Source organism: Hyla sarda, chromosome 9 (genome assembly GCF_029499605.1).
Source record: "Hyla sarda isolate aHylSar1 chromosome 9, aHylSar1.hap1, whole genome shotgun sequence".
Lineage (NCBI taxonomy): Eukaryota > Metazoa > Chordata > Amphibia > Anura > Hylidae > Hyla > Hyla sarda.
The window spans coordinates 79,239,330-79,522,821 of NC_079197.1; the positions used below are offsets into that span (position 1 = coordinate 79,239,330).

Sequence of the window (283,492 nt, forward strand, 5' to 3'; positions counted from 1 at the left end):
GTTTCACCCTACTCACAGCAAGATAGGAGAGCGAGCCAGACAAGAGAGCAAGCGAGCGAGCCAGATATGCGAGCGAGCCAGATATGCGAGCGAGCCAGATAAGCGAGCGAGCCAGACAAGAGAGCAAGCAAGATTGCCAGACATGAGAGCAAGCGAGCGAGCCACATATGAGAGCGAGCGAGCGAGCCAGATATGTGAGTGAGAGAGCCAGATAAGAGAGCGTGCCAGACAAGAGAGCAAGCGAGCGAGCCAGATATGAGAGCGAGCGAGCCAGACATGAAAGCGAGCGAGCAAGATATGAGAGCGAGCGAACAAGATATGAGAGCGAGCGAGCAAGATATGAGAGCGAGCTAGCCAGATATGCGAGCGAGCCAGATAAGAGAGCGAGCCAGACAAGAGAGCAAGCAAGCTAGCCAGATATGAGAGCAGGTAAGCGAGCCAGATGTGAGAGCGAGCAAGCCAGATAAGAGAGAGAGCCAGACAAGAGAGCAAGCGAGCGAGCCATATATGAGAGCAAGCGAGCGAGCCAGATATGAGAGCGAGCCAGATAAGAGAGCGAACCAGACAAGAGAGCAAGCGAGCGAGCCAGATATGAGAGCGAGCGAGCCAGACATGAGAGCAAGCGAGCCAGCCAGATATGAGAGCGAGGCAGACATGAGAGCAAGCGAGCGAGCCAGATATGAGAGCGAGCGAGCCAGACATGAGAGCAAGCGAGCGAGCCAGATATGCGAGCGAGCGAGCCAGACATGAGAGCAAGCGAGCGAGCCAGATATGAGCGCGAGCGAGCCAGACATGAGCGCAAGCGAGCGAGCCAGATATGAGAGCGAGCGAGTGAGCCAGATATGCGAGCGAGCCAGACAAGAGCGCAAGCGAGCGAGCCAGATATGAGAGCAAGCGAGTGAGCCAGATATGCGAGCGAGCGATGCATATAAAAGGGCGAGCCAGACATGAGCGCAAGCGAGCGAGCCAGATATGAGAGCGAGCGAGCCAGACATGAGAGCAAGCGAGCCAGATGTGAGAGCGAGCGAGCCAGATATGAGAGCGAGCCAGACAAGAGAGCAAACGAGCGAGCCAGATATGAGAGCAAGCGAGCCAGATGTGAAAGCGAGCGAGCCAGATATGTGAGCAAGCCAAATAAGAGAGCCAGCCAGACAAGAGAGCAAGCGAGCGAGCCAGATATGAGAGAAAGCGAGCGAGCCAGATATGAGAGCAAGCGAGCAAGCCAGATATGAGAGCAAGCGAGCAAGCCAAATATGAGAGCGAGTCAGATAAGAGAGCAAACCAGACAAGAGAGTGAGTGAGCGAGCCAGAAATGAGAGCAAGCGAGTGAGCCAGATATGAGAGTAAGCGAGTGAGCCAGATATGAGAGCAAGCGAGCAAGCCAGATATGTGAGCGAGCGAGCCAGATATGAGAGCAAGCGAGCCAGACATGACAGCAAGCGAGCGAGCCAGATATGAGAGCGAGCTAGCCAGATTTGCAAGCGAACGAGGCATATAAGAGAGCGAGCCAGACAAGAGCGCAAGCGAGCGAGCCAGATATGAGAGCAAGCGAGCGAGCCAGATATGAGAGCAAGCGAGCAAGACAGATATGAGAGCGAGCCAGATAAGAGAGCAAACCAGACAAGAGAGCAAGCGAGCGAGACAGATATGAGAGCGTGCGAGCCAGACATGAGAGCAATAGTGTTGAGCGGCATAGGCCATATTCGAATTCGCGAATATTCGCGAATATATGGACGAATATTCGTAATATATTCGCGAATATTCGCATATTCGTTATATTCTCGCGTGTGCGAAAATTAACATATGCGAATATTCGCATATGCGAATTTAGCATATGCGGATTTTCGCATATGCGAATTTTCGCACGCCAGTCTCACACAGTACTATTACAGCCTTCTTTACACCACACAAGCTGGAAGCAGAGAGGGGTGATCACTGTGATGTGTACTGTGAAGAAAAAAAAAAAAAAAAAAAACGAATATTCGTAATTACGAATATACAGCGCTATATTCGCGAAATTCGCGAATTCGCGAATATGCGATATTCGCGAATAATATTCGAATTGCGAATATTCGCGAGCAACACTAGAGAGCAAGCGAGCGAGCCAGATATGAGAGCGAGCGAGCCAGATATGAGAGCGAGCGAGCCAGACATGAAAGCAAGTGAGCGAGCCAGATATGAGAGCGAGCTAGCCAGATATGCAAGCGAGCCATATAAGAGAGCGAGCCAGAAAAGAGAGCAAGCGAGCGAGCCAGATATGCGAGCGAGCGAGCAAGATAAGAGAGCGAGCCAGACTAGAGAGCAAGCAAGATTGCCAGATATGAGAGCAAGCGAGCGAGCCAGATATGAGAGCGTGTGAGCCAGATATGCGAGCGAGCCAGATAAGAGAGGGAGCCAGACAAGAGAGCAAGCGAGCGAGCCAGATATGAGAGCAAGCGAGCAAGCCAGATATGAGAGCGAGCCAGATAAGAGAGCGAACCAGACAAGAGAGCAAGCGAGCGTGACAGATATGAGAGCGTGCGAGCCAGACATGAGAGCAAGCGAGCGAGCCAGATATGAGAGCGAGCCAGATATGAGAGCGAGCGAGCCAGACATGAAAGCAAGTGAGCGAGCCAGATATGAGAGCGAGCTAGCCAGATATGCAAGCGAGCCATATAAGAGAGCGAGCCAGAAAAGAGAGCAAGCGAGCAAGCCAGATATGCGAGCGAGCGAGCAAGATAACAGAGCGAGCCAGACAAGAGAGCAAGCGAGCAAGCCAGATATGCAAGCGAGCCAGATAAGAGAGCGAGCTAGATAAGAGAGTGAGCCAGACAAGAGAGCAAGCAAGATTGCCAGATATGAGAGCAAGCGAGCGAGCCAGATGTGAGAGCGTGTGAGCCAGATATGCGAGCGAGCCAGATAAGAGAGAGAGCCAGACAAGAGAGCGAGCGAGCCAGATATGAGAGCAAGCGAGCGAGCCAGATAGGAGAGCAAGCGAGCAACCCAGATATGAGAGCGAGACAGATAAGAGAGCGATCCAGACAAGAGAGCAAGCGATCGAGCCAGATATGCGAGCGAGCAGGATAAGAGAGCAAGCAAGACAAGAGAGCAAGCGAGCGAGCCAGATATGAGAGCGAGCGAGCCAGACATGAGAGCAAGCGCGCGAGCCAGATATGCGAGCGAGCAAGCCAGACATGAGAGCAAGCGAGCCAGATATGAGAGCGAGCGAGCCAGACATGAGAGCAAGCGAGGGAGCCAGATATGCGAGCGAGCCAGATATGAGAGCAAGCGAGCAAGCCAGATATGAGAGCAAGCGAGCAAGCCAGATATGAGAGCGAGCCAGATAAGAGAGCAAACCAGACAAGAGAGCGAGCGAGCCAGATATGAGAGCGAGCCAGATATGAGAGCGAGCGAGCCAGACATGAGAGCAAGCGAGCGAGCCAGATATGCGAGCGAGCAAGCCAGACATGAGAGCAAGCGAGCGAGCCAGATATGAGAGCGAGCGAGCCAGACATGAGAGCAAGCGAGGGAGCCAGATATGCGAGCGAGCCAGATATGAGAGCAAGCGAGCAAGCCAGATATGAGAGCAAGCGAGCAAGCCAGATATGAGAGCGAGCCAGATAAGAGAGCAAACCAGACAAGAGAGCGAGCGAGCCAGATATGAGAGCAAGCGAGTGAGCCAGATATGAGAGCAAGCGAGTGAGCCAGATATGAGAGCAAGCGAGCAAGCCAGATATGTGAGCGAGCGAGCCAGATATGAGAGCAAGCGAGCCAGACATGAGAGCAAGCGAGCAAGCCAAATATGAGAGCGAGCTAGCCAGATTTGCAAGCGAGCGAGCCAGATAAGAGAGCGTACCAGACAAGAGCGCAAGCGAGCGAGCCAGATATGAGAGCAAGCGAGCAAGCCAGATATGAGAGCGAGCCAGATAAGAGATCGAACCAGACAAGAGAGCAAGCGAGCGAGACAGATATGAGAGCGAGCGAGCCAGACATGAGAGCAAGCGAGCGAGCCAGATATGAAAGCGAGCGAGCCAGATATGAGAGCGAGCGAGTCAGACATGAAAGCAAGTGAGCGAGCCAGATATGAGAGCGAGCGAGCCAGACATAAGAGCAAGCGAGCGAGCAAGATATGAAAGCGAGCGAGCCAGATATGAGAGCGAGCGAGTCAGACGTGAAAGCAAGTGAGCGAGCCAGATAAGAGAGCGAGCCAGACAAGAGAGCAAGCGAGCGAGCCAGATATGCGAGCGAGCGAGCAAGATAGGAGAGCGAGCCAGACAAGAGAGCAAGCGAGCGAGCCAGATATGCGAGCGAGCCAGATAAGAGAGCGAGCCAGACAAGAGAGCGAGCCAGACAAGAGAGCAAGCAAGATTGCCAGACAAGAGAGCAAGACAAGAGAGCAAGCGAGCAAGCCAGATATGAGAGCGAGCCAGATAAGAGAGCAAACCAGACAAGAGAGCGAGCGAGCCAGATATGAGAGCAAGCGAGTGAGCCAGATATGAGAGCAAGCGAGTGAGCCAGATACGAGAGCAAGCGAGCAAGCCAGATATGTGAGCGAGCGAGCCAGATATGAGAGCAAGCGAGCCAGACATGAGAGCAAGCGAGCAAGCCAAATATGAGAGCGAGCTAGCCAGATTTGCAAGCGAGCGAGCCAGATAAGAGAGCGTACCAGACAAGAGCGCAAGCGAGCGAGCCAGATATGAGAGCAAGCGAGCAAGCCAGATATGAGAGCGAGCCAGATAAGAGATCGAACCAGACAAGAGAGCAAGCGAGCGAGACAGATATGAGAGCGAGCGAGCCAGACATGAGAGCAAGCGAGCGAGCCAGATATGAAAGCGAGCGAGCCAGATATGAGAGCGAGCGAGTCAGACATGAAAGCAAGTGAGCGAGCCAGATATGAGAGCGAGCGAGCCAGACATAAGAGCAAGCGAGCGAGCAAGATATGAAAGCGAGCGAGCCAGATATGAGAGCGAGCGAGTCAGACGTGAAAGCAAGTGAGCGAGCCAGATAAGAGAGCGAGCCAGACAAGAGAGCAAGCGAGCGAGCCAGATATGCGAGCGAGCGAGCAAGATAGGAGAGCGAGCCAGACAAGAGAGCAAGCGAGCGAGCCAGATATGCGAGCGAGCCAGATAAGAGAGCGAGCCAGACAAGAGAGCGAGCCAGACAAGAGAGCAAGCAAGATTGCCAGACAAGAGAGCAAGACAAGAGAGCAAGCAAGCGAGCCAGATATGAGAGCGAGCGAGCCAGACATGAGAGCAAGCGAGCGAGCCAGATATGCGAGTGAGCGAGCCAGATAAGAGAGCGAGCCAGACAAGAGAGCAAGCGAGCGAGCCAGATATGAGAGCGAGCGAGCCAGACATGAAAGCGAGCGAGCAAGATATGAGAGCGAGCGAGCAAAATATGAGAGCGAGCTAGCCAGACATGCGTGCGAGCCAGATAAGAGAGCGAGCCAGACAAGAGAGCAAGCAAGCTAGCCAGATATGAGAGCAAGCAAGCTAGCCAGATATGAGACCAAGCAAGCGAGCCAGATGTGAGAGCAAGCGAGCCAGATATGCGAGCAAGCCAAATAAGAGAGAGAGCCAGACAAGAGAGCAAGCGAGCGAGCCATATATGAGAGCAAGCGAGCGAGCCATCTATGAGAGCGAGCCAGATAAGAGAGCGAACCAGACAAGAGAGCAAGCGAGCGAGCCAGATATGAGAGCGAGCGAGCCAGACATGAGAGCAAGCGAGCGAGCCAGATATGAGAGCGAGCCAGACATGAGAGCAAGCGAGCGAGCCAGATATGAGAGCGAGTGAGCCAGACAAGAGAGCAAGCGAGCGAGCCAGATATGCGAGCGAGCGAGCCAGACATGAGAGCAAGCGAGCGAGCCAGATATGAGAGCGAGCGAGCCAGACATGAGAGCAAGCGAGGGAGCCAGATATGCGAGCGAGCCAGATATGAGAGCAAGCCATATATGAGAGCGAACCAGACAAGAGAGCAAGCGAGCGAGCCAGATATGAGAGCGAGCGAGCCAGACATGAGAGCAAGCGAGCGAGCCAGATATGAGAGCGAGCCAGACATGAGAGCAAGCGAGCGAGCCAGATATGAGAGCAAGTGAGCCAGACAAGAGAGCAAGCGAGCGAGCCAGATATGCGAGCGAGCGAGCCAGACATGAGAGCAAGCGAGCAAGCCAGATATGAGAGCGAGCGAGCCAGACATGAGAGCAAGCGAGGGAGCCAGATATGCGAGCGAGCCAGATATGAGAGCAAGCGAGCAAGCCAGATATGAGAGCAAGCGAGCAAGCCAGATAAGAGAGCGAGCCAGATAAGAGAGCAAACCAGACAAGAGAGCGAGCGAGCGAGCCAGATATGAGAACAAGCGAGTGAGCCAGATATGAGAGCAAGCGAGTGAGCCAGATATGAGAGCAAGCGAGTAAGCCAGATATGTGAGCGAGCGAGCCAGATATGAGAGCAAGCGAGCCAGACATGAGAGCAAGCGAGCGAGCCAGATATGAGAGCGAGCTAGCAAGATTTGCAAGCGAGCGAGCCAGATAAGAGAGCGAGCCAGACAAGAGTGCAAGCGAGCGAGCCAGATATGAGATCAAGCGAGCAAGCCAGATATGAGAGCGAGCCAGATAAGAGATCGAACCAGACAAGAGAGCAAGCGAGCGAGACAGATATGAGAGCGAGCGAGCCAGACATGAGAGCAAGCGAGCGAGCCAGATATGAAAGCGAGCGAGCCAGATATGAGAGCGAGCGAGCCAGACATGAAAGCAAGTGAGCGAGCCAGATATGAGAGCGAGCTAGCCAGATATGCGAGCGAGCCAGATAAGAGAGCGAGCCAGACAAGAGAGCAAGCGAGCGAGCCAGATATGCGAGCAAGCGAGCAAGATAGGAGAGCGAACCAGACAAGAGAGCAAGCGAGCGAGCCAGATATGCGAGCGAGCCAGATAAGAGAGCGAGCCAGATAAGAGAGCGAGCCAGACAAGAGAGCAAGCAAGATTGCCAGACATGAGAGCAAGCGAGCGAGCCAGATATGAGAGCGAGCGAGCCAGACATGAGAGCAAGCGAGCGAGCCAGATATGCAAGTGAGCGAGCCAGATAAGAGAGCGAGCCAGACAAGAGAGCAAGCGAGCCAGATATGAGAGCGAGCGAGCCAGACATGAAAGAGAGCGAGCAAGATATGAGAGCGAGCGAGCAAGATATGAGAGCGAGCTAGCCAGATATGCGAGCGAGCCAGATAAGAGAGCGAGACAGACAAGAGAGCAAGCAAGCTAGCCAGATATGAGAGCAAGCAAGCTAGCCAGATATGAGAGCAAGCAAGCGAGCCAGATGTGAGAGCGAGCCAGATATGCGAGCAAGCCAAATAAGAGAGAGAGCCAGACAAGAGAGCAAGCGAGCGAGCCATATATGAGAGCAAGCGAGCGAGCCAGATATGAGAGCGAGCCAGATAAGAGAGCGAACCAGACAAGAGAGCAAGCGAGGGAGCCAGATATGAGAGCGAGCAAGCCAGACATGAGAGCAAGCGAGCGAGCCAGATATGAGAGCGAGCCAGACATGAGAGCAAGCGAGCGAGCCAGATATGAGAGCGAGCGAGCCAGACATGAGAGCAAGCGAGTGAGCCAGACATGAGAGCAAGCGAGCGAGCCAGATATGCGAGCGAGCGAGCCAGACATGAGAGCAAGCGAGCGAGCCAGATGTGAGAGCGAGCGAGCCAGACATGAGAGCAAGCAAGGGAGCCAGATATGCGAGCAAGCCAGATATGAGAGCAAGCGAGCAAGCCAGATATGAGAGCAAGCGAGCAAGCCAGATATGAGAGCTAGCCAGATAAGAGAGCAAACCAGACAAGAGAGCGAGCGAGCCAGATATGAGAGCAAGCGAGTGAGCCAGATATGAGAGCAAGCGAGTGAGCCAGATATGAGAGCAAGCGAGCAAGCCAGATATGTGAGCGAGCGAGCCAGATATGAGAGCAAGCGAGCCAGACATGAGAGCAAGCGAGCGAGCCAGATATGAGAGCGAGCTAGCCAGATTTGCAAGCGAGCGAGCCAGATATGAGAGCGAGCCAGACAAGAGCGCAAGCGAGCGAGCCAGATATGAGAGCAAGCGAGCAAGCCAGATATGAGAGCGAGCCAGATAAGAGATCGAACCAGACAAGAGAGCAAGCAAGCGAGCCAGATATGAGAGCGAGCGAGCCAGACATGAGAGCAAGCGAGCGAGCCAGATATGAAAGCGAGCGAGCCAGATATGAGAGCGAGCCAGACAAGAGAGCAAGCAAGCTAGCCAGATATGAGAGCAAGCAAGCTAGCCAGATATGAGAGCAAGCAAGCGAGCCAGATGTGAGAGCGAGCGAGCCAGATATGCGAGCAAGCCAAATAAGAGAGAGAGCCAGACAAGAGAGCAAGCGAGCGAGCCATATATGAGAGCAAGCGAGCGAGCCAGATATAAGAGCGAGCCAGATAAGAGAGCGAACCAGACAAGAGAGCAAGCGAGCGAGCCAGATATGAGAGCGAGCGAGCCAGACATGAGAGCAAGCGAGCGAGCCAGACATGAGAGCAAGCGAGCGAGCCAGATATGCGAGCGAGCGAGCCAGACATGAGAGCAAGCGAGCGAGCCAGATGTGAGAGCGAGCGAGCCAGACATGAGAGCAAGCGAGGGAGCCAGATATGCGAGCGAGCCAGATATGAGAGCAAGCGAGCAAGCCAGATATGAGAGCAAGCGAGCAAGCCAGATATGAGAGCGAGCCAGATAAGAGAGCAAACCAGACAAGAGAGCGAGCGAGCCAGATATGAGAGCAAGCGAGTGAGCCAGATATGAGAGCAAGCCAGTGAGCCAGATATGAGAGCAAGCGAGCAAGCCAGATATGTGAGCGAGCGAGCCAGATATGAGAGCAAGCGAGCTAGACATGAGAGCAAGCGAGCGAGCCAGATATGAGAGCGAGCTAGCCAGATTTGCCAGCAAGCGAGCCAGATATGAGAGCGAGCCAGACAAGAGCGCAAACGAGCGAGCCAGATATGAGAGCAAGCGAGCAAGCCAGATATGAGAGCGAGCCAGATAAGAGATCGAACCAGACAAGAGAGCAAGCGAGCGAGACAGATATGAGAGCGAGCGAGCCAGACATGAGAGCAAGCGAGCGAGCCAGATATGAAAGCGAGCGAGCCAGATATGAGAGCGAGCGAGCCAGACATGAAAGCAAGTGAGCGAGCCAGATATGAGAGCGAGCTAGCCAGATATGTGAGCGAGCCAGATAAGAGAGCGAGCCAGACAAGAGAGCAAGCGAGTGAGCCAGATATGCAAGCGAGCGAGCCAGATATGCGAGCAAGCGAGCAAGATAGGAGAGCGAGCCAGACAAGAGAGCAAGCGAGCAAGCCAGATATGCGAGCGAGCCAGATATGCAAGCGAGCCAGATAAGAGAGCGAGCCAGACAAGAGAGCAAGCGAGCGAGCCAGATATGAGAGCAAGCGAGCGAGCCAGATATGAGAGCAAGCAAGCAAGCCAGATATGAGAGCGAGCCAGATAAGTGAGCGAACCAGACAAGAGAGCAAGCGAGCGAGCCAGATATGAGAGTGAGCGAGCCAGATATGAGAGCAAGCGAGCCAGACATGAGAGCAAGCAAGCGAGCCAGATATGAGAGCGAGCTAGCCAGATATACGAGCGAGCGAGCCAGATAAGAGAGCGAGCCAGACAAGAGCGCAAACAAGCGAGATAGATATGAGAGCAAGCGAGTGAGCCAGATATGCGAGCGAGCGAGCCATATAAAAGAGCGAGCCAGACATGAAAGCAAGCGAGCCAGATATGAGAGCGAGCGAGCCAGACATGAGCGCAAGCGAGCGGGCCAGATATGAGAGCAAGCGAGTGAGCCAGATATGCGAGCGAGCCAGACAAGAGCGCAAGCGAGCGAGCCAGATATGAGAGCAAGCGAGTGAGCCAGATATGCGAGTGAGCAATGCATATAAAAGGGCGAGCCAGACATGAGCGCAAGCGAGCGAGCCAGATATGAGAGCGAGCGAGCCAGACATGAGAGCAAGCGAGCCAGATGTGAGAGCGAGCGAGCCAGATATTCGAGCGAGCCAGATATGAGAGCGAGCCAAACAAGAGAGCAAGCGAGCGAGCCAGATATGAGAGCAAGCGAGCCAGATTTGAAAGCAAGCGAGCCAGATATGCGAGCGAGCCAAATAAGAGAGCTAGAAAGACAAGAGAGCAAGCGAGCGAGCCAGATATGAGAGCAAGAGAGTGAGCCAGATATTAGAGCAAGCGAGCAAGAAAGATATGAGAGCGAGCCAGATAAGAGAGCGGACCAGACAAGAGAGCAAGCGAGCGAGCCAGATATGAGAGCGAGCGAGCCAGACATGAGAGCAAGCGAGCGAGCCAGATATGAGAGCGAGCCAGACATGAGAGCAAGCGAGCGAGCCAGATAAGAGAGCGAGCGAGCCAGACATGAGAGCAAGCGAGCGAGCGAGATATGCGAGCGAGCGAGCCAGACATGAGAGCAAGCGAGCGAGCCAGATATGAGAGCGAGCGAGCCCGACATGGGAGCAAGCGAGGGAGCCTGATATGCGAGCGAGCCAGATATGAGAGCAAGCGAGCAAGCCAGATATGAGAGCAAGCGAGCAAGCCAGATATGAGAGCGAGCCAGATAAGAGAGCAAACCAGACAAGAGAGGGAGCAAGCGAGGGAGCAAGCGAGGGAGCCTGATATGCGAGCGAGCCAGATATGAGAGCAAGCGAGTGAGCCAGATATGAGAGCGAGCGAGGCAGACATGAGAGCAAGCGAGCGAGCCAGATATGAGAGCGAGCCAGACATGAGAGCAAGCGAGCGAGCCAGATATGCGAGCGAGCCAGATATGAGAGCAAGCGAGCACGCCAGATATGAGAGCAAGCCAGCAAGCCAGATATGAGAGCGAGCCAGATAAGAGAGCAAACCAGACAAGAGAGCTAGCGAGCGAGACAGATATGAGAGCAAGCGAGTGAGCCAGATATGAGAGCAAGCGAGTGAGCCAGATATGAGAGCAAGCGAGCAAGCCAGATATGTGAGCGAGCGAGCCAGATATGAGAGCAAGTGAGCCAGACATGAGAGCAAGCGAGCGAGCCATATATGAGAGCGAGCTAGCCAGATTTGCAAGCGAGCGAGTCAGATAAGAGAGTGAGCCAGACAAGAGCGCAAGCGAGCGAGCCAGATATGAGAGCAAGCGAGAAAGCCAGATATGAGAGCGAGCCAGATAAGAGATCGAACCAGACAAGAGAGCAAGCGAGCGAGACAGATATGAGAGCGAGCGAGCCAGACATGAGAGCAAGCGAGCGAGCCAGATATGAAAGCGAGCGAGCCAGATATGAGAGCGAGCGAGCCAGACATGAAAGCAAGTGAGCGAGCCAGATATGAGAGCGAGCTAGCCAGATATGCGAGTGAGCCAGATAAGAGAGCGAGCCAGACAAGAGAGCAAGCGAGCGAGCCAGATATGCGAGCAAGCGAGCAAGATAGGAGAGCGAGCCAGACAAGAGAGCAAGCGAGCGAGCCAGATATGCGAGCGAGCCAGATAAGAGAGCGAGCCAGACAAGAGAGCAAGCAAGATTGCCAGACATGAGAGCAAGCGAGCGAGCCAGATATGAGAGCGAGCGAGCCAGACATGAGAGCAAGCGAGCGAGCCAGATATGCGAGTGAGCGAGCCAGATAAGAGAGCGAGCCAGACAAGAGAGCAAGCGAGCCAGATATGAGAGCGAGCGAGCAAGATATGAGAGTGAGAGAGCAAGATATGAGAGCGAGCCAGATAAGAGAGCGAGCCAGACAAGAGAGCAAGCAAGCTAGCCAGATATAAGAGCAAGCAAGCTAGCCAGATATGAGAGCAAGCAAGCGAGCCAGATGTGAGAGCGAGCGAGCCAGATATGCGAGCAAGCCAAATAAGAGAGAGCCAGACAAGAGAGCAAGCGAGCGAGCCGTATATGAGAGCAAGCGAGCGAGCCAGATATGAGAGCGTGCCAGATAAGAGAGCGAACCAGACAAGAGATCAAGCGAGCGAGCCAGATATGAGAGCGAGCGAGCCAGACATGAGAGCAAGCGAGCGAGCCAGATATGAGAGCGAGCCAGACATGAGAGCGAGCGAGCCAGATATGAGAGCGAGCGAGCCAGACATAAGAGCAAGCGAGCGAGCCAGACATGAGAGCAAGCGAGCGAGCCAGATATGCGAGCGAGCGAGCCAGACATGAGAGCAAGCGAGCGAGCCAGATATGAGAGCGAGCCAGACATGTGAGCAAGCGAGGGAGCCAGATATGCGAGCGAGCCAGATATGAGAGCAAGCGAGCAAGCAAGATATGAGAGCAAGCGAGCAAGCCAGATATGAGAGCAAGCCAGATAAGAGAGCAAACCAGACAAGAGAGCGAGCGAGCCAGATATGAGAGCAAGCGAGTGAGCCAGATATGAGAGCAAGCGAAGGAGCCAGATATGAGAGCAAGCGAGCAAGCCAGATATGTGAGCGAGCGAGCCAGATATGAGAGCAAGCGAGCCAGACATGAGAGCAAGCGAGCGAGCCAGATATGAGAGCGAGCTAGCCAGATTTGCAAGCGAGCGAGTCAGATATGAGAGCAAGCCAGACAAGAGCGCAAGCGAGCGAGCCAGATATGAGAGCAAGCGAGCAAGCCAGATATGAGAGCGAGCCAGATAAGAGATCGAACCAGACATGAGAGCAAGCGAGCGAGCCAGATATGAGAGCGAGCGAGCCAGACATGAAAGCAAGTGAGCGAGCCAGATATGAGAGCGAGCTAGCCAGATATGTGAGCGAGCCAGATAAGAGAGCGAGCCAGACAAGAGAGCAAGCGAGCGAGCCAGATATGCGAGCGAGCGAGCCAGATATGCGAGCAAGCGAGCAAGATAGGAGAGCGAGCCAGGCAAGAGAGCAAGCGAGCGAGCCAGATATGCGAGCGAGCCAGATATGCAAGCGAGCCAGATAAGAGAGCGAGCCAGACAAGAGAGCAAGCGAGCGAGCCAGATATGAGAGCAAGCGAGCGAGCCAGATATGAGAGCAAGCAAGCAAGCCAGATATGAGAGCGAGCCAGATAAGTGAGCGAACCAGACAAGAGAGCAAGCGAGCAAGCCAGATATGAGAGTGAGCGAGCCAGATATGAGAGCAAGCGAGCCAGATATGAGAGCAAGCAAGCGAGCCAGATATGAGAGCGAGCTAGCCAGATATACGAGCGAGCGAGCCAGATAAGAGATCGAGCCAGACAAGAGCGCAAGCAAGCGAGATAGATATGAGAGCAAGCGAGTGAGCCAGATATGCGAGCGAGCGAGCCATATAAGAGAGCGAGCCAGAGAGCAAGCGAGCGAGCCAGATATGAGAGCGAGCGGAGCAAGCGAGCGAGCCAGATATGAGAGCGAGCGAGCCAAACATGAGAGCAAGCGAGCCAGACATGAGAGCGAGCGAGCCAAACATGAGAGCAAGCGAGCCAGATATGAGAGCGAGCGAGCCAGACATGAGAGCGAGCGAGCCAGATATGAGAGCGAGCGAGCCAGACATGAGCGCAAGCGAGCGAGCCAGATATGAGAGCAAGCGAGTGAGCCAGATATGCAAGCGAGCCAGACAAGGGCGCAAGCGAGCGAGCCAGATATGAGAGCAAGCGAGTGAGCCAGATATGCGAGCGAGCAATGCATATAAAAGGGCGAGCCAGACATGAGTGCAAGCGAGCGAGCCAGATATGAGAGCGAGCGAGACAGACATGAGAGCAAGCGAGCCAGATGTGAGAGCGAGCGAGCCAGATATTCGAGCGAGCCAGATATGAGAGCGAGCCAAACAAGAGAGCAAGCGAGCGAGCCAGATATGAGAGCAAGCGAGCCAGATGTGAAAGCAAGCGAGCCAGATATGCGAGCGAGCCAAATAAGAGAGCCAGCAAGACAAGAGAGCAAGCGAGCGAGCCAGATATGAGAGCAAGAGAGTGAGCCAGATATGAGAGCAAGCGAGCAAGCCAGATATGAGAGCGAGCCAGATAAGAGAGCAAACCAGACAAGAGAGCAAGCGAGCCAGATATGAGAGCAAGCGAGTGAGCCAGATATGAGAGCAAGCGAGTGAGCCAGATATGAGAGCAAGCGAGCGAGCCAGATATGAGAGCGAGCGAGCCAGACATGAGAGCGAGCCAGATATGCGAGTGAGCGAGCCAGATAAGAGAGCGAGCCAGACAAGAGAGCAAGCGAGCGAGCCAGATATGCGAGTGAGCGAGCCAGATAAGAGAGCGAGCCAGACAAGAGAGCAAGCGAGCGAGCCAGATATGAGAGCGAGCGAGCCAGACATGAAAGCTAGCGAGCAAGATTTGAGAGCGAGCGAGCAAGATATGAGAGCGAGCGAGCAAGATATGAGAGCGAGCTAGCCAGATATGCGAGCGAGTCAGATAAGAGAGCGAGCCAGACAAGAGAGCAAGCAAGCTAGCCAGATATGAGAGCAAGCAAGCGAGCCAGATGTGAGAGCGAGCGAGCCAGATATGCAAACAAGCCAGAAATGACAAAGAGAGCCAGACAAGAGAGCAAGCGAGCGAGTCATATATGAGAGCAAGCGAGCGAGCCAGATATGAGCGCGAGCCAGATAAAAGAGCGAACCAGACAAGAGAGCAAGCGAGCGAGCCAGATATGAGAGCGAGTGAGCCAGACATGAGAGCAAGCGAGCGAGCCAGATATGAGAGCGAGCCAGACATGAGAGCAAGCGAGCGAGCCAGATATGAGAGCGAGCGAGCCAGACATGAGAGCAAGCGAGGGAGCCAGATATGCGAGCGAGCCAGATATGAGAGCAAGCGAGCAAGCCAGATATGAGAGCAAGCGAGCAAGCCAGATATGAGAGCGAGCCAGATAAGAGAGCAAACCAGACAAGAGAGCGAGCGAGCCAGATATGAGAGCAAGCGAGTGAGCCAGATATGAGAGCAAGCGAGTGAGCCAGATATGAGAGCAAGCGAGCAAGCCAGATATGTGAGCGAGCAAGCCAGATATGAGAGCAAGCGAGCCAGACATGAGAGCAAGCGAGCAAGCCAAATATGAGAGCGAGCTAGCCAGATTTGCAAGCGAGCGAGCCAGATAAGAGAGCGTACCAGACAAGAGCGCAAGCGAGCGAGCCAGATATGAGAGCAAGCGAGCAAGCCAGATATGAGAGCGAGCCAGATAAGAGATCGAACCAGACAAGAGAGCAAGCGAGCGAGACAGATATGAGAGCGAGCGAGCCAGACATGAGAGCAAGCGAGCGAGCCAGATATGAAAGCGAGCGAGCCAGATATGAGAGCGAGCGAGTCAGACATGAAAGCAAGTGAGCGAGCCAGATATGAGAGCGAGCGAGCCAGACATAAGAGCAAGCGAGCGAGCAAGATATGAAAGCGAGCGAGCCAGATATGAGAGCGAGCGAGTCAGACGTGAAAGCAAGTGAGCGAGCCAGATAAGAGAGCGAGCCAGACAAGAGAGCAAGCGAGCGAGCCAGATATGCGAGCGAGCGAGCAAGATAGGAGAGCGAGCCAGACAAGAGAGCAAGCGAGCGAGCCAGATATGCGAGCGAGCCAGATAAGAGAGCGAGCCAGACAAGAGAGCGAGCCAGACAAGAGAGCAAGCAAGATTGCCAGACAAGAGAGCAAGACAAGAGAGCAAGCGAGCAAGCCAGATATGAGAGCGAGCCAGATAAGAGAGCAAACCAGACAAGAGAGCGAGCGAGCCAGATATGAGAGCAAGCGAGTGAGCCAGATATGAGAGCAAGCGAGTGAGCCAGATATGAGAGCAAGCGAGCAAGCCAGATATGTGAGCGAGCGAGCCAGATATGAGAGCAAGCGAGCCAGACATGAGAGCAAGCGAGCAAGCCAAATATGAGAGCGAGCTAGCCAGATTTGCAAGCGAGCGAGCCAGATAAGAGAGCGTACCAGACAAGAGCGCAAGCGAGCGAGCCAGATATGAGAGCAAGCGAGCAAGCCAGATATGAGAGCGAGCCAGATAAGAGATCGAACCAGACAAGAGAGCAAGCGAGCGAGACAGATATGAGAGCGAGCGAGCCAGACATGAGAGCAAGCGAGCGAGCCAGATATGAAAGCGAGCGAGCCAGATATGAGAGCGAGCGAGTCAGACATGAAAGCAAGTGAGCGAGCCAGATATGAGAGCGAGCGAGCCAGACATAAGAGCAAGCGAGCGAGCAAGATATGAAAGCGAGCGAGCCAGATATGAGAGCGAGCGAGTCAGACGTGAAAGCAAGTGAGCGAGCCAGATAAGAGAGCGAGCCAGACAAGAGAGCAAGCGAGCGAGCCAGATATGCGAGCGAGCGAGCAAGATAGGAGAGCGAGCCAGACAAGAGAGCAAGCGAGCGAGCCAGATATGCGAGCGAGCCAGATAAGAGAGCGAGCCAGACAAGAGAGCGAGCCAGACAAGAGAGCAAGCAAGATTGCCAGACAAGAGAGCAAGACAAGAGAGCAAGCAAGCGAGCCAGATATGAGAGCGAGCCAGATATGAGAGAGCAAGCGAGCGAGCCAGATATGCGAGTGAGCGAGCCAGATAAGAGAGCGAGCCAGACAAGAGAGCAAGCGAGCGAGCCAGATATGAGAGCGAGCGAGCCAGACATGAAAGCGAGCGAGCAAGATATGAGAGCGAGCGAGCAAGATATGAGAGCGAGCTAGCCAGACATGCGTGCGAGCCAGATAAGAGAGCGAGCCAGACAAGAGAGCAAGCAAGCTAGCCAGATATGAGAGCAAGCAAGCTAGCCAGATATGAGACCAAGCAAGCGAGCCAGATGTGAGAGCAAGCGAGCCAGATATGCGAGCAAGCCAAATAAGAGAGAGAGCCAGACAAGAGAGCAAGCGAGCGAGCCATATATGAGAGCAAGCGAGCGAGCCATCTATGAGAGCGAGCCAGATAAGAGAGCGAACCAGACAAGAGAGCAAGCGAGCGAGCCAGATATGAGAGCGAGCGAGCCAGACATGAGAGCAAGCGAGCCAGATATGAGAGCGAGCCAGACATGAGAGCAAGCGAGCGAGCCAGATATGAGAGCGAGTGAGCCAGACAAGAGAGCAAGCGAGCGAGCCAGATATGCGAGCGAGCGAGCCAGACATGAGAGCAAGCGAGCGAGCCAGATATGAGAGCGAGCGAGCCAGACATGAGAGCAAGCGAGGGAGCCAGATATGCGAGCGAGCCAGATATGAGAGCAAGCCATATATGAGAGCGAACCAGACAAGAGAGCAAGCGAGCGAGCCAGATATGAGAGCGAGCGAGCCAGACATGAGAGCAAGCGAGCGAGCCAGATATGAGAGCGAGCCAGACATGAGAGCAAGCGAGCGAGCCAGATATGAGAGCGAGCGAGCCAGACATGAGAGCAAGCGAGCGAGCCAGACATGAGAGCAAGCGAGCGAGCCAGATATGCGAGCGAGCGAGCCAGACATGAGAGCAAGCGAGCGAGCCAGATGTGAGAGCGAGCGAGCCAGACATGAGAGCAAGCGAGGGAGCCAGATATGCGAGCGAGCCAGATATTAGAGCAAGCGAGCAAGCCAGATATGAGAGCAAGCGAGCAAGCCAGATATGAGAGCGAGCCAGATAAGAGAGCAAACCAGACAAGAGAGCGAGCGAGCCAGATATGAGAGCAAGCGAGTGAGCCAGATATGAGAGCAAGCCAGTGAGCCAGATATGAGAGCAAGCGAGCAAGCCAGATATGTGAGCGAGCGAGCCAGATATGAGAGCAAGCGAGCTAGACATGAGAGCAAGCGAGCGAGCCAGATATGAGAGCGAGCTAGCCAGATTTGCCAGCAAGCGAGCCAGATATGAGAGCGAGCCAGACAAGAGCGCAAACGAGCGAGCCAGATATGAGAGCAAGCGAGCAAGCCAGATATGAGAGCGAGCCAGATAAGAGATCGAACCAGACAAGAGAGCAAGCGAGCGAGACAGATATGAGAGCGAGCGAGCCAGACATGAGAGCAAGCGAGCGAGCCAGATATGAAAGCGAGCGAGCCAGATATGAGAGCGAGCGAGCCAGACATGAAAGCAAGTGAGCGAGCCAGATATGAGAGCGAGCTAGCCAGATATGTGAGCGAGCCAGATAAGAGAGCGAGCCAGACAAGAGAGCAAGCGAGTGAGCCAGATATGCAAGCGAGCGAGCCAGATATGCGAGCAAGCGAGCAAGATAGGAGAGCGAGCCAGACAAGAGAGCAAGCGAGCAAGCCAGATATGCGAGCGAGCCAGATATGCAAGCGAGCCAGATAAGAGAGCGAGCCAGACAAGAGAGCAAGCGAGCGAGCCAGATATGAGAGCAAGCGAGCGAGCCAGATATGAGAGCAAGCAAGCAAGCCAGATATGAGAGCGAGCCAGATAAGTGAGCGAACCAGACAAGAGAGCAAGCGAGCGAGCCAGATATGAGAGTGAGCGAGCCAGATATGAGAGCAAGCGAGCCAGACATGAGAGCAAGCAAGCGAGCCAGATATGAGAGCGAGCTAGCCAGATATACGAGCGAGCGAGCCAGATAAGAGAGCGAGCCAGACAAGAGCGCAAACAAGCGAGATAGATATGAGAGCAAGCGAGTGAGCCAGATATGCGAGCGAGCGAGCCATATAAAAGAGCGAGCCAGACATGAAAGCAAGCGAGCCAGATATGAGAGCGAGCGAGCCAGACATGAGCGCAAGCGAGCGGGCCAGATATGAGAGCAAGCGAGTGAGCCAGATATGCGAGCGAGCCAGACAAGAGCGCAAGCGAGCGAGCCAGATATGAGAGCAAGCGAGTGAGCCAGATATGCGAGTGAGCAATGCATATAAAAGGGCGAGCCAGACATGAGCGCAAGCGAGCGAGCCAGATATGAGAGCGAGCGAGCCAGACATGAGAGCAAGCGAGCCAGATGTGAGAGCGAGCGAGCCAGATATTCGAGCGAGCCAGATATGAGAGCGAGCCAAACAAGAGAGCAAGCGAGCGAGCCAGATATGAGAGCAAGCGAGCCAGATTTGAAAGCAAGCGAGCCAGATATGCGAGCGAGCCAAATAAGAGAGCTAGAAAGACAAGAGAGCAAGCGAGCGAGCCAGATATGAGAGCAAGAGAGTGAGCCAGATATTAGAGCAAGCGAGCAAGAAAGATATGAGAGCGAGCGAGCCAGACATGAGAGCAAGCGAGCGAGCCAGATATGAGAGCGAGCCAGACATGAGAGCAAGCGAGCGAGCCAGATAAGAGAGCGAGCGAGCCAGACATGAGAGCAAGCGAGCGAGCGAGATATGCGAGCGAGCGAGCCAGACATGAGAGCAAGCGAGCGAGCCAGATATGAGAGCGAGCGAGCCCGACATGGGAGCAAGCGAGGGAGCCTGATATGCGAGCGAGCCAGATATGAGAGCAAGCGAGCAAGCCAGATATGAGAGCAAGCGAGCAAGCCAGATATGAGAGCGAGCCAGATAAGAGAGCAAACCAGACAAGAGAGCGAGCGAGCCAGATATGAGAGCAAGCGAGTGAGCCAGATATGAGAGCGAGCGAGGCAGACATGAGAGCAAGCGAGCGAGCCAGATATGAGAGCGAGCCAGACATGAGAGCAAGCGAGCGAGCCAGATATGAGAGCGAGCGAGCCAGACATGAGAGCAAGCGAGCGAGCCAGATATGCGAGCGAGCGAGCCAGACATGAGAGCAAGCGAGCGAGCCAGATATGAGAGCGATCGAGCCAGACATGAGAGCAAGCGAGGGAGCCAGATATGCGAGCGAGCCAGATATGAGAGCAAGCGAGCACGCCAGATATGAGAGCAAGCCAGCAAGCCAGATATGAGAGCGAGCCAGATAAGAGAGCAAACCAGACAAGAGAGCTGGCGAGCGAGACAGATATGAGAGCAAGCGAGTGAGCCAGATATGAGAGCAAGCGAGTGAGCCAGATATGAGAGCAAGCGAGCAAGCCAGATATGTGAGCGAGCGAGCCAGATATGAGAGCAAGTGAGCCAGACATGAGAGCAAGCGAGCGAGCCATATATGAGAGCGAGCTAGCCAGATTTGCAAGCGAGCGAGTCAGATAAGAGAGTGAGCCAGACAAGAGCGCAAGCGAGCGAGCCAGATATGAGAGCAAGCGAGAAAGCCAGATATGAGAGCGAGCCAGATAAGAGATCGAACCAGACAAGAGAGCAAGCGAGCGAGACAGATATGAGAGCGAGCGAGCCAGACATGAGAGCAAGCGAGCGAGCCAGATATGAAAGCGAGCGAGCCAGATATGAGAGCGAGCGAGCCAGACATGAAAGCAAGTGAGCGAGCCAGATATGAGAGCGAGCTAGCCAGATATGCGAGTGAGCCAGATAAGAGAGCGAGCCAGACAAGAGAGCAAGCGAGCGAGCCAGATATGCGAGCAAGCGAGCAAGATAGGAGAGCGAGCCAGACAAGAGAGCAAGCGAGCGAGCCAGATATGCGAGCGAGCCAGATAAGAGAGCGAGCCAGACAAGAGAGCAAGCAAGATTGCCAGACATGAGAGCAAGCGAGCGAGCCAGATATGAGAGCGAGCGAGCCAGACATGAGAGCAAGCGAGCGAGCCAGATATGCGAGTGAGCGAGCCAGATAAGAGAGCGAGCCAGACAAGAGAGCAAGCGAGCCAGATATGAGAGCGAGCGAGCAAGATATGAGAGTGAGAGAGCAAGATATGAGAGCGAGCCAGATAAGAGAGCGAGCCAGACAAGAGAGCAAGCAAGCTAGCCAGATATAAGAGCAAGCAAGCTAGCCAGATATGAGAGCAAGCAAGCGAGCCAGATGTGAGAGCGAGCGAGCCAGATATGCGAGCAAGCCAAATAAGAGAGAGCCAGACAAGAGAGCAAGCGAGCGAGCCGTATATGAGAGCAAGCGAGCGAGCCAGATATGAGAGCGTGCCAGATAAGAGAGCGAACCAGACAAGAGATCAAGCGAGCGAGCCAGATATGAGAGCGAGCGAGCCAGACATGAGAGCAAGCGAGCGAGCCAGATATGAGAGCGAGCCAGACATGAGAGCGAGCGAGCCAGATATGAGAGCGAGCGAGCCAGACATAAGAGCAAGCGAGCGAGCCAGACATGAGAGCAAGCGAGCGAGCCAGATATGCGAGCGAGCGAGCCAGACATGAGAGCAAGCGAGCGAGCCAGATATGAGAGCGAGCCAGACATGTGAGCAAGCGAGGGAGCCAGATATGCGAGCGAGCCAGATATGAGAGCAAGCGAGCAAGCAAGATATGAGAGCAAGCGAGCAAGCCAGATATGAGAGCAAGCCAGATAAGAGAGCAAACCAGACAAGAGAGCGAGCGAGCCAGATATGAGAGCAAGCGAGTGAGCCAGATATGAGAGCAAGCGAAGGAGCCAGATATGAGAGCAAGCGAGCAAGCCAGATATGTGAGCGAGCGAGCCAGATATGAGAGCAAGCGAGCCAGACATGAGAGCAAGCGAGCGAGCCAGATATGAGAGCGAGCTAGCCAGATTTGCAAGCGAGCGAGTCAGATATGAGAGCAAGCCAGACAAGAGCGCAAGCGAGCGAGCCAGATATGAGAGCAAGCGAGCAAGCCAGATATGAGAGCGAGCCAGATAAGAGATCGAACCAGACATGAGAGCAAGCGAGCGAGCCAGATATGAGAGCGAGCGAGCCAGACATGAAAGCAAGTGAGCGAGCCAGATATGAGAGCGAGCTAGCCAGATATGTGAGCGAGCCAGATAAGAGAGCGAGCCAGACAAGAGAGCAAGCGAGCGAGCCAGATATGCGAGCGAGCGAGCCAGATATGCGAGCAAGCGAGCAAGATAGGAGAGCGAGCCAGGCAAGAGAGCAAGCGAGCGAGCCAGATATGCGAGCGAGCCAGATATGCAAGCGAGCCAGATAAGAGAGCGAGCCAGACAAGAGAGCAAGCGAGCGAGCCAGATATGAGAGCAAGCGAGCGAGCCAGATATGAGAGCAAGCAAGCAAGCCAGATATGAGAGCGAGCCAGATAAGTGAGCGAACCAGACAAGAGAGCAAGCGAGCAAGCCAGATATGAGAGTGAGCGAGCCAGATATGAGAGCAAGCGAGCCAGATATGAGAGCAAGCAAGCGAGCCAGATATGAGAGCGAGCTAGCCAGATATACGAGCGAGCGAGCCAGATAAGAGATCGAGCCAGACAAGAGCGCAAGCAAGCGAGATAGATATGAGAGCAAGCGAGTGAGCCAGATATGCGAGCGAGCGAGCCATATAAGAGAGCGAGCCAGAGAGCAAGCGAGCGAGCCAGATATGAGAGCGAGCGGAGCAAGCGAGCGAGCCAGATATGAGAGCGAGCGAGCCAAACATGAGAGCAAGCGAGCCAGACATGAGAGCGAGCGAGCCAAACATGACAGCAAGCGAGCCAGATATGAGAGCGAGCGAGCCAGACATGAGAGCGAGCGAGCCAGATATGAGAGCGAGCGAGCCAGACATGAGCGCAAGCGAGCGAGCCAGATATGAGAGCAAGCGAGTGAGCCAGATATGCGAGCGAGCCAGACAAGGGCGCAAGCGAGCGAGCCAGATATGAGAGCAAGCGAGTGAGCCAGATATGCGAGCGAGCAATGCATATAAAAGGGCGAGCCAGACATGAGCGCAAGCGAGCGAGCCAGATATGAGAGCGAGCGAGACAGACATGAGAGCAAGCGAGCCAGATGTGAGAGCGAGCGAGCCAGATATTCGAGCGAGCCAGATATGAGAGCGAGCCAAACAAGAGAGCAAGCGAGCGAGCCAGATATGAGAGCAAGCGAGCCAGATGTGAAAGCAAGCGAGCCAGATATGCGAGCGAGCCAAATAAGAGAGCCAGCAAGACAAGAGAGCAAGCGAGCGAGCCAGATATGAGAGCAAGAGAGTGAGCCAGATATGAGAGCAAGCGAGCAAGCCAGATATGAGAGCGAGCCAGATAAGAGAGCAAACCAGACAAGAGAGCAAGCGAGCCAGATATGAGAGCAAGCGAGTGAGCCAGATATGAGAGCAAGCGAGTGAGCCAGATATGAGAGCAAGCGAGCGAGCCAGATATGAGAGCGAGCGAGCCAGACATGAGAGCGAGCCAGATATGCGAGTGAGCGAGCCAGATAAGAGAGCGAGCCAGACAAGAGAGCAAGCGAGCGAGCCAGATATGCGAGTGAGCGAGCCAGATAAGAGAGCGAGCCAGACAAGAGAGCAAGCGAGCGAGCCAGATATGAGAGCGAGCGAGCCAGACATGAAAGCTAGCGAGCAAGATTTGAGAGCGAGCGAGCAAGATATGAGAGCGAGCGAGCAAGATATGAGAGCGAGCTAGCCAGATATGCGAGCGAGTCAGATAAGAGAGCGAGCCAGACAAGAGAGCAAGCAAGCTAGCCAGATATGAGAGCAAGCAAGCGAGCCAGATGTGAGAGCGAGCGAGCCAGATATGCAAACAAGCCAGAAATGACAAAGAGAGCCAGACAAGAGAGCAAGCGAGCGAGTCATATATGAGAGCAAGCGAGCGAGCCAGATATGAGCGCGAGCCAGATAAAAGAGCGAACCAGACAAGAGAGCAAGCGAGCGAGCCAGATATGAGAGCGAGTGAGCCAGACATGAGAGCAAGCGAGCGAGCCAGATATGAGAGCGAGCCAGACATGAGAGCAAGCGAGCGAGCCAGATATGAGAGCGAGCGAGCCAGACATGAGAGCAAGCGAGGGAGCCAGATATGCGAGCGAGCCAGATATGAGAGCAAGCGAGCAAGCCAGATATGAGAGCAAGCGAGCAAGCCAGATATGAGAGCGAGCCAGATAAGAGAGCAAACCAGACAAGAGAGCGAGCGAGCCAGATATGAGAGCAAGCGAGTGAGCCAGATATGAGAGCAAGCGAGTGAGCCAGATATGAGAGCAAGCGAGCAAGCCAGATATGTGAGCGAGCGAGCCAGATATGAGAGCAAGCGAGCCAGACATGAGAGCAAGCGAGCAAGCCAAATATGAGAGCGAGCTAGCCAGATTTGCAAGCGAGCGAGCCAGATAAGAGAGCGTACCAGACAAGAGCGCAAGCGAGCGAGCCAGATATGAGAGCAAGCGAGCAAGCCAGATATGAGAGCGAGCCAGATAAGAGATCGAACCAGACAAGAGAGCAAGCGAGCGAGACAGATATGAGAGCGAGCGAGCCAGACATGAGAGCAAGCGAGCGAGCCAGATATGAAAGCGAGCGAGCCAGATATGAGAGCGAGCGAGTCAGACATGAAAGCAAGTGAGCGAGCCAGATATGAGAGCGAGCGAGCCAGACATAAGAGCAAGCGAGCGAGCAAGATATGAAAGCGAGCGAGCCAGATATGAGAGCGAGCGAGTCAGACGTGAAAGCAAGTGAGCGAGCCAGATAAGAGAGCGAGCCAGACAAGAGAGCAAGCGAGCGAGCCAGATATGCGAGCGAGCGAGCAAGATAGGAGAGCGAGCCAGACAAGAGAGCAAGCGAGCGAGCCAGATATGCGAGCGAGCCAGATAAGAGAGCGAGCCAGACAAGAGAGCGAGCCAGACAAGAGAGCAAGCAAGATTGCCAGACAAGAGAGCAAGACAAGAGAGCAAGCGAGCAAGCCAGATATGAGAGCGAGCCAGATAAGAGAGCAAACCAGACAAGAGAGCGAGCGAGCCAGATATGAGAGCAAGCGAGTGAGCCAGATATGAGAGCAAGCGAGTGAGCCAGATATGAGAGCAAGCGAGCAAGCCAGATATGTGAGCGAGCGAGCCAGATATGAGAGCAAGCGAGCCAGACATGAGAGCAAGCGAGCAAGCCAAATATGAGAGCGAGCTAGCCAGATTTGCAAGCGAGCGAGCCAGATAAGAGAGCGTACCAGACAAGAGCGCAAGCGAGCGAGCCAGATATGAGAGCAAGCGAGCAAGCCAGATATGAGAGCGAGCCAGATAAGAGATCGAACCAGACAAGAGAGCAAGCGAGCGAGACAGATATGAGAGCGAGCGAGCCAGACATGAGAGCAAGCGAGCGAGCCAGATATGAAAGCGAGCGAGCCAGATATGAGAGCGAGCGAGTCAGACATGAAAGCAAGTGAGCGAGCCAGATATGAGAGCGAGCGAGCCAGACATAAGAGCAAGCGAGCGAGCAAGATATGAAAGCGAGCGAGCCAGATATGAGAGCGAGCGAGTCAGACGTGAAAGCAAGTGAGCGAGCCAGATAAGAGAGCGAGCCAGACAAGAGAGCAAGCGAGCAAGCCAGATATGCGAGCGAGCGAGCAAGATAGGAGAGCGAGCCAGACAAGAGAGCAAGCGAGCGAGCCAGATATGCGAGCGAGCCAGATAAGAGAGCGAGCCAGACAAGAGAGCGAGCCAGACAAGAGAGCAAGCAAGATTGCCAGACAAGAGAGCAAGACAAGAGAGCAAGCAAGCGAGCCAGATATGAGAGCGAGCGAGCCAGACATGAGAGAGCAAGCGAGCGAGCCAGATATGCGAGTGAGCGAGCCAGATAAGAGAGCGAGCCAGACAAGAGAGCAAGCGAGCGAGCCAGATATGAGAGCGAGCGAGCCAGACATGAAAGCGAGCGAGCAAGATATGAGAGCGAGCGAGCAAGATATGAGAGCGAGCTAGCCAGACATGCGTGCGAGCCAGATAAGAGAGCGAGCCAGACAAGAGAGCAAGCAAGCTAGCCAGATATGAGAGCAAGCAAGCTAGCCAGATATGAGACCAAGCAAGCGAGCCAGATGTGAGAGCAAGCGAGCCAGATATGCGAGCAAGCCAAATAAGAGAGAGAGCCAGACAAGAGAGCAAGCGAGCGAGCCATATATGAGAGCAAGCGAGCGAGCCATCTATGAGAGCGAGCCAGATAAGAGAGCGAACCAGACAAGAGAGCAAGCGAGCGAGCCAGATATGAAAGCGAGCGAGCCAGACATGAGAGCAAGCGAGCGAGCCAGATATGAGAGCGAGCCAGACATGAGAGCAAGCGAGCGAGCCAGATATGAGAGCGAGTGAGCCAGACAAGAGAGCAAGCGAGCGAGCCAGATATGCGAGCGAGCGAGCCAGACATGAGAGCAAGCGAGCGAGCCAGATATGAGAGCGAGCGAGCCAGACATGAGAGCAAGCGAGGGAGCCAGATATGCGAGCAGCCAGATATGAGAGCAAGCCATATATGAGAGCGAACCAGACAAGAGAGCAAGCGAGCGAGCCAGATATGAGAGCGAGCGAGCCAGACATGAGAGCAAGCGAGCGAGCCAGATATGAGAGCGAGCCAGACATGAGAGCAAGCGAGCGAGCCAGATATGAGAGCAAGTGAGCCAGACAAGAGAGCAAGCGAGCGAGCCAGATATGCGAGCGAGCGAGCCAGACATGAGAGCAAGCGAGCAAGCCAGATATGAGAGCGAGCGAGCCAGACATGAGAGCAAGCGAGGGAGCCAGATATGCGAGCGAGCCAGATATGAGAGCAAGCGAGCAAGCCAGATATGAGAGCAAGCGAGCAAGCCAGATAAGAGAGCGAGCCAGATAAGAGAGCAAACCAGACAAGAGAGCGAGCGAGCGAGCCAGATATGAGAACAAGCGAGTGAGCCAGATATGAGAGCAAGCGAGTGAGCCAGATATGAGAGCAAGCGAGCAAGCCAGATATGTGAGCGAGCGAGCCAGATATGAGAGCAAGCGAGCCAGACATGAGAGCAAGCGAGCGAGCCAGATATGAGAGCGAGCTAGCAAGATTTGCAAGCGAGCGAGCCAGATAAGAGAGCGAGCCAGACAAGAGTGCAAGCGAGCGAGCCAGATATGAGATCAAGCGAGCAAGCCAGATATGAGAGCGAGCCAGATAAGAGATCGAACCAGACAAGAGAGCAAGCGAGCGAGACAGATATGAGAGCGAGCGAGCCAGACATGAGAGCAAGCGAGCGAGCCAGATATGAAAGCGAGCGAGCCAGATATGAGAGCGAGCGAGCCAGACATGAAAGCAAGTGAGCGAGCCAGATATGAGAGCGAGCTAGCCAGATATGCGAGCGAGCCAGATAAGAGAGCGAGCCAGACAAGAGAGAAAGCGAGCGAGCCAGATATGCGAGCAAGCGAGCAAGATAGGAGAGCGAACCAGACAAGAGAGCAAGCGAGCGAGCCAGATATGCGAGCGAGCCAGATAAGAGAGCGAGCCAGATAAGAGAGTGAGCCAGACAAGAGAGCAAGCAAGATTGCCAGACATGAGAGCAAGCGAGCGAGCCAGATATGAGAGCGAGCGAGCCATACATGAGAGCAAGCGAGCGAGCCAGATATGCGAGTGAGCGAGCCAGATAAGAGAGCGAGCCAGACAAGAGAGCAAGCGAGCCAGATATGAGAGCGAGCGAGCCAGACATGAAAGAGAGCGAGCAAGATATGAGAGCGAGCGAGCAAGATATGAGAGCGAGCTAGCCAGATATGCGAGCGAGCCAGATAAGAGAGCGAGACAGACAAGAGAGCAAGCAAGCTAGCCAGATATGAGAGCAAGCAAGCTAGCCAGATATGAGAGCAAGCAAGCGAGCCAGATGTGAGAGCGAGCCAGATATGCGAGCAAGCCAAATAAGAGAGAGAGCCAGACAAGAGAGCAAGCGAGCGAGCCATATATGAGAGCAAGCGAGCGAGCCAGATATGAGAGCGAGCCAGATAAGAGAGCGAACCAGACAAGAGAGCAAGCGAGGGAGCCAGATATGAGAGCGAGCAAGCCAGACATGAGAGCAAGCGAGCGAGCCAGATATGAGAGCGAGCCAGACATGAGAGCAAGCGAGCGAGCCAGATATGAGAGCGAGCGAGCCAGACATGAGAGCAAGCGAGTGAGCCAGACATGAGAGCAAGCGAGCGAGCCAGATATGCGAGCGAGCGAGCCAGACATGAGAGCAAGCGAGCGAGCCAGATGTGAGAGCGAGCGAGCCAGACATGAGAGCAAGCAAGGGAGCCAGATATGCGAGCAAGCCAGATATGAGAGCAAGCGAGCAAGCCAGATATGAGAGCAAGCGAGCAAGCCAGATATGAGAGCTAGCCAGATAAGAGAGCAAACCAGACAAGAGAGCGAGCGAGCCAGATATGAGAGCAAGCGAGTGAGCCAGATATGAGAGCAAGCGAGTGAGCCAGATATGAGAGCAAGCGAGCAAGCCAGATATGTGAGCGAGCGAGCCAGATATGAGAGCAAGCGAGCCAGACATGAGAGCAAGCGAGCGAGCCAGATATGAGAGCGAGCTAGCCAGATTTGCAAGCGAGCGAGCCAGATATGAGAGCGAGCCAGACAAGAGCGCAAGCGAGCGAGCCAGATATGAGAGCAAGCGAGCAAGCCAGATATGAGAGCGAGCCAGATAAGAGATCGAACCAGACAAGAGAGCAAGCAAGCGAGCCAGATATGAGAGCGAGCGAGCCAGACATGAGAGCAAGCGAGCGAGCCAGATATGAAAGCGAGCGAGCCAGATATGAGAGCGAGCCAGACAAGAGAGCAAGCAAGCTAGCCAGATATGAGAGCAAGCAAGCTAGCCAGATATGAGAGCAAGCAAGCGAGCCAGATGTGAGAGCGAGCGAGCCAGATATGCGAGCAAGCCAAATAAGAGAGAGAGCCAGACAAGAGAGCAAGCGAGCGAGCCATATATGAGAGCAAGCGAGCGAGCCAGATATAAGAGCGAGCCAGATAAGAGAGCGAACCAGACAAGAGAGCAAGCGAGCGAGCCAGATATGAGAGCGAGCGAGCCAGACATGAGAGCAAGCGAGCGAGCCAAATATGAGAGCGAGCCAGACATGAGAGCAAGCGAGCCAGATATGAGAGCGAGCGAGCCAGACATGAGAGCAAGCGAGCGAGCCAGACATGAGAGCAAGCGAGCGAGCCAGATATGCGAGCGAGCGAGCCAGACATGAGAGCAAGCGAGCGAGCCAGATGTGAGAGCGAGCGAGCCAGACATGAGAGCAAGCGAGGGAGCCAGATATGCGAGCGAGCCAGATATGAGAGCAAGCGAGCAAGCCAGATATGAGAGCAAGCGAGCAAGCCAGATATGAGAGCGAGCCAGATAAGAGAGCAAACCAGACAAGAGAGCGAGCGAGCCAGATATGAGAGCAAGCGAGTGAGCCAGATATGAGAGCAAGCCAGTGAGCCAGATATGAGAGCAAGCGAGCAAGCCAGATATGTGAGCGAGCGAGCCAGATATGAGAGCAAGCGAGCTAGACATGAGAGCAAGCGAGCGAGCCAGATATGAGAGCGAGCTAGCCAGATTTGCCAGCAAGCGAGCCAGATATGAGAGCGAGCCAGACAAGAGCGCAAACGAGCGAGCCAGATATGAGAGCAAGCGAGCAAGCCAGATATGAGAGCGAGCCAGATAAGAGATCGAACCAGACAAGAGAGCAAGCGAGCGAGACAGATATGAGAGCGAGCGAGCCAGACATGAGAGCAAGCGAGCGAGCCAGATATGAAAGCGAGCGAGCCAGATATGAGAGCGAGCGAGCCAGACATGAAAGCAAGTGAGCGAGCCAGATATGAGAGCGAGCTAGCCAGATATGTGAGCGAGCCAGATAAGAGAGCGAGCCAGACAAGAGAGCAAGCGAGTGAGCCAGATATGCAAGCGAGCGAGCCAGATATGCGAGCAAGCGAGCAAGATAGGAGAGCGAGCCAGACAAGAGAGCAAGCGAGCAAGCCAGATATGCGAGCGAGCCAGATATGCAAGCGAGCCAGATAAGAGAGCGAGCCAGACAAGAGAGCAAGCGAGCGAGCCAGATATGAGAGCAAGCGAGCGAGCCAGATATGAGAGCAAGCAAGCAAGCCAGATATGAGAGCGAGCCAGATAAGTGAGCGAACCAGACAAGAGAGCAAGCGAGCGAGCCAGATATGAGAGTGAGCGAGCCAGATATGAGAGCAAGCGAGCCAGACATGAGAGCAAGCAAGCGAGCCAGATATGAGAGCGAGCTAGCCAGATATACGAGCGAGCGAGCCAGATAAGAGAGCGAGCCAGACAAGAGCGCAAACAAGCGAGATAGATATGAGAGCAAGCGAGTGAGCCAGATATGCGAGCGAGCGAGCCATATAAAAGAGCGAGCCAGACATGAAAGCAAGCGAGCCAGATATGAGAGCGAGCGAGCCAGACATGAGCGCAAGCGAGCGGGCCAGATATGAGAGCAAGCGAGTGAGCCAGATATGCGAGCGAGCCAGACAAGAGCGCAAGCGAGCGAGCCAGATATGAGAGCAAGCGAGTGAGCCAGATATGCGAGTGAGCAATGCATATAAAAGGGCGAGCCAGACATGAGCGCAAGCGAGCGAGCCAGATATGAGAGCGAGCGAGCCAGACATGAGAGCAAGCGAGCCAGATGTGAGAGCGAGCGAGCCAGATATTCGAGCGAGCCAGATATGAGAGCGAGCCAAACAAGAGAGCAAGCGAGCGAGCCAGATATGAGAGCAAGCGAGCCAGATTTGAAAGCAAGCGAGCCAGATATGCGAGCGAGCCAAATAAGAGAGCTAGAAAGACAAGAGAGCAAGCGAGCGAGCCAGATATGAGAGCAAGAGAGTGAGCCAGATATTAGAGCAAGCGAGCAAGAAAGATATGAGAGCGAGCCAGATAAGAGAGCGGACCAGACAAGAGAGCAAGCGAGCGAGCCAGATATGAGAGCGAGCGAGCCAGACATGAGAGCAAGCGAGCGAGCCAAATATGAGAGCGAGCCAGACATGAGAGCAAGCGAGCGAGCCAGATAAGAGAGCGAGCGAGCCAGACATGAGAGCAAGCGAGCGAGCGAGATATGCGAGCGAGCGAGCCAGACATGAGAGCAAGCGAGCGAGCCAGATATGAGAGCGAGCGAGCCCGACATGGGAGCAAGCGAGGGAGCCTGATATGCGAGCGAGCCAGATATGAGAGCAAGCGAGCAAGCCAGATATGAGAGCAAGCGAGCAAGCCAGATATGAGAGCGAGCCAGATAAGAGAGCAAACCAGACAAGAGAGCGAGCGAGCCAGATATGAGAGCAAGCGAGTGAGCCAGATATGAGAGCGAGCGAGGCAGACATGAGAGCAAGCGAGCGAGCCAGATATGAGAGCGAGCCAGACATGAGAGCAAGCGAGCGAGCCAGATATGAGAGCGAGCGAGCCAGACATGAGAGCAAGCGAGCGAGCCAGATATGCGAGCGAGCGAGCCAGACATGAGAGCAAGCGAGCGAGCCAGATATGAGAGCGATCGAGCCAGACATGAGAGCAAGCGAGGGAGCCAGATATGCGAGCGAGCCAGATATGAGAGCAAGCGAGCACGCCAGATATGAGAGCAAGCCAGCAAGCCAGATATGAGAGCGAGCCAGATAAGAGAGCAAACCAGACAAGAGAGCTAGCGAGCGAGACAGATATGAGAGCAAGCGAGTGAGCCAGATATGAGAGCAAGCGAGTGAGCCAGATATGAGAGCAAGCGAGCAAGCCAGATATGTGAGCGAGCGAGCCAGATATGAGAGCAAGTGAGCCAGACATGAGAGCAAGCGAGCGAGCCATATATGAGAGCGAGCTAGCCAGTTTTGCAAGCGAGCGAGTCAGATAAGAGAGTGAGCCAGACAAGAGCGCAAGCGAGCGAGCCAGATATGTGAGCAAGCGAGAAAGCCAGATATGAGAGCGAGCCAGATAAGAGATCGAACCAGACAAGAGAGCAAGCGAGCGAGACAGATATGAGAGCGAGCGAGCCAGACATGAGAGCAAGCGAGCGAGCCAGATATGAAAGCGAGCGAGCCAGATATGAGAGCGAGCGAGCCAGACATGAAAGCAAGTGAGCGAGCCAGATATGAGAGCGAGCTAGCCAGATATGCGAGTGAGCCAGATAAGAGAGCGAGCCAGACAAGAGAGCAAGCGAGCGAGCCAGATATGCGAGCAAGCGAGCAAGATAGGAGAGCGAGCCAGACAAGAGAGCAAGCGAGCGAGCCAGATATGCGAGCGAGCCAGATAAGAGAGCGAGCCAGACAAGAGAGCAAGCAAGATTGCCAGACATGAGAGCAAGCGAGCGAGCCAGATATGAGAGCGAGCGAGCCAGACATGAGAGCAAGCGAGCGAGCCAGATATGCGAGTGAGCGAGCCAGATAAGAGAGCGAGCCAGACAAGAGAGCAAGCGAGCCAGATATGAGAGCGAGCGAGCAAGATATGAGAGTGAGAGAGCAAGATATGAGAGCGAGCCAGATAAGAGAGCGAGCCAGACAAGAGAGCAAGCAAGCTAGCCAGATATAAGAGCAAGCAAGCTAGCCAGATATGAGAGCAAGCAAGCGAGCCAGATGTGAGAGCGAGCGAGCCAGATATGCGAGCAAGCCAAATAAGAGAGAGCCAGACAAGAGAGCAAGCGAGCGAGCCAGATATGAGAGCGAGCGAGCCAGACATGAGAGCAAGCGAGCGAGCCAGATATGAGAGCGAGCCAGACATGAGAGCGAGCGAGCCAGATATGAGAGCGAGCGAGCCAGACATAAGAGCAAGCGAGCGAGCCAGACATGAGAGCAAGCGAGCGAGCCAGATATGCGAGCGAGCGAGCCAGACATGAGAGCAAGCGAGCGAGCCAGATATGAGAGCGAGCCAGACATGTGAGCAAGCGAGGGAGCCAGATATGCGAGCGAGCCAGATATGAGAGCAAGCGAGCAAGCAAGATATGAGAGCAAGCGAGCAAGCCAGATATGAGAGCAAGCCAGATAAGAGAGCAAACCAGACAAGAGAGCGAGCGAGCCAGTTATGAGAGCAAGCGAGTGAGCCAGATATGAGAGCAAGCGAAGGAGCCAGATATGAGAGCAAGCGAGCAAGCCAGATATGTGAGCGAGCGAGCCAGATATGAGAGCAAGCGAGCCAGACATGAGAGCAAGCGAGCGAGCCAGATATGAGAGCGAGCTAGCCAGATTTGCAAGCGAGCGAGTCAGATATGAGAGCAAGCCAGACAAGAGCGCAAGCGAGCGAGCCAGATATGAGAGCAAGCGAGCAAGCCAGATATGAGAGCGAGCCAGATAAGAGATCGAACCAGACATGAGAGCAAGCGAGCGAGCCAGATATGAGAGCGAGCGAGCCAGACATGAAAGCAAGTGAGCGAGCCAGATATGAGAGCGAGCTAGCCAGATATGTGAGCGAGCCAGATAAGAGAGCGAGCCAGACAAGAGAGCAAGCGAGCGAGCCAGATATGCGAGCGAGCGAGCCAGATATGCGAGCAAGCGAGCAAGATAGGAGAGCGAGCCAGGCAAGAGAGCAAGCGAGCGAGCCAGATATGCGAGCGAGCCAGATATGCAAGCGAGCCAGATAAGAGAGCGAGCCAGACAAGAGAGCAAGCGAGCGAGCCAGATATGAGAGCAAGCGAGCGAGCCAGATATGAGAGCAAGCAAGCAAGCCAGATATGAGAGCGAGCCAGATAAGTGAGCGAACCAGACAAGAGAGCAAGCGAGCAAGCCAGATATGAGAGTGAGCGAGCCAGATATGAGAGCAAGCGAGCCAGATATGAGAGCAAGCAAGCGAGCCAGATATGAGAGCGAGCTAGCCAGATATACGAGCGAGCGAGCCAGATAAGAGATCGAGCCAGACAAGAGCGCAAGCAAGCGAGATAGATATGAGAGCAAGCGAGTGAGCCAGATATGCGAGCGAGCGAGCCATATAAGAGAGCGAGCCAGAGAGCAAGCGAGTGAGCCAGATATGAGAGCGAGCGGAGCAAGCGAGCGAGCCAGATATGAGAGCGAGCGAGCCAAACATGAGAGCAAGCGAGCCAGACATGAGAGCGAGCGAGCCAAACATGAGAGCAAGCGAGCCAGATATGAGAGCGAGCGAGCCAGACATGAGAGCGAGCGAGCCAGATATGAGAGCGAGCGAGCCAGACATGAGCGCAAGCGAGCGAGCCAGATATGAGAGCAAGCGAGTGAGCCAGATATGCGAGCGAGCCAGACAAGGGCGCAAGCGAGCGAGCCAGATATAAGAGCAAGCGAGTGAGCCAGATATGCGAGCGAGCAATGCATATAAAAGGGCGAGCCAGACATGAGCGCAAGCGAGCGAGCCAGATATGAGAGCGAGCGAGACAGACATGAGAGCAAGCGAGCCAGATGTGAGAGCGAGCGAGCCAGATATTCGAGCGAGCCAGATATGAGAGCGAGCCAAACAAGAGAGCAAGCGAGCGAGCCAGATATGAGAGCAAGCGGGCCAGATGTGAAAGCAAGCGAGCCAGATATGCGAGCGAGCCAAATAAGAGAGCCAGCAAGACAAGAGAGCAAGCGAGCGAGCCAGATATGAGAGCAAGAGAGTGAGCCAGATATGAGAGCAAGCGAGCAAGCCAGATATGAGAGCGAGCCAGATAAGAGAGCAAACCAGACAAGAGAGCAAGCGAGCCAGATATGAGAGCAAGCGAGTGAGCCAGATATGAGAGCAAGCGAGTGAGCCAGATATGAGAGCAAGCGAGCGAGCCAGATATGAGAGCGAGCGAGCCAGACATGAGAGCAAGCGAGCGAGCCAGATATGCGAGTGAGCGAGCCAGATAAGAGAGCGAGCCAGACAAGAGAGCAAGCGAGCGAGCCAGATATGCGAGTGAGCGAGCCAGATAAGAGAGCGAGCCAGACAAGAGAGCAAGCGAGCGAGCCAGATATGAGAGCGAGCGAGCCAGACATGAAAGCTAGCGAGCAAGATTTGAGAGCGAGCGAGCAAGATATGAGAGCGAGCGAGCAAGATATGAGAGCGAGCTAGCCAGATATGCGAGCGAGTCAGATAAGAGAGCGAGCCAGACAAGAGAGCAAGCAAGCTAGCCAGATATGAGAGCAAGCAAGCGAGCCAGATGTGAGAGCGAGCGAGCCAGATATGCAAACAAGCCAGAAATGACAAAGAGAGCCAGACAAGAGAGCAAGCGAGCGAGTCATATATGAGAGCAAGCGAGCGAGCCAGATATGAGCGCGAGCCAGATAAAAGAGCGAACCAGACAAGAGAGCAAGCGAGCGAGCCAGATATGAGAGCGAGTGAGCCAGACATGAGAGCAAGCGAGCGAGCCAGATATGAGAGCGAGCCAGACATGAGAGCAAGCGAGCGAGCCAGATATGAGAGCGAGCGAGCCAGACATGAGAGCAAGCGAGGGAGCCAGATATGCGAGCGAGCCAGATATGAGAGCAAGCAAGCAAGCCAGATATGAGAGCAAGCGAGCAAGCCAGATATGAGAGCGAGCCAGATAAGAGAGCAAACCAGACAAGAGAGCGAGCGAGCCAGATATGAGAGCAAGCGAGTGAGCCAGATATGAGAGTAAGCGAGTGAGCAAGATGTGAGAGCAAGCGAGCAAGCCAGATATGTGAGCGAGCAAGCCAGATATGAGAGCAAGCGAGCCAGACATGAGAGCAAGCGAGCGAGCCAGATATGAGAGCGAGCGAGCCAGACATGAGAGCAAGCGAGCCAGATGTGAGAGCGAGCGAGCCAGATATTCGAGCGAGCCAGATATGAGAGCGAGCCAAACAAGAGAGCAAGCGAGCGAGCCAGATATGAGAGCAAGCGAGCCAGATGTGAAAGCAAGCGAGCCAGATATGCGAGCGAGCCAAATAAGAGAGCCAGCAAGACAAGAGAGCAAGCGAGCGAGCCAGATATGAGAGCAAGAGAGTGAGCCAGATATGAGAGCAAGCGAGCAAGCCAGATATGAGAGCGAGCCACATAAGAGAGCAAACCAGACAAGAGAGCGAGCGAGCCAGATATGAGAGCAAGCGAGTGAGCCAGATATGAGAGCAAGCGAGTGAGCCAGATATGAGAGCAAGTCAGTGAGCCAGATATGAGAGCGAGCAAGCCAGACATGAGAGCAAGCGAGCGAGCCAGATATGCGAGCCAGACATGAGAGCAAGCGAGCGAGCCAGATATGCGAGCGAGCCAGATATGAGAGCAAGCGAGCAAGCCAGATATGAGAGCAAGCGAGCAAGCCAGATATGAGAGCGAGCCAGATAAGAGAGCAAGCGAGTGAGCCAGATATGAGAGCAAGCGAGTGAGCCAGAAATGAGAGCAAGCGAGTGAGCCAGAAATGAGAGCAAGCGAGCAAGCCAGATATGTGAGCGAGCGAGCCAGATATGAGAGCAAGCGAGCCAGACATGACAGCAAGCGAGCGAGCCAGATATGAGAGCGAGCTAGCCAGATTTGCAAACGAGCGAGCCAGATAAGAGAGCGAGCCAGACAAGAGCGCAAGCGAGCGAGCCAGATATGAGAGCAAGCGAGCAAGCCAGATATGAGAGCGAGCCAGATAAGAGATCCAACCAGACAAGAGAGCAAGCGAGCGAGACAGATATGAGAGCAAGCGAGCCAGACATGAGAGAAAGCGAGCGAGCCAGATATGAAAGCGAGCGAGCCAGATATGAGAGCGAGCGAGCCAGACATGAAAGCAAGTGAGCGAGCCAGATATGAGAGCGAGCTAGCCAGATATGCGAGCGAGCCAGATAAGAGAGCGAGCCAGACAAGAGAGCAAGCAAACGAGCCAGATATGCGAGCGAGCGAGCAAGATAGGAGAGCGAGCCAGACAAGAGAGCAAGCGAGCGAGCCAGATATGCGAGCGAGCCAGATAAGAGAGCAAGCCAGATAAGAGAGCGAGCCAGACAAGAGAGCAAGCAAGATTGCCAGACATGAGAGCAAGCGAGCGAGCCAGATATGAGAGCGAGCGAGCCAGACATGAGAGAAAGAGAGCGAGCCAGATATGCGAGTGAGCGACCCAGATTAGAGAGTGAACCAGACAAGAGAGCAAGCGAGCGAGCCAGATATGAGAGCGAGCGAGCCAGACATGAAAGCGAGCGAGCAAGATATGAGAGCGAGCAAGCAAGATATGAGAGCGAGCTAGCCAGATATGCGTGCGAGCCAGATAAGAGAGCGAGCCAGACAAGAGAGCAAGCAAGCTAGCCAGATATGAGAGCAAGCAAGCGAGCCATATGTGAGAGCGAGCGAGCCAGATATGCGAGCAAGCCAGATAAGAGAGAGAGCCAGACAAGAGAGCAAGCGAGCGAGCTATATATGAGAGTAAGCGAGCGAGCCAGATATGAGAGCGAGCCAGATAAGAGAGCGAACCAGACAAGAGAGCAAGCGAGCGAGCCAGATATGAGAGCGAGCCAGACATGAGAGCAAGCGAGCGAGCCAGATATGAGACCGAGCCAGACATGAGAGCAAGCCAGCGAGCCAGATATGAGAGCGAGCGAGCCAGACATGAGAGCAAGCGAGCGAGCCAGATATCCGAGCGAGCCAGACATGAGAGCAAGCGAGCGAGCCAGATATGAGAGCAAGCTAGCCAGATGTACGAGCGAGCCAGATAAGAGAGCGAGCCAGACAAGAGCGCAAGCGAGCGAGATAGATATGAGAGCAAGCGAGTGAGCCGGATATGCGAGCGAGCCATATAAGAGAGCGAGCCAGACATGAGAGCAAGTGAGCGAGCCAGATATGAGAGCGAGCGAGCCAAACATGAGAGCAAGCGAGCGAGCCAGATATGAGAGCGAGCGAGCCAGACATGAGAGCAAGCGAGCCAGATATGAGAGCGAGCGAGACAGACATGAGCGCAAGCGAGCGAGCCAGATATGAGAGCAAGCGAGTGAGCCAGATATACGAGCGAGCCAGACAAGAGCGCAAGCGAGCGAGCCAGATATGAGAGCAAGCGAGTGAGCCAGATATGCGAGCGAGCAATGCATATAAAAGGGCGAGCCAGACATGAATGCAAGCGAGCGAGCCAGATATGAGAGCGAGCGAGCCAGACATGAGAGCAAGCGAGCCAGATGTGAGAGCAAGCGAGCCAGATGTGAGAGCGAGCGAGCCAGATATGAGAGCGAGCCAAACAAGAGAGCAAGCGAGCGAGCCAGATATGAGAGCAAGCGAGCGAGATGTGAAAGCAAGCGAGCCAGATATGCGAGCGAGCCAAATAAGAGAGCCAGCAAGACAAGAGAGCAAGCGAGCGAGCCATATATGAGAGCAAGAGAGTGAGCCAGATATGAGAGCAAGCGAGCAAGCCAGATATGAGAGCGAGCCAGATAAGAGAGCGAACCAGACAAAAGAGCAAGCCAGATATGAGAGCGAGCGAGCCAGACATGAGAGCAAGCGAGCGAGCCAGATATGAGAGCGAGCCAGACATGAGAGCGAGAGAGCCAGATATGAGAGCGAGCGAGCTAGACATGAGAGCAAGCAAGCGAGCCAGATATGCGAGCGAGCGAGCCAGACATGAGAGCAAGCGAGCGAGCCAGATATGAGAGCGAGCGAGCCAGACATGAGAGCAAGCGAGGGAGCCAGATATGCGAGCGAGCCAGATATGAGAGCAAGCGAGCAAGCCAGATAAGAGAGCAAGCGAAAAAGCCAGATATGAGAGCGAGCCAGATAAGAGAGCAAACCAGACAAGAGAGCGAGTGAGCCAGATATGAGAGCGAGCGAGTGAGCCAGATATGAGAGCAAGCGAGTGAGCCAGATATGAGAGCAAGCGAGCAAGCCAGATATGTGAGCGAGCGAGCCAGATATGAGAGCAAGCGAGCCAGACATGAGAGCAAGCGAGCGAGCCAGATATGAGAGCGAGCTAGCCAGAATTGCAAGCGAGCGAGCCAGATAAGAGAGCGAGCCAGACAAGAGCGCAAGCGAGCGAGCCAGATATGAGAGCAAGCGAGCAAGCCAGATATGAGAGCGAGCCAGATAAGAGATCGAACCAGACAAGAGAGCAAGCGAGCGAGACAGATATGAGAGCAAGCGAGCCAGACATGAGAGAAAGCGAGCGAGCCAGATATGAAAGCGAGCGAGCCAGATATGAGAGCGAGCGAGCCAGACATGAAAGCAAGTGAGCGAGCCAGATATGAGAGCGAGCTAGCCAGATATGCGAGCGAGCCAGATAAGAGAGCGAGCCAGACAAGAGAGCAAGCAAACGAGCCAGATATGCGAGCGAGCGAGCGAGCAAGATAGGAGAGCGAGCCAGACAAGAGAGCAAGCGAGCGAGCCAGATATGCGAGCGAGCCAGATAAGAGAGCAAGCCAGATAAGAGAGCGAGCCAGACAAGAGAGCAAGCAAGATTGCCAGACATGAGAGCAAGCGAGCGAGCCAGATATGAGAGCGAGCGAGCCAGACATGAGAGAAAGAGAGCGAGCCAGATATGCGAGTGAGCGAGCCAGATTAGAGAGTGAACCAGACAAGAGAGCAAGCGAGCGAGCCAGATATGAGAGCGAGCGAGCCAGACATGAAAGCGAGCGAGCAAGATATGAGAGCGAGCAAGCAAGATATGAGAGCGAGCTAGCCAGATATGCGTGCGAGCCAGATAAGAGAGCGAGCCAGACAAGAGAGCAAGCAAGCTAGCCAGATATGAGAGCAAGCAAGCGAGCCATATGTGAGAGCGAGCGAGCCAGATATGCGAGCAAGCCAGATAAGAGAGAGAGCCAGACAAGAGAGCAAGCGAGCGAGCTATATATGAGAGTAAGCGAGCGAGCCAGATATGAGAGCGAGCCAGATAAGAGAGCGAACCAGACAAGAGAGCAAGCGAGCGAGCCAGATATGAGAGCGAGCCAGACATGAGAGCAAGCGAGCGAGCCAGATATGAGACCGAGCCAGACATGAGAGCAAGCCAGCGAGCCAGATATGAGAGCGAGCGAGCCAGACATGAGAGCAAGCGAGCGAGCCAGATATCCGAGCGAGCCAGACATGAGAGCAAGCGAGCGAGCCAGACATGAGAGCGAGCGAGCCAGACATGAGAGCAAGCGAGGGAGCCAGATATGCGAGCGAGCCAGATATGAGAGCAAGCGAGCAAGCCAGATATGAGAGCAAGCGAAAAAGCCAGATATGAGAGCGAGCCAGATAAGAGAGCAAACCAGACAAGAGAGCGAGTGAGCCAGATATGAGAGCGAGCGAGTGAGCCAGATATGAGAGCAAGCGAGTGAGCCAGATATGAGAGCAAGCGAGCAAGCCAGATATGTGAGCGAGCGAGCCAGATATGAGAGCAAGCGAGCCAGACATGAGAGCAAGCGAGCGAGCCAGATATGAGAGCGAGCTAGCCAGAATTGCAAGCGAGCGAGCCAGATAAGAGAGCGAGCCAGACAAGAGCGCAAGCAAGCGAGCCAGATATGAGAGCAAGCGAGCAAGCCAGATATGAGAGCGAGCCAGATAAGAGATCGAACCAGACAAGAGAGCAAGCGAGCGAGACAGATATGAGAGCGAGCGAGCCAGACATGAGAGCAAGCGAGCGAGCCAGATATGAGAGCGAGCGAGCCAGACATAAAAGCAAGTGAGTGAGCCAGATATGAGAGCGAGCTAGCCAGATATGCGAGCGAGCCAGATAAGAGAGCGAGCCAGAAAAGAGAGCAAGCGAGCGAGCCAGATATGCGAGCGAGCAAGATAGGAGAGCGAGCCAGACAAGAGAGCAAGCGAGCGAGCCAGATATGCGAGCGAGCCAGATAAGAGAGCGAGCCAGATAAGAGAGCGAGCCAGACAAGAGAGCAAGCAAGATTGCCAGACATGAGAGCAAGCGAGCGAGCCAGATATGAGAGCGAGCGAGCCAGACATGAGAGCAAGCGAGCGAGCCAGATATGCGAGTGAGCGAGCCAGATAAGAGAGCGAGCCAGACAAGAGAGCAAGCGAGCGAGCCAGATATGAGAGCGAGCGAGCCAGACATGAAAGCGAGCGAGCAAGATATGAGAGCGAGCGAGCAAGATATGAGAGCGAGCGAGCAAGATATGAGAGAGAGCTAGCCAGATATGCGAGCGAGCCAGATAAGAGAGCGAGCCAGACAAGAGAGCAAGCAAGCTAGCCAGATATGAGAGCAAGCAAGCGAGCCAGATGTGAGAGCGAGCAAGCCAGATATGCGAGCAAGCCAGATAAGAGAGAGAGCCAGACAAGAGAGCAAGCGAGCGAGCTATATATGAGAGTAAGCGAGCGAGCCAGATATGAGAGCGAGCCAGATAAGAGAGCGAACCAGACAAGAGAGCCAGCGTGCGAGCCAGATATGAGAGCGAGCGAGCCAGACATGAGAGCAAGCGAGAGAGCCAGATATGAGAGCGAGCCAGACATGAGAGCAAGCGAGCGAGCCAGATATGCGAGCGAGCCAGACATGAGAGCAAGCGAGCGAGCCAGATATGAGAGCGAGCGAGCCAGACATGAGAGCAAGCGAGCAAGCCAGATATGCGAGCGAGCCAGATAAGAGAGCGAGCCAGATAAGAGAGCGAGCCAGACAAGAGAGCAAGCAAGATTGCCAGACATGAGAGCAAGCGAGCGAACCAGATATGAGAGCGAGCGAGCCAGTCATGAGAGCAAGCGAGCGAGCCAGATATGCGAGTGAGCGAGCCAGATAAGAGAGCGAGCCAGACAAGAGAGCAAGCGAGCGAGCCAGATATGAGAGCGAGCGAGCCAGACATGAAAGCTAGCGAGCAAGATTTGAGAGCGAGCGAGCAAGATATGAGAGCGAGCGAGCAAGATATGCGAGCGAGCCAGATAAGAGAGCGAGCCAGACAAGAGAGCAAGCAAGCTAGCCAGATATGAGAGCAAGCAAGCGAGCCAGATGTGAGAGCGAGTGAGCCAGATATGCAAACAAGCCAGATATGAGAGAGAGCCAGACAAGAGAGCAAGCGAGCGAGTCATATATGAGAGCAAGCGAGCGAGCCAGATATGAGCGCGAGCCAGATAAAAGAGCGAACCAGACAAGAGAGCAAGCGAGCGAGCCAGATATGAGAGCGAGTGAGCCAGACATGAGAGCAAGCGAGCGAGCCAGATATGAGAGCGAGCCAGACATGAGAGCAAGCGAGCGAGCCAGATATGAGAGCGAGCGAGCCAGACATGAGAGCAAGCGAGGGAGCCAGATATGCGAGCGAGCCAGATATGAGAGCAAGCAAGCAAGCCAGATATGAGAGCAAGCGAGCAAGCCAGATATGAGAGCGAGCCAGATAAGAGAGCAAACCAGACAAGAGAGCGAGCGAGCCAGATATGAGAGCAAGCGAGTGAGCCAGATATGAGAGTAAGCGAGTGAGCAAGATATGAGAGCAAGCGAGCAAGCCAGATATGTGAGCGAGCAAGCCAGATATGAGAGCAAGCGAGCCAAACATGAGAGCAAGCGAGCGAGCCAGATATGAGAGCGAGCTAGCCAGATTTGCAAGCGAGCGAGCCAGATAAGAGAGCGAGCCAGACAAGAGCGCAAGCAAGCGAGCCAGATATGAGAGCAAGCGAGCAAGCCAGATATGAGAGCGAGCCAGATAAGAGATCGAACCAGACAAGAGAGCAAGCGAGCGAGACAGATATGAGAGCGAGCGAGCCAGACATGAGAGCAAGCGAGCGAGCCAGATATGAGAGCGAGCGAGCCAGACATAAAAGCAAGTGAGTGAGCCAGATATGAGAGCGAGCTAGCCAGATATGCGAGCGAGCCAGATAAGAGAGCGAGCCAGAAAAGAGAGCAAGCGAGCGAGCCAGATATGCGAGCGAGCAAGATAGGAGAGCGAGCCAGACAAGAGAGCAAGCGAGCGAGCCAGATATGCGAGCGAGCCAGATAAGAGAGCGAGCCAGATAAGAGAGCGAGCCAGACAAGAGAGCAAGCAAGATTGCCAGACATGAGAGCAAGCGAGCGAGCCAGATATGAGAGCGAGCGAGCCAGACATGAGAGCAAGCGAGCGAGCCAGATATGCGAGTGAGCGAGCCAGATAAGAGAGCGAGCCAGACAAGAGAGCAAGCGAGCGAGCCAGATATGAGAGCGAGCGAGCCAGACATGAAAGCGAGCGAGCAAGATATGAGAGCGAGCGAGCAAGATATGAGAGCGAGCGAGCAAGATATGAGAGAGAGCTAGCCAGATATGCGAGCGAGCCAGATAAGAGAGCGAGCCAGACAAGAGAGCAAGCAAGCTAGCCAGATATGAGAGCAAGCAAGCGAGCCAGATGTGAGAGCGAGCGAGCCAGATATGCGAGCAAGCCAGATAAGAGAGAGAGCCAGACAAGAGAGCAAGCGAGCGAGCTATATATGAGAGTAAGCGAGCGAGCCAGATATGAGAGCGAGCCAGATAAGAGAGCGAACCAGACAAGAGAGCCAGCGTGCGAGCCAGATATGAGAGCGAGCGAGCCAGACATGAGAGCAAGCGAGAGAGCCAGATATGAGAGCGAGCCAGACATGAGAGCAAGCGAGCGAGCCAGATATGCGAGTGAGCGAGCCAGACATGAGAGCAAGCGAGCGAGCCAGATATGAGAGCGAGCGAGCCAGACATGAGAGCAAGCGAGCAAGCCAGATATGCGAGCGAGCCAGATAAGAGAGCGAGCCAGATAAGAGAGCGAGCCAGACAAGAGAGCAAGCAAGATTGCCAGACATGAGAGCAAGCGAGCGAACCAGATATGAGAGCGAGCGAGCCAGTCATGAGAGCAAGCGAGCGAGCCAGATATGCGAGTGAGCGAGCCAGATAAGAGAGCGAGCCAGACAAGAGAGCAAGCGAGCGAGCCAGATATGAGAGCGAGCGAGCCAGACATGAAAGCTAGCGAGCAAGATTTGAGAGCGAGCGAGCAAGATATGAGAGCGAGCGAGCAAGATATGCGAGCGAGCCAGATAAGAGAGCGAGCCAGACAAGAGAGCAAGCAAGCTAGCCAGATATGAGAGCAAGCAAGCGAGCCAGATGTGAGAGCGAGTGAGCCAGATATGCAAACAAGCCAGATATGAGAGAGAGCCAGACAAGAGAGCAAGCGAGCGAGTCATATATGAGAGCAAGCGAGCGAGCCAGAAATGAGCGCGAGCCAGATAAAAGAGCGAACCAGACAAGAGAGCAAGCGAGCGAGCCAGATATGAGAGCGAGTGAGCCAGACATGAGAGCAAGCGAGCGAGCCAGATATGAGAGCGAGCCAGACATGAGAGCAAGCGAGCGAGCCAGATATGAGAGCGAGCGAGCCAGACATGAGAGCAAGCGAGGGAGCCAGATATGCGAGCGAGCCAGATATGAGAGCAAGCAAGCAAGCCAGATATGAGAGCAAGCGAGCAAGCCAGATATGAGAGCGAGCCAGATAAGAGAGCAAACCAGACAAGAGAGCGAGCGAGCCAGATATGAGAGCAAGCGAGTGAGCCAGATATGAGAGTAAGCGAGTGAGCAAGATATGAGAGCAAGCGAGCAAGCCAGATATGTGAGCGAGCAAGCCAGATATGAGAGCAAGCGAGCCAAACATGAGAGCAAGCGAGCGAGCCAGATATGAGAGCGAGCTAGCCAGATTTGCAAGCGAGCGAGCCAGATAAGAGAGCGAGCCAGACAAGAGCGCAAGCGAGCGAGCCAGCTATGAGAGCAAGCGAGCAAGCCAGATATGAGAGCGAGCCAGATAAGAGATCGAACGAGACAAGAGAGCAAGCGAGCGAGACAGATATGAGAGCGAGCGAGCCAGACATGAGAGCAAGCGAGCGAGCCAGATATGAAAGTGAGCGAGCCAGATATGAGAGCGAGCGAGCCAGACATGAAAGCAAGTGAGCGAGCCAGATATGAGAGCGAGCTAGCCAGATATGCGAGCGAGCCAGATAAGAGAGCGAGCTAGAGAAGAGAGCAAGCGAGCCAGATATGCGAGCGAGCGAGCAAGATAGGAGAGCGAGCCAGTCAAGAGAGCAAGCGAGCGAGCCAGATATGCGAGCGAGCCAGATATGCAAGCGAGCCAGATAGGAGAGAGAGCCAGACAAGAGAGCAAGCGAGCGAGCCAGATATGAGAACAAGCAAGCGAGCCAGATGTGAGAGCGAGCGAGCCAGATATGCGAGCAAGCCAGATAAGAGAGAGAGCCAGACAAGAGAGCAAGCGAGCGAGCCATATATGAGAGAAAGCGAGCGAGCCAGATATGAGAGCGAGCCAGATAAGAGAGCGAACCAGACAAGAGAGCAAGCGAGCGAGCCAGATAAGAGAGCGAGCGAGCCAGACATGAGAGCAAGCGAGCGAGCCAGATATGAGAGCGAGCCAGACATGAGAGCAAGCGAGCGAGCCAGATATGAGAGCGAGCGAGCCAGACATGAGAGCAAGCGAGCGAGCCAGATATGCGAGCGAGCGAGCCAGACATGAGAGCAAGCGAGCGAGCCAGATATGAGAGCGAGCGAGACAGACATGAGAGCAAGCGAGGGAGCCAGAAATGCGAGCGAGCCAGATATGAGAGCAAGCGAGCAAACCAGATATGAGAGCAAGCGAGCAAGCCAGATATGAGAGCGAGCCAGATAAGAGAGCAAACCAGACAAAAGAGCGAGCGAGCGAGCCAGATATGAGAGCAAGCGAGTGAGCCAGATATGAGAGCAAGCGAGTGAGCCAGATATGAGAGAAAGCGAGCAAGCCAGATATGTGAGCGAGCGAGTCAGATATGAGAGCAAGCGAGCAAGACATGAGAGCAAGCGAGCGAGCCAGATATGAGAGCGAGCTAGCCAGATTTGCAAGCGAGCGAGCCAGATAAGAGAGCGAGCCAGACAAGAGCGCAAGCGAGCGAGCCAGCTATGAGAGCAAGCGAGCAAGCCAGATATGAGAGCGAGCCAGATAAGAGATCGAACCAGACAAGAGAGCAAGCGATCGAGACAGATATGAGAGCAAGCGAGCCAGACATGAGAGCAAGCGAGCGAGCCAGATATGAAAGCGAGCGAGCCAGACATGAAAGCAAGTGAGCGAGCCAGATATGAGAGTGAGCTAGCCAGATATGCGAGCGAGCCAGATAAGAGAGCGAGCCAGAGAAGAGAGCAAGCGAGCGAGCCAGATATGCGAGCGAGCGAGCAAGATAGGAGAGCGAGCCAGACAAGAGAGCAAGCGAGCAAGCCAGATATGCGAGCGAGCCAGATATGCAAGCGAGCCAGATAAGAGAGCGAGCCAGACAAGAGAGCAAGCGAGCGAGCCAGATATGAGAACAAGCGAGCGAGCCAGATGTGAGAGCAAGCAAACGGGCCAGATGTGAGAGCGGGCGAGCCAGATATGCGAGGGAGCCAGATAAGAGAGCGAGCTAGATATGAGAGCAAGCGAGCGAGCAAGATGTGAGAGCGGGCGAGCCAGATATGCGAGCGAGCCAGATAAGAGAGCTAGCCTGACAAGAGAGCAAGCGAGCGAGCCAGATATGAGAGTATGCGAGCAAGCCAGAAATGAGAGCAAGCGAGCAAGCCAGATATGAGAGCGAGCCAGATAAGAGAGCGAACCAGACAAGAGAGCAAGAGAGCGAGCCAGATATGAGAGCGAGCGAGCCAGACATGAGAGCAAGCGAGCGAGCCAGATATGAGAGCGAGCCAGACATGAGAGCAAGCGAGCGAGCCAGATATGAGAGCGAGCGAGCCAGACATGAGAGCAAGCGAGAGAGCCAGATATGCGAGCGAGCGAGCCAGACATGAGAGCAAGCAAGCGAGCCAGATATGAGAGCGAGCGAGCCAGACATGAGAGCAAGCGAGGGAGCCAGATATGAGAGCAAGCGAGCAAGCCAGATATGAGAGCGAGCCAGATAAGAGAGCAAACCAGACAAGAGAGCTAGCGAGCGAGCCAGATATGAGAGCAAGCGAATGAGCCAGATATGAGAGCAAGCGAGTGAGCCAGATATGAGAGCAAGCGAGCAAGCCTGATATGTGAGCGAGCGAGCCAGATATGAGAGCAAGCGAGCCAAACATGAGAGCAAGCGAGCGAGCCAGATATGAGAGCGAGCTAGCCAGATTTGCAAGCGAGCGAGCCAGACAAGAGCGCAAGCGAGCGAGCCAGATATGAGAGCAAGCGAGCGAGCCAGATATGAAAGCGAGCGAGCCAGATATGAGAGCGAGCGAGCCAGACATGAAAGCAAGTGAGCGAGCCAGATATGAGAGCGAGCTAGCCGGATATGCGAGCGAGCCAGATAAGAGAGCGAGCCAGACAAGAGAGCAAGCGAGCGAGCCAGATATGCGAGTGAGCAAGATAGGAGAGCGAGCCAAACAAGAGAGCAAGCGAGCGAGCCAGATATGCGAGCGAGCCAGATATGCGAGTGAGCAAGATAGGAGAGCGAGCCAGACAAGAGAGCAAGCGAGCGAGCCAGATATGCGAGCGAGCCAGATAAGAGAGCAAGCCAGATAAGAGAGCGAGCCAAACAAGAGAGCAAGCAAGATTGCCAGACATGAGAGCAAGCCAGCGAGCCAGACATGAGAGCGAGCGAGCCAGACATGAGAGCAAGCAAGCGAGCCAGATGTGAGAGCGGGCGAGCCAAATATGCGAGCGAGCCAGATAAGAGAGCTAGCCAGACTAGAGAGCAAGCGAGCGAGCCAGATATGAGAGTAAGCGAGCAAGCCAGAAATGAGAGCAAGCGAGCAAGCAAGATATGAGAGCGAGCTAGCCAGATATGCGTGCGAGCCAGATAAGAGAGCGAGCCAGACAAGAGAGCAAGCAAGCTAGCCAGATATGAGAGCAAGCAAGCGAGCCATATGTGAGAGCGAGCGAGCCAGATATGCGAGCAAGCCAGATAAGAGAGAGAGCCAGACAAGAGAGCAAGCGAGCGAGCTATATATGAGAGAAAGCGAGCGAGCCAGATATGAGAGCGAGCCAGATAAGAGAGCGAACCAGACAAGAGAGCAAGCGAGCGAGCCAGATATGAGAGCGAGCCAGACATGAGAGCAAGCGAGCGAGCCAGATATGAGACCGAGCCAGACATGAGAGCAAGCCAGCGAGCCAGATATGAGAGCGAGCGAGCCAGACATGAGAGCAAGCGAGCGAGCCAGATATCCGAGCGAGCCAGACATGAGAGCAAGCGAGCGAGCCAGATATGAGAGCGAGCTAGCCAGATGTACGAGCGAGCCAGATAAGAGAGCGAGCCAGACAAGAGAGCAAGCGAGCGAGCAAGATATGAGAGCGAGCGAGCAAGATATGCGAGCGAGCCAGATAAGAGAGCGAGCCAGACAAGAGAGCAAGCAAGCTAGCCAGATATGAGAGCAAGCAAGCGAGCCAGATGTGAGAGCGAGTGAGCCAGATATGCAAACAAGCCAGATATGAGAGAGAGCCAGACAAGAGAGCAAGCGAGCGAGTCATATATGAGAGCAAGCGAGCGAGCCAGATATGAGCGCGAGCCAGATAAAAGAGCGAACCAGACAAGAGAGCAAGCGAGCGAGCCAGATATGAGAGCGAGTGAGCCAGACATGAGAGCAAGCGAGCGAGCCAGATATGAGAGCGAGCCAGACATGAGAGCAAGCGAGCGAGCCAGATATGAGAGCGAGCGAGCCAGACATGAGAGCAAGCGAGGGAGCCAGATATGCGAGCGAGCCAGATATGAGAGCAAGCAAGCAAGCCAGATATGAGAGCAAGCGAGCAAGCCAGATATGAGAGCGAGCCAGATAAGAGAGCAAACCAGACAAGAGAGCGAGCGAGCCAGATATGAGAGCAAGCGAGTGAGCCAGATATGAGAGTAAGCGAGTGAGCAAGATATGAGAGCAAGCGAGCAAGCCAGATATGTGAGCGAGCAAGCCAGATATGAGAGCAAGCGAGCCAAACATGAGAGCAAGCGAGCGAGCCAGATATGAGAGCGAGCTAGCCAGATTTGCAAGCGAGCGAGCCAGATAAGAGAGCGAGCCAGACAAGAGCGCAAGCGAGCGAGCCAGCTATGAGAGCAAGCGAGCAAGCCAGATATGAGAGCGAGCCAGATAAGAGATCGAACGAGACAAGAGAGCAAGCGAGCGAGACAGATATGAGAGCGAGCGAGCCAGACATGAGAGCAAGCGAGCGAGCCAGATATGAAAGTGAGCGAGCCAGATATGAGAGCGAGCGAGCCAGACATGAAAGCAAGTGAGCGAGCCAGATATGAGAGCGAGCTAGCCAGATATGCGAGCGAGCCAGATAAGAGAGCGAGCTAGAGAAGAGAGCAAGCGAGCCAGATATGCGAGCGAGCGAGCAAGATAGGAGAGCGAGCCTGTCAAGAGAGCAAGCGAGCGAGCCAGATATGCGAGCGAGCCAGATATGCAAGCGAGCCAGATAGGAGAGAGAGCCAGACAAGAGAGCAAGCGAGCGAGCCAGATATGAGAACAAGCAAGCGAGCCAGATGTGAGAGCGAGCGAGCCAGATATGCGAGCAAGCCAGATAAGAGAGAGAGCCAGACAAGAGAGCAAGCGAGCGAGCCATATATGAGAGAAAGCGAGCGAGCCAGATATGAGAGCGAGCCAGATAAGAGAGCGAACCAGACAAGAGAGCAAGCGAGCGAGCCAGATAAGAGAGCGAGCGAGCCAGACATGAGAGCAAGCGAGCGAGCCAGATATGAGAGCGAGCCAGACATGAGAGCAAGCGAGCGAGCCAGATATGAGAGCGAGCGAGCCAGACATGAGAGCAAGCGAGCGAGCCAGATATGAGAGCGAGCGAGCCAGACATGAGAGCAAGCGAGCGAGCCAGATATGAGAGCGAGCGAGACAGACATGAGAGCAAGCGAGGGAGCCAGAAATGCGAGCGAGCCAGATATGAGAGCAAGCGAGCAAACCAGATATGAGAGCAAGCGAGCAAGCCAGATATGAGAGCGAGCCAGATAAGAGAGCAAACCAGACAAAAGAGCGAGCGAGCGAGCCAGATATGAGAGCAAGCGAGTGAGCCAGATATGAGAGCAAGCGAGTGAGCCAGATATGAGAGAAAGCGAGCAAGCCAGATATGTGAGCAAGCGAGTCAGATATGAGAGCAAGCGAGCCAGACATGAGAGCAAGCGAGCGAGCCAGATATGAGAGCGAGCTAGCCAGATTTGCAAGCGAGGGAGCCAGATAAGAGAGCGAGCCAGACAAGAGCGCAAGCGAGCGAGCCAGCTATGAGAGCAAGCGAGCAAGCCAGATATGAGAGCGAGCCAGATAAGAGATCGAACCAGACAAGAGAGCAAGCGATCAAGACAGATATGAGAGCAAGCGAGCCAGACATGAGAGCAAGCGAGCGAGCCAGATATGAAAGCGAGCGAGCCAGATATGAGAGCGAGCGAGCCAGACATGAAAGCAAGTGAGCGAGCCAGATATGAGAGTGAGCTAGCCAGATATGCGAGCGAGCCAGATAAGAGAGCGAGCCAGAGAAGAGAGCAAGCGAGCGAGCCAGATATGCGAGCGAGCGAGCAAGATAGGAGAGCGAGCCAGACAAGAGAGCAAGCGAGCGAGCCAGATATGCGAGCGAGCCAGATATGCAAGCGAGCCAGATAAGAGAGCGAGCCAGACAAGAGAGCAAGCGAGCGAGCCAGATATGAGAACAAGCGAGCGAGCCAGATGTGAGAGCAAGCAAACGGGCCAGATGTGAGAGCGGGCGAGCCAGATATGCGAGGAAGCCAGATAAGAGAGCGAGCTAGATATGAGAGCAAGCGAGCGAGCAAGATGTGAGAGCGGGCGAGCCAGATATGCGAGCGAGCCAGATAAGAGAGCTAGCCTGACAAGAGAGCAAGCGAGCGAGCCAGATATGAGAGTATGCGAGCAAGCCAGAAATGAGAGCAAGCGAGCAAGCCAGATATGAGAGCGAGCCAAATAAGAGAGCGAACCAGACAAGAGAGCAAGAGAGCGAGCCAGATATGAGAGCGAGCGAGCCAGACATGAGAGCAAGCGAGCGAGCCAGATATGAGAGCGAGCCAGACATGAGAGCAAGCGAGCGAGCCAGATATGAGAGCGAGCGAGCCAGACATGAGAGCAAGCGAGAGAGCCAGATATGCGAGCGAGCGAGCCAGACATGAGAGCAAGCAAGCGAGCCAGATATGAGAGCGAGCGAGCCAGACATGAGAGCAAGCGAGGGAGCCAGATATGAGAGCAAGCGAGCAAGCCAGATATGAGAGCGAGCCAGATAAGAGAGCAAACCAGACAAGAGAGCTAGCGAGCGAGCCAGATATGAGAGCAAGCGAATGAGTCAGATATGAGAGCAAGCGAGTGAGCCAGATATGAGAGCAAGCGAGCAAGCCAGATATGTGAGCGAGCGAGCCAGATATGAGAGCAAGCGAGCCAGACATGAGAGCAAGCGAGCGAGCCAGATATGAGAGCGAGCTAGCCAGATTTGCAAGCGAGCCAGACAAGAGCGCAAGCGAGCGAGCCAGATATGAGAGCAAGCGAGCGAGCCAGATATGAAAGCGAGCGAGCCAGATATGAGAGTGAGCGAGCCAGACATGAAAGCAAGTGAGCGAGCCAGATATGAGAGCGAGCTAGCCGGATATGCGAGCGAGCCAGATAAGAGAGCGAGCCAGACAAGAGAGCAAGCGAGCGAGCCAGATATGCGAGTGAGCAAGATAGGAGAGCGAGCCAGACAAGAGAGCAAGCGAGCGAGCCAGATATGCGAGCGAGCCAGATAAGAGAGCAAGCCAGATAAGAGAGCGAGCCAAACAAGAGAGCAAGCAAGATTGCCAGACATGAGAGCAAGCCAGCGAGCCAGACATGAGAGCGAGCGAGCCAGACATGAGAGCAAGCAAGCGAGCCAGATGTGAGAGCGGGCGAGCCAAATATGCGAGCGAGCCAGATAAGAGAGCTAGCCAGACTAGAGAGCAAGCGAGCGAGCCAGATATGAGAGTAAGCGAGCAAGCCAGAAATGAGAGCAAGCGAGCAAGCAAGATATGAGAGCGAGCTAGCCAGATATGCGTGCGAGCCAGATAAGAGAGCGAGCCAGACAAGAGAGCAAGCAAGCTAGCCAGATATGAGAGCAAGCAAGCGAGCCATATGTGAGAGCGAGCGAGCCAGATATGCGAGCAAGCCAGATAAGAGAGAGAGCCAGACAAGAGAGCAAGCGAGCGAGCTATATATGAGAGTAAGCGAGCGAGCCAGATATGAGAGCGAGCCAGATAAGAGAGCGAACCAGACAAGAGAGCAAGCGAGCGAGCCAGATATGAGAGCGAGCCAGACATGAGAGCAAGCGAGCGAGCCAGATATGAGACCGAGCCAGACATGAGAGCAAGCCAGCGAGCCAGATATGAGAGCGAGCCAGACATGAGAGCAAGCGAGCGAGCCAGATATCCGAGCGAGCCAGACATGAGAGCAAGCGAGCGAGCCAGATATGAGAGCGAGCTAGCCAGATGTACGAGCGAGCCAGATAAGAGAGCGAGCCAGACAAGAGCGCAAGCGAGCGAGATAGATATGAGAGCAAGCGAGTGAGCCGGATATGCGAGCGAGCCATATAAGAGAGCGAGCCAGACATGAGAGCAAGCGAGCGAGCCAGATATGAGAGCGAGCGAGCCAGACATGAGAGCAAGCGAGCCAGATATGAGAGCGAGCGAGACAGACATGAGCGCAAGCGAGCGAGCCAGATATGAGAGCAAGCGAGTGAGCCAGATATGCGAGCGAGCAATGCATATAAAAGGGCGAGCCAGACATGAATGCAAGCGAGCGAGCCAGATATGAGAGCGAGCGAGCCAGACATGAGAGCAAGCGAGCCAGATGTGAGAGCAAGCGAGCCAGATGTGAGAGCGAGCGAGCCAGATATGAGAGCGAGCCAAACAAGAGAGCAAGCGAGCGAGCCAGATATGAGAGCAAGCGAGCGAGATGTGAAAGCAAGCGAGCCAGATATGCGAGCGAGCCAAATAAGAGAGCCAGCAAGACAAGAGAGCAAGCGAGCGAGCCAGATATGAGAGCAAGAGAGTGAGCCAGATATGAGAGCAAGCGAGCAAGCCAGATATGAGAGCGAGCCAGATAAGAGAGCGAACCAGACAAGAGAGCAAGCCAGATATGAGAGCGAGCGAGCCAGACATGAGAGCAAGCGAGCGAGCCAGATATGAGAGCGAGCCAGACATGAGAGCGAGCGAGCCAGATATGAGAGCGAGCGAGCCAGACATGAGAGCAAGCAAGCGAGCCAGATATGAGAGCGAGCGAGCCAGACATGAGAGCAAGCGAGGGAGCCAGATATGCGAGCGAGCCAGATATGAGAGCAAGCGAGCAAGCCAGATATGAGAGCAAGCGAAAAAGCCAGATATGAGAGCGAGCCAGATAAGAGAGCAAACCAGACAAGAGAGCGAGCGAGCCAGATATGAGAGCGAGCGAGTGAGCCAGATATGAGAGCAAGCGAGTGAGCCAGATATGAGAGCAAGCGAGCAAGCCAGATATGTGAGCGAGCGAGCCAGATATGAGAGCAAGCGAGCCAGACATGAGAGCAAGCGAGCGAGCCAGATATGAGAGCGAGCTAGCCAGAATTGCAAGCGAGCGAGCCAGATAAGAGAGCGAGCCAGACAAGAGCGCAAGCGAGCGAGCCAGATATGAGAGCAAGCGAGCAAGCCAGATATGAGAGCGAGCCAGATAAGAGATCAAACCAGACAAGAGAGCAAGCGAGCGAGACAAATATGAGAGCGAGCGAGCCAGACATGAGAGCAAGCGAGCGAGCCAGATATGAAAGCGAGCGAGCCAGATATGAGAGCGAGCGAGCCAGACATAAAAGCAAGTGAACGAGCCAGATATGAGAGCGAGCTAGCCAGATATGCGAGCGAGCCAGATAAGAGAGCGAGCCAGAAAAGAGAGCAAGCGAGCGAGCCAGATATGCGAGCGAGCAAAATAGGAGAGCGAGCCAGACAAGAGAGCAAGCGAGCGAGCCAGATATGCGAGCGAGCCAGATAAGAGAGCGAGCCAGATAAGAGAGCGATTCAGACAAGAGAGCAAGCAAGATTGCCAGACATGAGAGCAAGCGAGCGAGCCAGATATGAGAGCGAGCGAGCCAGACATGAGAGCAAGCGAGCGAGCCAGATATGCGAGTGAGCGAGCCAGATAAGAGAGCGAGCCAGACAAGAGAGCAAGCGAGCGAGCCAGATATGAGAGCGAGCGAGCCAGACATGAAAGCGAGCGAGCAAGATATGAGAGCGAGCGAGCAAGATATGAGAGAGAGCTAGCCAGATATGCGAGCGAGCCAGATAAGAGAGCGAGCCAGACAAGAGAGCAAGCAAGCTAGCCAGATATGAGAGCAAGCAAGCGAGCCAGATGTGAGAGCGAGCGAGCCAGATATGCGAGCAAGCCAGATAAGAGAGAGAGCCAGACAAGAGAGCAAGCGAGCGAGCTATATATGAGAGTAAGCGAGCGAGCCAGATATGAGAGCGAGCCAGATAAGAGAGCGAACCAGACAAGAGAGCCAGCGTGCGAGCCAGATATGAGAGCGAGCGAGCCAGACATGAGAGCAAGCGAGAGAGCCAGATATGAGAGCGAGCCAGACATGAGAGCAAGTGAGCGAGCCAGATATGCGAGAGAGCCAGACATGAGAGCAAGCGAGCGAGCCAGATATGAGAGCGAGCGAGCCAGACATGAGAGCAAGTGAGCAAGCCAGATATGCGAGCGAGCCAGATAAGAGAGCGAGCCAGATAAGAGAGCGAGCCAGATAAGAGAGCGAGCCAGACAAGAGAGCAAGCAAGATTGCCAGACATGAGAGCAAGCGAGCGAACCAGATATGAGAGCGAGTGAGCCAGACATGAGAGCAAGCGAGCGAGCCAGATATGCGAGTGAGCGAGCCAGATAAGAGAGCGAGCCAGACAAGAGAGCAAGCGAGCGAGCCAGATATGAGAGCGAGCGAGCCAGACATGAAAGCTAGCGAGCAAGATTTGAGAGCGAGCGAGCAAGATATGAGAGCGAGCGAGCAAGATATGACAGCGAGCTAGCCAGATATGCGAGCGAGCCAGATAAGAGAGCGAGCCAGACAAGAGAGCAAGCAAGCTAGCCAGATATGAGAGCAAGCAAGCGAGCCAGATGTGAGAGCGAGCGAGCCAGATATGCAAACAAGCCAGATAAGAGAGAGAGCCAGACAAGAGAGCAAGCGAGCGAGTCATATATGAGAGCAAGCGAGCGAGCCAGATATGAGCGCGAGCCAGATAAAAGAGCGAACCAGACAAGAGAGCAAGCGAGCGAGCAAGATATGAGAGCGAGCGAGCCAGACATGAGAGCAAGCGAGCGAGCCAGATATGAGAGCGAGCCAGACATGAGAGCAAGCGAGCGAGCCAGATATGAGAGCGAGCGAGCCAGACATGAGAGCAAGCAAGGGAGCCAGATATGCGAGCGAGCCAGATATGAGAGTAAGCAAGCAAGCCAGATATGAGAGCAAGCGAGCAAGCCAGATATGAGAGCGAGCCAGATAAGAGAGCAAACCAGACAAGAGAGCGAGCGAGCCAGATATGAGAGCAAGCGAGTGAGCCAGATATGAGAGTAAGCGAGTGAGCAAGATATGAGAGCAAGCGAGCAAGCCAGATATGTGAGCGAGCAAGCCAGATATGAGAGCAAGCGAGCCAGACATGAGAGCAAGCGAGCGAGCCAGATATGAGAGCGAGCTAGCCAGATTTGCAAGCGAGCGAGCCAGATAAGAGAGCGAGCCAGACAAGAGCGCAAGCGAGCGAGCCAGCTATGAGAGCAAGCGAGCAAGCCAGATATGAGAGCGAGCCAGATAAGAGATCGAACGAGACAAGAGAGCAAGCGAGCGAGACAGATATAAGAGCGAGCGAGCCAGACATGAGAGCAAGCGAGCGAGCCAGAAATGAAAGTGAGCGAGCCAGATATGAGAGCGAGCGAGCCAGACATGAAAGCAAGTGAGCGAGCCAGATATGAGAGCGAGCTAGCCAGATATGCGAGCGAGCCAGAAAAGAGAGCGAGCTAGAGAAGAGAGCAAGCGAGCCAGATATGCGAGCGAGCGAGCAAGATAGGAGAGCGAGCCAGTCAAGAGAGCAAGCGAGCGAGCCAGATATGCGAGCGAGCCAGATAGGAGAGAGAGCCAGACAAGAGAGCAAGCGAGCGAGCCAGATATGAGAACAAGCAAGCGAGCCAGATGTGAGAGCGAGCGAGCCAGATATGCGAGCAAGCCAGATAAGAGAGAGAGCCAGACAAGAGAGTAAGCGAGCGAGCCATATATGAGAGAAAGCGAGCGAGCCAGATATGAGAGCGAGCCAGATAAGAGAGCGAACCAGACAAGAGAGCAAGCGAGCGATCCAGATAAGAGAGCGAGCGAGCCAGACATGAGAGCAAGCGAGCGAGCCAGATATGAGAGCGAGCCAGACATGAGAGCAAGCGAGCGAGCCAGATATGAGAGCGAGCGAGCCAGACATGAGAGCAAGCGAGCGAGCCAGATATGCGAGCGAGCGAGCCAGACATGAGAGCAAGCGAGCGAGCCAGATATGAGAGCGAGCGAGACAGACATGAGAGCAAGCGAGGGAGCCAGAAATGCGAGCGAGCCAGATAAGAGAGCAAACCAGACAAAAGAGCGAGCGAGCCAGATATGAGAGCAAGCGAGTGAGCCAGATATGAGAGCAAGCGAGTGAGCCAGATATGAGAGCAAGCGAGCAAGCCAGATATGTGAGCGAGCGAGTCAGATATGAGAGCAAGCGAGCCAGACATGAGAGCAAGCGAGCGAGCCAGATATGAGAGCGAGCTAGCCAGATTTGCAAGCGAGCGAGCCAGATAAGAGAGCGAGCCAGACAAGAGCGCAAGCGAGCGAGCCAGCTATGAGAGCAAGCGAGCAAGCCAGATATGAGAGCGAGCCAGATAAGAGATCGAACCAGACAAGAGAGCAAGCGATCGAGACAGATATGAGAGCAAGCGAGCCAGACATGAGAGCAAGCGAGCGAGCCAGATATGAAAGCGAGCGAGCCAGATATGAGAGCGAGCGAGCCAGACATGAAAGCAAGTGAGCGAGCCAGATATGAGAGTGAGCTAGCCAGATATGCGAGCGAGCCAGATAAGAGAGCGAGCCAGAGAAGAGAGACAGCGAGCGAGCCAGATATGCAAGCGAGCCAGATAAGAGAGCGAGCCAGACAAGAGAGCAAGCGAGCGAGCCAGATATGAGAACAAGCGAGCGAGCCAGATGTGAGAGCAAGCAAACGGGCCAGATGTGAGAGCGGGCGAGCCAGATATGCGAGGGAGCCAGATAAGAGAGCGAGCTAGATATGAGAGCAAGCGAGCGAGCAAGATGTGAGAGCGGGCGAGCCAGATATGCGAGCGAGCCAGATAAGAGAGCTAGCCTGACATGAGAGCAAGCGAGCGAGCCAGATATGAGAGTAAGCGAGCAAGCCAGAAATGAGAGCAAGCGAGCAAGCCAGATATGAGAGCGAGCCAGATAAGAGAGCGAACCAGACAAGAGAGCGAGCCAGATATGAGAGCGAGCGAGCGAGCCAGATATGAGAGCGAGCGAGCCAGACATGAGAGCAAGCGAGCGAGCCAGATATGCGAGCGAGCGAGCCAGACATGAGAGCAAGCGAGCGAGCCAGATATGAGAGCGAGCCAGACATGAGAGCAAGCGAGCGAGCCAGATATGAGAGCGAGCGAGCCAGACATGAGAGCAAGCGAGCGAGCCAGATATGCGAGCGAGCGAGCCAGACATGAGAGCAAGCAAGCGAGCCAGATATGAGAGCGAGCGAGCCAGACATGAGAGCAAGCGAGGGAGCCAGATATGAGAGCAAGCGAGCAAGCCAGATATGAGAGCGAGCCAGATAAGAGAGCAAACCAGACAAGAGAGCTAGCGAGCGAGCCAGATATGAGAGCAAGCGAATGAGCCAGATATGAGAGCAAGCGAGTGAGCCAGATATAAGAGCAAGCGAGCAAGCCAGATATGTGAGCGAGCGAGCCAGATATGAGAGCAAGCGAGCCAGACATGAGAGCAAGCGAGCGAGCCAGATATGAGAGCGAGCTAGCCAGATTTGCAAGCGAGCGAGCCAGACAAGAGCGCAAGCGAGCGAGCCAGATATGAAAGCAAGCGAGCGAGCCAGATATGAAAGCGAGCGAGCCAGATATGAGAGCGAGCGAGTCAGACATGAAAGCAAGTGAGCGAGCCAGATATGAGAGCGAGCTAGCCGGATATGCGAGCGAGCCAGATAAGAGAGCGAGCCAGACAAGAGAGCAAGCGAGCGAGCCAGATATGCGAGTGAGCAAGATAGGAGAGCGAGCCAGACAAGAGAGCAAGCGAGCGAGCCAGATATGCGAGCGAGCCAGATAAGAGAGCAAGCCAAATAAGAGAGCGAGCCAAACAAGAGAGCAAGCAAGATTGCCAGACATGAGAGCAAGCGAGCGAGCCAGACATGAGAGCGAGCGAGCCAGACATGAGAGCAAGCAAGCGAGCCAGATGTGAGAGCGGGCGAGCCAAATATGCGAGCGAGACAGATAAGAGAGCTAGGCAGACAAGAGAGCAAGCGAGCGAGCCAGATATGAGAGTAAGCGAGCAAAACAGAAATGAGAGCAAGCGAGCAAGCCAGATATGAGAGCGAGCCAGATAAGAGAGCGAACCAGACAAGAGAGCAAGCGAGCGAACCAGATATGAGAGCGAGCGAGCCAGACATGAGAGCAAGCGAGCGAGCCAGATATGAGAGCGAGCCAGGCATGAGAGCAAGCGAGCAAACCAGACAAGAGAGCGAGCGAGCGAGCCAGATATGAGAGCAAGCGAGTGAGCCAGATATGAGAGCAAGCGAGTGAGCCAGATATGAGAGCAAGCGAGCAAGCCGGATGTGTGAGCGAGCGAGCCAGATATGAGAGCAAGCGAGCCAGACATGAGAGCAAGCGAGCGAGCCAGACATGAGAGCAAGCGAGCGAGCCAGATATGAGAGCGAGCTAGCCAGATTTGCAAGCGAGCGAGCCAGATAAGAGAGCGAGCCAGACAAGAGCGCAAGCGAGCGAGCCAGATGTGAGAGCAAGCGAGCGAGACAGATATGAGAGCGAGCGAGCCAGACATGAGAGCAAGCGAGCGAGCCAGATATGAGAGCGAGCGAGCCAGACATGAAAGCAAGTGAGCGAGCCAGATATGAGAGCGAGCTAGCCAGATATGCGAGCGAGCCAGATAAGAGAGCGAGCCAGACAAGAGAGCAAGCGAGCGAGCCAGATATGCGAGCGAGCAAGATAGGAGAGCGAGCCAGACAAGAGAGCAAGCGAGCGAGCCAGATATGCGAGCGAGCCAGATAAGAGAGCAAGCCAGATAAGAGAGCGAGCCAAACAAGAGAGCAAGCAAGATTGCCAGACATGAGAGCAAGCGAGCGAGCCAGATATGAGAGCGAGCGAGCCAGACATGAGAGCAAGCGAGCGAGCCAGATATGAGAGCGAGCCAGACACGAGAGCAAGCGAGCGAGCCAGATATGAGAGCAAGCCAGACATGAGAGCAAGCGAGCAAGCCAGATATGAGAGCAAGCGAGCAAGCCAGATATGAGAGCGAGCCAGATAAGAGAGCAAACCAGACAAGAGAGCGGGCGAGCGAGCCAGATATGAGAGCAAGCGAGTGAGCCAGATATGAAAGCAAGTGAGCGAGCCAGATATGAGAGCGAGCTAGCCAGATATGCGAGCGAGTCAGATAAGAGAGCGAACCAGACAAGAGAGCAAGAGAGCGAGCCAGATATGAGAGCGAGCGAGCGAGCCAGATATGAGAGCGAGCGAGCCAGACATGAGAGCAAGCGAGCGAGCCAGATATGCGAGCGAGCGAGCCAGACATGAGAGCAAGCGAGCGAGCCAGATATGAGAGCGAGCCAGACATGAGAGCAAGCGAGCGAGCCAGATATGAGAGCGAGCGAGCCAGACATGAGAGCAAGCGAGCGAGCCAGATATGCGAGCGAGCGAGCCAGACATGAGAGCAAGCAAGCGAGCCAGATATGAGAGCGAGCGAGCCAGACATGAGAGCAAGCGAGGGAGCCAGATATGAGAGCAAGCGAGCAAGCCAGATATGAGAGCGTGCCAGATAAGAGAGCAAACCAGACAAGAGAGCTAGCGAGCGAGCCAGATATGAGAGCAAGCGAATGAGCCAGATATGAGAGCAAGCGAGTGAGCCAGATATGAGAGCAAGCGAGCAAGCCAGATATGTGAGCGAGCGAGCCAGATATGAGAGCAAGCGAGCCAGACATGAGAGCAAGCGAGCGAGCCAGATATGAGAGCGAGCTAGCCAGATTTGCAAGCGAGCGAGCCAGACAAGAGCGCAAGCGAGCGAGCCAGATATGAGAGCAAGCGAGCGAGCCAAATATGAAAGCGAGCGAGCCAGACATGAGAGCGAGCGAGTCAGACATGAAAGCAAGTGAGCGAGCCAGATATGAGAGCGAGCTAGCCGGATATGCGAGCGAGCCAGATAAGAGAGCGAGCCAGACAAGAGAGCAAGCGAGCGAGCCAGATATGCGAGTGAGCAAGATAGGAGAGCGAGCCAGACAAGAGAGCAAGCGAGCGAGCCAGATATGCGAGCGAGCCAGATAAGAGAGCAAGCCAAATAAGAGAGCGAGCCAAACAAGAGAGCAAGCAAGACTGCCAGACATGAGAGCAAGCGAGCGAGCCAGACATGAGAGCGAGCGAGCCAGACATGAGAGCAAGCAAGCGAGCCAGATGTGAGAGCGGGCGAGCCAAATATGCGAGCGAGACAGATAAGAGAGCTAGGCAGACAAGAGAGCAAGCGAGCGAGCCAGATATGAGAGTAAGCGAGCAAAACAGAAATGAGAGCAAGCGAGCAAGCCAGATATGAGAGCGAGCCAGATAAGAGAGCGAACCAGACAAGAGAGCAAGCGAGCGAACCAGATATGAGAGCGAGCGAGCCAGACATGAGAGCAAGCGAGCGAGCCAGATATGAGAGCGAGCCAGGCATGAGAGCAAGCGAGCAAACCAGACAAGAGAGCGAGCGAGCGAGCCAGATATGAGAGCAAGCGAGTGAGCCAGATATGAGAGCAAGCGAGTGAGCCAGATATGAGAGCAAGCGAGCAAGCCAGATGTGTGAGCGAGCGAGCCAGATATGAGAGCAAGCGAGCCAGACATGAGAGCAAGCGAGCGAGCCAGACATGAGAGCAAGCGAGCGAGCCAGATATGAGAGCGAGCTAGCCAGATTTGCAAGCGAGCGAGCCAGATAAGAGAGCGAGCCAGACAAGAGCGCAAGCGAGCGAGCCAGATGTGAGAGCAAGCGAGCGAGACAGATATGAGAGCGAGCGAGCCAGACATGAGAGCAAGCGAGCGAGCCAGATATGAGAGCGAGCGAGCCAGACATGAAAGCAAGTGAGCGAGCCAGATATGAGAGCGAGCTAGCCAGATATGCGAGCGAGCCAGATAAGAGAGCGAGCCAGACAAGAGAGCAAGCGAGCGAGCCAGATATGCGAGCGAGCAAGATAGGAGAGCGAGCCAGACAAGAGAGCAAGCGAGCGAGCCAGATATGCGAGCGAGCCAGATAAGAGAGCAAGCCAGATAAGAGAGCGAGCCAAACAAGAGAGCAAGCAAGATTGCCAGACATGAGAGCAAGCGAGCGAGCCAGATATGAGAGCGAGCGAGCCAGACATGAGAGCAAGCGAGCGAGCCAGATATGAGAGCGAGCCAGACACGAGAGCAAGCGAGCGAGCCAGATATGAGAGCAAGCCAGACATGAGAGCAAGCGAGCAAGCCAGATATGAGAGCAAGCGAGCAAGCCAGATATGAGAGCGAGCCAGATAAGAGAGCAAACCAGACAAGAGAGCAAACCAGACAAGAGAGCGGGCGAGCGAGCCAGATATGAGAGCAAGCGAGTGAGCCAGATATGAGAGCAAGCGAGTGAGCCAGATATGAGAGCAAGCGAGCAAGCCAGATATGTGAGCGAGCGAGCCAGATATGAGAGCAAGCGAGCCAGACATGAGAGCAAGCGAGCGAGCCAGATATGAGAGCGAGCTAGCCAGATTTGCAAGCGAGCGAGCCAGACAAGAGCGCAAGCGAGCGAGCCAGATATGAGAGCAAGCGAGCGAGCCAGATATGAAAGCGAGCGAGCCAGATATGAGAGCGAGCGAGCCAGACATGAAAGCAAGTGAACAAGCCAGATATGAGAGCGAGCCAGACAAGAGAGCAAGCGAGCGAGCCAGATATGCGAGCGAGCAAGATAGGAGAGCGAGCCAGACAAGAGAGCAAGCGAGCGAGCCAGATATGCGAGCGAGCCAGATAAGAGAGCAAGCCAGATAAGAGAGCGAGCCAAACAAGAGAGCAAGCAAGATTGCCAGACATGAGAGCAAGCGAGCGAGCCAGATATGAGAGCGAGCGAGCCAGACATGAGAGCAAGCGAGCGAGCCAGATATGAGAGCGAGCCAGACATGAGAGCAAGCGAGCGAGCCAGATATGAGAGCAAGCCAGACATGAGAGCAAGCGAGCAAGCCAGATATGAGAGCAAGCGAGCAAGCCAGATATGAGAGCGAGCCAGATAAGAGAGCAAACCAGACAAGCAAGCGAGCGAGCCAGATATGAGAGCAAGCGAGTGAGCCAGATATGCGAGCGAGCCAGACAAGAGCGCAAGCGAGCGAGCCAGATATGAGAGCAAGCGAGTGAGCCAGATATGCGAGCGAGCAATGCATATAAAAGGGCGAGCCAGACATGAATGCAAGCGAGCGAGCCAGATATGAGAGCGAGCGAGCCAGACATGAGAGCAAGCGAGCCAGATGTGAGAGCAAGCGAGCCAGATGTGAGAGCGAGCGAGCCAGATATGAGAGCGAGCCAAACAAGAGAGCAAGCGAGCGAGCCAGATATGAGAGCAAGCGAGCGAGATGTGAAAGCAAGCGAGCCAGATATGCGAGCGAGCCAAATAAGAGAGCCAGCAAGACAAGAGAGCAAGCGAGCGAGCCAGATATGAGAGCAAGAGAGTGAGCCAGATATGAGAGCAAGCGAGCAAGCCAGATATGAGAGCGAGCCAGATAAGAGAGCGAACCAGACAAGAGAGCAAGCCAGATATGAGAGCGAGCGAGCCAGACATGAGAGCAAGCGAGCGAGCCAGATATGAGAGCGAGCCAGACATGAGAGCGAGCGAGCCAGATATGAGAGCGAGCGAGCCAGACATGAGAGCAAGCAAGCGAGCCAGATATGCGAGCGAGCGAGCCAGACATGAGAGCAAGCGAGCGAGCCAGATATGAGAGCGAGCGAGCCAGACATGAGAGCAAGCGAGGGAGCCAGATATGCGAGCGAGCCAGATATGAGAGCAAGCGAGCAAGCCAGATATGAGAGCAAGCGAAAAAGCCAGATATGAGAGCGAGCCAGATAAGAGAGCAAACCAGACAAGAGAGCGAGTGAGCCAGATATGAGAGCGAGCGAGTGAGCCAGATATGAGAGCAAGCGAGTGAGCCAGATATGAGAGCAAGCGAGCAAGCCAGATATGTGAGCGAGCGAGCCAGATATGAGAGCAAGCGAGCCAGACATGAGAGCAAGCGAGCGAGCCAGATATGAGAGCGAGCTAGCCAGAATTGCAAGCGAGCGAGCCAGATAAGAGAGCGAGCCAGACAAGAGCGCAAGCAAGCGAGCCAGATATGAGAGCAAGCGAGCAAGCCAGATATGAGAGCGAGCCAGATAAGAGATCGAACCAGACAAGAGAGCAAGCGAGCGAGACAGATATGAGAGCGAGCGAGCCAGACATGAGAGCAAGCGAGCGAGCCAGATATGAGAGCGAGCGAGCCAGACATAAAAGCAAGTGAGTGAGCCAGATATGAGAGCGAGCTAGCCAGATATGCGAGCGAGCCAGATAAGAGAGCGAGCCAGAAAAGAGAGCAAGCGAGCGAGCCAGATATGCGAGCGAGCAAGATAGGAGAGCGAGCCAGACAAGAGAGCAAGCGAGCGAGCCAGATATGCGAGCGAGCCAGATAAGAGAGCGAGCCAGATAAGAGAGCGAGCCAGACAAGAGAGCAAGCAAGATTGCCAGACATGAGAGCAAGCGAGCGAGCCAGATATGAGAGCGAGCGAGCCAGACATGAGAGCAAGCGAGCGAGCCAGATATGCGAGTGAGCGAGCCAGATAAGAGAGCGAGCCAGACAAGAGAGCAAGCGAGCGAGCCAGATATGAGAGCGAGCGAGCCAGACATGAAAGCGAGCGAGCAAGATATGAGAGCGAGCAAGATATGAGAGCGAGCGAGCAAGATATGAGAGAGAGCTAGCCAGATATGCGAGCGAGCCAGATAAGAGAGCGAGCCAGACAAGAGAGCAAGCAAGCTAGCCAGATATGAGAGCAAGCAAGCGAGCCAGATGTGAGAGCGAGCGAGCCAGATATGCGAGCAAGCCAGATAAGAGAGAGAGCCAGACAAGAGAGCAAGCGAGCGAGCTATATATGAGAGTAAGCGAGCGAGCCAGATATGAGAGCGAGCCAGATAAGAGAGCGAACCAGACAAGAGAGCCAGCGTGCGAGCCAGATATGAGAGCGAGCGAGCCAGACATGAGAGCAAGCGAGAGAGCCAGATATGAGAGCGAGCCAGACATGAGAGCAAGCGAGCGAGCCAGATAAGCGAGCGAGCGAGCCAGACATGAGAGCAAGCGAGCGAGCCAGATATGAGAGCGAGCGAGCCAGACATGAGAGCAAGCGAGCAAGCCAGATATGCGAGCGAGCCAGATAAGAGAGCGAGCCAGATAAGAGAGCGAGCCAGACAAGAGAGCAAGCAAGATTGCCAGACATGAGAGCAAGCGAGCGAACCAGATATGAGAGCGAGCGAGCCAGTCATGAGAGCAAGCGAGCGAGCCAGATATGCGTGTGAGCGAGCCAGATAAGAGAGCGAGCCAGACAAGAGAGCAAGCGAGCGAGCCAGATATGAGAGCGAGCGAGCCAGACATGAAAGCTAGCGAGCAAGATTTGAGAGCGAGCGAGCAAGATATGAGAGCGAGCGAGCAAGATATGCGAGCGAGCCAGATAAGAGAGCGAGCCAGACAAGAGAGCAAGCAAGCTAGCCAGATATGAGAGCAAGCAAGCGAGCCAGATGTGAGAGCGAGTGAGCCAGATATGCAAACAAGCCAGATATGAGAGAGAGCCAGACAAGAGAGCAAGCGAGCGAGTCATATATGAGAGCAAGCGAGCGAGCCAGATATGAGCGCGAGCCAGATAAAAGAGCGAACCAGACAAGAGAGCAAGCGAGCGAGCCAGATATGAGAGCGAGTGAGCCAGACATGAGAGCAAGCGAGCGAGCCAGATATGAGAGCGAGCCAGACATGAGAGCAAGCGAGCGAGCCAGATATGAGAGCGAGCGAGCCAGACATGAGAGCAAGCGAGGGAGCCAGATATGCGAGCGAGCCAGATATGAGAGCAAGCAAGCAAGCCAGATATGAGAGCAAGCGAGCAAGCCAGATATGAGAGCGAGCCAGATAAGAGAGCAAACCAGACAAGAGAGCGAGCGAGCCAGATATGAGAGCAAGCGAGTGAGCCAGATATGAGAGTAAGCGAGTGAGCAAGAAATGAGAGCAAGCGAGCAAGCCAGATATGTGAGCGAGCAAGCCAGATATGAGAGCAAGCGAGCCAAACATGAGAGCAAGCGAGCGAGCCAGATATGAGAGCGAGCTAGCCAGATTTGCAAGCGAGCGAGCCAGATAAGAGAGCGAGCCAGACAAGAGCGCAAGCAAGCGAGCCAGATATGAGAGCAAGCGAGCAAGCCAGATATGAGAGCGAGCCAGATAAGAGATCGAACCAGACAAGAGAGCAAGCGAGCGAGACAGATATGAGAGCGAGCGAGCCAGACATGAGAGCAAGCGAGCGAGCCAGATATGAGAGCGAGCGAGCCAGACATAAAAGCAAGTGAGTGAGCCAGATATGAGAGCGAGCTAGCCAGATATGCGAGCGAGCCAGATAAGAGAGCGAGCCAGAAAAGAGAGCAAGCGAGCGAGCCAGATATGCGAGCGAGCAAGATAGGAGAGCGAGCCAGACAAGAGAGCAAGCGAGCGAGCCAGATATGCGAGCGAGCCAGATAAGAGAGCGAGCCAGATAAGAGAGCGAGCCAGACAAGAGAGCAAGCAAGATTGCCAGACATGAGAGCAAGCGAGCGAGCCAGATATGAGAGCGAGCGAGCCAGACATGAGAGCAAGCGAGCGAGCCAGATATGCGAGTGAGCGAGCCAGATAAGAGAGCGAGCCAGACAAGAGAGCAAGCGAGCGAGCCAGATATGAGAGCGAGCGAGCCAGACATGAAAGCGAGCGAGCAAGATATGAGAGCGAGCGAGCAAGATATGAGAGCGAGCGAGCAAGATATGAGAGAGAGCTAGCCAGATATGCGAGCGAGCCAGATAAGAGAGCGAGCCAGACAAGAGAGCAAGCAAGCTAGCCAGATATGAGAGCAAGCAAGCGAGCCAGATGTGAGAGCGAGCGAGCCAGATATGCGAGCAAGCCAGATAAGAGAGAGAGCCAGACAAGAGAGCAAGCGAGCGAGCTATATATGAGAATAAGCGAGCGAGCCAGATATGAGAGCGAGCCAGATAAGAGAGCGAACCAGACAAGAGAGCCAGCGTGCGAGCCAGATATGAGAGCGAGCGAGCCAGACATGAGAGCAAGCGAGAGAGCCAGATATGAGAGCAAGCCAGACATGAGAGCAAGCGAGCGAGCCAGATATGCGAGCGAGCGAGCCAGACATGAGAGCAAGCGAGCGAGCCAGATATGAGAGCGAGCGAGCCAGACATGAGAGCAAGCGAGCAAGCCAGATATGCGAGCGAGCCAGATAAGAGAGCGAGCCAGATAAGAGAGCGAGCCAGACAAGAGAGCAAGCAAGATTGCCAGACATGAGAGCAAGCGAGCGAACCAGATATGAGAGCGAGCGAGCCAGTCATGAGAGCAAGCGAGCGAGCCAGATATGCGAGTGAGCGAGCCAGATAAGAGAGCGAGCCAGACAAGAGAGCAAGCGAGCGAGCCAGATATGAGAGCGAGCGAGCCAGACATGAAAGCTAGCGAGCAAGATTTGAGAGCGAGCGAGCAAGATATGAGAGCGAGCGAGCAAGATATGCGAGCGAGCCAGATAAGAGAGCGAGCCAGACAAGAGAGCAAGCAAGCTAGCCAGATATGAGAGCAAGCAAGCGAGCCAGATGTGAGAGCGAGTGAGCCAGATATGCAAACAAGCCAGATATGAGAGAGAGCCAGACAAGAGAGCAAGCGAGCGAGTCATATATGAGAGCAAGCGAGCGAGCCAGATATGAGCGCGAGCCAGATAAAAGAGCGAACCAGACAAGAGAGCAAGCGAGCGAGCCAGATATGAGAGCGAGTGAGCCAGACATGAGAGCAAGCGAGCGAGCCAGATATGAGAGCGAGCCAGACATGAGAGCAAGCGAGCGAGCCAGATATGAGAGCGAGCGAGCCAGACATGAGAGCAAGCGAGGGAGCCAGATATGCGAGCGAGCCAGATATGAGAGCAAGCAAGCAAGCCAGATATGAGAGCAAGCGAGCAAGCCAGATATGAGAGCGAGCCAGATAAGAGAGCAAACCAGACAAGAGAGCGAGCGAGCCAGATATGAGAGCAAGCGAGTGAGCCAGATATGAGAGTAAGCGAGTGAGCAAGATATGAGAGCAAGCGAGCAAGCCAGATATGTGAGCTAGCAAGCCAGATATGAGAGCAAGCGAGCCAAACATGAGAGCAAGCGAGCGAGCCAGATATGAGAGCGAGCTAGCCAGATTTGCAAGCGAGCGAGCCAGATAAGAGAGCGAGCCAGACAAGAGCGCAAGCGAGCGAGCCAGCTATGAGAGCAAGCGAGCAAGCCAGATATGAGAGCGAGCCAGATAAGAGATCGAACGAGACAAGAGAGCAAGCGAGCGAGACAGATATGAGAGCGAGCGAGCCAGACATGAGAGCAAGCGAGCGAGCCAGATATGAAAGTGAGCGAGCCAGATATGAGAGCGAGCGAGCCAGACATGAAAGCAAGTGAGCGAGCCAGATATGAGAGCGAGCTAGCCAGATATGCGAGCGAGCCAGATAAGAGAGCGAGCTAGAGAAGAGAGCAAGCGAGCCAGATATGCGAGCGAGCGAGCAAGATAGGAGAGCGAGCCAGTCAAGAGAGCAAGCGAGCGAGCCAGATATGCGAGCGAGCCAGATATGCAAGCGAGCCAGATAGGAGAGAGAGCCAGACAAGAGAGCAAGCGAGCGAGCCAGATATGAGAACAAGCAAGCGAGCCAGATGTGAGAGCGAGCGAGCCAGATATGCGAGCAAGCCAGATAAGAGAGAGAGCCAGACAAGAGAGCAAGCGAGCGAGCCATATATGAGAGAAAGCGAGCGAGCCAGATATGAGAGCGAGCCAGATAAGAGAGCGAACCAGACAAGAGAGCAAGCGAGCGAGCCAGATAAGAGAGCGAGCGAGCCAGACATGAGAGCAAGCGAGCGAGCCAGATATGAGAGCGAGCCAGACATGAGAGCAAGCGAGCGAGCCAGATATGAGAGCGAGCGAGCCAGACATGAGAGCAAGCGAGCGAGCCAGATATGCGAGCGAGCGAGCCAGACATGAGAGCAAGCGAGCGAGCCAGATATGAGAGCGAGCGAGACAGACATGAGAGCAAGCGAGGGAGCCAGAAATGCGAGCGAGCCAGATATGAGAGCAAGCGAGCAAACCAGATATGAGAGCAAGCGAGCAAGCCAGATATGAGAGCGAGCCAGATAAGAGAGCAAACCAGACAAAAGAGCGAGCGAGCGAGCCAGATATGAGAGCAAGCGAGTGAGCCAGATATGAGAGCAAGCGAGTGAGCCAGATATGAGAGAAAGCGAGCAAGCCAGATATGTGAGCGAGCGAGTCAGATATGAGAGCAAGCAAGCCAGACATGAGAGCAAGCGAGCGAGCCAGATATGAGAGCGAGCTAGCCAGATTTGCAAGCGAGCGAGCCAGATAAGAGAGCGAGCCAGACAAGAGCGCAAGCGAGCGAGCCAGCTATGAGAGCAAGCGAGCAAGCCAGATATGAGAGCGAGCCAGATAAGAGATCGAACCAGACAAGAGAGCAAGCGATCGAGACAGATATGAGAGCAAGCGAGCCAGACATGAGAGCAAGCGAGCGAGCCAGATATGAAAGCGAGCGAGCCAGACATGAAAGCAAGTGAGCGAGCCAGATATGAGAGTGAGCTAGCCAGATATGCGAGCGAGCCAGATAAGAGAGCGAGCCAGAGAAGAGAGCAAGCGAGCGAGCCAGATATGCGAGCGAGCGAGCAAGATAGGAGAGCGAGCCAGACAAGAGAGCAAGCGAGGGAGCCAGATATGCGAGCGAGCCAGATATGAGAGCAAGCAAGCAAGCCAGATATGAGAGCAAGCGAGCAAGCCAGATATGAGAGCGAGCCAGATAAGAGAGCAAACCAGACAAGAGAGCGAGCGAGCCAGATATGAGAGCAAGCGAGTGAGCCAGATATGAGAGTAAGCGAGTGAGCAAGATATGAGAGCAAGCGAGCAAGCCAGATATGTGAGCTAGCAAGCCAGATATGAGAGCAAGCGAGCCAAACATGAGAGCAAGCGAGCGAGCCAGATATGAGAGCGAGCTAGCCAGATTTGCAAGCGAGCGAGCCAGATAAGAGAGCGAGCCAGACAAGAGCGCAAGCGAGCGAGCCAGCTATGAGAGCAAGCGAGCAAGCCAGATATGAGAGCGAGCCAGATAAGAGATCGAACGAGACAAGAGAGCAAGCGAGCGAGACAGATATGAGAGCGAGCGAGCCAGACATGAGAGCAAGCGAGCGAGCCAGATATGAAAGTGAGCGAGCCAGATATGAGAGCGAGCGAGCCAGACATGAAAGCAAGTGAGCGAGCCAGATATGAGAGCGAGCTAGCCAGATATGCGAGCGAGCCAGATAAGAGAGCGAGCTAGAGAAGAGAGCAAGCGAGCCAGATATGCGAGCGAGCGAGCAAGATAGGAGAGCGAGCCAGTCAAGAGAGCAAGCGAGCGAGCCAGATATGCGAGCGAGCCAGATATGCAAGCGAGCCAGATAGGAGAGAGAGCCAGACAAGAGAGCAAGCGAGCGAGCCAGATATGAGAACAAGCAAGCGAGCCAGATGTGAGAGCGAGCGAGCCAGATATGCGAGCAAGCCAGATAAGAGAGAGAGCCAGACAAGAGAGCAAGCGAGCGAGCCATATATGAGAGAAAGCGAGCGAGCCAGATATGAGAGCGAGCCAGATAAGAGAGCGAACCAGACAAGAGAGCAAGCGAGCGAGCCAGATAAGAGAGCGAGCGAGCCAGACATGAGAGCAAGCGAGCGAGCCAGATATGAGAGCGAGCCAGACATGAGAGCAAGCGAGCGAGCCAGATATGAGAGCGAGCGAGCCAGACATGAGAGCAAGCGAGCGAGCCAGATATGCGAGCGAGCGAGCCAGACATGAGAGCAAGCGAGCGAGCCAGATATGAGAGCGAGCGAGACAGACATGAGAGCAAGCGAGGGAGCCAGAAATGCGAGCGAGCCAGATATGAGAGCAAGCGAGCAAACCAGATATGAGAGCAAGCGAGCAAGCCAGATATGAGAGCGAGCCAGATAAGAGAGCAAACCAGACAAAAGAGCGAGCGAGCGAGCCAGATATGAGAGCAAGCGAGTGAGCCAGATATGAGAGCAAGCGAGTGAGCCAGATATGAGAGAAAGCGAGCAAGCCAGATATGTGAGCGAGCGAGTCAGATATGAGAGCAAGCAAGCCAGACATGAGAGCAAGCGAGCGAGCCAGATATGAGAGCGAGCTAGCCAGATTTGCAAGCGAGCGAGCCAGATAAGAGAGCGAGCCAGACAAGAGCGCAAGCGAGCGAGCCAGCTATGAGAGCAAGCGAGCAAGCCAGATATGAGAGCGAGCCAGATAAGAGATCGAACCAGACAAGAGAGCAAGCGATCGAGACAGATATGAGAGCAAGCGAGCCAGACATGAGAGCAAGCGAGCGAGCCAGATATGAAAGCGAGCGAGCCAGACATGAAAGCAAGTGAGCGAGCCAGATATGAGAGTGAGCTAGCCAGATATGCGAGCGAGCCAGATAAGAGAGCGAGCCAGAGAAGAGAGCAAGCGAGCGAGCCAGATATGCGAGCGAGCGAGCAAGATAGGAGAGCGAGCCAGACAAGAGAGCAAGCGAGCAAGCCAGATATGCGAGCGAGCCAGATATGCAAGCGAGCCAGATAAGAGAGCGAGCCAGACAAGAGAGCAAGCGAGCGAGCCAGATATGAGAACAAGCGAGCGAGCCAGATGTGAGAGCGGGCGAGCCAGATATGCGAGGGAGCCAGATAAGAGAGCGAGCTAGATATGAGAGCAAGCGAGCGAGCAAGATGTGAGAGCGGGCGAGCCAGATATGCGAGCGAGCCAGATAAGAGAGCTAGCCTGACAAGAGAGCAAGCGAGCGAGCCAGATATGAGAGTATGCGAGCAAGCCAGAAATGAGAGCAAGCGAGCAAGCCAGATATGAGAGCGAGCCAGATAAGAGAGCGAACCAGACAAGAGAGCAAGAGAGCGAGCCAGATATGAGAGCGAGCGAGCCAGACATGAGAGCAAGCGAGCGAGCCAGATATGAGAGCGAGCCAGACATGAGAGCAAGCGAGCGAGCCAGATATGAGAGCGAGCGAGCCAGACATGAGAGCAAGCGAGAGAGCCAGATATGCGAGCGAGCGAGCCAGACATGAGAGCAAGCAAGCGAGCCAGATATGAGAGCGAGCGAGCCAGACATGAGAGCAAGCGAGGGAGCCAGATATGAGAGCAAGCGAGCAAGCCAGATATGAGAGCGAGCCAGATAAGAGAGCAAACCAGACAAGAGAGCTAGCGAGCGAGCCATATATGAGAGCAAGCGAATGAGCCAGATATGAGAGCAAGCGAGTGAGCCAGATATGAGAGCAAGCGAGCAAGCCTGATATGTGAGCGAGCGAGCCAGATATGAGAGCAAGCGAGCCAGACATGAGAGCAAGCGAGCGAGCCAGATATGAGAGCGAGCTAGCCAGATTTGCAAGCGAGCGAGCCAGACAAGAGCGCAAGCGAGCGAGCCAGATATGAGAGCAAGCGAGCGAGCCAGATATGAAAGCGAGCGAGCCAGATATGAGAGCGAGCGAGCCAGACATGAAAGCAAGTGAGCGAGCCAGATATGAGAGCGAGCTAGCCGGATATGCGAGCGAGCCAGATAAGAGAGCGAGCCAGACAAGAGAGCAAGCGAGCGAGCCAGATATGCGAGTGAGCAAGATAGGAGAGCGAGCCAGACAAGAGAGCAAGCGAGCGAGCCAGATATGCGAGCGAGCCAGATATGCGAGTGAGCAAGATAGGAGAGCGAGCCAGACAAGAGAGCAAGCGAGCGAGCCAGATATGCGAGCGAGCCAGATAAGAGAGCAAGCCAGATAAGAGAGCGAGCCAAACAAGAGAGCAAGCAAGATTGCCAGACATGAGAGCAAGCCAGCGAGCCAGACATGAGAGCGAGCGAGCCAGACATGAGAGCAAGCAAGCGAGCCAGATGTGAGAGCGGGCGAGCCAAATATGCGAGCGAGCCAGATAAGAGAGCTAGCCAGACTAGAGAGCAAGCGAGCGAGCCAGATATGAGAGCGAGCCAAACATGAGAGCAAGCGAGCGAGCCAGATATGAGAGCGAGCGAGCCAGACATGAGAGCAAGCGAGAGAGCCAGATATGCGAGCGAGCGAGCCAGACATGAGAGCAAGCAAGCGAGCCAGATATGAGAGCGAGCGAGCCAGACATGAGAGCAAGCGAGGGAGCCAGATATGAGAGCAAGCGAGCAAGCCAGATATGAGAGCGAGCCAGATAAGAGAGCAAACCAGACAAGAGAGCTAGCGAGCGAGCCAGATATGAGAGCAAGCGAATGAGTCAGATATGAGAGCAAGCGAGTGAGCCAGATATGAGAGCAAGCGAGCAAGCCAGATATGTGAGCGAGCGAGCCAGATATGAGAGCAAGCGAGCCAGACATGAGAGCAAGCGAGCGAGCCAGATATGAGAGCGAGCTAGCCAGATTTGCAAGCGAGCGAGCCAGGCAAGAGCGCAAGCGAGCGAGCCAGATATGAGAGCAAGCGAGCGAGCCAGATATGAAAGCGAGCGAGCCAGATATGAGAGTGAGCGAGCCAGACATGAAAGCAAGTGAGCGAGCCAGATATGAGAGCGAGCTAGCCGGATATGCGAGCGAGCCAGATAAGAGAGCGAGCCAGACAAGAGAGCAAGCGAGCGAGCCAGATATGCGAGTGAGCAAGATAGGAGAGCGAGCCAGACAAGAGAGCAAGCGAGCGAGCCAGATATGCGAGCGAGCCAGATAAGAGAGCAAGCCAGATAAGAGAGCGAGCCAAACAAGAGAGCAAGCAAGATTGCCAGACATGAGAGCAAGCCAGCGAGCCAGACATGAGAGCGAGCGAGCCAGACATGAGAGCAAGCAAGCGAGCCAGATGTGAGAGCGGGCGAGCCAAATATGCGAGCGAGCCAGATAAGAGAGCTAGCCAGACTAGAGAGCAAGCGAGCGAGCCAGATATGAGAGTAAGCGAGCAAGCCAGAAATGAGAGCAAGCGAGCAAGCAAGATATGAGAGCGAGCTAGCCAGATATGCGTGCGAGCCAGATAAGAGAGCGAGCCAGACAAGAGAGCAAGCAAGCTAGCCAGATATGAGAGCAAGCAAGCGAGCCATATGTGAGAGCGAGCGAGCCAGATATGCGAGCAAGCCAGATAAGAGAGAGAGCCAGACAAGAGAGCAAGCGAGCGAGCTATATATGAGAGTAAGCGAGCGAGCCAGATATGAGAGCGAGCCAGATAAGAGAGCGAACCAGACAAGAGAGCAAGCGAGCGAGCCAGATATGAGAGCGAGCCAGACATGAGAGCAAGCGAGCGAGCCAGATATGAGACCGAGCCAGACATGAGAGCAAGCCAGCGAGCCAGATATGAGAGCGAGCGAGCCAGACATGAGAGCAAGCGAGCGAGCCAGATATCCGAGCGAGCCAGACATGAGAGCAAGCGAGCGAGCCAGATATGAGAGCGAGCTAGCCAGATGTACGAGCGAGCCAGATAAGAGAGCGAGCCAGACAAGAGCGCAAGCGAGCGAGATAGATATGAGAGCAAGCGAGTGAGCCGGATATGCGAGCGAGCCATATAAGAGAGCGAGCCAGACATGAGAGCAAGCGAGCGAGCCAGATATGAGAGCGAGCGAGCCAAACATGAGAGCAAGCGAGCGAGCCAGATATGAGAGCGAGCGAGCCAGACATGAGAGCAAGCGAGCCAGATATGAGAGCGAGCGAGACAGACATGAGCGCAAGCGAGCGAGCCAGATATGAGAGCAAGCGAGTGAGCCAGATATGCGAGCGAGCCAGACAAGAGCGCAAGCGAGCGAGCCAGATATGAGAGCAAGCGAGTGAGCCAGATATGCGAGCGAGCAATGCATATAAAAGGGCGAGCCAGACATGAATGCAAGCGAGCGAGCCAGATATGAGAGCGAGCGAGCCAGACATGAGAGCAAGCGAGCCAGATGTGAGAGCAAGCGAGCCAGATGTGAGAGCGAGCGAGCCAGATATGAGAGCGAGCCAAACAAGAGAGCAAGCGAGCGAGCCAGATACGAGAGCAAGCGAGCGAGATGTGAAAGCAAGCGAGCCAGATATGCGAGCGAGCCAAATAAGAGAGCCAGCAAGACAAGAGAGCAAGCGAGCGAGCCAGATATGAGAGCAAGAGAGTGAGCCAGATATGAGAGCAAGCGAGCAAGCCAGATATGAGAGCGAGCCAGATAAGAGAGCGAACCAGACAAGAGAGCAAGCCAGATATGAGAGCGAGCGAGCCAGACATGAGAGCAAGCGAGCGAGCCAGATATGAGAGCGAGCCAGACATGAGAGCGAGCGAGCCAGATATGCGAGCGAGCGAGCCAGACATGAGAGCAAGCAAGCGAGCCAGATATGAGAGCGAGCGAGCCAGACATGAGAGCAAGCGAGGGAGCCAGATATGCGAGCGAGCCAGATATGAGAGCAAGCGAGCAAGCCAGATATGAGAGCAAGCGAAAAAGCCAGATATGAGAGCGAGCCAGATAAGAGAGCAAACCAGACAAGAGAGCGAGCGAGCCAGATATGAGAGCGAGCGAGTGAGCCAGATATGAGAGCAAGCGAGTGAGCCAGATATGAGAGCAAGCGAGCAAGCCAGATATGTGAGCGAGCGAGCCAGATATGAGAGCAAGCGAGCCAGACATGAGAGCAAGCGAGCGAGCCAGATATGAGAGCGAGCTAGCCAGAATTGCAAGCGAGCGAGCCAGATAAGAGAGCGAGCCAGACAAGAGCGCAAGCGAGCGAGCCAGATATGAGAGCAAGCCAGATATGAGAGCGAGCCAGATAAGAGATCGAACCAGACAAGAGAGCAAGCGAGCGAGACAGATATGAGAGCGAGCGAGCCAGACATGAGAGCAAGCGAGCGAGCCAGATATGAAAGCGAGCGAGCCAGATATGAGAGCGAGCGAGCCAGACATAAAAGCAAGTGAACGAGCCAGATATGAGAGCGAGCTAGCCAGATATGCGAGCGAGCCAGATAAGAGAGCGAGCCAGAAAAGAGAGCAAGAGAGCGAGCCAGAAAAGAGAGCAAGCGAGCGAGCCAGATATGCGAGCGAGCAAGATAGGAGAGCGAGCCAGACAAGAGAGCAAGCGAGCGAGCCAGATATGCGAGCGAGCCAGATAAGAGAGCGAGCCAGATAAGAGAGCGAGCCAGACAAGAGAGCAAGCAAGATTGCCAGACATGAGAGCAAGCGAGCGAGCCAGATATGAGAGCGAGCGAGCCAGACATGAGAGCAAGCGAGCGAGCCAGATATGCGAGTGAGCGAGCCAGATAAGAGAGCGAGCCAGACAAGAGAGCAAGCGAGCGAGCCAGATATGAGAGCGAGCGAGCCAGACATGAAAGCGAGCGAGCAAGATATGAGAGCGAGCGAGCAAGATATGAGAGAGAGCTAGCCAGATATGCGAGCGAGCCAGATAAGAGAGCGAGCCAGACAAGAGAGCAAGCAAGCTAGCCAGATATGAGAGCAAGCAAGCGAGCCAGATGTGAGAGCGAGCGAGCCAGATATGCGAGCAAGCCAGATAAGAGAGAGAGCCAGACAAGAGAGCAAGCGAGCGAGCTATATATGAGAGTAAGCGAGCGAGCCAGATATGAGAGCGAGCCAGATAAGAGAGCGAACCAGACAAGAGAGCCAGCGTGCGAGCCAGATATGAGAGCGAGCGAGCCAGACATGAGAGCAAGCGAGAGAGCCAGATATGAGAGCGAGCCAGACATGAGAGCAAGCGAGCGAGCCAGATATGCGAGAGAGCCAGACATGAGAGCAAGCGAGCGAGCCAGATATGAGAGCGAGCGAGCCAGACATGAGAGCAAGTGAGCAAGCCAGATATGCGAGCGAGCCAGATAAGAGAGCGAGCCAGATAAGAGAGCGAGCCAGATAAGAGAGCGAGCCAGACAAGAGAGCAAGCAAGATTGCCAGACATGAGAGCAAGCGAGCGAACCAGATATGAGAGCGAGTGAGCCAGACATGAGAGCAAGCGAGCGAGCCAGATATGCGAGTGAGCGAGCCAGATAAGAGAGCGAGCCAGACAAGAGAGCAAGCGAGCGAGCCAGATATGAGAGCGAGCGAGCCAGACATGAAAGCTAGCGAGCAAGATTTGAGAGCGAGCGAGCAAGATATGAGAGCGAGCGAGCAAGATATGACAGCGAGCTAGCCAGATATGCGAGCGAGCCAGATAAGAGAGCGAGCCAGACAAGAGAGCAAGCAAGCTAGCCAGATATGAGAGCAAGCAAGCGAGCCAGATGTGAGAGCGAGCGAGCCAGATATGCAAACAAGCCAGATAAGAGAGAGAGCCAGACAAGAGAGCAAGCGAGCGAGTCATATATGAGAGCAAGCGAGCGAGCCAGATATGAGCGCGAGCCAGATAAAAGAGCGAACCAGACAAGAGAGCAAGCGAGCGAGCAAGATATGAGAGCGAGCGAGCCAGACATGAGAGCAAGCGAGCGAGCCAGATATGAGAGCGAGCCAGACATGAGAGCAAGCGAGCGAGCCAGATATGAGAGCGAGCGAGCCAGACATGAGAGCAAGCAAGGGAGCCAGATATGCGAGCGAGCCAGATATGAGAGTAAGCAAGCAAGCCAGATATGAGAGCAAGCGAGCAAGCCAGATATGAGAGCGAGCCAGATAAGAGAGCAAACCAGACAAGAGAGCGAGCGAGCCAGATATGAGAGCAAGCGAGTGAGCCAGATATGAGAGTAAGCGAGTGAGCAAGATATGAGAGCAAGCGAGCAAGCCAGATATGTGAGCGAGCAAGCCAGATATGAGAGCAAGCGAGCCAGACATGAGAGCAAGCGAGCGAGCCAGATATGAGAGCGAGCTAGCCAGATTTGCAAGCGAGCGAGCCAGATAAGAGAGCGAGCCAGACAAGAGCGCAAGCGAGCGAGCCAGCTATGAGAGCAAGCGAGCAAGCCAGATATGAGAGCGAGCCAGATAAGAGATAGAACGAGACAAGAGAGCAAGCGAGCGAGACAGATATAAGAGCGAGCGAGCCAGACATGAGAGCAAGCGAGCGAGCCAGAAATGAAAGTGAGCGAGCCAGATATGAGAGCGAGCGAGCCAGACATGAAAGCAAGTGAGCGAGCCAGATATGAGAGCGAGCTAGCCAGATATGCGAGCGAGCCAGAAAAGAGAGCGAGCTAGAGAAGAGAGCAAGCGAGCCAGATATGCGAGCGAGCGAGCAAGATAGGAGAGCGAGCCAGTCAAGAGAGCAAGCGAGCGAGCCAGATATGCGAGCGAGCCAGATATGCAAGCGAGCCAGATAGGAGAGAGAGCCAGACAAGAGAGCAAGCGAGCGAGCCAGATATGAGAACAAGCAAGCGAGCCAGATGTGAGAGCAAGCGAGCCAGATATGCGAGCAAGCCAGATAAGAGAGAGAGCCAGACAAGAGAGCAAGCGAGCGAGCCATATATGAGAGAAAGCGAGCGAGCCAGATATGAGAGCGAGCCAGATAAGAGAGCGAACCAGACAAGAGAGCAAGCGAGCGATCCAGATAAGAGAGCGAGCGAGCCAGACATGAGAGCAAGCGAGCGAGCCAGATATGAGAGCGAGCCAGACATGAGAGCAAGCGAGCGAGCCAGATATGAGAGCGAGCGAGCCAGACATGAGAGCAAGCGAGCGAGCCAGATATGCGAGCGAGCGAGCCAGACATGAGAGCAAGCGAGCGAGCCAGATATGAGAGCGAGCGAGACAGACATGAGAGCAAGCGAGGGAGCCAGAAATGCGAGCGAGCCAGATATGAGAGCAAGCGAGCAAACCAGATATGAGAGCAAGCGAGCAAGCCAGATATGAGAGCGAGCCAGATAAGAGAGCAAACCAGACAAAAGAGCGAGCGAGCGAGCCAGATATGAGAGCAAGCGAGTGAGCCAGATATGAGAGCAAGCGAGTGAGCCAGATATGAGAGCAAGCGAGCAAGCCAGATATGTGAGCGAGCGAGTCAGATATGAGAGCAAGCGAGCCAGACATGAGAGCAAGCGAGCGAGCCAGATATGAGAGCGAGCTAGCCAGATTTGCAAGCGAGCGAGCCAGATAAGAGAGCGAGCCAGACAAGAGCGCAAGCGAGCGAGCCAGCTATGAGAGCAAGCGAGCAAGCCAGATATGAGAGCGAGCCAGATAAGAGATCGAACCAGACAAGAGAGCAAGCGATCGAGACAGATATGAGAGCAAGTGAGCCAGACATGAGAGCAAGCGAGCGAGCCAGATATGAAAGCGAGCGAGCCAGATATGAGAGCGAGCGAGCCAGACATGAAAGCAAGTGAGCGAGCCAGATATGAGAGTGAGCTAGCCAGATAAGCGAGCGAGCCAGATAAGAGAGCGAGCCAGAGAAGAGAGAAAGCGAGCGAGCCAGATATGCAAGCGAGCCAGATAAGAGAGCGAGCCAGACAAGAGAGCAAGCGAGCGAGCCAGATATGAGAACAAGCGAGCGAGCCAGATGTGAGAGCAAGCAAACGGGCCAGATGTGAGAGCGGGCGAGCCAGATATGCGAGGGAGCCAGATAAGAGAGCGAGCTAGATATGAGAGCAAGCGAGCGAGCAAGATGTGAGAGCGGGCGAGCCAGATATGCGAGCGAGCCAGATAAGAGAGCTAGCCTGACAAGAGAGCAAGCGAGCGAGCCAGATATGAGAGTAAGCGAGCAAGCCAGAAATGAGAGCAAGCGAGCAAGCCAGATATGAGAGCGAGCCAGATAAGAGAGCGAACCAGACAAGAGAGCAAGAGAGCGAGCCAGATATGAGAGCGAGCGAGCGAGCCAGATATGAGAGCGAGCGAGCCAGACATGAGAGCAAGCGAGCGAGCCAGATATGCGAGCGAGCGAGCCAGACATGAGAGCAAGCGAGCGAGCCAGATATGAGAGCGAGCCAGACATGAGAGCAAGCGAGCGAGCCAGATATGAGAGCGAGCGAGCCAGACATGAGAGCAAGCGAGCGAGCCAGATATGCGAGCGAGCGAGCCAGACATGAGAGCAAGCAAGCGAGCCAGATATGAGAGCGAGCGAGCCAGACATGAGAGCAAGCGAGGGAGCCAGATATGAGAGCAAGCGAGCAAGCCAGATATGAGAGCGTGCCAGATAAGAGAGCAAACCAGACAAGAGAGCTAGCGAGCGAGCCAGATATGAGAGCAAGCGAATGAGCCAGATATGAGAGCAAGCGAGTGAGCCAGATATGAGAGCAAGCGAGCAAGCCAGATATGTGAGCGAGCGAGCCAGATATGAGAGCAAGCGAGCCAGACATGAGAGCAAGCGAGCGAGCCAGATATGAGAGCGAGCTAGCCAGATTTGCAAGCGAGCGAGCCAGACAAGAGCGCAAGCGAGCGAGCCAGATATGAGAGCAAGCGAGCGAGCCAAATATGAAAGCGAGCGAGCCAGACATGAGAGCGAGCGAGTCAGACATGAAAGCAAGTGAGCGAGCCAGATATGAGAGCGAGCTAGCCGGATATGCGAGCGAGCCAGATAAGAGAGCGAGCCAGACAAGAGAGCAAGCGAGCGAGCCAGATATGCGAGTGAGCAAGATAGGAGAGCGAGCCAGACAAGAGAGCAAGCGAGCGAGCCAGATATGCGAGCGAGCCAGATAAGAGAGCAAGCCAAATAAGAGAGCGAGCCAAACAAGAGAGCAAGCAAGATTGCCAGACATGAGAGCAAGCGAGCGAGCCAGACATGAGAGCGAGCGAGCCAGACATGAGAGCAAGCAAGCGAGCCAGATGTGAGAGCGGGCGAGCCAAATATGCGAGCGAGACAGATAAGAGAGCTAGGCAGACAAGAGAGCAAGCGAGCGAGCCAGATATGAGAGTAAGCGAGCAAAACAGAAATGAGAGCAAGCGAGCAAGCCAGATATGAGAGCGAGCCAGATAAGAGAGCGAACCAGACAAGAGAGCAAGCGAGCGAACCAGATATGAGAGCGAGCGAGCCAGACATGAGAGCAAGCGAGCGAGCCAGATATGAGAGCGAGCCAGGCATGAGAGCAAGCGAGCAAACCAGACAAGAGAGCGAGCGAGCGAGCCAGATATGAGAGCAAGCGAGTGAGCCAGATATGAGAGCAAGCGAGTGAGCCAGATATGAGAGCAAGCGAGCAAGCCAGATGTGTGAGCGAGCGAGCCAGATATGAGAGCAAGCGAGCCAGACATGAGAGCAAGCGAGCGAGCCAGACATGAGAGCAAGCGAGCGAGCCAGATATGAGAGCGAGCTAGCCAGATTTGCAAGCGAGCGAGCCAGATAAGAGAGCGAGCCAGACAAGAGCGCAAGCGAGCGAGCCAGATGTGAGAGCAAGCGAGCGAGACAGATATGAGAGCGAGCGAGCCAGACATGAGAGCAAGCGAGCGAGCCAGATATGAGAGCGAGCGAGCCAGACATGAAAGCAAGTGAGCGAGCCAGATATGAGAGCGAGCTAGCCAGATATGCGAGCGAGCCAGATAAGAGAGCGAGCCAGACAAGAGAGCAAGCGAGCGAGCCAGATATGCGAGCGAGCAAGATAGGAGAGCGAGCCAGACAAGAGAGCAAGCGAGCGAGCCAGATATGCGAGCGAGCCAGATAAGAGAGCAAGCCAGATAAGAGAGCGAGCCAAACAAGAGAGCAAGCAAGATTGCCAGACATGAGAGCAAGCGAGCGAGCCAGATATGAGAGCGAGCGAGCCAGACATGAGAGCAAGCGAGCGAGCCAGATATGAGAGCGAGCCAGACATGAGAGCAAGCGAGCGAGCCAGATATGAGAGCAAGCCAGACATGAGAGCAAGCGAGCAAGCCAGATATGAGAGCAAGCGAGCAAGCCAGATATGAGAGCGAGCCAGATAAGAGAGCAAACCAGACAAGAGAGCGAGCGAGCCAGATATGAGAGCAAGCGAGTGAGCCAGATATGAGAGCAAGCGAGTGAGCCAGATATGAGAGCAAGCGAGCAAGCCAGATATGTGAGCGAGCGAGCCAGATATGAGAGCAAGCGAGCCAGACATGAGAGCAAGCGAGCGAGTCAGATATGAGAGCGAGCTAGCCAGATTTGCAAGCGAGCGAGCCAGACAAGAGCGCAAGCGAGCGAGCCAGATATGAGAGCAAGCGAGCGAGCCAGATATGAAAGCGAGCGAGCCAGATATGAGAGCGAGCGAGCCAGACATGAAAGCAAGTGAGCGAGCCAGATATGAGAGCGAGCTAGCCAGATATGCGAGCGAGCCAGATAAGAGAGCGAGCCAGACAAGAGAGCAAGCGAGCGAGCCAGATATGCGAGTGAGCAAGATAGGAGAGCGAGCCAGACAAGAGAGCAAGCGAGCGAGCCAGATATGCGAGCGAGCCAGATAAGAGAGCAAGCCAGATAAGAGAGCGAGCCAAACAAGAGAGCAAGCAAGATTGCCAGACATGAGAGCAAGCGAGCGAGCCAGATATGCGTGCGAGCGAGCCAGACATGAGAGCAAGCGAGCGAGCCAGATATGAGAGCGAGCCAGACATGAGAGCAAGCGAGCGAGCCAGATATGAGAGCAAGCCAGACATGAGAGCAAGCGAGCAAGCCAGATATGAGAGCAAGCGAGCAAGCCAGATATGAGATCGAGCCAGATAAGAGAGCAAACCAGACAAGAGAGCGAGCGAGCCAGATATGAGAGCAAGCGAGTGAGCCAGATAATAGAGCGAACCAGACAAGAGAGCAAGCGAGCGAGACAGATATGCGTGCGAGCGAGCAAGACATGAGAGCAAGCGAGCGAGCCAGATATGAGAGCGAGCCAGACATGAGAGCAAGCGAGCGAGCCAGATATGAGAGCAAGCCAGACATGAGAGCAAGCGAGCAAGCCAGATATGAGAGCAAGCGAGCAAGCCAGATATGAGAGCGAGCCAGATAAGAGAGCAAACCAGACAAGAGAGCAAGCGAGCCAGATATGAGAGCAAGCGAGTGAGCCAGATATGAGAGCAAGCGAGTGAGCCAGATATGAGAGCAAGCGAGCAAGCCAGATATGTGAGCGAGCGAGCCAGATATGAGAGCAAGCGAGCCAGACATGAGAGCAAGCGAGCGAGCCAGATATGAGAGCGAGCTAGCCAGATTTGCAAGCGAGCGAGCCAGACAAGAGCGCAAGCGAGCGAGCCAGATATGAGAGCAAGCGAGCGAGCCAGATATGAGAGCGAGCGAGCCAGACATGAAAGCAAGTGAGCGAGCCAGATATGAGAGCGAGCTAGCCAGATATGCGAGCGAGCCAGATAAGAGAGCGAGCCAGACAAGAGAGCAAGCGAGCGAGCCAGATATGCGAGTGAGCAAGATAGGAGAGCGAGCCAGACAAGAGAGCAAGCGAGCGAGCCAGATATGCGAGCGAGCCAGATAAGAGAGCAAGCCAGATAAGAGAGCGAGCCAAACAAGAGAGCAAGCAAGATTGCCAGACATGAGAGCAAGCGAGCGAGCCAGACATGAGAGCGAGCGAGCCAGACATGAGAGCAAGCAAGCGAGCCAGATGTGAGAGCGGGCGAGCCAAATATGCGAGCGAGCCAGATAAGAGAGCTAGCCAGACAAGAGAGCAAGCGAGCGAGCCAGATATGAGAGTAAGCGAGCAAGCCAGAAATGAGAGCACGCGAGCAAGCCAGATATGAGAGCGAGCCAGATAAGAGAGCGAACCAGACAAGAGAGCAAGCGAGCGAGCCAGATATGAGAGCGAGCGAGCCAGACATGAGAGCAAGCGAGCGAGCCAGATATGAGAGCGAGCCAGGCATGAGAGCGAGCCAGGCATGAGAGCCAGGCATGTGAGCGAGCGAGCCAGATATGAGAGCAAGCGAGCCAGACATGAGAGCAAGCGAGCGAGCCAGATATGAGAGCGAGCTAGCCAGATTTGCGAGCGGGCCAGATAAGAGAGCGAGCCAGAAAAGAGCGCAAGCGAGCGAGCCAGATATGAGAGCAAGCGAGCGAGCCAGATATGAGAGCGAGCGAGCCAGACATGAGAGCAAGCGAGCGAGCCAGATATGAAAGAGAGCGAGCCAGATATGAGAGCAAGCTAGCCAGATATGCGAGCAAGCCAGATAAGAGAGCGAGCCAGACAAGAGAGCAAGCGAGCGAGCCAGATATGCGAGCGAGCAAGATAGGAGAGCGAGCCAGACAAGAGAGCAAGCGAGCGAGCCAGATATGCGAGCGAGCCAGATAAGAGAGCAAGCCAGATAAGAGAGCGAGCCAAACAAGAGAGCAAGCAAGATTGCCAGACATGAGAGCAAGCGAGCGAGCCAGATATGAGAGCGAGCAAGCCAGACATGAGAGCAAGCGAGCGAGCCAGATATGAGAGCAAGCCAGACATGAGAGCAAGCGAGCAAGCCAGATATGAGAGCAAGCCAGATATGAGAGCGAGCCAGATAAGAGAGCAAACCAGACAAGAGAGTGAGCGAGCGAGCCAGATATGAGAGCAAGCGAGTGAGCCAGATATGAGAGCAAGCGAGTGAGCCAGATATGAGAGCAAGCGAGCAAGCCAGATATGTGAGCGAGCGAGCCAGATATGAGAGCAAGCGAGCCAGACATGAGAGCAAGCGAGCGAGCCAGATATGAGAGCGAGCTAGCCAGATTTGCAAGCGAGCGAGCCAGACAAGAGCGCAAGCGAGCGAGCCAGATATGAGAGCAAGCGAGCGAGCCAGATATGAAAGCGAGCGAGCCAGATATGAGAGCGAGCGAGCCATACATGAAAGCAAGTGAGCGAGCCATATATGAGAGCGAGCTAGCCAGATATGCGAGCGAGCCAGATAAGAGAGCGAGCCAGACAAGAGAGCAAGCGAGCGAGCCAGATATGCGAGTGAGCAAGATAGGAGAGCGAGCCAGACAAGAGAGCAAGCGAGCGAGCCAGATATGCGAGCGAGCCAGATAAGAGAGCAAGCCAGATAAGAGAGCGAGCCAAACAAGAGAGCAAGCAAGATTGCCAGACATGAGAGCAAGCGAGCGAGCCAGACATGAGAGCGAGCGAGCCAGACATGAGAGCAAGCAAGCGAGCCAGATGTGAGAGCGGGCGAGCCAAATATGCGAGCGAGCCAGATAAGAGAGCTAGCCAGACAAGAGAGCAAGCGAGCGAGCCAGATATGAGAGCAAGCGAGCAAGCCAGATGTGTGAGCGAGCGAGCCAGATATGAGAGCAAGCGAGCCAGACATGAGAGCAAGCGAGCGAGCCAGATATGAGAGTGAGCTAGCCAGATTTGCAAGCGAGCGAGCCAGATAAGAGAGCGAGCCAGAAAAGAGCGCAAGCGAGCGAGCCAGATATGAGAGCAAGCGAGCGAGACAGATATGAGAGCGAGCGAGCCAGACATGAGAGCAAGCGAGCGAGCGAGCCAGATATGAAAGCGAGCGAGCCAGATATGAGAGCGAGCGAGCCAGACATGAAAGCAAGTGAGCGAGCCAGATATGAGAGCGAGCTAGCCAGATATGCGAGCGAGCCAGATAAGAGAGCGAGCCAGACAAGAGAGCAAGCGAGCGAGCCAGATATGCGAGCAAGCAAGATAGGAGAGCGAGCCAGACAAGAGAGCAAGCGAGCCAGATATGCGAGCGAGCCAGATAAGAGAGCAAGCCAGATAAGAGAGCGAGCCAAACAAGAGAGCAAGCAAGATTGCCAGACATGAGAGCAAGCGAGCGAGCCAGATATGAGAGCGAGCAAGCCAGACATGAGAGCAAGCGAGCGAGCCAGATATGATAGCAAGCCAGACATGAGAGCAAGCGAGCAAGCCAGATATGAGAGCAAGCGAGCAAGCCAGATATGAGAGCGAGCCAGATAAGAGAGCAAACCAGACAAGAGAGCGAGCGAGCGAGCCAGATATGAGAGCAAGCGAGTGAGCCAGATATGAGAGCAAGCGAGTGAGCCAGATATGAGAGCAAGCGAGCAAGCCAGATATGTGAGCGAGCGAGCCAGATATGAGAGCAAGCGAGCCAGACATGAGAGCAAGCGAGCGAGCCAGATATGAGAGCGAGCTAGCCAGATTTGCAAGCGAGCGAGCCAGACAAGAGCGCAAGCGAGCGAGCCAGATATGAGAGCAAGCGAGCGAGCCAGATATGAAAGCGAGCGAGCCAGATATGAGAGCGAGCGAGCCATACATGAAAGCAAGTGAGCGAGCCAGATATGAGAGCGAGCTAGCCAGATATGCGAGCGAGCCAGATAAGAGAGCGAGCCAGACAAGAGAGCAAGCGAGCGAGCCAGATATGCGAGTGAGCAAGATAGGAGAGCGAGCCAGACAAGAGAGCAAGCGAGCGAGCCAGATATGCGAGCAAGCCAGATAAGAGAGCAAGCCAGATAAGAGAGCGAGCCAAACAAGAGAGCAAGCAAGATTGCCAGACATGAGAGCAAGCGAGCGAGCCAGACATGAGAGCGAGCGAGCCAGACATGAGAGCAAGCAAGCAAGCCAGATGTGAGAGCGGGCGAGCCAAATATGCGAGCGAGCCAGATAAGAGAGCTAGCCAGACAAGAGAGCAAGCGAGCGAGCCAGATATGAGAGTAAGCGAGCAAGCCAGAAATGAGAGCAAGCGAGCAAGCCAGATATGAGAGCGAGCCAGATAAGAGAGCGAACCAGACAAGAGAGCAAGCGAGCGAGCCAGATATGAAAGCGAGCGAGCCAGACATGAGAGCAAGCGAGCGAGCCAGATATGAGAGCGAGCCAGGCATGAGAGCAAGCGAGCAAACCAGACAAGAGAGCGAGCGAGCCAGATATGAGAGCAAGCGAGTGAGCCAGATATGAGAGCAAGCGAGTGAGCCAGATATGAGAGCAAGCGAGCAAGCCAGATGTGTGAGCGAGCGAGCCAGATATGAGAGCAAGCGAGCCAGACATGAGAGCAAGCGAGCGAGCCAGATATGAGAGCGAGCTAGCCAGATTTGCAAGCGAGCGAGCCAGATAAGAGAGCGAGCCAGACAAGAGCGCAAGCGAGCGAGCCAGATATGAGAGCAAGCGAGCGAGCCAGATATGAAAGCGAGCGAGCCAGTTATGAGAGCGAGCGAGCCAGACATGAAAGCAAGTGAGCGAGCCAGATATGAGAGCGAGCTAGCCAGATATGCGAGCGAGCCAGATAAGAGAGCGAGCCAGACAAGAGAGCAAGCGAGCGAGCCAGATATGCGAGCGAGCAAGATAGGAGAGCGAGCCAGACAAGAGAGCAAGCGAGCGAGCCAGATATGCGAGCGAGCCAGATAAGAGAGCAAGCCAGATAAGAGAGCGAGCCAAACAAGAGAGCAAGCAAGATTGCCAGACATGAGAGCAAGCCAGCGAGCCAGATATGAGAGAGAGCGAGCCAGACATGAGAGCAAGCGAGCAAGCCAGATATGCGAGTGAGCGAGCCAGATAAGAGAGCGAGCCAGACAAGAGAGCAAGCAAGCTAGCCAGATATGAGAGCAAGCAAGCGAGCCAGATGTGAGAGCGAGCGAGGCAGATATGCGAGCAAGCCAGATAAGAGAGAGAGCCAGACAAGAGAGCAAGCGAGCGAGCCATCTATGAGAGCAAGCGAGCGAGCCAGATATGAGAGAGAGCGAGCAAGATAGGAGAGCGAGACAGACAACAGAGCAAGCGAGCAAGCCAGATATGCGAGCGAGCGAGCAAGATATGAGAGCGAGACAGACAACAGAGCAAGCGAGCGAGCCAGATATGCGAGCGAGCCAGATATGCAAGCGAGCCAGATAAGAGAGCGAGCCAGACAAGAGAGCAAGCGAGCGAGCCAGATATGAGAGCAAGCGAGCGAGCCAGATGTGAGAGCGGGCGAGACAGATATGCGAGGGAGCCAGATAAGAGAGCGAGCCAGATGTGAGAGCAAGCGAGCGAGCCAGATATGAGAGCAAGCTAGCGAGCCAGATGTGAGAGCGGGCGAGCCAGATATGCGAGCGAGCCAGATAAGAGAGCAAGCCAGACAAGAGAGCAAGCGAGCGAGCCAGATATGAGAGTAAGCGAGCAAGCCAGAAATGAGAGCAAGCGAGCAAGCCAGATATGAGAGTGAGCCAGATAAAAGAGCGAACCAGACAAGAGAGCAAGCGAGCGAGCCAGATGTGAAAGTGAGCCAGATATGAGAGCGAGCAAGATATGAGAGCAAGCGAGCGAGCCAGATATGCGAGCGAGCGAGCCAGATGAGAGAGAGAGCCAGACAAGAGAGCAAGTGAGCGAGCCAGATGTGAGAGCAAGCGAGCGAGCTAGATATGAGAGCGAGCCAGATATGAGAGCAAGCGAGCAAGCCAGATGTGAGAGCGAGCCAGACAAGAGCGCAAGCGAGCGAGCCAGATATGAGAGCAAGCGAGCAAGCCAGATATGCGAGCGAGCCAGATAAGAGAGCGAGCCAGACAAGAGAGCAAGCGAGCGAGCCAGATATGCGAGCGAGCAAGATGGGAGAGCGAGCCAGACAAGAGAGCAAGCGAGCGAGCCAGATATGCGAGCGAGCCAGATAAGAGAGCAAGCCAGATAAGAGAGCGAGCCAATCAAGAGAGCAAGCAAGATTGCCAGACATGAGAGCAAGCGAGCGAGCCAGACATGAGAGCAAGCAAGCGAGCCAGATGTGAGAGCGGGCGAGCCAAATATGCGAGCGAGCCAGATAAGAGAGCTAGCCAGACAAGAGAGCAAGCGAGCGAGCCAGATATGAGAGTAAGCGAGCAAGCCAGAAATGAGAGCAAGCGAGCAAGCCAGATATGAGAGCGAGCCAGATAAGAGAGCGAATCAGACAAGAGAGCAAGCGAGCGAGCCAGATATGAGAGCGAGCGAGCCAGACATGAGAGCAAGCGAGCGAGCCAGATATGAGAGCAAGCCAGACATGAGAGCAAGCGAGCAAACCAGACAAGAGAGCTAGCGAGCCAGATATGAGAGCAAGCGAGTGAGCCAGATATGAGAGCAAGCGAGTGAGCCAGATATGAGAGCAAGCGAGCAAGCCAGATATGTGAGCGAGCGAGCCAGATATGAGAGCAAGCGAGACAGACATGAGAGCAAGCGAGCGAGCCAGATATGAGAGCGAGCTAGCCAGATTTGCAAGCGAGCGAGCCAGATAAGAGAGCGAGCAAGACAAGAGAGCAAGCGAGCGAGCCAGATATGAGAGTAAGCGAGCAAGCCAGAAATGAGAGCAAGAGAGCAAGCCAGATATGAGAGCGAGCCAGATAAGAGAGCGAACCAAACAAGAGAGCAAGCGAGCGAGCCAGATATGAGAGCGAGCGAAACAGACATGAGAGCAAGCGAGCGAGCCAGATATTAGAGCAAGCCAGACATGAGAGCAAGCGAGCAAACCAGACAAGAGAGCGAGCGAGCGAGCCAGATATGAGAGCAAGCGAGTGAGCCAGATATGAGAGCAAGCGAGTGAGCCAGATATGAGAGCAAGCGAGCAAGCCAGATATGTGAGCGAGCGAGCCAGATATGAGAGCAAGCGAGCCAGACATGAGAGCAAGCGAGCGAGCCAGATATGAGAGCGAGCTAGCCAGATTTGCAAACGAGCGAGCCAGATAAGAGAGCGAGCCAGACAAGAGCGCAAGCGAGCGAGACAGATATGAGAGCGAGCGAGCCAGACATGAGAGCAAGCGAGCGAGCCAGATATGAAAGCGAGCGAGCCAGATATGAGAGCGAGCGAGCCAGACATGGAAGCAAGTGAGCGAGCCAGATATGAGAGCGAGCTAGCCAGATATGCGAGCGAGCCACATAAGAGAGCGAGCCAGACAAGAGAGCAAGCGAGCGAGCCAGATATGCGAGCGAGCAAGATAGGAGAGCGAGCCAGACAAGAGAGCAAGCGAGCGAGACAGATATGCGAGCAAGCTAGATAAGAGAGCAAGCCAGATAAGAGAGCGAGCAAAACAAGAGAGCAAGCAAGATTGCCGGACATGAGAGCAAGCGAGCGAGCCAGATATGAGAGCGAGCGAGCCAGACATGAGAGCAAGCGAGCGAGCCAGATATGCGAGTGAGCGAGCCAGATAAGAGAGCGAGCCAGACAAGAGAGCAAGCAAGCTAGCCAGATATGAGAGCAAGCAAGCGAGCCAGATATGCGAGCAAGCCAGATAAGAGAGAGAGCCAGATAAGAGAGCAAGCGAGCGAGCCATATATGAGAGCAAGCGAGCGAGCCATATATGAGAGTGAGCCAGATAAGAGAGCGAACCAGACAAGAGAGCAAGCGAGCGAGCCAGATATGAGAGCGACCCAGACATGAGAGCAAGCGAGCGAGCCAGATATGAGAGCGAGCCAGACATGAGAGCAAGCGAGCGAGCCAGATATGAGAGCGAGCGAACCAGACATGAGAGCAAGCGAGCGAGCCAGATATGCGAGCGAGCGAGCCAGACATGAGAGCAAGCGAGCGAGCCAGATATGAGAGCGAGCGAGGCAGACATGAGAACAAGCGAGGGAGCCAGATATGAGAGCAAGCCAGATATGAGAGCAAACGAGCAAGCCAGATATGAGAGCAAGCGAGCAAGCCAGATATGAGAGCGAGCCAGATAAGAGAGCAAACCAGACAAGAGAGCGAGCGAGCGAGCCAGATATGAGATCAAGCGAGCAAGCCAGATATGTGAGCGAGCGAGCCAGATATGAGAGCAAGCGAGCCAGACATGAGAGCAAGCGAGCAAGCCAGATATGAGAGCGAGCTAGCCAGATTTGCAAGCGAGCGAGCCAGATAAGAGAGCGAGCCAGACAAGAGCGCAAGCGAGCGAGCCAGATATGAGAGCAAGCGAGCAAGCCAGATATGAGAGCGAGCCAGATAAGAGATCGAACCAGACAAGAGAGCAAGCGAGCAAGCCAGATATGAGAGCGAGCGAGCCAGATATGAGAGCGAGCGAGCCAGACATGAAAGCAAGCGAGCGAGCCAGATGTGAGAGCGGGCGAGCCAGATATGCGAGCGAGCCAGATAGGAGAGCGAGCCAGACAAGAGCGCAAGCGAGCAAGCCATATATGAGAGCAAGCGAGCGAGCCAGATATGAGAGCGAGCGAGGCAGACATGAGAACAAGCGAGCGAGCCAGATAAGAGAGCAAGCCAGACAAGAGAGCAAGCGAGCGAGCCAGATATGAGAGTAAGCGAGCAAGCCAGAAATGAGAGCAAGCGAGCAAGCCAGATATGAGAGTGAGCCAGATAAAAGAGCGAACCAGACAAGAGAGCAAGCGAGCGAGCCAGATGATAAAGCGAGCCAGATATGCGAGCGAGCGAGCCGGATAAGAGAGCGAGCCAGACAAGAGAGCAAGTGAGCGAGCCAGATGTGAGAGCAAGCGAGCGAGCTAGATATGAGAGCGAGCCAGATATGAGAGCAAGCGAGCGAGCCAGATGTGAGAGCGAGCGAGCCAGATAAGAGAGAGAGACAGACAAGAGAGCAAGCGAGCGAGCCAGATATGAGAGCAAGCGAGCGAGCCAGATATGAGAGCAAGCGAGCGAGCCAGATATGAGAGCAAGCAAGCAAGCCAGATATGAGAGCGAGACAGATAAGTGAGCGAACCAGACAAGAGAGCAAGCGAGCGAGCCAGATATGAGAGTGAGCGAGCCAGATATGAGAGCAAGCGAGCCAGACATGAGAGCAAGCGAGCGAGCCAGATATGAGAGAGAGCTAGCCAGATATACGAGCGAGCGAGCCAGATGTGAGAGCGAGCCAGACAAGAGCGCAAGCAAGCGAGATAGATATGAGAGCAAGCGAGTGAGCCAGATATGCGAGCGAGTAAGCCATATAAGAGAGCGAGCCAGACATGAGAGCAAGCGAGCGAGCCAGATTTGAGAGCGAGCGAGCCAAACATGAGAGCAAGCGAGCGAGCCAGATATGAGAGCGAGCGAGCCAGACATGAGAGCAAGCGAGCCAGATATGAGAGCAAGCGAGCCAGACATGAGAGCAAGCGAGCGAGCCAGATATGAGAGCGAGCTAGCCAGATATACGAGCGAGCGAGCCAGATAAGAGAGCGAGCCAGACAAGAGCGCAAGCGAGCGAGATAGATATGAGAGCAAGCGAGTGAGCCAGATATGCGAGCGAGCGAGCCAGATAAGAGAGCGAGCCAGACATGAGAGCAAGCGAGCGAGCCAGATATGAGAGCGAGCGAGCCAAACATGAGAGCAAGCGAGCGAGCCAGATGTGAGAGCAAGCGAGCCAGACATGAAAGAGAGCGAGCCAGACAAGAGCGCAAGCGAGCGAGCCAGATATGAGAGCAAGCGAGTGAGCCAGATATGCGAGCGAGCAATGCATATAAAAGAGCGAGCCAGACATGAGCACAAGCGAGCGAGCCAGATATGAGAGCGAGAGAGCCAGACATGAGAGCAAGCGAACCAGATGTGAGAGCGAGCGAGCCAGATATTCGAGCGAACCAGATATGAGAGCGAGCCAGACAAGAGAGCAAGCGAGCGAGCCAGATATGAGAGCAAGCGAGCCAGATGTGAAAGCAAGCGAGCCAGATAAGAGAGCGAGCCAGACAAGAGAGCGAGCCAGACAAGAGAGCAAGCGAGCAAGCCAGATATGAGAGAAAGCGAGCGAGCCAGATATGAGAGCAAGCGAGCAAGCCAGATATGAGATCGAGCCAGATAAGAGAGCAAACCAGACAAAAGAGTGAGTGAGCGAGCCAGAAATGAGAGCAAGCGAGTGAGCCAGATATGAGAGCGAGCGAGCCAGATAAGAGAGCAAGTAAGCGAGCCAGATGTGAGAGCAAGCGAGCGAGCCAGATGAGAGCGAGCCAAATAAGAGAGCCAGCCAGACAAGAGAGCAAGCGAGCAAGCCAGATATGAGAGAAAGCGAGCGAGCCAGATATGAGAGCAAGCGAGCAAGCCAGATATGAAAGCAAGCCAGATAAGAGAGCAAACCAGACAAGAGAGTGAGTGAGCGAGCCAGAAATGAGAACAAGCGAGTGAGCCAGATATGAGAGCAAGCGAGTGAGCCAGATAAGAGAGCGAACCAGACAAGAGAGCAAGCGAGCGAGACAGATATGCGTGCGAGCGAGCCAGACATGAGAGCAAGCGAGCGAGCCAGATATGAGAGCGAGCCAGACATGAAAGCAAGTGAGCGAGCCAGATATGAGAGCGAGCTAGCCAGATATGCAAGCGAGCCATATAAGCGAGCGAGTGAGTGAGAGAGCCAGAAATAAGAGCAAGCCAGTGAGCCAGATATGAGAGCAAGCGAGTGAGCCAGATATGAGAGCAAGCGAGCAAGCCAGATATGTGAGCGAGCGAGCCAGAAAAGAGAGCAAGCGAACGAGCCAGATATGCGAGCGAGCGAGCAAGATAAGAGAGCGAGCCAGAAGAGAGAGCAAGCGAGCAAGCCAGATATGCGAGCGAGCCAGATAAGAGAGCGAGCTGGATAAGAGAGCGAGCCAGACAAGAGAGCAAGCAAGATTGCCAGATATGAGAGCAAGTGAGCGAGCCAGATGTGAGAGCGTGTGAGCCAGATATGCGAGCGAGCCAGATAAGAGAGAGAGCCAGACAAGAGAGCAAGCGAGCGAGCCAGATATGAGAGCAAGCGAGCGAGCCAGATAGGAGAGCAAGCGAGCAACCCAGATATGAGAGCGAGCCAGATAAGAGAGCGAGCAAGACAAGAGAGCAAGCGAGTGAGCCAGATATGCGAGCGAGCAGGATAAGAGAGCGAGCCAGACAAGAGAGCTAGCGAGCGAGCCAGATATGAGAGCAAGAGAGTGAGCCAGATATGAGAGCAAGCGAGCAAGCCAGATATGAGAGCGAGCCAGATAAGAGAGCGAACCAGACAAGAGAGCAAGCGAACGAGCCAGATATGAGAGCGAGCGAGCCAGACATGAGAGCAAGCGAGCGAGCCAAATATGAGAGCGAGCCAGACATGAGAGCAAGCGAGCGAGCCAGATATGAGAGCGAGCGAGCCAGACATGAGAGCAAGCGAGCAAGCCAGATATGCGAGCGAGCAAGCCAGACATGAGAGCAAGCGAGCGAGCCAGATATGAGAGCGAGCGAGCCAGACATGAGAGCAAGCGAGGGAGCCAGATATGCGAGCGAGCCAGATATGAGAGCAAGCGAGCAAGCCAGATATGAGAGCAAGCGAGCAAGCCAGATATGAGAGCAAGCCAGATAAGAGAGCAAACCAGACAAGAGAGCGAGCGAGCGAGCCAGATATGAGAGCAAGCGAGTGAGCCAGATATGAGAGCAAGCGAGTGAGCCAGATATGAGAGCAAGCCAGATATGTGAGCGAGCGAGCCAGATATGTGAGCAAGCGAGTCAGACATGAGAGCAAGCGAGCGAGCCAGATATGAGAGCGAGCTAGCTAGATTTGCAAGCGAGCGAGCCAGATAAGAGAGCGAGCCAGACAAGAGCGCAAGCGAGCGAGCCAGATATGAGAGCAAGCGAGCAAGCCAGATATGAGAGCAAGCCAGATAAGAGATCGAACCAGACAAGAAAGCAAGCGAGCGAGACAGATATGAGAGCGAGCGAGCCAGACATGAGAGCAAGCGAGCGAGCCAGATATGAAAGCGAGCGAGCCAGATATGAGAGCGAGCGAGCCAGACATGAAAGCAAATGAGCGAGCTAGATATGAGAGCAAGCGAGCGAGCCAGATGTGAGAGCGGGCGAGCCAGATATGCGATGGAGCCAGATAAGAGAGCGAGCCAGATGTGAGAGCAAGCGAGCGAGCCAGATATGAGAGCAAGCTAGCGAGCCAGATGTGAGAGCGGGCGAGCCAGATATGCGAGCGAGCCAGATAAGAGAGCAAGCCAGACAAGAGAGCAAGCCAGACAAGAGAGCAAGCGAGCGAGCCAGATATGAGAGTAAGCGAGCAAGCCAGAAATGAGAGCAAGCGAGCAAGCCAGATATGAGAGCGAGCCAGATAAAAGAGCGAACCAGACAAGAGAGCAAGCGAGCGAGCCAGATGTGAAAGCGAGCCAGATATGAGAGCGAGTAAGATATGAGATCAAGCGAGCGAGCCAGATATGCGAGCGAGCGAGCCAGATAAGAGAGCAAGCCAGACAAGAGAGCAAGCGAGCGAGCCAGATGTGAGAGCAAGCGAGCGAGCTAGATATGAGAGCGAGCCAGATATGAGAGCAAGCGAGCAAGCCAGATATGCGAGCGAGCCAAATAAGAGAGCGAGCCAGACAAGAGAGCAAGCGAGCGAGACAGATATGCGAGCGAGCAAGATAGGAGAGCGAGCCAGACAAGAGAGCAAGCGAGCGAGCCAGATATGCGAGCGAGCCAGATAAGAGAGCAAGTCAGATAAGAGAGTGAGCCAAACAAGAGAGCAAGCAAGATTGCCAGACATGAGAGCAAGCGAGCCAGACATGAAAGCGAGCGAGCCAGACATGAGAGCAAGCAAGCGAGCCAGATGTGAGAGCGGGCGAGCCAAATATGCGAGCGAGCCAGATAAGAGAGCTAGCCAGACAAAAGAGCAAGCGAGCGAGCCAGATATGAGAGTAAGCGAGCAAGCCAGAAATGAGAGCAAGCCAGATATGAGAGCGAGCCAGATAAGAGAGCGAACCAGACAAGAGAGCAAGCGAGCGAGCCAGATATGAGAGCGAGCCAGACATGAGAGCAAGCGAGCGAGCCAGATATGAGAGCGAGCCAGACATGAGAGCAAGCGAGCGAGCCAGATATGAGAGCGAGCGAACCAGACATGAGAGCAAGCGAGCGAGCCAGATATGCGAGCGAGCGAGCCAGACATGAGAGCAAGCGAGCGAGCCAGATATGAGAGCAAGCGAGCGAGCCAGATATGAGAGCGAGCCAGATAAGAGAGCGAACCAGACAAGAGAGCAAGCGAGCGAGCCAGATATGAGAGCGAGCCAGACATGAGAGCAAGCGAGCGAGCCAGATATGAGAGCGAGCCAGACATGAGAGCAAGCGAGCGAGCCAGATATGAGAGCGAGCGAACCAGACATGAGAGCAAGCGAGCGAGCCAGATATGCGAGCGAGCGAGCCAGACATGAGAACAAGCGAGGGAGCCAGATATGAGAGCGAGCCAGATATGAGAGCAAACGAGCAAGCCAGATATGAGAGCAAGCGAGCAAGCCAGATATGAGAGCGAGCCAGATAAGAGAGCAAACCAGACAAGAGAGCGAGCGAGTGAGCCAGATATGAGAGCAAGCGAGCAAGCCAGATATGTGAGCGAGCGAGCCAGATATGAGAGCAAGCGAGCCAGATTTGCAAGCGAGCGAGCCAGATAAGAGAGCGAGCCAGACAAGAGCGCAAGCGAGCGAGCCATATATGAGAGCAAGCAAGCAAGCCAGATATGAGAGCGAGCTAGCCAGATTTGCAAGCGAGCGAGCCAGATAAGAGAGCGAGCCAGACAAGAGCGCAAGCGAGCGAGCCATATATGAGAGCAAGCAAGCAAGCCAGATATGAGAGCGAGCGAGCCAGATATGAGAGCGAGCGAGCCAGACATGAAAGCAAGTGAGCGAGCCAGATATGAGAGCGAGCTAGCCAGATATGCGAGAGAGCCAGATAAAAGAGCGAGCCAGACAAGAGAGCAAGCGAGCGAGCCAGATATGCGAGCGAGCGAGCAAGATAGGAGAGCGAGCCAGACAAGAGAGCAAGCGAGCCAGATATGCGAGCGAGCCAGATATGCAAGCGAGCCAGATAAGAGAGCGAGCCAGACAAGAGAGCAAGCGAGCGAGCCAGTTATGAGAGCAAGCGAGCGAGCCAGATGTGAGACAGGGCGAGTCAGATATGCGAGGGAGCCAGATAAGAGAGCGAGCCAGATGTGAGAGCAAGCGAGCGAGCCAGATATGAGAGCAAGCTAGCGAGCCAGATGTGAGAGCGAGCGAGCCAGATATGCGAGCGAGCCAGATAAGAGAGCAAGCCAGACAAGAGAGCAAGCGAGCGAGCCAGATATGAGAGTAAGCGAGCAAGCCAGAAATGAGAGCAAGCGAGCAAGCCAGATATGAGAGCGAGCCAGATAAAAGAGCGAACCAGACAAGAGAGCAAGCGAGCGAGCCAGATGTGAAAGCGAGCCAGATATGAGAGCGAGCAAGATATGAGAGCAAGCGAGCGAGCCAGATATGCGAGCGAGCGAGCCAGAAAAGAGAGCGAGCCAGACAAGAGAGCAAGTGAGCAAGCCAGATGTGAGAGCAAGCGAGCGAGCTAGATATGAGAGCGAGCCAGATATGAGAGCAAGCGAGCGAGCCAGATGTGAGAGCGAGCGAGCCAGATAAGAGAGAGAGCCAGACAAGAGAGCAAGCGAGCGAGCCAGATATGAGAGCAAGCGAGCGAGCCAAATATGAGAGCAAGCAAGCAAGCCAGATATGAGAGCGAGCCAGATAAGTGAGCGAACCAGACAAGAGAGCAAGCGAGCGAGCCAGATATGAGAGTGAGCAAGCCAGATATGAGAGCAAGCGAGCGAGCCAGATATGAGAGAGAGCTAGCCAGATATACGAGCGAGCGAGCCAGATAAGAGAGCGAGCCAGACAAGAGCGCAAGCAAGCGAGATAGATATGAGAGCAAGCGAGTGAGCCAGATATGCGAGCGAGCGAGCCAGATAAGAGAGCGAGCCAGACATGAGAGCAAGCGAGCGAGCCAGATATGAGAGCGAGCGAGCCAAACATGAGAGCAAGCGAGCGAGCCAGATATGAGAGCAAGCGAGCCAGACATGAGAGAGAGCGAGCCAGACATGAGCGCAAGCGAGCGAGCCAGATATGAGAGCAAGCGAGTGAGCCAGATATGCGAGCGAGCCAGACAAGAGCGCAAGCGAGCGAGCCAGATATGGGAGCAAGCGAGTGAGCCAGATATGCGAGCGAGCAATGCATATAAAAGGGCGAGCCAGACATGAGCGCAAGCGAGCGAGCCAGATATGAGAGCGAGCGAGCCAGACATGAGAGCAAGCGAACCAGATGTGAGAGCGAGCGAGCCAGATATTCGAGCGAGCCAGATATGAGAGCGAGCCAGACAAGAGAGCAAGCGAGCGAGCCAGATATGAGAGCAAGCGAGCCAGATGTGAAAGCAAGCGAGCCAGATAAGAGAGCGAGCCAGACAAGAGAGCGAGCCAGACAAGAGAGCAAGCGAGCGAGCCAGATATGAGAGAAAGCGAGCGAGCCAGATATGAGAGCAAGCGAGCAAGCCAGATATGAGATCGAGCCAGATAAGAGAGCAAACCAGACAAAAGAGTGAGTGAGCGAGCCAGAAATGAGAGCAAGCGAGTGAGCCAGATATGAGAGCGAGCGAGCCAGATAACAGAGCGAGCCAGACAAGAGAGCAAGTAAGCGAGCCAGATGTGAGAGCAAGCGAGCGAGCCAGATGAGAGCGAGCCAAATAAGAGAGCCAGCCAGACAAGAGAGCAAGCGAGCGAGCCAGATATGAGAGAAAGCGAGCAAGCCAGATATGAGAGCAAGCCAGATAAGAGAGCAAACCAGACAAGAGAGTGAGTGAGCGAGCCAGAAATGAGAACAAGCGAGTGAGCCAGATAAGAGAGCGAACCAGACAAGAGAGCAAGCGAGAGAGACAGATATGCGAGCGAGCGAGCCAGACATGAGAGCAAGCGAGCGAGCCAGATATGAGAGAGAGCAAGCCAGATATGAGAGCGAGCCAGACATGAAAGCAAGTGAGCGAGCCAGATATGAGAGCGAGCTAGCCAGATATGCAAGCGAGCCATATAAGCGAGCGAGTGAGTGAGAGAGCCAGAAATGAGAGCAAGCCAGTGAGCCAGATATGAGAGCAAGCGAGTGAGCCAGATATGAGAGCAAGCGAGCAAGCCAGATATGTGAGCGAGCGAGCCAGAAAAGAGAGCAAGCGAACGAGCCAGATATGCGAGCGAGCGAGCAAGATAAGAGAGCGAGCCAGACAAGAGAGCAAGCGAGCAAGCCAGATATGCGAGCGAGCCAGATAAGAGAGCGAGCTAGATAAGAGAGCGAGCCAGACAAGAGAGCAAGCAAGATTGCCAGATATGAGAGCAAGTGAGCGAGCCAGATGTGAGAGCGTGTGAGCCAGATATGCGAGCGAGCCAGATAAGAGAGAGAGCCAGACAAGAGAGCAAGCGAGCCAGATATGAGAGCAAGCGAGCGAGCCAGATAGGAGAGCAAGCGAGCAACCCAGATATGAGAGCGAGCCAGATAAGAGAGCGAGCCAGACAAGAGAGCAAGCGAGTGAGCCAGATATGCGAGCGAGCAGGATAAGAGAGCGAGCCAGACAAGAGAGCTAGCGAGCGAGCCAGATATGAGAGCAAGAGAGTGAGCCAGATATGAGAGCAAGCGAGCAAGCCAGATATGAGAGCGAGCCAGATAAGAGAGCGAACCAGACAAGAGAGCAAGTGAGCGAGCCAGATATGAGAGCGAGCGAGCCAGACATGAGAGCAAGCGAGCGAGCCAAATATGAGAGCGAGCCAGACATGAGAGCAAGCGAGCGAGCCAGATATGAGAGCGAGCGAGCCAGACATGAGAGCAAGCGAGCAAGCCAGATATGCGAGCGAGCAAGCCAGACATGAGAGCAAGCGAGCGAGCCAGATATGAGAGCGAGCGAGCCAGACATGAGAGCAAGCGAGGGAGCCAGATATGCGAGCGAGCCAGATATGAGAGCAAGCGAGCAAGCCAGATATGAGAGCAAGCGAGCAAGCCAGATATGAGAGCAAGCCAGATAAGAGAGCAAACCAGACAAGAGAGCGAGCGAGCAAGCCAGATATGAGAGCAAGCGAGTGAGCCAGATATGAGAGCAAGCGAGTGAGCCAGATATGAGAGCAAGCGAGCAAGCCAGATATGTGAGCGAGCGAGCCAGATATGAGAGCAAGCGAAGCAGACATGAGAGCAAGCGAGCGAGCCAGATATGAGAGCGAGCTAGCTAGATTTGCAAGCGAGCGAGCCATATAAGAGAGTGAGCCAGACAAGAGCGCAAGCGAGCGAGCCAGATATGAGAGCAAGCGAGCAAGCCAGATATGAGAGCGAGCCAGATAAGAGATCGAACCAGACAAGAAAGCAAGCGAGCGAGACAGATATGAGAGCGAAAGAGCCAGACATGAGAGCAAGCGAGCGAGCCAGATATGAAAGCGAGCGAGCCAGATATGAGAGCGAGCGAGCCAGACATGAAAGCAAGTGAGCGAGCTAGATATGAGAGAGAGCTAGCCAGATATGCGAGCGAGCCAGATAGGTGAGCGAGCCAGACAAGAGAGCAAGCGAGCGAGCCAAATAAGCCAGCGAGCGAGCAAGATAGGAGAGCGAGCCAGACAAGAGAGCAAGCGAGCGAGCCAGATATGCGAGCGAGCCAGATAAGAGAGCGAGCCAGATAAGAGAGCGAGCCAGACAAGAGAGCAAGCAAGATTGCCAGACATGAGAGGAAGCGAGCGAGCCAGATATGAGAGCGAGCGAGCCAGACATGAGAGCAAGCGAGCGAGCCAGATATGCGAGTGAGCGAGCCAGATAAGAGAGCGAGCCAGACAAGAGAGCAAGCGAGCGAGCCAGATATGCTAGCGAGCAGGATAAGAGAGCGAGCCAGACAAGAGACCAAGCGAGCGAGCCAGATATGAGAGCGAGCGAGCCAGACATGAGAGCAAGTGAGCGAGCCAGATATAAGAGCGAGCGAGCCAGATATGAGAGCAAGCCAGATAAGAGATCGAACCAGACAAGAAAGCAAGCGAGCGAGATAGATATGAGAGCGAGTGAGCCAGACATGAGAGCAAGCGAGCGAGCCAGATATGAAAGCGAGCGAGCCAGATATGACAGCGAGCGAGCCAGACATGAAAGCAAGTGAGCGAGCCAGATATGAGAGCGAGCTAGCCAGATATGCGAGCGAGCCAGATAAGAGAGCGAGCCAGACAAGAGAGCAAGCGAGCGAGCCAGATATGAGAGCGAGCTAGCCAGATATGCGAGTGAACCACATAAGAGAGCGAGCCAGACAAGAGAGCAAGCGAGCGAGTCAGATATGAGAGCAAGCGAGCGAGCCAGATTTGAGAGCGAGCGAGCAAGAAATGCGAATGAACCAGATATGAGAGCGAGCCAGACACGAGAGCAAGCGAGCGAGCCAGATAGGAGAGCAAGCGAGCAACCCAGATATGAGAGCGAGCCAGATAAGAGAGCGAGCCAGACAAGAGAGCAAGCGAGTGAGCCAGATATGCGAGCGAGCAGGATAAGAGAGCGAGCCAGACAAGAGAGCTAGCGAGCGAGCCAGATATGAGAGCAAGAGAGTGAGCCAGATATGAGAGCAAGCGAGCAAGCCAGATATGAGAGCGAGCCAGATAAGAGAGCGAACCAGACAAGAGAGCAAGTGAGCGAGCCAGATATGAGAGCGAGCGAGCCAGACATGAGAGCAAGCGAGCGAGCCAAATATGAGAGCGAGCCAGACATGAGAGCAAGCGAGCGAGCCAGATATGAGAGCGAGCGAGCCAGACATGAGAGCAAGCGAGCAAGCCAGATATGCGAGCGAGCAAGCCAGACATGAGAGCAAGCGAGCGAGCCAGATATGAGAGCGAGCGAGCCAGACATGAGAGCAAGCGAGGGAGCCAGATATGCGAGCGAGCCAGATATGAGAGCAAGCGAGCAAGCCAGATATGAGAGCAAGCGAGCAAGCCAGATATGAGAGCAAGCCAGATAAGAGAGCAAACCAGACAAGAGAGCGAGCGAGCAAGCCAGATATGAGAGCAAGCGAGTGAGCCAGATATGAGAGCAAGCGAGTGAGCCAGATATGAGAGCAAGCGAGCAAGCCAGATATGTGAGCGAGCGAGCCAGATATGAGAGCAAGCGAGGCAGACATGAGAGCAAGCGAGCGAGCCAGATATGAGAGCGAGCTAGCTAGATTTGCAAGCGAGCGAGCCAGATAAGAGAGCGAGCCAGACAAGAGCGCAAGCGAGCGAGCCAGATATGAGAGCAAGCGAGCAAACCAGATATGAGAGCGAGCCAGATAAGAGATCGAACCACACAAGAAAGCAAGCGAGCGAGACAGATATGAGAGCGAGCGAGCCAGACATGAGAGCAAGCGAGCGAGCCAGATATGAAAGCGAGCGAGCCAGATATGAGAGCGAGCGAGCCAGACATGAAAGCAAGTGAGCGAGCTAGATATGAGAGAGAGCTAGCCAGATATGCGAGCGAGCCAGATAGGTGAGCGAGCCAGACAAGAGAGCAAGCGAGCGAGCCAGATAAGCCAGCGAGCGAGCAAGATAGGAGAGCGAGCCAGACAAGAGAGCAAGCGAGCGAGCCAGATATGCGAGCGAGCCAGATAAGAGAGCGAGCCAGATAAGAGAGCGAGCCAGACAAGAGAGCAAGCAAGATTGCCAGACATGAGAGGAAGCGAGCGAGCCAGATATGAGAGCGAGCGAGCCAGACATGAGAGCAAGCGAGCGAGCCAGATATGCGAGTGAGCGAGCCAGATAAGAGAGCGAGCCAGACAAGAGAGCAAGCGAGCGAGCCAGATATGCTAGCGAGCAGGATAAGAGAGCGAGCCAGACAAGAGACCAAGCGAGCGAGCCAGATATGAGAGCGAGCGAGCCAGACATGAGAGCAAGTGAGCGAGCCAGATATAAGAGCGAGCGAGCCAGATATGAGAGCAAGCCAGATAAGAGATCGAACCAGACAAGAAAGCAAGCGAGCGAGACAGATATGAGAGCGAGTGAGCCAGACATGAGAGCAAGCGAGCGAGCCAGATATGAAAGCGAGCGAGCCAGATATGACAGCGAGCGAGCCAGACATGAAAGCAAGTGAGCGAGCCAGATATGAGAGCGAGCTAGCCAGATATGCGAGCGAGCCAGATAAGAGAGCGAGCCAGACAAGAGAGCAAGCGAGCGAGCCAGATATGAGAGCGAGCTAGCCAGATATGCGAGTGAACCACATAAGAGAGCGAGCCAGACAAGAGAGCAAGCGAGCGAGTCAGATATGAGAGCAAGCGAGTGAGCCAGATTTGAGAGCGAGCGAGCAAGAAATGCGAATGAACCAGATATGAGAGCGAGCCAGACAAGAGAGCAAGCGAGCTAGCCAGATATGAGAGCAAGCGAGCGAGCCAGATATGAGAGCAAGAGAGCTAGCCAGACAAGAGAGCAAGCGAGCGAGCCAGATATGAGAGCAAGAGAGCGAGCCAGATATGAGAGCAAGTGAGCAAGACAGATATGAGAGCGAGCCAGATAAGAGAGCGAGCCAGACAAGAGAGCAAGCGAGCGAGCCTGATATGAGAGCGAGCGAGTCAGACATGAGAGCAAGTGAGCGAACCAGATATGAGAGCGAGCGAGCCAGATATGAGAGCAAGCGAGCGAGCCAGATGTGAGAGCGAGCGAGCCAGATATGAGAGCGAGCCATATAAGAGAGCTAGCCATATAAGAGAACGAGACAGACAAGAGAGCAAGAGAGCCAGATATGAGAGCGAGCCATATAAGAGAGCAAGCCAGACAAGAGAGCAAGCGAGCGAGCCAGATATGAGAACGAGTGAGCCAGACATGAGAGCAAGCGAGCGAACCAGATATGAGAGCGAGCGAGCCAGACATGAGAGCAAGCGAGCGAGCCAGATATGAGAGCTAGCGAGCCAGACATGAGAGCAAGTGAGCGAACCAGATATGAGAGCGAGCGAGCCAGATATGAGAGCAAGCGAGCGAGCCGGATGTGAGAGCGTGCGAGCCAGATATGAGAGCGAGCCATATAACAGAGCGAGACAGACAAGAGAGCAAGAGAGCCAGATATGAGAGCGAGCCATATAAGAGAGCGAGCCAGACAAGAGATCAAGCGAGCGAGCCAGATATGAGAGCGAGTGAGCCAGACATGAGAGCAAGCGAGCGAGCCAGACATGAGAGCAAGTGAGCGAGCGAGATTTGCGAGCGAGCCAGATAAGAGAGCGAGCCAGACAGGAGAGCAAGCGAGCGAGCCAGATATGAGAGCAAGCAAGCGAGCCAGATGTGAGAGCGAGCGAGCCAGATATGCGAGCGAGCCATATAAGAGAGCGAGACAGACAAGAGAGCAAGAGAGCCAGATATAAGAGCAAATGAACAAGCCAGATATGAGAGCGAGCCAGATAAGAGAGCGAGCCAGACAAGAGAGCAAGCGAGCGAGCCAGATATGAGAGCGAGCCAGACATGAGAGCAAGTGAGCGAGCTAGATATAAGAGCGAGCGAGCCAGATATGCGAGCAAGCGAGCCAGACAAGAGAGCAAGAGAGCGAGCCAGACTGAGAGCAAGTGAACAAGCCAGATATGAGAGCAAGCGAGCAATCCAGATATGAGAGCGAGCGAGCCAGACATGAGAGCAAGCGAGCGAGCCAGATATGTGAGCGAGCGAGCGAGACATGAGAGCAAGCGAGCGAGCCAGATATGAGAGCGAGCTAGCCAGATATGCGAGTGAACCAGACAAGAGAGCGAGCCAGACAAGAGAGCAAGCGAGCGAGCCAGATATGAGAGCAAGCGAGCGAGCCAGATTTGAAAGCGAGCGAGCCAGATATGCGAGTGAACCAGATAAGAGAGCGAGCCAGACAAGAGAGCAAGCGAGCTAGCCAGATATGAGAGCAAGCGAGCGAGCCAGATATGAGAGCAAGAGACCGAGCCAGATATGAGAGCAAGTGAGCGAGCCAGATATGAGAGCAAGAGAGCGAGCCAGATATGAGAGCAAGCGAGCGAGCCAGATATGAGAGCAAGCGAGCAAGACAGATATGAGAGTGAGCCAGATAAGAGAGAAAGCCAGATAAGAGAGCAAGCGAGCGAGTCTGATATGAGAGCGAGCGAGTCAGACATGAGAGCAAGTGAGCGAACCAGATATGAGAGCGAGCGAGCCAGATATGAGAGCAAGCGAGCGAGCCAGATGTGAGAGCGAGCGAGCCAGATATGAGAGCCAGCCATATAAGAGAGCAAGACAGACAAGAGAGCAAGCGAGCCAGATATGAGAGCGAGCCATATAAGAGAGCGAGCCAGACAAGAGAGCAAGTGAGCGAGCCAGATATGAGAGCGAGTGAGCCAGACATGAGAGCAAGCGAGCGAACCAGATATGAGAGCGAGCGAGCCAGACATGAGAGCAAGCGAGCGAGCCAGATATGCGAGCGAGCGAGCCAGATAAGTGAGCAAACCAGACAGGAGAGCAAGCGAGCGAGCCAGATGTGAGAGCGAGCGAGCGAGAAATGCGAACGAGCCATATAAGAGAGCGAGACAGACAAGAGACCAAGAGAGCCAGATATAAGAGTAAGCTAGCAAGCCAGATATTAGAGCGAGCCGGATAAGAGAGCGAGCCAGACAAGAGAGCAAGCGAGCGAGCCAGATATGAGAGTGAGCGAGCCAGACATGAGAGCAAGTGAGCGAGCCAGATAAGAGTGCGAGCGAGCCAGATATGCGAGCAAGCGAGCCAGATATGAGAGCGAGCGAGCCAGACAAGAGAGCAAGCGAGCGAGCCAGATATGGGAGCAAGCGAACAAGCCAGATATGAGAGCAAGCAAGCAATCCAGATATGAGAGCGAGCGAGCCAGACATGAGAGCAAGCGAGCGAGCCAGATATGTGAGCGAGCGAGCGAGACATGAGAGCAAGCGAGCGAGCCAGATATGAGTGCGAGCTAGCCAGATATGCGAGTGAACCAGATAAGAGAGCGAGCCAGACAAGAGAGCAAGCGAGCGAGCCAGATATGAGAGCAAGCGAGCGAGCCAGATATGAGAGCAAGAGAGCGAGTCAGACAAGAGAGCAAGCGAGCGAGCCAGATATGAGAGCAAGAGAGCGAGCCAGATATGAGAGCAAGCGAGCGAGCCAGATATGAGAGCAAGCGAGCAAGCCAGATATGAGAGCGTGCCAGATAAGAGAGCAAACCAGACAAGAGAGCAAGCGAGCGAGACAGATATGAGAGCAAGTGAGCCAGACAAGAGCGCAAGCGAGCGAGCCAGATATGAGAGCAAGCGAGTGAGCCAGATATGCGAGCGAGCCAAATAAGAGAACGAGCCAGACAAGAGAGCAAACGAGTGAGCCAGATATGAGCGCGAGTGAGCCAGACATGAGAGCAAGCGAGCGAACCAGAGATGAGAGCGAGCGAGCCAGACATGAGCGCAAGCGAGCGAGCCAGATATGAGAGCGAGCGAGCCAGGCATGAGAGCAAGCGAGCGAGCAAGATATGAGAGCGAGCGAGCCATGTAAGATAGCGAGCCATACAAGAGAGCAAGCGAGCGAGCCAGATATGCTAGCGAGCGAGCCAGATAAAAGAGCGAGCCAGACAAGAGAGCAAGCGAGCGAGCCAAATATGAGAGCAAGCGAGTGAGTCAGATGTGAGAGCGAGACAGATAAGAGAGTGAGCCAGACAAGAGAGCAAGCGAGCGAGCCAGGTATGAGAGCAAGCGAGCGAGCCAGATGTGAGAGCGAGCGAGCCAGATATGCGAGCGAGCCAGATAAGAGAGCGAGCCAGACAAGAGAGCAAGCAAGCAAGCCAGATATGAGAGCGAGTGAGCCAGATATGAGAGCAAGCGAGCGAACCAGAGATGAGAGCGAGCGAGCCAGACATGAGAGCAAGCGAGCCAGATATGAGAGCAAGCGAGCCAGACAAGAGCGCAAGCGAGCGAGCCAGATATGAGAGCAAGCGATTGAGCCAGATATGCGAGCGAGCGAGAAATATAAGAGAGCGAGCCAGACAAGAGAGCAAGCGAGTGAGCCAGATATGTGCGCGAGTGAGCCAGATATGAGAGCAAGCAAGCAATCCAGATATGAGAGCGAGCGAGCCAGACATGAGAGCAAGCGAGCGAGCCAGATATGTGAGCGAGCGAGCGAGACATGAGAGCAAGCGAGCGAGCCAGATATGAGTGCGAGCTAGCCAGATATGCGAGTGAACCAGATAAGAGAGCGAGCCAGACAAGAGAGCAAGCGAGCGAGCCAGATATGAGAGCAAGCGAGCGAGCCAGATATGAGAGCAAGAGAGCGAGTCAGACAAGAGAGCAAGCGAGCGAGCCAGATATGAGAGCAAGAGAGCGAGCCAGATATGAGAGCAAGCGAGCGAGCCAGATATGAGAGCAAGCGAGCAAGCCAGATATGAGAGCGTGCCAGATAAGAGAGCAAACCAGACAAGAGAGCAAGCGAGCGAGACAGATATGAGAGCAAGTGAGCCAGACAAGAGCGCAAGCGAGCGAGCCAGATATGAGAGCAAGCGAGTGAGCCAGATATGCGAGCGAGCCAAATAAGAGAACGAGCCAGACAAGAGAGCAAACGAGTGAGCCAGATATGAGCGCGAGTGAGCCAGACATGAGAGCAAGCGAGCGAACCAGAGATGAGAGCGAGCGAGCCAGACATGAGCGCAAGCGAGCGAGCCAGATATGAGAGCGAGCGAGCCAGGCATGAGAGCAAGCGAGCGAGCAAGATATGAGAGCGAGCGAGCCATGTAAGATAGCGAGCCATACAAGAGAGCAAGCGAGCGAGCCAGATATGCTAGCGAGCGAGCCAGATAAAAGAGCGAGCCAGACAAGAGAGCAAGCGAGCTAGCCAAATATGAGAGCAAGCGAGTGAGTCAGATGTGAGAGCGAGACAGATAAGAGAGTGAGCCAGACAAGAGAGCAAGCGAGCGAGCCAGGTATGAGAGCAAGCGAGCGAGCCAGATGTGAGAGCGAGCGAGCCAGATATGCGAGCGAGCCAGATAAGAGAGCGAGCCAGACAAGAGAGCAAGCAAGCAAGCCAGATATGAGAGCGAGTGAGCCAGATATGAGAGCAAGCGAGCGAACCAGAGATGAGAGCGAGCGAGCCAGACATGAGAGCAAGCGAGCCAGATATGAGAGCAAGCGAGCCAGACAAGAGCGCAAGCGAGCGAGCCAGATATGAGAGCAAGCGATTGAGCCAGATATGCGAGCGAGCGAGCCATATAAGAGAGCGAGCCAGACAAGAGAGCAAGCGAGTGAGCCAGATATGTGCGCGAGTGAGCCAGACATGAGAGCAAGCGAGCGAGCCAGATATGAGAGCGAGCTAGCCAGATTTGCAAGCGAGCGAGCCAGACAAGAGCGCAAGCGAGCGAGCCAGATATGAGAGCAAGCGAGCGAGCCAGATATGAAAGCGAGCGAGCCAGATATGAGAGCGAGCGAGCCATACATGAAAGCAAGTGAGCGAGCCAGATATGAGAGCGAGCTAGCCAGATATGCGAGCGAGCCAGATAAGAGAGCGAGCCAGACAAGAGAGCAAGCGAGCGAGCCAGATATGCGAGTGAGCAAGATAGGAGAGCGAGCCAGACAAGAGAGCAAGCGAGCGAGCCAGATATGCGAGCGAGCCAGATAAGAGAGCAAGCCAGATAAGAGAGCGAGCCAAACAAGAGAGCAAGCAAGATTGCCAGACATGAGAGCAAGCGAGCGAGCCAGACATGAGAGCGAGCGAGCCAGACATGAGAGCAAGCAAGCAAGCCAGATGTGAGAGCGGGCGAGCCAAATATGCGAGCGAGCCAGATAAGAGAGCTAGCCAGACAAGAGAGCAAGCGAGCGAGCCAGATATGAGAGTAAGCGAGCAAGCCAGAAATGAGAGCAAGCGAGCAAGCCAGATATGAGAGCGAGCCAGATAAGAGAGCGAACCAGACAAGAGAGCAAGCGAGCGAGCCAGATATGAAAGCGAGCGAGCCAGACATGAGAGCAAGCGAGCGAGCCAGATATGAGAGCGAGCCAGGCATGAGAGCAAGCGAGCAAACCAGACAAGAGAGCGAGCGAGCCAGATATGAGAGCAAGCGAGTGAGCCAGATATGAGAGCAAGCGAGTGAGCCAGATATGAGAGCAAGCGAGCAAGCCAGATGTGTGAGCGAGCGAGCCAGATATGAGAGCAAGCGAGCCAGACATGAGAGCAAGCGAGCGAGCCAGATATGAGAGCGAGCTAGCCAGATTTGCAAGCGAGCGAGCCAGATAAGAGAGCGAGCCAGACAAGAGCGCAAGCGAGCGAGCCAGATATGAGAGCAAGCGAGTGAGCCAGATATGAAAGCGAGCGAGCCAGTTATGAGAGCGAGCGAGCCAGACATGAAAGCAAGTGAGCGAGCCAGATATGAGAGCGAGCTAGCCAGATATGCGAGCGAGCCAGATAAGAGAGCGAGCCAGACAAGAGAGCAAGCGAGCGAGCCAGATATGCGAGCGAGCAAGATAGGAGAGCGAGCCAGACAAGAGAGCAAGTGAGCGAGCCAGATATGCGAGCGAGCCAGATAAGAGAGCAAGCCAGATAAGAGAGCAAGCCAAACAAGAGAGCAAGCAAGATTGCCAGACATGAGAGCAAGCCAGCGAGCCAGATATGAGAGCGAGCGAGCCAGACATGAGAGCAAGCGAGCAAGCCAGATATGCGAGTGAGCGAGCCAGATAAGAGAGCGAGCCAGACAAGAGAGCAAGCAAGCTAGCCAGATATGAGAGCAAGCAAGCGAGCCAGATGTGAGAGCGAGCGAGGCAGATATGCGAGCAAGCCAGATAAAAGAGAGAGCCAGGCAAGAGAGCAAGCGAGCGAGCCATCTATGAGAGCAAGCGAGCGAGCCAGATATGAGAGAGAGCGAGCAAGATAGGAGAGCGAGACAGACAACAGAGCAAGCGAGCAAGCCAGATATGCGAGCGAGCGAGCAAGATAGGAGAGCGAGACAGACAACAGAGCAAGCGAGCGAGCCAGCTATGCGAGCGAGCCAGATATGCAAGCGAGCCAGATAAGAGAGCGAGCCAGACAAGAGAGCAAGCGAGCGAGCCAGATATGAGAGCAAGCGAGCGAGCCAGATGTGAGAGCGGGCGAGACAGATATGCGAGGGAGCCAGATAAGAGAGCGAGCCAGATGTGAGAGCAAGCGAGCGAGCCAGATATGAGAGCAAGCTAGCGAGCCAGATGTGAGAGCGGGCGAGCCAGATATGCGAGCGAGCCAGATAAGAGAGCAAGCCAGACAAGAGAGCAAGCGAGCGAGCCAGATATGAGAGTAAGCGAGCAAGCCAGAAATGAGAGCAAGCGAGCAAGCCAGATATGAGAGTGAGCCAGATAAAAGAGCGAACCAGACAAGAGAGCAAGCGAGCGAGCCAGATGTGAAAGTGAGCCAGATATGAGAGCGAGCAAGATATGAGAGCAAGCGAGCGAGCCAGATATGCGAGCGAGCGAGCCAGATGAGAGAGAGAGCCAGACAAGAGAGCAAGTGAGCGAGCCAGATGTGAGAGCAAGCGAGCGAGCTAGATATGAGAGCGAGCCAGATATGAGAGCAAGCGAGCAAGCCAGATGTGAGAGCGAGCCAGACAAGAGCGCAAGCGAGCGAGCCAGATATGAGAGCAAGCGAGCAAGCCAGATATGCGAGCGAGCCAGATAAGAGAGCGAGCCAGACAAGAGAGCAAGCGAGCGAGCCAGATATGCGAGCGAGCAAGATGGGAGAGCGAGCCAGACAAGAGAGCAAGCGAGCGAGCCAGATATGCGAGCGAGCCAGATAAGAGAGCAAGCCAGATAAGAGAGCGAGCCAATCAAGAGAGCAAGCAAGATTGCCAGACATGAGAGCAAGCGAGCGAGCCAGACATGAGAGCAAGCAAGCGAGCCAGATGTGAGAGCGGGCGAGCCAAATATGCGAGCGAGCCAGATAAGAGAGCTAGCCAGACAAGAGAGCAAGCGAGCGAGCCAGATATGAGAGTAAGCGAGCAAGCCAGAAATGAGAGCAAGCGAGCAAGCCAGATATGAGAGCGAGCCAGATAAGAGAGCGAATCAGACAAGAGAGCAAGCGAGCGAGCCAGATATGAGAGCGAGCGAGCCAGACATGAGAGCAAGCGAGCGAGCCAGATATGAGAGCAAGCCAGACATGAGAGCAAGCGAGCAAACCAGACAAGAGAGCTAGCGAGCCAGATATGAGAGCAAGCGAGTGAGCCAGATATGAGAGCAAGCGAGTGAGCCAGATATGAGAGCAAGCGAGCAAGCCAGATATGTGAGCGAGCGAGCCAGATATGAGAGCAAGCGAGACAGACATGAGAGCAAGCGAGCGAGCCAGATATGAGAGCGAGCTAGCCAGATTTGCAAGCGAGCGAGCCAGATAAGAGAGCGAGCAAGACAAGAGAGCAAGCGAGCGAGCCAGATATGAGAGTAAGCGAGCAAGCCAGAAATGAGAGCAAGAGAGCAAGCCAGATATGAGAGCGAGCCAGATAAGAGAGCGAACCAAACAAGAGAGCAAGCGAGCGAGCCAGATATGAGAGCGAGCGAAACAGACATGAGAGCAAGCGAGCGAGCCAGATATTAGAGCAAGCCAGACATGAGAGCAAGCGAGCAAACCAGACAAGAGAGCGAGCGAGCGAGCCAGATATGAGAGCAAGCGAGTGAGCCAGATATGAGAGCAAGCGAGTGAGCCAGATATGAGAGCAAGCGAGCAAGCCAGATATGTGAGCGAGCGAGCCAGATATGAGAGCAAGCGAGCCAGACATGAGAGCAAGCGAGCGAGCCAGATATGAGAGCGAGCTAGCCAGATTTGCAAACGAGCGAGCCAGATAAGAGAGCGAGCCAGACAAGAGCGCAAGCGAGCGAGACAGATATGAGAGCGAGCGAGCCAGACATGAGAGCAAGCGAGCGAGCCAGATATGAAAGCGAGCGAGCCAGATATGAGAGCGAGCGAGCCAGACATGGAAGCAAGTGAGCGAGCCAGATATGAGAGCGAGCTAGCCAGATATGCGAGCGAGCCACATAAGAGAGCGAGCCAGACAAGAGAGCAAGCGAGCGAGCCAGATATGCGAGCGAGCAAGATAGGAGAGCGAGCCAGACAAGAGAGCAAGCGAGCGAGACAGATATGCGAGCAAGCTAGATAAGAGAGCAAGCCAGATAAGAGAGCGAGCAAAACAAGAGAGCAAGCAAGATTGCCGGACATGAGAGCAAGCGAGCGAGCCAGATATGAGAGCGAGCGAGCCAGACATGAGAGCAAGCGAGCGAGCCAGATATGCGAGTGAGCGAGCCAGATAAGAGAGCGAGCCAGACAAGAGAGCAAGCAAGCTAGCCAGATATGAGAGCAAGCAAGCGAGCCAGATATGCGAGCAAGCCAGATAAGAGAGAGAGCCAGATAAGAGAGCAAGCGAGCGAGCCATATATGAGAGCAAGCGAGCGAGCCATATATGAGAGTGAGCCAGATAAGAGAGCGAACCAGACAAGAGAGCAAGCGAGCGAGCCAGATATGAGAGCGACCCAGACATGAGAGCAAGCGAGCGAGCCAGATATGAGAGCGAGCCAGACATGAGAGCAAGCGAGCGAGCCAGATATGAGAGCGAGCGAACCAGACATGAGAGCAAGCGAGCGAGCCAGATATGCGAGCGAGCGAGCCAGACATGAGAGCAAGCGAGCGAGCCAGATATGAGAGCGAGCGAGGCAGACATGAGAACAAGCGAGGGAGCCAGATATGAGAGCAAGCCAGATATGAGAGCAAACGAGCAAGCCAGATATGAGAGCAAGCGAGCAAGCCAGATATGAGAGCGAGCCAGATAAGAGAGCAAACCAGACAAGAGAGCGAGCGAGCGAGCCAGATATGAGATCAAGCGAGCAAGCCAGATATGTGAGCGAGCGAGCCAGATATGAGAGCAAGCGAGCCAGACATGAGAGCAAGCGAGCAAGCCAGATATGAGAGCGAGCTAGCCAGATTTGCAAGCGAGCGAGCCAGATAAGAGAGCGAGCCAGACAAGAGCGCAAGCGAGCGAGCCAGATATGAGAGCAAGCGAGCAAGCCAGATATGAGAGCGAGCCAGATAAGAGATCGAACCAGACAAGAGAGCAAGCGAGCAAGCCAGATATGAGAGCGAGCGAGCCAGATATGAGAGCGAGCGAGCCAGACATGAAAGCAAGCGAGCGAGCCAGATGTGAGAGCGGGCGAGCCAGATATGCGAGCGAGCCAGATAGGAGAGCGAGCCAGACAAGAGCGCAAGCGAGCAAGCCATATATGAGAGCAAGCGAGCGAGCCAGATATGAGAGCGAGCGAGGCAGACATGAGAACAAGCGAGCGAGCCAGATAAGAGAGCAAGCCAGACAAGAGAGCAAGCGAGCGAGCCAGATATGAGAGTAAGCGAGCAAGCCAGAAATGAGAGCAAGCGAGCAAGCCAGATATGAGAGTGAGCCAGATAAAAGAGCGAACCAGACAAGAGAGCAAGCGAGCGAGCCAGATGATAAAGCGAGCCAGATATGCGAGCGAGCGAGCCGGATAAGAGAGCGAGCCAGACAAGAGAGCAAGTGAGCGAGCCAGATGTGAGAGCAAGCGAGCGAGCTAGATATGAGAGCGAGCCAGATATGAGAGCAAGCGAGCGAGCCAGATGTGAGAGCGAGCGAGCCAGATAAGAGAGAGAGACAGACAAGAGAGCAAGCGAGCGAGCCAGATATGAGAGCAAGCGAGCGAGCCAGATATGAGAGCAAGCGAGCGAGCCAGATATGAGAGCAAGCAAGCAAGCCAGATATGAGAGCGAGACAGATAAGTGAGCGAACCAGACAAGAGAGCAAGCGAGCGAGCCAGATATGAGAGTGAGCGAGCCAGATATGAGAGCAAGCGAGCCAGACATGAGAGCAAGCGAGCGAGCCAGATATGAGAGAGAGCTAGCCAGATATACGAGCGAGCGAGCCAGATGTGAGAGCGAGCCAGACAAGAGCGCAAGCAAGCGAGATAGATATGAGAGCAAGCGAGTGAGCCAGATATGCGAGCGAGTAAGCCATATAAGAGAGCGAGCCAGACATGAGAGCAAGCGAGCGAGCCAGATTTGAGAGCGAGCGAGCCAAACATGAGAGCAAGCGAGCGAGCCAGATATGAGAGCGAGCGAGCCAGACATGAGAGCAAGCGAGCCAGATATGAGAGCAAGCGAGCCAGACATGAGAGCAAGCGAGCGAGCCAGATATGAGAGCGAGCTAGCCAGATATACGAGCGAGCGAGCCAGATAAGAGAGCGAGCCAGACAAGAGCGCAAGCGAGCGAGATAGATATGAGAGCAAGCGAGTGAGCCAGATATGCGAGCGAGCGAGCCAGATAAGAGAGCGAGCCAGACATGAGAGCAAGCGAGCGAGCCAGATATGAGAGCGAGCGAGCCAAACATGAGAGCAAGCGAGCGAGCCAGATGTGAGAGCAAGCGAGCCAGACATGAAAGAGAGCGAGCCAGACAAGAGCGCAAGCGAGCGAGCCAGATATGAGAGCAAGCGAGTGAGCCAGATATGCGAGCGAGCAATGCATATAAAAGAGCGAGCCAGACATGAGCACAAGCGAGCGAGCCAGATATGAGAGCGAGAGAGCCAGACATGAGAGCAAGCGAACCAGATGTGAGAGCGAGCGAGCCAGATATTCGAGCGAACCAGATATGAGAGCGAGCCAGACAAGAGAGCAAGCGAGCGAGCCAGATATGAGAGCAAGCGAGCCAGATGTGAAAGCAAGCGAGCCAGATAAGAGAGCGAGCCAGACAAGAGAGCGAGCCAGACAAGAGAGCAAGCGAGCAAGCCAGATATGAGAGAAAGCGAGCGAGCCAGATATGAGAGCAAGCGAGCAAGCCAGATATGAGATCGAGCCAGATAAGAGAGCAAACCAGACAAAAGAGTGAGTGAGCGAGCCAGAAATGAGAGCAAGCGAGTGAGCCAGATATGAGAGCGAGCGAGCCAGATAAGAGAGCAAGTAAGCGAGCCAGATGTGAGAGCAAGCGAGCGAGCCAGATGAGAGCGAGCCAAATAAGAGAGCCAGCCAGACAAGAGAGCAAGCGAGCAAGCCAGATATGAGAGAAAGCGAGCGAGCCAGATATGAGAGCAAGCGAGCAAGCCAGATATGAAAGCAAGCCAGATAAGAGAGCAAACCAGACAAGAGAGTGAGTGAGCGAGCCAGAAATGAGAACAAGCGAGTGAGCCAGATATGAGAGCAAGCGAGTGAGCCAGATAAGAGAGCGAACCAGACAAGAGAGCAAGCGAGCGAGACAGATATGCGTGCGAGCGAGCCAGACATGAGAGCAAGCGAGCGAGCCAGATATGAGAGCGAGCCAGACATGAAAGCAAGTGAGCGAGCCAGATATGAGAGCGAGCTAGCCAGATATGCAAGCGAGCCATATAAGCGAGCGAGTGAGTGAGAGAGCCAGAAATAAGAGCAAGCCAGTGAGCCAGATATGAGAGCAAGCGAGTGAGCCAGATATGAGAGCAAGCGAGCAAGCCAGATATGTGAGCGAGCGAGCCAGAAAAGAGAGCAAGCGAACGAGCCAGATATGCGAGCGAGCGAGCAAGATAAGAGAGCGAGCCAGAAGAGAGAGCAAGCGAGCAAGCCAGATATGCGAGCGAGCCAGATAAGAGAGCGAGCTGGATAAGAGAGCGAGCCAGACAAGAGAGCAAGCAAGATTGCCAGATATGAGAGCAAGTGAGCGAGCCAGATGTGAGAGCGTGTGAGCCAGATATGCGAGCGAGCCAGATAAGAGAGAGAGCCAGACAAGAGAGCAAGCGAGCGAGCCAGATATGAGAGCAAGCGAGCGAGCCAGATAGGAGAGCAAGCGAGCAACCCAGATATGAGAGCGAGCCAGATAAGAGAGCGAGCAAGACAAGAGAGCAAGCGAGTGAGCCAGATATGCGAGCGAGCAGGATAAGAGAGCGAGCCAGACAAGAGAGCTAGCGAGCGAGCCAGATATGAGAGCAAGAGAGTGAGCCAGATATGAGAGCAAGCGAGCAAGCCAGATATGAGAGCGAGCCAGATAAGAGAGCGAACCAGACAAGAGAGCAAGCGAACGAGCCAGATATGAGAGCGAGCGAGCCAGACATGAGAGCAAGCGAGCGAGCCAAATATGAGAGCGAGCCAGACATGAGAGCAAGCGAGCGAGCCAGATATGAGAGCGAGCGAGCCAGACATGAGAGCAAGCGAGCAAGCCAGATATGCGAGCGAGCAAGCCAGACATGAGAGCAAGCGAGCGAGCCAGATATGAGAGCGAGCGAGCCAGACATGAGAGCAAGCGAGGGAGCCAGATATGCGAGCGAGCCAGATATGAGAGCAAGCGAGCAAGCCAGATATGAGAGCAAGCGAGCAAGCCAGATATGAGAGCAAGCCAGATAAGAGAGCAAACCAGACAAGAGAGCGAGCGAGCGAGCCAGATATGAGAGCAAGCGAGTGAGCCAGATATGAGAGCAAGCGAGTGAGCCAGATATGAGAGCAAGCCAGATATGTGAGCGAGCGAGCCAGATATGTGAGCAAGCGAGTCAGACATGAGAGCAAGCGAGCGAGCCAGATATGAGAGCGAGCTAGCTAGATTTGCAAGCGAGCGAGCCAGATAAGAGAGCGAGCCAGACAAGAGCGCAAGCGAGCGAGCCAGATATGAGAGCAAGCGAGCAAGCCAGATATGAGAGCAAGCCAGATAAGAGATCGAACCAGACAAGAAAGCAAGCGAGCGAGACAGATATGAGAGCGAGCGAGCCAGACATGAGAGCAAGCGAGCGAGCCAGATATGAAAGCGAGCGAGCCAGATATGAGAGCGAGCGAGCCAGACATGAAAGCAAATGAGCGAGCTAGATATGAGAGCAAGCGAGCGAGCCAGATGTGAGAGCGGGCGAGCCAGATATGCGATGGAGCCAGATAAGAGAGCGAGCCAGATGTGAGAGCAAGCGAGCGAGCCAGATATGAGAGCAAGCTAGCGAGCCAGATGTGAGAGCGGGCGAGCCAGATATGCGAGCGAGCCAGATAAGAGAGCAAGCCAGACAAGAGAGCAAGCCAGACAAGAGAGCAAGCGAGCGAGCCAGATATGAGAGTAAGCGAGCAAGCCAGAAATGAGAGCAAGCGAGCAAGCCAGATATGAGAGCGAGCCAGATAAAAGAGCGAACCAGACAAGAGAGCAAGCGAGCGAGCCAGATGTGAAAGCGAGCCAGATATGAGAGCGAGTAAGATATGAGATCAAGCGAGCGAGCCAGATATGCGAGCGAGCGAGCCAGATAAGAGAGCAAGCCAGACAAGAGAGCAAGCGAGCGAGCCAGATGTGAGAGCAAGCGAGCGAGCTAGATATGAGAGCGAGCCAGATATGAGAGCAAGCGAGCAAGCCAGATATGCGAGCGAGCCAAATAAGAGAGCGAGCCAGACAAGAGAGCAAGCGAGCGAGACAGATATGCGAGCGAGCAAGATAGGAGAGCGAGCCAGACAAGAGAGCAAGCGAGCGAGCCAGATATGCGAGCGAGCCAGATAAGAGAGCAAGTCAGATAAGAGAGTGAGCCAAACAAGAGAGCAAGCAAGATTGCCAGACATGAGAGCAAGCGAGCCAGACATGAAAGCGAGCGAGCCAGACATGAGAGCAAGCAAGCGAGCCAGATGTGAGAGCGGGCGAGCCAAATATGCGAGCGAGCCAGATAAGAGAGCTAGCCAGACAAAAGAGCAAGCGAGCGAGCCAGATATGAGAGTAAGCGAGCAAGCCAGAAATGAGAGCAAGCCAGATATGAGAGCGAGCCAGATAAGAGAGCGAACCAGACAAGAGAGCAAGCGAGCGAGCCAGATATGAGAGCGAGCCAGACATGAGAGCAAGCGAGCGAGCCAGATATGAGAGCGAGCCAGACATGAGAGCAAGCGAGCGAGCCAGATATGAGAGCGAGCGAACCAGACATGAGAGCAAGCGAGCGAGCCAGATATGCGAGCGAGCGAGCCAGACATGAGAGCAAGCGAGCGAGCCAGATATGAGAGCAAGCGAGCGAGCCAGATATGAGAGCGAGCCAGATAAGAGAGCGAACCAGACAAGAGAGCAAGCGAGCGAGCCAGATATGAGAGCGAGCCAGACATGAGAGCAAGCGAGCGAGCCAGATATGAGAGCGAGCCAGACATGAGAGCAAGCGAGCGAGCCAGATATGAGAGCGAGCGAACCAGACATGAGAGCAAGCGAGCGAGCCAGATATGCGAGCGAGCGAGCCAGACATGAGAACAAGCGAGGGAGCCAGATATGAGAGCGAGCCAGATATGAGAGCAAACGAGCAAGCCAGATATGAGAGCAAGCGAGCAAGCCAGATATGAGAGCGAGCCAGATAAGAGAGCAAACCAGACAAGAGAGCGAGCGAGTGAGCCAGATATGAGAGCAAGCGAGCAAGCCAGATATGTGAGCGAGCGAGCCAGATATGAGAGCAAGCGAGCCAGATTTGCAAGCGAGCGAGCCAGATAAGAGAGCGAGCCAGACAAGAGCGCAAGCGAGCGAGCCATATATGAGAGCAAGCAAGCAAGCCAGATATGAGAGCGAGCTAGCCAGATTTGCAAGCGAGCGAGCCAGATAAGAGAGCGAGCCAGACAAGAGCGCAAGCGAGCGAGCCATATATGAGAGCAAGCAAGCAAGCCAGATATGAGAGCGAGCGAGCCAGATATGAGAGCGAGCGAGCCAGACATGAAAGCAAGTGAGCGAGCCAGATATGAGAGCGAGCTAGCCAGATATGCGAGAGAGCCAGATAAAAGAGCGAGCCAGACAAGAGAGCAAGCGAGCGAGCCAGATATGCGAGCGAGCGAGCAAGATAGGAGAGCGAGCCAGACAAGAGAGCAAGCGAGCCAGATATGCGAGCGAGCCAGATATGCAAGCGAGCCAGATAAGAGAGCGAGCCAGACAAGAGAGCAAGCGAGCGAGCCAGTTATGAGAGCAAGCGAGCGAGCCAGATGTGAGACAGGGCGAGTCAGATATGCGAGGGAGCCAGATAAGAGAGCGAGCCAGATGTGAGAGCAAGCGAGCGAGCCAGATATGAGAGCAAGCTAGCGAGCCAGATGTGAGAGCGGGCGAGCCAGATATGCGAGCGAGCCAGATAAGAGAGCAAGCCAGACAAGAGAGCAAGCGAGCGAGCCAGATATGAGAGTAAGCGAGCAAGCCAGAAATGAGAGCAAGCGAGCAAGCCAGATATGAGAGCGAGCCAGATAAAAGAGCGAACCAGACAAGAGAGCAAGCGAGCGAGCCAGATGTGAAAGCGAGCCAGATATGAGAGCGAGCAAGATATGAGAGCAAGCGAGCGAGCCAGATATGCGAGCGAGCGAGCCAGAAAAGAGAGCGAGCCAGACAAGAGAGCAAGTGAGCAAGCCAGATGTGAGAGCAAGCGAGCGAGCTAGATATGAGAGCGAGCCAGATATGAGAGCAAGCGAGCGAGCCAGATGTGAGAGCGAGCGAGCCAGATAAGAGAGAGAGCCAGACAAGAGAGCAAGCGAGCGAGCCAGATATGAGAGCAAGCGAGCGAGCCAAATATGAGAGCAAGCAAGCAAGCCAGATATGAGAGCGAGCCAGATAAGTGAGCGAACCAGACAAGAGAGCAAGCGAGCGAGCCAGATATGAGAGTGAGCAAGCCAGATATGAGAGCAAGCGAGCGAGCCAGATATGAGAGAGAGCTAGCCAGATATACGAGCGAGCGAGCCAGATAAGAGAGCGAGCCAGACAAGAGCGCAAGCAAGCGAGATAGATATGAGAGCAAGCGAGTGAGCCAGATATGCGAGCGAGCGAGCCAGATAAGAGAGCGAGCCAGACATGAGAGCAAGCGAGCGAGCCAGATATGAGAGCGAGCGAGCCAAACATGAGAGCAAGCGAGCGAGCCAGATATGAGAGCAAGCGAGCCAGACATGAGAGAGAGCGAGCCAGACATGAGCGCAAGCGAGCGAGCCAGATATGAGAGCAAGCGAGTGAGCCAGATATGCGAGCGAGCCAGACAAGAGCGCAAGCGAGCGAGCCAGATATGGGAGCAAGCGAGTGAGCCAGATATGCGAGCGAGCAATGCATATAAAAGGGCGAGCCAGACATGAGCGCAAGCGAGCGAGCCAGATATGAGAGCGAGCGAGCCAGACATGAGAGCAAGCGAACCAGATGTGAGAGCGAGCGAGCCAGATATTCGAGCGAGCCAGATATGAGAGCGAGCCAGACAAGAGAGCAAGCGAGCGAGCCAGATATGAGAGCAAGCGAGCCAGATGTGAAAGCAAGCGAGCCAGATAAGAGAGCGAGCCAGACAAGAGAGCGAGCCAGACAAGAGAGCAAGCGAGCGAGCCAGATATGAGAGAAAGCGAGCGAGCCAGATATGAGAGCAAGCGAGCAAGCCAGATATGAGATCGAGCCAGATAAGAGAGCAAACCAGACAAAAGAGTGAGTGAGCGAGCCAGAAATGAGAGCAAGCGAGTGAGCCAGATATGAGAGCGAGCGAGCCAGATAACAGAGCGAGCCAGACAAGAGAGCAAGTAAGCGAGCCAGATGTGAGAGCAAGCGAGCGAGCCAGATGAGAGCGAGCCAAATAAGAGAGCCAGCCAGACAAGAGAGCAAGCGAGCGAGCCAGATATGAGAGAAAGCGAGCAAGCCAGATATGAGAGCAAGCCAGATAAGAGAGCAAACCAGACAAGAGAGTGAGTGAGCGAGCCAGAAATGAGAACAAGCGAGTGAGCCAGATAAGAGAGCGAACCAGACAAGAGAGCAAGCGAGAGAGACAGATATGCGAGCGAGCGAGCCAGACATGAGAGCAAGCGAGCGAGCCAGATATGAGAGAGAGCAAGCCAGATATGAGAGCGAGCCAGACATGAAAGCAAGTGAGCGAGCCAGATATGAGAGCGAGCTAGCCAGATATGCAAGCGAGCCATATAAGCGAGCGAGTGAGTGAGAGAGCCAGAAATGAGAGCAAGCCAGTGAGCCAGATATGAGAGCAAGCGAGTGAGCCAGATATGAGAGCAAGCGAGCAAGCCAGATATGTGAGCGAGCGAGCCAGAAAAGAGAGCAAGCGAACGAGCCAGATATGCGAGCGAGCGAGCAAGATAAGAGAGCGAGCCAGACAAGAGAGCAAGCGAGCAAGCCAGATATGCGAGCGAGCCAGATAAGAGAGCGAGCTAGATAAGAGAGCGAGCCAGACAAGAGAGCAAGCAAGATTGCCAGATATGAGAGCAAGTGAGCGAGCCAGATGTGAGAGCGTGTGAGCCAGATATGCGAGCGAGCCAGATAAGAGAGAGAGCCAGACAAGAGAGCAAGCGAGCCAGATATGAGAGCAAGCGAGCGAGCCAGATAGGAGAGCAAGCGAGCAACCCAGATATGAGAGCGAGCCAGATAAGAGAGCGAGCCAGACAAGAGAGCAAGCGAGTGAGCCAGATATGCGAGCGAGCAGGATAAGAGAGCGAGCCAGACAAGAGAGCTAGCGAGCGAGCCAGATATGAGAGCAAGAGAGTGAGCCAGATATGAGAGCAAGCGAGCAAGCCAGATATGAGAGCGAGCCAGATAAGAGAGCGAACCAGACAAGAGAGCAAGTGAGCGAGCCAGATATGAGAGCGAGCGAGCCAGACATGAGAGCAAGCGAGCGAGCCAAATATGAGAGCGAGCCAGACATGAGAGCAAGCGAGCGAGCCAGATATGAGAGCGAGCGAGCCAGACATGAGAGCAAGCGAGCAAGCCAGATATGCGAGCGAGCAAGCCAGACATGAGAGCAAGCGAGCGAGCCAGATATGAGAGCGAGCGAGCCAGACATGAGAGCAAGCGAGGGAGCCAGATATGCGAGCGAGCCAGATATGAGAGCAAGCGAGCAAGCCAGATATGAGAGCAAGCGAGCAAGCCAGATATGAGAGCAAGCCAGATAAGAGAGCAAACCAGACAAGAGAGCGAGCGAGCAAGCCAGATATGAGAGCAAGCGAGTGAGCCAGATATGAGAGCAAGCGAGTGAGCCAGATATGAGAGCAAGCGAGCAAGCCAGATATGTGAGCGAGCGAGCCAGATATGAGAGCAAGCGAAGCAGACATGAGAGCAAGCGAGCGAGCCAGATATGAGAGCGAGCTAGCTAGATTTGCAAGCGAGCGAGCCATATAAGAGAGTGAGCCAGACAAGAGCGCAAGCGAGCGAGCCAGATATGAGAGCAAGCGAGCAAGCCAGATATGAGAGCGAGCCAGATAAGAGATCGAACCAGACAAGAAAGCAAGCGAGCGAGACAGATATGAGAGCGAAAGAGCCAGACATGAGAGCAAGCGAGCGAGCCAGATATGAAAGCGAGCGAGCCAGATATGAGAGCGAGCGAGCCAGACATGAAAGCAAGTGAGCGAGCTAGATATGAGAGAGAGCTAGCCAGATATGCGAGCGAGCCAGATAGGTGAGCGAGCCAGACAAGAGAGCAAGCGAGCGAGCCAAATAAGCCAGCGAGCGAGCAAGATAGGAGAGCGAGCCAGACAAGAGAGCAAGCGAGCGAGCCAGATATGCGAGCGAGCCAGATAAGAGAGCGAGCCAGATAAGAGAGCGAGCCAGACAAGAGAGCAAGCAAGATTGCCAGACATGAGAGGAAGCGAGCGAGCCAGATATGAGAGCGAGCGAGCCAGACATGAGAGCAAGCGAGCGAGCCAGATATGCGAGTGAGCGAGCCAGATAAGAGAGCGAGCCAGACAAGAGAGCAAGCGAGCGAGCCAGATATGCTAGCGAGCAGGATAAGAGAGCGAGCCAGACAAGAGACCAAGCGAGCGAGCCAGATATGAGAGCGAGCGAGCCAGACATGAGAGCAAGTGAGCGAGCCAGATATAAGAGCGAGCGAGCCAGATATGAGAGCAAGCCAGATAAGAGATCGAACCAGACAAGAAAGCAAGCGAGCGAGATAGATATGAGAGCGAGTGAGCCAGACATGAGAGCAAGCGAGCGAGCCAGATATGAAAGCGAGCGAGCCAGATATGACAGCGAGCGAGCCAGACATGAAAGCAAGTGAGCGAGCCAGATATGAGAGCGAGCTAGCCAGATATGCGAGCGAGCCAGATAAGAGAGCGAGCCAGACAAGAGAGCAAGCGAGCGAGCCAGATATGAGAGCGAGCTAGCCAGATATGCGAGTGAACCACATAAGAGAGCGAGCCAGACAAGAGAGCAAGCGAGCGAGTCAGATATGAGAGCAAGCGAGCGAGCCAGATTTGAGAGCGAGCGAGCAAGAAATGCGAATGAACCAGATATGAGAGCGAGCCAGACACGAGAGCAAGCGAGCGAGCCAGATAGGAGAGCAAGCGAGCAACCCAGATATGAGAGCGAGCCAGATAAGAGAGCGAGCCAGACAAGAGAGCAAGCGAGTGAGCCAGATATGCGAGCGAGCAGGATAAGAGAGCGAGCCAGACAAGAGAGCTAGCGAGCGAGCCAGATATGAGAGCAAGAGAGTGAGCCAGATATGAGAGCAAGCGAGCAAGCCAGATATGAGAGCGAGCCAGATAAGAGAGCGAACCAGACAAGAGAGCAAGTGAGCGAGCCAGATATGAGAGCGAGCGAGCCAGACATGAGAGCAAGCGAGCGAGCCAAATATGAGAGCGAGCCAGACATGAGAGCAAGCGAGCGAGCCAGATATGAGAGCGAGCGAGCCAGACATGAGAGCAAGCGAGCAAGCCAGATATGCGAGCGAGCAAGCCAGACATGAGAGCAAGCGAGCGAGCCAGATATGAGAGCGAGCGAGCCAGACATGAGAGCAAGCGAGGGAGCCAGATATGCGAGCGAGCCAGATATGAGAGCAAGCGAGCAAGCCAGATATGAGAGCAAGCGAGCAAGCCAGATATGAGAGCAAGCCAGATAAGAGAGCAAACCAGACAAGAGAGCGAGCGAGCAAGCCAGATATGAGAGCAAGCGAGTGAGCCAGATATGAGAGCAAGCGAGTGAGCCAGATATGAGAGCAAGCGAGCAAGCCAGATATGTGAGCGAGCGAGCCAGATATGAGAGCAAGCGAGGCAGACATGAGAGCAAGCGAGCGAGCCAGATATGAGAGCGAGCTAGCTAGATTTGCAAGCGAGCGAGCCAGATAAGAGAGCGAGCCAGACAAGAGCGCAAGCGAGCGAGCCAGATATGAGAGCAAGCGAGCAAACCAGATATGAGAGCGAGCCAGATAAGAGATCGAACCACACAAGAAAGCAAGCGAGCGAGACAGATATGAGAGCGAGCGAGCCAGACATGAGAGCAAGCGAGCGAGCCAGATATGAAAGCGAGCGAGCCAGATATGAGAGCGAGCGAGCCAGACATGAAAGCAAGTGAGCGAGCTAGATATGAGAGAGAGCTAGCCAGATATGCGAGCGAGCCAGATAGGTGAGCGAGCCAGACAAGAGAGCAAGCGAGCGAGCCAGATAAGCCAGCGAGCGAGCAAGATAGGAGAGCGAGCCAGACAAGAGAGCAAGCGAGCGAGCCAGATATGCGAGCGAGCCAGATAAGAGAGCGAGCCAGATAAGAGAGCGAGCCAGACAAGAGAGCAAGCAAGATTGCCAGACATGAGAGGAAGCGAGCGAGCCAGATATGAGAGCGAGCGAGCCAGACATGAGAGCAAGCGAGCGAGCCAGATATGCGAGTGAGCGAGCCAGATAAGAGAGCGAGCCAGACAAGAGAGCAAGCGAGCGAGCCAGATATGCTAGCGAGCAGGATAAGAGAGCGAGCCAGACAAGAGACCAAGCGAGCGAGCCAGATATGAGAGCGAGCGAGCCAGACATGAGAGCAAGTGAGCGAGCCAGATATAAGAGCGAGCGAGCCAGATATGAGAGCAAGCCAGATAAGAGATCGAACCAGACAAGAAAGCAAGCGAGCGAGACAGATATGAGAGCGAGTGAGCCAGACATGAGAGCAAGCGAGCGAGCCAGATATGAAAGCGAGCGAGCCAGATATGACAGCGAGCGAGCCAGACATGAAAGCAAGTGAGCGAGCCAGATATGAGAGCGAGCTAGCCAGATATGCGAGCGAGCCAGATAAGAGAGCGAGCCAGACAAGAGAGCAAGCGAGCGAGCCAGATATGAGAGCGAGCTAGCCAGATATGCGAGTGAACCACATAAGAGAGCGAGCCAGACAAGAGAGCAAGCGAGCGAGTCAGATATGAGAGCAAGCGAGTGAGCCAGATTTGAGAGCGAGCGAGCAAGAAATGCGAATGAACCAGATATGAGAGCGAGCCAGACAAGAGAGCAAGCGAGCTAGCCAGATATGAGAGCAAGCGAGCGAGCCAGATATGAGAGCAAGAGAGCTAGCCAGACAAGAGAGCAAGCGAGCGAGCCAGATATGAGAGCAAGAGAGCGAGCCAGATATGAGAGCAAGTGAGCAAGACAGATATGAGAGCGAGCCAGATAAGAGAGCGAGCCAGACAAGAGAGCAAGCGAGCGAGCCTGATATGAGAGCGAGCGAGTCAGACATGAGAGCAAGTGAGCGAACCAGATATGAGAGCGAGCGAGCCAGATATGAGAGCAAGCGAGCGAGCCAGATGTGAGAGCGAGCGAGCCAGATATGAGAGCGAGCCATATAAGAGAGCTAGCCATATAAGAGAACGAGACAGACAAGAGAGCAAGAGAGCCAGATATGAGAGCGAGCCATATAAGAGAGCAAGCCAGACAAGAGAGCAAGCGAGCGAGCCAGATATGAGAACGAGTGAGCCAGACATGAGAGCAAGCGAGCGAACCAGATATGAGAGCGAGCGAGCCAGACATGAGAGCAAGCGAGCGAGCCAGATATGAGAGCTAGCGAGCCAGACATGAGAGCAAGTGAGCGAACCAGATATGAGAGCGAGCGAGCCAGATATGAGAGCAAGCGAGCGAGCCGGATGTGAGAGCGTGCGAGCCAGATATGAGAGCGAGCCATATAACAGAGCGAGACAGACAAGAGAGCAAGAGAGCCAGATATGAGAGCGAGCCATATAAGAGAGCGAGCCAGACAAGAGATCAAGCGAGCGAGCCAGATATGAGAGCGAGTGAGCCAGACATGAGAGCAAGCGAGCGAGCCAGACATGAGAGCAAGTGAGCGAGCGAGATTTGCGAGCGAGCCAGATAAGAGAGCGAGCCAGACAGGAGAGCAAGCGAGCGAGCCAGATATGAGAGCAAGCAAGCGAGCCAGATGTGAGAGCGAGCGAGCCAGATATGCGAGCGAGCCATATAAGAGAGCGAGACAGACAAGAGAGCAAGAGAGCCAGATATAAGAGCAAATGAACAAGCCAGATATGAGAGCGAGCCAGATAAGAGAGCGAGCCAGACAAGAGAGCAAGCGAGCGAGCCAGATATGAGAGCGAGCCAGACATGAGAGCAAGTGAGCGAGCTAGATATAAGAGCGAGCGAGCCAGATATGCGAGCAAGCGAGCCAGACAAGAGAGCAAGAGAGCGAGCCAGACTGAGAGCAAGTGAACAAGCCAGATATGAGAGCAAGCGAGCAATCCAGATATGAGAGCGAGCGAGCCAGACATGAGAGCAAGCGAGCGAGCCAGATATGTGAGCGAGCGAGCGAGACATGAGAGCAAGCGAGCGAGCCAGATATGAGAGCGAGCTAGCCAGATATGCGAGTGAACCAGACAAGAGAGCGAGCCAGACAAGAGAGCAAGCGAGCGAGCCAGATATGAGAGCAAGCGAGCGAGCCAGATTTGAAAGCGAGCGAGCCAGATATGCGAGTGAACCAGATAAGAGAGCGAGCCAGACAAGAGAGCAAGCGAGCTAGCCAGATATGAGAGCAAGCGAGCGAGCCAGATATGAGAGCAAGAGACCGAGCCAGATATGAGAGCAAGTGAGCGAGCCAGATATGAGAGCAAGAGAGCGAGCCAGATATGAGAGCAAGCGAGCGAGCCAGATATGAGAGCAAGCGAGCAAGACAGATATGAGAGTGAGCCAGATAAGAGAGAAAGCCAGATAAGAGAGCAAGCGAGCGAGTCTGATATGAGAGCGAGCGAGTCAGACATGAGAGCAAGTGAGCGAACCAGATATGAGAGCGAGCGAGCCAGATATGAGAGCAAGCGAGCGAGCCAGATGTGAGAGCGAGCGAGCCAGATATGAGAGCCAGCCATATAAGAGAGCAAGACAGACAAGAGAGCAAGCGAGCCAGATATGAGAGCGAGCCATATAAGAGAGCGAGCCAGACAAGAGAGCAAGTGAGCGAGCCAGATATGAGAGCGAGTGAGCCAGACATGAGAGCAAGCGAGCGAACCAGATATGAGAGCGAGCGAGCCAGACATGAGAGCAAGCGAGCGAGCCAGATATGCGAGCGAGCGAGCCAGATAAGTGAGCAAACCAGACAGGAGAGCAAGCGAGCGAGCCAGATGTGAGAGCGAGCGAGCGAGAAATGCGAACGAGCCATATAAGAGAGCGAGACAGACAAGAGACCAAGAGAGCCAGATATAAGAGTAAGCTAGCAAGCCAGATATTAGAGCGAGCCGGATAAGAGAGCGAGCCAGACAAGAGAGCAAGCGAGCGAGCCAGATATGAGAGTGAGCGAGCCAGACATAAGAGCAAGTGAGCGAGCCAGATAAGAGTGCGAGCGAGCCAGATATGCGAGCAAGCGAGCCAGATATGAGAGCGAGCGAGCCAGACAAGAGAGCAAGCGAGCGAGCCAGATATGGGAGCAAGCGAACAAGCCAGATATGAGAGCAAGCAAGCAATCCAGATATGAGAGCGAGCGAGCCAGACATGAGAGCAAGCGAGCGAGCCAGATATGTGAGCGAGCGAGCGAGACATGAGAGCAAGCGAGCGAGCCAGATATGAGTGCGAGCTAGCCAGATATGCGAGTGAACCAGATAAGAGAGCGAGCCAGACAAGAGAGCAAGCGAGCGAGCCAGATATGAGAGCAAGCGAGCGAGCCAGATATGAGAGCAAGAGAGCGAGTCAGACAAGAGAGCAAGCGAGCGAGCCAGATATGAGAGCAAGAGAGCGAGCCAGATATGAGAGCAAGCGAGCGAGCCAGATATGAGAGCAAGCGAGCAAGCCAGATATGAGAGCGTGCCAGATAAGAGAGCAAACCAGACAAGAGAGCAAGCGAGCGAGACAGATATGAGAGCAAGTGAGCCAGACAAGAGCGCAAGCGAGCGAGCCAGATATGAGAGCAAGCGAGTGAGCCAGATATGCGAGCGAGCCAAATAAGAGAACGAGCCAGACAAGAGAGCAAACGAGTGAGCCAGATATGAGCGCGAGTGAGCCAGACATGAGAGCAAGCGAGCGAACCAGAGATGAGAGCGAGCGAGCCAGACATGAGCGCAAGCGAGCGAGCCAGATATGAGAGCGAGCGAGCCAGGCATGAGAGCAAGCGAGCGAGCAAGATATGAGAGCGAGCGAGCCATGTAAGATAGCGAGCCATACAAGAGAGCAAGCGAGCGAGCCAGATATGCTAGCGAGCGAGCCAGATAAAAGAGCGAGCCAGACAAGAGAGCAAGCGAGCGAGCCAAATATGAGAGCAAGCGAGTGAGTCAGATGTGAGAGCGAGACAGATAAGAGAGTGAGCCAGACAAGAGAGCAAGCGAGCGAGCCAGGTATGAGAGCAAGCGAGCGAGCCAGATGTGAGAGCGAGCGAGCCAGATATGCGAGCGAGCCAGATAAGAGAGCGAGCCAGACAAGAGAGCAAGCAAGCAAGCCAGATATGAGAGCGAGTGAGCCAGATATGAGAGCAAGCGAGCGAACCAGAGATGAGAGCGAGCGAGCCAGACATGAGAGCAAGCGAGCCAGATATGAGAGCAAGCGAGCCAGACAAGAGCGCAAGCGAGCGAGCCAGATATGAGAGCAAGCGATTGAGCCAGATATGCGAGCGAGCGAGAAATATAAGAGAGCGAGCCAGACAAGAGAGCAAGCGAGTGAGCCAGATATGTGCGCGAGTGAGCCAGATATGAGAGCAAGCAAGCAATCCAGATATGAGAGCGAGCGAGCCAGACATGAGAGCAAGCGAGCGAGCCAGATATGTGAGCGAGCGAGCGAGACATGAGAGCAAGCGAGCGAGCCAGATATGAGTGCGAGCTAGCCAGATATGCGAGTGAACCAGATAAGAGAGCGAGCCAGACAAGAGAGCAAGCGAGCGAGCCAGATATGAGAGCAAGCGAGCGAGCCAGATATGAGAGCAAGAGAGCGAGTCAGACAAGAGAGCAAGCGAGCGAGCCAGATATGAGAGCAAGAGAGCGAGCCAGATATGAGAGCAAGCGAGCGAGCCAGATATGAGAGCAAGCGAGCAAGCCAGATATGAGAGCGTGCCAGATAAGAGAGCAAACCAGACAAGAGAGCAAGCGAGCGAGACAGATATGAGAGCAAGTGAGCCAGACAAGAGCGCAAGCGAGCGAGCCAGATATGAGAGCAAGCGAGTGAGCCAGATATGCGAGCGAGCCAAATAAGAGAACGAGCCAGACAAGAGAGCAAACGAGTGAGCCAGATATGAGCGCGAGTGAGCCAGACATGAGAGCAAGCGAGCGAACCAGAGATGAGAGCGAGCGAGCCAGACATGAGCGCAAGCGAGCGAGCCAGATATGAGAGCGAGCGAGCCAGGCATGAGAGCAAGCGAGCGAGCAAGATATGAGAGCGAGCGAGCCATGTAAGATAGCGAGCCATACAAGAGAGCAAGCGAGCGAGCCAGATATGCTAGCGAGCGAGCCAGATAAAAGAGCGAGCCAGACAAGAGAGCAAGCGAGCTAGCCAAATATGAGAGCAAGCGAGTGAGTCAGATGTGAGAGCGAGACAGATAAGAGAGTGAGCCAGACAAGAGAGCAAGCGAGCGAGCCAGGTATGAGAGCAAGCGAGCGAGCCAGATGTGAGAGCGAGCGAGCCAGATATGCGAGCGAGCCAGATAAGAGAGCGAGCCAGACAAGAGAGCAAGCAAGCAAGCCAGATATGAGAGCGAGTGAGCCAGATATGAGAGCAAGCGAGCGAACCAGAGATGAGAGCGAGCGAGCCAGACATGAGAGCAAGCGAGCCAGATATGAGAGCAAGCGAGCCAGACAAGAGCGCAAGCGAGCGAGCCAGATATGAGAGCAAGCGATTGAGCCAGATATGCGAGCGAGCGAGCCATATAAGAGAGCGAGCCAGACAAGAGAGCAAGCGAGTGAGCCAGATATGTGCGCGAGTGAGCCAGACATGAGAGCAAGCGAGCGAGCCAGATATGAGAGCGAGCTAGCCAGATTTGCAAGCGAGCGAGCCAGACAAGAGCGCAAGCGAGCGAGCCAGATATGAGAGCAAGCGAGCGAGCCAGATATGAAAGCGAGCGAGCCAGATATGAGAGCGAGCGAGCCATACATGAAAGCAAGTGAGCGAGCCAGATATGAGAGCGAGCTAGCCAGATATGCGAGCGAGCCAGATAAGAGAGCGAGCCAGACAAGAGAGCAAGCGAGCGAGCCAGATATGCGAGTGAGCAAGATAGGAGAGCGAGCCAGACAAGAGAGCAAGCGAGCGAGCCAGATATGCGAGCGAGCCAGATAAGAGAGCAAGCCAGATAAGAGAGCGAGCCAAACAAGAGAGCAAGCAAGATTGCCAGACATGAGAGCAAGCGAGCGAGCCAGACATGAGAGCGAGCGAGCCAGACATGAGAGCAAGCAAGCAAGCCAGATGTGAGAGCGGGCGAGCCAAATATGCGAGCGAGCCAGATAAGAGAGCTAGCCAGACAAGAGAGCAAGCGAGCGAGCCAGATATGAGAGTAAGCGAGCAAGCCAGAAATGAGAGCAAGCGAGCAAGCCAGATATGAGAGCGAGCCAGATAAGAGAGCGAACCAGACAAGAGAGCAAGCGAGCGAGCCAGATATGAAAGCGAGCGAGCCAGACATGAGAGCAAGCGAGCGAGCCAGATATGAGAGCGAGCCAGGCATGAGAGCAAGCGAGCAAACCAGACAAGAGAGCGAGCGAGCCAGATATGAGAGCAAGCGAGTGAGCCAGATATGAGAGCAAGCGAGTGAGCCAGATATGAGAGCAAGCGAGCAAGCCAGATGTGTGAGCGAGCGAGCCAGATATGAGAGCAAGCGAGCCAGACATGAGAGCAAGCGAGCGAGCCAGATATGAGAGCGAGCTAGCCAGATTTGCAAGCGAGCGAGCCAGATAAGAGAGCGAGCCAGACAAGAGCGCAAGCGAGCGAGCCAGATATGAGAGCAAGCGAGTGAGCCAGATATGAAAGCGAGCGAGCCAGTTATGAGAGCGAGCGAGCCAGACATGAAAGCAAGTGAGCGAGCCAGATATGAGAGCGAGCTAGCCAGATATGCGAGCGAGCCAGATAAGAGAGCGAGCCAGACAAGAGAGCAAGCGAGCGAGCCAGATATGCGAGCGAGCAAGATAGGAGAGCGAGCCAGACAAGAGAGCAAGTGAGCGAGCCAGATATGCGAGCGAGCCAGATAAGAGAGCAAGCCAGATAAGAGAGCAAGCCAAACAAGAGAGCAAGCAAGATTGCCAGACATGAGAGCAAGCCAGCGAGCCAGATATGAGAGCGAGCGAGCCAGACATGAGAGCAAGCGAGCAAGCCAGATATGCGAGTGAGCGAGCCAGATAAGAGAGCGAGCCAGACAAGAGAGCAAGCAAGCTAGCCAGATATGAGAGCAAGCAAGCGAGCCAGATGTGAGAGCGAGCGAGGCAGATATGCGAGCAAGCCAGATAAAAGAGAGAGCCAGGCAAGAGAGCAAGCGAGCGAGCCATCTATGAGAGCAAGCGAGCGAGCCAGATATGAGAGAGAGCGAGCAAGATAGGAGAGCGAGACAGACAACAGAGCAAGCGAGCAAGCCAGATATGCGAGCGAGCGAGCAAGATAGGAGAGCGAGACAGACAACAGAGCAAGCGAGCGAGCCAGCTATGCGAGCGAGCCAGATATGCAAGCGAGCCAGATAAGAGAGCGAGCCAGACAAGAGAGCAAGCGAGCGAGCCAGATATGAGAGCAAGCGAGCGAGCCAGATGTGAGAGCGGGCGAGACAGATATGCGAGGGAGCCAGATAAGAGAGCGAGCCAGATGTGAGAGCAAGCGAGCGAGCCAGATATGAGAGCAAGCTAGCGAGCCAGATGTGAGAGCGGGCGAGCCAGATATGCGAGCGAGCCAGATAAGAGAGCAAGCCAGACAAGAGAGCAAGCGAGCGAGCCAGATATGAGAGTAAGCGAGCAAGCCAGAAATGAGAGCAAGCGAGCAAGCCAGATATGAGAGTGAGCCAGATAAAAGAGCGAACCAGACAAGAGAGCAAGCGAGCGAGCCAGATGTGAAAGTGAGCCAGATATGAGAGCGAGCAAGATATGAGAGCAAGCGAGCGAGCCAGATATGCGAGCGAGCGAGCCAGATGAGAGAGAGAGCCAGACAAGAGAGCAAGTGAGCGAGCCAGATGTGAGAGCAAGCGAGCGAGCTAGATATGAGAGCGAGCCAGATATGAGAGCAAGCGAGCAAGCCAGATGTGAGAGCGAGCCAGACAAGAGCGCAAGCGAGCGAGCCAGATATGAGAGCAAGCGAGCAAGCCAGATATGCGAGCGAGCCAGATAAGAGAGCGAGCCAGACAAGAGAGCAAGCGAGCGAGCCAGATATGCGAGCGAGCAAGATGGGAGAGCGAGCCAGACAAGAGAGCAAGCGAGCGAGCCAGATATGCGAGCGAGCCAGATAAGAGAGCAAGCCAGATAAGAGAGCGAGCCAATCAAGAGAGCAAGCAAGATTGCCAGACATGAGAGCAAGCGAGCGAGCCAGACATGAGAGCAAGCAAGCGAGCCAGATGTGAGAGCGGGCGAGCCAAATATGCGAGCGAGCCAGATAAGAGAGCTAGCCAGACAAGAGAGCAAGCGAGCGAGCCAGATATGAGAGTAAGCGAGCAAGCCAGAAATGAGAGCAAGCGAGCAAGCCAGATATGAGAGCGAGCCAGATAAGAGAGCGAATCAGACAAGAGAGCAAGCGAGCGAACCAGATGTGAGAGTGAGCCAGCCAGACATGAGAGCAAGCGAGCAAGCCAGATATGAGAGCTAGCGAGCCAGACATGAGAGCAAGCGAGCCAGATATGAGAGCGAGCAAGCCAGACATGAGAGCAAGCGAGCGAGCCAGATATGAGAGCAAGCGAGCCAGATATGCGAGCGAGCAAGCCAGATAAGAGAGCGAGCCAGACAAGAGAGCAAGCGAGTGAGCCAGAGATAAGAGTGAGCGAGCCAGACATGAGCGCAAGCGAGCGAGCCAGATATGAGAGCGAGTGAGCCAGACATGAGCGCAAGCGAGCGAGCCAGATATTAGAGCGAGATAGCCAGACAAGAGAGCAAGCGAGTGAGCCAGATATGCTAGCGAGCGAGACAGATAAGAGAGCGAGCCAGACAAGAGAGCAAGCGAGCGAGCCAGATATGAGAGCAAGCGAGCAAGCCAGATATGAGAGCGAGCCAGCCAGATATGAGAGCGAGCGAGCCAGATAAGAGAGCGAGCCAGACAAGAGAGCAAGCGAGCGAGCAAGATGTGAGAGCGAGGGAGCCAGATATGCGAGCGATCCATATAAGAGAGCGAGCCAGACAAGAGAGCAAGCGAGCGAGCCAGATATGAGAGCGAGTGAGCCAGACATGAGAGCAAGCGCGCGAACCAGATATGAGAGCGAGCGAGTCAGACATGAGAGCAAGCTAGCGAGCCAGATATGAGAGCGAGCGAGACAGACATGAGAGCAAGCGAGCGAGCCAGATATGAGAGCGAGCGAGCCAGACATGAAAGCAAGTGAGCGAACCAGATATGAGAGCGAGCGAGCCAGATATGAGAGCAAGCGAGCGAGCCAGATGTGAGAGCGAGCGAGCCAGATATGAGAGCGAGCCATATAAGAGAGCGAGACAGACAAGAGAGCAAGAGAGCCAGATATGAGAGCGAGCCATATAAGAGAGCGAGCCAGACAAGAGAGCAAGTGAGCGAGCCAGATATGAGAGCGAGTGAGCCAGACATGAGAGCAAGCGAGCGAACCAGATATGAGAGCGAGCGAGCCAGACATGAGAGCAAGCGAGTGAGCGAGATATGCGAGCGAGCGAGCCAGATAAGAGAGCGAGCCAGACAGGAGAGCAAGCGAGCGAGCCAGATATGAGAGCAAGCGAGCGAGCCAGATGTGAGAGCGAGCGAGCCAGATATGCAAGCGAGCCATATAAGAGAGCGAGACAGACAAGAGAGCCAGATATAAGAGCAAGTGAGCAAGCCAGATATGAGAGCGAGCCAGATAAGAGAGTGAGCCAGACAAGAGAGCAAGCGAGCGAGCCAGATATGAGAGCGAGTGAGCCAGACATGAGAGCAAGTGAGCGAGCCAGATATGAGAGCGAGCGAGCCAGATATGCGAGCAAGCGAGCCAGACAAGAGAGCAAGCAAGCGAGCCAGACATGAGAGCAAGTGAGCAAGCCAGATATGAGAGCAAGCAAGCAATCCAGATATGAGAGCGAGCGAGCCAGACATGAGAGCAAGCGAGCGAGCCAGATATGTGAGCGAGCGAGCAAGACATGAGAGCAAGCGAGCGAGCCAGATATGAGAGCGAGCTAGCCAGATATGCGAGTGAACCAGATAAGAGAGTGAGCCAGACAAGAGAGCAAGCGAGCGAGCCAGATAGGAGAGCAAGCGAGCGAGCCAGATTTGAGAGCGAGCGAGCCAGATATGCGAGTGAACCAGATAAGAGAGCGAGCCAGACAAGAGAGCAAGCGAGCTAGCCAGATATGAGAGCAAGCGAGCGAGCCAGATATGAGAGCAAGAGAGCGAGCCAGACAAGAGAGCAAGTGAGCAAGCCAGATATGAGAGCAAGAGAGCGAGCCAGATATGAGAGCAAGCAAGCGAGCCTGATATGAGAGCGAGCGAGTCAGACATGAGAGCAAGTGAGCGAACCAGATATGAGAGCGAGCGAGCCAGATATGAGAGCAAGCGAGTGAGCCAAATGTGAGAGCGAACAAGCCAGATATGAGAGCGAGCCATATAAAAGAGCGAGACAGACAAGAGAGCAAGAGAGCCAGATATGAGAGCGAGCCATATAAACGAGCAAGCCAGACAAGAGAGCAAGCGAGCGAGCCAGATATGAGAACGAGTGAGCCAGACATGAGAGCAAGCGAGCGAACCAGATATGAGAGCGAGCCAGACATGAGAGCAAGCGAGCGAGACAGATGTGAGAGCGAGCGAGCCAGACATGAGAGCAAGTGAACAAACCAGATATAAGAGCGAGCGAGCCAGATATGAGAGCAAGCGAGCAAGCCAGATGTGAGAACGAGCGAGCCAGATATGAGAGCCAGCCATATAAGAGAGCAAGACAGACAAGAGAGCAAGCGAGCCAGATATGAGAGCGAGCCATATAAGAGAGCGAGCCAGACAAGAGAGCAAGTGAGCGAGCCAGATATGAAAGCGAGTGAGCCAGACATGAGAGCAAGCGAGCGAACCAGATATGAGAGCGAGCGAGCCAGACATGAGAGCAAGCGAGCGAGCCAGATATGCGAGCGAGCGAGCCAGATAAGAGAGCGAGCCAGACAGGAGAGCAAGCGAGCGAGCCAGATATGAGAGGAAGCGAGCCAGATATGCGAGTGAGCCATATAAGAGAGCGAGACAGACAAGAGACCAAGAGAGCCAGCTATAAGAGTAAGCTAGCAAGCCAGATATTAGAGCGAGCCAGATAAGAGAGCGAGCCAGACATGAGAGCAAGCGAGCGAGCAAGATATGAGAGCGAGCCAGACATGAGAGCAAGTGAGCGAGCCAGATAAGAGAGCGAGCCAGATATGCGAGCAAGTGAGCCAGATATGAGAGCGAGCGAGCCAGACAAGAGAGCAAGCGAGTGAGCCAGATATGGGAGCAAGCGAGCAAGCCAGATATGAGAGCAAGCAAGCAATCCAGATATGAGAGCGAGCGAGCCAGACATGAGAGCAAGCGAGCGAGCCAGATATGTGAGCGAGCAAGCGAGACATGAGAGCAAGCGAGCGAGCCAGATTTGAGTGCGAGCTAGCCAGATATGCGAGTGAACCAGATAAGAGAGCAAGCCAGACAAGAGAGCAAGCGAGCGAGCCAGATATGAGAGCAAGCGAGCGAGCCAAATATGAGAGCAAGAGAGCGAGCCAGACAAGAGAGCAAGCGAGCGAGCCAGATATGAAAGCGAGCGAGCCAGATATGAGAGCGAGCGAGCCAGACATAAAAGCAAGTGAGCGAGCCAGATATGAGAGCGAGCTAGCCAGATATGCGAGCGAGCCAGATAAGAGAGCGAGCCAGACAAGAGAGCAAGCGAGCGAGCCAGATATGCGAGCGAGCAAGATAGGAGAGCGAGCCAGACAAGAGAGCAAGCGAGCGAGCCAGATATGCGAGCGAGCCAGATAAGAGAGCAAGCCAGATAAGAGAGCGAGCCAGACAAGAGAGCAAGCAAGATTGCCAGACATGAGAGCAAGCGAGCGAGCCAGATATGAGAGCGAGCGAGCCAGACATGAGAGCAAGCGAGCGAGCCAGATATGCGAGTGAGCGAGCCAGACAAGAGAGCAAGCGAGCGAGCCAGATATGAGAGCGAGCGAGCCAGACATGAAAGCGAGCGAGCAAGATATGAGAGCGAGCGAGCAAGATATGAGAGCGAGCGAGCAAGATATGAGAGAGAGCTAGCCAGATATGCGAGCGAGCCAGATAAGAGAGCGAGCCAGACAAGAGAGCAAGCAAGCTAGCCAGATATGAGAGCAAGCAAGCGAGCCAGATGTGAGAGCAAGCGAGCCAGATATGCGAGCAAGCCAGATAAGAGAGAGAGCCAGACAAGAGAGCAAGCGAGCGAGCTATATATGAGAGTAAGCGAGCGAGACAGATATGAGAGCGAGCCAGATAAGAGAGCGAACCAGACAAGAGAGCAAGCGTGCGAGCCAGATATGAGAGCGAGCGAGCCAGACATGAGAGTAAGCGAGAGAGCCAGATATGAGAGCGAGCCAGACATGAGAGCAAGCGAGCGAGCCAGATATGCGAGCGAGCCAGACATGAGAGCAAGCGAGCGAGCCAGATATGAGAGCGAGCGAGCCAGACATGAGAGCAAGCGAGCAAGCCAGATATGCGAGCGAGCCAGATAAGAGAGCGAGCCAGATAAGAGAGCGAGCCAGACAAGAGAGCAAGCAAGATTGCCAGACATGAGAGCAAGCGAGCGAACCAGATATGAGAGCGAGCGAGCCAGACATGAGAGCAAGCGAGCGAGCCAGATATGCGAGTGAGCAAGCCAGATAAGAGAGCGAGCCAGACAAGAGAGCAAGCGAGCGAGCCAGATATGAGAGCGAGCGAGCCAGACATAAAAGCTAGCGAGCAACATATGAGAGCGAGCGAGCAAGATATGAGAGTGAGCGAGCAAGATATGAGAGCGAGCTAGCCAGATATGCAAGCGAGCCAGATAAGAGAGCGAGCCAGACAAGAGAGCAAGCAAGCTAGCCAGATATGAGAGCAAGCAAGCGAGCCAGATGTGAGAGCGAGCGAGCCAGATATGCGAGCAAGCCAGATAAGAGAGAGAGCCAAACAAGAGAGCAAGCGAGCGAGCCATATATGAGAGCAAGCGAGCGAGCCAGATATGAGAGCGAGCCAGATAAAAGAGCGAACCAAACAAGAGAGCAAGCGAGCGAGCCAGATATGAGAGCGAGCGAGCCAGACATGAGAGCAAGCGAGCGAGCCAGATATGAGAGCGAGCCAGACATGAGAGCAAGCGAGCGAGCCAGATATGAGAGCGAGCCAGACATGAGAGCAAGCGAGCAAGCCAGATATGCGAGCGAGCGAGCCAGACATGAGAGCAAGCGAGCAAGCCAGATATGAGAGCGAGCGAGCCAGACATGAGAGCAAGCGAGGGAGCCAGATATGCGAGCGAGCCAGATATGAGAGCAAGCGAGCAAACCAGATATGAGAGCAAGCGAGCAAGCCAGATATGAGAGCGAGCCAGATAAGAGAGCAAACCAGACAAGATAGCGAGCGAGCCAGATATGAGAGCAAGCGAGTGAGCCAGATATGAGAGTAAGCGAGTGAGCCAGATATGAGAGCAAGCGAGCAAGCCAGATATGTGAGCGAGCAAGACAGATATGAGAGCAAGCGAGCCAGACATGAGAGCAAGCGAGCGAGCCAGATATGAGAGCGAGCTAGCCAGCTTTGCAAGCGAGCGAGCCAGATAACAGAGCGAGCCAGACAAGAGCGCAAGCGAGCGAGCCAGCTATGAGAGCAAGCGAGCAAGCCAGATATGAGAGCGAGCCAGATAAGAGATCGAACGAGACAATAGAGCAAGCGAGTGAGACAGATATGAGAGCGAGCGAGCCAGACATGAGAGCAAGCGAGCGAGCCAGATATGAAAGCGAGCGAGCCAGATATGAGAGCGAGCGTGCCAGACATGAAAGCAAGTCAGCGAGCCAGATATGAGAGCGAGCTAGCCAGATATGCGAGCGAGCCAGATAAGAGAGCGAGCTAGAGAAGAGAGCAAGCGAGCCAGATATGCGAGCGAGCGAGCAAGATAAGAGAGCGAGCCAGACAAGAGAGCAAGCGAGCGAGCCAGATATGCAAGTGAGCCAGATATGCAAGCGAGCCAGATAGGAGAGAGAGCCAGACAAGAGAGCAAGCGAGCGAGCCAGATATGAGAACAAGCGAGCGAGCCAGATGTGAGAGCAAGCGAGCGGGCCAGATATGAGAGTGAGCTAGCCAGATATGCGAGCGAGCCAGATAAGAGAGCGACCAGACAAGAGAGCAAGCGAGCGACCCGGATATGCGAGCGATCGAGCAAGATAGGAGAAAGAGCCAGACAAGAGAGCAAGCGAGCGAGCCAGATATGCTAGTGAGCCAGATAAGAGAGCGAGCCAGACAAGAGAGTGAGCCAGACAAGAGAGCAAGCAAGATTGCCAGACATGAGAGCAAGCGAGCAAGCCAGATATGAGAGCAAGCGAGCCAGACATGAGAGCAAGCGAGCGAGCCAGATATGCGAGTGAGCGAGCCAGATAAGAGAGCGAGCCAGACAAGAGAGCAAGCGAGCGAGCCAGATATGAGAGCGAGCGAGCCAGACATGAAAGCGAGCGAGCAAGATATGAGAGCGAGCGAGCAAGATATGAGAGCGAACGAGCCAGACATGAGAGCAAGCGAGCGAGCCAGATATGAGAGCGAGCGAGCCAGACATGAGAGCAAGCGAGCGAGCCAGATATGCGAGCGAGCGAGCCAGACATGAGAGCAAGCGAGCGAGCCAGATATGAGAGCGAGCGAGCCAGACATGAGAGCAAGCGAGGGAGACAGATATGAGAGCAAGCGAGCAAGCCAGATATGAGAGCGAGCCAGATAAGAGAGCAAACCAGACAAGAGAGCGAGCGAGCGAGCCAGATATGAGAGCAAGCGAATGAGCCCGATATGAGAGCAAGCGAGTGAGCCAGATATGAGAGCAAGCGAGCAAGCCAGATACGTGAGCGAGCGAGCCAGATATGAGAGCAAGCGAGCCAGACATGAGAGCAAGTGAGCGAGCCAGATATGAGAGCGAGCTAGCCAGATTTGCAAGCGAGCGAGCCAGATATGAGAGCAAGCGAGCGAGCCAGATATGAAAGCGAGCGAGCCAGATATGAGTGCGAGCGAGCCAGACATGAAAGCAAGTGAGCGAGCCAGATATGAGAGCGAGCTAGCCAGATATGCGAGCGAGCCAGATAAGAGAGCGAGCCAGACAAGAGAGCAAGCGAGCGAGCCAGATATGCGAGCGAGCAAGATAGGAGAGCGAGCCAGACAAGAGAGCAAGTGAGCGAGCCAGATATGCGAGCGAGCCAGATAAGAGAGCAAGCCAGATAAGAGAGCGAGCCAAAAAAGAGAGCAAGCAAGATTGCCAGACATGAGAGCAAGCGAGCGAGCCAGACATGAGAGCGAGCGAGCCAGACATGAGAGCAAGCGAGCGACCCGGATATGCGAGCGAGCGAGCAAGATAGGAGAAAGAGCCAGACAAGAGAGCAAGCGAGCGAGCCAGATATGCTAGTGAGCCAGATAATAGAGCGAGCCAGACAAGAGAGTGAGCCAGACAAGAGAGCAAGCAAGATTGCCAGACATGAGAGCAAGCGAGCAAGCCAGATATGAGAGCAAGCGAGCCAGACATGAGAGCAAGCGAGCGAGCCAGATATGCGAGTGAGCGAGCCAGATAAGAGAGCGAGCCAGACAAGAGAGCAAGCGAGCGAGCCAGATATGAGAGCGAGCGAGCCAGACATGAAAGCGAGCGAGCAAGATATGAGAGCGAGCGAGCAAGATATGAGAGCGAACGAGCAAGATATGAGAGCGAGCTAGCCAGATATGCGAGCGAGCCAGATAAGAGAGCGAGCCAGACAAGAGAGCAAGCAAGCTAGCCAGATATGAGAGCAAGCAAGCGAGCTAGATGTGAGAGCGAGCGAGCCAGATATGCGAGCAAGCCAGATAAGAGAGAGAGCCAGGCAAGAGAGCAAGCGAGCGAGCTATATATGAGAGTAAGCGAGCGAGCCAGATATGAGAGCGAGCCAGATAAGACGGCGAACCAGACAAGAGAGCAAGCGAGCGAGCCAGATATGAGAGCGAGCGAGCCAGACATGAGAGCAAGCGAGCGAGCCAGATATGAGAGCGAGCCAGACATGAGAGCAAGCGAGCGAGCCAGATATGAGAGCGAGCGAGCCAGACATGAGAGCAAGCGAGCGAGCCAGGTATGCGAGCGAGCGAGCCAGACATGAGAGCAAGCGAGCAAGCCAGATATGAGAGCGAGCGAGCCAGACATGAGAGCAAGCGAGCGAGCCAGATATGCGAGCGAGCGAGCCAGACATGAGAGCAAGCGAGCGAGCCAGATATGCGAGCGAGCCAGATAAGAGAGCGAGCCAGATAAGAGAGCGAGCCAGACAAGAGAGCAAGCAAGATTGCCAGACATGAGAGCAAGCGAGCGAGCCAGATATGAGAGCGAGCGAGCCAGACATGAGAGCAAGCGAGCGAGCCAGATATGCGAGTGAGCGAGCCAGATAAGAGAGCGAGCCAGACAAGAGAGCAAGCGAGCGAGCCAGATATGAGAGCGAGCGAGCCAGACATGAAAGCGAGCGAGCAAGATATGAGAGCGAGCGAGCAAGATATGAGAGCGAGCTAGCCAGATATGCGAGCGAGCCAGATAAGAGAGCGAGCCAGACAAGAGAGCACGCAAGCTAGCCAGATATGAGAGCAAGCAAGCGAGCCAGATGTGAGAGCGAGCGAGCCAGATATGCGAGCAAGCCAGATAAGAGAGAGAGCCAGACAAGAGAGCAAGCGAGCGAGCCATATATGAGAGCAAGCGAGCGAGCCAGATATGAGAGCGAGCCAGATAAGAGAGTGAACCAGACAAGAGAGCAAGCGAGCGAGCCAGATATGAGAGCGAGCGAGCCAGACATGAGAGCAAGCGAGCGAGCCAGATATGAGAGCGAGCCAGACATGAGAGCAAGCGAGCGAGCCAGATATGAGAGCAAGCGAGTGAGCCAGATATGAGAGCAAGCGAGCAAGCCAGATATGTGAGCGAGCGAGTCAGATATGAGAGCAAGCGAGCCAGACATGAGAGCAAGCGAGCGAGCCAGATATGAGAGCGAGCTAGCCAGATTTGCAAGCGAGCGAGCCAGATAAGAGAGCGAGCCAGACAAGAGCGCAAGCGAGCGAGCCAGCTATGAGAGCAAGCGAGCAAGCCAGATATGAGAGCGAGCCAGATAAGAGATCGAACCAGACAAGAGAGCAAGCGAGCGAGACAGATATGAGAGCGAGCGAGCCAGACATGAGAGCAAGCGAGCGAGCCAGATATGAAAGCGAGCGAGCCAGATATGAGAGCGAGCGAGCCAGACATGAAAGCAAGTGAGCGAGCCAGATATGAGAGCGAGCTAGCCAGATATGCGAGCGAGCCAGATAAGAGAGCGAGCCAGAGAAGAGAGCAAGCGAGTGAGCCAGATATGCGAGCGAGCGAGCAAGATAGGAGAGCGAGCCAGACAAGAGAGCAAGCGAGCGAGCCAGATATGCGAGCGAGCCAGATATGCAAGCGAGCCAGATAAGAGAGCGAGCCAGACAAGAGAGCAAGCGAGCGAGCCAGATATGAGAACAAGCGAGCGAGCCAGATGTGAGAGCAAGTAAACGGGACAGATGTGAGAGCGGGCGAGCCAGATATGCGAGGGAGCCAGATAAGAGAGCGAGACAGATATGAGAGCAAGCGAGCGAGCCAGATGTGAGAACGGGCGAGCCAGATCTGCGAGCGAGCCAGATAAGACAGCTAGCCAGACAAGAGAGCAAGCGAGCGAGCCAGATATGAGAGTAAGCGAGCAAGCCAGAAATGAGAGCAAGCGAGCAAGCCAGATATGAGAGCGAGCCAGATAAGAGAGCGAACCAGACAAGAGAGCAAGAGAGCGAGCCAGATATGAGAGCGAGCGGGCCAGACATGAGAGCAAGCGAGCGAGCCAGATATGAGAGCGAGCCAGACATGAGAGCAAGCGAGCGAGCCAGATATGAGAGCGAGCGAGCCAGACATGAGAGCAAGCGAGCGAGCCAGATATGCGAGCGAGCCAGACATGAGAGCAAGCGAGCGAGCCAGATATGAGAGCGAGCGAGCCAGACATGAGAGCAAGCGAGGGAGCCAGATATGAGAGCAAGCGAGCAAGCCAGATATGAGAGCGAGCCAGATAAGAGAGTAAACCAGACAAGAGAGCGAGCGAGCGAGCCAGATATGAGAGCAAGCGAATGAGCCCGATATGAGAGCAAGCGAGTGAGCCAGATATGAGAGCAAGCGAGCAAGCCAGATACGTGAGCGAGCGAGCCAGATATGAGAGCAAGCGAGCCAGACATGAGAGCAAGCGAGCCAGCCAGATATGAGAGCGAGCTAGCCAGATTTGCAAGCGAGCGAGCCAGATATGAGAGCAAGCGAGCGAGCCAGATATGAAAGCGAGCGAGCCAGATATGAGTGCGAGCGAGCCAGACATGAAAGCAAGTGAGCGAGCCAGACATGAGAGCGAGCTAGCCAGATATGCGAGCGAGCCAGATACGAGAGCGAGCCAGACAAGAGAGCAAGCGAGCGAGCCAGATATGCGAGCGAGCAATATAGGAGAGAGAGACAGACAAGAGAGCAAGCGAGCGAGCCAGATATGCGAGCGAGCCAGATAAGAGAGCAAGCCAGATAAGAGAGCGAGCCAAACAAGAGAGCAAGCAAGATTGCCAGACATGAGAGCAAGCGAGCGAGCCAGACATGAGAGCGAGCGAGCCAGACATGAGAGCAAGCAAGCGAGCCAGATGTGAGAGCGGGCGAGCCAAATATGCGAGCGAGCCAGATAAGAGAGCTAGCCAGACAAGAGAGCAAGCGAGCGAGCCAGATATGAGAGTAAGCGAGCAAGCCAGAAATGAGAGCAAGCGAGCAAGCCAGATATGAGAGCGAGCCAGATAAGAGAGCGAACCAGACAAGAGAGCAAGCGAGCGAGCCAGATGTGAGAGCAAGCGAGCCAGATATGCGAGCAAGCCAGATAAGAGAGAGAGCCAGACAAGAGAGCAAGCGAGCGAGCCATATATGAGAGTAAGCGAGCGAGACAGATATGAGAGCGAGCCAGATAAGAGAGCGAGCCAGACAAGAGAGCAAGCGAGCGAGCCAGATATGAGAGCAAGCGAGCGAGCCAGATGTGAGAGCAAGCGAGCCAGATATGCGAGCAAGCCAGATAAGAGAGAGAGCCAGACAAGAGAGCAAGCGAGCGAGCCATATATGAGAGTAAGCGAGCGAGACAGATATGAGAGCGAGCCAGATAAGAGAGCGAACCAGACAAGAGAGCAAGCGTGCGAGCCAGTTATGAGAGCGAGCGAGTCAGACATGAGAGCAAGCGAGAGAGCCAGATATGAGAGCGAGCCAGACATGAGAGCAAGCAAGCGAGCCAGATATGCGAGCGAGCCAGACATGAGAGCAAGCGAGCGAGCCAGATATGAGAGCGAGCGAGCCAGACATGAGAGCAAGCGAGCGAGCCAGATATGCGAGCGAGCCAGACAAGAGAGCGAGCCAGATAAGAGAGCGAGCCAGACAAGAGAGCAAGCAAGATTGCCAGACATGAGAGCAAGCGAGCGAACCAGATATGAGAGCGAGCGAGCCAGACATGAGAGCAAGCGAGCGAGCCAGATATGCGAGTGAGCGAGCCAGATAAGAGAGCGAGCCAGACAAGAGAGCAAGCGAGCGAGCCAGATATGAGAGCGAGCGAGCCAGACATGAAAGCTAGCGAGCTACATATGAGAGTGAGCGAGCAAGATATGAGAGCGAGCGAGCAAGATATGAGAGCGAGCTAGCCAGATATGCAAGCGAGCCAGATAAGAGAGCGAGCCAGACAAGAGAGCAAGCAAGCTAGCCAGATGTGAGAGCAAGCAAGCGAGCCAGATGTGAGAGCAAGCGAGCAAGCCAGATATGAGAGCAAGCGAACAAGCCAGATGAGAGAGCGAGCCAGACAAGAGCGCAAGCGAGCGAGCCAGATATGAGAGCAAGCGAGCAAGCCAGATATGCGAGCGAGCCAGATAAGAGAGCAAGCCAGACAAGAGAGCAAGCGAGCGAGCCAGATATGCGAGCGAGCAAGATAGGAGAGCGAGCCAGACAAGAGAGCAAGCGAGCGAGCCAGATATGCGAGCGAGCCAGATAAGAGAGCAAGCCAGATAAGAGAGCGAGCCAAACAAGAGAGCAAGCAAGATTGCCAGACATGAGAGCAAGCGAGCGAGCCAGATATGAGAGCGAGCAAGCCAGACATGAGAGCAAGCGAGCGAGCCAGATATGAGAGCAAGCCAGACATGAGAGCAAGCGAGCAAGCCAGATATGAGAGCAAGCGAGCAAGCCAGATATGAGAGCAAGCAAGCGAGCCAGATGTGAGAGCGGGCAAGCCAAATATGCGAGCGAGCCAGATAAGAGAGCTAGCCAGACAAGAGAGCAAGCGAGCGAGCCAGATATGAGAGTAAGCGAGCAAGCCAGAAATGAGAGCAAGCGAGCAAGCCAGATATGAGAGCGAGCCAGATAAGAGAGCGAACCAGACAAGAGAGCAAGCGAGCGAGCCAGATATGAGAGCGAGCGAGCCAGACATGAGAGCAAGCGAGCGAGCCAGATATGAGAGCGAGCCAGACATGAGAGCAAGCGAGCAAACCAGACAAGAGAGCGAGCGAGCCAGATATGAGAGCAAGCGAGTGAGCCAGATATGAGAGCAAGCGAGTGAGCCAGATATGAGAGCAAGCGAGCAAGCCAGATATGTGAGCGAGCAAGCCAGATATGAGAGCAAGCGAGCCAGACAAGAGCGCAAGCGAGCGAGCCAGATATGAGAGCAAGCGAGCGAGACAGATATGAGAGCGAGCGAGCCAGACATGAGAGCAAGCGAGCGAGCCAGATATGAAAGCGAGCGAGCCAGATATGAGAGCGAGCGAGCCAGACATGAAAGCAAGTGAGCGAGCCAGATATGAGAGCGAGCTAGCCAGATATGCGAGCGAGCCAGATAAGAGAGCGAGCCAGACAAGAGAGCAAGCGAGCGAGCCAGATATGAGAGCAAGCGAGCAAGCCAGATATGCGAGCGAGCCAGATAAGAGAGCGAGCCAGACAAGAGAGCAAGCGAGCGAGCCAGATATGCGAGCGAGCAAGATAGGAGAGCGAGCCAGACAAGAGAGCAAGCGAGCGAGCCAGATATGCGAGCGAGCCAGATAAGAGAGCAAGCCAGATAAGAGAGCGAGCCAAACAAGAGAGCAAGCAAGATTGCCAGACATGAGAGCAAGCGAGCGAACCAGATATGAGAGCGAGCGAGCCAGACATGAGAGCTAGCGAGCGAGCCAGATATGCGAGTGAGCGAGCCAGATAAGAGAGCGAGCCAGACAGGAGAGCAAGCGAGCGAGCCAGATATGAGAGGAAGCGAGCCAGATATGCGAGTGAGCCATATAAGAGAGTGAGACAGACAAGAGACCAAGAGAGCCAGCTATAAGAGTAAGCTAGCAAGCCAGATATTAGAGCGAGCCAGATAAGAGAGCGAGCCAGACAAGAGAGCAAGCGAGCGAGCAAGATATGAGAGCGAGCGAGCCAGACATGAGAGCAAGTGAGCGAGCCAGATAAGAGAGCGAGCCAGATATGCGAGCAAGTGAGCCAGATATGAGAGCGAGCGAGCCAGACAAGAGAGCAAGCGAGTGAGCCAGATATGGGAGCAAGCGAGCAAGCCAGATATGAGAGCAAGCAAGCAATCCAGATATGAGAGCGAGCGAGCCAGACATGAGAGCAAGCGAGCGAGCCAGATATGTGAGCGAGCAAGCGAGACATGAGAGCAAGCGAGCGAGCCAGATTTGAGTGCGAGCTAGCCAGATATGCGAGTGAACCAGATAAGAGAGCGAGCCAGACAAGAGAGCAAGCGAGCGAGCCAGATATGAGAGCAAGCGAGCGAGCCAAATATGAGAGCAAGAGAGCGAGCCAGACAAGAGAGCAAGCGAGCGAGCCAGACATAAAAGCAAGTGAGCGAGCCAGATATGAGAGCGAGCTAGCCAGATATGCGAGCGAGCCAGATAAGAGAGCGAGCCAGACAAGAGAGCAAGCGAGCGAGCCAGATATGCGAGCGAGCAAGATAGGAGAGCGAGCCAGACAAGAGAGCAAGCGAGCGAGCCAGATATGCGAGCGAGCCAGATAAGAGAGCAAGCCAGATAAGAGAGCGAGCCAGACAAGAGAGCAAGCAAGATTGCCAGACATGAGAGCAAGCGAGCGAGCCAGATATGAGAGCGAGCGAGCCAGACATGAGAGCAAGCGAGCGAGCCAGATATGCGAGTGAGCGAGCCAGACAAGAGAGCAAGCGAGCGAGCCAGATATGAGAGCGAGCGAGCCAGAGATGAAAGCGAGCGAGCAAGATATGAGAGCGAGCGAGCAAGATATGAGAGCGAGCCAGACAAGAGAGCAAGCAAGCTAGCCAGATATGAGAGCAAGCAAGCGAGCCAGATGTGAGAGCAAGCGAGCCAGATATGCGAGCAAGCCAGATAAGAGAGAGAGCCAGACAAGAGAGCAAGCGAGCGAGCCATATATGAGAATAAGCGAGCGAGACAGATATGAGAGCGAGCCAGATAAGAGAGCGAACCAGACAAGAGAGCAAGCGTGCGAGCCAGATATGAGAGCGAGCGAGCCAGACATAACAGCAAGCGAGAGAGCCAGATATGAGAGCGAGCCAGACATGAGAGCAAGCAAGCGAGCCAGATATGCGAGCGAGCCAGACATGAGAGCAAGCGAGCGAGCCAGATATGAGAGCGAGCGAGCCAGACATGAGAGCAAGCGAGCGAGCCAGATATGCGAGCGAGCCAGATAAGAGAGCGAGCCAGATAAGAGAGCGAGCCAGACAAGAGAGCAAGCAAGATTGCCAGACATGAGAGCAAGCGAGCGAACCAGATATGAGAGCGAGCGAGCCAGACATGAGAGCAAGCGAGCGAGCCAGATATGCGAGTGAGCGAGCCAGATAAGAGAGCGAGCCAGACAAGAGAGCAAGCGAGCGAGCCAGATATGAGAGCGAGCGAGCCAGACATGAAAGCTAGCGAGCAACATATGAGAGTGAGCGAGCAAGATATGAGAGCGAGCGAGCAAGATATGAGAGCGAGCTAGCCAGATATTTAAGTGAGCCAGATAAGAGAGCGAGCCAGACAAGAGAGCAAGCAAGCTAGCCAGATGTGAGAGCAAGCAAGCGAGCCAGATGTGAGAGCAAGCGAGCAAGCCAGATATGAGAGCAAGCGAACAAGCCAGATGAGAGAGCGAGCCAGACAAGAGCGCAAGCGAGCGAGCCAGATATGAGAGCAAGCGAGCAAGCCAGATATGCGAGCGAGCCAGATAAGAGAGCAAGCCAGACAAGAGAGCAAGCGAGCGAGCCAGATATGCGAGCGAGCAAGATAGGAGAGCGAGCCAGACAAGAGAGCAAGCGAGCGAGCCAGATATGCGAGCGAGCCAGATAAGAAAGCAAGCCAGATAAGAGAGCGAGCCAAACAAGAGAGCAAGCAAGATTGCCAGACATGAGAGCAAGCGAGCGAGCCAGACATGAGAGCGAGCGAGCCAGACATGAGAGCAAGCAAGCAAGCCAGATGTGAGAGCGGGCGAGCCAAATATGCGAGCGAGCCAGATAAGAGAGCTAGCCAGACAAGAGAGCAAGCGAGCGAGCCAGATATGAGAGTAAGCGAGCAAGCCAGAAATGAGAGCAAGCGAGCAAGCCAGATATGAGAGCGAGCCAGATAAGAGAGCGAACCAGACAAGAGAGCAAGCGAGCGAGCCAGATATGAGAGCGAGCGAGCCAGACATGAGAGCAAGCGAGCGAGCCAGATATGAGAGCGAGCCAGACATGAGAGCAAGCGAGCAAACCAGACAAGAGAGCGAGCGAGCCAGATATGAGAGCAAGCGAGTGAGCCAGATATGAGAGCAAGCGAGTGAGCCAGATATGAGAGCAAGCGAGCAAGCCAGATATGTGAGCGAGCAAGCCAGATATGAGAGCAAGCGAGCCAGACATGAGAGCAAGCGAGCGAGCCAGATATGAGAGCGAGCTAGCCAGATTTGCAAGCGAGCGAGCCAGATAAGAGAGCGAGCCAGACAAGAGCGCAAGCGAGCGAGCCAGATATGAGAGCAAGCGAGCGAGACAGATATGAGAGCGAGCGAGCCAGACATGAGAGCAAGCGAGCGAGCCAGATATGAAAGCGAGCGAGCCAGATATGAGAGCGAGCGAGCCAGACATGAAAGCAAGTGAGCGAGCCAGATATGAGAGCGAGCTAGCCAGATATGCGAGCGAGCCAGATAAGAGAGCGAGCCAGACAAGAGAGCAAGCGAGCGAGCCAGATATGCGAGCGAGCAAGATAGGAGAGCGAGCCAGACAAGAGAGCAAGCGAGCGAGCCAAATATGCGAGCGAGCCAGATAAGAGAGCAAGCCAGATAAGAGAGCGAGCCAAACAAGAGAGCAAGCAAGATTGCCAGACATGAGAGCAAGCGAGCGAACCAGATATGAGAGCGAGCGAGCCAGACATGAGAGCAAGCGAGCGAGCCAGATATGCGAGTGAGCGAGCCAGATAAGAGAGCGAGCCAGACAGGAGAGCAAGCGAGCGAGCCAGATATGAGAGGAAGCGAGCCAGATATGCGAGTGAGCCATATAAGAGAGCGAGACAGACAAGAGACCAAGAGAGCCAGCTATAAGAGTAAGCTAGCAAGCCAGATATTAGAGCGAGCCAGATAAGAGAGCGAGCCAGACAAGAGAGCAAGCGAGCGAGCAAGATATGAGAGCGAGCGAGCCAGACATGAGAGCAAGTGAGCGAGCCAGATAAGAGAGCGAGCCAGATATGCAAACAAGTGAGCCAGATATGAGAGCGAGCGAGCCAGACAAGAGAGCAAGCGAGTGAGCCAGATATGGGAGCAAGCGAGCAAGCCAGATATGAGAGCAAGCAAGCAATCCAGATATGAGAGCGAGCGAGCCAGATATGTGAGCGAGCAAGCGAGACATGAGAGCAAGCGAGCGAGCCAGATTTGAGTGCGAGCTAGCCAGATATGCGAGTGAACCAGATAAGAGAGCGAGCCAGACAAGAGAGCAAGCGAGCGAGCCAGATATGAGAGCAAGCGAGCGAGCCAAATATGAGAGCAAGAGAGCGAGCCAGACAAGAGAGCAAGCGAGCGAGCCAGACATAAAAGCAAGTGAGCGAGCCAGATATGAGAGCGAGCTAGCCAGATATGCGAGCGAGCCAGATAAGAGAGCGAGCCAGACAAGAGAGCAAGCGAGCGAGCCAGATATGCGAGCGAGCAAGATAGGAGAGCGAGCCAGACAAGAGAGCAAGCGAGCGAGCCAGATATGCGAGCGAGCCAGATAAGAGAGCAAGCCAGATAAGAGAGCGAGCCAGACAAGAGAGCAAGCAAGATTGCCAGACATGAGAGCAAGCGAGCGAGCCAGATATGAGAGCGAGCGAGCCAGACATGAGAGCAAGCGAGCGAGCCAGATATGCGAGTGAGCTAGCCAGACAAGAGAGCAAGCGAGCGAGCCAGATATGAGAGCGAGCGAGCCAGAGATGAAAGCGAGCGAGCAAGATATGAGAGCGATCGAGCAAGATATGAGAGCGAGCCAGACAAGAGAGCAAGCAAGCTAGCCAGATATGAGAGCAAGCAAGCGAGCCAGATGTGAGAGCAAGCGAGCCAGATATGCGAGCAAGCCAGATAAGAGAGAGAGCCAGACAAGAGAGCAAGCGAGCGAGCCATATATGAGAGTAAGCGAGCGAGACAGATTTGAGAGCGAGCCAGATAAGAGAGCGAACCAGACAAGAGAGCAAGCGTGCGAGCCAGATATGAGAGCGAGCGAGCCAGACATGAGAGCAAGCGAGAGAGCCAGATATGAGAGCGAGCCAGACATGAGAGCAAGCAAGCGAGCCAGATATGCGAGCGAGCCAGACATGAGAGCAAGCGAGCGAGCCAGATATGAGAGCGAGCGAGCCAGACATGAGAGCAAGCGAGCGAGCCAGATATGCGAGCGAGCCAGACAAGAGAGCGAGCCAGATAAGAGAGCGAGCCAGACAAGAGAGCAAGCAAGATTGCCAGACATGAGAGCAAGCGAGCGAACCAGATATGAGAGCGAGCGAGCCAGACATGAGAGCAAGCGAGCGAGCCAGATATGCGAGTGAGCGAGCCAGATAAGAGAGCGAGCCAGACAAGAGAGCAAGCGAGCGAGCCAGATATGAGAGCGAGCGAGCCAGACATGAAAGCTAGCGAGCTACATATGAGAGTGAGCGAGCAAGATATGAGAGCGAGCGAGCAAGATATGAGAGCGAGCTAGCCAGATATGCAAGCGAGCCAGATAAGAGAGCGAGCCAGACAAGAGAGCAAGCAAGCTAGCCAGATGTGAGAGCAAGCAAGCGAGCCAGATGTGAGAGCAAGCGAGCAAGCCAGATATGAGAGCAAGCGAACAAGCCAGATGAGAGAGCGAGCCAGACAAGAGCGCAAGCGAGCGAGCCAGATATGAGAGCAAGCGAGCAAGCCAGATATGCGAGCGAGCCAGATAAGAGAGCAAGCCAGACAAGAGAGCAAGCGAGCGAGCCAGATATGCGAGCGAGCAAGATAGGAGAGCGAGCCAGACAAGAGAGCAAGCGAGCGAGCCAGATATGCGAGCGAGCCAGATAAGAGAGCAAGCCAGATAAGAGAGCGAGCCAAACAAGAGAGCAAGCAAGATTGCCAGACATGAGAGCAAGCGAGCGAGCCAGATATGAGAGCGAGCAAGCCAGACATGAGAGCAAGCGAGCGAGCCAGATATGAGAGCAAGCCAGACATGAGAGCAAGCGAGCAAGCCAGATATGAGAGCAAGCGAGCAAGCCAGATATGAGAGCAAGCAAGCGAGCCAGATGTGAGAGCGGACAAGCCAAATATGCGAGCGAGCCAGATAAGAGAGCTAGCCAGACAAGAGAGCAAGCGAGCGAGCCAGATATGAGAGTAAGCGAGCAAGCCAGAAATGAGAGCAAGCGAGCAAGCCAGATATGAGAGCGAGCCAGATAAGAGAGCGAACCAGACAAGAGAGCAAGCGAGCGAGCCAGATATGAGAGCGAGCGAGCCAGACATGAGAGCAAGCGAGCGAGCCAGATATGAGAGCGAGCCAGACATGAGAGCAAGCGAGCAAACCAGACAAGAGAGTCAGCGAGCCAGATATGAGAGCAAGCGAGTGAGCCAGATATGAGAGCAAGCGAGTGAGCGAGATATGAGAGCAAGCGAGCAAGCCAGATATGTGAGCGAGCAAGCCAGATATGAGAGCAAGCGAGCCAGACATGAGAGCAAGCGAGCGAGCCAGATATGTGAGCGAGCTAGCCAGATTTGCAAGCGAGCGAGCCAGATAAGAGAGCGAGCCAGACAAGAGCGCAAGCGAGCGAGCCAGATATGAGAGCAAGCGAGCGAGACAGATATGAGAGCGAGCGAGCCAGACATGAGAGCAAGCGAGCGAGCCAGATATGAAAGCGAGCGAGCCAGATATGAGAGCGAGCGAGCCAGACATGAAAGCAAGTGAGCGAGCCAGATATGAGAGCGAGCTAGCCAGATATGCGAGCGAGCCAGATAAGAGAGCGAGCCAGACAAGAGAGCAAGCGAGCGAGCCAGATATGCGAGCGAGCAAGATAGGAGAGCGAGCCAGACAAGAGAGCAAGCGAGCGAGCCAGATATGCGAGCGAGCCAGATAAGAGAGCAAGCCAGATAAGAGAGCGAGCCAAACAAGAGAGCAAGCAAGATTGCCAGACATGAGAGCAAGCGAGCGAACCAGATATGAGAGCGAGCGAGCCAGACATGAGAGCAAGCGAGCGAGCCAGATATGCGAGTGAGCGAGCCAGATAAGAGAGCGAGCCAGACAGGAGAGCAAGCGAGCGAGCCAGATATGAGAGGAAGCGAGCCAGATATGCGAGTGAGCCATATAAGAGAGCGAGACAGACAAGAGACCAAGAGAGCCAGCTATAAGAGTAAGCTAGCAAGCCAGATATTAGAGCGAGCCAGATAAGAGAGCGAGCCAGACAAGAGAGCAAGCGAGCGAGCAAGATATGAGAGCGAGCGAGCCAGACATGAGAGCAAGTGAGCGAGCCAGATGAGAGAGCGAGCCAGATATGCGAGCAAGTGAGCCAGATATGAGAGCGAGCGAGCCAGACAAGAGAGCAAGCGAGTGAGCCAGATATGGGAGCAAGCGAGCAAGCCAGAAATGAGAGCAAGCAAGCAATCCAGATATGAGAGCGAGCGAGCCAGACATGAGAGCAAGCGAGCGAGCCAGATATGTGAGCGAGCAAGCGAGACATGAGAGCAAGCGAGCGAGCCAGATTTGAGTGCGAGCTAGCCAGATATGCGAGTGAACCAGATAAGAGAGCGAGCCAGACAAGAGAGCAAGCGAGCGAGCCAGATATGAGAGCAAGCGAGCGAGCCAAATATGAGAGCAAGAGAGCGAGCCAGACAAGAGAGCAAGCGAGCGAGCCAGACATAAAAGCAAGTGAGCGAGCCAGATATGAGAGCGAGCTAGCCAGATATGCGAGCGAGCCAGATAAGAGAGCGAGCCAGACAAGAGAGCAAGCGAGCGAGCCAGATATGCGAGCGAGCAAGATAGGAGAGCGAGCCAGACAAGAGAGCAAGCGAGCGAGCCAGATATGCGAGCGAGCCAGATAAGAGAGCAAGCCAGATAAGAGAGCGAGCCAGACAAGAGAGCAAGCAAGATTGCCAGACATGAGAGCAAGCGAGCGAGCCAGATATGAGAGCGAGCGAGCCAGACATGAGAGCAAGCGAGCGAGCCAGATATGCGAGTGAGCGAGCCAGACAAGAGAGCAAGCGAGCGAGCCAGATATGAGAGCGAGCGAGCCAGACATGAAAGCGAGCGAGCAAGATATGAGAGCGAGCGAGCAAGATATGAGAGCGAGCCAGACAAGAGAGCAAGCAAGCTAGCCAGATATGAGAGCAAGCAAGCGAGCCAGATGTGAGAGCAAGCGAGCCAGATATGCGAGCAAGCCAGATAAGAGAGCGAGCCAGACAAGAGAGCAAGCGAGCGAGCAAGATATGAGAGCGAGCGAGCCATACATGAGAGCAAGTGAGCGAGCCAGATAAGAGAGTGAGCAAGATATGCGAGCAAGTGAGCCAGATATGAGAGCGAGCGAGCCAGACAAGAGAGCAAGCGAGTGAGCCAGATATGGGAGCAAGCGAGCAAGCCAGATATGAGAGCAAGCAAGCAATCCAGATATGAGAGCGAGCGAGCCAGACATGAGAGCAAGCGAGCGAGCCAGATATGTGAGCGAGCAAGCGAGACATGAGAGCAAGCGAGCGAGCCAGATTTGAGTGCGAGCTAGCCAGATATGCGAGTGAACCAGATAAGAGAGCGAGCCAGACAAGAGAGCAAGCGAGCGAGCCAGATATGAGAGCAAGCGAGCAAGCCAAATATGAGAGCAAGAGAGCGAGCCAGACAAGAGAGCAAGCGAGCGAGCCAGATATGAAAGCGAGCGAGCCAGATATGAGAGCGAGCGAGCCAGACATAAAAGCAAGTGAGCGAGCCAGATATGAGAGCGAGCTAGCCAGATATGCGAGCGAGCCAGATAAGAGAGCGAGCCAGACAAGAGAGCAAGCGAGCGAGCCAGATATGCGATCGAGCAAGATAGGAGAGCGAGCCAGACAAGAGAGCAAGCGAGCGAGCCAGATATGCGAGCGAGCCAGATAAGAGAGCAAGCCAGATAAGAGAGCGAGCCAGACAAGAGAGCAAGCAAGATTGCCAGACATGAGAGCAAGCGAGCGAGCCAGATATGAGAGCGAGCGAGCCAGACATGAGAGCAAGCGAGCGAGCCAGACATGAGAGCAAGCGAGCGAGCCAGATATGCGAGTGAGCGAGCCAGACAACAGAGCAAGCGAGCCAGATATGAGAGCGAGCGAGCCAGACATGAAAGCGAGCGAGCAAGACATGAGAGCGAGCGAGCAAGATATGAGAGCGAGCGAGCAAGATATGAGAGAGAGCTAGCCAGATATGCGAGCGAGCCAGATAAGAGAGCGAGCCAGACAAGAGAGCAAGCAAGCTAGCCAGATATGAGAGCAAGCAAGCGAGCCAGATGTGAGAGCAAGCGAGCCAGATATGCGAGCAAGCCAGATAAGAGAGAGAGCCAGACAAGAGAGCAAGCGAGCGAGCTATATATAAGAGTAAGCGAGCGAGACAGATATGAGAGCGAGCCAGATAAGAGAGCGAACCAGACAAGAGAGCAAGCGTGCGAGCCAGATATGAGAGCGAGCGAGCCAGACATGAGAGCAAGCGAGAGAGCCAGATATGAGAGCGAGCCAGACATGAGAGCAAGCGAGCGAGCCAGATATGCGAGCGAGCCAGACATGAGAGCAAGCGAGCGAGCCAGATATGAGAGCGAGCGAGCCAGACATGAGAGCAAGCGAGCAAGCCAGATATGCGAGCGAGCCAGATAAGAGAGCGAGCCAGATAAGAGAGCGAGCCAGACAAGAGAGCAAGCAAGATTGCCAGACATGAGAGCAAGCGAGCGAACCAGATATGAGAGTGAGCGAGCCAGACATGAGAGCAAGCGAGCGAGCCAGATATGCGAGTGAGCGAGCCAGATAAGAGAGCGAGCCAGACAAGAGAGCAAGCGAGCGAGCCAGATATGAGAGCAAGCAAGCAAACCAGATATGCGAGCGAGCAAGATATGTGAGCGAGCAAGATATGAGAGCGAGCGAGCAAGATATGAGAGCGAGCTAGCCAGATATGCAAGCGAGCCAGATAAGAGAGCGAGCCAGACAAGAGAGCAAGCAAGCTAGCCAGATATGAGAGCAAGCAAGCGAGCCAGATATGCGAGCAAGCCAGATAAGAGAGAGAGCCAAACAAGAGAGCAAGCGAGCGAGCCATATATGAGAGCAAGCGAGCGAGCCAGATATGAGAGCGAGCGAGCCAGACATGAGAGCAAGCGAGCGAGCCAGATATGAGAGCGAGCCAGACATGAGAGCAAGCGAGCGAGCCAGATATGAGAGCGAGCCAGACATGAGAGCAAGCGAGCAAGCCAGATGTGCGAGCGAGCGAGCCAGACATGAGAGCAAGCGAGCGAGCCAGATATGAGAGCGAGCGAGCCAGACATGAGAGCAAGCGAGGGAGCCAGATATGCGAGCGAGCCAGATATGAGAGCAAGCGAGCAAACCAGATATGAGAGCAAGCGAGCAAGCCAGATATGAGAGCGAGACAGATAAGAGAGCAAACCAGACAAGAGAGCGAGCGAGCCAGATATGAGAGCAAGCGAGTGAGCCAGATATGAGAGTAAGCGAGCAAGCCAGATATGAGAGCAAGCAAGCAATCCAGATATGAGAGCGAGCGAGCCAGACATGAGAGCAAGCGAGCGAGCCAGATATGTGAGCGAGCAAGCGAGACATGAGAGCAAGCGAGACATGAGAGCAAGCGAGCGAGCCAGATTTGAGTGCGAGCTAGCCAGATATGCGAGTGAACCAGATAAGAGAGCGAGCCAGACAAGAGAGCAAGCGAGCGAGCCAGATATGAGAGCAAGCGAGCGAGCCAAATATGAGAGCAAGAGAGCGAGCCAGACAAGAGAGCAAGCGAGCGAGCCAGACATAAAAGCAAGTGAGCGAGCCAGATATGAGAGCGAGCTAGCCAGATATGCGAGCGAGCCAGATAAGAGAGCGAGCCAGACAAGAGAGCAAGCGAGCGAGCCAGATATGCGAGCGAGCAAGATAGGAGAGCGAGCCAGACAAGAGAGCAAGCGAGCGAGCCAGATATGCGAGCGAGCCAGATAAGAGAGCAAGCCAGATAAGAGAGCGAGCCAGACAAGAGAGCAAGCAAGATTGCCAGACATGAGAGCAAGCGAGCGAGCCAGATATGAGAGCGAGCGAGCCAGACATGAGAGCAAGCGAGCGAGCCAGATATGCGAGTGAGCGAGCCAGACAAGAGAGCAAGCGAGCGAGCCAGATATGAGAGCGAGCGAGCCAAACATGAAAGCGAGCGAGCAAGATATGAGAGCGAGCGAGCAAGATATGAGAGCGAGCCAGACAAGAGAGCAAGCAAGCTAGCCAGATATGAGAGCAAGCAAGCGAGCCAGATGTGAGAGCAAGCGAGCCAGATATGCGAGCAAGCCAGATAAGAGAGAGAGCCAGACAAGAGAGCAAGCGAGCGAGCCATATATGAGAGTAAGCGAGCGAGACAGATATGAGAGCGAGCCAGATAAGAGAGCGAGCCAGACAAGAGAGCAAGCGAGCGAGCCAGATATGAGAGCAAGCGAGCGAGCCAGATGTGAGAGCGGGCGAGCCAGATATGCGAGGGAGCCAGATAAGAGAGCGAGCCAGATGTGAGAGCAAGCGAGCGAGCCAGATATGAGAGCAAGCTAGCGAGCCAGATGTGAGAGCGGGCGAGCCAGATAAGAGAGCAAGCCAGACAAGAGAGCAAGCGAGCGAGCCAGATATGAGAGTAAGCGAGCAAGCCAGATATGTGAGCGAGCGAGCCAGAAAAGAGAGCAAGCGAACGAGCCAGATATGCGAGCGAGCGAGCAAGATAAGAGAGCGAGCCAGACAAGAGAGCAAGCGAGCAAGCCAGATATGCGAGCGAGCCAGATAAGAGAGCGAGCTAGATAAGAGAGCGAGCCAGACAAGAGAGCAAGCAAGATTGCCAGATATGAGAGCAAGTGAGCGAGCCAGATGTGAGAGCGTGTGAGCCAGATATGCGAGCGAGCCAGATAAGAGAGAGAGCCAGACAAGAGAGCAAGCGAGCCAGATATGAGAGCAAGCGAGCGAGCCAGATAGGAGAGCAAGCGAGCAACCCAGATATGAGAGCGAGCCAGATAAGAGAGCGAGCCAGACAAGAGAGCAAGCGAGTGAGCCAGATATGCGAGCGAGCAGGATAAGAGAGCGAGCCAGACAAGAGAGCTAGCGAGCGAGCCAGATATGAGAGCAAGAGAGTGAGCCAGATATGAGAGCAAGCGAGCAAGCCAGATATGAGAGCGAGCCAGATAAGAGAGCGAACCAGACAAGAGAGCAAGTGAGCGAGCCAGATATGAGAGCGAGCGAGCCAGACATGAGAGCAAGCGAGCGAGCCAAATATGAGAGCGAGCCAGACATGAGAGCAAGCGAGCGAGCCAGATATGAGAGCGAGCGAGCCAGACATGAGAGCAAGCGAGCAAGCCAGATATGCGAGCGAGCAAGCCAGACATGAGAGCAAGCGAGCGAGCCAGATATGAGAGCGAGCGAGCCAGACATGAGAGCAAGCGAGGGAGCCAGATATGCGAGCGAGCCAGATATGAGAGCAAGCGAGCAAGCCAGATATGAGAGCAAGCGAGCAAGCCAGATATGAGAGCAAGCCAGATAAGAGAGCAAACCAGACAAGAGAGCGAGCGAGCAAGCCAGATATGAGAGCAAGCGAGTGAGCCAGATATGAGAGCAAGCGAGTGAGCCAGATATGAGAGCAAGCGAGCAAGCCAGATATGTGAGCGAGCGAGCCAGATATGAGAGCAAGCGAAGGAGACATGAGAGCAAGCGAGCGAGCCAGATATGAGAGCGAGCTAGCTAGATTTGCAAGCGAGCGAGCCAGATAAGAGAGCGAGCCAGACAAGAGCGCAAGCGAGCGAGCCAGATATGAGAGCAAGCGAGCAAGCCAGATATGAGAGCGAGCCAGATAAGAGATCGAACCAGACAAGAAAGCAAGCGAGCGAGACAGATATGAGAGCGAGCGAGCCAGACATGAGAGCAAGCGAGCGAGCCAGATATGAAAGCGAGCGAGCCAGATATGAGAGCGAGCGAGCCAGACATGAAAGCAAGTGAGCGAGCTAGATATGAGAGAGAGCTAGCCAGATATGCGAGCGAGCCAGATAGGTGAGCGAGCCAGACAAGAGAGCAAGCGAGCGAGCCAAATAAGCCAGCGAGCGAGCAAGATAGGAGAGCGAGCCAGACAAGAGAGCAAGCGAGCGAGCCAGATATGCGAGCGAGCCAGATAAGAGAGCGAGCCAGATAAGAGAGCGAGCCAGACAAGAGAGCAAGCAAGATTGCCAGACATGAGAGGAAGCGAGCGAGCCAGATTTGAGAGCGAGCGAGCCAGACATGAGAGCAAGCGAGCGAGCCAGATATGCGAGTGAGCGAGCCAGATAAGAGAGCGAGCCAGACAAGAGAGCAAGCGAGCGAGCCAGATATGCTAGCGAGCAGGATAAGAGAGCGAGCCAGACAAGAGACCAAGCGAGCGAGCCAGATATGAGAGCGAGCGAGCCAGACATGAGAGCAAGTGAGCGAGCCAGATATAAGAGCGAGCGAGCCAGATATGAGAGCAAGCCAGATAAGAGATCGAACCAGACAACAAAGCAAGCGAGCGAGATAGATATGAGAGCGAGTGAGCCAGACATGAGAGCAAGCGAGCGAGCCAGATATGAAAGCGAGCGAGCCAGATATGACAGCGAGCGAGCCAGACATGAAAGCAAGTGAGCGAGCCAGATATGAGAGCGAGCTAGCCAGATATGCGAGCGAGCCAGATAAGAGAGCGAGCCAGACAAGAGAGCAAGCGAGCGAGCCAGATATGAGAGCGAGCTAGCCAGATATGCGAGTGAACCACATAAGAGAGCAAGCCAGACAAGAGAGCAAGCGAGCGAGCCAGATATGCGAGCGAGCAAGATAGGAGAGCGAGCCAGACAAGAGAGCAAGCGAGCGAGCCAGATATGCGAGCGAGCCAGATAAGAGAGCAAGCCAGATAAGAGAGCGAGCCAGACAAGAGAGCAAGCAAGATTGCCAGACATGAGAGCAAGCGAGCGAGCCAGATATGAGAGCGAGCGAGCCAGACATGAGAGCAAGCGAGCGAGCCAGATATGCGAGTGAGCGAGCCAGACAAGAGAGCAAGCGAGCGAGCCAGATATGAGAGCGAGCGAGCCAAACATGAAAGCGAGCGAGCAAGATATGAGAGCGAGCGAGCAAGATATGAGAGCGAGCCAGACAAGAGAGCAAGCAAGCTAGCCAGATATGAGAGCAAGCAAGCGAGCCAGATGTGAGAGCAAGCGAGCCAGATATGCGAGCAAGCCAGATAAGAGAGAGAGCCAGACAAGAGAGCAAGCGAGCGAGCCATATATGAGAGTAAGCGAGCGAGACAGATATGAGAGCGAGCCAGATAAGAGAGCGAGCCAGACAAGAGAGCAAGCGAGCGAGCCAGATATGAGAGCAAGCGAGCGAGCCAGATGTGAGAGCGGGCGAGCCAGATATGCGAGGGAGCCAGATAAGAGAGCGAGCCAGATGTGAGAGCAAGCGAGCGAGCCAGATATGAGAGCAAGCTAGCGAGCCAGATGTGAGAGCGGGCGAGCCAGATAAGAGAGCAAGCCAGACAAGAGAGCAAGCGAGCGAGCCAGATATGAGAGTAAGCGAGCAAGCCAGAAATGAGAGCAAGCGAGCAAGTCAGATATGAGAGCGAGCCAGATAAAAGAGCGAACCAGACAAGAGAGCAAGCGAGCGAGCCAGATGTGAAAGCGAGCCAGATATGAGAGCGAGCAAGATATGAGAGCAAGCGAGCGAGCCAGATATGCGAGCGAGCGAGCCAGATGAGAGAGCGAGCCAGACAAGAGAGCAAGTGAGCGAGCCAGATGTGAGAGCAAGCGAGCGAGCTAGATATGAGAGCGAGCCAGATATGAGAGCAAGCGAACAAGCCAGATGAGAGAGCGAGCCAGACAAGAGCGCAAGCGAGCGAGCCAGATATGAGAGAAAGCGAGCAAGCCAGATATGCGAGCGAGCCAGATAAGAGAGCGAGCCAGACAAGAGAGCAAGCGAGCGAGCCAGATATGCGAGCGAGCGAGCCAGATGAGAGAGCGAGCCAGACAAGAGAGCAAGCGAGCGAGCCAGATATGCGAGCGAGCCAGATAAGAGAGCAAGCCAGATAAGAGAGCGAGCCAAACAAGAGAGCAAGCAAGATTGCCAGACATGAGAGCAAGCGAGCGAACCAGATATGAGAGCGAGCGAGCCAGACATGAGAGCAAGCGAGCGAGCCAGATATGCGAGTGAGCGAGCCAGATAAGAGAGCGAGCCAGACAGGAGAGCAAGCGAGCGAGCCAGATATGAGAGGAAGCGAGCCAGATATGCGAGTGAGCCATATAAGAGAGCGAGACAGACAAGAGACCAAGAGAGCCAGCTATAAGAGTAAGCTAGCAAGCCAGATATTAGAGCGAGCCAGATAAGAGAGCGAGCCAGACAAGAGAGCAAGCGAGCAAGCAAGATATGAGAGCGAGCGAGCCAGACATGAGAGCAAGTGAGTGAGCCAGATAAGAGAGCGAGCCAGATATGCGAGCAAGTGAGCCAGATATGAGAGCGAGCGAGCCAGACAAGAGAGCAAGCGAGTAAGCCAGATATGAGAGCAATCAAGCAATCCAGATATGAGAGCGAGCGAGCCAGACATGAGAGTAAGCGAGCGAGCCAGATATGTGAGCGAGCAAGCGAGACATGAGAGCAAGCGAGCGAGCCAGATTTGAGTGCGAGCTAGCCAGATATGCGAGTGAACCAGATAAGAGAGCGAGCCAGACAAGAGAGCAAGCGAGCGAGCCAGATATGAGAGCAAGCGAGCGAGCCAAATATGAGAGCAAGAGAGCGAGCCAGACAAGAGAGCAAGCGAGCGAGCCAGATATGAAAGCGAGCGAGCCAGATATGAGAGCGAGCGAGCCAGACATAAAAGCAAGTGAGCGAGCCAGATATGAGAGCGAGCTAGCCAGATATGCGAGCGAGCCAGATAAGAGAGCGAGCCAGACAAGAGAGCAAGCGAGCGAGCCAGATATGCGAGCGAGCAAGATAGGAGAGCGAGCCAGACAAGAGAGCAAGCGAGCGAGCCAGATATGCGAGCGAGCCAGATAAGAGAGCAAGCCAGATAAGAGAGCGAGCCAGACAAGAGAGCAAGCAAGATTGCCAGACATGAGAGCAAGCGAGCGAGCCAGATATGAGAGCGAGCGAGCCAGACATGAGAGCAAGCGAGCGAGCCAGATATGCGAGTGAGCGAGCCAGACAAGAGAGCAAGCGAGCGAGCCAGATATGAGAGCGAGCGAGCCAGACATGAAAGCGAGCGAGCAAGATATGAGAGCGAGCGAGCAAGATATGAGAGCGAGCGAGCAAGATATGAGAGAGAGCTAGCCAGATATGCGAGCGAGCCAGATAAGAGAGCGAGCCAGACAAGAGAGCAAGCAAGCTAGCCAGATATGAGAGCAAGCAAGCGAGCCAGATGTGAGAGCAAGCGAGCCAGATATGCGAGCAAGCCAGATAAGAGAGAGAGCCAGACAAGAGAGCAAGCGAGCGAGCTATATATGAGAGTAAGCGAGCGAGACAGATATGAGAGCGAGCCAGATAAGAGAGCGAACCAGACAAGAGAGCAAGCGTGCGAGCCAGATATGAGAGCGAGCGAGCCAGACATGAGAGCAAGCGAGAGAGCCAGATATGAGAGCCAGCCAGACATGAGAGCAAGCGAGCGAGCCAGATATGCGAGCGAGCCAGACATGAGAGCAAGCGAGCGAGCCAGATATGAGAGCGAGCGAGCCAGACATGAGAGCAAGCGAGCAAGCCAGATATGCGAGCGAGCCAGATAAGAGAGCGAGCCAGATAAGAGAGCGAGCCAGACAAGAGAGCAAGCAAGATTGCCAGACATGAGAGCAAGCGAGCGAACCAGATATGAGAGCGAGCGAGCCAGACATGAGAGCAAGCGAGCGAGCCAGATATGCGAGTGAGCGAGCCAGACAAGAGAGCAAGCGAGCGAGCCAGATATGAGAGCGAGCGAGCCAAACATGAAAGCTAGCGAGCAACATATGAGAGTGAGCGAGCAAGATATGAGAGCGAGCGAGCAAGATATGAGAGCGAGCTAGCCAGATATGCAAGCGAGCCAGATAAGAGAGCGAGCCAGACAAGAGAGCAAGCAAGCTAGCCAGATATGAGAGCAAGCAAGCGAGCCAGATGTGAGAGCGAGCGAGCCAGATATGCGAGCAAGCCAGATAAGAGAGAGAGCCAAACAAGAGAGCAAGCGAGCGAGCCATATATGAGAGCAAGCGAGCGAGCCAGATATGAGAGCGAGCCAGATAAAAGAGCAAACCAGACAAGAGAGCAAGCGAGCGAGCCAGATATGAGAGCGAGCGAGCCAGACATGAGAGCAAGTGAGCGAGCCAGATATGAGAGCGAGCCAGACATGAGAGCAAGCGAGCGAGCCAGATATGAGAGCGAGCCAGACATGAGAGCAAGCGAGCAAGCCAGATATGCGAGCGAGCGAGCCAGACATGAGAGCAAGCGAGCGAGCCAGATATGAGAGCGAGCGAGCCAGACATGAGAGCAAGCGAGGGAGCCAGATATGCGAGCGAGCCAGATATGAGAGCAAGCGAGCAAACCAGATATGAGAGCAAGCGAGCAAGCCAGATATGAGAGCGAGCCAGATAAGAGAGCAAACCAGACAAGAGAGCGAGCGAGCCAGATATGAGAGCAAGCGAGTGAGCCAGATATGAGAGTAAGCGAGTGAGCCAGATATGAGAGCAAGCGAGCAAGCCAGATATGTGAGCGAGCAAGCCAGACATGAGAGCAAGCGAGCCAGACATGAGAGCAAGCGAGCGAGCCAGATATGAGAGCGAGCTAGCCAGCTTTGCAAGCGAGCGAGCCAGATAACAGAGCGAGCCAGACAAGAGCGCAAGCGAGCGAGCCAGCTATGAGAGCAAGCGAGCAAGCCAGATATGAGAGCGAGCCAGATAAGAGATCGAACGAGACAATAGAGCAAGCGAGCGAGACAGATATGAGAGCGAGCGAGCCAGACATGAGAGCAAGCGAGCGAGCCAGATATGAAAGCGAGCGAGCCAGATATGAGAGCGAGCGAGCCAGACATGAAAGCAAGTGAGCGAGCCAGACATGAGAGCGAGCTAGCCAGATATGCGAGCGAGCCAGATAAGAGAGCGAGCCAGACAAGAGAGCAAGCGAGCGAGCCAGATATGCGAGCGAGCAAGATAGGAGAGCGAGCCAGACAAGAGAGCAAGCGAGCGAGCCAGATATGCGAGCGAGCCAGATAAGAAAGCAAGCCAGATAAGAGAGCGAGCCAAACAAGAGAGCAAGCAAGATTGCCAGACGTGAGAGCAAGCGAGCGAGCCAGACATGAGAGCGAGCGAGCCAGACATGAGAGCGAGCGAGCCAGACATGAGAGCAAGCAAGCGAGCCAGATGTGAGAGCGGGCGAGCCAAATATGCGAGCGAGCCAGATAAGAGAGCTAGCCAGACAAGAGAGCAAGCGAGCGAGCCAGATATGAGAGTAAGCGAGCAAGCCAGATATGAGAGCGAGCCAGATAAGAGAGCGAACCAGACAAGAGAGCAAGCGAGCGAGCCAGATATGAGAGCGAGCGAGCCAGACATGAGAGCAAGCGAGCGAGCCAGATATGAGAGCGAGCCAGACATGAGAGCAAGCGAGCAAACCAGACAAGAGAGCGAGCGAGCCAGATATGAGAGCAAGCGAGTGAGCCAGATATGAGAGCAAGCGAGTGAGCCAGATATGAGAGCAAGCGAGCAAGCCAGATATGTGAGCGAGCAAGCCAGATATGAGAGCAAGCGAGCCAGACATGAGAGCAAGCGAGCGAGCCAGATATGAGAGCGGCGAGCTAGCCAGATTTGCAAGCGAGCGAGCCAGATAAGAGAGCGAGCCAGACAAGAGCGCAAGCGAGCGAGCCAGATATGAGAGCAAGCGAGCGAGACAGATATGAGAGCGAGCGAGCCAGACATGAGAGCAAGAGAGCGAGCCAGATATGAAAGCGAGCGAGCCAGATATGAGAGCGAGCGAGCCAGACATGAAAGCAAGTGAGCGAGCCAGATATGAGAGCGAGCTAGCCAGATATGCGAGCGAGCCAGATAAGAGAGCGAGCCAGACAAGAGAGCAAGCGAGCGAGCCAGATATGAGAGCAAGCGAGCAAGCCAGATATGCGAGCGAGCCAGATAAGAGAGTGAGCCAGACAAGAGAGCAAGCGAGCGAGCCAGATATGCGAGCGAGCAAGATAGGAGAGCGAGCCAGACAAGAGAGCAAGCGAGCGAGCCAGATATGCGAGCGAGCCAGATAAGAGAGCAAGCCAGATAAGAGAGCGAGCCAAACAAGAGAGCAAGCAAGATTGCCAGACATGAGAGCAAGCGAGCGAACCAGATATGAGAGCGAGCGAGCCAGACATGAGAGCAAGCGAGCGAGCCAGATATGCGAGTGAGCGAGCCAGATAAGAGAGCGAGCCAGACAGGAGAGCAAGCGAGCGAGCCAGATATGAGAGGAAGCGAGCCAGATATGCGAGTGAGCCATATAAGAGAGCGAGACAGACAAGAGACCAAGAGAGCCAGCTATAAGAGTAAGCTAGCAAGCCAGATATTAGAGCGAGCCAGATAAGAGAGCGAGCCAGACAAGAGAGCAAGCGAGCGAGCAAGATATGAGAGCGAGCGAGCCAGACATGAGAGCAAGTGAGCGAGCCAGATAAGAGAGCGAGCCAGATATGCGAGCAAGTGAGCCAGATATGAGAGCGAGCGAGCCAGACAAGAGAGCAAGCGAGTGAGCCAGATATGGGAGCAAGCGAGCAAGCCAGATATGAGAGCAAGCAAGCAATCCAGATATGAGAGCGAGCGAGCCAGACATGAGAGCAAGCGAGCGAGCCAGATATGTGAGCGAGCAAGCGAGACATGAGAGCAAGCGAGCGAGCCAGATTTGAGTGCGAGCTAGCCAGATATGCGAGTGAACCAGATAAGAGAGCGAGCCAGACAAGAGAGCAAGCGAGCGAGCCAGATATGAGAGCAAGCGAGCGAGCCAAATATGAGAGCAAGAGAGCGAGCCAGACAAGAGAGCAAGCGAGCGAGCCAGACATAAAAGCAAGTGAGCGAGCCAGATATGAGAGCGAGCTAGCCAGATATGCGAGCGAGCCAGATAAGAGAGCGAGCCAGACAAGAGAGCAAGCGAGCGAGCCAGATATGCGAGCGAGCAAGATAGGAGAGCGAGCCAGACAAGAGAGCAAGCGAGCGAGCCAGATATGCGAGCGAGCCAGATAAGAGAGCAAGCCAGATAAGAGAGCAAGCCAGACAAGAGAGCAAGCAAGATTGCCAGACATGAGAGCAAGCAAGCGAGCCAGATATGAGAGCGAGCGAGCCAGACATGAGAGCAAGCGAGCGAGCCAGATATGCGAGTGAGCGAGCCAGACAAGAGAGCAAGCGAGCGAGCCAGATATGAGAGCGAGCGAGCCAAACATGAAAGCGAGCGAGCAAGATATGAGAGCGAGCGAGCAAGATATGAGAGCGAGCCAGACAAGAGAGCAAGCAAGCTAGCCAGATATGAGAGCAAGCAAGCGAGCCAGATGTGAGAGCAAGCGAGCCAGATATGCGAGCAAGCCAGATAAGAGAGAGAGCCAGACAAGAGAGCAAGCGAGCGAGCCATATATGAGAGTAAGCGAGCGAGACAGATATGAGAGCGAGCCAGATAAGAGAGCGAGCCAGACAAGAGAGCAAGCGAGCGAGCCAGATATGAGAGCAAGCGAGCGAGCCAGATGTGAGAGCGGGCGAGCCAGATATGCGAGGGAGCCAGATAAGAGAGCGAGCCAGATGTGAGAGCAAGCGAGCGAGCCAGATATGAGAGCAAGCTAGCGAGCCAGATGTGAGAGCGGGCGAGCCAGATAAGAGAGCAAGCCAGACAAGAGAGCAAGCGAGCGAGCCAGATATGAGAGTAAGCGAGCAAGCCAGAAATGAGAGCAAGCGAGCAAGTCAGATATGAGAGCGAGCCAGATAAAAGAGCGAACCAGACAAGAGAGCAAGCGAGCGAGCCAGATGTGAAAGCGAGCCAGATATGAGAGCGAGCAAGATATGAGAGCAAGCGAGCGAGCCAGATATGCGAGCGAGCGAGCCAGATGAGAGAGCGAGCCAGACAAGAGAGCAAGTGAGCGAGCCAGATGTGAGAGCAAGCGAGCGAGCTAGATATGAGAGCGAGCCAGATATGAGAGCAAGCGAACAAGCCAGATGAGAGAGCGAGCCAGACAAGAGCGCAAGCGAGCGAGCCAGATATGAGAGCAAGCGAGCAAGCCAGATATGCGAGCGAGCCAGATAAGAGAGCGAGCCAGACAAGAGAGCAAGCGAGCGAGCCAGATATGCGAGCGAGCGAGCCAGATGAGAGAGCGAGCCAGACAAGAGAGCAAGCGAGCGAGCCAGATATGCGAGCGAGCCAGATAAGAGAGCAAGCCAGATAAGAGAGCGAGCCAAACAAGAGAGCAAGCAAGATTGCCAGACATGAGAGCAAGCGAGCGAACCAGATATGAGAGCGAGCGAGCCAGACATGAGAGCAAGCGAGCGAGCCAGATATGCGAGTGAGCGAGCCAGATAAGAGAGCGAGCCAGACAGGAGAGCAAGCGAGCGAGCCAGATATGAGAGGAAGCGAGCCAGATATGCGAGTGAGCCATATAAGAGAGCGAGACAGACAAGAGACCAAGAGAGCCAGCTATAAGAGTAAGCTAGCAAGCCAGATATTAGAGCGAGCCAGATAAGAGAGCGAGCCAGACAAGAGAGCAAGCGAGCAAGCAAGATATGAGAGCGAGCGAGCCAGACATGAGAGCAAGTGAGTGAGCCAGATAAGAGAGCGAGCCAGATATGCGAGCAAGTGAGCCAGATATGAGAGCGAGCGAGCCAGACAAGAGAGCAAGCGAGTAAGCCAGATATGAGAGCAATCAAGCAATCCAGATATGAGAGCGAGCGAGCCAGACATGAGAGTAAGCGAGCGAGCCAGATATGTGAGCGAGCAAGCGAGACATGAGAGCAAGCGAGCGAGCCAGATTTGAGTGCGAGCTAGCCAGATATGCGAGTGAACCAGATAAGAGAGCGAGCCAGACAAGAGAGCAAGCGAGCGAGCCAGATATGAGAGCAAGCGAGCGAGCCAAATATGAGAGCAAGAGAGCGAGCCAGACAAGAGAGCAAGCGAGCGAGCCAGATATGAAAGCGAGCGAGCCAGATATGAGAGCGAGCGAGCCAGACATAAAAGCAAGTGAGCGAGCCAGATATGAGAGCGAGCTAGCCAGATATGCGAGCGAGCCAGATAAGAGAGCGAGCCAGACAAGAGAGCAAGCGAGCGAGCCAGATATGCGAGCGAGCAAGATAGGAGAGCGAGCCAGACAAGAGAGCAAGCGAGCGAGCCAGATATGCGAGCGAGCCAGATAAGAGAGCAAGCCAGATAAGAGAGCGAGCCAGACAAGAGAGCAAGCAAGATTGCCAGACATGAGAGCAAGCGAGCGAGCCAGATATGAGAGCGAGCGAGCCAGACATGAGAGCAAGCGAGCGAGCCAGATATGCGAGTGAGCGAGCCAGACAAGAGAGCAAGCGAGCGAGCCAGATATGAGAGCGAGCGAGCCAGACATGAAAGCGAGCGAGCAAGATATGAGAGCGAGCGAGCAAGATATGAGAGCGAGCGAGCAAGATATGAGAGAGAGCTAGCCAGATATGCGAGCGAGCCAGATAAGAGAGCGAGCCAGACAAGAGAGCAAGCAAGCTAGCCAGATATGAGAGCAAGCAAGCGAGCCAGATGTGAGAGCAAGCAAGCCAGATATGCGAGCAAGCCAGATAAGAGAGAGAGCCAGACAAGAGAGCAAGCGAGCGAGCTATATATGAGAGTAAGCGAGCGAGACAGATATGAGAGCGAGCCAGATAAGAGAGCGAACCAGACAAGAGAGCAAGCGTGCGAGCCAGATATGAGAGCGAGCGAGCCAGACATGAGAGCAAGCGAGAGAGCCAGATATGAGAGCGAGCCAGACATGAGAGCAAGCGAGCGAGCCAGATATGCGAGCGAGCCAGACATGAGAGCAAGCGAGCGAGCCAGATATGAGAGCGAGCGAGCCAGACATGAGAGCAAGCGAGCAAGCCAGATATGCGAGCGAGCCAGATAAGAGAGCGAGCCAGATAAGAGAGCGAGCCAGACAAGAGAGCAAGCAAGATTGCCAGACATGAGAGCAAGCGAGCGAACCAGATATGAGAGCGAGCGAGCCAGACATGAGAGCAAGCGAGCGAGCCAGATATGCGAGTGAGCGAGCCAGATAAGAGAGCGAGCCAGACAAGAGAGCAAGCGAGCGAGCCAGATATGAGAGCGAGCGAGCCAAACATGAAAGCTAGCGAGCAACATATGAGAGTGAGCGAGCAAGATATGAGAGCGAGCGAGCAAGATATGAGAGCGAGCTAGCCAGATATGCAAGCGAGCCAGATAAGAGAGCGAGCCAGACAAGAGAGCAAGCAAGCTAGCCAGATATGAGAGCAAGCAAGCGAGCCAGATGTGAGAGCGAGCGAGCCAGATATGCGAGCAAGCCAGATAAGAGAGAGAGCCAAACAAGAGAGCAAGCGAGCGAGCCATATATGAGAGCAAGCGAGCGAGCCAGATATGAGAGCGAGCCAGATAAAAGAGCAAACCAGACAAGAGAGCAAGCGAGCGAGCCAGATATGAGAGCGAGCGAGCCAGACATGAGAGCAAGTGAGCGAGCCAGATATGAGAGCGAGCCAGACATGAGAGCAAGCGAGCGAGCCAGATATGAGAGCGAGCCAGACATGAGAGCAAGCGAGCAAGCCAGATATGCGAGCGAGCGAGCCAGACATGAGAGCAAGCGAGCGAGCCAGATATGAGAGCGAGCGAGCCAGACATGAGAGCAAGCGAGGGAGCCAGATATGCGAGCGAGCCAGATATGAGAGCAAGCGAGCAAACCAGATATGAGAGCAAGCGAGCAAGCCAGATATGAGAGCGAGCCAGATAAGAGAGCAAACCAGACAAGAGAGCGAGCGAGCCAGATATGAGAGCAAGCGAGTGAGCCAGATATGAGAGTAAGCGAGTGAGCCATATATGAGAGCAAGCGAGCAAGCCAGATATGTGAGCGAGCAAGCCAGACATGAGAGCAAGCGAGCCAGACATGAGAGCAAGCGAGCGAGCCAGATATGAGAGCGAGCTAGCCAGCTTTGCAAGCGAGCGAGCCAGATAACAGAGCGAGCCAGACAAGAGCGCAAGCGAGCGAGCCAGCTATGAGAGCAAGCGAGCAAGCCAGATATGAGAGCGAGCCAGATAAGAGATCGAACGAGACAATAGAGCAAGCGAGCGAGACAGATATGAGAGCGAGCGAGCCAGACATGAGAGCAAGCGAGCGAGCCAGATATGAAAGCGAGCGAGCCAGATATGAGAGCGAGCGAGCCAGACATGAAAGCAAGTGAGCGAGCCAGACATGAGAGCGAGCTAGCCAGATATGCGAGCGAGCCAGATAAGAGAGCGAGCCAGACAAGAGAGCAAGCGAGCGAGCCAGATATGCGAGCGAGCAAGATAGGAGAGCGAGCCAGACAAGAGAGCAAGCGAGCGAGCCAGATATGCGAGCGAGCCAGATAAGAAAGCAAGCCAGATAAGAGAGCGAGCCAAACAAGAGAGCAAGCAAGATTGCCAGACGTGAGAGCAAGCGAGCGAGCCAGACATGAGAGCGAGCGAGCCAGACATGAGAGCGAGCGAGCCAGACATGAGAGCAAGCAAGCGAGCCAGATGTGAGAGCGGGCGAGCCAAATATGCGAGCGAGCCAGATAAGAGAGCTAGCCAGACAAGAGAGCAAGCGAGCCAGATATGAGAGTAAGCGAGCAAGCCAGAAATGAGAGCAAGCGAGCAAGCCAGATATGAGAGCGAGCCAGATAAGAGAGCGAACCAGACAAGAGAGCAAGCGAGCGAGCCAGATATGAGAGCGAGCGAGCCAGACATGAGAGCAAGCGAGCGAGCCAGATATGAGAGCGAGCCAGACATGAGAGCAAGCGAGCAAACCAGACAAGAGAGCGAGCGAGCCAGATATGAGAGCAAGCGAGTGAGCCAGATATGAGAGCAAGCGAGTGAGCCAGATATGAGAGCAAGCGAGCAAGCCAGATATGTGAGCGAGCAAGCCAGATATGAGAGCAAGCGAGCCAGACATGAGAGCAAGCGAGCGAGCCAGATATGAGAGCGAGCTAGCCAGATTTGCAAGCGAACGAGCCAGATAAGAGAGCGAGCCAGACAAGAGCGCAAGCGAGCGAGCCAGATATGAGAGCAAGCGAGCGAGACAGATATGAGAGCGAGCGAGCCAGACATGAGAGCAAGAGAGCGAGCCAGATATGAAAGCGAGCGAGCCAGATATGAGAGCGAGCGAGCCAGACATGAAAGCAAGTGAGCGAGCCAGATATGAGAGCGAGCTAGCCAGATATGCGAGCGAGCCAGATAAGAGAGCGAGCCAGACATGAGAGCAAGCGAGCGAGCCAGATATGAGAGCAAGCGAGCAAGCCAGATATGCGAGCGAGCCAGATAAGAGAGTGAGCCAGACAAGAGAGCAAGCGAGCGAGACAGATATGCGAGCGAGCAAGATAGGAGAGCGAGCCAGACAAGAGAGCAAGCGAGCGAGCCAGATATGCGAGCGAGCCAGATAAGAGAGCAAGCCAGATAAGAGAGCGAGCCAAACAAGAGAGCAAGCAAGATTGCCAGACATGAGAGCAAGCGAGCGAACCAGATATGATAGCGAGCGAGCCAGACATGAGAGCAAGCGAGCGAGCCAGATATGCGAGTGAGCGAGCCAGATAAGAGAGCGAGCCAGACAGGAGAGCAAGCGAGCGAGCCAGATATGAGAGGAAGCGAGCCAGATATGCGAGTGAGCCATATAAGAGAGCGAGACAGACAAGAGACCAAGAGAGCCAGCTATAAGAGTAAGCTAGCAAGCCAGATATTAGAGCGAGCCAGATAAGAGAGCGAGCCAGACAAGAGAGCAAGCGAGCGAGCAAGATATGAGAGCGAGCGAGCCAGACATGAGAGCAAGTGAGCGAGCCAGATAAGAGAGCGAGCCAGATATGCGAGCAAGTGAGCCAGATATGAGAGCGAGCGAGCCAGACAAGAGAGCAAGCGAGTGAGCCAGATATGGGAGCAAGCGAGCAAGCCAGATATGAGAGCAAGCAAGCAATCCAGATATGAGAGCGAGCGAGCCAGACATGAGAGCAAGCGAGCGAGCCAGATATGTGAGCGAGCAAGCGAGACATGAGAGCAAGCGAGCGAGCCAGATTTGAGTGCGAGCTAGCCAGATATGCGAGTGAACCAGATAAGAGAGCGAGCCAGACAAGAGAGCAAGCGAGCGAGCCAGATATGAGAGCAAGCGAGCGAGCCAAATATGAGAGCAAGAGAGCGAGCCAGACAAGAGAGCAAGCGAGCGAGCCAGACATAAAAGCAAGTGAGCGAGCCAGATATGAGAGCGAGCTAGCCAGATATGCGAGCGAGCCAGATAAGAGAGCGAGCCAGACAAGAGAGCAAGCGAGCGAGCCAGATATGCGAGCGAGCAAGATAGGAGAGCGAGCCAGACAAGAGAGCAAGCGAGCGAGCCAGATATGCGAGCGAGCCAGATAAGAGAGCAAGCCAGATAAGAGAGCGAGCCAGACAAGAGAGCAAGCAAGATTGCCAGACATGAGAGCAAGCGAGCGAGCCAGATATGAGAGCGAGCGAGCCAGACATGAGAGCAAGCGAGCGAGCCAGATATGCGAGTGAGCGAGCCAGACAAGAGAGCAAGCGAGCGAGCCAGATATGAGAGCGAGCAAGCCAAACATGAAAGCGAGCGAGCAAGATATGAGAGCGAGCGAGCAAGATATGAGAGCGAGCCAGACAAGAGAGCAAGCAAGCTAGCCAGATATGAGAGCAAGCGAGCGAGCCAGATGTGAGAGCAAGCGAGCCAGATATGCGAGCAAGCCAGATAAGAGAGAGAGCCAGACAAGAGAGCAAGCGAGCGAGCCATATATGAGAGTAAGCGAGCGAGACAGATATGAGAGCGAGCCAGATAAGAGAGCGAACCAGACAAGAGAGCAAGCGTGCGAGCCAGATATGAGAGCGAGCGAGCCAGACATGAGAGCAAGCGAGAGAGCCAGATATGAGAGCGAGCCAGACATGAGAGCAAGAAAGCGAGCCAGATATGCGAGCGAGCCAGACATGAGAGCAAGCGAGCGAGCCAGATATGAGAGCGAGCGAGCCAGACATGAGAGCAAGCGAGCGAGCCAGATATGCGAGCGAGCCAGATAAGAGAGCGAGCCAGATAAGAGAGCGAGCCAGACAAGAGAGCAAGCAAGATTGCCAGACATGAGAGCAAGCGAGCGAACCAGATATGAGAGCGAGCGAGCCAGACATGAGAGCAAGCGAGCGAGCCAGATATGCGAGTGAGCGAGCCAGATAAGAGAGCGAGCCAGACAAGAGAGCAAGCGAGCGAGCCAGATATGAGAGCGAGCGAGCCAGACATGAAAGCTAGCGAGCAACATATGAGAGTGAGCGAGCAAGATATGAGAGCGAGCGAGCAAGATATGAGAGCGAGCTAGCCAGATATGCAAGCGAGCCAGATAAGAGAGCGAGCCAGACAAGAGAGCAAGCAAGCTAGCCAGATGTGAGAGCAAGCAAGCGAGCCAGATGTGAGAGCAAGCCAGCAAGCCAGATATGAGAGCAAGCGAACAAGCCAGATGAGAGAGCGAGCCAGACAAGAGCGCAAGCGAGCGAGCCAGATATGAGAGCAAGCGAGCAAGCCAGATATGCGAGCGAGCCAGATAAGAGAGCAAGCCAGACAAGAGAGCAAGCGAGCGAGCCAGATATGCGAGCGAGCAAGATAGGAGAGCGAGCCAGACAAGAGAGCAAGCGAGCGAGCCAGATATGCGAGCGAGCCAGATAAGAGAGCAAGCCAGATAAGAGAGCGAGCCAAACAAGAGAGCAAGCAAGATTGCCAGACATGAGAGCAAGCGAGCGAACCAGATATGAGAGCGAGCGAGCCAGACATGAGAGCAAGCGAGCGAGCCAGATATGCGAGTGAGCGAGCCAGATAAGAGAGCGAGCCAGACAGGAGAGCAAGCGAGCGAGCCAGATATGAGAGGAAGCGAGCCAGATATGCGAGTGAGCCATATAAGAGAGCGAGACAGACAAGAGACCAAGAGAGCCAGCTATAAGAGTAAGCTAGCAAGCCAGATATTAGAGCGAGCCAGATAAGAGAGCGAGCCAGACAAGAGAGCAAGCGAGCGAGCAAGATATGAGAGCGAGCGAGCCAGACATGAGAGCAAGTGAGCGAGCCAGATAAGAGAGCGAGCCAGATATGCGAGCAAGTGAGCCAGATATGAGAGCGAGCGAGCCAGACAAGAGAGCAAGCGAGTGAGCCAGATATGGGAGCAAGCGAGCAAGCCAGATATGAGAGCAAGCAAGCAATCCAGATATGAGAGCGAGCGAGCCAGACATGAGAGCAAGCGAGCGAGCCAGATATGTGAGCGAGCAAGCGAGACATGAGAGCAAGCGAGCGAGCCAGATTTGAGTGCGAGCTAGCCAGATATGCGAGTGAACCAGATAAGAGAGCGAGCCAGACAAGAGAGCAAGCGAGCGAGCCAGATATGAGAGCAAGCGAGCGAGCCAAATATGAGAGCAAGAGAGCGAGCCAGACAAGAGAGCAAGCGAGCGAGCCAGATATGAAAGCGAGCGAGCCAGATATGAGAGCGAGCGAGCCAGACATAAAAGCAAGTGAGCGAGCCAGATATGAGAGCGAGCTAGCCAGATATGCGAGCGAGCCAGATAAGAGAGCGAGCCAGACAAGAGAGCAAGCGAGCGAGCCAGATATGCGAGCGAGCAAGATAGGAGAGCGAGCCAGACAAGAGAGCAAGCGAGCGAGCCAGATATGCGAGCGAGCCAGATAAGAGAGCAAGCCAGATAAGAGAGCAAGCCAGATAAGAGAGCGAGCCAGACAAGAGAGCAAGCAAGATTGTCAGACATGAGAGCAAGCGAGCGAGCCAGATATGAGAGTGAGCGAGCCAGACATGAGAGCAAGCGAGCGAGCCAGATATGCGAGTGAGCGAGCCAGACAAGAGAGCAAGCGAGCGAGCCAGATATGAGAGCGAGCGAGCCAGACATGAAAGCGAGCGAGCAAGATATGAGAGCGAGCGAGCAAGATATGAGAGCGAGCGAGCAAGATATGAGAGAGAGCTAGCCAGATATGCGAGCGAGCCAGATAAGAGAGCGAGCCAGACAAGAGAGCAAGCAAGCTAGCCAGATATGAGAGCAAGCAAGCGAGCCAGATGTGAGAGCAAGCGAGCCAGATATGCGAGCAAGCCAGATAAGAGAGAGAGCCAGACAAGAGAGCAAGCGATCGAGCTATATATGAGAGTAAGCGAGCGAGACAGATATGAGAGCGAGCCAGATAAGAGAGCGAACCAGACAAGAGAGCAAGCGTGCGAGCCAGATATGAGAGCGAGCGAGCCAGACATGAGAGCAAGCGAGAGAGCCAGATATGAGAGCGAGCCAGACATGAGAGCAAGCAAGCGAGCCAGATATGCGAGCGAGCCAGACATGAGAGCAAGCGAGCGAGCCAGATATGAGAGCGAGCGAGCCAGACATGAGAGCAAGTGAGCAAGCCAGATATGCGAGCGAGCCAGATAAGAGAGCGAGCCAGATAAGAGAGCGAGCCAGACAAGAGAGCAAGCAAGATTGCCAGACATGAGAGCAAGCGAGCGAACCAGATATGAGAGCGAGCGAGCCAGACATGAGAGCAAGCGAGCGAGCCAGATATGCGAGTGAGCGAGCCAGATAAGAGAGCGAGCCAGACAAGAGAGCAAGCGAGCGAGCCAGATATGAGAGCGAGCGAGCCAGACATGAAAGCTAGCGAGCAACATATGAGAGTGAGCGAACCAGATATGAGAGCGAGCGAGCCAGACATGAGAGCAAGCGAGCGAGCCAGATATGCGAGTGAGCGAGCCAGATAAGAGAGCGAGCCAGACAGGAGAGCAAGCGAGCGAGCCAGATATGAGAGGAAGCGAGCCAGATATGCGAGTGAGCCATATAAGAGAGCGAGACAGACAAGAGACCAAGAGAGCCAGCTATAAGAGTAAGCTAGCAAGCCAGATATTAGAGCGAGCCAGATAAGAGAGCGAGCCAGACAAGAGAGCAAGCGAGCGAGCAAGATATGAGAGCGAGCGAGCCAGACATGAGAGCAAGTGAGCGAGCCAGATAAGAGAGCGAGCCAGATATGCGAGCAAGTGAGCCAGATATGAGAGCGAGCGAGCCAGACAAGAGAGCAAGCGAGTGAGCCAGATATGGGAGCAAGCGAGCAAGCCAGATATGAGAGCAAGCAAGCAATCCAGATATGAGAGCGAGCGAGCCAGACATGAGAGCAAGCGAGCGAGCCAGATATGTGAGCGAGCAAGCGAGACATGAGAGCAAGCGAGCGAGCCAGATTTGAGTGCGAGCTAGCCAGATATGCGAGTGAACCAGATAAGAGAGCGAGCCAGACAAGAGAGCAAGCGAGCGAGCCAGATATGAGAGCAAGCGAGCGAGCCAAATATGAGAGCAAGAGAGCGAGCCAGACAAGAGAGCAAGCGAGCGAGCCAGATATGAAAGCGAGCGAGCCAGATATGAGAGCGAGCGAGCCAGACATAAAAGCAAGTGAGCGAGCCAGATATGAGAGCGAGCTAGCCAGATATGCGAGCGAGCCAGATAAGAGAGCGAGCCAGACAAGAGAGCAAGCGAGCGAGCCAGATATGCGAGCGAGCAAGATAGGAGAGCGAGCCAGACAAGAGAGCAAGCGAGCGAGCCAGATATGCGAGCGAGCCAGATAAGAGAGCAAGCCAGATAAGAGAGCAAGCCAGATAAGAGAGCGAGCCAGACAAGAGAGCAAGCAAGATTGTCAGACATGAGAGCAAGCGAGCGAGCCAGATATGAGAGTGAGCGAGCCAGACATGAGAGCAAGCGAGCGAGCCAGATATGCGAGTGAGCGAGCCAGACAAGAGAGCAAGCGAGCGAGCCAGATATGAGAGCGAGCGAGCCAGACATGAAAGCAAGCGAGCAAGATATGAGAGCGAGCGAGCAAGATATGAGAGCGAGCGAGCAAGATATGAGAGAGAGCTAGCCAGATATGCGAGCGAGCCAGATAAGAGAGCGAGCCAGACAAGAGAGCAAGCAAGCTAGCCAGATATGAGAGCAAGCAAGCGAGCCAGATGTGAGAGCAAGCGAGCCAGATATGCGAGCAAGCCAGATAAGAGAGAGAGCCAGACAAGAGAGCAAGCGATCGAGCTATATATGAGAGTAAGCGAGCGAGACAGATATGAGAGCGAGCCAGATAAGAGAGCGAACCAGACAAGAGAGCAAGCGTGCGAGCCAGATATGAGAGCGAGCGAGCCAGACATGAGAGCAAGCGAGAGAGCCAGATATGAGAGCGAGCCAGACATGAGAGCAAGCAAGCGAGCCAGATATGCGAGCGAGCCAGACATGAGAGCAAGCGAGCGAGCCAGATATGAGAGCGAGCGAGCCAGACATGAGAGCAAGCGAGCAAGCCAGATATGCGAGCGAGCCAGATAAGAGAGCGAGCCAGATAAGAGAGCGAGCCAGACAAGAGAGCAAGCAAGATTGCCAGACATGAGAGCAAGCGAGCGAACCAGATATGAGAGCGAGCGAGCCAGACATGAGAGCAAGCGAGCGAGCCAGATATGCGAGTGAGCGAGCCAGATAAGAGAGCGAGCCAGACAAGAGAGCAAGCGAGCGAGCCAGATATGAGAGCGAGCGAGCCAGACATGAAAGCTAGCGAGCAACATATGAGAGTGAGCGAGCAAGATATGAGAGCGAGCGAGCAAGATATGAGAGCGAGCTAGCCAGATATGCAAGCGAGCCATATAAGAAAGCGAGCCAGACAAGAGAGCAAGCAAGCTAACCAGATATGAGAGCAAGCAAGCGAGCCAGATGTGAGAGCGAGCGAGCCAGATATGCGAGCAAGCCAGATAAGAGAGAGAGCCAAACAAGAGAGCAAGCGAGCGAGCCATATATGAGAGCAAGCGAGCGAGCCAGATATGAGAGCGAGCCAGATAAAAGAGCGAACCAGACAAGAGAACAAGCGAGCGAGCCAGATATGAGAGCGAGCGAGCCAGACATGAGAGCAAGCGAGCGAGCCAGATATGAGAGCGAGCCAGACATGAGAGCAAGCGAGCGAGCCAGATATGAGAGCGAGCCAGATATGAGAGCAAGCGAGCAAACCAGATATGAGAGCAAGCGAGCAAGCCAGATATGAGAGCGAGCCAGATAAGAGAGCAAACCAGACAAGAGAGCGAGCGAGCCAGATATGAGAGCAAGCGAGTGAGCCAGATATGAGAGTAAGCGAGTGAGCCAGATATGAGAGCAAGCGAGCAAGCCAGATATGTGAGCGAGCAAGCCAGACATGAGAGCAAGCGAGCCAGACATGAGAGCAAGCGAGCGAGCCAGATATGAGAGCGAGCTAGCCAGCTTTGCAAGCGAGCGAGCCAGATAACAGAGCGAGCCAGACAAGAGCGCAAGCGAGCGAGCCAGCTATGAGATTAAGCGAGCGAGCCAGATATGAGAGCGAGCCAGATAAGAGATCGAACGAGACAATAGAGCAAGCGAGCGAGACAGATATGAGAGCGAGCGAGCCAGACATGAGAGCAAGCGAGCGAGCCAGATATAAAAGCGAGCGAGCCAGATATGAGAGCGAGCGAGCCAGACATGAAAGCAAGTCAGCGAGCCAGATATGAGAGCGAGCTAGCCAGATATGCGAGCGAGCCAGATAAGAGAGCGAGCTAGAGAAGAGAGCAAGCGAGCCAGATATGCGAGCGAGCGAGCAAGATAGGAGAGCGAGCCAGACAAGAGAGCAAGCGAGCGAGCCAGATATGCAAGCGAGCCAGATATGCAAGCGAGCCAGATAGGAGAGAGAGCCAGACAAGAGAGCAAGCGAGCGAGCCAGATATGAGAACAAGCGAGCGAGCCAGATGTGAGAGCAAGCGAGCGGGCCAGATATGAGAGTGAGCTAGCCAGATATGCGAGCGAGCCAGATAAGAGAGCGAGCCAGACAAGAGAGCAAGCGAGCGACCCGGATATGCGAGCGAGCGAGCAAGATAGGAGAAAGAGCCAGACAAGAGAGCAAGCGAGCGAGCCAGATATGCTAGTGAGCCAGATAAGAGAGCGAGCCAGACAAGAGAGTGAGCCAGACAAGAGAGCAAGCAAGATTGCCAGACATGAGAGCAAGCGAGCAAGCCAGATATGAGAGCAAGCGAGCCAGACATGAGAGCAAGCGAGCGAGCCAGATATGCGAGTGAGCGAGCCAGATAAGAGAGCGAGCCAGACAATAGAGCAAGCGAGCGAGCCAGATATGAGAGCGAGCGAGCCAGACATGAAAGCGAGCGAGCAAGATATGAGAGCGAGCGAGCAAGATATGAGAGCGAACGAGCAAGATATGAGAGCGAGCTAGCCAGATATGCGAGCGAGCCAGATAAGAGAGCGAGCCAGACAAGAGAGCAAGCAAGCTAGCCAGATATGAGAGCAAGCAAGCGAGCTAGATGTGAGAGCGAGCGAGCCAGATATGCGAGCTAGCCAGATAAGAGAGAGAGCCAGGCAAGAGAGCAAGCGAGCGAGCTATATATGAGAGTAAGCGAGCGAGCCAGATATGAGAGCGAGCCAGATAAGACAGCGAACCAGACAAGAGAGCAAGCGAGCGAGCCAGATATGAGAGCGAGCGAGCCAGACATGAGAGCAAGCGAGCGAGCCAGATATGAGAGCGAGCCAGACATGAGAGCAAGCGAGCGAGCCAGATATGAGAGCGAGCGAGCCAGACATGAGAGCAAGCGAGCGAGCCAGGTATGCGAGCGAGCGAGCCAGACATGAGAGCAAGCGAGCGAGCCAGATATGAGAGCGAGCGAGCCAGACATGAGAGCAAGCGAGCGAGCCAGATATGCGAGCGAGCGAGCCAGACATGAGAGCAAGCGAGCGAGCCAGATATGAGAGCGAGTGAGCCAGACATGAGAGCAAGCGAGCGAGCCAGATATGCGAGCGAGCCAGATAAGAGAGCGAGCCAGACAAGAGAGCAAGCAAGATTGCCAGACATGAGAGCAAGCCAGCGAGCCAGATATGAGAGCGAGCGAGCCAGACATGAGAGCAAGCGAGCGAGCCAGATATGCGAGTGAGCGAACCAGATAAGAGAGCGAGCCAGACAAGAGAGCAAGCGAGCGAGCCAGATATGAGAGCGAGCGAGCCAGACATGAAAGCGAGCGAGCAAGATATGAGAGCGAGCGAGCAAGATATGAGAGCGAGCTAGCCAGATATGCGAGCGAGCCAGATAAGAGAGCGAGCCAGACAAGAGAGCAAGCAAGCTAGCCAGATATGAGAGCAAGCAAGCGAGCCAGATGTGAGAGCGAGCGAGCCAGATATGCGAGCAAGCCAGATAAGAGAGAGAGCCAGACAAGAGAGCAAGCGAGCGAGCCGTATATGAGAGCAAGCGAGCGAGCCAGATAAGAGAGTGAACCAGACAAGAGAGCAAGCGAGCAAGCCAGATATGAGAGCGAGCGAGCCAGACATGAGAGCAAGCGAGCGAGCCAGATATGAGAGCGAGCCAGACATGAGAGCAAGCGAGCGAGCCAGATATGAGAGCAAGCGAGTGAGCCAGATATGAGAGCAAGCGAGTGAGCCAGATATGAGAGCAAGCGAGCAAGCCAGATATGTGAGCGAGCGAGTCAGATATGAGAGCAAGCGAGCCAGACTTGAAAACAAGCGAGCGAGCCAGATATGAGAGCGAGCTAGCCAGATTTGCAAGCGAGCGAGCCAGATAAGAGAGCGAGCCAGACAAGAGCGCAAGCGAGCGAACCAGCTATGAGAGCAAGCGAGCAAGCCAGATATGAGAGCGAGCCAGATAAGAGATCGAACCAGACAAGAGAGCAAGCGAGCGAGACAGATATGAGAGCGAGCGAGCCAGACATGAAAGCGAGCGAGCAAGATATGAGAGCGAGCGAGCAAAATATGAGAGCGAGCTAGCCAGATATGCGAGCGAGCCAGATAAGAGAGCGAGCCAGACAAGAGAGCAAGCAAGCTAGCCAGATATGAGAGCAAGCAAGCGAGCCAGATGTGAGAGCGAGCGAGCCAGAAATGCGAGCAAGCCAGATAAGAGAGAGAGCCAGACAAGAGAGCAAGCGAGCGAGCCGTATATGAGAGCAAGCGAGCGAGCCAGATATGAGAGCGAGCCAGATAAGAGAGTGAACCAGACAAGAGAGCAAGCGAGCGAGCCAGATATGAGAGCGAGCGAGCCAGACATGAGAGCAAGCGAGCGAGCCAGATATGAGAGCGAGCCAGACATGAGAGCAAGCGAGCGAGCCAGATATGAGAGCAAGCGAGTGAGCCAGATATGAGAGCAAGCGAGTGAGCCAGATATGAGAGCAAGCGAGCAAGCCAGATATGTGAGCGAGCGAGTCAGATATGAGAGCAAGCGAGCCAGACTTGAAAGCAAGCGAGCGAGCCAGATATGAGAGCGAGCTAGCCAGATTTGCAAGCGAGCGAGCCAGATAAGAGAGCGAGCCAGACAAGAGCGCAAGCGAGCGAGCCAGCTATGAGAGCAAGCGAGCAAGCCAGATATGAGAGCGAGCCAGATAAGAGATCGAACCAGACAAGAGAGCAAGCGAGCGAGACAGATATGAGAGCGAGCGAGCCAGACATGAGAGCAAGCGAGCGAGCCAGATATGAAAGCGAGCGAGCCAGATATGAGAGCGAGCGAGCCAGACATGAAAGCAAGTGAGCGAGCCAGATATGAGAGCGAGCTAGCCAGATATGCGAGCGAGCCAGATAAGAGAGCGAGCCAGAGAAGAGAGCAAGCGAGCGAGCAAGATAGGAGAGCGAGCCAGACAAGAGAGCAAGCGAGCGAGCCAGATATGCGAGCGAGCCAGATATGCAAGCGAGCCAGATAAGAGAGCGAGCCAGACAAGAGAGCAAGCGAGCGAGCCACATATGAGAACAAGCGAGCGAGCCAGATGTGAGAGCAAGCAAACGGGCCAGATGTGAGAGCTGGCGAGCCAGATATGCGAGGGAGCCAGATAAGAGAGCGAGCCAGATATGAGAGCAAGCGAGCGAGCCAGATGTGAGAGCGGGCGAGCCAGATCTGTGAGCGAGCCAGATAAAAGAGCTAGCCAGACAAGAGAGCAAGCGAGCAAGCCAGATATGAGAGTAAGCGAGCAAGCCAGAAATGAGAGCAAGCGAGCAAGCCAGATATGAGAGCGAGCCAGATAAGAGAGCGAACCAGACAAGAGAGCAAGAGAGCGAGCCAGATATGAGAGCGAGCGAGCCAGACATGAGAGCAAGCGAGCGAGCCAGATATGAGAGCGAGCGAGCCAGACATGAGAGCAAGCGAGCGAGCCAGATATGCGAGCGAGCGAGCCAGACATGAGAGCAAGCGAGCGAGCCAGATATGAGAGCGAGCGAGCCAGACATGAGAGCAAGCGAGGGAGACAGATATGAGAGCAAGCGAGCAAGCCAAATATGAGAGCGAGCCAGATAAGAGAGCAAACCAGACAAGAGAGCGAGCGAGCGAGCCAGATATGAGAGCAAGCGAATGAGCCCGATATGAGAGCAAGCGAGTGAGCCAGATATGAGAGCAAGCGAGCAAGCCAGATACGTGAGCGAGCGACCCAGATATGAGAGCAAGCGAGCCAGACATGAGAGCAAGTGAGCGAGCCAGATATGAGAGCGAGCTAGCCAGATTTGCAAGCGAGCCAGATAAGAGAGCGAGCCAGACAAGAGAGCAAGCGAGCGAGCCACATATGAGAACAAGCGAGCGAGCCAGATGTGAGAGCAAGCAAACGGGCCAGATGTGAGAGCTGGCGAGCCAGATATGCGAGGGAGCCAGATAAGAGAGCGAGCCAGATATGAGAGCAAGCGAGCGAGCCAGATGTGAGAGCGGGCGAGCCAGATCTGCGAGCGAGCCAGATAAAAGAGCTAGCCAGACAAGAGAGCAAGCGAGCAAGCCAGATATGAGAGTAAGCGAGCAAGCCAGAAATGAGAGCAAGCGAGCAAGCCAGATATGAGAGCGAGCCAGATAAGAGAGCGAACCAGACAAGAGAGCAAGAGAGCGAGCCAGATATGAGAGCGAGCGAGCCATACATGAGAGCAAGCGAGCGAGCCAGATATAAGAGCGAGCGAGCCAGACATGAGAGCAAGCGAGCGAGCCAGAGATGCGAGCGAGCGAGCCAGACATGACAGCAAGCGAGCGAGCCAGATATGAGAGCGAGCGAGCCAGACATGAGAGCAAGCGAGGGAGACAGATATGAGAGCAAGCGAGCAAGCCAGATATGAGAGCGAGCCAGATAAGAGAGCAAACCAGACAAGAGAGCGAGCGAGCGAGCCAGATATGAGAGCAAGCGAATGAGCCCGATATGAGAGCAAGCGAGTGAGCCAGATATGAGAGCAAGCGAGCAAGCCAGATACGTGAGCGAGCGAGCCAGATATGAGAGCAAGCGAGCCAGACATGAGAGCAAGTGAGCGAGCCAGATATGAGAGCGAGCTAGCCAGATTTGCAAGCGAGCAAGCCAGATATGAGAGCAAGCGAGCGAGCCAGATATGAAAGCGAGCGAGCCAGATATGAGTGCGAGCGAGCCAGACATGAAAGCAAGTGAGCGAGCCAGATATGAGAGCGAGCTAGACAGATATGCGAGCGAGCCAGATAAGAGAGCGAGCCAGACAAGAGAGCAAGCGAGCGAGCCAGATATGCGAGCGAGCAAGATAGGAGAGTGAGCCAGACAAGAGAGCAAGCGAGCGAGCCAGATATGCGAGCGAGCCAGATAAGAGAGCAAGCCAGATAAGAGAGCGAGCCAAACAAGAGAGCAAGCAAGATTGCCAGACATGAGAGCAAGCGAGCGAGCCAGACATGAGAGCGAGCGAGCCAGACATGAGAGCAAGCGAGCGACCCGGATATGCGAGCGAGCGAGCAAGATAGGAGAAAAAGCCAGACAAGAGAGCAAGCGAGCGAGCCAGATATGCTAGTGAGCCAGATAAGAGAGCGAGCCAGACAAGAGAGTGAGCCAGACAAGAGAGCAAGCAAGATTGCCAGACATGAGAGCAAGCGAGCAAGCCAGATATGAGAGCAAGCGAGCCAGACATGAGAGCAAGCGAGCGAGCCAGATATGCGAGTGAGCGAGCCAGATAAGAGAGCGAGCCAGACAAGAGAGCAAGCGAGCGAGCCAGATATGAGAGCGAGCGAGCCAGACATGAAAGCGAGCGAGCAAGATATGAGAGCGAGCGAGCAAGATATGAGAGCGAACGAGCAAGATATGAGAGCGAGCTAGCCAGATATGCGAGCGAGCCAGATAAGAGAGCGAGCCAGACAAGAGAGCAAGCAAGCTAGCCAGATATGAGAGCAAGCAAGCGAGCTAGATGTGAGAGCGAGCGAGCCAGATATGCGAGCAAGCCAGATAAGAGAGAGAGCCAGGCAAGAGAGCAAGCGAGCGAGCTATATATGAGAGTAAGCGAGCGAGCCAGATATGAGAGCGAGCCAGATAAGACAGCGAACCAGACAAGAGAGCAAGCGAGCGAGCCAGATATGAGAGCGATCGAGCCAGACATGAGAGCAAGCGAGCGAGCCAGATATGAGAGCGAGCCAGACATGAGAGCAAGCGAGCGAGCCAGATATGAGAGCGAGCGAGCCAGACATGAGAGCAAGCGAGCGAGCCAGGTATGCGAGCGAGCGAGCCAGACATGAGAGCAAGCGAGCGAGCCAGATATGAGAGCGAGCGAGCCAGACATGAGAGCAAGCGAGCGAGCCAGATATGAGAGCGAGCGAGCCAGACATGAGAGCAAGCGAGCGAGCCAGATATGCGAGTGAGCGAGCCAGATAAGAGAGCGAGCCAGACAAGAGAGCAAGCGAGCGAGCCAGATATGAGAGCGAGCGAGCCAGACATGAAAGCTAGCGAGCAACATATGAGAGTGAGCGAGCAAGATATGAGAGCGAGCGAGCAAGATATGAGAGCGAGCTAGCCAGATATGCAAGCGAGCCATATAAGAAAGCGAGCCAGACAAGAGAGCAAGCAAGCTAACCAGATATGAGAGCAAGCAAGCGAGCCAGATGTGAGAGCGAGCGAGCCAGATATGCGAGCAAGCCAGATAAGAGAGAGAGCCAAACAAGAGAGCAAGCGAGCGAGCCATATATGAGAGCAAGCGAGCGAGCCAGATATGAGAGCGAGCCAGATAAAAGAGCGAACCAGACAAGAGAGCAAGCGAGCGAGCCAGATATGAGAGCGAGCGAGCCAGACATGAGAGCAAGCGAGCGAGCCAGATATGAGAGCGAGCCAGACATGAGAGCAAGCGAGCGAGCCAGATATGAGAGCGAGCGAGCCAGACATGAGAGCAAGCGAGCGAGCCAGATATGCGAGCGAGCGAGCCAGACATGAGAGCAAGCGAGCGAGCCAGATATGAGAGCGAGTGAGCCAGACATGAGAGCAAGCGAGCGAGCCAGATATGCGAGCGAGCCAGATAAGAGAGCGAGCCAGATAAGAGAGCGAGCCAGATAAGAGAGCGAGCCAGACAAGAGAGCAAGCAAGATTGCCAGACATGAGAGCAAGCGAGCGAGCCAGATATGAGAGCGAGCCAGACATGAGAGCAAGCGAGCGAGCCAGATATGCGAGTGAGCGAACCAGATAAGAGAGCGAGCCAGACAAGAGAGCAAGCGAGCGAGCCAGATATGAGAGCGAGCGAGCCAGACATGAAAGCGAGCGAGCAAGATATGAGAGCGAGCGAGCAAGATATGAGAGCGAGCTAGCCAGATATGCGAGCGAGCCAGATAAGAGAGAGAGCAAAACAAGAGAGCAAGCGAGCGAGCCATATATGAGAGCAAGCGAGTGAGCCAGATATGCGAGCGAGCGAGCAAGATAGGAGAAAAAGCCAGACAAGAGAGCAAGCGAGCGAGCCAGATATGCTAGTGAGCCAGATAAGAGAGCGAGCCAGACAAGAGAGTGAGCCAGACAAGAGAGCAAGCAAAATTGCCAGACATGAGAGCAAGCGAGCAAGCCAGATATGAGAGCAAGCGAGCCAGACATGAGAGCAAGCGAGCGAGCCAGATATGCGAGTGAGCGAGCCAGATAAGAGAGCGAGCCAGACAAGAGAGCAAGCGAGCGAGCCAGATATGAGAGCGAGCGAGCCAGACATGAAAGCGAGCGAGCAAGATATGAGAGCGAGCGAGCAAGATATGAGAGCGAACGAGCAAGATATGAGAGCGAGCTAGCCAGATATGCGAGCGAGCCAGATAAGAGAGCGAGCCAGACAAGAGAGCAAGCAAGCTAGCCAGATATGAGAGCAAGCAAGCGAGCTAGATGTGAGAGCGAGCGAGCCAGATATGCGAGCAAGCCAGATAAGAGAGAGAGCCAGGCAAGAGAGCAAGCGAGCGAGCTATATATGAGAGTAAGCGAGCGAGCCAGATATGAGAGCGAGCCAGATAAGACAGCGAACCAGACAAGAGAGCAAGCGAGCGAGCCAGATATGAGAGCGAGCGAGCCAGACATGAGAGCAAGCGAGCGAGCCAGATATGAGAGCGAGCCAGACATGAGAGCAAGCGAGCGAGCCAGATATGAGAGCGAGCGAGCCAGACATGAGAGCAAGCGAGCGAGCCAGATATGCGAGCGAGCGAGCCAGACATGAGAGCAAGCGAGCGAGCCAGATATGAGAGCGAGTGAGCCAGACATGAGAGCAAGCGAGCGAGCCAGATATGCGAGCGAGCCAGATAAGAGAGCGAGCCAGATAAGAGAGCGAGTGAGCCAGACATGAGAGCAAGCGAGCGAGCCAGATATGCGAGCGAGCCAGATAAGAGAGCGAGCCAGATAAGAGAGCGAGCCAGATAAGAGAGCGAGCCAGACAAGAGAGCAAGCAAGATTGCCAGACATGAGAGCAAGCGAGCGAGCCAGATATGAGAGCGAGCCAGACATGAGAGCAAGCGAGCGAGCCAGATATGCGAGTGAGCGAACCAGATAAGAGAGCGAGCCAGACAAGAGAGCAAGCGAGCGAGCCAGATATGAGAGCGAGCGAGCCAGACATGAAAGCGAGCGAGCAAGATATGAGAGCGAGCGAGCAAGATATGAGAGCGAGCTAGCCAGATATGCGAGCGAGCCAGATAAGAGAGAGAGCAAAACAAGAGAGCAAGCGAGCGAGCCATATATGAGAGCAAGCGAGTGAGCCAGATATGCGAGCGAGCGAGCAAGATAGGAGAAAAAGCCAGACAAGAGAGCAAGCGAGCGAGCCAGATATGCTAGTGAGCCAGATAAGAGAGCGAGCCAGACAAGAGAGTGAGCCAGACAAGAGAGCAAGCAAAATTGCCAGACATGAGAGCAAGCGAGCAAGCCAGATATGAGAGCAAGCGAGCCAGACATGAGAGCAAGCGAGCGAGCCAGATATGCGAGTGAGCGAGCCAGATAAGAGAGCGAGCCAGACAAGAGAGCAAGCGAGCGAGCCAGATATGAGAGCGAGCGAGCCAGACATGAAAGCGAGCGAGCAAGATATGAGAGCGAGCGAGCAAGATATGAGAGCGAACGAGCAAGATATGAGAGCGAGCTAGCCAGATATGCGAGCGAGCCAGATAAGAGAGCGAGCCAGACAAGAGAGCAAGCAAGCTAGCCAGATATGAGAGCAAGCAAGCGAGCTAGATGTGAGAGCGAGCGAGCCAGATATGCGAGCAAGCCAGATAAGAGAGAGAGCCAGGCAAGAGAGCAAGCGAGCGAGCTATATATGAGAGTAAGCGAGCGAGCCAGATATGAGAGCGAGCCAGATAAGACAGCGAACCAGACAAGAGAGCAAGCGAGCGAGCCAGATATGAGAGCGAGCGAGCCAGACATGAGAGCAAGCGAGCGAGCCAGATATGAGAGCGAGCCAGACATGAGAGCAAGCGAGCGAGCCAGATATGAGAGCGAGCGAGCCAGACATGAGAGCAAGCGAGCGAGCCAGATATGCGAGCGAGCGAGCCAGACATGAGAGCAAGCGAGCGAGCCAGATATGAGAGCGAGTGAGCCAGACATGAGAGCAAGCGAGCGAGCCAGATATGCGAGCGAGCCAGATAAGAGAGCGAGCCAGATAAGAGAGCGAGCCAGACAAGAGAGCAAGCAAGATTGCCAGACATGAGAGCAAGCGAGCGAGCCAGATATGAGAGCGAGCCAGACATGAGAGCAAGCGAGCCAGCCAGATATGCGAGTGAGCGAACCAGATAAGAGAGCGAGCCAGACAAGAGAGCAAGCGAGCGAGCCAGATATGAGAGCGAGCGAGCCAGACATGAAAGCGAGCGAGCAAGATATGAGAGCGAGCGAGCAAGATATGAGAGCGAGCGAGCCAGATATGAGAGCAAGCCAGATAAGAGAGAGAGCCAGACAAGAGAGCAAGCGAGCGAGCCATATATGAGAGCAAGCGAGCGAGCCAGATATGAGAGCGAGCCAGATAAGAGAGTGAACCAGACAAGAGAGCAAGCGAGCGAGCCAGATATGAGAGCGAGCGAGCCAGACATGAGAGCAAGCGAGCGAGCCAGATATGAGAGCGAGCCAGACATGAGAGCAAGCGAGCGAGCCAGATATGAGAGCAAGCGAGTGAGCCAGATATGAGAGCAAGCGAGCAAGCCAGATATGTGAGCGAGCGAGTCAGATATGAGAGCAAGCGAGCCAGACATGAGAGCAAGCGAGCGAGCCAGATATGAGAGCGAGCTAGCCAGATTTGCAAGCGAGCGAGCCAGATAAGAGAGCGAGCCAGAAAAGAGCGCAAGCGAGCGAGCCAGCTATTACAGCAAGCGAGCAAGCCAGATATGAGAGCGAGCCAGATAAGAGATCGAACCAGACAAGAGAGCAAGCGAGCGAGACAGATATGAGAGCGAGCGAGCCAGACATGAGAGCAAGCGAGCGAGCCAGATATGAAAGCGAGCGAGCCAGATATGAGAGCGAGCGAGCCAGACATGAAAGCAAGTGAGCGAGCCAGATATGAGAGCGAGCTAGCCAGATATGCGAGCGAGCCAGATAAGAGAGCGAGCCAGAGAAGAGAGCAAGCGAGCGAGCCAGATAGGAGAGCGAGCGAGCAAGATAGGAGAGCGAGCCAGACAAGAGAGCAAGCGAGCGAGCCAGATATGCGAGCGAGCCAGATATGCAAGCGAGCCAGATAAGAGAGCGAGCCAGACAAGAGAGCAAGCGAGCGAGCCAGATATGAGAACAAGCGAGCGAGCCAAATGTGAGAGCAAGCAAATGGGCCAGATGTAAGAGCGGGCGAGCCAGATATGCGAGGGAGCCAGATAAGAGAGCGAGCCAAATATGAGAGCAAGCGAGCGAGTCAGATGTGAGAGCGGGCGAACCAGATCTGCGAGCGAGCCAGATAAGAGAGCTAGCCAGACAAGAGAGCAAGCGAGCGAGCCAGATATGAGAGTAAGCGAGCAAGCCAGAAATGAGAGCAAGCGAGCAAGCCAGATATGAGAGCGAGCCAGATAAGAGAGCGAACCAGACAAGAGAGCAAGAGAGCGAGCCAGATATGAGAGCGAGCGAGCCAGACATGAGAGCAAGCGAGCGAGCCAGATATGAGAGCGAGCCAGACATGAGAGCAAGCGAGCGAGCCAGATATGAGAGCGAGCGAGCCAGACATGAGAGCAAGCGAGCGAGCCAGATATGAAAGCGAGCGAGCCAGATATGAGAGCGAGCGAGCCAGACATGAAAGCAAGTGAGCGAGCCAGATATGAGAGCGAGCTAGCCAGATATGCGAGCGAGCCAGATAAGAGAGCGAGCCAGAGAAGAGAGCAAGCGAGCGAGCCAGATATGCGAGCGAGCGAGCAAGATAGGAGAGCGAGCCAGACAAGAGAGCAAGCGAGCGAGCCAGATATGCGAGCGAGCCAGATATGCAAGCGAGCCAGATAAGAGAGCGAGCCAGACAAGAGAGCAAGCGAGCGAGCCAGATATGAGAACAAGCGAGCGAGCCAGATGTGAGAGCAAGCAAATGGGCCAAATGTAAGAGCGGGCGAGCCAGATATGCGAGGGAGCCAGATAAGAGAGCGAGCCAGATATGAGAGCAAGCGAGCGAGCCAGATGTGAGAGCGGGCGAACCAGATCTGCGAGCGAGCCAGATAAGAGAGCTAGCCAGACAAGAGAGCAAGCGAGCGAGCCAGATATGAGAGTAAGCGAGCAAGCCAGAAATGAGAGCAAGCGAGCAAGCCAGATATGAGAGCGAGCCAGATAAGAGAGCGAACCAGACAAGAGAGCAAGAGAGCGAGCCAGATATGAGAGCGAGCGAGCCAGACATGAGAGCAAGCGAGCGAGCCAGATATGAGAGCAAGCCAGACATGAGAGCAAGCGAGCGAGCCAGATATGAGAGCGAGCGAGCCAGACATGAGAGCAAGCGAGCGAGCCAGATATGCGAGCGAGCGAGCCAGACATGAGAGCAAGCGAGCGAGCCAGATATGAGAGCGAGCGAGCCAGACATGAGAGCAAGCGAGGGAGCCAGATATGAGAGCAAGCGAGCAAGCCAGATATGAGAGCGAGCCAGATAAGAGAGCAAACCAGACAAGAGAGCGAGCGAGCGAGCCAGATATGAGAGCAAGCGAATGAGCCCGATATGAGAGCAAGCGACTGAGCCAGATATGAGAGCAAGCGAGCAAGCCAGATATGTGAGCGAGCGAGCCAGATATGAGAGCAAGCGAGCCAGACATGAGAGCAAGCGAGCGAGCCAGATATGAGAGCGAGCTAGCCAGATTTGCAAGCGAGCGAGCCAGATATGAGAGCAAGCGAGCGAGCCAGATATGAAAGCGAGCGAGCCAGATATGAGTGCGAGCGAGCCAGACATGAAAGCAAGTGAGCGAGCCAGACATGAGAGCGAGCTAGCCAGATATGCGAGCGAGCCAGATAAGAGAGCGAGCCAGACAAGAGAGCAAGCGAGTGAGCCAGATATGCGAGCGAGCAAGATAGGAGAGCGAGCCAGACAAGAGAGCAAGCGAGCGAGCCAGATATGCGAGCGAGCCAGATAAGAGAGCAAGCCAGATAAGAGAGCGAGCCAAACAAGAGAGCAAGCAAGATTGCCAGACATGAGAGCAAGCGAGCGAGTCAGATATGAGAGCGAGCGAGCCAGACATGAGAGCAAGCGAGCGAGCCAGATATGCGAGTGAGCGAGCCAGATAAGAGAGCGAGCCAGACAAGAGAGCAAGCAAGCTAGCCAGATATGAGAGCAAGCAAGCGAGCCAGATGTGAGAGCGAGCGAGGCAGATATGCGAGCAAGCCAGATAAGAGAGAGAGCCAGACAAGAGAGCAAGCGAGCGAGCCATATATGAGAGCAAGCGAGCGAGCCAGATATGAGAGCGAGCCAGATAAGAGAGCGAACCAGACAAGAGAGCATGCGAGTGAGCCAGATATGAGAGCGAGCCAGACATGAGAGCAAGCAAGCGAGCCAGATATGAGAGCGAGCCAGACATGAGAGCAAGCGAGCGAGCCAGATATGAGAACGAGCGAACCAGACATGAGAGCAAGCGAGCGAGCCAGATATGCGAGCGAGCGAGCCAGACATGAGAGCAAGCGAGCGAGCCAGATATGAGAGCGAGCGAGGCAGACATGAGAACAAGCGAGGGAGCCAGATATGAGAGCGAGCCAGATATGAGAGCAAGCGAGCAAGCCAGATATGAGAGCGAGCCAGATAAGAGATCGAACCAGACAAGAGAGCAAGCGAGCGAGACAGATATGAGAGCGAGCGAGCCAGATATGAGAGCGAGCGAGCCAGACATGAAAGCAAGTGAGTGAGCCAGATATGAGAGCGAGCTAGCCAGATATGCGAGCGAGCCAGATAAGAGAGCGAGCCAGAGAAGAGAGCAAGCGAGCGAGCCAGATATGCGAGCGAGCGAGCAAGATAGGAGAGCGAGCCAGACAAGAGAGCAAGCGAGCGAGCCAGATATGCGAGCGAGCCAGATATGCAAGCGAGCCAGATAAGAGAGCGAGCCAGACAAGAGAGCAAGCGAGCGAGCCAGATATGAGAGCAAGCGAGCGAGCCAGATGTGAGAGCGGGCGAGCCAGATATGCGAGGGAGCCAGATAAGAGAGCGAGCCAGATGTGAGAGCAAGCGAGCGAGCCAGATATGAGAGCAAGCTAGCGAGCCAGATGTGAGAGCGGGCGAGCCAGATATGCGAGCGAGCCAGATAAGAGAGCAAGCCAGACAAGAGAGCAAGCGAGCGAGCCAGATATGAGAGTAAGCGAGCAAGCCAGAAATGAGAGCAAGCGAGCAAGCCAGATATGAGAGCGAGCCAGATATGAGAGCGAGCCAGATAAAAGAGCGAACCAGACAAGAGAGCAAGCGAGCGAGCCAGATGTGAAAGCGAGCCAGATATGAGAGCGAGCAAGATATGAGAGCAAGCGAGCGAGCAAGATATGCGAGCGAGAAAGCCAGATGAGAGAACGAGCCAGACAAGAGAGCAAGTGAGCGAGCCAGATGTGAGAGCAAGCGAGCGAGCTAGATATGAGAGCGAGCCAGATATGAGAGCAAGCGAACAAGCCAGATGAGAGAGCGAGCCAGACAAGAGCGCAAGCGAGCGAGCCAGATATGAGAGCAAGCGAGCAAGCCAGATATGCGAGCGAGCCAGATAAGAGAGCGAGCCAGACAAGAGAGCAAGCGAGCGAGCCAGATATGCGAGCGAGCAAGATAGGAGAGCGTGCCAGACAAGAGAGCAAGCGAGCGAGCCAGATATGCGAGCGAGCCAGATAAGAGAGCGAGCCAAACAAGAGAGCAAGCAAGATTGCCAGACATGAGAGCAAGCGAGCGAACCAGATATGAGAGCGAGCGAGCCAGACATGAGAGCAAGCAAGCGAGCCAGATATGCGAGTGAGCGAGCCAGATAAGAGAGCGAGCCAGACAGGAGAGCAAGCGAGCGAGCCAGATATGAGAGGAAGCGAGCCAGATATGCGAGTGAGCCATATAAGAGAGCGAGACAGACAAGAGACCAAGAGAGCCAGCTATAAGAGTAAGCTAGCAAGCCAGATATTAGAGCGAGCCAGATAAGAGAGCGAGCCAGACAAGAGAGCAAGCGAGCGAGCAAGATATGAGAGCGAGCGAGCCAGACATGAGAGCAAGTGAGCGAGCCAGATAAGAGAGCGAGCCAGATATGCGAGCAAGTGAGCCAGATATGAGAGCGAGCGAGCCAGACAAGAGAGCAAGCGAGTGAGCCAGATATGGGAGCAAGCGAGCAAGCCAGATATGAGAGCAAGCAAGCAATCCAGATATGAGAGCGAGCGAGCCAGACATGAGAGCAAGCGAGCGAGCCAGATATGTGAGCGAGCAAGCGAGACATGAGAGCAAGCGAGCGAGCCAGATTTGAGTGCGAGCTAGCCAGATATGCGAGTGAACCAGATAAGAGAGCGAGCCAGACAAGAGAGCAAGCGAGCGAGCCAGATATGAGAGCAAGCGAGCAAGCCAAATATGAGAGCAAGAGAGCGAGCCAGACAAGAGAGCAAGCGAGCGAGCCAGACATAAAAGCAAATGAGCGAGCCAGATATGAGAGCGAGCTAGCCAGATATGCGAGCGAGCCAGATAAGAGAGCGAGCCAAACAAGAGAACAAGCGAGCGAGCCAGATATGCGAGCGAGCAAGATAGGAGAGCGAGCCAGACAAGAGAGCAAGCGAGCCAGATATGCGAGCGAGCCAGATAAGAGAGCAAGCCAGATAAGAGAGCGAGCCAGACAAGAGAGCAAGCAAGATTGCCAGACATGAGAGCAAGCGAGCGAGCCAGATATGAGAGCGAGCGAGCCAGACATGAGAGCAAGCGAGCGAGCCAGATATGCGAGTGAGCGAGCCAGACAAGAGAGCAAGCGAGCGAGCCAGATATGAGAGCGAGCGAGCCAGACATGAAAGCGAGCGAGCAAGATATGAGAGCGAGCGAGCAAGATATGAGAGTGAGCCAGACAAGAGAGCAAGCAAGCTAGCCAGATATGAGAGCAAGCAAGCGAGCCAGATGTGAGGGCGAGCGAGCCAGATATGCGAGCAAGCCAGATAAGAGAGAGAGCCAGACAAGAGAGCAAGCGAGCGAGCCATATATGAGAGTAAGCGAGCGAGACAGATATGAGAGCGAGCCAGATAAGAGAGCGAACCAGACAAGAGAGCAAGCGTGCGAGCCAGATATGAGAGCGAGCGAGCCAGACATGAGAGCAAGCGAGAGAGCCAGATACGAGAGCGAGCCAGACATGAGAGCAAGCAAGCGAGCCAGATATGCGAGCGAGCCAGACATGAGAGCAAGCGAGCGAGCCAGATATGAGAGCGAGCGAGCCAGACATGAGAGCAAGCGAGCGAGCCAGATATGCGAGCGAGCCAGATAAGAGAGCGAGCCAGATAAGAGAGCGAGTCAGACAAGAGAGCAAGCAAGATTGCCAGACATGAGAGCAAGCGAGCGAACCAGATATGAGAGCGAGCGAGCCAGACATGAGAGCAAGCGAGCGAGCCAGATATGCGAGTGAGCGAGCCAGATAAGAGAGCGAGCCAGACAAGAGAGCAAGCGAGCGAGCCAGATATGAGAGCGAGCGAGCCAGACATGAAAGCTAGCGAGCAACATATGAGAGTGAGCGAGCAAGATATGAGAGCGAGCGAGCAAGATATGAGAGCAAGCTAGCCAGATATGCAAGCGAGCCAGATAAGAGAGCGAGCCAGACAAGAGAGCAAGCAAGCTAGCCAGATGTGAGAGCAAGCAAGCGAGCCAGATGTGAGAGCAAGCGAGCAAGCCAGATATGAGAGCAAGCGAACAAGCCAGATGAGAGAGCGAGCCAGACAAGAGCGCAAGCGAGCGAGCCAGATATGAGAGCAAGCGAGCAAGCCAGATATGCGAGCGAGCCAGATAAGAGAGCAAGCCAGACAAGAGAGCAAGCGAGCGAGCCAGATATGCGAGCGAGCAAGATAGGAGAGCGAGCCAGACAAGAGAGCAAGCGAGCGAGCCAGATATGCGAGCGAGCCAGATAAGAGAGCAAGCCAGATAAGAGAGCGAGCCAAACAAGAGAGCAAGCAAGATTGCCAGACATGAGAGCAAGCGAGCGAACCAGATATGAGAGCGAGCGAGCCAGACATGAGAGCAAGCGAGCAAGCCAGATATGCGAGTGAGCGAGCCAGATAAGAGAGCGAGCCAGACAGGAGAGCAAGCGAGCGAGCCAGATATGAGAGGAAGCGAGCCAGATATGCAAGTGAGCCATATAAGAGAGCGAGACAGACAAGAGACCAAGAGAGCCAGCTATAAGAGTAAGCTAGCAAGCCAGATATTAGAGCGAGCCAGATAAGAGAGCGAGCCAGACAAGAGAGCAAGCGAGCGAGCAAGATATGAGAGCGAGCGAGCCAGACATGAGAGCAAGTGAGCGAGCCAGATAAGAGAGCGAGCCAGATATGCGAGCAAGTGAGCCAGATATGAGAGCGAGCGAGCCAGACAAGAGAGCAAGCGAGTGAGCCAGATATGGGAGCAAGCGAGCAAGCCAGATATGAGAGCAAGCAAGCAATCCAGATATGAGAGCGAACGAGCCAGACATGAGAGCAAGCAAGCGAGCCAGATATGTGAGCGAGCAAGCGAGACATGAGAGCAAGCGAGCGAGCCAGATTTGAGTGCGAGCTAGCCAGATATGCGAGTGAACCAGATAAGAGAGCGAGCCAGACAAGAGAGCAAGCGAGCGAGCCAGATATGAGAGCAAGCGAGCGAGCCAAATATGAGAGCAAGAGAGCGAGCCAGACAAGAGAGCAAGCGAGCGAGCCAGATATGAAAGCGAGCGAGCCAGATATGAGAGCGAGCGAGCCAGACATAAAAGCAAGTGAGCGAGCCAGATATGAGAGCGAGCTAGCCAGATATGCGAGCGAGCCAGATAAGAGAGCGAGCCAGACAAGAGAGCGAGCCAGACAAGAGAGCAAGCGAGCGAGCCAGATATGCGAGCGAGCCAGACAAGAGAGCAAGCGAGCGAGCCAGATATGCGAGCGAGCCAGATAAGAGAGCAAGCCAGATATGAGAGCAAGCCAGATATGAGAGCAAGCCAGATAAGAGAGCGAGCCAGACAAGAGAGCAAGCAAGATTGTCAGACATGAGAGCAAGCGAGCGAGCCAGATATGAGAGTGAGCGAGCCAGACATGAGAGCAAGCGAGCGAGCCAGATATGCGAGTGAGCGAGCCAGACAAGAGAGCAAGCGAGCGAGCCAGACATGAAAGCGAGCGAGCAAGATATGAGAGCGAGCGAGCAAGATATGAGAGCGAGCGAGCAAGATATGAGAGCGAGCGAGCAAGATATGAGAGAGAGCTAGCCAGATATGCGAGCGAGCCAGATAAGAGAGCGAGCCAGACAAGAGAGCAAGCAAGCTAGCCAGATATGAGAGCAAGCAAGCGAGCCAGATGTGAGAGCAAGCGAGCCAGATATGCGAGCAAGCCAGATAAGAGAGAGAGCCAGACAAGAGAGCAAGCGAGCGAGCTATATATGAGAGTAAGCGAGCGAGACAGATATGAGAGCGAGCCAGATAAGAGAGCGAACCAGACAAGAGAGCAAGCGTGCGAGCCAAATATGAGAGCGAGCGAGCCAGACATGAGAGCAAGCGAGAGAGCCAGATATGTAAGCGAGCCAGACATGAGAGCAAGCAAGCGAGCCAGATATGCAAGCGAGCCAGACATGAGAGCAAGCGAGCGAGCCAGATATGAGAGCGAGCGAGCCAGACATGAGAGCAAGCGAGCAAGCCAGATATGCGAGCGAGCCACATAAGAGAGCGAGCCAGATAAGAGAGCGAGCCAGACAAGAGAGCAAGCAAGATTGCCAGACATGAGAGCAAGCGAGCGAACCAGATATGAGAGCGAGCGAGCCAGACATGAGAGCAAGCGAGCGAGCCAGATATGCGAGTGAGCGAGCCAGACAAGAGAGCGAGCCAGACAAGAGAGAAAGCGAGCGAGCCAGATATGAGAGCGAGCGAGCCAGACATGAAAGCAAGTCAGCGAGCCAGATATGAGAGCGAGCTAGCCAGATATGCGAGCGAGCCAGATAAGAGAGCGAGCTAGAGAAGAGAGCAAGCGAGCCAGATATGCGAGCGAGCGAGCAAGATAGAAGAGCGAGCCAGACAAGAGAGCAAGCGAGCGAGCCAGATATGCAAGCGAGCCAGATATGCAAGCGAGCCAGATAGGAGAGAGAGCCAGACAAGAGAGCAAGCGAGCGAGCCAGATATGAGAACAAGCGAGCGAGCCAGATGTGAGAGCAAGCGAGCGGGCCAGATATGAGAGTGAGCGAGCAAGATAGGAGAGCGAGCCAGACAAGAGAGCAAGCGAGCGAGCCAGATATGCTAGTGAGCCAGATAAGAGAGCGAGCCAGACAAGAGAGTGAGCCAGACAAGAGAGCAAGCAAGATTGCCAGACATGAGAGCAAGCGAGCAAGCCAGATATGAGAGCAAGCGAGCCAGACATGAGAGCAAGCGAGCGAGCCAGATATGCGAGTGAGCGAGCCAGATAAGAGAGCGAGCCAGACAATAGAGCAAGCGAGCGAGCCAGATATGAGAGCGAGCGAGCAAGACATGAAAGCGAGCGAGCAAGATATGAGAGCGAGCGAGCAAGATATGAGAGCGAACGAGCAAGACATGAGAGCGAGCTAGCCAGATATGCGAGCGAGCCAGATAAGAGAGCGAGCCAGACAAGAGAGCAAGCGAGCGAGCCAGACATGAAAGCTAGCGAGCAACATATGAGAGTGAGCGAGCAAGATATGAGAGCGAGCGAGCAAGATATGAGAGCGAGCTAGCCAGATATGCAAGCGAGCCATATAAGAAAGCGAGCCAGACAAGAGAGCAAGCAAGCTAACCAGATATGAGAGCAAGCAAGTGAGCCAGATGTGAGAGCGAGCGAGCCAGATATGCGAGCAAGCCAGATAAGAGAGAGAGCCAAACAAGAGAGCAAGCGAGCGAGCCATATATGAGAGCAAGCGAGCGAGCCAGATATGAGAGCGAGCCAGATAAAAGAGCGAACCAGACAAGAGAGCAAGCGAGCGAGCCAGATATGAGAGCGAGCGAGCCAGACATGAGAGCAAGCGAGCGAGCCAGATATGAGAGCGAGCCAGACATGAGAGCAAGCGAGCGAGCCAGATATGAGAGCGAGCCAGACATGAGAGCAAGCGAGCAAGCCAGATATGCGAGCGAGCGAGCCAGACATGAGAGCAAACGAGCGAGCCAGATATGAGAGCGAGCGAGCCAGACATGAGAGCAAGCGAGGGAGCCAGATATGCGAGCGAGCCAGATATAAGAGCAAGCGAGCAAACCAGATATGAGAGCAAGCGAGCAAGCCAGATATGAGAGCGAGCCAGATAAGAGAGCAAACCAGACAAGAGAGCGAGCGAGCCAGATATGAGAGCAAGCGAGTGAGCCAGATATGAGAGTAAGCGAGTGAGCCAGATATGAGAGCAAGCGAGCAAGCCAGATATGTGAGCGAGCAAGCCAGACATGAGAGCAAGCGAGCCAGACATGAGAGCAAGCGGGCGAGCCAGATATGAGAGCGAGCTAGCCAGCTTTGCAAGCGAGCGAGCCAGATAACAGAGCGAGCCAGACAAGAGCGCAAGCGAGCGAGCCAGCTATGAGATTAAGCGAGCGAGCAAGATAAGAGAGCGAGCCAGATAAGAGATCGAACGAGACAATAGAGCAAGCGAGCGAGACAGATATGACAGCGAGCGAGCCAGACATGAGAGCAAGCGAGCGAGCCAGATATGAAAGCGAGCGAGCCAGATATGAGAGCGAGCGAGCCAGACATGAAAGCAAGTCAGCGAGCCAGATATGAGAGCGAGCTAGCCAGATATGCGAGCGAGCCAGATAAGAGAGCGAGCTAGAGAAGAGAGCAAGCGAGCCAGATATGCGAGCGAGCGAGCAAGATAGAAGAGCGAGCCAGACAAGAGAGCAAGCGAGCGAGCCAGATATGCAAGCGAGCCAGATATGCAAGCGAGCCAGATAGGAGAGAGAGCCAGACAAGAGAGCAAGCGAGCGAGCCAGATATGAGAACAAGCGAGCGAGCCAGATGTGAGAGCAAGCGAGCGGGCCAGATATGAGAGTGAGCGAGCAAGATAGGAGAGCGAGCCAGACAAGAGAGCAAGCGAGCGAGCCAGATATGCTAGTGAGCCAGATAAGAGAGCGAGCCAGACAAGAGAGTGAGCCAGACAAGAGAGCAAGCAAGATTGCCAGACATGAGAGCAAGCGAGCAAGCCAGATATGAGAGCAAGCGAGCCAGACATGAGAGCAAGCGAGCGAGCCAGATATGCGAGTGAGCGAGCCAGATAAGAGAGCGAGCCAGACAATAGAGCAAGCGAGCGAGCCAGATATGAGAGCGAGCGAGCCAGACATGAAAGCGAGCGAGCAAGATATGAGAGCGAGCGAGCAAGATATGAGAGCGAACGAGCAAGACATGAGAGCGAGCTAGCCAGATATGCGAGCGAGCCAGATAAGAGAGCGAGCCAGACAAGAGAGCAAGCGAGCGAGCCAGACATGAAAGCTAGCGAGCAACATATGAGAGTGAGCGAGCAAGATATGAGAGCGAGCGAGCAAGATATGAGAGCGAGCTAGCCAGATATGCAAGCGAGCCATATAAGAAAGCGAGCCAGACAAGAGAGCAAGCAAGCTAACCAGATATGAGAGCAAGCAAGTGAGCCAGATGTGAGAGCGAGCGAGCCAGATATGCGAGCAAGCCAGATAAGAGAGAGAGCCAAACAAGAGAGCAAGCGAGCGAGCCATATATGAGAGCAAGCGAGCGAGCCAGATATGAGAGCGAGCCAGATAAAAGAGCGAACCAGACAAGAGAGCAAGCGAGCGAGCCAGATATGAGAGCGAGCGAGCCAGACATGAGAGCAAGCGAGCGAGCCAGATATGAGAGCGAGCCAGACATGAGAGCAAGCGAGCGAGCCAGATATGAGAGCAAGCCAGACATGAGAGCAAGCGAGCAAGCCAGATATGCGAGCGAGCGAGCCAGACATGAGAGCAAACGAGCGAGCCAGATATGAGAGCGAGCGAGCCAGACATGAGAGCAAGCGAGGGAGCCAGATATGCGAGCGAGCCAGATATAAGAGCAAGCGAGCAAACCAGATATGAGAGCAAGCGAGCAAGCCAGATATGAGAGCGAGCCAGATAAGAGAGCAAACCAGACAAGAGAGCGAGCGAGCCAGATATGAGAGCAAGCGAGTGAGCCAGATATGAGAGTAAGCGAGTGAGCCAGATATGAGAGCAAGCGAGCAAGCCAGATATGTGAGCGAGCAAGCCAGACATGAGAGCAAGCGAGCCAGACATGAGAGCAAGCGAGCGAGCCAGATATGAGAGCGAGCTAGCCAGCTTTGCAATCGAGCGAGCCAGATAACAGAGCGAGCCAGACAAGAGCGCAAGCGAGCGAGCCAGCTATGAGATTAAGCGAGCGAGCAAGATATGAGAGCGAGCCAGATAAGAGATCGAACGAGACAATAGAGCAAGCGAGCGAGACAGATATGACAGCGAGCGAGCCAGACATGAGAGCAAGCGAGCGAGCCAGATATGAAAGCGAGCGAGCCAGATATGAGAGCGAGCGAGCCAGACATGAAAGCAAGTCAGCGAGCCAGATATGAGAGCGAGCTAGCCAGATATGCGAGCGAGCCAGATAAGAGAGCGAGCTAGAGAAGAGAGCAAGCGAGCCAGATATGCGAGCGAGCGAGCAAGATAGAAGAGCGAGCCAGACAAGAGAGCAAGCGAGCGAGCCAGATATGCAAGCGAGCCAGATATGCAAGCGAGCCAGATAGGAGAGAGAGCCAGACAAGAGAGCAAGCGAGCGAGCCAGATATGAGAACAAGCGAGCGAGCCAGATGTGAGAGCAAGCGAGCGGGCCAGATATGAGAGTGAGCGAGCAAGATAGGAGAGCGAGCCAGACAAGAGAGCAAGCGAGCGAGCCAGATATGCTAGTGAGCCAGATAAGAGAGCGAGCCAGACAAGAGAGTGAGCCAGACAAGAGAGCAAGCAAGATTGCCAGACATGAGAGCAAGCGAGCAAGCCAGATATGAGAGCAAGCGAGCCAGACATGAGAGCAAGCGAGCGAGCCAGATATGCGAGTGAGCGAGCCAGATAAGAGAGCGAGCCAGACAATAGAGCAAGCGAGCGAGCCAGATATGAGAGCGAGCGAGCCAGACATGAAAGCGAGCGAGCAAGATATGAGAGCGAGCGAGCAAGATATGAGAGCGAACGAGCAAGACATGAGAGCGAGCTAGCCAGATATGCGAGCGAGCCAGATAAGAGAGCGAGCCAGACAAGAGAGCAAGCAAGCTAGCCAGATATGAGAGCAAGCAAGCGAGCTAGATGTGAGAGCGAGCGAGCCAGATATGCGAGCTAGCCAGATAAGAGAGAGAGCCAGGCAAGAGAGCAAGCGAGCGAGCTATATATGAGAGTAAGCGAGCGAGCCAGATATGAGAGCGAGCCAGATAAGACAGCGAACCAGACAAGAGAGCAAGCGAGCGAGCCAGATATGAGAGCGAGCGAGCCAGACATGAGAGCAAGCGAGCGAGCCAGATATGAGAGCGAGCCAGACATGAGAGCAAGCGAGCGAGCCAGATATGAGAGCGAGCGAGCCAGACATGAGAGCATGCAAGCGAGCCAGGTATGCGAGCGAGCGAGCCAGACATGAGAGCAAGCGAGCGAGCCAGATATGAGAGCGAGCGAGCCAGACATGAGAGCAAGCGAGCGAGCCAGATATGCGAGCGAGCGAGCCAGACATGAGAGCAAGCGAGCGAGCCAGATATGAGAGCGAGTGAGCCAGACATGAGAGCAAGCGAGCGAGCCAGATATGCGAGCGAGCCAGATAAGAGAGCGAGCCAGATAAGAGAGCGAGCCAGACAAGAGAGCAAGCAAGATTGCCAGACATGAGAGCAAGCCAGCGAGCCAGATATGAGAGCGAACGAGCCAGACATTAGAGCAAGCGAGCGAGCCAGATATGCGAGTGAGCGAACCAGATAAGAGAGCAAGCCAGACAAGAGAGCAAGCGAGCGAGCCAGATATGAGAGCGAGCGAGCCAGACATGAAAGCGAGCGAGCAAGATATGAGAGCGAGCGAGCAAGATATGAGAGCGAGCTAGCCAGATATGCGAGCGAGCCAGATAAGAGAGCGAGCCAGACAAGAGAGCAAGCAAGCTAGGCAAATATGAGAGCAAGCAAGCGAGCCAGATGTGAGAGCGAGCGAGCCAGATATGCGAGCAAGCCAGATAAGAGAGAGAGCCAGACAAGAGAGCAAGCGAGCTAGCCGTATATGAGAGCAAGCGAGCGAGCCAGATATGAGAGCGAGCCAGATAAGAGAGTGAACCAGACAAGAGAGCAAGCGAGCGAGCCAGATATGAGAGCGAGCGAGCCAGACATGAGAGGAAGCGAGCGAGCCAGATATGAGAGCGAGCCAGACATGAGAGCAAGCGAGCGAGCCAGATATGAGAGCAAGCGAGTGAGCCAGATATGAGAGCAAGCGAGTGAGCCAGATATGAGAGCAAGCGAGCAAGCCAGATATGTGAGCGAGCGAGTCAGATATGAGAGCAAGCGAGCCAGACTTGAAAGCAAGCGAGCGAGCCAGATATGAGAGCGAGCTAGCCAGATTTGCAAGCGAGCGAGCCAGATAAGAGAGCGAGCCAGACAAGAGCGCAAGCGAGCGAGCCAGCTATGAGAGCAAGCGAGCAAGCCAGATATGAGAGCGAGCCAGATAAGAGATCGAACCAGACAAGAGAGCAAGCGAGCGAGACAGATATAAGAGCGAGCGAGCCAGACATGAGAGCAAGCGAGCGAGCCAGATATGAAAGCGAGCGAGCCAGATATGAGAGCGAGCGAGCCAGACATGAAAGCAAGTGAGCGAGCCAGATATGAGAGCGAGCTAGCCAGATATGCGAGCGAGCCAGATAAGAGAGCGAGCCAGAGAAGAGAGCAAGCGAGCGAGCCAGATATGCGAGCGAGCGAGCAAGATAGGAGAGCGAGCCAGACAAGAGAGCAAGCGAGCGAGCCAGATATGCGAGCGAGCCAGATATGCAAGCGAGCCAGATAAGAGAGCGAGCCAGACAAGAGAGCAAGCGAGCGAGCCAGATATGAGAACAAGCGAGCGAGCCAGATGTGAGAGCAAGCAAACGGGCCAGATGTAAGAGCGGGCGAGCCAGAAATGCGAGGGAGCCAGATAAGAGAGCGAGCCAGATATGAGAGCAAGCGAGCGAGCCAGATGTGAGAGCGGGCGAACCAGATCTGCGAGCGAGCCAGATAAGAGAGCTAGCCAGACAAGAGAGCAAGCGAGCGAGCCAGATATGAGAGTAAGCGAGCAAGCCAGAAATGAGAGCAAGCGAGCAAGCCAGATATGAGAGCGAGCCAGATAAGAGAGCGAACCAGACAAGAGAGCAAGAGAGCGAGCCAGATATGAGAGCGAGCGAGCCAGACATGAGAGCAAGCGAGCGAGCCAGATATGAGAGCGAGCCAGACATGAGAGCAAGCGAGCGAGCCAGATATGAGAGCGAGCGAGCCAGACATGAGAGCAAGCGAGCGAGCCAGATATGCGAGCGAGCGAGCCAGACATGAGAGCAAGCGAGCGAGCCAGATATGAAAGCGAGCGAGCCAGATATGAGAGCGAGCGAGCCAGACATGAAAGCAAGTGAGCGAGCCAGATATGAGAGCGAGCTAGCCAGATATGCGAGCGAGCAAGATAAGAGAGCGAGCCAGAGAAGAGAGCAAGCGAGCGAGCCAGATATACGAGCGAGCGAGCAAGATAGGAGAGCGAGCCAGACAAGAGAGCAAGCGAGCGAGCCAGAAATGCGAGCGAGCCAGATATGCAAGCGATCCAGATATGCAAGCGAGCCAGATAAGAGAGCGAGCCAGACAAGAGAGCAAGCGAGCGAGCCAGATATGAGAACAAGCGAGCGAGCCAGATTTGAGAGAAAGCAAACGGGCCAGATGTAAGAGCGGGCGAGCCAGATATGCGAGGGAGCCAGATAAGAGAGCGAGCCAGATATGAGAGCAAGCGAGCGAGCCAGATGTGAGAGCGGGCGAACCAGATCTGCGAGCGAGCCAGATAAGAGAGCTAGCCAGACAAGAGAGCAAGCGAGCGAGCCAGATATGAGAGTAAGCGAGCAAGCCAGAAATGAGAGCAAGCGAGCAAGCCAGATATGAGAGCGAGCCAGATAAGAGAGCGAACCAGACAAGAGAGCAAGAGAGCGAGCCAGATATGAGAGCGAGCGAGCCAGACATGAGAGCAAGCGAGCGAGCCAGATATGAGAGCGAGCCAGACATGAGAGCAAGCGAGCGAGCCAGATATGAGAGCGAGCGAGCCAGACATGAGAGCAAGCGAGGGAGCCAGATATGAGAGCAAGCGAGCAAGCCAGATATGAGAGCGAGCCAGATAAGAGAGCAAACCAGACAAGAGAGCGAGCGAGCGAGCCAGATATGAGAGCAAGCGAATGAGCCCGATATGAGAGCAAGCGACTGAGCCAGATATGAGAGCAAGCGAGCAAGCCAGATACGTGAGCGAGCGAGCCAGATATGAGAGCAAGCGAGCCAGACATGAGAGCAAGCGAGCGAGCCAGATATGAGAGCGAGCTAGCCAGATTTGCAAGCGAGCGAGCCAGATATGAGAGCAAGCGAGCGAGCCAGATATGAAAGCGAGCGAGCCAGATATGAGTGCAAGCGAGCCAGACATGAAAGCAAGTGAGCGAGCCAGACATGAGAGCGAGCTAGCCAGATATGCGAGCGAGCCAGATAAGAGAGCGAGCCAGACAAGAGAGCAAGCGAGTGAGCCAGATATGCGAGCGAGCAAGATAGGAGAGCGAGCCAGACAAGAGAGCAAGCGAGCGAGCCAGATATGCGAGCGAGCCAGATAAGAGAGCAAGCCAGATAAGAAAGCGAGCCAAACAAGAGAGCAAGCAAGATTGCCAGACATGAGAGCAAGCGAGCGAGCCAGACATGAGAGCGAGCGAGCCAGACATGAGAGCAAGCAAGCGAGCAAGATGTGAGAGCGGGCGAGCCAAATATGCGAGCGAGCCAGATAAGAGAGCTAGCCAGACAAGAGAGCAAGCGAGCGAGCCAGATATGAGAGTAAGCGAGCAAGCCAGAAATGAGAGCAAGCGAGCAAGCCAGATATGAGAGCGAGCCAGATAAGAGAGCGAACCAGACAAGAGAGCAAGCGAGCGAGCCAGATAAGAGAGCGAGCGAGCCAGACATGAGAGCAAGCGAGCGAGCCAGATATGAGAGCGAGCCAGACATGAGAGCAAGCGAGCAAACCAGACAAGAGAGCGAGCGAGACAGATATGAGAGCAAGCGAGTGAGCCAGATATGAGAGCAAGCGAGTGAGCCAGATATGAGAGCAAGCGAGCAAGCCAGATATGTGAGCGAGCGAGCCAGATATGAGAGCAAGCGAGCCAGACATGAGAGCAAGCGAGCGAGCCAGATATGAGAGCGAGCTAGCCAGATTTGCAAGCGAGCGAGCCAGATAAGAGAGCGAGCCAGACAAGAGCACAAGCGAGCGAGCCAGATATGAGAGCAAGCGAGCGAGACAGATATGAGAGCGAGCGAGCAAGACATGAGAGCAAGCGAGCGAGCCAGATATGAAAGCGAGCGAGCCAGATATGAGAGCGAGCGAGCCAGACATGAAAGCAAGTGAGCGAGCCAGATATGAGAGCGAGCTAGCCAGATATGCGAGCGAGCCAGATAAGAGAGCGAGCCAGACAAGAGAGCAAGCGAGCGAGCCAGATATGCGAGCGAGCAAGATAGGAGAGCGAGCCAGACAAGAGAGCAAGCGAGCGAGCCAGATATGCGAGCGAGCCAGATAAGAGAGCAAGCCAGATAAGAGAGCGAGCCAAACAAGAGAGCAAGCAAGCTTGCCAGACATGAGAGCAAGCGAGCGAGCCAGATATGAGAGCGAGCGAGCCAGACATGAGAGCAAGCGAGCAAGCCAGATATGCAAGTGAGCGAGCCAGATAAGAGAGCAAGCCAGACAAGAGAGCAAGCAAGCTAGCCAGATATGAGAGCAAGCAAGCGAGCCAGATGTGAGAGCGAGCGAGGCAGATATGCGAGCAAGCCAGATAAGAGAGAGCCAGACAAGAGAGCAAGCAAGCGAGCCATATATGAGAGCAAGCGAGCGAGCCAGATATGAGAGCGAGCCAGATAAGAGAGCGAACCAGACAAGAGAGCAAGCGAGCGAGCCAGATATGAGAGCGAGCCAGACATGAGAGCAAGCGAGCGAGCCAGATATGAGAGCGAGCCAGACATGAGAGCAAGCGAGCGAGCCAGATATGAGAACGAGCGAACCAGACATGAGAGCAAGCGAGCGAGCCAGATATGCGAGCGAGCGAGCCAGACATGAGAGCAAGCGAGCGAGCCAGATATGAGAGCGAGCGAGGCAGACATGAGAACAAGCGAGGGAGCCAGATATGAGAGCGAGCCAGTTATGAGAGCAAACGAGCAAGCCAGATATGAGAGCAAGCGAGCAAGCCAGATATGAGAGCGAGCCAGATAAGAGAGCAAACCAGACAAGAGAGCGAGCGAGCCAGATATGAGAGCAAGCGAGCCAGACATGAGAGCAAGCGAGCAAGCCAGATATGAGAGCGAGCTAGCCAGATTTGCAAGCGAGCGAGCCAGATAAGAGAGCGAGCCAGACAAGAGCGCAAGCGAGCGAGCCAGATATGAGAGCAAGCGAGCAAGCCAGATATGAGAGCGAGCCAGATAAGAGATCGAACCAGACAAGAGAGCAAGCGAGCGAGACAGATATGAGAGCGAGCGAGACAGATATGAGAGCGAGCGAGCCAGACATGAAAGCAAGTGAGTGAGCCAGATATGAGAGCGAGCTAGCCAGATATGCGAGCGAGACAGATAAGAGAGCGAGCCAGAGAAGAGAGCAAGCGAGCGAGCCAGATATGCGAGCGAGCAAGATAGGAGAGCGAGCCAGACAAGAGAGCAAGCGAGCGAGCCAGATATGCAAGCGAGCCAGATATGCAAGCGAGCCAGATAAGAGAGCGAGCCAGACAATAGAGCAAGCGAGCGAGCCAGATATGAGAGCAAGCGAGCGAGCCAGATGTGAGAGCGGGCGAGCCAGATATGCGAGGGAGCCAGATAAGAGAGCGAGCCAGACAAGAGAGCAAGCGAGCAAGCCAGATATGAGAGTAAGCGAGCAAGCCAGAAATGAGAGCAAGCGAGCAAGCCAGATATGAGAGCGAGCCAGATAAAAGAGCGAACCAGACAAGAGAGCAAGCGAGCGAGCCAGATGTGAAAGCGAGCCAGATATGAGAGCGAGCAAAATATGAGAGCAAGCGAGCGAGCCAGATGAGAGAGCGAGCAAGACAAGAGAGAAAGTGAGCGAGCCAGATGTGAGAGCAAGCGAGCGAGCTAGATATGAGAGCGAGCCAGATATGAGAGCAAGCGAACAAGCCAGATATGCGAGCGAGCCAGATAAGAGAGCGAGCCAGACAAGAGAGCAAGCGAGCGAGCCAGATATGCGAGTGAGCAAGATAGGAGAGCGAGCCAGACAAGAGAGCAAGCGAGCGAGCCAGATATGCAAGCGAGCCAGATAAGAGAGCAAGCCAGATAAGAGAGCGAGCCAAACAAGAGAGCAAGCAAGATTGCCAGACATGAGAGCAAGCGAGCGAGCCAGATAAGAGAGCTAGCCAGACAAGAGAGCAAGCGAGCGAGCCAGATATGAGAGTAAGCGAGCAAGCCAGACATGAGAGCAAGCGAGCGAGCCAGATATGAGAGCGAGCCAGATAAGAGAGCGAGCCAGACAAGAGAGCAAGCAAGATTGCCAGACATGAGAGCAAGCGAGCGAACCAGATATGAGAGCGAGCGAGCCAGACATGAGAGCAAGCGAGCGAGCCAGATATGCGAGTGAGCGAGCCAGATAAGAGAGCGAGCCAGACAAGAGAGCAAGCGAGCGAGCCAGATATGAGAGCGAGCGAGCCAGACATGAAAGTTAGCGAGCAAGATATGAGAGCGAGCGAGCAAGATATGAGAGCGAGCGAGCAAGATATGAGAGCGAGCTAGCCAGATATGCGAGCAAGCCAGATAAGAGAGCGAGCCAGACAAGAGAGCAAGCAAGCTAGCCAGATATGAGAGTAAGCAAGCGAGCCAGATGTGAGAGCGAGCGAGCCAGTTATGCGAGCAAGCCAGATAAGACAGAGAGCCAGACAAGAGAGCAAGCGAGCGAGCCATATATGAGAGCAAGCGAGCGAGCCAGATATAAGAGCGAGCCAGATAAAAGAGCGAACCAGACAAGAGAGCAAGCGAGCGAGCCAGATATGAGAGCGAGCGAGCCAGACATGAGAGCAAGCGAGCGAGCCAGATATGAGAGCGAGCCAGACATGAGAGCAAGCGAGCGAGCCAGATATGCGAGCGAGCAAGATAGGAGAGCGAGCCAGACAAGAGAGCAAGCGAGCGAGCCAGATATGCGAGCGAGCAAGATAGGAGAGCGAGCCAGACAAGAGAGCAAGCGAGCGAGCCAGATATGCGAGCGAGCCAGATAAGAGAGCAAGCCAGATAAGAGAGCGAGCCAAACAAGAGAGCAAGCAAGATTGCCAGACATGAGAGCAAGCGAGCGAGCCAGACATGAAAGCGAGCGAGCCAGACATGAGAGCAAGCAAGCGAGCCAGATGTGAGAGCGGGCGAGCCAAATATGCGAGCGAGCCAGATAAGAGAGCTAGCCAGACAAGAGAGCAAGCGAGCGAGCCAGATATGAGAGTAAGCGAGCAAGCCAGACATGAGAGCAAGCGAGCGAGCCAGATATGAGAGCGAGCGAGCCAGACATGAGAGCAAGCGAGCAAGCCAGATATGCGAGCGAGCCAGATAAGAGAGCGAGCCAGATAAGAGAGCGAGCCAGATAAGAGAGCGAGCCAGACAAGAGAGCAAGCAAGATTGCCAGACATGAGAGCAAGCGAGCGAACCAGATATGAGAGCGAGCGAGCCAGACATGAGAGCAAGCGAGCGAGCCAGATATGCGAGTGAGCGAGCCAGATAAGAGAGCGAGCCAGACAAGAGAGCAAGCGAGCGAGCCAGATATGAGAGCGAGCGAGCCAGACATGAAAGTTAGCGAGCAAGATATGAGAGCGAGCGAGCAAGATATGAGAGCGAGCGAGCAAGATATGAGAGCGAGCTAGCCAGATATGCGAGCGAGCCAGATAAGAGAGCGAGCCAGACAAGAGAGCAAGCAAGCTAGCCAGATATGAGAGTAAGCAAGCGAGCCAGATGTGAGAGCGAGCGAGCCAGTTATGCGAGCAAGCCAGATAAGACAGAGAGCCAGACAAGAGAGCAAGCGAGCGAGCCATATATGAGAGCAAGCGAGCGAGCCAGATATAAGAGCGAGCCAGATAAAAGAGCGAACCAGACAAGAGAGCAAGCGAGCGAGCCAGATATGAGAGCGAGCGAGCCAGACATGAGAGCAAGCGAGCGAGCCAGATATGAGAGCGAGCCAGACATGAGAGCAAGCGAGCGAGCCAGATATGAGAGCGAGCGAGCCAGACATGAGAGCAAGCGAGCGAGCCAGATATGCGAGCGAGCGAGCCAGACATGAGAGCAAGCGAGCGAGCCAGATATGAGAGCGAGCGAGCCAGACATGAGAGCAAGCGAGGGAGCCAGATATGCGAGCGAGCCAGATATGAGAGCAAGCGAGCAAGCCAGATATGAGAGCGAGCCAGATAAGAGAGCAAACCAGACAAGAGAGCGAGCGAGCCAGATATGAGAGCAAGCGAGTGAGCCAGATATGAGAGTAAGCGAGTGAGCCAGATATGAGAGCAAGCGAGCAAGCCAGATATGTGAGCGAGCAAGCCAGATATGAGCAAGCGAGCCAGACATGAGAGCAAGCGAGCGAGCCATATATGAGAGCGAGCTAGCCAGATTTGCAAGCGAGCGAGCCAGATAAGAGAGCGAGCCAGACAAGAGCGCAAGCGAGCGAGCCAGCTATGAGAGCAAGCGAGCAAGCCAGATATGAGAGCGCCAGATAAGAGATCGAACGAGACAAGAGAGCAAGAGAGCGAGACAGATATGAGAGCGAGCGAGCCAGACATGAGAGCAAGCGAGCGAGCCAGATATGAAAGCGAGCGAGCCAGATATGAGAGCGAGCGAGCCAGACATGAAAGCAAGTGAGCGAGCCAGATATGAGAGCGAGCTAGCCAGATATGCGAGCGAGCCAGATAAGAGAGCGAGCTAGAGAAGAGAGCAAGCGAGCCAGATATGCGAGCGAGCGAGCAAGATAGGAGAGCGAGCCAGACAAGAGATCAAGCGAGCGAACCAGATATGCGAGCGAGCCAGATATGCAAGCGAGCCAGATAGGAGAGCCAGACAAGAGAGCAAGCGAGCGAGCCAGATATGAGAACAAGCGAGCGAGCCAGATGTGAGAGCAAGCGAGCGGGCCAGATATGAGAGCGAGCTAGCCAGATATGCGAGCCAGATAAGAGAGCGAGCCAGACAAGAGAGCAAGCGAGCGACCCGGATATGCGAGCGAGCAAGATAGGAGAAAGAGCCAGACAAGAGAGCAAGCGAGCGAGCCAGATATGCTAGCGAGCCAGATAAGAGAGCGAGCCAGACAAGAGAGTGAGCCAGACAAGAAAGCAAGCAAGATTGCCAGACATGAGAGCAAGCGAGCGAGCCAGATATGAGAGCAAGCGAGCCAGACATGAGAGCAAGTGAGCGAGCCAGATATGCGAGTGAGCGAGCCAGATAAGAGAGCGAGCCAGACAAGAGTGCAAGCGAGCGAGCCAGATATGAGAGCGAGCGAGCCAGACATGAAAGCGAGCGAGCAAGATATGAGAGCGAACGAGCAAGATATGAGAGCGAGCTAGCCAGATATGAGAGCGAGCCAGATAAGACAGTGAACCAGACAAGAGAGCAAGCGAGCGAGCCAGATATGAGAGCGAGCGAGCCAGACATCAGAGCAAGCGAGCGAGCCAGATATGAGAGCGAGCCAGACATGAGAGCAAGCGAGCGAGCCAGATATGAGAGCGAGCGAGCCAGACATGAGAGCAAGCGAGCGAGCCAGATATGCGAGCGAGCGAGCCAGACATGAGAGCAAGCGAGCGAGCCAGACATGAGAGCAAGCGAGCGAGCCAGACATGAGAGTAAGCGAGCGAGCCAGATATGCGAGCGAGCCAGACATGAGAGCAAGCGAGCGAGCCAGATATGAGAGCGAGCGAGCCAGACATGAGAGCAAGCAAGCGAGCCAGATATGCGAGCGAGCCAGATAAGAGAGCGAGCCAGATAAGAGAGCGAGCCAGACAAGAGAGCAAGCAAGATTGCCAGACATGAGAGCAAGCGAGCGAGCCAGATATGAGAGCGAGCGAGCCAGACATGAGAGCAAGCGAGCGAGCCAGATATGCGAGTGAGCGAACCAGATAAGAGAGCGAGCCAGACAAGAGAGCAAGCGAGCAAGCCAGATATGAGAGTGAGCGAGCCCGACATGAAAGCGAGCGAGCAAGATATGAGAGCGAGCGAGCAAGATATGAGAGCGAGGTAGCCAGATATGCGAGCGAGCCAGATAAGAGAGCGAGCCAGACAAGAGAGCAAGCAAGCTAGCCAGATATGAGAGCAAGCAAGCGAGCCAGATGTGAGAGCGAGCGAGCCAGATATGCGAGCAAGCCAGATAAGAGAGAGAGCCAGACAAGAGAGCAAGCGAGCGAGCCATATATGAGAGCAAGCGAGCGAGCCAGATATGAGAGCGAGCCAGATAAAAGAGCGAACCAGACAAGAGAGCAAGCGAGCGAGCCAGATATGAGAGCGAGCGAGCCAGACATGAGAGCAAGCGAGCGAGCCAGATATGAGAGCGAGCCAGACATGAGAGCAAGCGAGCGAGCCAGATATGAGAGCGAGCGAGCCAGACATGAGAGCAAGCGAGCGAGCCAGGTATGCGAGCGAGCGAGCCAGACATGAGAGCAAGCGAGCGAGCCAGATATGAGAGCGAGCGAGACAGACATGAGAGCAAGCGAGGGAGCCAGATATGCGAGCGAGACAGATATGAGAGCAAGCGAGCAAACCAGATATGAGAGCAAGCAAGCAAGCGAGATATGAGAGCGAGCCAGATAAGAGAGCAAACCAGACAAAAGAGCGAGCGAGCGAGCCAGATGTGAGAGCAAGCGAGTGAGCCAGATATGAGAGCAAGCGAGTGAGCCAGATATGAGAGCAAGCGAGCAAGCCAGATATGTGAGCGAGCGAGTCAGATATGAGAGCAAGCGAGCCAGACATGAGAGCAAGCGAGCGAGCCAGATATGAGAGCAAGCTAGCCAGATTTGCAAGCGAGCGAGCCAGATAAGAGAGCGAGCCAGACCAGAGCGCAAGCGAGCGAGCCAGCTATGAGAGCAAGCGAGCAAGCCAGATATGAGAGCGAGCCAGATAAGAGATCGAACCAGACAAGAGAGCAAGCGAGCGAGACAGATATGAGAGCGAGCGAGCCAGACATGAGAGCAAGCGAGCGAGCCAGATATGAAAGCGAGCGAGCCAGACATGAAAGCAAGTGAGCGAGCCAGACATGAGAGCGAGCTAGCCAGATATGCGAGCGAGCCAGATAAGAGAGCGAGCCAGAGAAGAGAGCAAGCGAGCGAGCCAGATATGCGAGCGAGCGAGCAAGATAGGATAGCGAGCCAGACAAGAGAGCAAGCGAGCGAGCCAGATATGCGAGCGAGCCAGATGTGAGAGCAAGCAAACGGGCCAGATGTGAGAGCGGGCGAGCCAGATGTGCGAGGGAGCCAGATAAGAGAGCGAGCCAGATATGAGAGCAAGCGAGCGAGCCAGATGTGAGAGCGGGCGAGCCAGATCTGCGAGCGAGCCAGATAAGAGAGCTAGCCAGACAAGAGAGCAAGCGAGCGAGCCAGATATGAGAGTAAGCGAGCAACCCAGAAATGAGAGCAAGCGAGCAAGCCAGATATGAGAGCCAGCCAGATAAGAGAGCAAGAGAGCGAGCCAGATATGAGAGCGAGCGAGCCAGACATGAGAGCAAGCGAGCGAGCCAGATATGAGAGCGAGCCAGACATGAGAGCAAGCGAGCGAGCCAGATATGAGAGCGAGCGAGCCAGACATGAGAGCAAGCGAGCGAGCCAGATATGCGAGCGAGCGAGCCAGACATGAGAGCAAGCGAGCGAGCCAGATATGAGAGCGAGCAAGCCAGACATGAGAGCAAGCGAGGGAGCCAGATATGAGAGCAAGCGAGCAAGCCAGATATGAGAGCGAGCCAGATAAGAGAGCAAACCAGACAAGAGAGCGAGCGAGCGAGCCAGATGTGAGAGCAAGCGAATGAGCCCGATATGAGAGCAAGCGAGTGAGCCAGATATGAGAGCAAGCGAGCCAGACATGAGAGCAAGCGAGCGAGCCAGATATGAGAGCGAGATAGCCAGATTTGCAAGCGAGCGAGCCAGACAAGAGCGCAAGCGAGCGAGCCAGATATGAGAGCAAGCGAGCGAGCCAGATATGAAAGCGAGCGAGCCAGATATGAGAGCGAGCGAGCCAGACATGAAAGCAAGTGAGCGAGCCAGATATGAGAGCGAGCTAGCCAGATATGCGAGCGAGCCAGATAAGAGAGCGAGCCAGACAAGAGAGCAAGAGAGCGAGCCAGATATGCGAGCGAGCAAGATAGGAGAGCGAGCCAGACAAGAGAGCAAGCGAGCGAGCCAGATATGCGAGCAAGCCAGATAAGAGAGCAAGCCAGATAAGAGAGCGAGCCAAACAAGAGAGCAAGCAAGATTGCCAGACATGAGAGCAAGCGAGCGAGCCAGACATGAGAGCGAGCGAGCCAGACATGAGAGCAAGCGAGCGAGCCAGACATGAGAGCGAGCGAGCCAGACATGAGAGCAAGCGAGCCAGATGTGAGAGCGGGCGAGCCAAATATGCGAGCGAGCTAGATAAGAGAGCTAGCCAGACAAGAGAGCAAGCGAGCGAGCCAGATATGAGAGTAAGCGAGCAAGCCAGAAATGAGAGCAAGCGAGCAAGCCAGATATGAGAGCGAGCCAGATAAGAGAGCGAACCAGACAAGAGAGCAAGCGAGCGAGCCAGATATGAGAGCGAGCGAGCCAGACATGAGAGCAAGCGAGCGAGCCAGATATGAGAGCGAGCCAGACATGAGAGCAAGCGAGCAAACCAGACAAGAGAGCGAGCGAGCGAGCCAGATATGAGAGCAAGCGAGTGAGCCAGATATGAGAGCAAGCGAGTGAGCCAGATATGAGAGCAAGCGAGCAAGCCAGATATGTGAGCGAGCGAGCCAGATATGAGAGCAAGCGAGCCAGACATGAGAGCAAGCGAGCGAGCCAGATATGAGAGCGAGCTAGCCAGATTTGCAAGCGAGCGAGCCAGATAAGAGAGCGAGCCAGACAAGAGCGCAAGCGAGCGAGCCAGATATGAGAGCAAGCGAGCGAGACAGATATGAGAGCGAGCGAGCCAGACATGAGAGCAAGCGAGCGAGCCAGATATGAAAGCGAGCGAGCCAGATATGAGAGCGAGCGAGCCAGACATGAAAGCAAGTGAGCGAGCCAGATATGAGAGCGAGCTAGCCAGATATGCGAGCGAGCCAGATAAGAGAGCGAGCCAGACAAGAGAGCAAGCGAGCGAGCCAGATATGCGAGCGAGCAAGATAGGAGAGCGAGCCAGACAAGAGAGCAAGCGAGCGAGCCAGATATGCGAGCGAGCCAGATAAGAGAGCAAGCCAGATAAGAGAGCGAGCCAAACAAGAGAGCAAGCAAGATTGCCAGACATGAGAGCAAGCGAGCGAGCCAGATATGCGAGCGAGCGAGCCAGACATGAGAGCAAGCGAGCGAGCCAGATATGAGAGCGAGCGAGGCAGACATGAGAACAAGCGAGGGAGCCGGATATGAGAGCGAGCCAGATATGAGAGCAAACGAGCAAGCCAGATATGAGAGCAAGCGAGCAAGCCAGATATGAGAGCGAGCGAGCCAGATATGAGAGCAAGCGAGCCAGACATGAGAGCAAGCGAGCAAGCCAGATATGAGAGCGAGCTAGCCAGATTTGCAAGCGAGCGAGCCAGATAAGAGAGCGAGCCAGACAAGAGCGCAAGCGAGCGAGCCAGATATGAGAGCAAGCGAGCAAGCCAGATATGAGAGCGAGCCAGATAAGAGATCGAACCAGACAAGAGAGCAAGCGAGCGAGACAGATATGAGAGCGAGCGAGCCAGATATGAGAGCGAGCGAGCCAGACATGAAAGCAAGTGAGCGAGCCAGATATGAGAGCGAGCTAGCCAGATATGCGAGCGAGCCAGATAAGAGAGCGAGCCAGACAAGAGAGCAAGAGAGCGAGCCAGATATTCGAGCGAGCGAGCAAGATAGGAGAGCGAGCCAGACAAGAGAGCAAGCGAGCGAGCCAGATGCGCGAGCGAGCCAGACATGAGAGCAAGCGAGCGAGCCAGATATGAGAGCGAGCCAGACATGAGAGCAAGCGAGCAAACCAGACAAGAGAGCGAGCGAGCGAGCCAGATATGAGAGCAAGCGAGCAAGCCAGATATGTGAGCGAGCGAGCCAGATATGAGAGCAAGCGAGCCAGACATGAGAGCAAGCGAGCGAGCCAGATATGAGAGCGAGCTAGCCAGATTTGCAAGCGAGCGAGCCAGATAAAAGAGCGAGCCAGACAAGAGCGCAAGCGAGCGAGCCAGATATGAGAGCAAGCGAGCGAGACAGATATGAGAGCGAGCGAGCCAGACATGAGAGCAAGCGAGCGAGCCAGATATGAAAGCGAGCGAGCCAGATATGAGAGCGAGCGAGCCAGACATGAAAGCAAGTGAGCGAGCCAGATATGAGAGCGAGCTAGCCAGATATGCGAGCGAGCCAGATAAGAGAGCGAGCCAGACAAGAGAGCAAGCGAGCGAGCCAGATATGCGAGCGAGCAAGATAGGAGAGCGAGCCAGACAAGAGAGCAAGCGAGCGAGCCAGATATGCGAGCGAGCCAGATAAGAGAGCAAGCCAGATAAGAGAGCGAGCCAAACAAGAGAGCAAGCAAGATTGCCAGACATGAGAGCAAGCGAGCGAGCCAGATATGCGAGTGAGCGAGCCAGATAAGAGAGCGAGCCAGACAAGAGAGCAAGCAAGCTAGCCAGATATGAGAGCAAGCAAGCGAGCCAGATGTGAGAGCGAGCGAGGCAGATATGCGAGCAAGCCACATAAAAGAGAGAGCCAGACAAGAGAGCAAGCGAGCGAGCCATATATGAGAGCAAGCGAGCGAGCCAGATATGAGAGAGAGCCAGATAAGAGAGCAAACCAGACAAGAGAGCAAGCGAGCGAGCCAGATATGAGAGCGAGCCAGACATGAGAGCAAGCGAGCGAGCCAGATATGAGAGCGAGCCAGACATGAGAGCAAGCGAGCGAGTCAGATATGAGAGCGAGCGAACCAGACATGAGAGCAAGCGAGCGAGCCAGATATGCGAGCGAGCGAGCCAGACATGAGAGCAAGCGAGCGAGCCAGATATGAGAGCGTGCGAGGCAGACATGAGAACAAGCGAGGGAGCCAGATATGAGAGCGAGCCAGATATGAGAGCAAACGAGCAAGCCAGATATGAGAGGAAGCGAGCAAGCCAGATATGTGAGCGAGCGAGCCAGATATGAGAGCAAGCAAGCCAGACATGAGAGCAAGCGAGCAAGCCAGATATGAGAGCGAGCTAGCCAGATTTGCAAGCGAGCGAGCCAGATAAGAGAGCGAGCCAGACAAGAGCGCAAGCGAGCGAGCCAGATATGAGAGCAAGCGAGCAAGCCAGATATGAGAGCGAGCTAGATAAGAGATCGAACCAGACAAGAGAGCAAGCGAGCGAGACAGATATGAGAGCGAGCGAGCCAGATATGAGAGCGAGCGAGCCAGACATGAAAGCAAGTGAGTGAGCCAGATATGAGAGCGAGCTAGCCAGATATGCGAGCGAGCCAGATAAGAGAGCGAGCCAGACAAGAGAGCAAGCGAGCGAGCCAGATATGCGAGCGAGCGAGCAAGATAGGAGAGCGAGCCAGACAAGAGAGCAAGCGAGCAAGCCAGATATGCGAGCGAACCAGATATGCAAGCGAGCCAGATAAGAGAGCGAGCCAGACAAGAGAGCAAGCGAGCGAGCCAGATATGAGAGCAAGCGAGCGAGCCAGATGTGAGAGCGGGCGAGCCAGATATGCGAGGGAGCCAGATAAGAGAGCGAGCCAGATGTGAGAGCAAGCGAGCGAGCCAGATATGAGAGCAAGCTAGCGAGCCAGATGTGAGAGCGGGCGAGCCAGATATGCGAGCGAGCCAGATAAGAGAGCAAGCCAGACAAGAGAGCAAGCGAGCGAGCCAGATATGAGAGTAAGCGAGCAAGCCAGAAATGAGAGCAAGCGAGCAAGCCAGATATGAGAGCGAGCCAGATAAAAGAGCGAACCAGACAAGAGAGCAAGCGAGCGAGCCAGATGTGAAAGCGAGCCAGATATGAGAGCGAGCAAGATATGAGAGCAAGCGAGCGAGCCAGATATGCGAGCGAGCCAGATGAGAGAGCGAGCCAGACAAGAGAGCAAGTGAGCGAGCCAGATGTGAGAGCAAGCGAGCGAGCTAGATATGAGAGCGAGCCAGATATGAGAGCAAGCGAGCAAGCCAGATGTGAGAGCGAGCCAGACAAGAGCGCAAGCGAGCGAGCCAGATATGAGAGCAAGCGAGCAAGCCAGATATGCGAGCGAGCCAGATAAGAGAGCGAGCCAGACAAGAGAGCAAGCGAGCGAGCCAGATAGGAGAGCGAGCAAGATAGGAGAGCGAGCCAGACAAGAGAGCAAGCGAGCGAGCCAGATATGCGAGCGAGCCAGATAAGAGAGCAAGCCAGATAAGAGAGCGAGCCAAACAAGAGAGCAAGCAAGATTGCCAGACATGAGAGCAAGCGAGCGAGCCAGACATGAAAGCGAGCGAGCCAGACATGAGAGCAAGCAAGCGAGCCAGATGTGAGAGCGGGCGAGCCAAATATGCGAGCGAGCCAGATAAGAGAGCTAGCCAGACAAGAGAGCAAGCGAGCGAGCCAGATATGAGAGTAAGCGAGCAAGCCAGAAATGAGAGCAAGCGAGCAAGCTAGATATGAGAGCGAGCCAGATAAGAGAGCGAACCAGACAAGAGAGCAAGCGAGCGAGCCAGATATGAGAGCGAGCCAGACATGAGAGCAAGCGAGCAAACCAGACAAGAGAGCGAGCGAGCGAGCCAGATATGAGAGCAAGCGAGTGAGCCAGATATGAGAGCAAGCGAGTGAGCCAGATATGAGAGCAAGCGAGTGAGCCAGATATGAGAGCAAGCGAGCAAGCCAGATATGAGAGCGAGCCAGACATGAGAGCAAGCGAGCAAACCAGACAAGAGAGCGAACGAGCGAGCCAGATATGAGAGCAAGCGAGTGAGCCAGATATGAGAGCAAGCGAGTGAGCCAGATATGAGAGCAAGCGAGCAAGCCAGATATGTGAGCGAGCGAGCCAGAAATGAGAGCAAGCGAGCCAGACATGAGAGCAAGCGAGCGAGCCAGATATGAGAGCGAGCTAGCCAGATTTGCAAGCGAGCAAGCCAGATAAGAGAGCGAGCCAGACAAGAGCGCAGGCGAGCGAGACAGATATGAGAGCAAGCGAGCGAGACAGATATGAGAGCGAGCGAGCCAGACATGAGAGGAAGCGAGCGAGCCAGATATGAAAGCGAGCGAGCCAGATATGAGAGCGAGCGAGCCAGACATGAAAGCAAGTGAGCGAGCCAGATATGAGAGCGTGCTAGCCAGATATGCGAGCGAGCCAGATAAGAGAGCGAGACAGACAAGAGAGCAAGCGAGCGAGCCAGATATGCGAGCGAGCAAGATAGGAGAGCGAGCCAGACAAGAGAGCAAGCGAGCGAGCCAGATAAGAGAGCAAGCCAGATAAGAGAGTGAGCCAAACAAGAGAGCAAGCAAGATTGCCAGACATGAGAGCAAGCGAGCGAGCCAGATATGAGAGCGAGCGAGCCAGACATGAGAGCAAGCGAGCGAGCCAGATATGCGAGTGAGCGAGCCAGATAAGAGAGCGAGCCAGACAAGAGAGCAAGCAAGCTAGCCAGATATGAGAGCAAGCAAGCGAGCCAGATGTGAGAGCGAGCGAGGCAGATATGCGAGCAAGCCAGATAAGAGAGAGAGCCAGACAAGAGAGAAAGCGAGCGAGCCATATATGAGAGCAAGCGAGCGAGCCAGATATGAGAGCGAGCCAGATAAGAGAGCGAACCAGACAAGAGAGCAAGCGAGCGAGCCAGATATGAGAGCGAGCCAGACATGAGAGCAAGCGAGCGAGCCAGATATGAGAGCGAGCCAGACATGAGAGCAAGCGAGCGAGCCAGATATGAGAGCGAGCGAACCAGACATGAGAGCAAGCGAGCGAGCCAGATATGCGAGCGAGCGAGCCAGACATGAGAGCAAGCGAGCGAGCCAGATATGAGAGCGAGCGAGCCAGACATGAGAACAAGCGAGGGAGCCAGATATGAGAGCGAGCCAGATATGAGAGCAAACGAGCAAGCCAGATATGAGAGCAAGCGAGCAAGCCAGATATGAGAGCGAGCCAGATAAGAGAGCAAACCAGACAAAAGAGCGAGCCAGATATGAGAGCAAGCGAGCAAGCCAGATATGTGAGCGAGCGAGCCAGATATGAGAGCAAGCGAGCCAGACATGAGAGCAAGCGAGCAAGCCAGATATGAGAGCGAGCTAGCCAGATTTGCAAGCGAGCGAGCCAGATAAGAGAGCGAGCCAGACAAGAGCGCAAGCGAGCGAGTCAGATATGAGAGCAAGCGAGCGAGACAGATATGAGAGCGAGCGAGCCAGACACGAGAGCAAGCGAGCGAGCCAGATATGAAAGCGAGCGAGCCAGATATGAGAGCGAGCGAGCCAGACATGAAAGCAAGTGAGCGAGCCAGATATGAGAGCGAGCTAGCCAGATATGCGAGCGAGCCAGATAAGAGAGCGAGCCAGACAAGAGAGCAAGCGAGCGAGCCAGATATGCGAGCGAGCAAGATAGGAGAGCGAGCCAGACAAGAGAGCAAGCGAGCGAGCCAGATATGCGAGCGAGCCAGATAAGAGAGCAAGCCAGATAAGAGAGCGAGCCAAACAAGAGAGCAAGCAAGATTGCCAGACATGAGAGCAAGCGAGCGAGCCAGATATGAGAGCGAGCGAGCCAGACATGAGAGCAAGCGAGCGAGCCAGATATGTGAGTGAGCGAGCCAGATAAGAGAGCGAGCCAGACAAGAGAGCAAGCAAGCTAGCCAGATATGAGAGCAAGCAAGCGAGCCAGATGTGAGAGCGAGCGAGGCAGATATGCGAGCAAGCCAGATAAGAGAGAGAGCCAGACATGAGAGCAAGCGAGCGAGCCATATATGAGAGCAAGCGAGCGAGCCAGATATGAGAGCGAGCCAGATAAGAGAGCGAACCAGACAAGAGAGCAAGCGAGCGAGCCAGATATGAGAGCGAGCCAGACATGAGAGCAAGCGAGCGAGCCAGATATGAGAGCGAGCCAGACATGAGAGCAAGCGAGCGAGCCAGATATGATAGCGAGCGAACCAGACATGAGAGCAAGCGAGCGAGCCAGATATGCGAGCGAGCAAGCCAGACATGAGAGCAAGCGAGCGAGCCAGATATGAGAGCGAGCGAGCCAGACATGAGAACAAGCGAGGGAGCCAGATATGAGAGCGAGCCAGATATGAGAGCAAACGAGCAAGCCAGATATGAGAGCAAGCGAGCAAGCCAGATATGAGAGCGAGCCAGATAAGAGAGCAAACCAGACAAGAGAGCGAGCCAGATGTGAGAGCAAGCGAGTGAGCCAGATATGAGAGCAAGCGAGTGAGCCAGATATGAGAGCAAGCGAGCAAGCCAGATATGTGAGCGAGCGAGCCAGATATGAGAGCAAGCGAGCCAGACATCAGAGCAAGCGAGCAAGCCAGATATGAGAGCGAGCTAGCCAGATTTGCAAGCGAGCGAGCCAGATAAGAGAGCGAGCCAGATAAGAGCGCAAGCGAGCGAGCCAGATATGAGAGCAAGCGAGCAAGCCAGATATGAGAGCGAGCCAGATAAGAGATCGAACCAGACAAGAGAGCAAGCGAGCGAGACAGATATGAGAGCGAGCGAGACAGATATGAGAGCGAGCGAGCCAGACATGAAAGCAATTGAGCGAGCCAGATATGAGAGCGAGCTAGCCAGATATGCGAGCGAGCCAGATATGAGAGCAAGCGAGCCAGACATGAGAGCAAGCGAGCAAGCCAGATATGAGAGCGAGCTAGCCAGATTTGCAAGCGAGCGAGCCAGATAAGAGAGCGAGCCAGACAAGAGAGCAAGCGAGCGAGCCAGATATGCAAGCTAGCCAGATAAGAGAGCGAGCCAGACAAGAGAGCAAGCGAGCGAGCCAGATATGAGAGCAAGCAAGCGAGCCAGATGTGAGAGCAGGCGAGCCAGATATGCGAGGGAGCCAGATAAGAGAGCGAGCCAGATGTGAGAGCAAGCGAGCGAGCCACATATGAGAGCAAGCGAGCGAGCCAGATGTGAGAGCGGGCGAGCCAGATATGCGAGCGAGCCAGATAAGAGAGCAAGCAAGACAAGAGAGCAAGCGAGCGAGCCAGATATGAGAGTAAGCGAGCAAGCCAGAAATGAGAGCAAGCGAGCAAGCCAGATATAAGAGCGAGCCAGATAAAAGAGCGAACCAGACAAGAGAGCAAGCGAGCGAGCCAGATGTGAAAGCGAGCCAGATATGAGAGCGAGCAAGATATGAGAGCAAGCGAGCGAGCCAGATATGCGAGCGAGCGAGCCAGATAAGAGAGCGAGCCAGACAAGAGAGCAAGTGAGCGAGCCAGATGTGAGAGCAAGCGAGCGAGCTAGATATGAGAGCGAGCCAGATATGAGAGCAAGCGAGCAAGCCAGATGTGAGAGCGAGCCAGACAAGAGCGCAAGCGAGCGAGCCAGATATGAGAGCAAGCGAGCAAGCCAGTTATGAGAGCGAGCCAGATAAGAGATCGAACCAGACAAGAGAGCAAGCGAGCGAGACAGATATGAGAGCGAGCGAGCCAGATATGCGAGCGAGCGAGCAAGATAGGAGAGCGAGCCAGACAAGAGAGCAAGCGAGCGAGCCAGATATGCGAGCGAGCCAGATAAGCAAGCGAGCCAGATAAGAGAGCGAGCCAGACAAGAGAGCAAGCGAGCGAGCCAGATATGAGAGCAAGCGAGCGAGCCAGATGTGAGAGCAGGCGAGCCAGATATGCGAGGGAGCCAGATAAGAGAGCGAGCCAGATATGAGAGCAAGCGAGCGAGCCAGATATGAGAGCAAGCAAGCGAGCCAGATGTGAGAGCGGGCGAGCCAGATATGCGAGCGAGCCAGATAAGAGAGCTAGCCAGACAAGAGAGCAAGCGAGCGAGCCAGATATGCGAGTAAGCGAGCAAGCCAGAAATGAGAGCAAGCGAGCAAGCCAGATATGAGAGCGAGCCAGATAAGAGAGCGAACCAGACAAGAGAGCAAGCGAGCGAGCCAGATGTGAAAGCGAGCCAGATATGAGAGCGAGCAAGATATGAGAGCAAGCGAGGGAGCCATATATGCGAGCGAGCGAGCCAGATAAGAGAGCGAGCCAGACAAGAGAGCAAGTGAGCGAGCCAGATGTGAGAGCAAGCGAGCGAGCTAGATATGAGAGCGAGCCAGATATTAGAGCAAGCGAGCGAGCCAGATGTGAGAGCGAGCGAGCCAGATAAGAGATAAGAGAGAGAGCCAGACAAGAGAGCAAGCGAGCGAGCCAGATATGAGAGCAAGCGAGCGAGCCATATATGAGAGCAAGCAAGCAAGCCAGATATAAGAGCGAGCCAGATAAGTGAGCGAACCAGACAAGAGAGCAAGCGAGCAAGCCAGATATGAGAGTGAGTGAGCCAGATATGAGAGCAAGCGAGCCAGACATGAGAGCAAGCGAGCGAGCCAGATATGAGAGCGAACTAGCCAGATATACGAGCGAGCGAGCCAGATAAGAGAGCGAGCCAGACAAGAGCGCAAGCAAGCGAGATAGATATGAGAGCAAGCGAGTGAGCCAGATATGCGAGCGAGCGAGCCATATAAGAGAGCGAGCCAGACATGAAAGCAAGCGAGCCAGACATGAGAGCAAGCGAGCAAGCCAGATATGAGAGTGAGCCAGACAAGAGCGCAAGCGAGTGAGCCATATATGAGAGCAAGCGAGCAAGCCAGATATGAGAGCGAGCCAGATAAGAGATCGAACCAGACAAGAGAGCAAGCGAGCGAGACAGATATGAGAGCGAGCGAGCCAGACATGAGAGCAAGCGAGCGAGCCAGATATGAAAGCGAGCGAACCAGATATGAGAGCGAGCGAGCCAGACATGAAAGCAAGTGAGCGAGCCAGATATGAGAGCGAGCTAGCCAGATATGCGAGCGAGTTAGATAAGAGAGAGAGCCAGACAAGAGAGCAAGCGAGCGAGCCAGATATGCGAGCGAGCCAGATATGCAAGCGAGCCAGATAAGAGAGTGAGCCAGACAAGAGAGCAAGCGAGCGAGCCAGATATGAGAGCAAGCGAGAGAGCCAGATGTGAGAGCGGGCGAGCCAGATATGCGAGGGAGCCAGATAAGAGAGCGAGCCAGATGTGAGAGCAAGCGAGCGAGCCAGATATGAGAGCAAGCGAGCGAGCCAGATGTGAGAGCGGGCGAGCCAGATATGCGAGCGAGCCAGATAAGAGAGCTAGCCAGACAAGAGAGCAAGCAAGCGAGCCAGATATGAGAGTAAGCGAGCAAGCCAGAAATGAGAGCAAGCGAGCAAGCCAGATATGAGAGCGAGCCAGATAAGAGAGCGAACCAGATAAGAGAGCAAGTGAGCGAGACAGATGTGAAAGCAAGCGAGCAAGCCAGATATGAGAGCGAGCAAGATATAAGAGCAAGCGAGCGAGCCAGATATGCGAGCGAGCGAGCCAAATAAGCGAGCGAGCCAGACAAGAGAGCAAGTGAGCGAGCCAGATGTGAGAGCAAGCGAGCGAGCTAGATATGAGAGCGAGCCAGATATGAGAGCAAGCGAGCGAGCCAGATGTGAGAGCGAGCGAGCCAGATAAGAGAGAGAGACAGACAAGAGAGCAAGCGAGCGAGCCAGATATGAGAGCAAGCGAGCGAGCCAGATATGAGAGCAAGCAAGCAAGCCAGATATGAGAGCAAGCCAGATAAGTGAGCGAACCAGACAAGAGAGCAAGCGAGCGAGCCAGATATGAGAGTGAGCGAGCCAGATATGAGAGCAAGCGAGCCAGACATGAGAGCAAGCGAGCGAGCCAGATATGAGAGAGAGCTAGCCAGATATACGAGCGAGCGAGCCAGATAAGAGAGCGAGCCAGACAAGAGCGCAAGCAAGTGAGTTAGATATGAGAGCAAGCGAGTGAGCCAGATATGCGAGCGAGCAAGCCATATAAGAAAGCGAGCCAGACATGAGAGCAAGCGAGCCAGATATGAGAGCGAGCGAGCCAAACATGAGAGCAAGCGAGCGAGCCAGATATGAGAGCGAGCGAGCCAGACATGAGAGCAAGCGAGCCAGATATGCGAGCGAGCAAGCCATATAAGAGAGCGAGCCAGACATGAGAGCAAGCGAGCGAGCCAGACATGAGAGCAAGCGTGCCAGATATGAGAGCAAGCGAGCCAGACATGAGAGCAAGCGAGCTAGCCAGATATACGAGCGAGCGAGCCAGATAAGAGAGCGAGCCAGACAAGAGCGCAAGCAAGCGAGATAGATATGAGAGCAAGCAAGTGAGCCAGATATGCGAGCGAGCGAGCCATATAAGAGAGCGAGCCAGACATGAGAGCAAGCGAGCCAGACATGAGAGCAAGCGAGCAAGCCAGATATGAGAGCGAGCCAGACAAGAGCGCAAGCGAGTGAGCCAGATATGAGAGCAAGCGAGCAAGCCAGATATGAGAGCGAGCCAGATAAGAGATCAAACCAGACAAGAGAGCAAGCGAGCGAGACAGATATGAAAGCGAGCGAGCCAGATATGAGAGCGAGCGAGCCAGACATGAAAGCAAGTGAGCGAGCCAGATATGAGAGCGAGCTAGCCAGATATGCGAGCGAGCCAGATAAGAGAGAGAGCCAGACAAGAGAGCAAGCGAGCGAGCCAGATATGCGAGCGAGCAAGATAGGAGAGCGAGCCAGACAAGAGAGCAAGCGAGCGAGCCAGATATGCGAGCGAGCCAGATATGCAAGCGAGCCAGATAAGAGAGCGAGCCAGACAAGAGAGCAAGCGAGCGAGCCAGATATGAGAGCAAGCGAGAGAGCCGGATGTGAGAGCGGGCGAGCCAGATATGCGAGGGAGCCAGATAAGAGAGCGAGCCAGATGTGAGAGCAAGCGAGCGAGCCAGATATGAGAGCAAGCGAGCGAGCCAGATGTGAGAGCGAGCCAGATAAGAGAGCGAACCAGACAAGAGAGCAAGTGAGCGAGCCAGATGTGAAAGCAAGCGAGCAAGCCAGATATGAGAGCGAGCAAGATATAAGAGCAAGCGAGCGAGCCAGATATGCGAGCGAGCGAGCCAGATAAGCGAGCGAGCCAGACAAGAGAGCAAGTGAGCGAGCCAGATGTGAGAGCAAGCGAGCGAGCTAGATATGAGAGCGAGCCAGATATGAGAGCAAGCGAGCGAGCCAGATATGAGAGCGAGCGAGCCAGATAAGAGAGAGAGTCAGACAAGAGAGCAAGCGAGCGAGCCAGATATGAGAGCAAGCGAGCGAGCCAGATATGAGAGCAAGCAAGCAAGCCAGATATGAGAGCGAGCCAGATAAGTGAGCGAACCAGACAAGAGAGCAAGCGAGCGAGCCAGACATGAGAGCAAGCGAGCCAGATATGAGAGCAAGCGAGCCAGACATGAGAGCAAGCGAGCGAGCCAGATATGAGAGCGAGCTAGCCAGATATACGAGCGAGCGAGCCAGATAAGAGAGCGAGCCAGACATGAGAGCAAGCGAGCGAGCCAGATATGAGAGCGAGCGAGCCAAACATGAGAGCAAGCGAGCGAGCCAGATATGAGAGCAAGCGAGCCAGACATGAGAGAGAGAGAGCCAGACATGAGCGCAAGCGAGCGAGCCAGATATGAGAGCAAGCGAGTGAGCCAGATATGCGAGCGAGCCAGACAAGAGCGCAAGCGAGCGAGCCAGATATGAGAGCAAGCGAGTGAGCCAGATATGCGAGCGAGCAATGCATATAAAAGGGCGAGCCAGACATGAGCGCAAGCGAGCGAGCCAGATATGAGAGCGAGCGAGACAGACATGAGAGCAAGCGAACCAGATGTGAGAGCGAGCGAGCCAGATATTCGAGCGAGCCAGATATGAGAGCGAGCCAGACAAGAGAGCAAGCAAGCGAGCCAGATATGAGAGCAAGCGAGCCAGATGTGAAAGCAAGTGAGCCAGATAAGAGAGCGAGCCCGACAAGAGAGCGAGCCAGACAAGAGAGCAAGCGAACGAGCCAGATATGAGAGAAAGCGAGCGAGCCAGATATGAGAGCAAGCGAGCAAGCCACATATGAGATCGAGCTAGATAAGAGAGCAAACCAGACAAAAGAGTGAGTGAGCGAGCCAGAAATGAGAGCAAGCGAGTGAGCTAGATATGAGAGCGAGCCAGATATGAGAGCGAGCCAGACAAGAGAGCAAGTAAGCGAGCCAGATGTGAGAGCAAGCGAGCGAGCCAGATGAGAGCGAGCCAAATAAGAAAGCCAGCCAGACAAGAGAGCAAGCGAGCGAGCCAGATATGAGAGAAAGCGAGCGAGCCAGATATGAGAGCAAGCGAGCAAGCTAGATATGAGAGCAAGCCAGATAAGAGAGCAAACCAGACAAGAGAGTGAGTGAGCGAGCCAGAAATGAGAACAAGCGAGTGAGCCAGATATGAGAGCAAGCGAGTGAGCCAGATAAGAGAGCGAACCAGACAAGAGAGCAAGCGAGCGAGACAGATATGCGAGCGAGCCAGACATGAGAGCAAGCGAGCCAGATATGAGAGCGAGCAAGCCAGATATGAGAGCGAGCCAGACATGAAAGCAAGTGAGCGAGCCAGATATGAGAGCGAGCTAGCCAGATATGCAAGCAAGCCATATAAGCGAGCGAGTGAGTGAGAGAGCCAGAAATGAGAGCAAGCCAGTGAGCCAGATATGAGAGCAAGCGAGCAAGCCAGATATGTGAGCGAGCGAGCCAGAAAAGAGAGCAAGCGAACGAGCCAGATATGCGAGCGAGCAAGATAAAAGAGCGAGCCAGACAAGAGAGCAAGCGAGCAAGCCAGATATGCGAGCGAGCCAGATAAGAGAGCGAGCCAGACAAGAGAGCAAGCAAGATTGCCAGATATGAGAGCAAGTGAGCGAGCCAGATGTGAGAGCGTGTGAGCCAGATATGCGAGCGAGCCAGATAAGAGAGAGAGCCAGACAAGAGAGCAAGCGAGCGAGCCAGATATGAGAGCAAGCGAGCGAGCCAGATAGGAGAGCAAGCGAGCAACCCAGATATGAGAGCGAGCCAGATAAGAGAACGAGCCAGACAAGAGAGCAAACGAGAGAGCCAGATATGCGAGCGAGCAGGATAAGAGAGCGAGCCAGACAAGAGAGCTAGCGAGCGAGCCAGATATGAAAGCAAGAGAGTGAGCCAGATATGAGAGCAAGCGAGCAAGCCAGATATGAGAGCGAGCCAGATAAGAGAGCGAACCAGACAAGAGAGCAAGCGAGCGAGCCAGATATGAGAGCGAGCGAGCCAGACATGAGAGCAAGCGAGCGAGCCAAATATGAGAGCGAGCCAGACATGAGAGCAAGCGAGCGAGCCAGATATGAGAGCGAGCGAGCCAGACATGAGAGCAAGCGAGCAAGCCAGATATGCGAGCGAGCAAGCCAGACATGAGAGCAAGCGAGCGAGCCAGATATGAGAGCGAGCGAGCCAGACATGAGAGCAAGCGAGGGAGCCAGATATGCGAGCGAGCCAGATATGAGAGCAAGCGAGCAAGCCAGATATGAGAGCAAGCGAGCAAGCCAGATATGAGAGCAAGCCAGATAAGAGAGCAAACCAGACAAGAGAGTGAGCGAGCGAGCCAGATATGAGAGCAAGCGAGTGAGCCAGATATGAGAGCAAGCGAGTGAGCCAGATATGAGAGCAAGCGAGCAAGCCAGATATGTGAGCGAGCGAGCCAGATATGAGAGCAAGCGAGCCAGACATGAGAGCAAGCGAGCGAGCCAGATATGAGAGCGAGCTAGCTAGATTTGCAAGCGAGCGAGCCAGATAAGAGAGCGAGCCAGACAAGAGCGCAAGCGAGCGAGCCAGATATGAGAGCAAGCGAGCAAGCCAGATATGAGAGCGAGCCAGATAAGAGATCGAACCAGACAAGAAAGCAAGCGAGCGAGACAGATATGAGAGCGAGCGAGCCAGACATGAGAGCAAGCGAGCGAGCCAGATATGAAAGCGAGCGAGCCAGATATGAGAGCGAGCGAGCCAGACATGAAAGCAAGTGAGCGAGCTAGATATGAGAGCGAGCTAGCCAGATATGCGAGCGAGCCAGACAAGAGAGCAAGCGAGCGAGCCAGATAAGCCAGCGAGCGAGCAAGATAGGAGAGCGAGCCAGACAAGAGAGCAAGCGAGCGAGCCAGATATGCGAGCGAGCCAGATAAGAGAGCGAGCCAGATAAGAGAGCGAGCCAGACAAGAGAGCAAGCAAGATTGCCAGACATGAGAGCAAGCGAGCGAGCCAGATATGAGAGCGAGCGAGCCAGACAAGAGAGCAAGCGAGCGAGCCAGATATGCTAGCGAGCAGGATAAGAGAGCGAGCCAGACAAGAGAGCAAGCGAGCGAGCCAGATATGAGAGCGAGCGAGCCAGACATGAGAGCAAGTGAGCGAGCCAGATATAAGAGCGAGCCAGATATGAGAGCGAGCCAGAAAAGAGATCGAACCAGACAAGAAAGCAAGCGAGCGAGACAGATATGAGAGCGAGCGAGCCAGACATGAGAGCAAGCGAGCGAGCCAGATATGAAAGCGAGTGAGCCAGATATGAGAGCGAGCAAGCCAGACATGAAAGCAAGTGAGCGAGCCAGATATGAGAGCGAGCTAGCCAGATATGTGAGCGAGCCAGATAAGAGAGCGAGCCAGACAAGAGAGCAAGCGAGCGAGCCAGATAAGCCAGCGAGCGAGCAAGCCAGATATGAGAGCAAGCGAGCAATCCAGATATGAGAGCAAGCGAGCCAGACATGAGAGCAAGCGAGCGAGCCAGATATGAGAGCGAGCTAGCCAGATATGCGAGTGAACCACATAAGAGAGCGAGCCAGACAAGAGAGCAAGCGAGCGAGTCAGATATGAGAGCAAGCGAGCGAGCCAGATTTGAGAGCGAGGGAGCCAGAAATGCGAATGAACCAGATATGAGAGCGAGCCAGACAAGAGAGCAAGCGAGCTTGCCAGATATGAGAGCAAGCGAGCGAGCCAGATATGAGAGCAAGAGAGCGAGCCAGACAAGAGAGCAAGCGAGCGAGCCAGATATGAGAGCAAGAGAGCGAGCCAGATATGAGAGCAAGCGAGCAAGACAGATATGAGAGCGAGCCAGATAAGAGAGCGAGCCAGACAAGAGAGCAAGTGAGCGAGCCTGATATGAGAGCGAGCAAGTCAGACATGAGAGCAAGTGAGCGAACCAGATATGAGAGCGAGCGATCCAGATATGAGAGCAAGCGAGCGAGCCAGATGTGAGAGCGAGCGAGCCATGTATGAGAGCGAGCCATATAAGAGAGCGAGCCATATAAGAGAACGAGACAGACAAGAGAGCAAGAGAGCCAGATATGAGAGCGAGCCATATAAGAGAGCAAGCCAGACAAGAGAGCAAGCGAGCGAGCCAGATATGAGAACGAGTGAGCCAGACATGAGAGCAAGCGAGCGAACCAGATATGAGAGCGAGCGAGCCAGACATGAGAGCAAGCGAGCGAGCCAGATATGAGAGCTAGCGAGCCAGACATGAGAGCAAGTGAGCGAACCAGATATGAGAGCGAGCGAGCCAGATATGAGAGCAAGCGAGCGAGCCGGATGTGAGAGCGAGCGAGCCAGATATGAGAGCGAGCCATATAACAGAGCGAGACAGACAAGAGAGCAAGAGAGCCAGATATGAGTGCGAGCCATATAAGAGAGTGAGCCAGACAAGAGAGCAAGCGAGCGAGCCAGACATGAGAGCGAGTGAGCCAGACATGAGGGCAAGCGAGTGAACCAGATATGAGAGCGAGCGAGCCAGACATGAGAGCAAGCGAGCGAGCGAGATTTGCGAGCGAGCCAGATAAGAGAGCGAGCCAGACAGGAGAGCAAGCGAGCGAGCCAGATATGAGAGCAAGCAAGCGAGCCAGATGTGAGAACGAGCGAGCCAGATATGCGAGCGAGCCATATAAGAGAGCGAGACAGACAAGAGAGCAAGAGAGCCAGACATGAGAGCAAGTGAACAAGCCAGATATGAGAGCAAGCGAGCAATCCAGATATGAGAGCGAGCAAGCCAGACATGAGAGCAAGCGAGCGAGCCAGATATGTGAGCGAGCGAGACATGAGAGCAAGCGAGCGAGCCAGATATGAGAGCGAGCTAGCCAGATATGCGAGTGAACCAGACAAGAGAGCGAGCCAGACAAGAGAGCAAGCGAGCGAGCCAGATATGAGAGCAAGCGAGCGAGCCAGATTTGAGAGCGAGCGAGCCAGATATGCGAGTGAACCAGATAAGAGAGCGAGCCAGACAAGAGAGCAAGCAAGCTAGCCAGATATGAGAGCAAGCGAGCGAGCCAGATATGAGAGCAAGAGACCGAGCCAGACAAGAGAGCAAGTGAGCGAGCCAGATATGAGAGCAAGAGAGCGAGCCAGATATGAGAGCAAGCGAGCGAGCCAGATATGAGAGCCAGCAAGCAAGACAGATATGAGAGGGAGCCAGATAAGAGAGAAAGCCAGATAAGAGAGCAAGCGAGCGAGTCTGATATGAGAGCGAGCGAGTCAGACATGAGAGCAAGTGAGCGAACCAGATATGAGAGCGAGCGAGCCAGATATGAGAGCAAGCGAGCGAGCCAGATGTGAGAGCGAGCGAACCAGATATGAGAGCCAGCCATATAAGAGAGCAAGACAGACAAGAGAGCAAGCGAGCCAGATATGAGAGCGAGCCATATAAGAGAGCGAGCCAGACAAGAGAGCAAGTGAGCGAGCCAGATATAAGAGCAAGTGAGCCAGACATGAGACCAAGCGAGCGAACCAGATATGAGAGCGAGCGAGCCAGACATGAGAGCAAGCGAGCGAGCCAGATATGCGAGCGAGCGAGCCAGATAAGTGAGCAAGCCAGACAGGAGAGCAAGCGAGCGAGCCAGATGTGAGAGCGAGCCATATAACAGAGCGAGACAGACAAGAGAGCAAGAGAGCCAGATATGAGTGCGAGCCATATAAGAGAGTGAGCCAGACAAGAGAGCAAGCGAGCGAGCCAGACATGAGAGCGAGTGAGCCAGACATGAGGGCAAGCGAGTGAACCAGATATGAGAGCGAGCGAGCCAGACATGAGAGCAAGCGAGCGAGCGAGATTTGCGAGCGAGCCAGATAAGAGAGCGAGCCAGACAGGAGAGCAAGCGAGCGAGCCAGATATGAGAGCAAGCAAGCGAGCCAGATGTGAGAACGAGCGAGCCAGATATGCGAGCGAGCCATATAAGAGAGCGAGACAGACAAGAGAGCAAGAGAGCCAGACATGAGAGCAAGTGAACAAGCCAGATATGAGAGCAAGCGAGCAATCCAGATATGAGAGCGAGCAAGCCAGACATGAGAGCAAGCGAGCGAGCCAGATATGTGAGCGAGCGAGACATGAGAGCAAGCGAGCGAGCCAGATATGAGAGCGAGCTAGCCAGATATGCGAGTGAACCAGACAAGAGAGCGAGCCAGACAAGAGAGCAAGCGAGCGAGCCAGATATGAGAGCAAGCGAGCGAGCCAGATTTGAGAGCGAGCGAGCCAGATATGCGAGTGAACCAGATAAGAGAGCGAGCCAGACAAGAGAGCAAGCAAGCTAGCCAGATATGAGAGCAAGCAAGCGAGCCAGATATGAGAGCAAGAGACCGAGCCAGACAAGAGAGCAAGTGAGCGAGCCAGATATGAGAGCAAGAGAGCGAGCCAGATATGAGAGCAAGCGAGCGAGCCAGATATGAGAGCCAGCAAGCAAGACAGATATGAGAGGGAGCCAGATAAGAGAGAAAGCCAGATAAGAGAGCAAGCGAGCGAGTCTGATATGAGAGCGAGCGAGTCAGACATGAGAGCAAGTGAGCGAACCAGATATGAGAGCGAGCGAGCCAGATATGAGAGCAAGCGAGCGAGCCAGATGTGAGAGCGAGCGAACCAGATATGAGAGCCAGCCATATAAGAGAGCAAGACAGACAAGAGAGCAAGCGAGCCAGATATGAGAGCGAGCCATATAAGAGAGCGAGCCAGACAAGAGAGCAAGTGAGCGAGCCAGATATAAGAGCAAGTGAGGCAGACATGAGAGCAAGCGAGCGAACCAGATATGAGAGCGAGCGAGCCAGACATGAGAGCAAGCGAGCGAGCCAGATATGCGAGCGAGCGAGCCAGATAAGTGAGCAAGCCAGACAGGAGAGCAAGCGAGCGAGCCAGATGTGAGAGCGAGCGAGCCAGATATGCGAACGAGCCATATAAGAGAGCGAGACAGACAAGAGACCAAGAGAGCCAGATATAAGAGTAAGCTAGCAAGCCAGATATTAGAGCGAGCCAGATAAGAGAGCGAGCCAGACAAGAGAGCAAGCGAGCGAGCCAGATATGAGAGCGAGCGAGCCAGACATGAGAGCAAGTGAGCGAGCCAGATAAGAGTGCGAGCGAGCCAGATATGCGAGCAAGCGAGCCAGATATGAGAGCGAGCCAGACAAGAGAGCAAGCGAGCGAGCCAGATATGGGAGCAAGCGAGCAAGCCAGATATGAGAGCAAGCAAGCAATCCAGATATGAGAGCGAGCGAGCCAGACATGAGAGCAAGCGAGCGAGCCAGATATGTGAGCGAGCGAGCGAGACATGAGAGCAAACGAGTGAGCCAGATATGAGTGCGAGCTAGCCAGATATGCGAGTGAACCAGATAAGAGAGCGAGCCAGACAAGAGAGCAAGCGAGCGAGCCAGATATGACAGCAAGCGAGCGAGCCAGATATGAGAGCAAGAGAGCGAGTCAGACAAGAGAGCAAGCGAGCGAGCCAGATATGAGAGCAAGAGAGCAAGCCAGATATGAGAGCAAGCGAGCGAGCCAGATATTAGAGCAAGCGAGCAAGCCAGATATGAGAGCGTGCCAGATAAGAGAGCAAACCAGACAAGAGAGCAAGCGAGCGAGACAGATATGAGAGCAAGTGAGCCAGACAAGAGCGCAAGCGAGCGAGCCAGATATGAGAGCAAGCGAGTGAGCCAGATATGCGAGCGAGCCAAATAAGAGAGCGAGCCAGACAAGAGAGCAAGCGAGTGAGCCAGATATGAGCGCGAGTGAGCCAGACATGAGAGCAAGCGAGCGAACCAGAGATGAGAGCGAGCGAGCCAGACATGAGCGCAAGCGAGCGAGCCAGATATGAGAGCAAGCGAGCCAGGCATGAGAGCAAGCGAGCGAGCAAGATATGAGAGCGAGCGAGCCATGTAAGATAGCGAGCCATACAAGAGAGCAAGCGAGCGAGCCAGATATGCTAGCGAGCGGGCCAGATAAAAGAGCGAGCCAGACAAGAGAGCAAGCGAGCGAGCCAAATATGAGAGCAAGCGAGTGAGTCAGATGTGAGAGCGAGACAGATAAGAGAGTGAGCCAGACAAGAGAGCAAGCAAGCAAGCCAGATATGAGAGCGAGTGAGCCAGATATGAGAGCAAGCGAGCAAACCAGAGATGAGAGCGAGCGAGCCAGACATGAGAGCAAGCGAGCCAGATATGAGAGCAAGCGAGCCAGACAAGAGCGCAAGCGAGCGAGCCAGATATGAGAGCAAGCGATTGAGCCAGATATGTGAGCGAGCGAGCCATATAAGAGAGCGAGCCAGACAAGAGAGCAAGCGAGTGAGCCAGATATGTGCGCGAGTGAGCCAGACATGAGAGCAAGCGAGCGAACCAGAGATGAGAGCGAGCGAGCCAGACATGAGCGCAAGCGAGCGAGCCAGATATGAGAGCGAGCGAGCCAGGCATGAGAGCAAGCGAGCGAGCAAAATATGAGAGCGAGCGAGCCATGTAATAGAGCGAGCCAGACAAGAGAGCAAGCGAGCGAGCCAGATATGCTAGCGAGCGAGCCAGATAAGAGAGTGAGCCAGACAAGAGAGCAAGCGAGCGAGCCAGATATGAGAGCAAGCGAGTGATTTAGATGTGAGAGCGAGACAGATAAGAGAGTGAATCAGACAAGAGAGCAAGCGAGCGAGCCAGATATGAGAGCGAGCAAGCCAGACATGAGAGCAAGCCAGATATGAGAGCAAGCGAGCGAGCCAGATATGAGAGCAAGCGAGCAAGACAGATATGAGAGCGAGCGAGCCAGACATGAGAGCAAGCGAGCAAGCCAGATATGAGAGCGAGCGAGCCAGACATGAGAGCAAGAGAGCCAGATATGAGAGCAAGCGAGCCAGACAAGAGCGCAAGCGAGCGAGCCAGATATGAGAGCAAGCGAGTGAGCCAGATATGCGAGCGAGCGAGCCATATAAGAGAGCAAGCCAGACAAGAGAGCAAGCGAGTGAGCCAGATATGTGCGCGAGTGAGCCAGACATGAGAGCAAGCGAGCGAACCAGAGATGAGAGCGAGCGAGCCAGACATGAGCGCAAGCGAGCGAGCCAGGCATGAGAGCAAGCAAGCGAGCAAGATATGAGAGCGAGCGAGCCATGTAATAGAGTGAGCCAGACAAGAGAGCAAGCGAGCGAGCCAGATATGCTAGCGAGCGAGCCAGATAAGAGAGCGAGCCAGACAAGAGAGCAAGCGAGCGAGCCAGATATGAGAGCAAGCGAGTGATTTAGATGTGAGAGCGAGACAGATAAGAGAGTGAGCCAGACAAGAGAGCAAGCAAGCGAGCCAGATATGAGAGCAAGCGAGCGAGCCAGATGTGAGAGCGAGCGAGCCAGATATGCGAGCGAGCCAGACAAGAGAGCGAGCCAGACAAGAGAGCAAGCAAGCAAGCCAGATATGAGAGCGAGTGAGCCAGATATGAGAGCAAGCGAGCAAGCCAGATATGATAGCGAGCCATACATGAGAGCAAGCGAGCAAGCCAGATATTAGAGCGAGCGAGCCAGATATGAGAGCGAGCGAGCCAGACATGAGAGCAAGCGAGCGAACCAGATATGAGAGCGAGCCAGATATGTGAGCAAGCGAGCCAGATAAGAGAGCGACCCAGACAAGAGCTCAAGTGAGCGAGCCTTATATGAGAGCGAGTGAGCCAGACATGAGAGCAGGTGAGCGAACCAGATATGAGAGCGAGCGAGCCTGACATGAGAGCGAGCGAGCCAGATATGAGAGCTGGCGAGCCAGACAAGAGTGCGCACGAGCCAGATATGAGAGCAAGTGAGCGAGCCAGATTTGAGAGCAAGCGAGCAATCCAGATATGAGAGTGATCCAGATAAGAGAGAGAACCAGACAAGAGAGCAAGCGAGCGAGACAGATATGAGAGCAAGTGAGCCAGACAAGAGCGCAAGCGAGTGAGCCAGATATGAGAGCAAGCGAGTGAGCCAGATATGCGAGCGAGCCATATAAGAGAGCGAGCCAGACAAGAGAGCAAGCGAGTGAGCCAGATATGAGCGCGAGTGAGCAAGACATGAGAGCAAGCGAGTGAACCAGAGATGAGAGCGAGCGAGCCAGACATGAGCGCAAGCGAGCGAGCAAGATATGAGAGCGAGCGAGCCATGTAAGATAGCGAGCCAGACAAGAGAGCAAGCGAGCGAGCCAGATATGCAAGTGAGCAAGCCAGATAAGAGAGCGAGCCAGACAAGAGAGCTAGCGAGCGAGCAAAATATGAGAGCAAGCGAGTGAGTCAGATGTGAGAGCGAGACAGATAAGAGAGTGAGCCAGACAAGAGAGCAAGCGAGCGAGCCAGGTATGAGAGCAAGTGAGCGAGCCAGATGTGAGAGCGAGCGAGCCAGATATGCGAGCGAGCCAGATAAGAGAGCGATCCAGACAAGAGAGAAAGCGAGCGAGCCAGATATGCGAGCGAGCGAGCCAGATAAGAGAGCGAGCCAGAGAGAGAGCAAGCGAGCGAGCCAGATATGCGAGCGAGCCAGATGAGAGAGCGAGCCAGACAAGAGAGCGAGCCAGACAAGAGAGCAAGCGAGCGAGCCAGATATGAGAGCAAGCGAGCGAGCCAGATATGAGAGCAAGCGAGCAAGCCAGATAGGAAAGCAAGCCAGATAAGAGAGCGAACCAGACAAGAGAGCTAGCGAGCGAGACAGATATGAGAGCGAGCCAGACATGAGAGCAAGCCAGAGATGAGAGTGAGTGAGCCAGATATGAGAACTTGCGAGCCAGACATGAGAGCAAGCGAGCGAGCCAGATATGAGAGCGAGCTAGCGAGATATGCGAGCGAGACAGATAAGAGAGCGAGCGAGCCAGATATGAGAGCAAGCGAGCAAGCCAGATAGGAGAGCGAGCCAGATAAGAGAGCGAACCAGACAAGAGAGCAAGCAAGCGAGACAGATATGAGAGAGAGCCAGACATGAGAGCAAGCGAGCAAGCCAGGTGTGAGAGTGAGCGAGCCAGATATGAGAGCAAGCCAGCGAGCCAGATATGAGAGCGAGCTAGCCAGATAAGAGAGCGAGCCAGACAAGAGCGCAAGCGAGCGAGATAAATATGAGAGCAAGCGAGTGAGCCAGATATGCGAGCGAGCCTTATAATAGTGCGAGCCAGACAAGAGAGCAAGCGAGCGAGCCGGATATGAGAGCGAGTGAGCCAGACATGAGAACAAGCGAGCGAACCAGATATGAGAGCGAGCCAGCCATACATGAGAGCAAGCGAGCAAGCCAGATATGAGAGCTAGCGAGCCAGACATGAGAGCAAGCGAGCCAGATATGAGAGCGAGCCAGACATGAGAGCAAGCGAGCGAGCCAGATATGACAGCAAGCGAGCCAGATATGCGAGCGAGCGAGCCAGATAAGAGAGCGAGCCAGACAAGAGAGCAAGCGAGTGAGCCAGAGATAAGAGCGAGCGAGCCAGACATGAGCGCAAGAGAGCGAGCCAGATATGAGAGCGAGCCAGACATGAGAGCAAGCGAGCAAGCCAGATATGAGAGTGAGCGAGCCAGATATGAGAACGTGCGAGCCAGACATGAGAGCAAGCGAGCGAGCCAGATATGAGAGCGAGCTAGCGAGATATGCGAGCGAGCCAGATAAGAGAGCGAGCGAGCCAGATATGAGAGCAAGCTAGCGAGCCAGATATGAGAGCAAGCGAGCAAGACAGATATGAGAGCGAGCGAGCCAGACATGAGAGCAAGCAAGCGAGCAAGATATGAGAGCGAGCCAGATATGCGAGCGAGCCAGATATGCGAGCGAGCAAGCCAGATAAGAGAGTGAGCCAGACAAGAGAGTAAGCGAGCCAGATATGAAAGCAAGCGAGCAAGCCAGATATGAGAGCAAGCGAGCAAGCCAGAAAGGAGAGCGAGCCAGATAAGAGAGCGAACCAGACAAGAGAGCAAGCGAGCGATCCAGATATGAGAGAGAGCCAGACATGAGAGCAAGCGAGCAAGCCAGGTGTGAGAGTGAGCGAGCCAGATATGAGAGCGCGCGAGCCAGACATGAGAGCAAGCCAGCGAGCCAGATATGAGAGCGAGCTAGCCAGATATGCGAGCGAGCGAGCCAGATTTGAGAGCGAGCCAGACAAGAGCGCAAGCGAGCGAGATAAATATGAGAGCAAGCGAGTGAGCCAGATATGCGAGCGAGCCTTATAATAGAGCGAGCTAGCCAGATATGCGAGCGAGCGAGCCAGATAAGAGAGCGAGCGAGCCAGACAAGAGCGCAAGCGAGCGAGATAAATATGAGAGCAAGCGAGTGAGCCAGATATGCGAGCAAGCCTTATAACAGTGCGAGCAAGACAAGAGAGCAAGCGAGCGAGCCAGATATGAGAGCGAGTGAGCCAGACATGAGAACAAGCGAGCGAACCAGATATGAGATTGAGCCAGCCAGACATGAGAGCAAGCGAGCAAGCCAGATATGAGAGCTAGCGAGCCAGACATGAGAGCAAGCGAGCCAGATATGAGAGCGAGCAAGCCAGACATGAGAGCAAGCGAGCGAGCCAGATATGAGAGCAAGCTAGCCAGATATGCGAGCGAGCAAGCCAGATAAGAGAGCGAGCCAGACAAGAGAGCAAGCGAGTGAGCCAGAGATAAGAGCGAGCGAGCCAGACATGAGCGCAAGCAAGCGAGCCAGATATGAGAGCGAGCGAGCCAGACATGAGCGCAAGCGAGCGAGCCAGATATGAGAGCGAGATAGCCAGACAAGAGAGCAAGCGAGTGAGCCAGATATGCTAGCGAGCGAGACAGCTAAGAGAGCGAGCCAGACAAGAGAGCAAGCGAGCGAGCCAGATATGAGAGCAAGCTAGTGAGTCAGAAGTGAGAGCGAGACAGATAAGAGAGCAAGCCAGACAAGAGAGCAAGCGAGCGAGCCAGATATGAGAGCAAGCGAGCAAGCCAGATATGAGAGCAAGCGAGCCAGACATGAGAGCAAGCGAGCGGGCCAGATATGAGAGCGAGCCAGCCAGATATGAGAGCGAGCCAGACAAGAGAGCAAGCGAGCGAGCCAGATATGAGAGCAAGCGAGCAAGCCAGATATGAGAGCAAGCGAGCCAGACATGAGAGCAAGCGAGCGGGCCAGATATGAGAGCGAGCCAGCCAGATAAGAGAGCGAGCCAGACAAGAGAGCAAGCGAGCGAGCAAGATGTGAGAGCAAGGGAGCCAGATATGCGAGCGATCCATATAAGAGAGCGAGCCAGACAAGAGAGCAAGCGAGCGAGCCAGATATGAGAGCGAGTGAGCCAGACATGAGAGCAAGCGAGCGAACCAGATATGAGAGCGAGCGAGTCAGACATGAGAGCAAGCTAGCGAGCCAGATATGAGAGCGAGTGAGACAGACATGAGAGCAAGCGAGCGAGCCAGATATGAGAGCGAGCGAGCCAGACATGAAAGCAAGTGAGCGAACCAGATATGAGAGCGAGCGAGCCAGATATGAGAGCAAGCGAGCGAGCCAGATGTGAGAGCGAGCCATATAAGAGAGCGAGACAGACAAGAGAGCAAGAGAGCCAGATATGAGAGCGAGCCATATAAGAGAGCGAGCCAGACAAGAGAGCAAGCGAGCGAGCCAGATATGAGAGCGAGTGAGCCAGACATGAGAGCAAGCGAGCGAACCAGATATGAGAGCGAGCGAGCCAGACATGAGAGCAAGCGAGTGAGCGAGATATGCGAGCGAGCGAGCCAGATAAGAGAGCGAGCCAGACAGGAGAGCAAGCGAGCGAGCCAGATATGAGAGCAAGCGAGCGAGCCAGATGTGAGAGCGAGCGAGCCAGATATGCAAGCGAGCCATATAAGAGAGCGAGACAGACAAGAGAGCAAGAGAGCCAGATATAAGAGCAAGTGAGCAAGCCAGATATGAGAGCGAGCCAGATAAGAGAGCGAGCCAGACAAGAGAGCAAGCGAGCGAGCCAGATATGAGAGCGAGTGAGCCAGACATGAGAGCAAGTGAGCGAGCCAGATATAAGAGCGAGCGAGCCAGATATGCGAGCAAGCGAGCCAGACAAGAGAGCAAGCAAGCGAGCCAGACATGAGAGCAAGTGAGCAAGCCAGAAATGAGAGCAAGCGAGCAATCCAGATATGAGAGCGAGCGAGCCAGACATGAGAGCAAGCGAGCGAGCCAGATATGTGAGCGAGCCAGCCAGATATGAGAGCGAGCGAGCCAGATAAGAGAGCGAGCCAGACAAGAGAGCAAGCGAGCGAGCAAGATGTGAGAGCGAGGGAGCCAGATATGCGAGCGATCCATATAAGAGAGCGATCCAGACAAGAGAGCAAGCGAGCGAGCCAGATATGAGAGCGAGTGAGCCAGACATGAGAGCAAGCGAGCGAACCAGATATGAGAGCGAGCGAGTCAGACATGAGAGCAAGCTAGCGAGCCAGATATGAGAGCGAGTGAGACAGACATGAGAGCAAGCGAGCGAGCCAGATATGAGAGCGAGCGAGCCAGACATGAAAGCAAGTGAGCGAACCAGATATGAGAGCGAGCGAGCCAGATATGAGAGCAAGCGAGCGAGCCAGATGTGAGAGCGAGCCATATAAGAGAGCGAGCCAGACAAGAGAGCAAGCGAGCGAGCCAGATATGAGAGCGAGTGAGCCAGACATGAGAGCAAGCGAGCGAACCAGATATGAGAGCGAGCGAGTCAGACATGAGAGCAGGCGAGCGAGCCAGATATGAGAGCGAGTGAGCCAGACATGAGAGCAAGCGAGCGAACCAGATATGAGAGCGAGCGAGTCAGACATGAGAGCAAGCTAGCGAGCCAGATATGAGAGCGAGTGAGACAGACATGAGAGCAAGCGAGCGAGCCAGATATGAGAGCGAGCGAGCCAGACATGAAAGCAAGTGAGCGAACCAGATATGAGAGCGAGCGAGCCAGATATGAGAGCAAGCGAGCGAGCCAGATGTGAGAGCGAGCCATATAAGAGAGCGAGACAGACAAGAGAGCAAGAGAGCCAGATATGAGAGCGAGCCATATAAGAGAGCGAGCCAGACAAGAGAGCAAGCGAGCGAGCCAGATATGAGAGCGAGTGAGCCAGACATGAGAGCAAGCGAGCGAACCAGATATGAGAGCGAGCGAGCCAGACATGAGAGCAAGCGAGTGAGCGAGATATGCGAGCGAGCGAGACAGATAAGAGAGCGAGCCAGACAGGAGAGCAAGCGAGCGAGCCAGATATGAGAGCAAGCGAGCGAGCCAGATGTGAGAGCGAGCGAGCCAGATATGCAAGCGAGCCATATAAGAGAGCGAGACAGACAAGAGAGCAAGCGAGCGAGCCAGATATGAGAGCGAGTGAGCCAGACATGAGAGCACTCGAGCGAACCAGATATGAGAGCGAGCGAGTCAGACATGAGAGCAAGCTAGCGAGCCAGATATGAGAGCGAGCAAGCCAGACATGAGAGCAAGCGAGTGAGCGAGATATGCGAGCGAGCGAGCCAGATAAGAGAGCGAGCCAGACAGGAGAGCAAGCGAGCGAGCCAGATATGAGAGCAAGCGAGCGAGCCAGATGTGAGAGCGAGCGAGCCAGATATGCAAGCGAGCCATATAAGAGAGCGAGACAGGCAAGAGAGCAAGAGAGCCAGATATAAGAGCAAGTGAGCAAGCCAGATATGAGAGCGAGCCAGATAAGAGAGCGAGCCAGACAAGAGAGCAAGCGAGCGAGCCAGATATGAGAGCGAGTGAGCCAGACATGAGAGCAAGTGAGCGAGCCAGATATAAGAGCGAGCGAGCCAGATATGCGAGCAAGCGAGCCAGACAAGAGAGCAAGCAAGCGAGCCAGACATGAGAGCAAGTGAGCAAGCCAGAAATGAGAGCAAGCGAGCAATCCAGATATGAGAGCGAGCGAGCCAGACATGAGAGCAAGCGAGCGAGCCAGATATGTGAGCGAGCCAGCCAGATATGAGAGCGAGCGAGCCAGATAAGAGAGCGAGCCAGACAAGAGAGCAAGCGAGCGAGCAAGATGTGAGAGCGAGGGAGCCAGATATGCGAGCGATCCATATAAGAGAGCGATCCAGACAAGAGAGCAAGCGAGCGAGCCAGATATGAGAGCGAGTGAGCCAGACATGAGAGCAAGCGAGCGAACCAGATATGAGAGCGAGCTAGCCAGATATGCGAGCGAGCGAGCCAGATTTGAAAGCGAGCCAGACAAGAGCGCAAGCGAGCGAGATAAATATGAGAGCAAGCGAGTGAGCCAGATATGCGAGCGAGCCTTATAATAGAGCGAGCTAGCCAGATATGCGAGCGAGCGAGCCAGATAAGAGAGCGAGCGAGCCAGACAAGAGCGCAAGCGAGCGAGATAAATATGAGAGCAAGCGAGTGAGCCAGATATGCGAGCAAGCCTTATAACAGTGCGAGCAAGACAAGAGAGCAAGCGAGCGAGCCAGATATGAGAGCGAGTGAGCCAGACATGAGAACAAGCGAGCGAACCAGATATGAGATTGAGCCAGCCAGACATGAGAGCAAGCGAGCAAGCCAGATATGAGAGCTAGCGAGCCAGACATGAGAGCAAGCGAGCCAGATATGAGAGCGAGCAAGCCAGACATGAGAGCAAGCGAGCGAGCCAGATATGAGAGCAAGCGAGCCAGATATGCGAGCGAGCAAGCCAGATAGGAGAGCGAGCCAGACAAGAGAGCAAGCGAGTGAGCCAGAGATAAGAGCGAGCGAGCCAGACATGAGCGCAAGCAAGCGAGCCAGATATGAGAGCGAGCGAGCCAGACATGAGCGCAAGCGAGCGAGCCAGATATGAGAGCGAGATAGCCAGACAAGAGAGCAAGCGAGTGAGCCAGATATGCTAGCGAGCGAGACAGTTAAGAGAGCGAGCCAGACAAGAGAGCAAGCGAGCGAGCCAGATATGAGAGCAAGCTAGTGAGTCAGAAGTGAGAGCGAGACAGATAAGAGAGCAAGCCAGACAAGAGAGCAAGCGAGCGAGCCAGATATGAGAGCAAGCGAGCAAGCCAGATATGAGAGCAAGCGAGCCAGACATGAGAGCAAGCGAGCGAGCCAGATATGAGAGCGAGCCAGCCAGATATGAGAGTGAGCGAGCCAGATAAGAGAGCGAGCCAGACAAGAGAGCAAGCGAGCGAGCAAGATGTGAGAGCAAGGGAGCCAGATATGCGAGCGATCCATATAAGAGAGCGAGCCAGACAAGAGAGCAAGCGAGCGAGCCAGATATGAGAGCGAGTGAGCCAGACATGAGAGCAAGCGAGCGAACCAGATATGAGAGCGAGCGAGTCAGACATGAGAGCAAGCTAGCGAGCCAGATATGAGAGCGAGTGAGACAGACATGAGAGCAAGCGAGCGAGCCAGATATGAGAGCGAGCGAGCCAGACATGAAAGCAAGTGAGCGAACCAGATATGAGAGCGAGCGAGCCAGATATGAGAGCAAGCGAGCGAGCCAGATGTGAGAGCGAGCCATATAAGAGAGCGAGACAGACAAGAGAGCAAGAGAGCCAGATATGAGAGCGAGCCATATAAGAGAGCGAGCCAGACAAGAGAGCAAGCGAGCGAGCCAGATATGAGAGCGAGTGAGCCAGACATGAGAGCAAGCGAGCGAACCAGATATGAGAGCGAGCGAGCCAGACATGAGAGCAAGCGAGTGAGCGAGATATGCGAGCGAGCGAGCCAGATAAGAGAGCGAGCCAGACAGGAGAGCAAGCGAGCGAGCCAGATATGAGAGCAAGCGAGCGAGCCAGATGTGAGAGCGAGCGAGCCAGATATGCAAGCGAGCCATATAAGAGAGCGAGACAGACAAGAGAGCAAGAGAGCCAGATATAAGAGCAAGTGAGCAAGCCAGATATGAGAGCGAGCCAGATAAGAGAGCGAGCCAGACAAGAGAGCAAGCGAGCGAGCCAGATATGAGAGCGAGTGAGCCAGACATGAGAGCAAGTGAGCGAGCCAGATATAAGAGCGAGCGAGCCAGATATGCGAGCAAGCGAGCCAGACAAGAGAGCAAGCAAGCGAGCCAGACATGAGAGCAAGTGAGCAAGCCAGAAATGAGAGCAAGCGAGCAATCCAGATATGAGAGCGAGCGAGCCAGACATGAGAGCAAGCCAGATATGTGAGCGAGCCAGCCAGATATGAGAGCGAGCGAGCCAGATAAGAGAGCGAGCCAGACAAGAGAGCAAGCGAGCGAGCAAGATGTGAGAGCGAGGGAGCCAGATATGCGAGCGATCCATATAAGAGAGCGATCCAGACAAGAGAGCAAGCGAGCGAGCCAGATATGAGAGCGAGTGAGCCAGACATGAGAGCAAGCGAGCGAACCAGATATGAGAGCGAGCGAGTCAGACATGAGAGCAAGCTAGCGAGCCAGATATGAGAGCGAGTGAGACAGACATGAGAGCAAGCGAGCGAGCCAGATATGAGAGCGAGCGAGCCAGACATGAAAGCAAGTGAGCGAACCAGATATGAGAGCGAGCGAGCCAGATATGAGAGCAAGCGAGCGAGCCAGATGTGAGAGCGAGCCATATAAGAGAGCGAGCCAGACAAGAGAGCAAGCGAGCGAGCCAGATATGAGAGCGAGTGAGCCAGACATGAGAGCAAGCGAGCGAACCAGATATGAGAGCGAGCGAGTCAGACATGAGAGCAGGCGAGCGAGCCAGATATGAGAGCGAGTGAGCCAGACATGAGAGCAAGCGAGCGAACCAGATATGAGAGCGAGCGAGTCAGACATGAGAGCAAGCTAGCGAGCCAGATATGAGAGCGAGTGAGACAGACATGAGAGCAAGCGAGCGAGCCAGATATGAGAGCGAGCGAGCCAGACATGAAAGCAAGTGAGCGAACCAGATATGAGAGCGAACGAGCCAGATATGAGAGCAAGCGAGCGAGCCAGATATGAGAGCGAGTGAGCCAGACATGAGAGCAAGCGAGCGAACCAGATATGAGAGCGAGCGAGTCAGACATGAGAGCAAGCTAGCGAGCCAGATATGAGAGCGAGTGAGACAGACATGAGAGCAAGCGAGCGAGCCAGATATGAGAGCGAGCGAGCCAGACATGAAAGCAAGTGAGCGAACCAGATATGAGAGCGAGCGAGCCAGATATGAGAGCAAGCGAGCGAGCCAGATGTGAGAGCGAGCCATATAAGAGAGCGAGACAGACAAGAGAGCAAGAGAGCCAGATATGAGAGCGAGCCATATAAGAGAGCGAGCCAGACAAGAGAGCAAGCGAGCGAGCCAGATATGAGAGCGAGTGAGCCAGACATGAGAGCAAGCGAGCGAACCAGATATGAGAGCGAGCGAGCCAGACATGAGAGCAAGCGAGTGAGCGAGATATGCGAGCGAGCGAGCCAGATAAGAGAGCGAGCCAGACAGGAGAGCAAGCGAGCGAGCCAGATATGAGAGCAAGCGAGCGAGCCAGATGTGAGAGCGAGCGAGCCAGATATGCAAGCGAGCCATATAAGAGAGCGAGACAGACAAGAGAGCAAGAGAGCCAGATATAAGAGCAAGTGAGCAAGCCAGATATGAGAGCGAGCCAGATAAGAGAGCGAGCCAGACAAGAGAGCAAGCGAGCGAGCCAGATATGAGAGAGAGTGAGCCAGACATGAGAGCAAGTGAGCGAGCCAGATATAAGAGCGAGCGAGCCAGATATGCGAGCAAGCGAGCCAGACAAGAGAGCAAGCAAGCGAGCCAGACATGAGAGCAAGTGAGCAAGCCAGAAATGAGAGCAAGCGAGCAATCCAGATATGAGAGCGAGCGAGCCAGACATGAGAGCAAGCGAGCGAGCCAGATATGTGAGCGAGCGAGCAAGACATGAGAGCAAGCGAGCGAGCCAGATATGAGAGCGAGCTAGCCAGATATGCGAGTGAACCAGATAAGAGAGTGAGCCAGACAAGAGAGCAAGCGAGCGAGCCAGATAGGAGAGCAAGCGAGCGAGCCAGATATGAGAGCAAGAGAGCGAGCCAGACAAGAGAGCAAGTGAGCAAGCCAGATATGAGAGCAAGAGAGCGAGCCAGATATGAGAGCAAGCAAGCGAGCCTGATATGAGAGCGAGCGAGTCAGACATGAGAGCAAGTGAGCGAACCAGATATGAGAGCGAGCGAGCCAGATATGAGAGCAAGCGAGTGAGCCAAATGTGAGAGCGAACGAGCCAGATATGAGAGCGAGCCATATAAGAGAGCGAGACAGACAAGAGAGCAAGAGAGCCAGATATGAGAGCGAGCCATATAAACGAGCAAGCCAGACAAGAGAGCAAGCGAGCGAGCCAGATATGAGAACGAGTGAGCCAGACATAAGAGCAAGCGAGCGAACCAGATATGAGAGCGAGCCAGACATGAGAGCAAGCGAGCGAGCCAGATATGAGAGCAAGCGAGCAAGCCAGATGTGAGAGCGAGCGAGCCAGATATGAGAGCCAGCCATATAAGAGAGCAAGACAGACAAGAGAGCAAGCGAGCCAGATATGAGAGCGAGCCATATAAGAGAGCGAGCCAGACAAGAGAGCAAGTGAGCGAGCCAGATATGAGAGCGAGTGAGCCAGACATGAGAGCAAGCGAGCGAACCAGATATGAGAGCGAGCGAGCCAGACATGAGAGCAAGCGAGCGAGCCAGATATGCGAGCGAGCGAGCCAGATAAGATAGCGAGCCAGACAGGAGAGCAAGCGAGCGAGCCAGATATGAGAGCAAGCGAGCCAGATATGCGAGTGAGCCATATAAGAGAGCGAGACAGACAAGAGACCAAGAGAGCCAGATATAAGAGTAAGCTAGCAAGCCAGATATTAGAGCGAGCCAGATAAGAGAGCGAGCCAGACAAGAGAGCAAGCGAGCGAGCAAGATATGAGAGCGAGCGAGCCAGACATGAGAGCAAGTGAGCGAGCCAGATAAGAGAGCGAGCCAGATATGCGAGCAAGCGAGCCAGATATGAGAGCGAGCGAGCCAGACAAGAGAGCAAGCGAGTGAGCCAGATATGGGAGCAAGCGAGCAAGCCAGATATGAGAGCAAGCAAGCAATCCAGATATGAGAGCGAGCGAGCCAGACATGAGAGCAAGCGAGCGAGCCAGATATGTGAGCGAGCAAGCGAGACATGAGAGCAAGCGAGCGAGCCAGATTTGAGTGCGAGCTAGCCAGATATGCGAGTGAACCAGATAAGAGAGCGAGCCAGACAAGAGAGCAAGCGAGCGAGCCAGATATGAGAGCAAGCGAGCGAGCCAGATATGAGAGCAAGAGAGCGAGCCAGACAAGAGAGCAAGCGAGCGAGCCAGATATGAGAGCAAGAGAGCGAGCCAGATATGAGAGCAAGCGAGCGAGACAGATGAGAGCAAGCGAGCAAGCCAGATATGAGAGCGTGCCAGATAAGAGAGCGAACCAGACAAGAGAGCAAGCGAGCGAGACAGATATGAGAGCGAGTGAGCCAGACATGAGAGCAAGCGAGCGAGCCAGATATGAGAGCGAGCCAGACATGAGAGCAAGCGAGCGAGCCAGATATGAGAGCGAGCGAGCCAGACATGAGAGCAAGCGAGCGAGCCAGATATGAGAGCGAGCGAGCCAGACATGAGAGCAAGCGAGCGAGCCAGATATGAGAGCGAGCGAGCCAGACATGAGCGCAAGCAAGCGATCCAGATATGAGAGCAAGCGAGTGATCCAGATATGCGAGCGAGCCAGACAAGAGCGCAAGCGAGCGAGCCAGATATGAGAGCAAGCGAGTGAGCCAGATATGTGAGCGAGCGAGCCAGACAAGAGAGCAAGCGAGCGAGCCAGATATGAGAGTGAACGAGCCAGACAAGAGAACAAGCGAGCAAGATAGATATGAGAGCAAGCGAGTGAGCCAGATATGCGAGCGAGCCATATAAGAGAGCGAGCCAGACAAGAGAGCAAGCGAGCGAGCCAGATATGAGAGCGAGCGAGCCAGACATGAGAGCAAGTGAGCAAACCAGATATAAGAGCGAGCGAGCCAGATATGAGAGCAAGCGAGCAAGCCAGATGTGAGAGCGAGCGAGCCAGATATGAGAGCCAGCCATATAAGAGAGCAAGACAGACAAGAGAGCAAGCGAGCCAGATATGAGAGCGAGCCATATAAGAGAGCGAGCCAGACAAGAGAGCAAGTGAGCGAGCCAGATATGAGAGCGAGTGAGCCAGACATGAGAGCAAGCGAGCGAACCAGATATTAGAGCGAGCGAGCCAGACATGAGAGCAAGCGAGCGAGCCAAATATGAGAGTGAGCCAGCCAGATATGCGAGCGAGCGATCCAGATAAGAGAGCGAGCCAGACAAGAGAGCAAGCGAGCGAGCCAGATGTGAGAGCGAGCGAGCCAGATATGCGAGCGAGCCATATAAGAGAGCGAGCCAGACAAGAGAGCAAGCGAGCCAGATATGAGAGCAAGCGAGCAAGCCAGATAAGAGAGCGAGCCAGACAAGAGAGCAAGCGAGCGAGCCAGATATGAAAGCAAGCGAGCGAGTCAGATGTGAGAGCGAGCGAGTCAGATATGCGAGCAAGCCAGATAAGAGAGCAAGCCAGACAAGAGAGCAAGCGAGCGAGCCTGATATGAGAGCAAGCGAGCAAGCCAGATATGAGAGTGAGCCAGATAAGAGAGCGAACCAGACAAGAGAGCAAGCGAGCGAGACAGATATGAGAGCGAGCGAGCCAGATATGAGAGCAAGAGAGCGAGCCAGACAAGAGAGCAAGCGAGCGAGCCAGATATGAGAGCAAGCGAGCGAGCCAGATGAGAGCAAGCGAGCAAGCCAGATATGAGAGCGTGCCAGATAAGAGAGCGAACCAGACAAGAGAGCAAGCGAGCGAGACAGATATGAGAGCGAGCTAGCCAGACATGAGAGCAAGCGAGCGAGCCAGATATGAGAGCGAGCCAGACATGAGAGCAAGCGAGCGAGCCAGATATGAGAGCAAGCGAGCCAGACATGAGAGCAAGAGAGCGAGCCAGATATGAGAGCGAGCGAGCCAGACATGAGCGCAAGCGAGCGATCCAGATATGAGAGCAAGCGAGTGATCCAGATATGCGAGCGAGCCAGACAAGAGCGCAAGCGAGCGAGCCAGATATGAGAGCAAGCGAGTGAGCCAGATATGTGAGCGAGCGAGCCATATAAGAGAGCGAGCCAGACAAGAGAGCAAGCGAGCGAGCCAGATATGAGAGTGAACGAGCCAGACAAGAGCGCAAGCGAGCAAGATAGATATGAGAGCAAGCGAGTGAGCCAGATATGCGAGCGAGCCATATAAGAGAGCGAGCCAGACAAGAGAGCAAGCGAGCGAGCCAGATATGAGAGCGAGCGAGCCAGACATGAGAGCAAGTGAGCAAACCAGATGTAAGAGCGAGCGAGCCAGATATGAGAGCAAGCGAGCAAGCCAGATGTGAGAGCGAGCGAGCCAGATATGAGAGCCAGCCATATAAGAGAGCAAGACAGACAAGAGAGCAAGCGAGCCAGATATGAGAGCGAGCCATATAAGAGAGCGAGCCAGACAAGAGAGCAAGTGAGCGAGCCAGATATGAGAGCAAGCGAGTGATCCAGATATGCGAGCGAGCCAGACAAGAGCGCAAGTGAGCGAGCCAGATATGAGAGCAAGCGAGTGAGCCAGATATGTGAGCGAGCGAGCCATATAAGAGAGCGAGCCAGACAAGAGAGCAAGCGAGCGAGCCAGATATGAGAGTGAACGAGCCAGACAAGAGCGCAAGCGAGCAAGATAGATATGAGAGCAAGCGAGTGAGCCAGATATGCGAGCGAGCCATATAAGAGAGCGAGCCAGACAAGAGAGCAAGCGAGCGAGCCAGATATGAGAGCGAGCGAGCCAGACATGAGAGCAAGTGAGCAAACCAGATATAAGAGCGAGCGAGCCAGATATGAGAGCAAGCGAGCAAGCCAGATGTGAGAGCGAGCGAGCCAGATATGAGAGCCAGCCATATAAGAGAGCAAGACAGACAAGAGAGCAAGCGAGCCAGATATGAGAGCGAGCCATATAAGAGAGCGAGCCAGACAAGAGAGCAAGTGAGCGAGCCAGATATGAGAGCGAGTGAGCCAGACATGAGAGCAAGCGAGCGAACCAGATATTAGAGCGAGCGAGCAAGACATGAGAGCAAGCGAGCGAGCCAAATATGAGAGTGAGCCAGCCAGATATGCGAGCGAGCGATCCAGATAAGAGAGCGAGCCAGACAAGAGAGCAAGCGAGCGAGCCAGATGTGAGAGCGAGCAAGCCAGATATGCGAGCGAGCCATATAAGAGAGCGAGCCAGACAAGAGAGCAAGCGAGCCAGATATGAGAGCAAGCGAGCAAGCCAGATAAGAGAGCGAGCCAGACAAGAGAGCAAGCGAGCGAGCCAGATATGAAAGCAAGCGAGCGAGTCAGATGTGAGAGCGAGCGAGTCAGATATGCGAGCAAGCCAGATAAGAGAGCAAGCCAGACAAGAGAGCAAGCGAGCGAGCCTGATATGAGAGCAAGCGAGCAAGCCAGATATGAGAGTGAGCCAGATAAGAGAGCGAACCAGACAAGAGAGCAAGCGAGCGAGACAGATGTGAGAGCGAGCGAGCCAGATATGAGAGCAAGAGAGCGAGCCAGACAAGAGAGCAAGCGAGCGAGCCAGATATGAGAGCAAGAGAGCGAGCCAGATATGAGAGCAAGCGAGCGAGCCAGATGAGAGCAAGCGAGCAAGCCAGATATGAGAGCGTGCCAGATAAGAGAGCGAACCAGACAAGAGAGCAAGCGAGCGAGACAGATATGAGAGCGAGTGAGCCAGACATGAGAGCAAGCGAGCGAGCCAGATATGAGAGCGAGCCAGACATGAGAGCAAGCGAGCGAGCCAGATATGAGAGCGAGCGAGCCAGACATGAGAGCAAGCGAGCGAGCCAGATATGAGAGCGAGCGAGCCAGACATGAGCGCAAGCGAGCGATCCAGATATGAGAGCAAGCGAGTGATCCAGATATGCGAGCGAGCCAGACAAGAGCGCAAGCGAGCGAGCCAGATATGAGAGCAAGCGAGTGAGCCAGATATGTGAGCGAGCGAGCCATATAAGAGAGCGAGCCAGACAAGAGAGCAAGCGAGCGAGCCAGATATGAGAGTGAACGAGCCAGACAAGAGCGCAAGCGAGCAAGATAGATATGAGAGCAAGCGAGTGAGCCAGATATGCGAGCGAGCCATATAAGAGAGCGAGCCAGACAAGAGAGCAAGCGAGCGAGCCAGATATGAGAGCGAGCGAGCCAGACATGAGAGCAAGTGAGCAAACCAGATATAAGAGCGAGCGAGCCAGATATGAGAGCAAGCGAGCAAGCCAGATGTGAGAGCGAGCGAGCCAGATATGAGAGCCAGCCATATAAGAGAGCAAGACAGACAAGAGAGCAAGCGAGCCAGATATGAGAGCGAGCCATATAAGAGAGCGAGCCAGACAAGAGAGCAAGTGAGCGAGCCAGATATGAGAGCGAGTGAGCCAGACATGAGAGCAAGCGAGCGAACCAGATATTAGAGCGAGCGAGCCAGACATGAGAGCAAGCGAGCGAGCCAAATATGAGAGTGAGCCAGCCAGATATGTGAGCGAGCGATCCAGATAAGAGAGCGAGCCAGACAAGAGAGCAAGCGAGCGAGCCAGATGTGAGAGCGAGCGAGCCAGATATGCGAGCGAGCCAGACAAGAGAGCAAGCGAGCCAGATATGAGAGCAAGCGAGCAAGCCAGATAAGAGAGCGAGCCAGACAAGAGAGCAAGCGAGCGAGCCAGATATGAAAGCAAGCGAGCGAGTCAGATGTGAGAGCGAGCGAGTCAGATATGCGAGCGAGTCAGATATGCGAGCATGCCAGACAAGAGAGCAAGCGAGCGAGCCTGATATGAGAGCAAGCGAGCAAGCCAGATATGAGAGTGAGCCAGATAAGAGAGCGAACCAGACAAGAGAGCAAGTGAGCGAGACAGATATGAGAGCGAGCGAGCCAGATATGAGAGCAAGCGAGCAAGCCAGATATGAGAGCGAGCGAGCCAGACATGAGAGCAAGCGAGCGAGCCAGATATGAGAGTGAGCGAGCCAGACATGAGAGTGAGCTAGCCAGATATGCAAGCAAGCCAGCCAGATAAGAGAGCGAGCCAGACAAGAGCGCAAGCGAGCGAGCCAGATATGAGAGCAAACGAGCGAGCCAGATGTGAGAGCGAGCGAGCCAGATAGAAGAGCGAGCCAAACAAGAGAGCAAGCGAGTGAGCCAGATATGAGAGCAAGCGAGCGAGCCAGATATGAGAGCAAGCGAGCAAGCCAGATATGAGAGCGAGCCAGATAAGAGAGCGAGCCAGACAAGAGAGCAAGCGAGCAAGCCAGATGTGAGAGCGAGCGAGCCAGATATGCGAGCGAGCCAGATATGCGAGCGAGCCAGACAAGAGAGCGAGCGAGCGAGCCAGATATGAGAGCAAGTGAGCAAGCCAGATGTGAGAGAGAGAGCCATATAAGAGAGCGAGCCAGACAAGGAACCAAGCGAGCGAGCCAGATATGAGAGCAAGCGAGCAATCCAGATATGAGAGCGATTGAGCCAGACATGAGAGCGAGCGAGCCAGATATGAAAGCAAGCGAGCGAGCCAGATATGAGAGCGAGCGAGCCAGATTTGTGAGCGAGCGAGCCAGATATGAGAGCGTGCGAGACGTGAGAGCAAGCGAGCGAGACATGAGAGCATTCGAGCGAGCCAGATATGAAAGCGAGCGAGCCAGATATGCGTGCGAGCAAGCCAGATATGCGAGCAAGTCAGGTATAAGAGCGAGCAAGTCTGTGGAGGAGCGTTGCTCGGGGCAACGGATCGAGATTTTTTTCCTGGAAAAAGGACATCGGCAGGTCGTTGCTGGGGGCAACCGACGTGGGCCACAACCGGTGGTCGCCAGGATGAAGCCGAGGTTCTGTGAGTTGTTGGTGGGCGGAATCCCACTGTGGGTGAGCTTGGATTGTTGCCAGACTGTATCTCGGATTATGCCAGAAATAATTCCATTTGTGAAGTCCCGCCCGGAGCCCAATAAGACTGTTCAAATTACCTTTGATACATGTTTTGGGACAGTAAGCCATATGATGGAGGTATGTGCGGAACTTACAGTGGAAATTGCACTGGGCAGAGACTTTCCGTATTTCTGGCAGCTGTGGGATGCTGAGAGTGCACCTCAGAGTTCACGCACAAAGGTTCCGGAAGTAGTGAGGACTGGGGGGTCTCTACTGGACTGTGTGAATGGTGCTGTATATTGTGAACCCATGCAGGCTGATAATGTTTTTCTTGAAACACTTATGTTAATGTGTTCCGATGTAAAGAGTACTGTCGCCACCTCTCACAGGACAAAAGAAAACCTTAGTGAGCTGGAAATAGAAGGTAAAAAGATGATGGTTTTGTTAGATCCAAAATTTGTAATAAGTCTGGTAAAGACCAGCGGCAGAAAGCCAGACCCTGCTGTAGTGTCTAGAAGGATTTTCCATTTTTTCAGCAGTTGTGGGAAGATAGTCAGGTGACTAGAGCAGGAACACCTGATAGGCTCACAACACTTGATTTACACCACATAGCAGGGGACAGTAACTCCGCAGAGGCTGAGGACGGGGAGTGTCAGCAGACCCTAGGTATATCTCAGGTGGGAGTGTGCCAGACCACTAGGGGAGCTGAAGAACAGTCCGCGAGTCAAGATAAAGAGGTGACTGGAAAAGAAGCTACAGAGATGGCTGTGGAGAAACCAAAACTCTGGAAAAGAGTACCGGTGGAGCTGGGGGCTGCGCTTACGGTCACAGACAGAGTCCTAAGTGAAGAAGATGTGGTGTCTGAACTAGAGAGAGGTCGTAACCAGGAAGGGCGAACCACTGGACCACATATTGCTGCAGACCCAGGAGCCCTAGTAGTTTTTTCCAGGCCATGAAGAGACTGTGACAAGACAAAAGAAAAGTCTGCCAAGGAGCCAACAGTTCAGAGGAACTGTTTGGGAATCACCCGGATTCACTGGTGCCCAGAGTCATTGAAGTTGTTGCTAGGGGCAACAAACTTACTACCAAGGGATTGCCAGTCCGTCAAGAGTGTTTAACAAGAGTCTCCTGAGTTGCCAACGTGGTGGGAGAGGAAGAGGGCCAGGTGTCAGTGGCACCTGTTGTTGATGATAGTAATGAGGCACAAGTGGCCACAACCCTGAAAAAGGGGGAGACTTCATCTAGAGATGGAGAAGAGCTGGATCGAGTGTCTGACAGAGGACCAGAGGATGTCTCAAGGTCTAACAGCGAGAGTGAGGAGACCGCTGTCAGTAAAAGGTCTCGGAAAAGACGAGCTGGCCTTGAAAAAAAAACTGGAGCAGATCCAGAATCTGGAAGAAACCCTGCAGATGGTTTCTGTGAAGTTGATGGAGAAAGAAAAAGAGGTACATCGCTTGACAGAGGAGAAGGACAAATCACTTGCTGATTTTAAGAAAGAGCAAGAAGCGAGGCTTCAGCTGGAAAAAGACATGGAGCACCACAGAAGTGAGTTTGTGGCTCTGCAGGATGAACTGTCCCTCTCCCAGGGTCTTGTGATCAGCAAGGAGAGTGAAGTGGAGAGTCTGGCCAAGCGGATGTCATTCCAGGAAGAAGAAGTGAGTCTTCTACATGGTGCATATCAGGCTCTGTGGAGTGATCACAAGGCTAGGCTGGTAGCCATGAAAAAAATAGAAAAAAAGAAGATTGACATGAAGATGGAAGTTGAGGCTCTTGCCAGCAATCTGGAGAGTGTCTCTAAAGCTAAGAGACAACTTGAGGAGGAAGTCAAGGCGAAGAATGCCCTTGCACATGCTCTTCAATCTGCTCGTCATGACAATGACTTGCTCCGTGAGCAGTATGAGGAGGCCCTGAAACAAGTTGAGACTCTGAAACATGAAAACAAGAACTTGCAACAGGAGATCTCAGATCTATCTGAACAGATTGGTGAGAGTGGAAAATTTATCAATGAGTTAGAGAAGACCAAGAAACAGTTGCTGGACAGTGAGAAGATGAACTCTGCTAAGCTCAAGAGTGAGTGTCACGATGCCGGCTGGCAGGTAGTGGATCCTCTGTGCCAGAGAGGGATTGGCGTGGACCGTGCTAGTGGACCGGTTCTAAGCCACTACTGGTTTTCACCAGAGCCCGCCGCAAAGCGGGATGGTCTTGCTGCGGCGGTAGTGACCAGGTCGTATCCACTAGCAACGGCTCACCTCTCTGGCTGCTGAAGATAGGCGCGGTACAAGGGAGTAGGCAAAAGCAAGGTCGGACGTAGCAGAAGGTCGGGGCAGGCAGCAAGGATCATAGTCAGGGGCAACGGCAGAAGGTCTGGAAACACAGGCAAGGAACACACAAGGAACGCTTTCACTGGCACTAAGGCAACAAGATCCGGCAAGGGAGTGCAGGGGAAGTGAGGTGATATAGGGAAGTGCACAGGTGAACACACTAATTGGAACCACTGCGCCAATCAGCGGCGCAGTGGCCCTTTAAATCGCAGAGACCCGGCGCGCGCGCGCCCTAGGGAGCGGGGCCGCGCGCGCCGGGACAGAACAGACGGAGAGCGAGTCAGGTAGGGGAGCCGGGGTGCGCATCGCGAGCGGGCGCTACCCGCATCGCGAATCGCATCCCGGCTGGCAGCGGAATCGCAGCGCCCCGGGTCAGAGGACGTGACCGGAGCGCTGCCGCGGGGAGAGTGAAGCGAGCGCTCCGGGGAGGAGCGGGGACCCGGAGCGCTCGGCGTAACAGTACCCCCCCCCTTGGGTCTCCCCCTCTTCTTAGAGCCTGAGAACCTGAGGAGCAGACTTTTGTCTAGGATGTTGTCCTCAGGTTCCCAGGATCTCTCTTCAGGACCACAACCCTCCCAGTCCACTAAAAAAAAATTTTTTCCTCTGACCTTTTTGGCAGCTAAAATTTCTTTGACCGAGAAGATGTCCGAGGAGCCGGAAACAGGAGTGGGAGGAACAGATTTGGGAGAAAAACGGTTGAGGATGAGTGGTTTGAGAAGAGAGACGTGAAAGGCATTAGGGATACGAAGAGAGGGAGGAAGAAGAAGTTTATAAGAGACAGGATTAATTTGACACAAAATTTTGAAAGGACCAAGATAGCGTGGTCCCAACTTGTAGCTAGGGACACGGAAGCGGACAAATTTAGCGGAGAGCCATACCTTGTCTCCAGGGGAAAAAACGGGGGGAGCTCTTCTTTTCTTATCCGCGAACTTCTTCATGCGTGATGAAGCCTGTAAGAGAGAATTTTGGGTCTCTCTCCATATGATGGAAAGGTCACGAGAAATTTCATCCACAGCGGGCAGACCAGAGGGCAAGGGAGTAGGGAGGGGGGGAAGAGGGTGACGGCCGTACACCACGAAAAATGGGGATTTGGAGGAAGACTCAGAGACCCTGAAGTTATACGAGAATTCGGCCCATGGGAGGAGATCTGCCCAGTCATCCTGGCGGGAGGAAACAAAATGTCGCAAATAATCACCCAAGATCTGGTTAATCCTTTCTACTTGTCCATTGGACTGGGGATGATATGCAGAAGAAAAATTTAATTTAATCTTGAGTTGTTTACAGAGAGCCCTCCAGAATTTAGACACGAATTGGACGCCTCTATCCGAGACAATCTGCGTAGGCAACCCGTGAAGACGAAAAATGTGTACAAAAAATTGTTTAGCCAACTGAGGCGCAGAAGGAAGACCAGGAAGAGGGATGAAATGTGCCATTTTGGAGAATCGATCAACGACCACCCAAATAACAGTGTTGCCACGGGAAGGGGGTAAATCAGTAATAAAATCCATACCAATCAGAGACCAAGGCTGTTCGGGGACAGGCAGAGGATGAAGAAAACCAGCGGGCTTCTGGCGAGGAGTCTTATCCCGGGCACAGATAGTGCAGGCTCGCACAAAGTCCACAACATCCGTCTCCAGAGTCGGCCACCAATAGAAACGGGAGATGAGTTGCACAGATTTCTTGATACCCGCATGACCTGCGAGATGGGAGGAGTGACCCCATTTGAGGATTCCGAGGCGTTGGCGAGGAGAAACAAAGGTCTTTCCTGGAGGAGTCTGCCTGATGGAGGCAGGAGAAGTGGAGATCAGGCAGTCAGGTGGAATGATGTGTTGCGGAGAGAGTTCAACTTCTGAGGCATCCGAGGAACGAGAGAGAGCATCGGCCCTAATGTTCTTATCGGCAGGACGAAAGTGAATCTCAAAATTAAATCGGGCAAAGAACAGAGACCACCGGGCCTGGCGAGGATTCAGCCGTTGGGCAGACTGGAGGTAGGAGAGGTTCTTGTGGTCGGTGTAGATAATAACAGGAGAACTTGATCCCTCCAGCAGATGCCTCCATTCCTCAAGTGCTAATTTAATGGCTAGAAGCTCTCGATCCCCGATGGAGTAGTTCCTCTCCGCTGGAGAGAAGGTCCTAGAGAAAAAACCACAAGTGACAGCATGCCCGGAAGAATTTTTTTGTAGAAGAACAGCTCCAGCTCCCACTGAGGAGGCATCAACCTCCAATAGGAAGGGTTTGGAAGGGTCAGGTCTGGAGAGGACGGGAGCCGAAGAAAAGGCAGACTTGAGTCGTTTAAAGGCGTCTTCTGCTTGAGGAGGCCAGGACTTGGGATCAGCATTTTTTTTTGTTAAAGCCACGATAGGAGCCACAATGGTAGAAAAATGTGGAATAAATTGCCTGTAATAATTGGCGAACCCCAAAAAGCGTTGGATAGCACGGAGTCCGGAGGGGCGTGGCCAATCTAAGACGGCAGAGAGTTTGTCTGGATCCATCTGTAGTCCCTGGCCAGAGACCAAATATCCTAGAAAAGGAAGAGATTGGCATTCAAACAGACATTTCTCAATTTTGGCATAGAGTTGGTTGTCACGAAGTCTCTGAAGAACCATACGGACATGCTGGCGGTGTTCTTCTAGATTGGCAGAAAAAATTAGGATATCGTCCAGATATACAACAACACAGGAGTATAACAGATCACGAAAAATTTCATTGACAAAGTCTTGGAAGACGGCAGGGGCGTTGCACAGTCCAAAGGGCATGACCAGATACTCAAAGTGTCCATCTCTGGTGTTAAATGCCGTTTTCCACTCGTCCCCCTCTCTGATGCGGATGAGGTTATAGGCGCCTCTTAAGTCCAATTTAGTGAAGATGTGGGCACCTTGGAGGCGATCAAAGAGTTCAGAGATGAGGGGTAAGGGGTAGCGGTTCTTAACCGTGATTTTATTAAGACCGCGGTAGTCAATGCAAGGACGTAGGGAGCCATCTTTTTTGGACACAAAGAAAAATCCGGCTCCGGCAGGAGAGGAGGATTTACGGATAAAGCCCTTTTTTAGATTCTCCTGGACGTATTCGGACATGGCAAGAGTCTCTGGGGCAGAGAGAGGATAAATTCTGCCCCGGGGTGGAGTAGTGCCCGGGAGGAGGTCGATAGGGCAATCATAAGGCCTGTGAGGAGGTAGAGTCTCAGCTTGTTTTTTGCAGAAAACATCCGCGAAGTCCATATAGGCCTTAGGGAGACCGGTTACTGGAGGAACCACAGAGTTACGGCAAGGGTTACTGGGAACCGGTTTTAGACAGTTCTTGGAACAAGAGGACCCCCAACTCTTGATCTCCCCAGTGGACCAATCCAGGGTAGGGGAATGAAGTTGAAGCCAGGGAAGTCCAAGGAGAATTTCCGAGGTACAATTGGGGAGGACCAAAAGTTCAATCCTCTCATGATGAGATCCGATGCTCATAAGAAGGGGCTCCGTGCGGAAACGTATGGTACAGTCCAATCTTTCATTATTTACACAATTGATGTAGAGGGGTCTGGCGAGACTGGTCACCGGGATGTTGAATCTGTTGACGAGAGAGGCCAAAATAAAATTTCCTGCAGATCCAGAGTCCAAGAAGGCCACTGTAGAGAAGGAGAAGGCAGAGGCAGACATCCGCACAGGCACAGTAAGACGTGGAGAAGCAGAGTAGACATCAAGGACTGTCTCACCTGTGTGCGGAGTCAGCGTACGTCTTTCCAGGCGGGGAGGACGGATAGGACAATCTCTCAGGAAGTGTTCGGTACTAGCACAGTACAGGCAGAGGTTCTCCATACGGCGTCGTGTCCTCTCTTGAGGTGTCAGGCGAGACCGGTCGACCTGCATAGCCTCCACGGTGGGAGGCACAGGAACAGATTGCAGGGGACCAGAGGAGAGAGGAGCCGAGGAGAAGAAACGCCTCGTGCGAACAGAGTCCATATCTTGGCGGAGTTCCTGACGCCTTTCGGAAAAACGCATGTCAATGCGAGTGGCTAGGTGAATAAGTTCATGTAGATTAGCAGGAATTTCTCGTGCGGCCAGAACATCTTTAATGTTGCTGGATAGGCCTTTTTTGAAGGTCGCGCAGAGGGCCTCATTATTCCAGGACAATTCTGAAGCAAGAGTACGGAATTGTACGGCATACTCGCCAACGGAAGAATTACCCTGGACCAGGTTCAACAGGGCAGTCTCAGCAGAAGAGGCTCGGGCAGGTTCCTCAAAGACACTTCGGATTTCCGAGAAGAAGGAGTGTACAGAGGCAGTGACGGGGTCATTGCGGTCCCAGAGCGGTGTGGCCCATGACAGGGCTTTTCCGGACAGAAGGCTGACTACGAAAGCCACCTTAGACCTTTCAGTGGGAAACAGGTCCGACATCATCTCCAGATGCAGGGAACATTGGGAAAGAAAGCCACGGCAAAACTTAGAGTCCCCATCAAATTTATCCGGCAAGGATAAGCGTATCCCAGGAGCGGCCACTCGCTGCGGAGGAGGTGCAGGAGCTGGCGGAGGAGATGACTGCTGAAGCTGTGGTAGTAACTGTTGTAGCATAACGGTCAGTTGAGACAGCTGTTGGCCTTGTTGCGCTATCTGTTGTGACTGCTGGGCGACCACCGTGGTGAGGTCAGCGACAACTGGCAGAGGAACTTCAGCGGGATCCATGGCCGGATCTACTGTCACGATGCCGGCTGGCAGGTAGTGGATCCTCTGTGCCAGAGAGGGATTGGCGTGGACCGTGCTAGTGGACCGGTTCTAAGCCACTACTGGTTTTCACCAGAGCCCGCCGCAAAGCGGGATGGTCTTGCTGCGGCGGTAGTGACCAGGTCGTATCCACTAGCAACGGCTCACCTCTCTGGCTGCTGAAGATAGGCGCGGTACAAGGGAGTAGGCAAAAGCAAGGTCGGACGTAGCAGAAGGTCGGGGCAGGCAGCAAGGATCGTAGTCAGGGGCAACGGCAGAAGGTCTGGAAACACAGGCAAGGAACACACAAGGAACGCTTTCACTGGCACTAAGGCAACAAGATCCGGCAAGGGAGTGCAGGGGAAGTGAGGTGATATAGGGAAGTGCACAGGTGAACACACTAATTGGAACCACTGCGCCAATCAGCGGCGCAGTGGCCCTTTAAATCGCAGAGACCCGGCGCGCGCGCGCCCTAGGGAGCGGGGCCGCGCGCGCCGGGACAGAACAGACGGAGAGCGAGTCAGGTAGGGGAGCCGGGGTGCGCATCGCGAGCGGGCGCTACCCGCATCGCGAATCGCATCCCGGCTGGCAGCGGAATCGCAGCGCCCCGGGTCAGAGGACGTGACCGGAGCGCTGCCGCGGGGAGAGTGAAGCGAGCGCTCCGGGGAGGAGCGGGGACCCGGAGCGCTCGGCGTAACAGTGAGCAGCTGAAATATATAAAGCTGGAAGATGACATGAAGATCTGAAAAGAGAGCCTGGAAGCGCAGAACGAAATGCGCAGAAGGTTCCATGTAGCTGCCTTGGTTTTGCTGGGAGCGCAACTCTACGAGCAGGTGGCTGTGCTGGCGGACAATGAACAGTTGAGGAAACAATTGCTGTCTTCGGAAGATACTGTCAGGGACTTGACAGAGTTATTTGACAGTGAGAGGATGAAGTCCGCTAAGCTCCAGTGTAAGCAGCGAAAATGTGAGAAAAAGGAAGAGGACCAGGAAGTCCTAAAAGAGAGCAGAGACCAAGCTATGGGGGAATTGGCTCAAGAAAGGCTTCTGGGGCAGAAGTTACGGGATACAGGGATGCTTTCTCTGAAGCCCGGTAAAAAGTCCTCTAAAGCTAAGATTGAGGTGAAGCCCTGTAAGAAGTCCCCTGAAGCTAGGACTGAGCAGAAACCTGGTGTGAAATCCTCTGAAGTGGAGACTAAGGAGGAGTCAGGCGGGAAATCCTCTGAACCTGAGCAGACCAAAAATTCTGAAGGTAATGCTGAGGCAGAGAAATCCTCTGAAGCAGAAGCTAAACCAGAGTCAACCTCAAAAGCTATGAGTAAAGAGAATGGCACAACTGAAGCTACAGGTGAAGAGAAGAGTAAGCCTGAAGAAGCTGCAGAGAAGAGCCAAACAGTAGTAGAAGCTGATTCTACACAAGAATCTGAAGGAGCCAAAGACTCTGAAGCCAAACATGAGGAAGCTGGTGCCACTGAAGAGAAAGCTGGAAGGGATGAGGTGAAACCATGTGAGAAATGCACTGAAGTCAAAACTGTGGTGAAACCAGGTGGGAAGTACTCTAAAGTTGAAACTGAGATGGACCCGTGTCGGAGGTCCTCTGAAGCTACAGAGAACAAGACAGTGGTTGGTGAAGCCACTGAGGCCGAAAGATTATCTGAAGCAGAGGCAGAGGTCCGGCAAGCCAGAAGAAGACAAAGGTTTGAAGCATCGGTCCTCTCTCTCCTTAATTTCAAGAACCCTGCCCACACCAGGGTGAAGAACCTAGAACTGGAGAGGTGTGACCGAGAGACTTGCAATTGGTGGCTGGTAAAAGTCCGGAAAAAAAAAGTCAAGGACTTCAGAGACTGTGGGACAAAAGTTGTCCAAGGAAAAGAAAAGGCAGTTGGACTCTGACTTTTGAATAAAAGTGCTCCTTCCCGGTGGTCTGAGCAGAGGGGGGGGGGGATGTGTGGCAAGGAAAGGCTGTATTTCCCTCACTAACTCTGGAGAATGCTCCACCTGTGGACTGATTAATGAGGTATCAGGAAGGGGAAGTGTGTGTAAAAGGAAAGGAATCAGAATAGTTGGGGCTCTCCCTTGGAAACAGTATGCTGGCTGTTAGAGGGGGAGACACACAGACCCAGTTTAGGTAACACGTAGAAGGCGCTACGAGTGGTCCAAGAAGTGGTGTGAACTGTGAGTAACAGGTTGCAGGAGAGACATGTTTAACTGGCTGAGGGAAGCTCACCAGTTCGTAGTCAGGGCATGCTGATATGTGTAGTCAGTGACCAGACGGTCTAGGACTTTATTTTGTTCCTGTTTATGTTTTGTTTTACCTGCAACCTGTGGAAATAAATCTGGCGAGGAGCCAGACTTGTATGCGGAACTGTGGTCTCTGGTGTTATTGTGAGGAACGTGTCCCGTGGCAAGTGACCAGGACGATCCCAGAGCTAATCCCCAAGGAGGAATCATCACAATATATATATATATAGAGAGAGAGAGAGAGAGAGAGAGAGACAAAGAGAGAGAGAGATAGAGAGAGATAAATATATAGATAGATAGATAGATAGATAGATAGATACACATATGTGTGTATTGCTGGAGTTGCAAACATGGGTGCACTTGACAAACTCAGCGTGGCTATTCCCCATTGAAAGATTGTTGCATCCAGGACCCTTAGCACTGTGATATGCTACTCAATACCACTGGCATGGCCAGGTGTAAACAATATCTGACCTTTGTTGTGTATGTAACCATGGAGATTGTGATGTCCCTAGGCCCACCAAAGAACAGCCTTGTCAGAAGCAGCACTGCCATGAGCAGAAGCAGCAGCACCATAGGTTGTCAAATAAGCTGGATTTAACCAAGACAAGTGAGTCCAATAGGATGCAGGTATGTCCTCTATCCTTACAGCTTCCCGTGGCTGTTGGTTTTATACCGTTTGGGGACAGCCAAGGAGGCGTCAGCAGGAAACACAGGTAAGTGTGTGCTTGTGTGTGTGTGTGTGTGTTTCCTATACAGATCCTAAACCCAGTATCACATGCAAGTAGGAGGAGTAAGAAGGGTTCCTGCCAAAGCCAGGTTATGGATTGCATTTAAAAACGTTCCATCAGAGTGAAATGGACTCCCATCTTCCTGCTTAGCAATATTGATATGGGTTTAGGGTCTGTTGTGTGTACTGGTGGGTGATTGCCACCCAGCCAGAGTGTGTATGGGAGGCTGCCAGCCAGCCTCCCTTCCTACAAGTAGTGATGGTGCATGTGAAGGGGACAGCGATGGTTCCTCCCCTTTCACAGTTATCACTTCTCATCCTTCCTTTTGGCTGGTATCAAATGTAGTGTCTGTTTATATCAGTATAATATCTGATATGTCCCCTATCTGGTAGCATATATTAAGTGCACCACCAGGTTTCAGTGTTGGAAAGAAAGATTACCTGTTTATTTGCTGCTGCAGCTGCTTGCTGGCTAGTGCAGTGGGCCCTTACTGCAGGCAAAAGACAATAGGTGGTGCCGCTTGTGTCTGGCCCCTGTTGGAGCGACCAGGCACAGGACTGCTGCTGCTGAATGTCCTATTTAATTGAATAAGCTCAGCAACCAGCACACCTGTGCAGGTTGGACATGACATGATAGGTAGCTGTCTTTCAGGTAGTGGGTGCTGAATCTTGTTAATTGACATGGGGGTGTCATTGATGTTGATTGACCATGCATTGGTTTTGTGGTATTGGAATAATAAAAACAAATGTTGCCAGCCAGCCATCCATTGCAATAATGGATAGGACATCAGCTATGAGGCATTTGTTTATAGAAACTGCTGCTCACAACTAATGTTGCAATATAGTGTCTTCATCTGCTGGTGGTATTGAATAAGCAATAGTGCAATGATAGGGTCTGAAAAAGAAGAAAAATAAGAAGCAGCAGCATTGTTGGAGTTGCAAACATGGGTGATGGGGGTTCGGGCAAAAGCCAGGCTATGGATTGCATTGCTAAATGCTCCATCAGAGTGGAATGGACTCCTGTCCTTCTTTTAAGTAATAATGTGGGTTCAGCCTGTGCTGTATGTATGTTTGGTTGGCTGACTGCCACCCACCCAGAGAGTGTATGGGAGGCTGACTGGCTGCCAGCCTTCCTTCCATTCCTATGAGTACTCATGAAGGGGACATGGTTGGTTCCATCCCTTTCCCGGTTATCCCCTCTAGGCCTTTTGGTTTAGATCAAGTGTAAAAAAAGAAAGGGGCTTGCGATAGATTGCATCCTCAGGCACGTTTTTTTTGTGTGAATACTTGCACTTGGGTGACTTGTGAGCACATACCTCAACTCTTTAATAAAATAACGTGTGTGTGTAAATGTATAAATATATATATATATATATATATATATACATATAAAACATCTGTTATGGTGAATGTATTATTTATTGTGTACATGATTGACATTTGATTGGTAGTAAATATATTTTCAATCAAAAATCTGTTCTTATTACTTTAATATCTGATACGATCCCTATCTGAAGACCATAAATTAAATGGATTTTTGAGAACGGGAGCTCATTTGGAAGCTTGCTTCCATCGCCTTATGCATTGACCTGATGTGGCAGTATCTTCGGCTAGTGAACAGTGCACCACCCCATTCCAGTGTTAAACAAGAAAGATTCTCATTTAATCCTCTGTGGGTGAGAATTTGAGTTTGAGAATTGGAGACCAAAATGATGAGTTGCATTGACTGGTTTATGAACGTCTATTCATTTAGCGTTTTAATGACCATGTTTGCACACTGATTGGTGTAAAAAAAAAAAAAACTAAATAATAATAATCTAGCACACCTGTGCAGGTTTGACATGACATGACAGGTAGCTGTCTTGTTGGTGGTGCTGAATCCTGTTAAATGATGTGAGGGTCTCATGCCTATACACAAGGGTACGTCATTGCTGTTGCTTGACCATGCATTGGTTTCTGTGGTCAGTGAATGATAAAAACAAAATTTATCATCCATTGATGGATGGGAAATCCGCCATGAGACATTTGTTTTTAGAAACTGCTGCTCACAACCAATGTTGCAATGGAGTGTCTCCATCTGCTTGTGTTATTAGAAAGGTATTAGTGCTTTGATTGGGTCTGAAGAAGACGAAAAAATATATATAAAAAAAAAGAAAGAAAAAAAGAGAGAGAGACTGACTTAGTGAGCGAGTGAGTGAGAGAGAGTGAGTGATTGAGTGAGTAATTGAGTGAGTGAGTGAGAACAAATGAATTAAAGCAAGTGAGTGAGTGAGATCGAATAAATGAAAGTCTGAATGACAGAAAGAAAAAAGGATGAAGAAAGAAGCATGTAGAAAAAAAATGTATATGGAGTTGCCAGTGGTGTACCTAGGGGGGGGGGGGCGGCCCCGCCCTGGGTGCCACTCTCAAGGGGGATGCCAGGGGCGGACTGACTCGCCGCCGCAAAATAAAAAAAATGTTTTTTAACACTTTGACGCCGCCCGCGCTCTGTGTCTGCCCCCAACCCCCACGCCCCCCCTTTCCTTACCTCCCAGGCAGCCTGCGGCGTGCGGCCCTACAGAACCGCTGTGGCTGCCTAGGAGAATCGTCATCACGTTAGTGATGACGCGTGAGACGTGGTGCCAGCAGAGAGGAGCGCGCTGGAGATGAGCATGAGCCCTCCAGCAGAATGTTGCAGCGCCAGGCCTCCCGCTACTGTGGCCGTACAGGTAACCAGCTCCCCACCTGCATGGCCTCCCTCCCATCACCCACCACCATATAGGTAACCCCCCCCCACCTGCCTGCCCCCCTTCTACCTCCCCCCTTCAACCCCTTTGGCTGTCCGGGCATGCTGTGAGTTGTAGTTTTGCAACAGCTGTAGGCACCCAGATTGGCAAACACTGCCTTAGGGCCTAAGCCAGTGTTTCCCAACCAGGGTACCTCAAGCTGTTGCAAAACTACAACTGCCAGCATGCCCGGAGAGCCAAAGGCTCTCCGGGCATGCTGGCAGTTGTAGTTTTGCAACAGCTGGAGGCGCCCGGGTTGGCAAACACTGCCTTAAGGCCTAACCCAGTATTTCCCAACTAGGGAGCCTCCAGCTGTTGCAACACTACAACTGCCAGCATGCCCGGAGAGCCTTTGGCTGTCTAGGCATGCTGGGAGTTGTAGTTTCGCAAAATAGCTGGAGGCGCCTGGGTTGGCAAACACTGCCTTAAGGCCTAATCCAGTGTTTCCCAACCAGGGAGCCTCCAGCTGTTGCAAAAGTACAACTGCCAGCATGCTCAGAGAGCCTTTGGCTGTCTAGGCATGCTGGGAGTTGTAGTTTTGCAACAGCTGGAGGCGCCCGGGTTGGCAAACACTGCCTTAAGGCCTAACCCAGTGTTTACCAACCAGGGAGCCTTCAGCTGTTGCAACACTACAACTGCCAGCATGCCCGGAGAGCCTTTGGCTGTCTAGGCATGCTGGAAGTTGTAGTTTTGCAATAGCTGGAGGTCCCTGGGTTGGCAAACACTGCCTTAGGACCCAGAGTATTGTATTATACTCCAGAGCTGTACTCACTATTCTGCTGGTGAGATCACTGTGAAACAGAACAACTTTTTTTTACATTTATTATTTTATTATTATATAGATGTATAGAGGGTGGGGTGTAACTCTGTATAGGTATATGCAGAGCTACACCCCCCCTCTTACCCATAGGTATATGCAGAGCTGCACCCCCCCCCTCTTCCCCATAGGTATATGCAGAGCTACCTCCCCTCCTTCCCATAAGTATATGCAGAGCTACACCCCCCCTCTTTCATATATGTATATGCAGAGCTACACCCCCCCCCCCTTCCCCATAGGTATATAGTGTAACTCTGCATATACCTATAGGAAAGAGGGGGGTAGCTCTGCATATACCTATGGGAAAGAGGGGGGGAGTGTAACTCTGCATATACCTATGGGAAAGAGGGGGGGTGTAACTCTGCATTTACCTATGGGAAAGAGGGGGTTTCCTGGCTACCTACCTGCCCTTTTACTGTGCAGGACACCAAGGAGTGCATTATTACAGTTTGTGGGCCTATAGATGGAAAGATTGTAGAGGAGGGGAGAACACTGGAAAAATGCAGAGTCTGACATGTTTTTCCTGCAGATGTTAAGAGATCCACATGGCGGTCTTATCCGGACAGAGAAGAAAAGTAAAGAGGACGCCGCTTATCAGAAAAGACGTAATTGTGAGTCCCAAAATGTAACTGTAATCACTTATATGGTATACACATCCTGTGTACAGCTGATATCTACCGCCATATGGTCCTGTATATAATCACTTATATTGTATACAGATCCTTTATAGTATACTGGTTTGTATATAGTGGTTTTATTCAGTACAGTATGGCGGTATTATCCAGTTATTGTGTGGTGGTATATATTTACTCCTTGTATACCAGTATTATTGGTCATGGAAATTTACTTACGTTAAAGTGTTTCTTACATATATACATTTTTATTTATTGTGTGTGGGATTTGGGTGGAATAGGGGAGTGGCAGAAGATTGACTAGCTGCAGAGACTAGTAGGGGCCCTTGCCTTTTTTTTTTTTTGGTCCGGGGGCCCAGAGTGTTGTCAGTCCGCCCCTGGGGGGAGGGGAGGGAGGGGGTGTAATTAAGGGGGGTGCGCGTGTGTGTGGTGGGCGGGGGGTGTGCCAAACAAAGGGTCCGCCCCTCCCGACAGCCCACCGGAGAACCACTCACCCAGGCTACATCCGGATCGGCACTACAGACAGCTCGCATTATTTACAAGACACTGCGGTCTGCTGAGATTGCTACCCGTGAATATCGCTGCCCTCCGAGATCGCTATCTGCCGAGAAGGAGGGTGAGTGGTGCTGTGCACCGACACTTTGTATCCCAAGACCGCAACATAGTTGCTACATCTGCTGCTACAACTGCTACTATTTCTACAATTGCTATTGTAACTTGTGTGACCTACTGGATTTCACAGAAGTTCACCCAATACTGAACTGTGATTTTCCTATACAGCACTGTGATTTTCCTATACAATATTGGATATCACTGGACTTACTAACTGTTACTAAAGAGGCATGTTGCTAACCACCATAGTGGACATTTATGACAATTATTGGTGCATTCTTGCTTCATTTTTATTATGTGTATTTTTTATCTGCATTTTTATTGAACATTTACCAATTCATCTCTGCAAGGGCCCTGCAGAGTGATTGACCATTCATTCATAAACTAATATTAATAAATTAAATTCTTAATAGATCCACCATCCCTCTTTTCTTACTACCACTTGCATATCCCCAGTGTTCTTGAGGACTGGTATATATATATATATATATATATATATATATATATATATATATATATATATATATACATTTTCCCAGATTTGAAAATTACTTCTCTTACTACAATACTACAGAGGAAATTATTTTCTTTTTGGAACACAGAGCTCGCTACTGACATCACGAGCATTGTGCTCTCCGCTGACATCTCGGTCCATTTTAGGAACTGTCCAGAGCAGTATGTTTGCTATGGGGAATTTCTCCTACTCTGGACATTTCTTAAAATGGACAGAGATGTCAGCAGAGAGCTCTGTGTTCCAAAAAGAAAAGAAATTCCTTCTGAATTTAGGTCCATACACCCAGAACAGAATGGTAATCCTAGTTCCTGACTCTCGGAGGATTTGATACTGCCGCCACTCTTTTCGGCGGTGCCTGGGGACCCAGTCCACTCGTCTCTCCTGAAGGTCAGTTCGCCCACTAGTACTGTGATTGCAGCATATTACCTGTAGACATAGCTCTATGCACTAGCCCTCTTGTCTGGTAATTCTCCTTCTTTTCTCTTGTTTCCCTCTTTTTCTCTTGATATCCTTCTCCTCTTCCTCCTCTCTCCCTCTCACACTTTCTTTCCCTCTTCTACACTTCTTCCCCCCCCCCCACACCCCAAATGTATGGGTTATTGTTCCTGCAGTTTTTTTTTTATACTTTACATGCCTATGTTCGCTGCAGGTCCCGAAAAGGGGATCTGTAGAAGTTAGATATTGGTTATACTAGTGCCTTACGTAGTTTCTGAACCACAGACGTTAATACCTGCCATCCTTCCGAACGTTAGCAAGAGTCATGATATGGTATACTGCTCTGATTGCCGTTCCTGCTTGTCAGGGACCTCTGTAGGCATACTCCATTCGTAATATGTTATGAGGAACTTACCTATCTACATTGCAAGTCATATTATATTTGCATTTTGTTTGCCTAACCTGTATTGGCTCACAACCATGGATGACTTGTTTATCTTTATCTTATCTTGTCTTGTTTATCTTGTAAACTTCGATAAAATCTTTAATACGGAAAAAAAAAAAAAGAAATTCCTCTGTAATATTCAACAGCTAATAAGTACTGGAAGGATTTAGATTTTTTAATAGAATTTACAAACCTGCTTAACTTTCTGGCACCAGTTGAAAAATATATATATAAAAATTGAAATCTAACAAAAGGAAAGGTGTGCAAAAAACACCATGTGCCACCTACACTACCAAGTATTGATGCGATGCAAAGACCTCTAAAAGGGTGGAAGGGACCAGTGTATTGTCCATTGTAACAGGTGGGGGGGGGGGAACTTCACCTGTAAGGCCCTACTCTCGCACTATTAACCCCCTAAGGACCGATGACGTACTGGTACGTCATGAGTCCGCTCCCGTTCTATAATGCGGGGCCGCGCACTATTAACCCTTTAGATGCAGTGTTCAAAGTTGAATGCCACGTCTAAAGGGAAAGTAAATTATTGTCGGTTAGCTCAGGGGGCTGTTCGGGATGTCCGCGGCGAAAGGATCCCAAACAGCTGTGACACAGCAGGAGGGTCCCTTACCTTGCCTCCTGGTGTCCGATTGCCGAATGACTGCTCAGTGCCTGAGATCCAGGCATGAGCAGTCAAGCGGCAGAATCATTAATCAAAACTTTCTTCTGGGAAACCATTGACCTATGTAAAAATAGGTTTGTGCAGTGTTATAGCCCCCTATGGGAGCTATAACATTGCAAAAAAAAAAGTGGAAAAAAAAAATGAATAAAGATCATTTAACCCCCATCCCTAAGAAAAGTTTTAATCAACCGCCTTCTCCCATTAAAAAAATAAAAATAAATAGTGTAAATTAAAAGAAACATATGTGGTATCGCCGTGTGTGGAAATGTCCGAATTATAAAAATATATCGTTAATTAAACCGCACCGTCAATGGTGTACGCGCAAAAACATTACAAAGTCCAAAATAGCATATTTTTGGTCACTTTTTATATCATGAAAAAAATGAGTCCTATGAGATCAATAAGTCCTATCTATACGAAAATGGTACCGCTAAAAACTTCAGATCACAGCGCAAAAAAATGAGCTTTCTGTCAGGATTCGGCAGGCTGGAGGTGGATCCTCTGTGTCAGAGAGGGATTGGCGTGGACCGTGTCGGTGGACCGGTTCTAAGTTGCTACTGGTTTTCACCAGAGCCCGCCGCAAAGCGGGATGGTCTTGCAGCGGCGGTAGCAACCAGGTCGTACCCACCGGCAATGCCTCAACCTCTCTGACTGCTGAGATAGGCGCGGTACAAGGGATTAGACAAGAGCAAGGTCGGACGTAGCAGAAGGTCAGGGCAGGCAGCAAGGATCGTAGTCAGGGGCAACGGCAAGAGGTCTGGAACACAGGCTAGGGATACACAAGGAACGCTTTCACTGGCACAATGGCAACAAGATCCATCAAGGAAGTGCAGGGGAAGTGAGGTAATATAGGGAAGTGCACAGGTGAACACACTAATTAAAAACCATGCGCCAATCAGTGGTGCACCAGCCCTCTAAATCGCAAAGAACCGGCACGCCCTAGGGAGCGGGGCCGCGCGCGCCGGGAGAGCACTGACGGGGAGCGAGTCTGGTAAGCGGGTCGGGATGCGCACCGCGAGCGGGCGCGTCCCGCATCACGAATCGCATCCCGGCTAGGGACATTATCGCAGTGCACCCGGTCAGCGGGTCTGACCGGGGCGCTGCGAACAGGAGAACGCTGTGAGCGCTCCGGGGAGGAGCGGGGACCCGGAGCGCTCGGCGTAACACTTTCATACCGCCCCATTAGCGGAAAAATTTAAAAATGTTATAGGGGTCAGAAGAAGACAATTTTAAACGTATACATTTTCCTGCATGTAGTTATGATTTACACTGTTATGATTTTTTATAGAAGCACGACAAAATCAAACCTATATAAGTAGGGTATCAATGTAATCGTATGGATCTACAGAATAAAGAGAAGGTGTAATTTTTACCGAAAAATGTACTGTGTAGAAACGGAAGCCCCCAAAAATTACAAAATGGCGTGTTTTTTTTCAACTTTGCCACACATTGATTTTTTTTTTCGTTTCGCCGTAGATTTTTGGGTAAAATGACTGACGTCATTACAAAGTAGAATTGGTGGCGCAAAAAATTAGGCATCATATGGATTTTTAGGTGCAACATTAAAAGGGTTATGATTTTTAAAAGGTAAAGAGGAAAAAACGAAAATACAAAAATGGAAAAAACCCGGGTCCTTAAGGGGTTAATTTCCTTATTGGCAAGTGTTACTCGTCCTCAAAAGGGTGGCCCCACACAGGAACATTCCTCTATTTCCACCTAAAAACACTGCCATTTCCCATGGTTTTTAGTTGAAAACAGGGAGATGTTCCTGTTCACCAATACTTGGTGGTGGTGTAGGTGCCACATGGTGTTTTTTTGCACACCTTTCCTTTTGTTAGATTTAAAAAAAAAATTTGGGTCCATATATATATATATATATATATATATATATATAATGTATATTTTATCCTAAGAAAACTCAAGTTTTAGCTAATGAATATCCTCACTACTTACTTGTGGTCTAATGCAGAGGGATTTCTGTAACTGGGGACAGCACCTTAGTTATGTTTTGCAGTATCCATGGCAGCACAATGAGAGATTCTGGAGGTGGTAGTATCAGCAGGAGGAGACCATAGAGCAGCACAATGAGAGATCCTGGAGGTGGCAGCATCAGCATGAGACCATATGGCAGCACAATGACCGAGCCTGGAGGTGGTAGCATCAGCATGAGGAGACCATAGAGTAGCACAATGAGAGAGCCTGGAGGTGGTAGCATCAGCTTGAGGAGACCTTATGGCAGCACAATGAAAGAGCCTGGAGATGGCAGCAGCAGCATGAGGGTCATGCCAACTGAAGGTTGAGTCTGAGGAACCCACCGACTGTTGACTGGGAGTGTCAGATGTCACTTGGGATGAAGTGGATGACCAAGTGAACCGATCAATCACGGCTGCTGGGTTGCTGGTCAATACACGACTGTTAGCTGACACCAGGGAGCTCAGACCTCTCACTGCGACTCCTGCTGCCACAAGCCCCTACTCTGCTGCGACCTCTGCCTGCGCCTGATGAATCATGTCCTGGCACTTCTCGGCCCAACAAACTTAGTGCATATATGAGGGGAGTACAATATGCTTCACTATGCTTAAAGGGGTACTCTGGTGGTCAACGTGTTTTTCAGTTTTTGACTTACCCTATTTGTTTTGTTTCATTTCTATTCTTGTTGTTTAGCCTACTCTTTTTCCGTTCTTTGTTGTCTTTTTATCCCCCATTTTGTTTTCCTATCTTTGCTTCTATTTCCTGTTTCTTGCTGTGCTGAAAACTACAAATCCCAGCATGCCACATGCCTTGCTGGTTTGGGGCGGCTCCTTTTTTTGTTGTTTGTTTGTTCCGCCCTTTACCCATCCTACTATTTTCCTGGGTCAGCCCCCTTATACACAGCACACTGATATAATCAGCCTTGGTTGGGATACACTATCATACACACACACACACGCACACAAAAGGGACTACAACTCCCAGCATGTGTCATTCAGGAGTCTTCAGTCTGTGGTGTTACAAAACTACAACTTCCAGCATGTCCTGACAGCCTTTGGGCATGTAGTTTTAGTTTTGCAACAGCTGGGGGCCCACTGGTTGGGAAACACTGATGTAACATGATGTGTATGCTGAATAGGCTAGAACAGTGTTTCCCAACCAGTGTGCCTCAGGCTGTTGCAAATCTACAACTCCCAGCATGCCCAAAGTCTGTCAAGGCATGCTGGGAGTTGTAGTTTTGCAACAGGTGGTTTGTAAACACTAGCATACACACACACACACAACAGGGACTACAACTACCAGCATGTGTCATTCAGGAGTCCCCCCTCCCCCTCCACATATAGAGATCATTCCCAATATGAGATTTATTTCCCTGCAGTCCATACATCCCCAGCCCGTGCACCTTCTCATCCTCCCCTTCAGATAACACTTATCTTCTCTGTGAGGTCCTTCTCCTGTGCAGACCTGCGTCCTTAGAATACAGAGCAGGGGGGAGGGGAGGTGAGGAGCTGTGTACTCAGCTGGATGAGATAAGGGGGCGTGGCTTATTTTTCTCATGCAGACAGAGAAGGAAAAAAAAAGCTGTGACATCTTGTCCACAACAGACTCAGAACTGTGGACAACAGTAAAAGAAAACCCTCTGAACTACAGAACTTCCTGCCCAATAAACAGGTAAGCAAAACACACACATGCTGCCAAAACATATAACACATGTACCGTATAAGCCGAGTTTTTCAGCACGATTTTTTGTGCTGAAAACACCCCCCTCGGCTTATACTCGAGTGAACTTTCCGCCCTCAGTGGTCTTCAACCTGCGGACTTCCAGAGGTTTCAAAACTACAACTCCCAGCAAGCCCGGGCAGCCATCGGCTGTCCGGGCTTGCTGGGAGTTGTAGTTTTGAAACCTCTGGAGGTCCGCAGGTTGAAGACCACCGCGGCCTTCAACATCATCCAGCCCCCTCTCACCCCCTTTAGTTCTGTACAGTACTCACCTCCGCTCGGCGCTGGTCCGGTGCTGCAGGACTGTCCGGTGGGGAGGTCGTCCGGTGGGATAGTGGTTCAGGGCTGCCATCTTCACCGGGGAGGCCTCTTCTCCGCGCTTCGGGCCCGGCCCCGGAATAGTCACGTTGCCTTGACGACGACGCAGAGGTACGTTCATTACCAACGTTCCTCTGCGTCATCGTCAAGGCAACGCCTCTATTCTGGGCCCGAAGCGCGGAGAAGAGGCCTCCCCGGTGAAGATGGCAGCCCGGAACCACTATCCCACCGGACGACCTCCCCACCGGACAGTCCTGCAGCACCGGACCAGCGCCGAGCGGAGGTGAGTACTGTACAGAACTAAAGGGGGTAAGAGGGGGCTGGATGATGTCGAAGGCCGCAGTGGTCTTCAACCTGCGGACCTCCAGAGGTTTCAAAACTACAACTCCCAGCAAGCTCGGACAGCCGATGGCTGCCCGGGCTTGCTGGGAGTTGTAGTTTTGAAACATCTGGAGGTCCGCAGGTTGAAGACCATGATGATGACATCTGGTGATGATGACAAGGGGATGATGAAGGGGGGGGGAATTATGACAAGGGGATGATGAAGGGGGGAATTATGGCAAGGGGATGATGAAGGGGGGGTGTGTGGAATGATGACAGGGGGATGATGAAGGGGGGGTGGGATGATGACAAGGGGATGATGAAGGGGGTGGGGATGATAACAAGGGGATGATGACAAGGGGATGATGAAGGGGGGGTGTGGGATGATGACAAGGGGATGATGACAGGCGGTGATGATGAAGGGGGATGATGACAGGCAGTGATGATGAAGGGGGGATGATGACAGGGTGATGATGATGAGGGTGTTAATGACGGGGGTCTGGATGATGACAGGGGGGGATGATGTATTTCCCACCCTAGGCTTATACTTGAGTCAATTACTTTTCCTGGGATTTTGGGGTGAAATTAGGGGCCTCGGCTTATATTCGGGTCGGCTTATACTCGAGTATATACGGTATATTGCAAAAAAAAAAAAAAAACTTACAAAGAATATGCCATATAGTAAAAAAAAAGTAACCACCGGAGTACCCCTTTAAAACAGTATTTGTCTAGAACAGCAGCAGGTGTGTACTTTTGCCTGCCCTTTCACAGTATCTAGGCCCTTGACAGATTAACAGGTACAACATAGTACACTACTTAGATGTACATATGTGGTATGCACTTATGAGGGCAGAAAAATGCGGTACAGTACGTTTAAAAAAAACGTATTTGTGCACAACACCAGCAGTACACAATAGTGCTGCAGCACACAGTCGCTGTGTACTAAACCCAAAATTGCACTCTCTCAAAGACTATTAGGAATGGACTGCTGGGTATTATACCGTCTACAGACTAGTATAACCAGCAGACCATTTGTTGTGGAACAAAGACACAGTGTTGCGCTAAAAACTTATTCCTTCCTCCTCTGTTAAGGTTTCTCCGGCTGAGCCAGCTTGTTCAAATGTATGAGGCAACACACAGCTCTCTGCCCCTCTCTCTAATACAATGCTGTAGAAAGTGACTGGGAGATTAATGGCTCCAGTAAAAATTATTTTCTGTGAAAAACGCACTGCTCTCTGTCCACCAGAACGCTGCCGTGACTAGGAGGTGAAATGCTGCTGGAAAAAGCTTTTCTGTGTAACACACAAAGCGCTGTCTGTCCTATCTCTCAGCAGTGAAAAGATTAAGTCACTAGCCGGAATATGGCTGCCGATTATATAGTGCTGTGACATCATAGGGGTGACTGGCTGCTGATAGGCTACATCCTGCATGTGATTCAGGGTCATCCCGCCTACCCAGGGTTCCTTGTCCCATGTCCTCACATGTGGATCCGCCATTTTAGATGCCCTGAAGCCTAGACCGCAGTGGAGTTAAATGAAGCGATTCGCGTGATAGAATTGCGGCAATATTCGCATTCATTGCAAATAGAATTTTTCACGAAATTCGTAAAGAATTTGGATTAGTCATTCGATTCGTTCATCTCTAGCAATGAGCTTATCGATTGATTTAGGTACATAGTGAGATTGATATACATGAGGAAATGAATGTTGGTTATTCTGAATGCATCTTTTTCAAGAAGATGTGTTCCTTGAACACAAAATGTCACAATTTTGTGAAAAAAAGATTATTTTCATAAGTAATATAGTTTATGAGGGCTATTCAAGCCATTAGCATTGATGCAGACAGATTTAAAAGGGGAACTCCGGTGGAAACAAGTAGAAAATGAATGTTTTCAAATCAACTGGTGCCAGAAAGTTAAAAATAGGATTTGTAAATTACTTCTTTTAAAAAAAAATCTTAATTCTTCCAGTAGTTATTAACTGCTATATAAAAACAGAGAAATATGTGAATTTCTTTTCAGCCTAACCACAGTGCACGCTGCCGACAACTCTGTCCATGTCAGGAACTGTCCCGATTCCAAATCCCCATAGAAAACCTCTCCTGCTCTGGACAGTTCCTGACACAGACAGAGGTGTCAGCAGAGAGCACTGTGGTCAGACTGATAAGAACTTCACAAATTTCTTATCAGCTGCTGTATGTTACAGATATACTGCAAAGTACTAGAATGATTAAGATTTTTAAATAGAAGTTATTTACAAATCCTGTTTAACTTTCTGGCACCAGTTGATTTAAAAAACATTTTTTTCCAGAGTTCCCTTTAAGTACCATAAAGTAATATTAATTGTGCATATGAGAACCATATCGCATTACTTAAAACATGTGACCGTCTTGCACCTCCCAGCCAACATGCACGTGGTCAGAAACAGAAAAGGATATAGTATGAAAGCAGGGGCGGACACAGACAGTAGAGGGCCCCTGTGCAAAGAATGTGCCTGGGCCCCCCCCCCAGCACTGTGCCCCCTCATGTACCTAGACCCCACCGGAGGGCCTCCACTTACCCCGCGCATGTAGTGTCGCCACTTGCCTTGTCCACCACAGGTGGATGGAACGGCTCCTGAGGTGGGCTCCGGGTGGCCCCTCTCCCTCTGTGTGCGGCCCAGTGAGTACTCCCCCGGGTCAGCCTGACCCGTATCTAGCTTGGAGGCAGAGGGCAGTGCTCCCCTTTACATTCACACCCCTGGACTTAGCACGACACCCCTTGGCACCCCCTGGTTCCTTTGCTCCTTAGTGATAGAAGTGACTTACAGGCAGGGCCAGACTGGGACCAAAAATAGGCTCAGGCATTTTAAAATAAACAGCCCATTTTTATGGTGGGGGTCTGACTCATGGGACCCCCACCAATCACCTTGGTTCAAGTGGCTCCCGTGATGTTGGAAAGCTGCAACTCCCATCATGTCTGAAGTGACTACAGCTGATGGGACAGTCAGGAGACTACACAATGATATCAGTGACTACAGCTCTGATGGGACAGTTAGGAAAATACACAATGATATCACTGACCTGAGTGACGTCTTCTCTGTTGTCTTTACTTTTCTTCTTCCTCTGGTCCCGACACCAGGATTTCTTCCATCTTCTCTGCAGAGTCTGACACCTGGACATCATTGGTTCCTTAATTTGTCAGTAGATCCTCATCCTCTGTATGATGACAATAATCATTATAACCTTGCCAAATACTGTACCCCCTGAATATAATACTGCCAACCACTGTACCCCCGAATATAATACTGACAAATACTGTTCCCCTGAATATAATACTGCCAACCACTGTACTCTATTAATATAATACTGCCAATCACTATACACCACTGAATCACCCCATACACCCCACGCAACCCATCCTCAGTCTCCTCATCTCCCCCATACACCCCACGCACCCCTTCCTCAGTCTTATCCCCTCATACACGCCACACAACCCATCCTCAGTCTAATCATCACCCCCATACACCCCATCCTCAGTCTCATCACCCCATACACCCCACACACTCCATCCTCGGTCTCCTCATCACCCCATGCACTCCATCCTCAGTCTCCTCATCACCCCATACACCCCACGCAACCCATCCTCAGTCTCCTCATCTCCCCCATACACCCCACGCACCCCTTCCTCAGTCTTATCCCCCCATACACCCCACACAACCCATCCTCAGTCTCCTCATCTCCCCCATACACCCCATGCACCCCATCCTCAGTCTCATCACCCCATACACCCCACACACTCCATCCTCGGTCTCCTCATCACCCCATGCACTCCATCCTCAGTCTCCTCATCACCCCCATATACCCCATCCTCAGTCTCCTCATCACCCCATACACCCCACGCACCCCATCCTCAGTCTCATCACCCCCATACACCCCACGCACCCCATCTTCAGTCTCATCACCCCATACACCCCACACAACCTATCCTCGGTCTCCTCATCGCCCCATACACCCCATCCTCAGTCTCCTCATCACCCCATACACCCCACGCACCCCATCCTCAGTCTCCTCATCACCCCATACACCCCATCCTCAGTCTTCTCATCACCCCATACACCCCACACACCCTATCTTCAGTCTCATCACCCCATACACCCCACACAACCCATCCTCGGTCTCCTCATCACCCCATCCTCAGTCTCCTCATCACCTCATACACCCCACACACCCCATCTTCAGTCTCCTCATCACCCCATACACCCCACGCACCCCATCCTCAGTCTCCTCATCACCCCATGCACCCCATCCTCAGTCTCCTCATCACCCCATACACCCCATGCACTCCATCCTCAGTCTCCTCATCACCCCATGCACTCCATCCTCAGTCTCCTCATCACCCCATGCACTCCATCCTCAGTCTCCTCCTCACCCCATGCACTCCATCCTCAGTCTCCTCCTCACCCCATGCACTCCATCCTCAGTCTCCTCATCACCCCATGCACTCCATCCTCTGTCTCCTCATCACCCCATGCACTCCATCCTCAGTCTCCTCATCACCCCACACACCCCATCCTCAGTCTCCTCATCACCCCATACACCCCACGCACTCCATCCTCAGTCTCCTCATCACCCCCATACACCCCATGCACTCCATCCTCAGTCTCCTCATCACCCCATACACCCCATGCACTCCATCCTCAGTCTTCTCATCACCCCCATGCACTCCATCCTCAGTCTCCTCATCACCCCATGCACTCCATCCTCAGTCTCCTCATCATCCCACGCACTCCATCCTCAGTCTCCTCATCACCCTATGCACTCCATCTTCAGTCTCCACATCACCCCATGCACTCCATCCTCAGTCTCCTCATCACCCCATGCACTCCATCCTCAGTCTCCTCATCACCCCATGCACTCCATCCTCATCACCCCATGCACTCCATCCTCAGTCTCCTCATCACCCCATGCACTCTATCCTCAGTCTCCTCATCACCCCATGCACTCCATCCTCAGTCTCCTCATCACCCCATGCACTCCATCCTCAGTCTCCTCATCACCCCATACACCCCATGCACTCCATCCTCTTCACCCCATACAACCCATGCACTGCATCCTCAGTCTCCTCATCACCCCCATACACCCCATCCTCATCACCCCATACACCCCATGCACTCCATCCTCATCACCCCATACACCCCATGCACTCCATCCTCAGTCTCCTCATCACCCCATACACCCCATGCACTCCATCCTCATCACCCCCATACACCCCACGCACTCCATCCTCAGTCTCCTCATCACCCCCATACACCCCATGCACTCCATCCTCAGTCTCCTCATCACCCCATGCACTCCATCCTCAGTCTCCTCATCACCCCATGCACTCCATCCTCAGTCTCCTAATCACCCCATGCACTCCATCCTCAGTCTCCTCATCACCCCATACACCCCATGCACTCCATCCTCTTCACCCCATACAACCCATGCACTCCATCCTCAGTCTCCTCATCACCCCATACACTCCATCCTCAGTCTCCTAATCACCCCATGCACTCCATCCTCAGTCTCCTCATCACCCCATACACTCCATCCTCAGTCTCCTAATCACCCCATGCACTCCATCCTCAGTCTCCTCATCACCCCATACACCCCATGCACTCCATCCTCAGTCTCCTAATCACCCCATGCACTCCATCCTCAGTCTCCTCATCACCCCATACACCCCATGCACTCCATCCTCTTCACCCCATACAACCCATGCACTCCATCCTCAGTCTCCTCATCACACCATACACTCCATCCTCAGTCTCCTAATCACCCCATGCACTCCATCCTCAGTCTCCTCATCACCCCATACACTCCATCCTCAGTCTCCTAATCACCCCATGCACTCCATCCTCAGTCTCCTCATCACCCCCATACACCCCATGCACTCCATCCTCATCACCCCATGCACTCCATCCTCAGTCTCCTCATCACCCCCATACACCCCATGCACTCCATCCTCAGTCTCCTCATCACCCCATATACCTTAAGCACCTCATCATTATTACACAGCTGACACCCCCCCAGTCCTTCTCATCAACATTAAACCCCCTAATCACTACACCCCTGACCCCCCTTCTGGTCCTCCTTATCAACACTACGCTCTCCCAGACCCCCAATCCTCCTTATCATTACACTACCAACCTCTTCAACATCCCTCCTGTCCTCTTCATCATTACAATCCCCCCCTCCCCAACCCCCCACCGCCCTGCACCCGACCGTCACTCTCCTCACCTTATCTGCTCAGTGATGCGGCTGCGAGGCGGGAGGGTTTGCTGCTCCTGTCGCTTCTGCCGGGGTCAGAGGTCATGACACGTGATGTCAGGGGCTTGGAACAGATGTGCGTGCCTGCGCGGGGCACGTCTGTTCCCATCAGCCCCTGGCCTGTCCTCTCGCCCGGCCGGTTTAAAGGTAAATTACTGCTGTCAGCGGCAGGTCCGGGACCTGTTGCTGCAGCATTTAGTATGAAGTACTGGCAGGGGGCCCTGCAGGGGCCCAGACTGTGAGGCCCAGGCTGTGACCTGGGCCACTAGGTGGGCCACTGAAAACGCTGGGCCCCTGTGCAGCCGAACCGGCTGAACAAGTGATATGTCCGCCCCTGTATGAAAGTAAGGACTCTAAATAATATCTTTTGGTCGGGAAGTACAAAAGAAAGATAAAAACAAATAGTTCATCGAAATCCTGGATAGACCCTGACTGCCCAAATCAAAATAGGGCCAAAGCACCCATATGGAGAAAAAGTACATACTGAAGCCGTAGACTGAATCCGCGGATCAGTGCCTAAGGGCGATTGAAGACACTTGATCATTATACCTCAGATCAATCTTCTTCTATGTGTGTTTTAGTGGATGCAGACAATTTCTACTGAGCTGGCATAACAATAAACCATTGTTTGAGTAATTGTCCTTCATGTGAAGCATGTTGTTTTTATGGATAAGTAGATGTGCAGGAAAGCCCCATCTATATAGGATTTGTTGATCCTGTTAAGTTGAAGTAATAGGTTGAAGTGCTCTGCGCATTTGTAACGCAGCAGCTATGAAATCAGTATAAATGTAGATCTGATGGTAAGGATTGGGTTAATCCTAATTGTGTCTGGCAAAGTCCATCAGACATTCTTTAGTGGAATAAAAATGAATTCTTGTCAGGATATCACAAGGTACAGAGTTATGGAGGTGTTCGGGTCTTTGTACGCGATTTGCTTGGTTGATTTACAACTATTGGTCTGAAAAAGAAGTAGCACTTTAGGGTATGATCACACTGCGGAGTTCCGCAAGTAGAATATCACACAGTGAACAGCAACACCGCAGGAGAAATGCTAGCACAGGTTTCCAGTATCCGTAGTTTCAGGTGCTGCAGAATGGGCAAAACAAAAATTGGAACAGGACCCTCAGTTTACGCAGAAGATTTTGTTCAGTGATGAGGCAAACTTTTATATGAATGGTGAAGTTAAACAAAACCACTGCTATTGGTCTGACACTAACCCACATTGGATAGATCCCTCCAAGGCTGTTGGAACACAAAAATTGATGGTATGGTGTGGAATATGGGGTACAAAGCTAGTGGGGCCATTCTTCATCAATGGAAACCTCAAGGCCACTGGATATGCAAAATTGCTACATGATGAGGTGTTTCCCCCTTTATGCACTGAAGCTGGCACGTTCCCTGAGTTTTTCCAGCAAGATGGTGCACCACCACATTATGGGTGTCAGGTCCGAGCATTCCTAGATGAACAGTTTCCTGGAAAGTGGATTGGTAGTCGTGGGCCAGTTGAATGGCCCCCAAGGTCTCCCGATCTGACCCCCTTAGACTTATCTTTGGGCTCATCTGAAGGCAATTGTCTATGCTGTGAAGATACAAGATGTGCAGCACCTGAAACTACGGATACTGGAAGCCTGTGCTAGCATTTCTCCTGCGGTGTTGCTATCAGTGTGTGAAGAGTGGGAGAAGAGGGTTGCATTGACAATCCAACACAATGGGCAGCACCAGAGGTGGCTCTCTAATTAGGCGATTTAGGCGGCCGCCTAAGGCCTCGCGCTAAAAGGGGCCTCGCGGTCGCCTAAATCGTATAGTTAGAGCAGTGATTTTGGCGAGATTTTTTATTTTTTCAAATGCCCCGGCCTGCGCGCAGGGGGGAAGGGAAGAGCCTGCATGCGCACTGCGCACACAGCGTCCTCCTGCGTCCACCCCCTCCCCCTTGCGACGCAGTGAGCGGAAAATGGTGCCCGACGGCGGAGCGTGCTGCATTTGCGCCGGACTGCCGTGGAACTGCAAGCTGCGCGGGCCAGCTTGCTTAAGGTACCGTACCCTTTCCACCCCTGCTACCCCTTCTCAACCCTGTCCAAACGCCCACACCGTCACCCAGGTCCACCCTCTGCACCCCACCCCCCCCCCCCCCCCCGTCACACATATCCACCCCCCGTCATCCATGTCCGCCTTGTCTACCTCCCTGTCCATCCCTGTCACCCATGTCCTACCCCCCCTGTCACCCATGTCTAGCCCCCTCAAACCCCCGCTAGTCCAGTTTTTCCCAACCAGGGTGCCTCCAGCTGTTGCAAAACTACAACTCTCAGCATGCCCGGACAGCCTAAGTCTGTCCAGGCATGCTGGGAGTTGTAGTTTCCTCGAGGATCAGGGGCCCTTTAAGTGGTGTTACTCTGGTAGCTCTGGATGTAAATATAGCAATATACTCAATGATATAAGTATACACTCCAGTGTTTCTCAACCAGGGTGACTCCAGCTGTTGCAAAACTACAACTCCCAGCATGCCTGGACAGCCTAAGTTTGTCCAGGCATGCTGGGAGTTATAGCTTTGCAACAGCTGGAGGCACCCTGGTTGGGAAACACCGATCCAGTCCATACTCATCCCACACCATGGCCAGTTAGGATGTCAGGCGTGGGCACTGTCCGTAATAATGTTATAAAACATGTTCACCCTCCTGTCACCCATGTTCACCCTCCATTGTCCACCCCCCTGACCACATCCTTGTCACCCATTTCCACCCCCTATTCACACCTGTCACCCCTGTCCACCCCTGTCCACCCCTGTTACCACCTTGTCACTCCTGTCCACCCCTCTGTCACCCCCTATGCCTCCGTCACCCATGTTCACTCTTCTACACCCATCTGTCACCCTTGTACACCTCCCTACACCCCTCTGTCACCCATGTACACTTCTCTACACCCCTCTGTCACCCATGTACACTCCTCTACACCCCTCTGTCACCCATGTACACTCCTCTACACCCCTCTGTCACCCATGTACACTCCTCTACACCCCTCTGTGACCCATGTACACTCCTCTACACCCCTCTGTGACCCATGTACACTCCTCTACACCCCTCTGTGACCCATGTACACTCCTCTACACCACTCTGTGACCCATGTACACTCCTCTACACCCCTCTGTCACCCATGTACACTCCTCTACACCCCTCTGTCACCCATGTACGTTCCTCTACACGCCTCTGTCACCCATGTACACTTCTCTACACCCCTCTATCACCCATGTACACTCCTCTACACCCATCTGTCACCCATGTACACTCCTCTACACCCCTCTGTCACCCATGTACACTCCTATGTCACCCTTGTACACCTCCCTACACCCCTCTGTCACCCATGTACACTCCTCTACACCCCTCTATCACCCATGTACACTCCTCTACACCCATCTGTCATCCATGGAACACTCCTCTACACCCCTCTTTCATCCATGTACACTCCTCTACACCTCTCTGTACACCCCTCTGTCACCCATGGAACACTCCTCTACACCCCTCTGTCACAAATGTACACTCCTCTACACCCCTCTGTCACCAATGTACACTACTCTACACCCCTCTGTCACCCATGTACACTCCTCTATACCCCTCTGTCACCCTTGTACACCTCCCTACACCCCTCTGTACACTCCTCTACACCCCTCTGTCACCCATGTACACTCCTCTACACCCATCTACACTTCTCTACACCCATCTACACTTCTCTACACCCTTCTGTCACCCTTGTACACTCCTCTACACCCCTCTGCCACCCATGTACACTTCTCTACACCCCTCTTTCATCCATGTACACTCCTCTACATCCCTCTGTCACCCATGTACACTCCTCTACACCCCTCTGTCACCCATGTACACTCCTCTACACCCCTGTCACCAATGTACACTACTCTACACCCCTCTGTCACCCATGTACACTCCTCTATACCCCTCTGTCACCCTTGTACACCTCCCTACACCCCTCTGTACACTCCTCTACACCCCTCTGTCACCCATGTACACTCCTCTACACCCATCTACACTTCTCTACACCCATCTACACTTCTCTACACCCTTCTGTCACCCTTGTACACTCCTCTACACCCCTCTGCCACCCATGTACACTTCTCTACACCCCTCTTTCATCCATGTACACTCCTCTACATCCCTCTGTCACCCATGTACACTCCTCTACACCCCTGTCACCCATGTACACTCCTCTACACCCCTCTGTCACCCATGTACACTCCTCTATACCCCTCTGTCACCCATGTACACTCCTCTACACCCCTCTTTCATCCATGTACACTCCTCTACACTCCTCTACACCCCTCTGTACACCCCTCTGTCACCCATGTACACTCTTCTACACCCCTATGTCACCCATGGAAAAAAAAGTGCGGAGCCTAATAGGTTTGTTTTGCAGGTTTAATGGTGAAGAATTGTGTGTGGAAGAAATCGTGATGATGACCCAGACCAAATGGAGAAGAGAAGGCAACAAAGCAAATTAGAGAAGACGTCATTGGTGAGTTGCTGTATAAAGCAGCACTTTAACCTCTTAAGGACGCAGGGCGTATGGATACGCGCTGCATCCCGAGTCCTTAAGGTCGCAGGGCGTATCCATACGCCCGTGGGAATTCCGGTCCCCACCGCTAGCCGGTTGGGGACCGGAGCCGGATGCCTGCTGAAATCGTTCAGCAGGCATCCCGGCATATAGCCCAGGGGGGTCATTATGCCCCCCCCATGTCGGCGATCGCCGCAGATCGCTGGACAATTCAGTCCAGCGATCTGCGACGATTCCGGGTCAATCGGGTCTCCAGTGACCCGTTGACCCGGAATTACTGGCTGTTCGGGGCCGTCTCTGACGGCCCCGAACAGCCAGAGCCTGCAGGGGTGAGGTGGCACTGGTACCACCTCACGATCGCCCTGATTCGTCGGCCGGATTACCGGCCGACCAATCAGGGCGCCTGCTGCGGGTGTCACTCCCGCACCCGCTCCGCCCCTCTTCCGGAGGGCGTGAGCGGGTGCGGGAAGACAACCCCGGGTGTTGGGGACCCCGATCCCCGGCGTCCATGTTGGGATCGGGGCCCCAGGAGCGACGGCGGCGGCGAGGGACAGTCCTGTGATGAAGCAGCAGCAGGAGGTGAGTTACAGCCTCCTGCTGTTGCTTAGCAACAGCTCCCAGCATGCAAAAAGGGCATGCTGGGAGCTGTAGTTATGCAACAGCAGGAGGCAGACCACCACAACTCCCAGCATTCCCTTATGGGCATGCTGGGACTTATGGTTTTGCAACAGCTGGAGGCACATTTTTTCTATGGAAAAGTGTACGTTCAGATGTTGTATAACTACAACTCCCAGCTTGCACAAACAGCTAAAGTGCATGCTGGAAGTTGTAGTGTTGCATCTGCTGGTTGCATAACTACAACTCCCAGCATGCCCGTTGGCGGTCGGTGACTGCTGAGAGTTGTAGTTTTGCAACAGCTGAAGGCACACTGGTTGTGAAACTTAGAGTTATTTTTTTAAATAACTCAGTGTTTCACGACCGATGTGCCTCCAGCTGTTGCAAACTACAACTCCCAGCAGTCACCTTACACCATGCACCGTACATGCTGGGAGTTGTAGTTTTGCAACAGCTGGAGGCACACTGGTTTTGAAACACTGAGTAAGGTCACAAACTCCGTGATACATAACCAGTGTGCCTACAGATGTTGCAAAACTAAAACTCTCAGCATGTACAGTCTGTCAGCGCATGCTGGGAGTTGTAGTTTTGCAACAGCTGGATGTCCCCCCCAATGTGAATGTACAGGGTACACTCACATGGGCGGAGGCTTACAGTAAGTATCTGGCTGCAAGTTTGAGCTGCAGCAAATTTTCTGCAACAGCTCAAACTGCCAGCGAGAAACTACTGTGAACCCCCGCCCGTGCGACTGTACCCTAAAAACACTACACTACACTAACACAAAAAATAAAATAAAAAGTAAAAAACACTACATATACACATACCCCTACACAGCCCCCCTCGCCTCCCCTCCCCAATAAAAATGAAAAACGTCTGGTACGCCACGGTTTCCAAAACGGAGCCTCCAGCTGTTGCAAAACAACAACTCCCAGTATTGCCAGATAGCCGTTGACTGTCCAGGCATGCTGGGAGTTTTGCAACAGCTGGAGGCACCCTGTTTGGGAATCACTGGCGTAGAATACCCCTATGTCCACCCCTATGCAATCCCTAATTTAGGCCTCAAATGCGCATGGCGCTCTCACTTTGGAGCCCTGTCGTATTTCAAGGCAACAGTTAAGGGTCACATATGGGGTATCGTCGTACTCGGGAGAAATTGGGCTTCAAATTTTGGGGGATATTTTCTGCTTCAACCCTTTGTATAAATGTAAATTTTTTGGGAAACCAAGCATTTTAGGTAAATTTTTTTTATTTTTTTTTACATATGCAAAAGTCGTGAAACACCTGTAGGGTATTAAGGTTCACTTTACCCCTTGTTACGTTCCCCGAGGGGTCTAGTTTCCAAAATGGTATGCCATGTGTTTTTTTTTTGCTGTCCTGGCACCATAGGGGCTTCCTAAATGCGGCATGCCCCCAGAGCAAAATTTCCTTCAAAAAAGCCAAATGTGACTCCTTCTCTTCTGAGACCTGTAGTGCGCCAGCAGAGCACTTTTCACCCCCATATGGGGTGTTTTCTGAATCGGGAGAAATTGGGCTTCAAATTTTGGGGGATATTTTCTGCTATTACCCTTTTTAAAAATGTAAAACTTTAGGGAAACCAAGCATTTTAGGTAAAAAATTATTTTATTTTTTTACATATGCAAAAGTCGTGAATCACCTGTGGGGTATTAAGGTTCACATTACCCCT

At 54.0% G+C, this 283,492-nt stretch overlaps 2 pseudogenes; both read left to right on the forward strand.

The window, feature by feature from the left end:
- Window positions 1–259,434: 259,434 nt before the first annotated feature.
- On the forward strand, window positions 259,435–259,537 carry LOC130292159 (U2 spliceosomal RNA; annotated as a pseudogene).
- Window positions 259,538–260,577: 1,040 nt separating this feature from the next.
- LOC130292116 (U2 spliceosomal RNA) lies at window positions 260,578–260,754 on the forward strand (annotated as a pseudogene).
- Window positions 260,755–283,492: the final 22,738 nt, after the last annotated feature.